We start from the raw sequence: 245,144 nt of genomic DNA, 5'->3' as shown, positions 1-245,144 counted from the left end.
ATATTAATCTTTCTTTTATTTTCTTGTTTTATATACACAATGTTGGCATTGGTTGATCATGGGTACACTGAGATCTGCCTTCGAGACTAAAATTAAAGGAAAAGAAATTCAATAATAATTTGGATCATTTCATGTCCTCTGCTTAAGTCATGCTCTTAATACCTGTTCTCCTGATTTCTATGCCATTTTATTATTTTTATTTTATTTATTAAATTCATATTTATATGTAAAGCACTTTGAATTGCCATTGTTTATTAAATGTGCTATATAAATAAACTTGGCTTGCCTAGTGTGGACATTGCTTTTAAATGACTGTAAACACACCTCTGACTGCACACTCCATATTAATGCTATTTATAAGTTGCTTAAATGCTTGGCAACCACAAACAACCTCCAGTTAGGCATTTAAACTATATTGCTTGGCAAAAGAATTAGGCTAATAACATTTAATAATAAAATTCACTGTTTAATTGAACTGTTGTTTTTGTTTTATAGTGCCGTTGCTGCCATTGTATATAAGCAGCCACTCAAGTCTGCGTGTCACAGTAATTTTACCATGGGTTAGGGGATAAAATCCGCTTCGAGTCGTGCCTCAGAACATCCTTTACTAATTCAGTTAGTCTAATTGTAATATAACTGTACTGCATGTCCTCTTGTGTTTAAATGATTTACTGTAAAATCACCTCCACTAGTTTGAATCTATAAAAACTGCTCTGATGCCTATGAATATTATAGCATCATATGCTAAATATTCCAAGATCTGTTTGGTGTAATGAAATACAGTTAACATACTTGACCTTTGACCCCCTAGACCTGGTTAATTTAGTCAAGGTTTGAATTCAGGTCACTGGAAAACTCTGGATCTGGAAAAGTTGTTGATAGTGTGATTTGGTGTTGCAAGACCTTGGCTTACCAGCACCAATTCCACCATACTGTCTGCCAAAACAGCCCTTCGGATTATTTCCCAGAAGCTTTTTGGAAATAGATGGAGCATTGCTGCATAGTGAAAGTGTTTCCTTAGTGTATGGAACGCAATAAAGCTCCTCTAAGAAATGTAATGACGCCCATTTAATAAATACTATACTCAGATATAGTAAGTAGAACATTTAGTTACAACAGATTAGTCATGTAAAAAAATTCTTCAAGAGTCAAAGAGAATCAGCGCTTCCAGTTATTTACTATGCTGTTTGTTTTGCCAAAGTTTCATTGGAAACATTTCTCTTTCTCTCTCTCTCCTACATGCATAAGCACATGTAAACACATTCTTTCTATTCTTGGGCCTTATTATTGAGTGTAGTGATCATCCTTGTTGTGGTTGGGAGTATCCCAGCAACTACACCCCCAGACATTGAAGGATTGAGTGTCAACCATATAACATTACTTGTATCTAAATCTGTCACTTGAATGCACGGTCAAAAACTCTTTATCGGTCACCTCACGTTTTTAAAAATACAAATTATTATCTATTTTGCTAAAAGTTATTGCATATTTTTCAATGTTAAGATTAAAAACACATTTCAGGCAGTTCAGTATAAATTACAATCAATTTAAAAATAACAATTAGGATGTAAATAAAAAGAACATTCATTCATATATCTTTGATGTACATAAAAAGGCATACCATAAAAACATACTGCTTTAATACTAGTCAATGACAACATGGATCCTGTGTGCTATTCCAGGTAACCTTACTTAGTGAACTTACATAATGGTGCAAATATTTCTTAATAAATATGCTTAGAGAATTCCTAAAGAGAATGTAACAGATTACATGAACATTTCATACAATGCTGCACTCACATCTATGCTCTTCATCTGAATTCTTAATGTTGTTATAAATATTTAATCCATGGCCTGATAAAGGACACATTTGATAAAATGTGACATTTTAGTTCAGCCATTCTTGTAATTTAAATAAAGTATGTGTGGAATGTTAGAGGGGCATATTTCATCTGTAAATCTCCATGTTGGTTCATCAAGTAGAGGGATTTTAGGTTAAAACTTGGCAGAACGCATTTAGAATAAAATGTAGACCTAATAGAATAGCCATCTGCATACTATCTGTTAATGATATAGTAGCCTAATACAACTTGGGATTCCATTTAGAAATATACAAACGAAACCCATGCAATGCAACATGCACAAATTAGTCTGCCTATTTTTCATATGATTTAAGAGTAGGCATTGTGTGATTCTTACAAATAAATCAATAGTTATAATCATTACTCATATAAATAAGTCAATAAATAAAGGAAACTTGGAAATATCTTGAGATCTTCCTTTTTGCAGATGAATGCAGAACCCTGCATGCGTTACAGAATTCAAGCAACATGTTCTCTATAGTGGGAAATCTCTCCACTAAAACAAGAAACTCGTTTGGTCCCTTCGAGTCCTGGATTTGATCCATTGTGAAACATTTGCCAAATGGAAAACAATATCAGCAGCACCACACTGTATTGCAAATTTATGTACTGTACATGAACCTCTTAATGAACCTGAAAAAGTTTTCCTTCCTTTGTGCTATATACTGAGATGAGAGATAAGTGTATCTAAATTAATGCATTATTTTAAGGGAGTATAAAAGCAAAAGTGCATTTACCCCTGACTAACACTGTGACTTAACTGCCAGGTAAACATATGACATGTTATCTTCACTATTTTCCAATTGTACTCTGATGCTCCAAAACTGGAGGTTTCTAAAAAATAAAGCTGCATTAAATCAGCATTATACTATCAACCACAGCGATCAGCCACAACATTAAAACCACCTGCCTGATATTGTGTAGGTCCCCCTCATGCCACCAAAACAGCGCCAACCCGCTTCTCAGAAGAGCATTCTGAGATGATATTCTTCTAACCACAATTGTACAGAGCGTTTATCTGAGTTACTGTAGACTTTATCAGTTCAAACCAGTCTGGCCATTCTCTGTTGACCTCTCTCATCAATCTCTCAACAAGGAGCTTCCATCCACAGATCTGCCGCTCATTGGATTTTTTTGTTTTGTTTTTGGGACCATTCGTAGTAAATTCTAGTCTAATTCTATTAGCAGTTACAGAAATACTCAAACCAGCCCGTCTGGCACCAACAGTCATCCATGCGATTATCTAATAAGCCAATCGTGTGGCAGCAGTGTAGTGCATAAAATAATTCAGATACGGGTCAGGAGTTTCAGTTAATGTTCACATCAACCATGATAATGGGGAAAAATGTATCTCAGTGATTTGGACTGTGGTATGATGCTTGGTGCCAGACGGGCTGGTTTGAGTATTTCTGTAACAGATGATCTCCTGGGACTTTCAGACACAACAGTCTCTAGAATTTACTCAGAATGGTGTCAAAACAAAAAACATCCAGCGAGTGGCAGTTCTGCAGATGGAAAAGCCTTGTTGATGAGAGTGGTCAACAGAGAATGGCCAGACTGGTTCGAACTGACAAAGTTTACAGTAACTCAGATATCCGCTCTGTACAATTGTGGTGAGAAGATTAACATCTCAGAGTGCCATTTTGAGAAGCGGGTTGGCACTGTTTTGGCAGCACTAGGGGGGCCTACACAATATTAGGCAGGTGGTTTTAATGTTGTGGCTGATCAGTGCAAGTTTGAAGTGGCTTTTTACATTTTACAGGGAAATCTGTTATTGGTGTTTGAGTCGGAGTCTGCAAATGTCACATTTTATAACACGCACACTATTGGTCAGTAATATCAAGCCTGGCCTTACAGAAACTTCCCTGCCTTCTTAAACACAAACCTCCACAAATCAGGCTTGGTTATCACTGCAAGCGAGAGAGAGTGTACAACTCCACTGCTGGAACACTGATCAGCTTTGTCAGCACCAAGCTCTATTCACTGTGCGGGTTTGAATGTTTTAGTCACACAATCTCATCTGATTCCAGGCCGTACTCCTCATAGAGAGAGTCCAAGATGGACAGCTGTTTTTCCATTGCAGGCAGGTAGATCTCCAGGTCTCTATGCATGCCTGTGGTGAAGCCCTCCTTCAACTCATCGCCTTCATTAGAGACCAGAGCAGCCATGAAGCCCCCATAGGATGGGGTGGCCCGTAGAGCCAGCTAATACACATAAACACAAACACAGTCAGAAAGTCATAAATAGGTTTGAATTCACATCAAAATACAAATTTCTCATATACCAGAGATTGCATGGTAATCCAAAATGAACTATTGTTATTAATTTGTAGCTTAATTATCAGTCCCTCCAGGATTTCGCAATGTTTTTTTGTGATTTCTGCGGCCAAAAATGCTTGATTTTGCAGCAGCTTTTTTGAAATTTTGCGATACATTTTGCGATGTTTTTTTCATGTTAATTTCATATAAAGCAATAAAAAGTCATATGTGCTTAGTTTTAGGGTTTTAGAATTTGATTTTAAGCAGAATACATAATAAAATATTTACAAATTAGAAACGTTTAAAGTGCTCAATTTTGTTTATTTTTCTGAACAAAAAGGGGTGGAAGCTAGCTCAGAGTTCCAATATAAAACTAAATGCATGCCCCCATAATCTGTAGGTACTAAAAAAAATATTAAACTAGGACAAAATAAACACCTGGGGTCCAATCTTCAATTTAATCTCCATGAAAACTATTAGAGACAAATTGCACTTTTGGGTTTTGCATTTCTTCTTTTTCTGAACATAACAAGAGGTCGGGGTGATCAAGGGCCTAGCTCATCTAGGCCTGTATCTCAGTGTAATCAGCTATTTCATCCTCCATTTTATCCTCCTCCATATCAATTGCTCCACTGCAGAGTTGTTTGTTGTGGTACATGAAGACCAAGGCTTGTAAGTTGTTGTTAGAGGTTGATCGCTTATGGCTGGACAACACAAGCTTGTAGATACTGTTGCTTCGCTCAACATCAGCTGAGTTTGAGACTCAGCTGATGTTGAGCGTTTGGCAAGGGTGCTCAGCACAGGAAGTCTCTCTTGAAGTCCATCCCAGAAGATATTACCCCACTGACTGTGGCTCTCAGTGCTGCTGGTCCAACATTGGTCAAGTAGGCATCCAGTTCATCTCTTGGTACCTTACTGAAGCCTGGAATAGCCTTGTAGCTGGACACTGTGTCATCCATAAACGCAATGTGACGTGGATCAAATACCCTAACTTCATGAAGGAAATCCATGGCAGGCTGTCCATCTGACGTGTACTTGGCAAGTTTTTCCTCTGCATTGGTGTATGGCTCTTCAACAGTGTGCAGGATTTTTGTTTTCACAGCAAAAGGGCAAGTCGTCAACTGCATCAAAGTAGTGTGAACAAGCCTCGTACTGTAGCTCTTTGTTGGCTGCAATGTTCATCTGCAAGTCCTCTATATAGTGAAAGATCTTTGTTGTAACGGGGCGTCTGCACTGGAAGATGTTTAGAATCTGCAGGATGACTTTACACTTGTCTGCCACGATGTTCAGATGAATGCGTTCAGCTGATCAAAAGGTTTACGGAAAGCACTACCGATCAGATTCATGATGTGAGCCATGCATGTTATGTGCAGGGAGTTGGGGAACAATGACTGAAGTGCAGCTTTGTAGGCTTTATTCATGTACGCAGCATTGTGTTTGTCAAAGACAACGACTTCATCATTGGAGATATTTGAGTCTTGTAGACATTTTACCACCGCCATGGAAACCGTTGCACTGCTCTGCGAGGTAGGCAAGAATTCTCCCTGAGGTATCCTTTTCAAGTGGTGCAATGAGGATGTTTAGTACACATATTCCTTCAACATCTGGAGATTCATCAAAGATGACTGCCACTGGCTTCCCTGCAAGATGATGCTTGAGTTCTACCTTCACTTTCAGGTAGACCTCTCCAAAGTAATTTTCCTGTAGCTGGTGGTATCCAGGGTTGACACCTCCATTGATGACTTTGATGAGTATTGTGGTTGGTATATACTTTTAAAACAGTATTTCTATTTCTGAAAGTTTGTGCTTTTGTGATCCGTATTAAGTTTTACAGAGAGTTTAAAACGGCAAAGCTGACATGCACTCAGTGCTTTGAACAGAACTCTCCATATACAGACTGGGGAGAAAAGAGTGCCGACCACCCTACTAAAGCCAAGGTTAGCGGAGTAAATGTTTGAGTAAAACACATCATGCCATAGTATTTCCAGCTACCACTTCAGTCATGGTGATCTGCCGCTGCTGTGGTAACTGTTCTGACATTCTCAAATGCTTTGCTGATTTGAAGTGGCTGTCGATTGTTGACTTTCTCCTGTGTTCCAGGACAATGTTGCATGGAGTGCAAAACAATTTTCCCCCACTTTCATGTAAAACATTTGGAAATTGTTTTGCAGTCTTTAGCTGTTACTTTTGTTGGCAAATGTGATTTATTTCTGTTCATTGTACTGCCGGTCAGCCACCATCAATCAGTCATCATCTTCGTATGTGAATGCGCTGACAGACCAGGGGAAAAAAGTTTTTTTGACGTGTGTTTGGATTGGGCCATTTTCCACGGTAACAGTGCAGTAATTGGTCAAAATTGCGAGCTCTCGCATAATATGCGCTGATTGGTTGATTTTGCATTGAATTATGCGATCGCAGAATCGTGGAATCCTGGAGGGACTGGATTACACTGTGGCACTACCAAAACATTGCTTTGTTTGTTTGAGTATCCCGAACAACTCAACATAGCAACATTGGCTCGACCAATGGTGTGAGTTTGGGGCAGGACTATCTGTTTGTTAAACAATTGAAGATGAGGTGACTGTTCCGGAAACCTGTTTGAAAACAGTCACTATTTGTGTAATTCCCATGGTGACGCTAGTGGCACAAAAATTTGTTTTAAATTGAAAACACATTTATACTCACTGCAAAAACGCTTCGCACAACCCATCCATGAAATTGCCTTAGTGTTTTTCCATATGCATTATCTGGAGACAACATTATCACAGTAAGAAGCAGGGTCAGAAATTACCCAGGGTTCCGGGCGGTCAAATATGCCCCTTAAAAGTGATAAAAATTCCCCATTAAAACATAGGAGCATTTTATTTTTTGAATGTTGAAATTCCAAAGCAACACTGTTTGACTTACTAAGAGCTCCTTGCACATCCTTCTCCCCTGTGTTGATTTCAGAGAGGAATTCTTTGAGAAACTTCAGACCACGTTTGAGCCAAAGCAGTGCTTCTGTGGCTGAATTTCGCACCCGTGCAACCTCTGTCTTCACCTCATGCAGCACGATGCTCTGCAGAGTGGGGAAACTCTCAGGATCTGACACCACCTTCTGTTGGACTCTCTGACAGAGCAAATAAGGTTAAACTCTAGTAATTTTTTATTGTATACATTCTAGAATGTTTGTATTTTGTGAATGTTGTTCTTGTATTCTTGTAATACACCACTTACTTTTTCACTACATTAATTGTACAGCACTTTGGCCAACAGTTGTTGTTTTTAAATGTGCTATATAAATAAATGTGACTGACTGATAAATAAATGTGACTATATTCATATAAAATACAAACACATTTTCAAACTGTATGCATGCACACTGTGTTGGACTTCATTAAATTGATAGTTCACCCAAAAAATGTAAATAATCTCATTTAGAACACAAACAAAGATTTTGCTAAAATTATCTCAGCTCTGTATGTCCATACAATACAAGTGAATGTTGGCCAGAATTTTGAAGCTCTAAAAAGCACATAAAAGGCAGCATAAAATTAATCCAGCAAACTCAAATGTTTTAAACGCTGTCTTCTGAAGTGATCAAGTTAGTTTTGTGTGGGAACAGACCAAAATATAACTCCTTTTTCACTGTACATCTTGACAGCAGTCTGCTTGGCGATCATAATTTCAAGCTCGATTACACTTCCTATAGCACCATCTAATGCTCTGTGCATGCGTCATGCACTAAGAGTGTAATCGAGTTTGAAATCATGACCGTGCCAAGAGACTGCAATGGCAAGATGTACAGTGATAGGAGTTTTGGTCTATTCTCACCCAAAACCAACTGGAAAACCTCAGACCACTAGAGTCTTACAGATTACATTTATGCTGACTTCAAAGGCCTGTCCACCATTCACTTGCATTGTACGAACCTACAGCTAAAATATTGCTCTAAAAATCTGTTTGTGTTATGCATTGGAAAGAAAGTCATACACATCTGGGATGGCATGAGGGTGAATAAAGTATAAGAGATGTTTCTTTTTGGGGTGAACTAATCTTTAAATATAATGCAATTCAAGCTATGTCACCCTCTAGTGGTGATGGTGGCATTCCATCCCAAAACAGAGACACTGAGAGGCCACTCTGTGCCAATTCTTGATCTGAAAACTCAGATCTCAAAACAATACACAAGATTTTTGCATTCACAGGCTTAAGAATTGCACTTTGGATAAGTAATGAATAGGTAATATATTAAGTAGCCTATTATACAATTGATTATTAAATGCCATAATAAATGTATTGAATTTGCATTATCAGATGCGTCAATACATTTTCACACCCCTAATAATAACATGCATTTTATCTTAGTTTGCTAAAATCTTTAGTCCATAAACCCACAGCTCATGATGGTTTCCTCTATTATCTGCAACACACAATGTATTCTTTACCAATCTTGCCCAATCTATAAAAGGATGCAGTGAATATGATCTTTTGTGCATGTCACATGGGAACTGAGACTTACCTTAATATTTCCCACAAAATCCATTTTAACTGGAGCAAAGACAGTTGGTCCAAGCTTGTCTGAGGGGAGAAAGCCTTTGTTAAGTACTTCGCTGGTTAAACTGTTATTTTCTGACAATATATCAACTATGCAGTTAGTTTCATATGTTGGAAAGTTTTACAGAGATTTTAGGGGTTTCGGTTACTAAAACTATAGTAGAAGTAAAACGATATAAAGTAGCTCCAAAAAGTATTTGGACACTTTTTGGATACTTAAGTCAGACTTAAAACTGTCAAAATGTCATTCCTTAAGATACAAAATACCAAACCAAGTGGCATCTGCAAACAAATGATGCTAGACTGTTACTCAGAATTTCACCTTTCTGAGCCATTCTTTAAACTGCTAGACCAAATGGCCTCAATGAGATTTTTAGTGAATGTGTTAAGTCAGTTCCTATCAAATTCACACAGGTGTCCAACAGAGCAACCACATGTGTAGTTCATTACATTAACTATTAAATCACATTAATCTGAGACATAATACACTACTTTGTGAAATGTTTTGCTTGAAAAGTGTATTTTTTCTACATTTCTTTAAAACAAACAGCACTTTTTGAGTGATATTGCATTATATAATGCAAAGACGTTTCTTTAAGTGTTACTCAAGGTCATTGTAGGTTTATATCCAGCAGATTCATAGAAAGTGACAGCTCACAGTAACTGTAAACCAGTTCATTTAACTACAACACACTGCATAAACAATTCAAATTTTTACTTTTTTTTTTTTAAAATGTGGCACAAAACATTATTTCATAATTTGTGGTAGCTTTGTAAAGATCTGCAGACTTTTTGCGAGAAGTACTGTGAACATTGAGAATTCATGCCAGTTCATGTGCTGCCAATGAACTGATCCATCTCTGATGTGCAGATTTTGTAAGAGACCAACACTCAGAGAGAAGCACCATCTATCTGAAGTAAACCAAATCACATTCATTACTATATTCGTAGGAAGAACATGAAGTAAATCAAGAAAAGTCCAGACAGCTTTTAAGTTAATGCTGACAGTTTGACTTCAGCAAGAGAAAAATTGACTTGTGAAGTGATGAAAACTGTAATGTATCCTGTTCTTGGTCCGAACAGGCCTGCTCAAATACTCACCAAACTGTTCCTGTACAAGACATACCAGAGCATGCATGACCATGCCTGAAGGAAAGTAAGTGACTGGATGGAGAGATTCGGAATGCAAAAAAAAAAAAAAAAATGGACATGGGAAGTGTCCTTTTATAATCTTTTTATATAAACACAGAACCAATGACAGCACAGACAGAGACAGCTGGGGACTGACCGGAGGAAAGATACAAAGCAAAAGAAAAGAATGAAGAGGCGGAGAAGGGAAAGAGACCATCCTACCTAAAACTGGTACTATAGCATAGCAAGAATCCAAAAAGGCCTGTGTAGGAATACCAATGCCGTCTTCCAGAATTATATCACTAAATCTACAAGAAAAACCACAGATATTCATACAAGTACAACACACGAGTGCATTAGTACACACGTCAACAAAACACATTTATTTGATGAAATAAAACACCAAATACAAAAAGCAGGCATAGCCAAAGCGGAGGAAAATCAGATTGGAGCATGCAATCCTGTCTCATAAATATATGGATAGTTCACCCTGAATGAACATTCGGTCATAATGTACTCACCCTAATGTTGCTTCAAAGCCATTTGACTTTCTATCTTCCATGGAACACAAAGGAGATGTTACACAGAATGTTCAATCTCAGTCACTATTCAATTACATTGCATGGGGGGTGCAATTACAGTGAATGGTGACTGAGGTTAGCATTCTGCCTAACATCAGCTTTTTTGTACCACGGATGACAGAAAGTGTATGGAACAACATGAGGATGAGTTAATGCCAGAATAATGTTTTGGGTGAACTATCACTTGAATGATCTGCATTTAAAAACATTAATTAAGAGACATTACTTCGTACAGCACACACTAAATACAATTTCTGTATAATAGAGGATGTACAGCCTCCACACAGTGATATAATACTGAAAAGGTTTTCATATCTAAATACTGAAACATTAATTTGATAGCATTTCATACTACACGACCAATACATCTTTGTTTCAGTCAAATGAGGGCTGTTATAACAGATTAGTCTATTGCAGTTATGTGATGACCACAATACTGAAATAAAGAAGATAAAAGAATGATGTATAACAAAAGAAGTTACAAACCCTCATCACAGGCGAGGCCTCATTTCGAGTGATCAAAAGAAAACATACTATGATAAACATTTCATTAAGGACAATCTGTCTTTAAAATCTTGAAAAGTTGAAAGCACTCCATTGTTAATTGTTTCACACATGTCGTAACCAGGCGAAACAAGTTTCCAGCATCAAGAAATTTGTCTGAAAGCAAAATACTGCTTGTATAAATGGCTAAATAAGTTAAAATAATCTTAGAACACAGCTGAAGTTTAAATGTAATGTGTGATTTTTTCGATGTTAAAATACTCTTTATCCACTCTTACAGAGACAGACAATTATAAGTGAGCCATTTGGTTGATTTCCCCAAAAAGTGTAAATGCTGTGTCTCTATCAAAACATTGTTCTGTTAGTTTGAGCAACACTACGTTTACATGCACAGCTGTATCAAATTGACACAATGCGTAATCAAATATTAGAGGGAAGGACATCAGCTGAGGAAATGTTAAATACACATCACTCTTTAGGGCTTGCACAAAATTCCAAGGCCAGTTGTGGTCCGATTAATGTGTATACATGCTTGAATCGCATTATCTGGGTTTGACTTTGTAAAAATCGAACTAAAGCATTTACACTACATTTTAAAAAGATGAATTATTATTTCATTCGGATTGGAATCAAACTTTTAAATCACGTTATAAATTGCACTTACTGATTGGTTCAACTAATGATATAAGTTTGAGGCGTAACTATCGACCAACGAAAGACAAGGGAGAGTGTTTGTGAAACATGTTTGACAACAGTGGTTGCACAAATAAGCTTTGAAGGAATAATGGATAATGGTACAGTCAGCCGTTGTTATCGGAAAAAAAAAACATCTATGTTTTAAAAAAAATGCTGTTCTCATAAATTTTTAGCTTATTTAAAAAATCTGAGAAGGCAAGAAATCAGTGTTTACATGACATTTGAAATGAAGAGGCATGCGCTTAACACGTGCACACACTGGATTAACTGGTAAAACGCTGCGAAATGGGCAAAAAATTCTTGATTTATTCTTTGCCGTTTATTACCTTATACCAATAAAGAAACGCAGTTTATTGCATTTACATGACCATACATTTTGATGGCTTATTTGTCATAATTGGTGTAAGAACGTGCATGTAAAGGTGCTCATTGATTTGAGCTGAAATTATTTTATTAGCTTACTTGTAGAGATCACAAAGTGATCCAAGAAGAGGGAAAGATTACTTGCAATACAATTTATTACACAGGTCTCTGGAATCCTTTATTATGATTGGATAATGGCGCCATCTAGCGGTCTGATATCGCTGAGTAACAACCGCACATCCACATATCTGGGTATCGCAAGTCATCTTTCCTGAACTCTGATCACTTTAGGATCTCTAAAAATAAAGGTAATAAAATTATTTAAACAAATCGATTTTTCATGTCCATTTATTTATTTGGCAAGTAAACTTGTAATAAGCTGGAAATGAGCAGTCAGAGGTTCATTCATTAATACAAAATAAAAAACAAAAGAACTCAGATGCAAACAGGAGGTGGATTTTAGCCGTTCAGCGATTTATTTTATAACATAATTTCAACGCAAATCAAAATAAAATATCCATATATTTATTATTTGGTTAGTAGCCATGTAATAAGCAGGATACTGTTAAGTCAGCTGGTTGTTTTCGCAAAATAAACCCCTTCAGGGTAGTCAGGTTTATTTTGCAATAACCGGCTGACTGTACATTAACTCTTAATTAAGGAATATTAAATGCTGCTTAAACATCTAGAGCAATGTTTTGATATGGGCATTGGCCACAGAGTTAATTAATATGGAAAAGATAGGAATTATCACTGGACACTTTATCACCTTGCACCTGGTTAGGACACGGTACTCTATGGTAACTTATGGTCCCTGAATCTAGATTTGTACTGAAAGTATAACAATGTAGCACATTTTTGTAAACATAAATGTAATAGTAGTGTGGACACTACAATAATTATATGATTCTGGACGGACATGTGTGAATTTGTGTTGAACATTCATCTCATTTGCTCAGCCTGAAGATCACAGCAACTGAGGCGCCTCATACCTGTGGCTCATGGTACTGAAGAATGTATCCACCTCATCTTCCTCATCATGTTTGCCATCAGACTGAGGTTTATTCACTTCTACATTATACATTTCTTCATTGACCTTTTGCTCTTTGTTCTGTGCAGTGCTCGGTTGATCTTCTTTTGCGTAGTCTGCTTCTTCTGTCGGTCGGTCCTTCTTTTCCTCTCCTGCAGGAGATATAGTCTCTTCAGCGTCTTTTGTGCTTGATGAAGAACCATTGTAAGGCTTCAAGGGTTCTTCATGTTCCTCATTTAAACTGCTTCCTAAATAGAGCATGTCAACGAAACAGGAAAGGAGGAATGAGGTCACTCAGAATTTTACATGTGTAAGCAGCAATGAACTCCATTGACATTTGTTTAACATGCTTGGAACTCAATTGACTGTTTGGGATACCTGTAGGAGATGTTGGTTTGTTCTCTTGTGTACATGGATCTGGTTCATTTTCTTGTCCACTCTCATGTGCTGATGTACTACCTGATATTTTTATTGAGTCCTTCTGTCTGCAGAGCACACATTTTAAATTTGTGCCGAGTCGAGATGGGTCAATATAATATTTGCTGTACTGGACATTTGGACTTCAGCACTTGCATTCTGATATCATTTTTATCAGTGTTGCAAGCAACGCCATTTTGAATGAATAAGTCTACCAAATAAAATATAGACAGAGTAATAATAGTATAAGTTTAATACTCTAACTAGTCATTTGTCACATAATGGTTTAATTAAACAAGTATTGAGAAATAATAAATGTACAACATATGAACAATTTATTTAATGCACAGTTACTACCTTGAGCAGTCTACACTTTGTTATTCTCAGTCCGCCTATAATTGTTAACACTGTTTTTAGTACCATTAGACAAACTATAAAAATAAATCGTAAAAAAAACTATTATCTTTATGTATTATTTTTTATATATTAGGCTTTAAAAGGTCATTATCCTCCTGATGCCCAGCAATTCATTTTTATGTAGGACATTTATTATTTAAGTTTTTCTTAGCCCATACACGCTACAGTGGTAAATCTTGGGGTATTATCAGACAACTCCCTGGGCTTTTCAGAGATACCAAATGTTTGAGAGTTTGGCCATGACAACTTCCTCTCATTGGCAGAGAGTTTGTTCTCTAAGCTTCTTGGAGAATTCGCCACAGGTCTTTTATCCGTTTAGGCTTCTGTCTCTTCATGTAATCCCAGACTGTCTCAATGTTCATTTGGGGTTTCTGTGGGGCTATGCCATCTGTTGCAGGGCTCCCTGTTCTTATATTCTATTCTTTTTGCAGAAGGAATTTTTGGGAGACTAAAATGTATATTATCTATTGACACACTACAGCTAAAGATATAAATAACCATCTTAAGACAAATGCTTTTGTTAAATATCTTATGTGCCTAAGACTTTTGCACAGTACTGTACCTCAAAAGCCTGTAATTTCAACAGTCATTTTCAATAAAATTATATTATTTATTATAATATCAGTAACAATATAATCATTAATGTTACTTCAACTTTATTATAATAAGCTGTCATTTATGTCCCAACATAAGATCCCACTATTTGCGCAAGTCTGCCACCATTTTAAATAGATCGATATAAACATTAAAACTACTTTTTTCCACAAATAAATACTAGACAGTGCCATAAACATGTGAAAATTTCATATCATGTTTTTTTTGGCTTTTCTGCTTGAACAGAGAATGAAACATTTTGTATCGTAGTTGATACACACAGTGTTATGCAATTTGTTTTATATGGAGACTGTTGTATTCAATGCTGCTAATTGAGTCCAAATGTCCAGTATAATTAACATAACATTTTTGAAATTGCTGTATGACAAAATAAGTAGAAGTATATATAATTATAAGTAATATTCCATATTAAGTATATTCTATATTAGGGTTGCTCCGATACCAACATTTTGGCTTCGGTACGATACCAGCCCTGGTACCTTGGTATCGCTAATAACTCGATACTCAAGTAATTTTCTGTGTAATTTCATAATGTTTTATTTTTATTTGTTGCCTGTCTAAAAGAACTGCATAAAGTCTTATAGATACAAATTATGCCTTTGTTTAAATTTTTCTGGATTCCAAATGGTTTAATCAAATGTAATAATCAAATTGAGTTTAATCAAATACATACTTTCCAGCTTTAATCAAATGAAAATTTTCAACAAATATATATATATATATATATATATATATTATATTATTTCATTAAATGACATCCTTCTGCTGTTTAATGATAACACTTGGCCATATAGAGGCTTTTTTTTTTTATTATTTTCAAATGGTCTTTGATTTAATCTAATAACACTCACATTACATTTTGCTAATGGCAGCATATTTTAATATGGTACCGAAATTAACAACAAGATGATATCGTACCATTATTTCGTTAGTATACCAAGCAACCCTATTCCATATAATTGACAAACAAATCAATATCTTCTATGAGATGGAAATTGGATGCTTGGAATAAGGTTAAAGAAAAAGAAAAGTATAATTGAGCCAAAAGAGTGAATTAATATTACTGAACTTACTTTTCTCCAGGGTACTGATTTTTTGAATCAGCAAGTTTGATCTACAGAAAAAGGATATTACACTTTAGGTTTTGACTAAACACTTTCCAAAGGCAGCATGCTTGTTCCATTGGATGGTAGTGTTGAATACCTTCTGAGGTTTGATGGTAGCCACAGGGGGAGAGCCTGGAGGAGTTCGACCAGTGAGGTCAGGGTTAAAGGTCCGGCTGGCGATCTGCATACACTCTTCTAGAGTCTTCAAGAAGGTGGTGCATGTGGACTTCACTAGACTTCCCGTCTCATCTCCTCCCTGAAAACCACACATCCCAAAACAGAATTTCCTGAGCAATTTTTGAAGCTGACCAGCTTAGATGATTTTTGACCCTCAAATGTTGTGAAAATGAGAAGACAAAACCCATGCATTTTGAATGATAAGATATTATACAGAGAAGCTTGACAAGCTTGTATATTGTTTAATTGCATAAATATCTGTTTCCTCCTCAGCTGTGACCTCGACAGACCCTAGCAAGATGCTGCTGACATTCGAGCAGCTGAATCTTAAAATCAAGACTTTGCCAGAGCTTAGTTCAACCTCAAACACTCACTTACCTCCCCAGAATTGTCCATTTTTTCAGCCAGAGGATCATCTTTTATTTTGTTCACTTGCTGGAGGAGAAGGTCACAGTACAGCCTCAGCTCAGACATTTTTGTTTTCAGAGCCACCGTATTCTCCTGTAGCTCTGAGAAGATAAAAGACATCTATTGTTTCATCTTCTTCAATACTGGGATAAATGGCTCTTTGAACAATTGCAAAAATAAAGAGACGTCATGGCCTAATCTACCTACAATAAAAACAATTAAAAGTAAACATTGTCATACACTCACCTAAAGGATTATTAGGAACACCTGTTCAATTTCTCATTAATGCAATTATCTAATCAACCAATCACATGGCAGTTGCTTCAATGCATTTAGGGGTGTGGTCCTGGTCAAGACAATCTCCTGAACTCCAAACTGAATGTCAGAATGGGAAAGAAAGGTGATTTAAGCAATTTTGAGCATGGCATGGTTGTTGGTGCCAGACAGGCCGGTCTGAGTATTCACAATCTGCTCAGTTACTGGGATTTTCACGCAAAACCATTTCTAGGGTTTACAAAGAATGGTGTTGTGGCAGCGGGGGCGTGGTCAAGCGCCCGTCCGGGAGAGAGAAGCGGTAAGGGCGCTCACACCTGGGCCAAATTATGACTAACACCTGTCTCTAATTTCAGTAGAGTGAGGAGAGCGGTTAAAAGGCCAACAGCCGGAGAGCAGAGACAGAGGGGAACAGAGCAAGCCAACTGAGTGCGCTTGTGTGTGTGTGTGTGTATATATAAAGTGGTTGTCAGACAGACGAATAAAAATCCCTTACCTTACGTTGTATCCTCCGTTTCTTGTCCTCCTTCCTGTGAGGGTGTCACAGGTGTGAAAAGGGAAAAACATCCAGTATGCGGCAGTCCTGTGGGCGAAAATGCCTTGTTGATGCTAGAGGTCAGAGGAGAATGGGCCGACTGATTCAAGCTGATAGAAGAGCAACTTTGCCTGAAATAACCACTCGTTACAACCGAGGTATGCAGCAAAGCATTTGTGAAGCCACAACATGCACAACCTTGAGGCGGATGGGCTACAACAGCAGAAGACCCCACCGGGTACCACTCATCTCCACTACAAATAGGAAAAAGAGGCTACAATTTGCAAGAGCTCACCAAAATTGGACAGTTGAAGACTGGAAAAATGTTGCCTGGTCTGATGAGTCTCGATTTCTGTTGAGACATTCAGATGGTAGAGTCAGAATTTGGCGTAAACAGAATGAGAACATGGATCCATCATGCCTTGTTACCACTGTGCAGGCTGGTGGTGGTGGTGTAATGGTGTGGGGGATGTTTTCTTGGCACACTTTAGGCCCCTTAGTGCCAATTGGGCATCGTTTAAATGCCACGGCCTACCTGAGCATTGTTTCTGACCATGTCCATCCCTTTATGGCCACCATGTACCCATCCTCTGATGACTACTTCCAGCAGGATAATGCACCATGTCACAAAGCTCGAATCATTTCAAATTGGTTTCTTGAACATGACAATGAGTTCACTATACTAAAATGGCCCCCACAGTCACCAGATCTCAACCCAATAGAGCATCTTTGGGATGTGGTGGAACGGGAGCTTCGTGCCCTGGATGTGCATCCCACAAATCTCCATCAACTGCAAGATGCTATCCTATCAATATGGGCCAACATTTCTAAAGAATGCTTTCAAGCACCTTGTTGAATCAATGTCATGTAGAATTAAGGCAGTTCTGAAGGCGAAAGTGGGTCAAACACAGTATTAGTATGGTGTTCCTAATAATCCTTTAGGTGAGTGTATATCATCAACAGTTGATCCTTAATGATAGCTTGTCATACATTTCTGATATGGCTTAATGATTGTGAACTTCTCTGCAACAGCTGAAAACACCCACAAGCCCCCCCACGCATCACAATCTTTTGAAGTTTGATAACCACATTAGGTCATATCACTATTCCTGTCTTTCCTCTCCCAAATTCAAGACCTTTTAAAAAAAAATTGTTGTTGTATTATTTAAGAATGTTTATGACCTGAATGAAAACTGAATTTAAGACATTTAAAAATGTTTTAAGAATCTGCGGGAATGTCATGGTTACTGTTGTAACCTCCTTCCCCGAGGGAAGGAAAGAGATGTTGTGTCGAATGACGTGACACAAGGGGTCTTCCTGGGATGTCAATTGTACCTCTGAACCTGAGAAAAGGCCAATGTCAAGTTGGCAGACAGAATTTGCATGCCCTGCTCTGGACATACGGGTATAAAGGGAAGCGGGGCAGCGAGTAACAGTCAGGATTTTGCACTGAGGAGCCGAAAATAAGATACGGCCACAGTGTTTACAGTGGTAGGTCTAGTGCTGTGGCAGGAGGGACACAACGTCTCATTCCTTCCCGCGGGGAACTGAGGTTACGAATGAAGTGACACAAGGGGTCCCATTTAAAAACGCCACGCACTGACCGTGTTACGTGAACTGCCGAGACAGGTGCAAGCAGGCTACTGCATGCTAGAGGCAACTTTGTCAGCTGAATGTAGCCCGCCCCAAAGAGGTGTCTACATGACTAGCATGGGAGCAAGCCCGGCAGCCGGTCCCTGTCAGCGCACAGTAAATCTCGAGAGTGAGTCAGGATGAGCCAGTCGAGGTAGTGGAGTATGCGGATCCTTAGCGGGAGCAAGAGCTACCTCTGCGATCTTTGTGAAGACGCAAGGGGACAGGGACAGGCCGAAGGGGAGGACCTTGTACCGATACTCCTGGCCATCGAACGCGAACCGTAAGAAGGGTCGGTGTCGATGCAGAATGGAGACGTGGAAGTACGCATCCTTCAGGTCTACCGCCGTGAACCAATCTAGCTGTCGAACGCAGTAAGAATCTGTTTCTGCGTGAGCATTTTTAATGCAAGTTCAAGGTAATAGCGCGTCGGGAGACAGAAGAGCGTCCCGAGGCTTGGGTGCTGAGAAAAGACTCAAAGCACTTACCTTGCTCCGCGCACCCAGCAGGGGGCGGGTTAGAGACTGAGGAAGAGTTCCTAGAGAGGCGTCTTCGGAACTTGTCAGCGCTGGCCTGGGAGAATGGCGCGCACCGGCTGGATGACCCAGGGAGTGTGGAAATCGCTCTTTATTGAGAATGTGGGTGCTGCAGGATTCTCCTCCCGGCCCTCCACTGGGGGACGAAGTGGTCTTGGTACCAGCTCCGGAGTGAATGTCTGACTGCCTGGGTCGCCCGTCTCAGGAGCGCTTCTGAGCTTTCCTGGTCCTGGACATGGGGGGCGTACGCCGCCAGCGAGCTGGGCCCGGGTTGAGGCGGAGCTACCTGTTGTTTAGCCGCAGGGGGATGCCCTCAGCGAGCAGGCGGGGCGCGCTGGTTTGGGGGCGCTGCGGCAAGATGTGCCGATGTTTCTTCACCGCCGAAAACTGCTTAGGCGAAGTCGTTGACGGTGTCACCGAAGAGGCCAAGCTGGTAGACAGGGGCATTGAGAAAGCATGCCTTGTTAACGTTGCGCATCTCGACCATGTTCAGCCAGAGGTGACACTCCTGACGCGAGGGTGGCCATCGCCCGCCTGAGTGCCTGCGCTGTGACCTTCGTGGCTCTGAGAGCGAGGTTGGGCTATGAGCGGCACCCTGACCCGAGGAACCGATCGAGTAGCCGTGAGGGGGGGACGGAGGTTTCCAGTCCAGCCTCACTCTCCCGGCGGCCCGGGAAAACATAGCGTACATGTGCGCGTCAGCCTCAGACTGGGCGAGCAGACCCAAAGGTGGCAGCCCTGACGAGTCATCAGCATAAGATGCCGCTGTGACGCTCCCGATCATCATCCAATTCCGGGGGCTCAAGGGAGAATGCCGTCCGAGCTCGGGACGAGCCGGAAGCAAGCGAGTGTGCCGGGGGGCGGGTGGTTCGTGGGGATTTACCCGGCGAAACAGAGCCCATCGTCATCCCCAAATGCCTTCATCACCAGTTGGGTCGTCCTCAATCCTGTGGGAAAAAGGAACAACACGGGAGCGACTGAAGTGGCTTTCTCTCGTGAGAAAAGAAAGCCGCGACCGCAATGTTGCCATGGCTATGTTCTTGCACTGAGAACATGAACCATTCATAAAAGGCTACCTGCGTGTGATCACAGCCCAGGAACGCGAGGCAGCTTTTATGACCGTAAGAAGTGGAGAGAAATCAACCGCATCCAGGAACTACACAGAGGCGGAAAGACATCTTTAAAAAGACGCGTCCTGAAAAGGATGTTCAATGCCTGCTGTGTATTGCTCTTTTATGAGTGGGAACACAAACTCTTTTAGAGGAAATAAACTCTTTTTAGGAGGAGAAACACTGCGCTGTCAAAGCGCCCATGGGCATAAACTGCACAGCGTGCAGAGAGAGAGAGAACGCCAGCTGGAAACGCGCCATAGATCCAACAGCAGTGGTTTTCGCCAGTAGAGGTGAGTGAAACAGTAGTGAACTCAGCTTGCTGTTGCACAACCGTTTGGCTCCGAAGAAAAATTTGGACTGTCACTTGCTGCCCCGCTTCCCTTTATACCCGTATGTCCAGGGTGTGGCATGAAAATTCTGTCTGCCAACTTGATATTGGCCTTTTCTCAGGTTCAGAGGTACGTTTAGCATCCCAGGAAGACCCCTTGTGTCACTTCATTCGACAAAACGTCAAGTGAGTGACAGAAGGGGAACTCTGCATTTTATAGATGATCATCTAACAATCTATACTACATTATCACTATTTACTGTTACATTAACAGAAGTCTGAAGGAGACAACTCTATAGAGTACAGCCTGTCTATAAAGGCAGGAATACAACACTCACCCTTCTCTCTCTTGGTTCGGTTGTCTGTGAGACAGGCTTTTGCAGTTCCTAATGCCACAAGCCATTTCTGCCTCTCTGCTGCATTAATTGCCCTGAGATAAAAGTATTGTTCTCCTGGAATGACCAGATCCACCCTTGTGAAATCTGATGGATGAACTGCAAAGGGCAGGGAGGAAGCACAAAGAAAACAGATTAAGCAACTGTGTGTGTCTTTTGTGAGATCAGTCACAATAGCTGCAGTACAGTTCTTATGGATGCATATATTAAGCCTTACTGCATGGGAATATAGCTAGAGCTTTAAAGAATAGCTGCTTAGAATGTAATTATAACTTGGTTTCCCTGATCAGGTCAAACTTAAACCTGTCCTTACCTTGTATTTCACACACAGACATTTTGATGCTGCCCTTGCATCCTTTCCATGCATCTTCTTGGGAGTCATAGTAGGAAAGGGTGCCTCCTTCCAAAACAAACCAACGGGGCTGCCAACCTTTCAGGAGAAATGAACAGAACAATGCCATTTTATGTTGTAATTCACACAGGTATCAACGTGGCATTAGCTGAACCTTTTGATGACGTCTTCAGATCTATGTAATGTGAATTTGCCTGTTTTTCCCGTCAGGAGAATAGAAAAATGCCGAGGCATGACAATGCGGTGGCATTTTTTTTATATGAATTTCCCTTAAATGGCTACTAGTTAGTACGGAGTAAGGCAGGATCCAACTGAATTCCATGCAAATTACATATTTTCATCTAAAGACCCAAAAATTAGCCAACATTTGCTGTAAATAATCAATGTAAATGGTCATTGCTTTGAGAAAGTACGAGCATACTAAATTAGAGAGTACAATGGCTCAGCCAAACATCCCTTGAACGAAACTTCATTTACACACTAGTTGAGCTAGCAAACAGGCTAACTGCTTTACAGACTTCCCTAATACAGCTTAAAATCTTAAAGTATCACAGTATACATACCACTGATATAATTAGTCCATTTATATAGAACTCCCTCCATGGTAGAGCGTCACTTGACAAATCATTCCTTAGTCGTGGCAACACTAAGCTCAACAGGAACGCTTTGAGAAACTCGAGATAATTCTCAACTACGATAATAGTAGCCGAAAGACGCAAGGTGACCGATGTGAATTGAATTTACGCTATTCGGCTAGCGCAAATGCTTCGAGGATACCAATCCATGTGATCATACACGGATCGGCCCATGCGCGTAACGTGAGTGGGATTTTCTCTCAGCGTATCTCTGATTGGATATTGTGTTTATGGGCGTTGTTATATTTAGACACTAATACATTATAATACTTTGTAATGGGGCGTGTCTTCAAAGTTAGCAAACCATTGTTGTATTTTAGGGCAGTGACATTTTGGCATAGGGCAAATTTGGGTCTGGGATTGCCCCTACATAGAAATGTTAGTCACACTGTTCAATTCAACTGGTTGTTTGGGACTTTGCTTAAAATTTGAAGGCTTATGTGTTGCAGTAAATACCGGCTAAACTGAAGTTAAAGGGTATGATTGTTTTAAATGTTTAATATGAGTCTAGAGTTGTGGACATGCATTCTCTGCATTCTTCTTTAATGTGTATGGAGCCAAACTTCCAGAGCCGGTGGTGAAAATAGAAGTTTTATACAAACCATTCTTATGCCATCGAAAGTCCAAATATGGGGATATTCTTCTGGTTCACTATGATGTATTTCTGGAGATTAATGGCACAATGTTTCAGGTGATCTTATTGTCACCGTGTTTAGTGTTATCAAATAAACAATATCTAGGCTATGCATATCTTTAGCCTTTAATACTAATGCTAAAGTCATGCAATTGGATCCCGTCATCATGGAGATAAATATCCTGTCTGGTTCACACTGGGGATCCGTGAAGGGTCTTCAAGGCATGTGTGCAGGGGAGAGGAGGAGACCGACCATCCCTCCAGCTCTTGCATATATGGCAAAGATGGAAAAGGTCATGCACAAACATTATTTGAGAATATTTGTGTTTTTTCCACCTTCTGTCATTAAAGTTATCAGTACCACTTTACAATAAGGTTGCATTTCGTTAACATTAGTTACCTACACAAAAAATTCTCTCATCGTTTACTTGCCCTCATGGTATCTCAGTTTAACTGTCTGTCTTCTGCACAACACAAACAAAGATTTTTAATAGAGTCTCTAAACTCTTTAGGTCCATACAATGCAAGTGAATGGTGACTAAAACTTGAAGCTCAAAAAAGCACAAAGGCAGTGTAAAAGTAATCCATATGACATCAGCGGTTTAATCTATCTTAATCTAATCTGTTTTCTGAAGTGATCTAACCGATTTAGGGTGAGAAGAACAGACCAAAATATAAGTCCTTTTTCACTGTATATCTTGCTATTACTGTCGATTACATGTCCTAGTGCTTGACATGTGCAGAACGTTAGAGCACTAAGAAATGTAGCCTAATCAAGATTGAAATCATGTCAAAATTTATAGTGAAAAAGGAGTCATTTCTGTTTAGTTTGTATAGCTTCAGAAATCATGGATTAAACAACTGGAGTTTTATGGATTATTTTATGCTACCTTTATGTGTTTTTTGGAGCTTCAAAGTTTAATAATTTCCATTCACTTGCATTGTATGGATGTACAGAGATTAGATATTCTTCTAAAAATTTAAAAGTAAGTGATGAAAGAATTTTCATTTTTGGGTGAAATATCTCACTAATTTCAACATAATAATAGTTTAATAAAATAATAAAATAGAGCTGTAAGCAGCAATGATGGGCCCAAGCACAACTGGTCCATTTCCACCCAGTGGCTTTTGGAAAACAATGCAAGGTGGACACATGCATTACAACATTTCTAAACAATTTTGAAGCAATTTGAGTAAATAAAAAAAAAGGACTATTTTAAAGTCTGTTGTAAGTATGCACTGATCTGATACCTGGATCGGTATCGCCTCCGATACTGAAGCTTTTAGACAAATCGGATATTGGTCCGACGAGCCCGATCCAAATCTGATAGTAACAGTCATGTTCATACTGTCAAGCTCCAAAAATGACATAAAAGAACCAGAAAAACACCAATAAAGCAGTTCATACGATTTATTTCTGATATTTTATTCAAAGCCACCTGAAGATGTGCGATAGCTCTGTGAATCACAAAAGGCTGTGTTTAATAAGTAAATATATAGTATGTGCAGCGCCAGCGCGTTTGTGAATGGTTCTGCTCTGTTGACAAAATCACCCACAGGCTGGTTATGCACTCACAGCAATTTTTAGCCTCCACAGCGCTACTCAATAACAGCATCTCAGATGTAGATGCTCATTAGTTCGGTTCACTTATAATATGCATTTATACCAGAATTTGAATAAGAAGTGAATTAAACTACTATGAACTTGCCTACAAACAGACACTTACAGGACTTCCTGGAGAGTTTAGAATGTCAAAATAAAAACGTGAGGGTTTAAAAAGTGTACAATTTAAATATATAACTGTTAATATAAATTTAAATGAAGTCAATAATGATATTAATAACAATTTATTATTATTATTGTCATCATTAGTATTTGTTTACAATTTATAACAATATTTAAGTTGAACGGTTTAAAAAAATAACCTTGTGAATGAAAAGTGGACTGATGTCTTAACTAAATTGAACAAAAAAGAGATCTGAATCCTTTAAAGTCCAGGTGCAAGTTGAAACATTTTTGGGGGAAAAAAATCAAATAAAAAAGGCAAAAATAAAACACTGGTTTCTTTTCTACTGAAGACTTGAAGACTGGAATTACTGTTAATTTTGCTGCTACATTATCCAGTATACTAGTTAATGTTTAATAAAGTGTTTCTTAATAAGCTATACATTATATTGAAATAATGTGTAGTTAGAGGATTTTGTTTCTTTACATATTAAAGAAAAATCCCAATTAGTTCCACACAATAATGTAAAGATATTCTAAACTGATTACGCAAAAACAACACTGGTATCGGCTTGGGATCAGTATCGGCCAATACTGAGATTTCCGATATCAGAATTGAATCTGAAGAGAAAAAGTGGTAGTGGTGCATTCCTAGTTGTAAGAGCCACACTTCTTGCTGCCAGGTGGTGGCAGTATGACAGGTGGCCTATCTGAGGGTTGTCCTCCCATAAAATATCATAAAAATATGTGTATTGTAAATAATATAATAATATATTCTTAAAATAATCGTTTAAGAAATAAAATGATACAAATGCAAACGGGGCAACAACAAAAAAAAACCTTGGTGTCCCCTTCAAAAATTGCTCTTGAGAATTGTTATGTTCCCCCCAACATTTTGATGAAATTTTCGCCCCTGCACTATGACCATGCCCAAAAATAGTAAAATCCATGTGATTAGCCCCCAAGCCCCAAGATCTAAATCACATATTGCACACAGATGATATGAGGTGCTTTAGAGAAATTTTTAGTCTTTTTAATGTTTAGTCTTTTTAAATGTGTTGTTATGGTGGTTGCGGCTGTATGTTATGTGTTTATTCAAACTTGTAGCGCTTTGAGTGCAAGAAAAGCGCATTATAATAAAAGGTATTATTATTATGATCAAGTAAAAAGCAAAATGTTACCTTTCTCCAGATGCCAAACATTGTAGAACTGTGTGATGCTATGTTCCTTTAAGAATTTCTGGATCAGTGGGTGAAAAATGATAATGCAGTCCAACTTCACCCCATGGGTATCCAAAAGTTCAAGGCTTCTTTTTAATCCTTCCTCCTCCATATGGTAATTACCACCAACCTCAATGCTATAAATAATTCAAGTTTGACACAATCAGTCTGTCAGAGCCAAAGCCCAGTGGTCTGTGCTCATAACATGTACATGGTTGAACCGAGTAAGATTCCTGGCTTGTGAGGTCCTTTTCATCAAAATAAAGCCTAAAGGCAATCAAATCAATCTTTGATGAATAAAAAAAGAAAGACACGAGCAGTCTGTAGAGTATTACAGAGTAATTACTGCAGTGGTGGACAGTAACGAAGTAAATGTAATTCGCTACTGTACTTAAGTAGCTTTTTTGCGTATCTGTAATTTACTGAAGTATTTAAATTTGGGGAGACTTTTACTTTAACTCCACTACATTTCAAAGTCAAATATCTTACTTTTTACTCTACTACATTTTCAAAATCAATCGTTCCTTTTTATTTATGAGTGGATAAAAACGTAACCGGTCAAACGAGCCACCAATCACAGTACAGTGCGCGCGCTTTCTTTTGAACTTGCCTTGGCGGCATCTACTAAGCGCGAACCAGGGGTGCGTTTCCCAAAAGCATCGTTAGCCAACTATGGTCGCAAGTTCCGTCGTTATCATCATAGTTCAACGAGTCAGTGTTTCACAAAACCAGCGTTTCCCAAACAGCATCGCAGAGTTGTGTGGTTGGAACGACAGCTCTCGACCTGTGGTTAGAAGCAGAGTTTCTTGTTATTATAACATGTGGGCTTAATAAATTATTATCTTGAGCCAAATAAGCAAGATGCCATTCAGGACAATCAGTATCTTTTATTTAGAAGACATACAAATGTCCTTTATGTCTTTTAGTTTGTCAATAGATTTAAAGCACCGTTTTTGAAGAGTGCGCATGTGTGAACGTGCTCTAGTGCGTAAGAACGAGCCTATGATTGAATCTGGAAATAAAGCAAATAACTGAGAAAAATACGAGATAGTCCTCAGATGACATGTCCGTAATTTATAGCAAAATATCTAGCATTAATTCGATAGCAAACAGATTCATTAAAAGTAGTTTTTACTCCACCACATGTGTGACATCATTAACCAACGTGGTTGAACAACCAATTTGCGACAATACGGTTTCGGGAAACAGTCGTGACTAGCAAGTTGATTTCTTCAACAGTGCATCGTACTACGGTAGTGGAGCAGCAAGTTACGTCGTTGTACGGGAAACGCACCCCAGAGCCGTTAAATATGAGAGTTGCGAACATAGACGGTTGCGACAGTGATCTCGCCGCCGCGCGGTCACGTGATTCGTGTAGCTCTCAATAGTTCCAAACAAATTGCGTTGCCAATGATTTTAAGCGGGACAGAGAGCAGCAGCTATTATTGCAGCAATTATCTGTAAATATTGACGCATAATGTACATTGCTTATTATGTTGTCACTAAAATGACTTGCATATAATAGCTTTTTTTTCTGGGGAGTAGCAGAAACACTGCATTAATACATTTTTGTGTTTAATTTTGGAGGGAAATTGGCTGCTCCCATAACATAGAATATATACATATATACATATATATATATATATATATATATATATATATATATATATATATATATATATATATTTATGTATGTGTGTGTGTGCGCGTGTGTGTATGTATATATATATATATATATATATATATATATATATATATATATATATAATGGCGTTGTGCAGGTTTATGTGAATGTATCATAACATTAGGATGTTCATAATTATGACCATAGACACTCGAGAAAAATATATACAGTAAATACTGTAAATGTATTATACCTTATGGGAACAGTCCCTTCCCTCCAAAATTAAACACACAAAAAATGTATTCAATTCATATATATATATATATATATATATATATATATATATATATATATATATATATATACATCTGACTAATTAATGTCATTTTATTAATAGATTGGTGTGCCAAGAGTGACATTAGTCTTCATGTAGACTGAGTTAAGCAAGAGTCTTGTGACAAATTATAATAGGACATTATGGCCATAAAAGATCATAGTACTTGGATACTTAAGTACATTTGAAGGCAAATACTTTTACTCAAGTGAATGTTTAAAGGCAGCACTTCTACTTTTACTTGAGTAATATTTTACCTTGAGTATCTTTACTTTAACTCAAGTACATGGTATGTGTACTTCGTCCACCACTGAATTACTGTCAGGGCAAATGTATGTTGTGGTCTTATCTCTCCACATGGTAAGTTATTTCCACAATTAAAGAAAAAAAAAATAATCAGTACAATCTGACTCGACATAATGGCACTGAGAGCCGCTGTATGTTAATGTTTTTTCTAGCAAGTGCTGGAGAATTGATGTAATTTATGTATTGTCACTCACCTGCACCAGCTGAATGTCTAAAACAATCATACATTTAGGTTCAAGAATCCTCTCCCTGTTAATAAATAGATATCCTTCTTAAAAATACCTTTTTTATTTTGAAGAAGGATGCACAAGTGAAGTATATGGCAGCAGATAACTGCAGGTTGCCTAAAGGGGTGCTGACAAACATAGGTTGGCTCTTCCATTGTCTAGCGTACTGACAATGTGAGCAGACTTGTTCAATGGCAACAAAAGTCCCCTTTCTTCGAGGCTGAACATCACAGACACGTGAACACACTGGACAAGAATGAAAAAGTTGGAGGTGGCAGTTCTCAAAGACAATGTACTTCACATCATCTTGGGTAGCCGTAAATCTGTGTGTGCTGTCAGGTAAAAAGAAAAGTAATATTGTAATCATGTAAGTCTATTTCAACAAATTGATTTGATATCTCCAAAAACAATATTGTAATAACATAAATAGAATAAAATTCTATCATTATAGAACATATAGCTTAGACATATGGCTTTGATTTTCTAATATTTTTACATTTCAATTGATATTTTTTGTATATTTTATTTATATAAAAATATAAAATGTTTGTGCAGTACATTTTCATTGCATTAAACCTCTATAACATTTTTATTTCACTTTAAAAACTGTTTTCACTTGCACAGTGTAAAACAGTTAAACGATGGGCAAGGAGGAGGCGAGAACCGGCTTGTCAACATAAATAATAATTTAATGAAAACTCAAACCAAAACCATAAACACACACACATGCGGACATGCCCATAATTCTCTCTCTCTCGAACAATCGTCACCGGCCGCCTTTATCCCTCGCGCGCCTCATCAGTCCGATTGGGGACCAGGCGCGCGATATTCCGACCCGGCCCCGCCCCCCTCCGCTCTACACTCCTCCCGGCGTTATCTCAGGCCGGGGTGCCACCGGCATGACGTACCACCCCCCCATCCCTGGGGCGGGGTGTATCTCGCGTCCCGCGTGGTCATCCCTGCCTTCCTCGCCCTGGGAGGAGACAGAAGGGGAAAAACAACAACAAAATAGGTGAGGAAAAAGGCCAACACGGTGCAAAAGGGAGAGAGAGAGGAGAGAGAGGAAAAAGCTCACTCACCGGTTCTCTGATGTACCGTCGCATGGTCCTCGAACACTCCTCCACACTCAGGCGGACGACAGCCGCTCCACCCCCGGGCGAACCGGAGTGAAACCGTCGACCCCCAGCGGGTAGAACGCGCCTCCGCTTTTCTGGCGGCAAATGGGGACACTACTCCGCCCCTGGCAGCAGCTCTACCGCTCCGGGCGGTCGGAGAGTTTCTTCCCTCCTCCCCTTGCGGACGGCGGTCTTCCCTCGACCCCTCCGCGTCTCTGGGGACGGCAGGGCACTCCTCCGCCCCCGGCAGTGGCTCCCTCGCTCCAGGCGGTCAGGGTATCCAGTCCCCACTTGCCCCGCGGACGACGGCCATACCCCGCATCCGGGCGGTCGGGCTACTCCGTCACCCGGCAGATGGCAGCGGCGCTCCCCTGGGTGGACGGCAGTGTCGAGGACTCTGCGACGGGCATCCCTCCTCCCTCCTGGCTTTTGGCACCAATGTAAAACAGTTAAACGATGGGCAAGGAGGAGGCGAGAACCGGCTTGTCAACATAAATAATAATTTAATGAAAACTCAAACCAAAACCATAAACAAACACACATGCGGACATGCCCGTAATTCTCTCTCTCTCGAACAATCGTCACCGGCCGCCTTTATCCCTCGCGCGCCTCATCAGGCCAATTGGGGACCGGGCGCACGATATTCCGACCCGGCCCCGCCCCCCTCCGCTCTACACACAGTAATCTGTCAAGTGTCTTTTTTTAATAGAGACAAGGCTAAGGTCTGTACTCCCTTGCATTCATGAGTTACAACCGTTTAAGTTTACACCCAAATATAGGAAGAAATAATAACAATTAATGTTTTGCCATGGCAAATATCCAGTATCCTTTTACAATTTTACACCAGCAGTGTCTTTTTGAACAATTCATGTAAACACAACGGGGCATACTTCAAAGTCTGATAAAATTGCCTTACTTCCTGCTGCCAGTTGGTGGCACTATGTATGTGACCCATAATAGCCGCATAAATGTGATCAGCCTCCATTACCAAACATACAGCTGAATTTTCATCAAAATCATACAGTAAACACAGAATATATAAGGAATTTCCTGTTTCACATTTTTGCCCTTAATTTATTGCCTTGCAATGGGAATACTGTTCAATATATCAAAAATCAGTTTGCAATTTAGCATCTTCATTGTCTTAGCATGATATTACCAAAATTACCAAATTGGTGACAAACTCATGAATTCCCTAGGATGAGTATTAAAAAGATCAGGGCCTGCAATTAAAAAAAAATGCATATTCATTCCAAAATAGCCGACTTCCTGTTGGGCGGAGCTAATTACTGTAATTTTGAAAGTTGTTCAACTTGATGAGAACATTGTAGCAAGTAGCATATATTGTATATATGTAGCAAGTTTGTAGCAAGGTGACCACAGAAGAAACTGATCCCACCATTTTTGTCAAAAGGTTGTGCTACAGAGCTCCCCAGCCATGCCCATGTATTAACTTTTGCCCAGGACTACTGACCAACAACTCTGATAAGTGTGCAAAATATCATGAAATTTCAAGCATGCAAGTACTTCAAAAACATGAATGTACATTCACATGTAAAAGGAATAATGGCATTTAATGCATTGCCATGGCAACACTATTTATGTACCATTCAGAATTTTGAATCTGCATTGTCTTGACATTATACAGGAAAAACTTGAAGCAATTCAGGTAAACATAAGAGGGATATTTTAAAGTTCCTTCAAATTCCCTCCTTTTGTGTTCCATGAAATTAAGTCATGGGTTAGAACAAAGTGTATTACATGATGACATAATTTTCAATTTTAGGTAAACTATCCCTTTAAATCTGTGTTAAACAAAGTATATACATTTAAAGTTCTGGTTATGTATATTAATAACTATGCCCTGTATCTGTTCCCAAGTAAAATCTCTCTGGAGAGCACTCTGATCTTTGACATTGAGATCATGGATATCTGAAATGGGCCCAGATCGCACAGGTCTTTTCAGGAAATGGACCTTAATGATGACTGGAAACTCTCCAAATCAGAGGTTTGTTAAGATGCTAAAATGTGTTTGAATTTGTAATGAGGAATTGATTGCTCGGAACTGTGTGTATGGGCTTAAAAAGCAGGCATTCTTCAAGCATGATTTTCAAATAGTAGTTTATTTCAAGGAGTCTCAAAACACTGTTTTATTCCTATACACCTTTCTGTTTCAGGTAAATGAGTACCTGCATTAAGAGTTTGATAGACATGGATACCCTGCCAATGATACTCATCATGAAGTGATGGTTCAGGACATTTTTCACAAGGAAGATGAAAATAATGAGGGATTTATATCAGCTCGGGAATTCACCATTAAACACGGTGAACTATACATTTTACACAAAATCCTGCATAATTGAAGCTGTTTACCTTCAAAGAGATTTCAGTATTTACCTTCAGCTTGCCATTTAACGTCATGTTCTAATGCAGTATGGGAAGAGACTGTTACAGTAAATGTAAACAGGAGTTCTGTTACAGGTCATGTCTGTAATTTATCTATTATTTAGATAATAATTTATCTATTATTATTATTATTTTTTCAATTTTTATTTTATCGTGCTCAGGAGGTATTATTTACGCTAAGCGCCATCTTTGATTGTAAATTGGAATGACAACAACGCTGTGAGGGAGAAACTTACTATCTCTTCAATTGACTGTACTGCAGTTTAAAGTGTTTTTGGGTCGTTCTTCGGACAAAACATTGACCAAGAACATTCAGTATGCAATGAACTCCAGACATCACGAGTTGTGTAAAATCAGATGTGATCTAGGAGCTATATACAGCTTTATATCGTTTGTGCCACTGAAGAACAGAAATTGTGCAGAGCAAGTATCTCTCACAGCCTCATTGTCATTCCTAAAGATGGCGCTAGCGTCAATAAGGTCTGTAATGTATGTTTGGGCTGTTTTGTAGTATTTGAGGATTGTAAGAAAATGTTTGTCTTTAATTGCTGTGTTACATTCTGCTGCTTAGAGAATGTTTATTCCCCAAAGTGCCTTTTGACTGAAATATATAACAATTTTATCAGAACATTTCAACGATTTAAAAACAAAAAATCATTTCTATGGTGCTTATTTTAGAGCCAAATAGTTTATGACATTATGCTTAAAATATTTAGAAAAGTTAAGGTTAATTTGTCTGGAGTGGTTTGTAAGTATTTTCTTGTGAATAAGCTAGAAAACTGTTGAATAGTGGTGGACTGCATCACTGTTGACACTTCACTAGAGGGAGCTCTTCTCTCGGCTTAAAATGACAGCATCATGGATCAATGAATTTTCATATCAGCATTGGATCATACCTAGGATCTAGATAAGAACCAAGGTCTTTATACTGGATAATGGAATAGTATAAAATTGAGACACGTTTTTGAGACACAGTTAAAATGCAGTCAAGTGAACTTGCAGTAACATGTGACACAGTCATCTGGACACACCTATAAAATACACTTTGTATTGTAATTTGCATTCAACAGCAATTGTGCAGAGCCATGTTTTACAACATTCCATTCTTTTGCTGTGGCATTACAGTAACATGAACTGTTGCATAAGTTATGTTTACAATTTAAAGTGTTGTGTTAGCCAGTGTCTGGTGTAATCTAAATTACTCTGATACTATTATTGCTAATGACTGGAAAATCACTGTCAAAGTAACATATACAGTAAGTAATGCCAATCTATCATCACTACTAAAATACAGTTTCAGCTTCTATTTCCAGGCGACAGAGACCTTTGCACACTTAAGAAAAGGTGTATTGTATGGACCTAACTGGAAAATGACCCACACGGCTTCCCTGGTTCACCACACTGACTGTGTCCTTCATTTTCTTAAAAGTAAACTGCTAATAAAAACTAAAACCTTTCACAAAAATAATGTAAATACAAATAAGAATTCCCCTAGACCAGTGTTAGGTAAGTTACTCTAAACCTTTAACATCTTCTACAGTGTAATTAGATTACTGTACAAATTACTCTGTCTGAAAAGTAATTGCATTACTTATTACTAATTACATTCTAGAACCCTTATCAACCTCAACCAGATGATAAATATAAGGATAGACATGAAATTGTTCTTTTAGTTCTTTCAAATATATCATAAAATCAAATAAATTATGCATGAACTGGCCAAAGAATTTAAGGGGGCTGCATTAAATTAAAAACATACATTTTAACATTAGACGTTAATCAGAATTAACTAATTAAATTACTGAAAAATTAAGAGTAATCCCTTACTTTACTTTTTCAATGAAATATAATTTAATTACAGTAATTAATTACTTACTAATGCATTACACCCAACACGGCCCTTGACAAACTAAACGTACAGGGAAACAATCTACATCAAATACTGTTGAAATGGCCTAAGCACTGCTGGATTTCCTTCACTTAAAACATACATCTTATAGACGTATGAATGTAATGGGTTGTCAGTCAATGGAAAATCAATGGCACCATCAATGATGGTTTATCTTCCGAGCCAACAACGCGACAGAACTAAAAAACGGGAGCGCTTGATGCCTCTCACATAATAAAAAGTTTTTGATCGACCGTCTTGGATTGTTATCCACAATCTGGGTCGCTTCACCAGGAATGTGCTTACTTCGCTACAGCAACGTTTCTCTCATAAAAGTTGTTTTCGGGCATTGTGACCCGAATTTTTCGCTTCTCCTTGAATCGGCCAGACCGCGAAACCATCCAATTTCTCCGGCTTGAATGTTCATTGAAGGAAGGCTGCAGCTGAGAGTCGTCATATGTCTCGTTGCTGATCAGATTGTTGTTTTTGTTCTCAGTGACAGTTTGTTTTGCTGATGTCTTGTCTGCTTTTCCAAATTCCTGCTGGGCTTCTTTGAGAATGTTCTTGTTACTTCCAGTCAAGGTTTTCCACCAGGAGTGCCTGTCTGCCATTCTGTCTTTCTTCTTCTTGATTCTTGCACACTGAAATGCATAATATTAAACAATAAAACAAGGCATATATGTATAAATATATTCTTAAAAATGATATAAAGTAAATTAAAATAGGCATTACAGTGAAATAGGCAAAATGTTAAATTCAAATTACATAATCTAATGGCTATAAATATATTAAATATCAGTTATAATAAAAATGGCTCAAAAACACTAATTTATTTTTTGTATAAAATATTTTTCATACTTTAATAATTTTTTTTTAGAGTAGCCTATTAAGATATAAACTATACAACCAAATAATATCATTGTTTTATAAAGCCATAACATCCTTATTGTACTCACCAATCTCAGTTGGCAGGTGAATATCAGTTTGAATCTCAGAGACTATGATGTTGACTCTTCTGTTTCTGCTTTTTTTTGGTTTTCAGGAAAGCATGCAGCATGTTAACTTTTTGTCTAAATCTTAGCCTACATCATCTTGCAGTGCCTCATCTCTGAGTCTAAAGCATAGTAAATGATTAATTCGTTCATTTATACTTCACCTGCTGCTCACATGCCCTACTTTCTCTCTCTCTCTCATTGGTCCGTTGAGACAGGTAGCTCCTCCAGCTGCCCTCAGGAAGCTGGTTTCAGGTTCTCACTTTACCTGCTGTGATTTAGTGGAAAAAGTCACTTTGGGGCATACCGGCTCAGCTGTCTTATACTAAAACAATGCTGCCGCTCACACCCCAGAATTTGGAACACGAAATCCAAGCTTAGCCAACGCCTAAACAGAGCTGACAATGTTTGTGTGTCTGTGATTGACAATCATTTTTTTACACAACATAATACAGTTTGTCAGAAGTTTACATGCACCTTAGCCAAATACATTTAAACTATTTTTTTTCCACAATTCCTGACATTTAATAGCAAAAAACATTCCCTGTCTTAGGTCAGTTAGGATCACTATTTTATTTGAAGAATGTGAAATGTCAGAATAATAGTAGAGAATTATTTATTTCAGCTTTTACACCTTTCATCACATTTCCAGTGGGTCAGAAGGTTACATACAATTTGTTAGTATTTGGTAGCATTGCCTTTAATTTGTTTAACTCGGTTTAAAATTTTTGGGTAGCCTTCCACAAGCTTCTCACGATTTGTTGGAAATCTGTCCCATTCCTAAAGACAGAACTGGTGTAGGTTTGTAGGCCTCCTTGCTCGCACACACATTTTCAGTTCAGCCAACAAACTTTCTGTCCGATTGAGGTCAGGACTTTGTGATGGCCACTCCAATACCTTGATTTTGTTGTCCTTAAGCCATTTTGCCACAACTTTGGAGGTATGCTTGGGGTCATTGTCCATTTGGAAGACCTATTTGTGAGTCACAAATTGTACAGCTTTAACTTCCTGCCTACCCTTTTTCCTCCAAACATAACAATGGTCATTATGGCCAAACAGTTAAATTTTTGTTTCATCAGACCAGAGGAAATTTCTCCAAAAAGTAAAATCTCTGTCCCCGTGTGCACTTTCAAACTGTAGCCTTTCACGTTAAGTCAACATAGGACTTGTTTTACTGTGGATATAGATACATTTCTACCCGTTTCCTCCAAAATCTTCACAGGGTCCTTTGCTGTTGTTCTGGAATTGATTTGCACTTTCGCACCAAACTACATTTAATTCAGGAGACAGAATGTGTCCTGATCGGTATGAAGGCTGCATGGTCTCATGGTGTTTATAATGGTGTACTATTGTTTGTACAGATGAACGTGGTATCTTCAGGCATTTGGAAATTGCTCCCAAGGATGATCTAGACTTGTGGAGGTCCACATATGTTTTCTGAGGTCTTGGCTGATTACTTTTGATTTTCCCATGATGTCAAGCAAAGAGGCACTGAGTTTGAAGGTAGGCCTTAAAATACATCCACAGCTTCAATTAGCCTATCAGAAGCTAATTGGTTAATTGCCGAAAGGCTTGACATAATTTACTGGAATGTTTTCAAGCTGCGTAAAGACAGATAACTTGGTGTATGTAAACTTCTGACCCACTGAAATTGTGATAAAATCAATTCAAAGTGAAACAATCTGTCTGTAAACAATTGTTGGAAAAATGACTCATGTCATGCACAAAGTAGATGTCCTGAATGACTTGCCAAAACTATAGTTTGCTAATATTAAATCTGTGGAGTGGTTAAAAAAGTAAGTGTATGTAAACTTATTTCAGCTGTAATTCACATACTGTAAATGTGAGGTTTAAGCTTCCATTAATAATAATAACAATTAAAAAAAACTTCCAGGGCTATACGTGCCAAAAAATAATTTCATGGACTGAAATTAGTAAACAGATGTACATAATTTAATAAATCATCATTTCATAAATTACAATAAAAATTACATTCTTCACAGAAAATATCTTAACAAAACAAATTTGTAGAAAGGTCTTATTTCAAATAAACAACTTAAAAGAACTTAGACCAAGGCAATTGTACCTTCTTTTTTTTCTCATGGGAGGTAAATGAATACAATATAAGCAATTTTGTTGAGTGTCATTCTTTAAATAGGAGGAAAGTTTAAAGTCCAAGAAGGGACAATGAGCTTTAAATAAATGCTGACAGAACCATTTTGTCCAGTTTGTTTTGCTGATGTCTTGCCATGACCAAAAAATGTCATTTCATTCATTTCACTTCATTGTTTTTACAGTAAACAAAAAATGATTTGAGGGAGCAATGGATTAACTACAGCAATATCTACAATGATTCAACAAGATACATGAAACAACTACTTACACTCTTTGTAAAATTAAAAAGTGCTTTACATAGGATTTCAATAGTCTGACCATTATAACACACTGTACATTAACCAATCTCAAAACCCCAAAAATATACTTTTTAGAATTCATTATTGACAATACGTCAGTTTCACAAACTCAAAATGCTTTTGATCCAAGAGCTATGGATCATGTAGAGCACCAAGATCAATGCATCGTACATATTTGGCATCACTCTAGTAATAAAACCAATTGATCAAATTAAATGCCCATCATTAATCTATTTATAATGAATTCTGTATTCATTGTAAATTTTGAATACAGAATGTTACTAGTAACCGTATTTGCATAAAATGTTACTATTACTTGGGTTTGAGAAACACATCGAGTGAAATTTGAATGTAAAATCTGATTAAAGGAATAATTCACCCAAAAATTTAAATTCTCTCAGAAGAAGTCTTCAGAACAGAAGCAACATGATAAGTGTTGGTGAGAAACAGAGCAATATTTAAGTCCTTTTTACTATAAATTCTCCACACTGCCCAGTAGATGGCGATATGCAAAAAGAATCTCAATCACCTAAAACAAAAGAAGAACTCCTACAAGCGAAGAGAGCTCTTATGTGGGCTGGTGAAAGTGGAGATTTGTATTAAAAAGGAATAAAATATTGATCTGTTTCACATCCACACCTATCGCTTTTGATGACATGGATTAAACCACTGGAGTCATATGGATTACTTTTATGCTTCAAAGTTCTGGCCACCATTCACTTGCAGTGTACAGACAAACAGAGCAGAAATATTCTTCTAAAAACATTTGAGCTTTGCAGAAGAAAGAAAGTCATACACATCTGGGATGGCATGAGGATGAGAAAATAATGAGAGAATTTTTAGGTGAACTATCCCTTTAATCTAAATATCTTTGAAAATTGTGGCAGGCTGCAACAAAATTGATTAGCTTCTTGTTCATTTCTGTGTGAAGTCTATAAAACATATTTCTTCAATTTAGCTGTTTAAAACAAAATGTCCTCGTGCTCTATCAGGAGTTGAACAATAATTTTCTGATATCTCATGTCGTTGAGAGTGCTGAGCGTGTATTGGTCTGGTGGCCGCATGAGCGTTGGTCCAAAAATAATTCCTAGATTCTCTGCGGTCATGTAATTTTCTTTCTCATACACGGTGACCCTGAAAAACATGGAAAGAGGAAAGACTTGGAAAAATAAACCAGACAATACAATTTAGGTATTAAACACGAGTAGGCAGGCAACTGATACATTTTCCATTGCTGGGAAAATGTGACAGAGCTGGCTCGACAAGTTCGAGATTAAGCATAAATCCTTGAGGATAACTGCGTACGTTTTCAAGTTTCTGAAGTGCACTGAACCATATTAGGTTTCCAATTTCCTCCTAATCGTTCTTAGAAGTTTTATATTGCAAGGTAAAAGGAAGTAAACTCGCTCTTAAAGCTGAATAAAATGCTTAAATGCAACAAAACCCTCAACAACCACCAGCTCAATGTGGCACATAGCCATGAAATGAACTATGGGAACACTACCTGACAGGCCAGAAAATGTGTCTGGAAATTCAATACATGTGTGATTTTACCTCTTCAGGTGTGTCATCAGGTAACGCAGGGTCTCATAGTGGGCTGGGGGGAGCTGAAGGAGGCCATCGTGAACTGCCTCTAGTCTAGAGTCTGGGTCTGTTATTTCTGATCAAGAAAACATACTGTTTAGAAATTGAGCTTGACCTTGTTGTTTTCATAAAGAAATCCAACATTTCTGCTTCAAATGTGTGACTAATAAACCACATAATCTATTGAAGCTTTTTTCTTCTTCACCCATTTCTCCCCAATTTGAAATGCCCAATTCCCAATGCGCTCTAAGTCCTCGCCTCAATCTGGGTGTCGGAGGATGAATCTCAGTTGACACATATTATAGCGACCATGAGGAGGTTACCCCATGTGACTCTACCCTCCCTAGCAACCGGGGCAATTTGTTTGCTTAGGAGACCTGTCTGGAGTCTTTCAGCATACCCTGGATTCAAACATGCAACTCCAGGGTTTGTAGTCAGCGTCAATACTCGCTGAGCTACCCAGGACTCTATTGATGTTTCAGCACATGTAGATGATGCAAAACATATCCATGGGTTAATTTAAAAAAATTATAAATATCAAGATTTTAGGTTAAAATGTACATCACTGCTTATTTAAAAAAGAATTTTTTTTACCATTTTGAATCAAATTTTTTTTTAAATGGTCCTGCGGTGAAAAATATATTCTTACATTTAAAGCACAAATATGTAGTTGTAATTGAATGTATTTTGAAAGTCTCTTACTTGCTGCCTGTATGAATTTGTAGTAAACGTCATATGTGATGACTGGAATAGGCAGGTCTCGCAGATAAAGCTTCAGCGCTCCAGCAATGATGTTGATGTCGGTGTATACATTGGCACTGATGTCTGCCTTCTCACCATCTGCACAGGACAATTAGTTATGTTTTATGAATAATAAATGAAATCACTATGCTAAGAAGCATTGTTTGTTTTGACCTTAACCAGGTTGAAGGTTGATGGAAAATAAAGGTTATATAAGTTCATACAAGGATGTAACTGAAACATCAGGCATTGAAAAACCTGAATATTATGAATACTGAGGTCTATGCTGGTTATAGCACTGAGTTCATCAGGTTTGATGCAGCAGTAATGTGGAGGTGGGACACTTATTCGAATACACACCTCTATCAAAAGCCAATCTGACGTCTTCGATGTGTTCTGTGAAGCCAGACACTCTGTAGAGACCCTCTGATTTCAACCCTAAAAGAAGCAGCAGTAAGACACATTTATTTGAACTTTGCCATAAACGATTTGGCATAAAACTAAATAAAGTTTAATACTGGTGAGTTGTCTTGCTATCTTCATCCAATACAGGAAGCAGCCTTTTAAGGGAGCATCCTAACTGAAATGGAATCTCAAAAGTGATAGATTTGGAACACTCATTATAGGCCTCACCACACAAATAGCTGCTGAAATTGGACCAAACATTTTACGGTGAGTGAGCTTCAAACACTGGCAAAGTTCAACAGTAGTTTGAAAAACTCCAGATGTCCACGAATGAAGCGCCACACAAAAAAGAATGATTATAGGTTGTTATATGATTGATATCAGGCTAGATACTTTGATCATGTACTTGTTCTCATTAAAATGTCCAGAAAATATGCATCATAAAACTGAGTAGAGCTGCTGTAGTGTGAGCGCCACACCGAGTTTATGCGCACAGAGCTGCGCGAGATGAGCACACTCCTAAAGCCCCATGCACTGGGAAGTTTAATGATATTTAGTTGGTTTGTTCTTATGTTTTATTGAAACATGAAGAATTATTCACGGATAATGCGCAATGCTATTCGTAACATAATCTGATGTTCTAAAAAAAAGAACTTGAACTTTAGGGCATTTTGCTTTTATGCCCCAAAAGCAACATTAATTTCTGACCCTGCATCATTGTTCTATTACAAGCATTTTTGGTGAGAGAAATATCCTTTATTATCACACAGTGTGATTAAAACTTGCATATTAAGTGTACAATATAAAGATGATGCAATTGTGGCAAACTAGAAGAATCTAGCCTTTTTTAAATTTATTACAAGATACGGCCCGCGACACCTTATTACTTTTTGCATCTGGCCCACCAATAGAAAATGTTTGGACACCCCTGAGCTAAAAGGTGCTTTGTGTTACCTACTGTACCGGGGAAAATTGCTTGTTGATTAGCACCACATATTATTAAGGTGTGAATATGCTAATGGTGATCATGTGCCTCACTTTTAAAGGAATTTTCTAGCTTCAACACAATTTAAGCTCAACCAACAGCACTTTTTACATAATTTTAATTACCATGAGAATTACTTCGACTCATCTCTCCTTTTCTTTAAAAAAAAGCAAAATCCAGGTTACAGTGAGGTACTTACATCCTCACTGGGGCCAATATTTGGAGGGTTTAAAAGCAGAAATGTGATGCTATAATTACTCTCTATAATATAGAGTGGTGGTGGCATAGTGGGCTAAAGCACATAACTGTTAATCAGAAGGTCGCTGGTTCGATCCCCACAGCCACCACCATTGTGTCCTTGAGCAAGGCACTTAACTCCAGGTTGCTCTGGGGGGATTGTCCCTGTAATAAGTGCACTGTAAGTCGCTTTGGATAAAAAAGCATCTGCCAAATGAGTAAATGTAAATAATTTTATAAAATCACTTACATTAATTCTTCTGTTAAAACTTTTTTTTCAACTTATTATTTGAGCTGTAAAGTTGTTTAATTTGTCATTTTTTACAGCCATTTTAGGGTTTGTTGTCATTATATCGTAATGGAAACAAAGTTGTAAAATTGTATATAACTTAACAGAAAAGATCAGTAAGTGATTTTTATCACACTAAAATGTAAATGTTAACATTTCCTATTGTTTACATCTTGTAGAATGCTATACATTTGAAACAGTGAGTATTTGAATGTTTACAGCTTGACTCCCATTCACTTCCATTAAGTGCCTCACTGGAACCCAGATTTTTGCTTTTTTTAAAGAAAAGGAGGAACAAGTCGAAGACAAATTCTGGTAATCAACATTATGCCACAAATGCTGTCGATTGAGCTTAACATGTATTGAACCCAGATGTGAAAGGGACATTGGTCGCCTCTCATAAACGTGTCGCCTTAGGTGTGCAAAGGCCTTCAAGATGTAATTCTAAGTCAAAATGAAGAGAATGTTAGGTTCAGTCCCTGTTGTTATTAGTTTGCAAAGGTATCTACGGATTCTTCTTCTTGCACGTCTTGATATATGACAGGGCAAAAGGGTCAGAGCACAGGGCAGCTGTAGGTTTCCCATAGAGATTAAGTGCTTTGCTAAAGAACACAGGTGGTGTGTAGAGCTGGGATCTCCTGTTTAGCTGAAACACTCTAACCAATCACACTTACAGATCTGCATTTCAGAAGTGATCAGTACCTCTGTTCTCGATCTCTTTGATACACATGTCCAGAACCATCGGCCGTGGTGTATTGTGGGCTTTGACCAGCGTGGTGAGATCGCAGCTGAAGACCTTCTTGATCCGGCTCAAGTCTGGCTGACAGTCGCTGGGCACCAGTTTAGAGCACTGCTTGTGCACGTTCAGTCCACAGTCTGCATGAGTAACAGGTCAAAAGGTCAACAGAGCAGGAACCTGTTGTCTCCAAAGAGATAACAAAGAGAAGAACAGACTCCAAGAGAAAGAGTGTGTTTCTATGGGTCTTATTGTGTGTATATCTTCAGGGGCAAAGTATACGTGCAGAGACAGGTGAGTCTCCGTCAAGTTGGGTGGTAAAGAGTCAGAATATCTGTCATTTGTCAGTGTGTTCATTGCTTTGTCAATCTAAGAGTATAACCTTAAGTGACTCTGGGTGTGACTGCCAGCATGCAAGTATGTACTGTATGTGCAGGTACATATCACCAAATGCGTCTTATGATGTCCCGTTGACATACGTGTGAAAGGTACCTGCTAATTTGAAACAATGATGTTGCTTTTGTCCCCAAATACTGTCCATGTGTGTTTTCACACATACATTTCTCCACCCCTTACAAGTTTGTATATTTGTTTTTCTTTATTAGTGGTGCTTGATTTGAACAAACCCTAAACCTTACATATAAACTTTGCCATGATACTTACAATGTCATGCTACAGACATGAATATTACTGTACCTCATGTCATGCAGCTTGTAGAGGAGAGGTGTGTTATTATGTTTTAAACCAATCAGACTTAAAGTTTTGCCATAAATTTCCTATACACTTACATTGAAGGAGGGATCTCAGCAAAAGTTAGGGACAAGAACATCAGAGCTCTTTGGAAATAGGCCACCGATAAAATACACACTTATGCATTAAAGCATTTTACCATATTTAAAGCCATTACACCGATTTCTGACATGTGTAGATTCTTTGTTTAGCCTAGTCATATGATTTCAGTGGTAAGAGACCTGGTTCCCTCACTCTGGCTTGATACAAGGACTATGGGTGTGCGCAGTAGCAGAATGTGAACTAGGGTGGTCTCTCTGTCTCTGTCTCCAGTGGCATACACATGCTGTGCCTAATCTACAGCGATGTCATTAATCACACTCTCTGTCACTTTTAGTGCCACCTGAACTCCACCTTCAATGTCTTATGGCCACAGAGAGAGAAAGAGAAAATAGAAAAACACTGTGTGTATAGGCCTGTGGACACAACTTCCAATTCTCAATGTGTCTGATGACACAGACTCACCACAGGGCCACTGTGAAATAAGACAGGCCCCTGTGTGAAAAGAAAAGGCTTGAATAATCGTCCAAATGGATGAGTCTACAGTGTGAAAAACCAACAGTGAACCCTTGTGTCTGGACTGGGTTTGCGTACACTATGTTTTGTGAAAAGTGCTGCCAAACAATAACTTGTTCCATGTTAACATGAGATCTGACCAAACCTTTAATTATGAACTTACGGTGAATTTGTCTGTCTAGATCACATCTAAATGAACATATCGAAGAGGGTTTAGGAATAATAAGGCTGATATTTGAAGGAAAGACAGAAGATGTGAAATAAAACTTCAACCGCATTAACACCTGGAATTAAGATGCACTTCAGGTGATCCAATCACATGTGGTCAGCGCTTAATTATACAGTTCTAAATGGGGTCTAATACGTTTTGTAATCGGATCACAAATACAAACTACGAATGTGGTCAAAAACGCATGTGACCACATTGCATTTGAGGTGTAAACGCTAATCCATCCTGCATGCATCCCAGACAGCAGTGAAGTGCCACCCCTGACCTGTCAATATAGCACAACAGTCTGGTTCTGGAAGTAAAAATACCAAGTTTTTCCATAGACAAATACATTTTCAATGATAACTTATAAACATTTCATGTAAGACCTACCTTGAGCTCTGAGTTTGTTTACTGATGGTATATGCTTCTGTTGAAGTAATTTCAACTGCGTTGGTTTAAACAGGATGCTTTACAGCAAAAATCCTGGTAAACAACTACATTACCCATGGTACAGCAGAGAACGCTTCACCAATCAGAGAACTGCAGCCAACGAAGACTTTGAGAGAATTTGCCTCAGAGCAATCGCCCACTTCCACGATGCAGTCCCTTTATCCTTAACATACTTATCTAATTGTAGATATCAGAATATTTTGAAATAAACTTAAAATACATTGTTTTTAAACTTTTAATCAACAACCTAAAGTCAATATTTTGATATATTCCCATTGTTTTTTATCCAATTACAATATACTTAATGATTCATGGGATTGTAGTTTGTACCCTTGTAAAAGATGGTACTGTAAGTACTCAGCCTTGTACCTTTGTCTTTTTGTCTAATTTCCAAATACATTTTGGCCTCAAAACATAGTTTGGGATATTTTGATTAACCTCTGAGCTGGTTGGTTTGCTTCATAGCTTATAACTCTTTTATGGAGGATTTTATGAAAAGCCTATGCAAATGGGAAAAATACTTCCGGAACCTAAAGGCACTGTTGCACTCTAATAGTTATGAGCAGCTTAAAATGGAAAGAACCGTCCTATCAGAAAATTAAAAAAAAGCGAATACATATACTGTATAATCATGAGAACTTCACAGATCTTCTTCAGTGTTTGATATCAACACAGATGACAAGCACAAACATCTTAAACTCCTTTAATACAGGTAATCCAAAACAATAATGGACAATTCTGTTCGAAATGTTGAGTTTGTGCTTAGATTACATTTTAGATGCATCTGGGAGAACCAGCATGCCAGCATGTTTTTCTGTGCTTTGTCTTTTATGACTTTGTTGTGCTTTTAAATCATGCAGTAACTAACACACTGACATGGTGATTGATGTATGTCATCATAAAACAAATCCTCCCCCTGAAATCGAACGCAAATTGTCACAGGAGACCAAATTTAAACAGCGATGTGTATCACCCAACCTCGTGTGATCGAATCAACAGAGACCCATTTTAATACCAGGTGTAAATGGAGTCCTCTGAACTACCTTTACAATGCTTTTTTCTTTGTCTAGTCCCCCCCCAACTAGAAAGATAATTAGTGACTGAAGTACAAAATACTTTCTTCAGGGTTCCCACACATTTTGACCAATGAATTTCCATTAATCTTTTCATGCTGTATCAAGTAGTTTGGATTACTGGTATTTAAAGAATAATTTTATATATATAATTTTTCATTTTTTTATTTGTTTAAGTATATATTTTTATCACACTCACAAAGAGCAATACGATTAAATATTTTAATTCCAAACATAACAAGAAATAATTATATTCACAACAGAAATGTCCAATATATGTCCATGGTGTTTTAAAGTTTTAACTTTTTAACTTTGACTTTTCCAGACCTGGAAATAACTATTCTAAATCTCTGATATTCATGATTATGGGAACCCCGTTTCTTCTGTTTATGTTGGAATGAATATTTATAATTCATGAGATACAAATTAAAATGCAGAAAAATTATATTCCTAATAATCTGCGCTACTTCTAACATCAATAAAGTGGAACAAACCTATTCAGATGTGTGCCATTTCGTCATACAGTACAGTACGGAACAGCCCAATTTTGTGCTGAGGAGGGATTGGATGACTGTGTGTGTATGTGCATCTATGCATGTGTTGACGTATGTTTATGTGTGCGGTTTGGAGTGCAGCCAGATTGAATTATTTTCACGATACTCCATAGTGTACACAATGTGGCACTACAAATAGTCAACACTTAACAGAAACCACTAAACTGGTTTAGACCAGGTGTCATTTAGGAATGCTAAATATCCACACTGCAGCATGCTAGTTTAAACCCTTATTTTCCTAGGACTCACTTTTAGTATGTACTTTAGTAACATTAACAATTCTTCCTGTGGATGCTCCTTATCATGTGCCATAATTCTGATGGACAGTTTGTATGTGAGGAAGGGTTTGTGCCTGGTGGAGTGTTACCTGAACAACGGACGCCCTGGGAGATAAGACCCCACATGAAGTTAGCACAGTATTCACACCAATGTGGGCCTCTGAAGGTGTGCACCTAAACCAAAGAGCAAGCAGTCATCATGATTCAAACACATTGAAGGCACTCAAAAACACACATTGGAAACACACAAACAGTACAAGGCCAGTGACTCATTCATCATTCCATCTAAAGGTCACAGTGAATGTTTAACAGAAAATGAACTATAACATTTAACGAGTATCTCACAGTATTAATGACAACAAACAGAGTGTGTCTTACTCAGAATGGACAAAGATCCGTTACTGTCATTGTTATTCTACAAATTTTACAAGGTTATTGTCCATAACACAATGTCATTAGTCAAATTAGATCTTGGATCTCCTGCATGAGCAACAGGGCTAAAAGTGTCAGAGCTTTCTGCTGGGCAACAGCTCTAAAGATTCAGTGCATTTAACTACACATTAATGACATACCAGATAATAACAAATTAAGCTGATATCCGTGTCAAATCCAGAGATGGTCACCAAGCACTCAGGTGACAGTTTGATGACAGGCAGCACTTCAGACACAAAACTGCACTCAGCCAAAGTGCTGAAGAAATAATCAGGTCTGTGCTGTAAGTAAATACTGGAGGCTGGTAACGAAAGAGAGTATAAGTAGGGTGGACCCCCTGTGGAGACACAGCCCTGCTTTTTCATTATATTACTTGTGAGTCAGATTACAGGATTGCTAAAGAAAGTAATGTCTGGCATCCACTACCATAATCACACGTAAAGCATGTTCCCATGCACACCCATGTGTCAAAACACTGCACAAAAATAAACAAAAGAGAAGTCGCGACACAGCAGGATTTCACAGGAATAAACCACAGGCGTAAGAATGCTGAAATGTAACTATTATAACAAGAGACAGTGTGAGATCTTAGGAGAGATAAGGTAAGGAACAGAATTAATTATTAATTTGGCTCTTATTACTGCAAGTGACATCAGGAAGACGCAATAAGAAAGATTCTAGTAAGGGACCAAAATGTTCACATAAATTAACACACCTGACAGTGGTACACCTGTCAGTGGTAAACATGTATTGCCAGCCATGAAATTGTATTTTGCATATTTTATTTTATTAAAATATATATTTTTGTCCACATTACTGCAATTATTTAGAGGTATTTGTTGTTGTTTATAGATTTTTTTCACAGGAGCTGGTGTTTTCTTTAGTATAGTTTTTAAATTTTATTGCTCATGACTCTTAACCATTCTATTGTCTTAGGTTCATTTTTGACCCGGAATTAGGTAAAGAATATGTTATAAATAATGCATAATAATGTTAGTAAGGTTACTAACATTATTTAATATGAAAGTGTACAATGGGGCGAACCATTAAATGTTGTTTGACATCAGACCAGAACGGCACCACACACCAGCTATTGGTGGAGAGGAGAGCAGTTTATTGACTAGGGGATTATTAGGAAGCCATGATGGATATAGGCCAATTGGCAAATCTGACCAGGACAACGAGGTTACACCCCTACTGTTTTCGAGAAGTGCCCTGGGATTTTTAACGAATCAGGACCTCGGTTTAACATCTCACATGAAAGACAGAATTTGTGACTCTAAATCAGTGAGGTTATATCAGTGAGATGGTAATTCTCACCAGATTATCATTCTTACAGTTTCATTTCAACTATCGAATTGTAATGATGTTCCTAAACAATATTACAGTTGTTGAGTAACTACACTTTATTTACATGCTTGAGCTGAATGCTTTGTTTTGCTTTTTCAGGGTTTGAAAAAGGACAAAAGGAATTCCGATAACGATATGATGTGTTCATCCTCAGCCTGTCATTTTTAAAAGCAGAAGGCTTAAAATGGGAGAATCCATTCAGTCGCTCAGCAGTGAGAGGTTATTGATCTGGACAATCAATCCTATCAATCAATACCACTGTTAATGGATTAAAAGCCTAGGCAATTAGGTTAATAGAATAGATACAGTCTTATTGATATAACAATCACATAATTTGTGCCAAGCCTTTACAAATTCTATCAGCATGTAACCAAGACAGTTGAAAAACGCATCATACTTCATAAAACAGAATATTTTGTCTAGCACCTTCACTTCCACTGTAATTGCCTTCCTGTAACCAGTAGATATATGCTTGAATGATTGATAAGGCAAAGTTATTTTCTGTGTTAATCACCATTATGCTACAAATACCTTCTGAGCTTACTTGTATTGAACAATCCTTTATTTGCAAAATTTTAGTTTAATGAAGATGAGTGATTTTTCGAGTAACTCATAATTACGGCATCTGACATGAAGTCAACATAGCACAAAGTCATCACCCACCTTAAAGTTGTGGATCTTTTCATAGTTGCAGTGTTTCTCTGGTCCCTCCTTGATTGTAGTGCATCTGCTCAGCAATGATGGGGAGATCTGTGAACAAGTCAAGATCTTTAGAGGCTTCCAAAACAGTGCACCCTTACTGCCCAGATTCACTCCCAGAGCGAACGCCAACAACTTCTGGTGCTTATAGCCTTTCTGCTTCACTCTGTGATTGGCTAACTCACATCTCACTGGGCCCTTAGTGCCAACAGCCTGGTCCCAGGGCTCTGGAAGAGCCTGCATCTCCTCTGTAGAGGAAGATGTGAGTGTTGTGGAGGAAGAGTGGAGAAGTTCAGGACTATGGGGATGACAGTGACAACTGTCCTGTAGAAACCAAAGCAGTCCTCCTCTCACTGGGCCAAATGAAAGGGGGGTAGGGGGTGTGGTGGGTGGGTGGGCTGCCTGGGGGCAGGAGTGTGCTTCAGACAATAGCACTCATTCAGCACTCTCAGTGAAGGGCACAGAGAGTGAGAGAGGAGAGAAGAGACATAGAGAGGGGTCCCAATGTCAGTCTTGTAAATACATCTCTATAGCTGGATCAATGGAATCAGATTCTCTTCACAGAACATTGCACTTCCAGAAACCATTCCACAGAGCTTTCCTTGAAAATGGCTAATCCTACAGCTCACAGTCAAAGCGCTTGGCTTTTACTGCAACAAAATCAGAGATTTGCTCTCAGTATGGTCTTATATCTCAGGCTAAAGAGAACCACTGCACTACAAATTCGCTGTCTATATATTTTTCCTTCCAGTGAGCAGGTTTAAGGATGTTTATCAATTCAGTCCATTCTTTGTAATGTTCAAAAGAGAATTCTCTATTCCTTCACTTCTAGTTGTCACACTTAAGTCACAAATCTTTGGCCAATCTCTACATTCTGCTCAGAACTGAGGAAGATTTCAGTATTAATCTTGAATTATGGGATGTTCTCTCCCCTGGTTTATAGAAGTAGGCTCATTTTCAAGCTGAAGGGCCGTGACCCCTATCAGCAGGGGACTGTTGCCGACTGTCTTGGCTTAAATGTCCTGTTGACACACATGAGAATTCCTCACCTGCAATCACTCATTTACAGAATTATATGACACAGCAGACTTGATTGATCAGCCATTGGAATTATTAAAAGACATAGTTCACCCAAAAATGCATTATATGGAAAAACATTGGATGATTCCATTAGATGGAAAATAGATGCAGTAAAAGTGAATGGTGACTGAGGCTAACATTTTGACAGACACTGTTTGTGTTCCACAGGAGAAAGTCATAGGGCCTATAGACAAAATGAGAGTGAGTAAATAATGAAAGAATTTTCATTTTTAGGTTAATTATCCCTTTAAATAAATTAACACAATTATGAGATTAGGAGAGAGAATGAAGATCTGATGAGTAACAAGTAAGAATGTTTAAGAGGAAAAAAGCAACATGACTATAGGTCAGAAGTTCAAGATATGATGCATTCAGAGACATGACGGACCTAATTTCCCAGAAAAGTGAAGCAGTCATGGGTATAACCTGTCAAGGTTGTATTTAAATGTATGAGCTTTGCTAAGAAACCTCTTTTGTGGTTTTATTGCCGCTGACCTGCACAAAGTGACCAGACATAGTTGTTTGCAGGTGGCATGGAGCAGTTGACCTAGAGGTCCACAGATATGTTGGTTTTCCAATGGCTTATGACAATATTTAGGGCACAGGTAGGCTGATGGCCGATATAATGCCAATTTATTGAATGCTAGCAAATGTGATGTCCGGGTTCTAAGGTCCGAGTCCACATTGAAAATCTGGTAATCAAAATTGTATTTAAACCTGGAAATAAACAGTGTTCGAATGTTTGAGGTTAAGATGTAAAATAAATTAAGAGTATTTCATATTTTGATATATTTTATATATCTCTAGGTCACAAAATCCACTATTTCTGTTTATTAACTAAGCAAGCTAAGTTATACATTATCAATGCCAATAAACTGAACAATGGGCCAATTAATCAGCCTGGCTAACTGTATAACACTAGTTTGTCCAAACTGCTTTGAGGACCTACGTCCAATTCTGCTAGCCTAAACTAGAATACAATATTGAAAGAGGATGACAAAATCAGTGATTGAGGGTGACACGTACACGTTTAGGCTTTACTCTCAAAGACAAGATAAAGGGATGTCGGGGAGTCACATACAGTGATAAAAAGGGTGTGGGAGATGGGGCTTTCAGACAGTGTGAGTGCATGTGCAAGACTTGCACATTTTGTCCAAAGGCAGATGGCTTCTTGTGTCCTAATGAAAGAGGCGCAATGCAAAACACAAAAGAGAGAGACAATAAGTCTCTTTTTTAGAGCCAACTGTACTGACAGAACAGAGAAGAGACCCAGCAGCTGAAAAGACAGACAGAACTATGGCATTTTTAGAAGAAAAGAAATAACAAGACATCTCTATGAGCATTCTGTATGCACAGAAACATCATCCTATGCAATGAACACAGTGGGAAACGCATTACATGAAAATGTACTTTATTCAATTAATTCATTATGCGCTATTCATTTCATTCACTTAATGTTGCCTGAATATTGTCTGTCACTGACAGTTCAGCTGTAATGTTAGGGATGCATTTTAACAAGTCTTCTATTTTTGTGTATTTTTCATAGATCTTCAAACGAGATATAACATAAAACAAAGGCAACCTGAGTAAACACCAAAAGCGGTTATCAAATACATATATATATATATATATATATATATTTTTTACAGAAGCAAAAAAGGTATCCAGAACCTATATTGCTCATGTGAAAAACTCACTGTCCCCTTAAACATAATAGCTGGTTTTGCCACCTTTAGCAGCAACAACTGCAGCCAAATGCTTCCGATAACTGGAGATCTGTCATTCACAAGGCTGTAGTGTAATTTTGGCTCACTCTTCTTTGCAGAACTGCTTTAGTTCAGCCATACTAGAGGGTTTTTGAGCATGAACTGCCAGTTTAAGGTCCTACCACAGCATCTCAGTCAGGTTCAATTCAGGACTTTGACTAGGCCACTCCAAAACTTTAATTTAGCTTCTTTTGAGCGATTCAGAGGTGGACTTACTCCTTTGCTTTGGATCATTGTCTTGCTGCATAATCCAGTTGCGCTTGAGCTTCAACTCACGGACTGATGACTGGCTGTTCTCCTTTAGGATTTTCTGGTAGAGAGCAGAATTCATGTTTCCCTCAATTATTCCAAGTCACCCTGACCCTCAAGCAGCAAAGCATCCCCACACCATCACACTACCACCATCATACTTGACCGTAGATATGAAGTTCTTTTTATGGAATCGTGTTTGATTTATGCCAGATGTAACGGGACCTCTGTCTTCTAAACAGTTCCACTTTCGACTCATTAGTCCACAGAACAAGGTTTCGACTCATTCTCCCAAAAGGTTTGAGTATCATAAAGGTGTATTTTGGCAAAATTCAGATGAGCCTTAATGTTCTTCTTGGTTAGCAGTAGTTTTTCCTCGCCACACTTCCATGTATGGCATTTTTTGCCAGTGTCTTTCTGATAGTGGAGTCATGAACGGTGACATTTATTGATGCGAGAGAGGCCTGCAGTTCCTTGGATGTTGTCCTTGGCTATTTTGTAACTTCCTGGAGTCGTTGTCTCTGTGCTCTTGGAGGAATTTTGGAAGGTTAACTACTTCCGGGAAGGTTCACTACTGATCCAAGTTTTCTCCATTTGGAGATAATGGCTCTCACTGTGGTTCTTTGGAGACCCAGAGCCCTTGAAGTAGCTTTGTAACCCTTCACAGACTGATGTATTTTAATCACCTTTTTCATCATCACTTCTGGATTTTCTTTCGACCTTGGCATAGTGTCCTACTGGGTGAGAAAGTGCTGCTAAACAAGTTCTATTTAGGTGTTGATTTCATTAAAGAGGGCTGGCAGTAATCAGGCCTGGGTGTGTCTAGTCTAGCTGAACCCCATTATGAATGCAGTTTCATAGATTTTGGGATTTAGTAATTAAGGGGATACACTGCAAAAAATGATTTTCTAGACAAGTATTTTTGTCTTGTATTCCTGTCAAATTATCTAAACTTTCTTAAAACACGATTTATTTACTTGTCAAGCAAAATGGGATAAGATATTAAGTCTTGTTTTAAGATAAATCTAACTAAATTTAGTGAACTTTAGACTCAAAACAAGAAAAAAAATCTGCCAATGGGATAAGCAAAATAAACTTGTTTTCCTTTTAAATTAAGTTTATTTTGCTTACCCCATTGGCAGATTTTTTTTTCTTGTTTTGAGTCTAAAGTTCACTAAATTTAGTCAGATTTATCTTAAAACAAGACTTAATATCTTATCCCATTTTGCTTGACAAGTAAATAAATCGTGTTTTAAGAAAGTTTAGATAATTTGACAGGAATACAAGACAAAAATACTTGTCAAGAAAATCATTTTTTGCAGTGTAAAAACTTCACACAGGCCCAGTTGGTACTGGATAACTTTTTCGCTTCAATAAATAACATTAATCATTTAACATTTTTATTTTGTGTTTACTCAGATTTCCTTTGTTTTATGTTAGATTGTGTTGGAATTTTGAAACAATTTAGTATGAGATGTACACAAAAACAGAAGAAATCAGAATGGGGCAAATAACTTTTCCCAGCACTGTATATAGTTGATCCCACCCATTTTAAATAATGCTTTTTAATTGGCAGATAAAGAAGAACTGTTTTTTTCTCATCATTTGCAAATTTTTTATCACAGCAATTATATTCCATATATATATATATATATAAACCATAAAAAAGATGAGATAGCCATGTGTTATGTATATTTGGAAAGGTCTAAATTAGTAGAATGCAAGGAACACATTTGTTTCACTCAGAGGCCAAACTGCAGTATTAATGTATGAAATTCCCACTGACACCAGAGCATGTGAATGGAGCATAGTGGAAGTGGAGCGAGGAGTGGAGTGGCATTATTTTGCCTGGAGCCAAAATCGGAGCGTCTTTGTTTTCTCTTGCTCCACTAATGCTCCATCACGGGCAAAACACCTGTTAACAGACCTTAATGCAATAACCCACCATGTGTTAAGCAGTGTTAAACACTATTGGAATTTCTGATATAACCAGAAAGAATGCAAAAAAAATCTATTATGAATTTTTATGAATTTAAAATCTAGCGGCACTTAGTAATGTTCGACCTCCAGTGCGAAGGTTACTTTTGCTTTGTGTGTTCACGCTCCCTATTACTGAGTTAAGTTTGCAGTAAAGCTTGACTTAAATACATGCTTGTGTCTTGTCTCTTTATATCTGCATCAACTGCCGTTTATTGAAAAATAATGACAGGATGGCAAATGAGAACAAGAGTGGGAAGGTGCTTGCCACGATCAAAGGTTTGTTGTGAAATCCTAAAAGACATCTCCAAAAAACACGATGATAATCGTTCACATGTGGAGAGAAAATCTAAAAGGTCAGTAATACATATCTGTCTCCTTATGATACGATTATTCAAAATATTTAATAATTCTAATCTAATGCATCTCAATCTTATCTGTAGGGAATTATGTCCCACATTACATTTATTTATTTTTTATGTTTAAAGTGATTCATGAAGCACCATCTCTGAAACCATTAACACTTTTATTTATTAATTTGATTTAATTTAATGTTTTGTTTTTGTTCTGGTAAAACAAATTCATTTGGTAATATATATTTGAAATGTTATTGTTTTTTTTTTTTCCCCATCAAGTAATTTATTTATTTAATTTATTCTTGGGCTAATGTTAGTGTACCAATAAAGCACATTGTAGCTTTTCTTCTAGTATTGTGTATTTTTTTAAATTTAATATATCTTCTGCATGGAAGGTTGTGATATTAAAACGCATACAGAAATAACTTTACAGTGGAGAGGTAGTTGGTCGTTAATTTTGCTATGGAGCAAACAGAGTGAGCGAGGAGCGGGAAATGGACAACCCGGAGTGGAGCTGGAGCGGAGTGATTAAAGAATGCTTTGAGCACAGAGGGGAAATTGTTGCCGCTCCACTCACATACTCGGACTGAAACACATAAATAAAATAAACAGGAGAGGATTTTTGTCATTTTTCCTTATTACTTCCTGAAACTGGAAATATAACATAGTAATGACATATAATAAATTCCAGAAGACTATCCCGATTCTAACTAGCCCAAACACAAAATAATATGTTAAGTAGAAATTTTTTTAGGTTACAAACTGGTAATTACAAGGGTATTATGCTATAAATGTGGTTTATGAGGGCATTTCTAGTGTCCCCATAATTCAAATCGCTTAAAAAAAAAAAAAAAAAAAAAACATACTAAACTTTTTATTTTTAATTACTATGTCTATGGAGAGTCCTCATAAGGATAGTCGAACCAACATATATGTGTGTGTGTATACATGTCCGAGGACTTTGTGTGTGCAAACACTCAACCATATATGTGCTCATCTAAAGGATTGTTATGCTCCTGAACACTTCATATTTCTGTATTTTGTAGTCTAATCCATTAATTTCCAATGTCCGGACCGGGAACACAAGTACTTATAAAGCATTTATTAATCATAGTTAATGTTAATTTCAACATAAACTCATACATTTTTTAAATTAAAAGTTGTATTAGTTAACATTAGTTAATGCAAAATGAACTAACAATGAACAATTGTATTTTTGTTAACTAACATTAATAAATATTAATAAATTGTGTAAAAAAAATATATTGTTAATTGTTAGTTCATGATACCAAAGCGTTAACGAATGGAGCCTTATTGAATTTTATTTAAATTGGATTAAGTAAAACAAATATTTTGTGAGAAAAACGTAGTCTGGGTCAAAATGACCAGAACACAACATTAGGGTTAAGACTATCTGAGCTGTGGACCCTATTGTAACAATAGTAATGACATTTGAGGAATCATTACAACATATTAAAAGATTTTTTTTTCTGTCAAAAAACAAAAACACCTAGCACTGCAAAAGCATGCGCCATTATGACTTAAGTGCAAAACCACAATAGGAAAGTAAAATAGAATAAAAATCCAACCCTTCATCTTAAAATGTCAGTGCTGTACGGAAGAGGATTAGGGCCAAGCAATAATAAAAAAAATAAAGCCATCTCGAGATTAAAGTCATTATAATGCGAGATTAAACTCGTTAAATTTCGAGAAAAAAGTCGAAATTCAATCTTGAGAATAAACTCATTAAATATCGAGATTAAAGTCATTATAATGCGAGATTAAACTCGTTAAATTTCGAGAAAAAAGTCGAAATTCAATCTTGAGAATAAACTCATTAAATATCGAGATTAAAGTCATTATAATGCGAGATTAAACTCGTTAAATTTCGAGAAAAAAGTCGAAATACAATCTTGAGAATAAACTCATTAAATATCAAGAAAAAACTCATTAACTTTAATCTCGCATTATAATGTCTTTATTCTCGATATTTAATGAGTTTATTCTCAAGATTGTATTTCGACTTTTTTCTCGAAATTTAACGAGTTTATTCTCGCATTATAATGACTTTAATCTCGAGATGGTTTTATTTTTTTATTATTGCTTGGCCCTAATCCTCTTCCATAGTGCTGAAATACAATATAAACAACAATGATAAATCACCAAAAAGCTGTGCGCCAATTCTAATAACTCCAATCCGTCAGTGTTAAGTGGTTTTAGGTGGAACTTGCCAGACAATCAGGACACTTAAGCTAATATTGCTAGATGAGAGACCTGTGAAATGCCCTATGAGCTGCGCAGGTAAGCAGACAGTCTGGATTATTGTTCATACAGTTTGTCGTACTAGAAGACTGCAGTCATAGAAAGTCACACCCTGATTCTGGTCCCTAAATGTTATTATTAATTGATCAGACATGGGTAAGTCAAAACAGTGATCATAATAGTGATTCCAAAGTGACAGGGTATGTGTTGTCAATGGAAAGCCCTTAAAGAGGTGAAATGACCCTACACTAAAACATTCATTGTTCATGTTGTTGATGAAAATAACGTATCCTTGGTAACACTAAGCTAAACCTGCCAGTTATGAGCCAATTATCTTAAACAAGATAATTGTGTATACATCATGGCGCCGCAGATGGCCGCCTCGATGTGGAGCTCTTCAATTCTTTTGTTGTTTTTGTTAGTTTGTCCTGTGTTTAGCAATCTTTTACCAATCAGTTTTACCAGGGACGAACTGCTGAACATTCGGCAGCACATACCAGATCATCTTTTCCTGGTTTTTCAATATTCGGACGTTTTGCTGGACATTTTAGTTGGAGGCGCTGCTGTGTTGTTTAGATGCGCTACGAGACGCAGGCGAGGGAGACGAGCTGGCGCACTGGTTAAACTCCGTCAGCGCGGCGTTCGAACAGCACTGCCGAGCATTCATCTCGCAAATCTCCGCTCTCTTCCCAACAAAACGGACGAAAAACAAAACGGGCATCCAGGCCATCACCAACTACAGGACAACATCAGTTGCCTGTGACAAAGATGCCTCCCTTCCAGATGCGCTGAACGACTTCTACGCTCGGTTTGAAGTGCAGAACGACGTGATGGCGAGGAAGTCCACCCCTCCTCCCAACGACCAGGTGCTCTGTCTTACCACGGCAGATGTGAGGAAAACTCTACGTAGAGTCAACCCACGGAAGGCTGCTGGACCAGACAACATTCCTGGCAGAGTGCTCAGAGGATGTGCAGACCAGCTAGCAGATGTTCTTACCGACATCTTCAACATCTCTCTGAGCAGCGCCGTTGTTCCAACGTGCTTCAAGGCCACCATCATCATCCCCATGCCAAAGAAGTCTTCAGTGTCCTGCCTCAACGACTACCGTCCCGTCGCACTTACACCCATCATCATGAAGTGCTTCGAGAGGCTCGTCATGAGGCAGATTAAGACCCAGCTGCCCCCTCACTAGACCCACTGCAGTTTGCGTGATCGTTCAAACCGTTCAACGGATGATGCCATCACCACAACCCTCCATCTGGCCGTCACCCACCTAGACAATAAGGACTCATACGTTCGAATGCTGTTCATAGATTTCAGCTCAGCATTCAACACAATCATTCCCCAGCACCTGATTGGAAAGCTGAACCTGCTGGGCCTGGACACCTCCCTCTGCAACTGGATCCTGGACTTCCTGACTGGGAGACCTCAGTCAGTCCGGATCGGGAACAGCATCTCCACCACCACCACACTGAGCACTGGGGCCCCCCAGGGCTGTGTGCTCAGTCCACTGCTGTTCACTCTGCTGACTCACGACTGTGCAGCAATGCACAGCTCGAATCACATCATCAAGTTCGCCGATGACACGACCGTGGTGGGTCTCATCAGCAAGAACAACGAGTCAGCATACAGAGAGGAGGTGCAGCGGCTGACGAACTGGTGTAGAGCCAACAACCTGTCCCTGAATGTCGACAAAACAAAAGAGATGGTTGTTGACTTTAGGAGAGCACAAGGTGAACATCGACGGCTCCTCTGTGGAGATCGTCAAGAGCACCAAATTCCTTGGTGTTCACCTGGCGGAGAACCTCACCTGGTCCCTCAACACCAGCTCTATCACCAAGAAAGCCCAGCAGCGTCTCTACTTTCTTCGAAGGCTGAGGAAAGCACATCTCCCAACCCCCATCCTCACTACATTCTATAGAGGGACTATTGAGAGCATCCTGAGCAGCTGCATCACTGCCTGGTTTGGGACTTGCACCGTTTCGGACCGCAAAGCCCTGCAGAGGATAGTGAGGACAGCTGAGAAGATCATTGGGGTCTCTCTTCCCTCCATCAAAGACATTTACAAAAAACACTGTATCCATAAAGCAACCAGCATTGTGGACGACCCCACACACCCCTCACACAAACTCTTTACCCTCCTCCCATCTGGCAAGAGGTACCGAAGCATTCGGGCCCTCACGGCCAGACTGTGTAACAGCTTCTTCCCCAAGCCATCAGACTTCTCAATACTCAGAGACTGGTTTGACACACACGTGTCCTGAGTTGCACTTTAATTACTGTCACTTTATAACTGTCTGCTACCTCAATAACTGCTATGTGCATAGAACATTATCTCATAGTATGTTATGTTTACATTTTAGAAACTGTCATCTTTTTGCACTACTGAGTACTGGTCGGCGCTGCACTGTCTATTGTCCTGTTCATTGTCAGTAATTTGTTGTACTGTCCCGTACTTTTTGCACATGTTTGCACGTGCACTTTATATAGGTATATATAGGTAGTTTATATAGGGATTTTTTTTCGTTTTGTAGTCTCATGTGGTCCTATGTTGGTCCTTTGTTGTTTTTATGTAGCACCATGGTCCTGGAGGACCGTTGTCTCGTTTTGCTGTGTACTGTACTAACTGTATATGGTTGAAACGAAAATAAAAACCACTTGACTTGACTTGAACTACATCTTCTCACACATACTAATAAGGACTTTTCAAACTCTGCTCCACTGTGCTTCACTGAAACCTGGCTGAGTGAAGCCATTCCGGACAGCGCATTACATCTGCCGGGCTTCCAGCTGTTCAGAGCGGATCGCATCGCGGAGTTAATGGGGAAAACGAGAGGCGGTGGAACATGCTTTTACATCAACGAAAGTTGGTGTACAGATGTAACAACACTAAAGAGGATGTGCTGTCCTAATCTGGAAGCGCTCTTTATTAACTGTAAGCCGTTCTACTCGCCGCGGGAGTTTTCTTCGTTTATTCTGGTGAGTGTTTACATTCCTCCTAACGCGTCTGGGAACTTAGCGCTGCAACAGCTGGCTGATCAAATCTCAGACACAGAACAACAATACCCAGACTCAGTCATTATTATTCTTGGGGACTTTAACAAAACAAATCTCACACGTGAACTGCCCAAATACAGACAGCACATTACATGCCCCACCAGAGACAGAAATAGACTGGATCACTGCTATACAACATTAAAGGATGCATATCGCTCTGTCCCACCTGCAGCTTTGGGACTCTCTGATCACTGGTCTGGTTCATCTTCTGCCGACCTACAGGCAGAAATTAAAATCAACAAAGCCAGTTGTAAGGACTTTAAGGAGATGGACTATTGAAGCAGAGCTGGAACTACAAGCCTGCTTTGACTGCACTGATTGGAGTGTTTTTGAAGCTGCAGCTACAGACCTGGACGAGCTCACAGATACTGTTACATCATACATCAGTTTCTGTGAGGATATGTGCATCCCTACTAGGACATTTTTGTCATTCAACAATGATAAACCATGGTTCACAGGGAAACTCAGACAGCTTCGTCATGCCAAAGAGGAGGCTTACAGGGGTGGGGATAGAGTCTTGTATAATCAGGCCAGGAACACACTGAATAAGGAAATCAGAGTGGCTAAAAGAAGCTACTCTGAGAAGCTGAAAAGCAAGTTTTCAGCTAACGACCCTGCATCAGTGTGGAGTGGCCTGAAACAACTTACTAATTACAGGACTCCTACCCCCAACCCTGTGGCGGACCAACGACTGGCTGACGACCTGAATGTGTTTTACTGCAGATTTGAAAGGCCCGATTTCACACCCCACATGCACTCGGATCTTCATTTCACACAACCATTAACACCTCCTGCAACCCCCCTCCTCCCCCCTCCTGCTACACCACCTGCACTCAAGATCTGTGAGGACGATGTGTGCCGTGTCTTTCGGAAGCAAAGGACAAGGAAGGCTCCAGGACCAGATGGCATCTCACCAGCTTGCCTTCGTTCCTGTGCTAACCAACTGGCCCCCATCTTCACTCAGATCTTCAATAGATCACTGGAGCAGTGTGAAGTCCCATGCTGCTTCAAACGCTCAGTTATTATCCCCGTCCCTAAGAAACCTAAAATCACAGGACTTAATGACTACAGACCTGTCGCCCTGACATCTGTGGTCATGAAGTCATTTGAGAGACTGGTGTTGGCCCACCTGAAGGACATCACTGGAACCTTTCTGGACCCCCTTCAATTTGCTTATCGAGCAAACAGGTCTGTGGATGATGCAGTCAACATGGGTTTGCATCATATCCTGCAACATCTGGACAGACCGGGGACATACGTTAAGGATCCTTTTTGTGGACTTCAGCTTGGCTTTCAACACAATCATACCAGATATACTCCGGACTAAGTTAAACCAACTCCCTGTTCCCACCTCTACCTGTCAGTGGATTACCAGCTTTCTGACGGACAGGCAGCAGATTGTGAGGCAGGGAAAATTCACTTCCACCACCTGTACCATCAGCACTGGTGCCCCCCAGGGATGTGTGCTCTCCCCACTTCTATTCTCCCTGAACACCAATGACTGCACCACCAAGGACCCCTCTGTCAGGCTCCTGAAGTTTGCAGATGACACCACTGTCATCGGCCTCATCCGAGATGATGATGAGTCTGCATATAGAAAGGAGGTTGAACGGCTGGCTTTCTGGTGCAGTCAAAACAACCTGGAGCTGAACACGCTCAAAACAGTGGAGATGATTGTGGACTTTAGGAGGAACACCCCAACATTGTCCCCCCTCACCATTCTAAACAGCACTGTGGCAGCAGTGGAGTCATTCAGGTTCCTGGGCACTAGCATCTAACAGGACCTGAAGTGGGAGATACACATCGACTCCATTGTGAAAAAGGCCCAGCAGAGGTTGTACTTCCTTCGACTGCTGAGGAAGTTCAACCTGCCACCAGTGCTGCTGAAACAGTTCTACTCAGCAGTCATTGAGTCTGTCCTCTGCACTTCAATAACTGTCTGGTTTGGTGCAGCTACGAAATCAGACATCAGAAGACTACAAAGGACAGTTCGGTCTGCTGAGAGGATTATTGGTTGCCCCCTGCCCCCCCTTCAAGAACTATACACTTCCAGAGTTAGGAAAAAGGCTGGTAAAATCACTCTGGACCCCACTCACCCTGCCCACTACCTTTTTGAACTGTTGCCTTCTGGCCGGCGCTTCAGAGCTCTGAACACCAGAACCGTCAGACACAGGAACAGTGGCCATCCATCTAATGAACAATTAAATTGCCCCATTGAGAATAATTATGTGCAATAAACAGCTTAATTTTAATTTATATTATCCAACATATCCACTTCTGCCATTACTTACATTGCTCTGTACATAATATACAGGTTTTTGTTCTTTATATAACAGATTGTATTAGATTTGCACTACGTGTGTGTATGTGGGTGTGTATGAAGGTGAGTGTATGTACGTATATGTATAATTATTTATTTTGTGTTCTTTTTTGTTTTTAATTACCTATGTCTTGCTGCTGTTTTTTGGTATTGTTTGTATTGTTGACTGGAAGCTCCTGTCACCTAGACAATTTCCTTGTATGTGTAAGCATACTTGGCAATAAAGCTGATTCTGATTCTGAAATATAAATAGCCTTAAATATAGGTACATAGCAATTCACATCATTATAATATAATTGTAGCTCATAAAGACACAAATGTGATTCTAGTAAGTGTGCATGAATTTTTAACAACACAGTAACAAAATGCACAGCAAATATGAAATCATAACTGCACAGTTATTATCATGAAATCTTCTCAATGATCAGGCAGCACATTGTGATTTTGAGTGGATGAAAAGTGAGAAAGTACAATGAAACGGATGCTTGAACAAAACCCTGAAAATACATTCTGTATAATCTGATATAGTTAATCAGCTAATTAATTAACTATTAAGTGCTGTAAATGGGGGGGCCTGCTGCCAATCCCAGAGCGTTTGAAAATATCTGTGTAGGTTTAGCGTTACGCTGTCAAGCAAACGTGTTTTCTGTTATTAATAGATTTACCTTTGAGTTGGATTCACGGTCTACAGCTTCCTTCCGTCCTGTTCCATTTCCCTGGAGACAGGGGAACATTCCCACAAGACCGGCTCCCCGGTCAAGGGGTTCTCTGCTTCCACACACCCTGTCTCTCTTTTCATCCCTGGTGAAGGAGTCTGCTGCCATGAGTGTGGGCACGAGGCTTGGGGTGGTCTGCTGGAGTTGTGAGGATCTGGGTCATGTTAGAGAGCAGTGCCCGGTAATGGAGTTGGGGGCCTTGATCTAGATCCCCAACACACCACAGACCACCCTCGATCGGGAAGGGGCGTATTAAATACCTGCGCGTATTAAGGGGGTACATACCAAGCCTTGGTGGATTCAGGTTGTAATCAAACCTCCATTCATCAATGCTTGGTTCAAAATGGTGCATTGGAGGCAAATAATCGGTGAAGGTGAGGTGTGTGCACGGGGATATTCATGGTTATCCTATAGTGACCGTCACGGTAAAGCAAAATATTGAGGCGGTGGCTAGTCCTCGCCTCAGCTATCCGCTAATTTTGGGAACTAATTGGCTGGTTTTTCGATCGTTATTGAAGGAGCTGTGTGTTGATGGGCTGGGGAGGTGCGGCCTGGGAGTCAGGCTGATGCTGGGGAAGGGGTGGTATCCTCCTCCCCCACACTTAGGGAATTCCCAGTAGGGGATTTCCTGCCATAGCAGTTACGAGACGAAACCCTGAAGCATGCATTTGACCAAGTGAAAGTGACTGATTGTAAATTTCTCCAGTCAACATCTCTCTGCACAACATCTCAGCACAGAGTGTTGCGGAGGCACTCTTCAAAATTATCTCTCAAGTGGGGATTCTGAAAGAAATCCTCACTGATCATGCCACTGTTTTTATGTCACATACACTATGCAAGCTGTACAAATGATTGGGTATTAAATCAATACGGACAAGCGTATACCATCCACAAATGAAAGGCTTGGTTGAACAATTTAATAAGATCTTAAAGAATATGATTCATAAGTTCATGCACGAAGATGCTCAGAACTAAGAGCCCCTCGATTGCTGGTAATTGCTGTTTCTGTGTTCACAGTGAGAAACAGGGGAATTAAAAAGGGGCCAGACCTCAGAGCAGGAGAGAGCCCAGCTGACAAGTCGTGTGTGTTGGCCGCTGCCATTCCCAGAGTGTTTGAGTGTATCTGTGAAGCATTAGCATTATGCCATCAAGCAAACCTTTTTTCTGTTCTTAATCAATTTACCTTTGAGTTGGATTCACTGTGTGCCCCACGTTTTCATTCCTTGAACCTTGCTACACTTGTCTTTCCTATTAAAAAAGGAAGTTGGTGCAGGATATATCGAAGGACCCACAAATAGCCTTTACTTTTTTTTAAAAACCGTGAATATGATTTACTATTTGCTTCTGCTAGTCAGAAGTAGGTGCTATAAGAGGGAGAGACATTCTCATTCTAAAAAGCATTTGATTGGATCAATTGAAAGATAATAATATTTAATATATAATAATTTTAATATATTTGTTCTATTTTACCAGAAGAGAAATTACATAAAATTTAGAGGCGTATTTGTGCTAAAAGTTAATTTTGTCAACTTTTATGAGTGGACTACCATATAGATGACCACAGAGCTACTGGACTAAATGCCAAAAACTACACTTTTGATTCCAAGGGTTGTTTAAAAGCAAAGTCCAGACAGTATGAACTGATATTTAATCTCTGAAGACCTGTCTTTATGAGATACAACGTTTAAAAAAAAAAAGAGCAAGAAATAAGAACTGGGCATGTAATACATTTTGAGTTTACTGACAGCACACAGGAAACACACAGGTAAGACCAGCAGTGTTGGACACACACATACACATACACACGTATTCAGTATGACCTTTGTAATGGCTGCCCTCTAGTGGACACTATCTGAACAAGCCACTGACTGATCTACAAATTGTTACTGTATAAACAAATCTACAAATTGTTTCTGAATGTGAAAAATTCATACACATACAGACATCTCACAGCATTATCTTTCATGAAAGATGCACACTCTGATGCACCACCCTGAAACACTCAAACATTTCTAATGTTCTCAATGTCCTGCACACACAGAATTGGTCCAAATAAATTTTGTCCAAATAACATCTAAAAAATATTGGTGAAAATGAGCCATCCTAAACTGGGTAAACGAGACAATGCCTAAATAAAAAAAATCCTGCTTTTTCTCTTCACAGATATAGAGATGTCAATCCACAGAGCATTTCATGTTATTCTAACAACCTCACTGACATTTGCATGTAAATGTCATCTCAGAAACCAACTATGGCTCCTTTAAACAAACTGAATTTTTTTTTTTCAAATTATTTTTTTTTTATTCAGGGTTTGCATGTACTGTCATGTTTTACCTTGGAATTCACCAAAGGAATTATGCAAATCAGGTAAATGTACAAACATGGCCAAAACAATCTGTGCTGATCGCAATTTTTAAAGGGCAAATCTTCACACTTACAGGGACTGTACAGTGTTGCTCTACCCCTGTGATGCAGGTGGCTGAATTGTCTCGTTCAAATTCAGAAAGTGGATAAGAATTAGTATTCACAGCACAGATTTTAGCACAGATAGCGCCTGATTAAACTATATTAAAGAAAAAGATGCATGGTTTTATGCTGAAATACCTTGTCATCCTGCTGGAAAGTAACTCTTTTAGGCTCAAAGCGGGTTCGACTGAGACGGTGTGTGAATCTGTCCCTCAGGAGAGAAGTGTAGCCCAGGTGATGGTAGATGGGGTTTGTGGTCATCTTGGCGATGTATTCGGCTGCCTTGGTCTCAATATAGAGAGTGATGAGACCGTCTGTAACCAGATCATGCACAGACTCAAAACGCTTCTCTCCCACAAAGTGCTTTCCATCATAAAAGAGGCGGTAGTTCAGTGTCTGGCTTCCGAATCTGAGTGACAGACAAGAAATATTGTTTTAGAGAAATGAATTAATGGATGGATGAATGTACAGTGGAGCAGAAAAAAATCAGCACACTATTGCTTCCAAATATATTCTGTATATAAATTGCAATAAATTAATATACACTACCAGTTAAAAGTTTTGAAACACTTGACTGAAATGTTTCTCATGATCATAAAAATCTTTTGAACTGAAGGTGCATGCTTAAATGTTTGAAATGAGTTCCCCTTCTGTCGCTCTCTCCACGTTGTGTCAGAGAAGCGACACTAAGGGTCTCTCTTTAGCGCCGATATTCACCTCTGAACTATGAAAAAAGGCCAATAACGGGGCGCTTTTGCCGGGTAAATCCCCTCGAAACCTCCCGCCTCCCCGGCACGCTTGCCTGCTTCCCGCGAGCTCGGGATTAGTGTGGCCCACTTAACGGCCTACCGTCCGGTCCCTCGAACTCCCCGGCATTGGATGATGACATCACCGCTGCATCGGAGAGCGTAACAGCGGCATCGGATGCGGATAACTCGCCTGGGCCGCCACCTTTGGGTCCCCGCCCAGTCTGAGCCTGACGCACGAAGGTCCGCTATCCTTCCCCGGGCTTAATTGGTTCCGCAGACATGCGCGCCACCCACAGCCGCGCCCCCCCGGATCCCTTCCCGGACGTGCATGACGAGCTGAGCAAGCCCGCTCTCGCTACCCTCGGTGGTAGAACTGTCCCAAACCGCTCCCCCCTGACACCATAGCCCCCTCCTGCAAGTCCACCGGGCCAGGGCACTCCAAAATCTGCACTTGGGTAGTCCTGTTCTTGACATGCTTCAGGAACTGCACTCAAACAGGCGATGGCCACTCCGTGGTCCAGAAATGCAACGATGGACTGGCAGTACAGGAGGCAGACAAAGCACGCTTTCTCAAATGCCCCCGTCTCCCAGTTCCGTCCATTCGGCGACGCCACTTGACGACTTCGCTCAGCAGATCTCAGTGGTGAAGAAACAGATGAAGGCTATTTTCACACATCTTGCCCTGACGGAAACCTGCCGCCAGGGGCCATGCACTGTCTGCTCGCCGAGGGCGCCCTCCTGTGGCTTTCAAGGAAGAAAGAAAGTGGCGCTCCGCCTCAACTAACAAGTGAGTGGGCCCAGCTCTCAGCCCCAGCGTCGAGCTCCCCGCAGAAGTTGGACGCCCATTGTCTCACGGACCCCCTTGAGGACCCTGAAGGCTCCCAGGCGCCCCTGAGTTGACCGACCCAGAGACCGAGACAGTAGCTCCGAAGCTGGTAAGACCACTCCGTTCCCCGGTGGAGGGCCGGAAGGAGAATATTTTGTTATATTCTTAACACACTATAGAGCTATTTCCTTGTAGTCTCTGGGTCACCTGGCCCGCAAATGCCGTTCTCACGGCACTCTGCTTTCAGGCCTCAACAGTCCCGGCTTCCCGGACGCGGTGCCCCCGCCCTCAGCCCCACGACTGTTCCCCGGCCGGCCGTTCAGACAAGTTCAGAGGACGCCAGCGTCGGACCTCCTCCTCGGTCATGAACCCACCCCCGCCGGGTGCGCGGAGCAAGGTAAGTGCTTTGAGTTTGCTCTCAGCACCAGAGCCTTGGGATGCCACGCTGCCCCCCGACGCCGCGTTACCTGTTCCGCACCGCTGCGAAGCCCCGCCGGGTACGTCCAAAATTCTCGTCCCCTTGGTGCCTCTAACACGGAGCTTAGAGGCGTGGCTTTCACTGCCCAACCAGTCGTGATGGCTGCACCGGACCATTCGACTCGGTTACGCAATTCAGATTGCCAGGTCTCCGCCCCACTTCGTGGGCGTTCAATTCTCCGCAGTGCACGACAGACACGCTCAGTCCCTGCGCGAAGAAATCGCCTCCCTTTTAATCAAGGACGCGATAGAGCCTGTCCCTCCAACCAAAACGAAGAAGGGTTTCTACAGCCCTTACTTCGTTGTACCCAAGAAAGGCGGCGGCATACGACCGATCTTGGACTTGCGAGTTTTCAATCGGACCTTGTCCAAACTCCCGTTCAAAATGCTCACCCAGAAACAAATTCTATCTGGCGTCCGGCATCTAGATTGGTTCGCAGCAATGGACCTGAAGGACGCGTACTTCCACGTCTCGATTCTCCCTCGACCCTTTCTGCGGTTCGCGTTCGACGGCCAGGCATATCAGTACAAAGTCCTCCCCTTCGGCCTGTCTCTGTCCTCTCGCGTCTTCACGAAGGTCGCATAGGCGGCTCTTGCCCCGCTCCGAGGAGCTGGCATACGCATACTCAATTACCTCGACGATTGGCTCATTCTGGCCTCCTCGCGTGAATTACTATGCGCACACAGAGACCAGGTGCTCAAGCACCTCGGCCGTTTAGGGTTTCAGGTCAACTGGGAGAAGAGCAACCTCACCCCGGTCAAGAGCATCTCTTTTCTCGGTTTGGAGTTAGACTCAGTCTCAATGACAGCACGTCTCTCCAACGAGCGTGCTCAGTCAGTGCTGGAATGCCTCGCTTCCTTCAAGCCAGGCACTGTGGTCCCTTTAAAACGTTTCCAACAGCTCCTTGGGCATATGGCATCCTCCGCGGCGGCTGCGCCGCTGGGGTTGATGCATCTGAGACCACTTCAGCACTGGCTCCAGACTCGAGTTCCGAGACGAGCATGGCGCCGCGGCACGCACAAGGTGAAAGATACCACTACCTGCCGCCAAGCCTTCAAACCCTGGACAGACCTCTGCTTTCTAAGGGCAGGAGTGCCCTTGCAACAGGTGTCCCGACTTGTTCTGGTTACGACCGACGCTTCCAAACTGGTTTGGGGCACCGTTTGCAACGGGCGCGCAGCCGCAGGCCGGTGGAACCGAGGCCCACTGCGTTGGCACATCAACTGCCTAGAGCTGCTGGCTGTTTTTCCTGCTCTAAAGAGGTGTCTTCCGCTAATTCGGGGCAAGCACGTCCTAGTCAGGAAGGACAGCACCACGGTGGTGGCCTACATAAACCGCCAAGGCGGAGTACGCTCCCTCCACATGTCACAGCTCGCCAGTCGTCTCCTCCTTTGGAGCCAGCAGCGACTCAAGTCACTGCGCGTCACTCACATTCCCGGCAACCTCAATGTGATAGCGCGTCCACTATCAAGACAAAGCTTGCCCGGCGGAGAGTGGAGGCTCCACCCCCAGTCGGTCCAGCTAATTTGGGACAGGTTCGGCGAGGCCCAGGTAGACCTGTTTGCCTCCCAGGAAACCTCCCACTGCCCGCTCTGGTATGCCCTCACAGAGGCTCCCCTCAGGACAGATGCTCTGGCGCACAGCTGGCCCGCGGGGCTGCGCAAGTACGCTTTTCCCCCAGTGAGCCTTCTTGCACAGGTGCTATGCAAGGTCAGGGAGGACAAGGAGCAAGTCACTCTGGTGGCCCCCTACTGGCCCACCCGGACGTGGTTCTCGGATCTCACGCTCCTCACGACAGCCCCTCCCTGGCGAATTCCCCTGAGGAAGGATCTTCTTTCTCAGGGACGGGGCACGCTCTGGCATCCTCACCCAGACCTCTGGAACCTCCATGTCTGGCCCCTGGACGGGACGCGGAAGAGCTAGCCGGCCTACCACCGGCCGTCATAGACACTATCAACCAAGCCAGAGCCCCTTCGACCAGGCATCTTTACGCCCTAAAGTGGCGTCTGTTCGCAGACTGGTGTTCTTCCCGAGCCGAAGACCCACAGAAGTGCGTGGTTAGGTCATTGCTCGTGTTTCTACCAGAGAGGCTGGAGAGGAGGCTGTCCCCCTCCACCCTCAAGGTGTATGTCACCGCTATTGCGGCCCACCACGACACGGTAGACGGCAAGTCTCTTGGTAAGCACGACTTAATTGTCAGGTTCCTAAAAGGTGCCCGGAGGTTGACTCCCTCCCGGCCTAACCTGTTCCCCTCCTGGGATCTCTCGGTTGTCCTCACGGGACTCCAGAGACCCCCCCTTCGAGCCGCTAGACTCAGTTGGACTCAGGGCCCTCTCTCTCAAGACCGCCCTGCTGATCGCGCTCACCTCCATCAAGAGGGTCGGGGACCTGCAAGCGTTCTCTGTTAGTGACTCTTGCCTGGAGTTCGGTCCGGCAGTCACTTTCGTGATCTTAAGGCCGCGACCGGGCTATGTGCCCAAGGTTCCTACCACACCCTTCAGGGATCAGGTAGTGAACCTGCAAGCGCTGCCCCGGGAGGAGGCAGACCAAGCCCTTTCACTGCGGTGGCCAGTACATGCTTTACGTATCTATCTGGACCTCTGGACCACTAGACGCTCTGAGCATCTCTTGTCTGCTTTGGAGGACAGCAGAAAGGGAACGCTGTCTCCAAGAAGAGACTCGCCCACTTTCCTTGGCTAATCACACCCAGGCCGTGCCCCCCCTTGCGGGTCCGAGCTCACTCCACCAGGAGTGTTGCATCCTCGTGGGCACTGGCTAGGGGCACCGCCTTAGCAGACATCTGTAGAGCAGCGGGCTGGGTAACACCTAACACTTTTGTGAGATTTTATAATTTCCGAGTTGAGTCAGTATCATCCCGTGTTTTCTCAGGTCCAAGCCCGTAGAACTCGGTAGCACGCTGACGATCTGACCGGGTGAACCACTAGCGCCCTTTCCCCCTAACCAAGGGAAAACAGTGCGCCTCTGTTCCCAGGAGATCCCATTTTTTGGGCCACTGGTTGACTCCTCCCTAGCCCTCGCGGGTCCGCAGTTCAGCGGAGGAACTCGCCGACCCAAACCACTGCGTGGTACCGCAAGCTACCCTGTACTGGTATAGGTGCTCCACAGGTAAGGCCTCCTGTTCGAATTCCCCTGTGTGTAATGCCACGGTACTGTCCCCTCACGAAGCTGACTCCCGTCTCTCCCTTAGGCAGTTACAGCTGCCTCGGTCGCCGTGCTGTATGCTTCCCCCCTCTACGAGGCTGGATCTACCACCGCACCAACTTTTCCACATAGGTCCTAAGTTAAGCCATCTGATGTATTTGCCACTAAAATTTGCCTCCCTCCCGGTAGGTGTGGCCTCCGCAGGGTCTTCTCCGCCCTGAATGAGGGCTAAGACCCCCTTCCCTCAATGCGTGTAAGGGCCCCGGCCGTAGTTGCTCTATGCGAGAAACATAGAGAGAAAAGAGGCCCAGCCAGGCTGGCCCATTCCCATGTTGGCCATCACCTTGTTCCCCCCTCCAGGGTAACGATAAGGAGTCTGTTGGCTTAAATGGGGCATTGGGGAAGGGTACGTGCAGCCTGATACAGTTGGTCGTTCTACACGTAAGAATACCTGCTCGCTCCTGTATCAGCAGTTCACGTACACGGCTCAGCGCATGGCACTTTAAGTGGACCCCTAGTGTCGCTTCTCTGACACAACGTGGATAGAGACAGAAGGGGAACGTCTAGGTTATGTATGTAAACTCCGTTCCCTGATGGAGGGAACGAGACGTTGTGTCTCCCCTGCCACGTCGCTGAGCCATTTCCGGCTCCTCAGAAAAATCCTGAATGAACTCCCGTATTTGCGCCACTTAAATACCCGTATGTCCGGGGGCGGGACATGCAAATACTGGTTGCCAACTCTCATTGGCCTTTTTTCATAGTTCAGAGGTGAATATCGGCGCTCAAGGGAGACCCCTAGTGTCGCTTCTTTGACACAACGTCTCGTTCCCTCCATCAGGGAACGGAGGTTACATACGTAACCTAGACGTTTTGTAGACAAAAATATCATTGTGCCAACATATACATTTATTTCATTATAAAAACTAAAATGTAATTAAAACATCTTTTTTATATTTTTTTTATTGATGACTTGGACCAAATAATAAAGAAAAGCAGCCAATAAGTGCCAACATATAGTTGGAACTCCTTCAATACTGTTTTAAAAGCATCCCAGGCTGATACCTGTAAAATTCTTTGAAGATGCTAAAATATAACCCTTAAATATTTAGTTTAGTCACAACATAATTCCCATAGTCCCATTTATGTTATTCCATAGTTTTGATGACTTTACTATTATTCTATAATGTGAAGATAAAAAGTATAATAAAGATTATGGGTTTCAAATCTTATGACCGGTAGTGTATATTAATAAATACATACTTTTGTTGTACAACAAATATGATGTTTTGATGTTTGCTTGTTGTTATTTTAGATGAGTGCCTATATTAACTATACTTCAGATGTGCATCATGTTATACATTATGTGTCATTGCGACATGTTCATTTCAGGCAAACCAGAGAAATCCAGTAAAGGCTTTTGCTGAAATGTTTACTTTTCAAATGATTTTACGGAGTGGTGATTTTCTTTTAAAGCTGCAAGTAAAACTTTTGGATGATTGACAGATGCAATGGATGTTTGATTGATTCACAGTTGTTATAAAAAATAAAAAAAAGAATCGTCAAGTTGTCAAATTTGTATAGGTTATCACATTAGTTTTAAATATTTAAGAATGATAGGGCAGATGAGCGTTTAAGCTACAAATGCGATGTGGCCACATGCATTTTCGGACACCTCTGAATGTAGTTTGAGAGATCTGATCACAAAACATTTTGGACAATATACACATGTATTTAGTGTTTTCCATTTGTGACCGGATCGGCCGAAATAAATGTAAATACCAGGTGTGGTTATAGTGTATAGAGGATGAATGTACCAAAAAAAACGTAGGTATAGTGAATGGATGGATGGACGAGTGTACCTCAAGGCAAGTGTGTATGTTCCTGGTTGTCTCTGACTCTCTCTGATGAGGTAAGCACCTTCAGTCCCTGCCAGCAGTTCATCAGCACACTCTCTGGAAATCAGACCATGGAACCTGTACACAGACACCATGATATACCCTGGTGTGGACACACACACACACACACACACACACACACACACACATATTCACATGCGCACACACTCTCACTCAGCTGACACAATACAAAACTTTCTCTCTCTCCCTCATCTACACTTTTAGATATCAACAACCATCCGCACACCGGAACATAGATCAATGTGCATCACATCTCATTTCAGTCTTAAAGGACCAGTTCATCTAAAAAAAGAATGAACTGACTGCCATGCCATTCCAAATGCGTACTTTCTTTCTGCTACGGAACACAAAATGTACATTTCTGAGAATATCCTGGTGAAAGGGGATTGGGTCAATCGAACACCAAAATGACAAAAAAACATAAAAAAAAGTAGTCCATAAAAGTCCACATGATTTGTGAGCTATATTGCAAGCTTTGTGTTTTAGGGTTAGAAGGTTAGAAATGTAAATGTTTATTTACTGAAAATCCTCTCCTCCGAAGTCATATCAAATCATAAATAGCGCCATTGCCTTCAGTGATGTTTGGTCATGAGACACACAAGAACCAATTGTATTTTGCCATTAATTATATAAAATGGTGTTGGCACTTTGTTTTGTCATTTTGGAGCCAGTTTCCATTCACTTCCATTATATGAAATGTAATGAAAGTATATAAAATTCACATTTATGTTCCACGGAAGATGAAAGAAAACTATACGGGTTAGGAACAACATGAGGGTGAGTAAATGGTGACAGAATTAACATTTTTGGATTAACTTTTCCTTAAAATTATAAATTCTGCATCTGCACACAACTTTCATACACATTATTGGATGCATAGAGAGTTATATATAAGGTAGAAAACAATAAAGTTGGACACTCACTCTCTACCATAGTACTTGGGTCTGCTCTCCATCTAAAATCCAGAAAGAAAGAGAGGGGGAGAGAAAGACATTGATTAAGAAATACAATTGCAACACAAAATTACCCTCCTTTTCTAACAGGATGAGCAGCAGTTTCAAGAGCAGAGAGACTGGTGCTGACAGTCAGAACATCTGCTGCAGTATTTAGTGAAGATATGCTGACTGAGTCAATATGAGTCATGTTTGATAAACCTTGGGAGTGTTTACACACATTTTCCTCTACTCACCTCCTGAGGACATGTGATCCTCTTTGGTCTTGGTGTTTCCTGCTGTAGCTGATACACTGACAATAAATGAACAATAAAAGAAAAAGATATTTAGAGCTTGTGACTTAAGGTTCTCCTCAATTGGAAGACCAAAGCCTTCAGCAGTTTTGAAGATCATTCAAAACTGCACAACTCACTAATCAGAACAATGCAATACAGTGGATGCACATGATGTCCGATCTAGATTTCCAACATTTTGGAGTTTTGCCTCTTGAATAATTAGTAAAAATTAATTAATTAATTAATTAATTAATTAATACTTTTAAATGCAGAATTATAATTTTAGCAGCATCATTTATAGTATTTATTCCATTGGTTTCGTTTTTTGTTATTTTCTCCCATTTTCTCCCCAATTTGGCATGCAAAATTACCAATGTGATCTAGGTTCTCAAGGTGGCAGAGGACTTATCTCAGTTGCCTCCATGTCTCAGACCGTCAATCCGTGCATTTTATCATGTGGCTTGTTGAGCACATTACCACGGAGACGTGGTGCGTGTGGAGACTTCACTCTATTCTCCGCGGCATCCATGCACAACTCATAATGTGGCCCACCGAGACCGAGAACTACATTATAGCCACCACGAGGAGGTTAACCCAACGTGACTCTACCCACCCTAGCAACTGGGCCAATTGGTTGCTAGGAAGCCTGACTGGAGTCACTCAGAATGCCCTGGTATATTATTTATTCTATCTTTCATTTTTATGTTACTGTGGAAAGATGCTGGCATAATTACAGAGCTATGTATAAACACAGAATACTCTATACATGATTGTGCTTTATATTTGTGCAAAATAAAGCATTGTGGGAAAACAGATTTTGCAATATTTCCAATATTCAGTACAGTTTAGTAGTTCAGAAGATAATCATTAATATCATTACTAAAATAATACCCAACCTGATGTGTTACAGAGACCATCTCAGATTATATGCGTGTCCTTCTCGCAAAAGACCATGAGCATGCAAGACTGAGGAAAAGGGCACACAAAGCTCATGCTGCTGTGTTTGGCATTTTGTGTCATTATTAATATATATGTGTGTCTGTTACCACAATTTCAAATGTGAATTGTTGTTCTTTTCTTGCTCAACTGCTATTTAAATAGTTTATGTTCTCGAATATACTTGGAATATACTGAGACATACTAAGCCTTGTGATGATTATTTGTTCAAAAGTTTTATATGCTATTAATAGACAATTAGTTGTTAATTCAATAATCCTGCTTGATTTGAAGATGGACCTAATTGGTTTATTATGGCCCTTTATGGTTTAGCATGATCGGTTACATAATATCTAACGGTCTACATACTGTTCGTTTTTATCAGTGTATCAATTTAGTGTCTATACCAAGGTTTTAGAGGTGTTATCATGCCAATGCTGAAAAATCTGACATCAAGCCAACCCTAATACTGTTAGATATTAATCCATTAGGTCTGAGCTTGAGCATACAAACCCACTAACACTGTGCAGTCAGGTAAAGCTACACTGTTTTATAAAAGTGGAATGGGTAATATTAGCAAAGCAATTGAAAAACGAACACTGTGCAGGAGTTAAACAAATAAATCAACACCAAAATTTGGTCAATATGAGAGTGTAGTACATTAAAGGCCTGTATTTGGCTCAGGGGGAGTTAGCTCAGATTCGCTCATTGTGCTTTTTTTGTTTGAAAATGGAGGTTAATACCAGAAATTCTTCAGGTTATCCTCTATCAATCAGCTTGCAATGGTATGCATTCCTTTGATAGAGGGTCATTCATAATGATAAAAATGGGGATTTTGAACTTCAAGCCATGATTTAAGTCAATAAAGCGAATATACAGTGTTTTTCCTATCAAAATAAACTGATCCAACTTATCAGTCTGTGTCAAGCTGATGCTCTTTACTGAAAGAAAAGTTTAAAAGTCGTTTATATTTATTATTATTATTAATAATCATTATTACTACAGTGAATATAAGACACACCGCTCATTATTCTCAATGTCTGTGGAGTTATGAGCACGCAGCTCATACAGATTAAGATTGCAGTCTTGCAGTCTAAGATTGTGGTTTAATAACCACATTAGGACATATCACGATTGAAATTTGATTAATTGTGCATTGATTTCCCCCCAAATATTTCAAAGTTGTGTGTGAGCATTTGGAAGCAGACGTGTGTCAGTCAGACAGCATTTGAACGGATTCGGTGTTTGGTACTACTGGTACTGTAGAAACACTGGTTTCATGACATCTTTTTATGTTGGTATCGACATGGTACTAAAGTAATAGTACTTTTAACATCACTAGTATGCAGGGTTTTTTTCCCATGGAACACAAAAGGAGAATTTCTTCACACAGGTCTTTTCAATACAATGACAGTTCATAGTGACCACATCTGTTAACGTCTAAAAAGTACATAAAAGCACACAAAAAAGTACTCTATTGGACTTGTGCACTTTATTCCAAGTCTTTTGAAGCCAATTTTGTGTCCTAAACTGCAGTTTGAGAGAAGCACACGAGACATATGGATTGCTTTTAAGGTGCTATTTCTGTAACCATCAGCCCATGAACTGTTTCATGAAAAAGAGCTGCTTCCGAATTCTCCTTTTGTGTTAAACTGAATATAATAATAAAATAAAAAATAAAAATAACAGCATACAGGATTGGAACAACATGAGGGTGAGTTAATGATGTCAGAATTTTCAATTTTGGATGAACCATTCATTTAATAAAGGCATATAGATCAGTGTAAATAGAGCAGCACTAGTGAAATGATCAATACAGGCTCAATAACAGCAGCAGACGTGCTGGGGCAATTTAGCTCCACATGGACTCGACCTACTCTTGAAGACTTTATTAAAAGCTGCTCATCACAGTCTAAGCACAGAGAGAATCTGAACTCACTGCTCAGATTTTTACAGATTTCCACATAAGGCGCAGGAAGGCATTTGATGACAAAGCTAAGTTTTTGTCAGGGAAGCTCAGAACAAGCGCTGAGTTCTGCACAACATACACCAACATGACAAGGATGGAGCCTGATCTAAAAATACTGCATCGGGAGAGTGAAGAGGATGGAAAAAGAAGTGAACCATAGGATTAGCTACAAATAACATGAGAATAATGCTCACAGGTCAGAGAAGCTTTGAGCACAAAGTGGTGCAGAACCCTGATCACCTGCTACAGGTAATGTAACATTCCCAAGAATATTCTCCTGTTTGGAGCACAGAATATTCAATTTCTTCATCAAGTACATTACTGTATAAGCTAATCTGGATCAGGGTATGTGAGTGTATCATTCTGACTGTTAATGCAAATGCATTATGGGCTGGTTGTTATACACATGTGTAACACAGTTGAAGGATGGGCAAGGAGGAGGCGAGAACCGGCTTGTCAACATAAATTATATTTTAATGAGAAACTCAAAAACACATAAACACACATGACGGACATGTCCGTAATTCTCTCTCTCTCCAACAATCGTCACCGGCCGCCTTTATCCCTCGCGCGCCTCATCAGGCTGATTGGGGACCGGGCGCGCGATATTCCGACCGGCCCCGCCCCCCTCCGCTCCACAACATGATGGATTGGCGTAGGAGTGATCTTGGAGTGAGAATGAACAAAGATGCTTTGACTTTAAAAAAAAATCCCTCCAGGCAAAAATCACACAACTACGCTTCACACTCTGCTTCCAGTCTACACTACTTGCTCTGATCAGGATTGTGAAGAGTTTTGCAAGTAGGCTATGAAATATGCCAACTGGATCTAGTTTTGAAACATTTGAAGGGATAGTTTTCCACCAGAAAATAATAATTTATTCACCTCATTTATTGATATCCCAGGTGTGTATGACTTTCTTTCTTCAGCAGAACACATTTGAAGAAAAACTGAAAAATATCTTTGCTCAGTAGGTCCTTAAATTGCAAGTGGATGGTGAGCCGACCTTTGAATCTTTAAGTGCAAAAAAGGATCAATATTTAAGTTATTTTTTAACTATAAACCATCACTTCCGTTAAGCTTCATGAGAGCATTGACTTCACGTGGTCACGTTGGCATATTATGGACACGTAATCTCAAGTTTTTCTCTTGGTTGAGACATCCAGGATAAGCACACAAACGCACCATTGTGAGTTAAGAAACAGAGTGTTGGGAACAAATACATGAAAATGTATTTAAAATAAAAATACAAAATACCTCATGTTTAAATGTATCAAAATTAAATACCAAATACTGTGTGGAAAAAATTATAAAAATAAAATATAGTATTTTGTATCTTGAAAATACCCAAAATACATGTACAATTGGCCATTCAATTAACTCGCTAACGATAGTTAGACTAGCTTGCTAGCTGGTTGCTGACTACTTTTGATTTCCTAGTTTTCTGTTGTTGTAGGGCAAAATCATCAATCTTACAATGTTTAGTGTGACATGCTCACCGACAACCAATTAATAGCCTTTGCGATAATCTTTAGACTCTGTCGAAGTTCTGGCAGTGTCAGAAATTTAGCATTCGTATTGTGTGACTGATATTGCGATGGACAGATGAGATATTCCGCTCCTCTCTTGCACACCAATTCACTGTTTTCAAACCCTTGGAAAGAAATCGTCTAGGTTACTGTTGTAACCTCCGTACCCTGATGGCGGGAACGAGACGTTGTGTTGAATGAAGCAACACTGGGGGTCTTTCTTGCAGGCCTCGGTTACCTCGGAACTTGAGAAAAGGCCAATGAGAATTTGGCAGACAGAATTTGCATGTCCCATCCCCCGGATGTACGGGTAAAAAAGGAGGGAATCGTGCATTTGTCCATTCAGATTTTTTCTTCGGAGCCGAGTGGTTGTGCGATCAGTGAGCTGAGATCACTTACTGTTCCACCCACCTCTGCAGAGCATATGCTGTTCGATCTATGGCGCGTATCAGCGGCTTTCTCCTTCTCTGCACGCCAGTGCAGCTTTGCCCCTGGGCGATTCGACAGCGCTTCTGAAAGAGTAACTGCCGGCGGACCCACATCTCCCTTTGGTTGTCACCTCTGCCCCACAGTCGCTGTGTTTGTAGCAACTCCTCCCTCGCTAGGTTGGATCTACCACCGCGCCACTTCCATATGTGGCCTGAAAACTAATGTGACGTATTCGACACAACGTTGAGCGACAGACGGGGAACTGCTCCAAGTCTGCACCATAGCAATATTTGTGCCCTGTTATCACTCTACTCAAGATATTTCAATGTAAATGGTAAATGGTCTGCACTTATATAGAGCCTTTTTAACCTTAATGGTATTCAAAGCACTTTACACTGTGACTCATTCACACACACACACACACACACACACACACACACATACATACATCACATTCACACACAAATGACAGCAGAGCCTCCATGCAAGGCACTAGCCTGCCATTGGGAGGAAATGTCTTGCCCAAGGACACTTCCACATGTGGAGTCGTGTGGGCCAGGAATCGCACCACCAACCCAACGATTAGTAGCCGACCCGCTCTACCACCTGAGCCACAGCCAAAAATATGAAAAGCATTACAGATATACACAATACAGAGCTTACAAAATGAAAATAAATAAATGATTGCATTTTCTTAACTACGTTTACATTTATCAAGCATTTTCTTTACAACGTTATTTTAATTACTATTTTACTTTTAATAAATTTACTGTAAACTTCTTTAGTTAAGATTCACCACTCCAATTTCATAAAAAAATATATAATATATATATATATAGTAAATGGTCTGCACTTATATAGCGCTTTTTTATTAACCTTAGTGGTTACCAAAGCGCTTTACATTGTGTCCCAATCACCCATCCACACTCACATTCACACACCAATGGTGTATATATATACACAGTGTGTGTATATATATATATATATATATATAGTATATATATATATATATATATATATATATATATATAGAACAATTTATATTGGTATGTATTTATGGAACATTTTAATCCAAATCAGTAGATACAATTGGATACAATTATAGAAATCTATGTAATGTTTGTGCATTATCCAAAGGGACTTTGCAAGCGTGATATATTATTAGCCAGCATGAAATTTTGACATTTTGCATGGCCAATAGGATACTAATCTAAAAGAGGAGAAAGACATACTATAACCCACCTTTTTGATTCCCCCAATGTGAACGTAGAACTTGGGGACATAAGTCTGTTTATTTCCACAATGAATCTTTGCTTTTAATAGCTAATTATTACTGTAGGCTACCTCCCCCTCTCGCGTTCATTCTCAACATCTGTAATTTTCTATATTTGTGCTTGGGATATCTTATTATAGGCCTATTTAACAAAAATACATCTTTTTTTATATATATATATATTATGCTTGTGAGTGTATAGAAGGCTTTCCTCCATATTTCCTTGCAGGAACGCAGAAAATTCGCTCACCCACTGCTAGATGCAGCCGTTCTCTCTGACAACTACAGTTCATGTGCATGAAAGTTGGGGGGCTTGCTTGAACTAGTTGGTACAGGAAATCAGCAGCCTAATAAAGAGTTTGACTAGCACAAAGTATTTTATGTATTTTGAAAATACACAAATATCAAACTTAAATGCATTTATATACAAATTACATTGGAATTTTAAATTACAAAGCACAAAATAGTATTTTTTATTTCAAAATACATGTATCTAAAATATTGCCCATTCCTGGAAACAGATAAATACAGTTCTAAACCAAAATCAGCCTAGCTACCGAACAGCATTCCTCCTCCTCACTTGTAAGCAGCGCTTGCTCTTCTGGTTGTGCCACCCGTGTCTCAATTCTCACGTCTCTCACTTGCCATACAGCTGCTGACTGGAAGCAATGGTTTAGAGTTAAAAAGTACTTACATTTGTATCTTTTTCGCACCAAAATTGATCGTGACGCTTTAGAATACATTAATTTAATCGCTGGAGTTGTATGGATGACATTTATTCTGTCTGTCTGTGATTTTTGGAGCTTCAAAAGTCGGATCACCATCCACTTGCATTTAAAGGACCTACTGAGAAATTCTTCTAATTTTCTTCAAAGGTGTTCTGCTGAAGAGAGAAATTCATACACACGGGATATAATGAGGGTGAGTAAATGATGAGAGAATTTTCATTTTTGGGTGAACCATTTCTTTAAATCTTTTCTATGGCTACGATCTCCTGGTTTTTATATTACATGCTGGTTTAACTATGAGCAACATCCTCAGGATGCATACATGGCATTGAAAATGCCCATTTAAGTAAATATTTAAGTACTCACGGTAGGATTTCCATATTGGTGGTTGATAATCTTCAGGATCTACAAAGAAAAAAAAAAGAGGCAAGACAACATCAGACTGGGAGGACTTATGCGCTATGAAAACATACCAAAATAATTTTCTCTTGTCAGGTTTTCTCTTTTAACAGGGTACTTGATACTTAAAATGATACTTGTGTTCCAAGTGTCTATGTTCCAAGGTTATTATATTGTTTCATTAATGTTAAGTTATTCTGTAAGCTGTGATGCGTACAACACTACATGGCTTTGACAACATAATACGCTCTCTAATATACCCTTAGGAGTATTCATGTTTTAACACATCTTTCATTAAGTTCTTGTGCACAAGGATGAAAAATATACAAATGTTCCTCATTATAAACCACTTATTGTGTGTACAACTAAAACACACACACACACACACACACACACACACACACACACACACACACACACACACACACACACACACACCTGAGATCACAGATATAGTGGGAACGTTTCAACACATGACACACACACACACCTGAGATCACAGATATAGTGGGAACGTTTCAACACATGACATCGCTAACCCATTATATACAGTATATCTATCAGGTTTTTAAAGGATATATTGCAAAAAAAAATTATTGTAAAGTTAAAAGATTTAACATATTTTGTACATAGACTAAAGTTCAGTCATGAAACTACAAGCAAGGCTCTTTAAACTTGTTATATATTAGCCAGTCGGCTCGCTCACATGTGATGTGTTAATCAAATAGGTTCACATGGAGTAAGCTAAAATGTTCTTTGATTTATAATCTAATAGCTAATCAACTTGTGTACTCTCTCTTTGCCTAACATTTAAATTGCTCAGTTTTACAGATACGCTGGTTTCACTGCAGAGAGCAACGAGAGTTTTTCCTCTAAAACCCTCCTCCTCCCCAGCTTTGTCTATATCTGCTACACGAGGATTATATTTACATTTAATTGCACAGCAGCTTGTCGTACATGCTTGATGCAGCATTGTGTTTGTCTAATTGTGCAGCATAACATCCACATGCTAACACAGCACATCTGTGTATGTTCTAGCAGTCTACGTACTTGCTCTGCAGCAGCAGCAGCAGATCTAGTCCGCCAAGACCAAGTCCTATCAATATATCAATCCTACATTAACATGCTAAATCTTTCCTAAAGTTGTCTTGATTGAAATTGTTATTTATGTACATAAAGTTTTCTATTTTTTTCAGCATCACTTAGAAATGTTGTTGCAGTTACATCTGGAGTATGTCTTATACTCTCTACACTCAAGTGGTATCAGTGGACAGGGAAGCAGAACCTCAGGTAAGCAGGTAATTTCTCAGAGAATATTAACACAGATAACAGAGAGTACAGCTGTAGAGCAAAGACATTTGCAAAGATTACATATATTAATGAGAAGAGCAGCCCAGCATTCCCAGAACAGACTGAAACAGTAGTATGGTATAAAGTAATGTCTGACTTGTAGAAGACAAAAACATATTTATAAAACAGATAGTTCTAAAGTCCAAATGGATGAGAAAATGCTGATAAAAGCACACGTGTCTTGTCACATGTGACACACTAGAATGTGTCAATTTGCTACGTGGTTTGTCAACTGTAAACAGCCGACAAGTAAATGAGCTATAGTACTTAACAGAGGAATGAATAATTCTGATTATTGTTGTTAATAAATGCAACAATAAATTGAAAATGTTGGACTTATTATACTGCTTTTGCTGCAATTTCATAAAAGTTGTTTCATAAAGGCCATATCATAACTCCTTTTACCAAAGAACAACACTTACCCATGGTTAAATCACTGTATTACACAGCCTCATGTGGTTTATTGCTTAATTTATTATTATTGTTTTACATTATTATGCAAATAGGTTTTTTATTTATTATCTATTATTATTTGATATTTATCATTACATAATTAATGTGATTTATCATGCAAAAAGTGTCAAATTTGTCATAAAACTATATGCATTTTAATTTTAGACTGTCTAAACAGCCTTCATCCAGGAGAATGTAAGCGTTCAAACAAAATTAATAAATAAATAAAACAGACTTTTCAGGAAAAAAACAAAATGCTTTCTATCAGTCCTCTCCCTGCATTTCTATTTCTAAATTCCAACTGGATTCTAGAATATAATTCATAAATTCTAATTGGATTACTTGAGATTGGCTACATTGCTTGGCACCCTTAAACAGCCTATAGTTACACAAATGATCTATAGTTCTTGGCAAAGGAATTGTTTATTATGTCTTTCATCATACTGCTGTTGCTACTGTTTCATAAAACTGTTTTGTTACTTTTTATTATTGATTAATTATGGGTTATCATGTAAAAAGTTTAATATAAGCTAGTATATGCACTTCAATTTCAGACAGTCTAAACAGCCTTCATACAGGAGACTGAAAGCATCTCTAAAAAAATATAGAAATAAATAAGCAGGGTTATCAGGAATAAAACAAGACAGTTCCTCTCACAGTCTGGCCAGACAGGCTTCTATACAATCAATATTAGTAAAGTATGTTAAGTGGGACTGGAAGTTACTACAAATCCATCAAAAAGGATCATGTTGACAATGAAAGGGAAACGCACACTCAAAAAAATATTTTAGGCTATTGTAAGAGTTATGCATTTCAAATTCATACCAAAATCAAATTTCATTGTGCAATGTTTTACAAAATTCTACGGAAGAGGATTAGGGCCAAGCAATAATAAAAAAAAATAAAACCATCTCGAGATTAAAGTCATTATAATGCGAGATTAAACTCGTTAAATTTCGAGAAAAAAGTCGAAATACAATCTTGAGAATAAACTCATTAAATATCGAGAATAAAGTCGTTGTGTTTCGAGAAAAAACTTGTTAAATTTAATCTCGCATTATAATGACTTTATTCTCGATATTTAATGAGTTTATTCTCAAGATTGTATTTCGACTTTTTTCTCGAAATTTAACGAGTTTAATCTCGCATTATAATGACTTTAATCTCAAGATGGTTTTATTTTTTTATTATTGCTTGGCCCTAATCCTCTTCCATAAAATTCAAATTAATGAAACTTGGAGAAAAAAAAAATTGTGCATTTGACTATATAATAGAACAAGTCTTGGTGAAAGAAGTTTCCAGTGCACAACAATACAAAAACAGCAGCAAGACATGGATAATATTAATACAAATAAAAAAAAATAAAAATAATGATACACATACACACACATACATACATACATACACACAGGTAGTGCAAATTAAATACAAATCTGTTATGTACAATGCAATTGTTTTTTTTGTTTTTTTTATACTTTGCAACTGCTTCAAGCTTTTCAAGCATTTTTTTAAAGGAACTGAAGGAAAGCGATGGGATTCCCTCAGATTTTTGCGACAAATTTGCAGAAATTTAAAAAATTATATATAATGTGGAGATTGCAAAATTCTTGCAAATTCAACCAATCACAAGATCGCAAAATCATGGAGGGACTGATATATACTGTTCTCTGAGGATCCATGTTTTAGGCACTATTTCAGGCACTGTCTCTTTTACTGTCAGCACTTTAAGACTGTGGGTAGTCAGCACTTCCTCTCTGCCTATACACTCAAATAGCCAAACACAAGCTCAAAGTCCAGCCTACAACACACATAAGAGATACAAAGTGCTCCATTCAAACCAGTACAACCATGTAACAACTGGAAGCCTATACAACTACGAGAGTTTATTTCATCTACTGAACACAAATTAAGATTTTTTTGAATAATCTTTCAGTGTAGATAAAAAAAAATAAGAAATTGAAACTCCAAAAAGAACATATAACAATCACAAAAATAATCTATGCGATTTTAGTGGTCTAATTAATGTCTTCTGAAGCAAACGCTAGGTGTTTGTAAGAATTAGATTAGTATATAATATACATTTTTAATAAAATAATTTTTTTTAACAAAGAAATTTTTTTTTTACAAAGAAATCACTTCCGGACAGCTTGTTGAGGAGGGTGGAGTTCAAACTGCCTCTTGCATGATGTAGGCATGAAAGCCTCCTCTGCATAGATATTCATATGTTTCAATGAACAGCAAAACAGTTTCAACACAAAAGCGGTTTATGCAGTGGTCTGAGCAAGGAGCTCGGTCTAATGGTGTGTTAACGTACAACGCAAAGCGCATGTTTCGCGAGGCGCGATTACATACAAAGTTAATGCAAAGATGTGAATAGATGCGAATTGGCGGAGGGTGGCGCGAATGAAGCGAATGGCTTGACTTGAACACGCAAAATCGCTTCATTCACGTATTCATGTGAGTTGAAGTTTTTCAACTCGAGCGAGAAATCTGCATTACGCATTGTCGCGAAAGCATATCAGCATTGTGATTGTCTGGATGCCACTGACGCAGTAGCAGAAGATAGCTGGAAAAATGGATGACAAAATTGTTGTAGCGGTGTGTGGGCACACGGAAATGCATGACACAACGTCATACATGTACAGATACCGGACGAAAAAAGACACCGCTTGGAGGAAAGTGAGCGAGGAAGTTGGACTACCTGGTAAGTTCTGAAAATATGCAGGTCTACTTGATTCCGGTTGTACTTTACTATGAAATTTTCTTTGCGTTGTATGTGAACGCACCATTAAGCATCTCCTCCACTCGCTCACCTGCATTCAAACCGATTCAAACAGCTCAAACAGATGGCACCGCAGTTGATGTATCCAAACCAGCCAAATGACCTATGTATGATCCTCTATGCTCCTCTGTTGTAAACAACACTGTGCTTCCGTTTTATTATGGTATTTCACACACCAGTTCTCACTTGAACTTGCCAATGCACTTGACCTCAACCCTCTTGAATTTTTTGTAAAAAAGGTTTTCAATATTGATCTATTTCTTACACATACCTAGCATTTAGCTTCAGAAGACATTAATTAATCCACTGGAGTTTTATGGATTACTTTTATAATGGCTATAAGTGCTTTTTGGAGCATCAAAAACTCACTTGCATTAAATGGCCATACAGAGCTGAAAAACTCTTAATTTGTGTTCTGAAGAAGAAAGAAATTCATTTGCATCTGGGGTAGCATGAGGGTGAGTAAATTATGAGAAAATTTTCATTTTTGGGTGAACTATTCCTTTAAGAATTACAGAGTTATACAGCAAAAGCTTAGTCTGTATAACTATATTGACAAAGTTGTAAAAAAATACATCATAAAATTAGCTTATAAAAAAGCAAACGTAAGCCATGTCCGACCACTCACCTCAGACTGCTGGGCACAGGTGAAAGGCACTCTGTTGAGGACCAAAAACCTGAGCTGCTCAGCTTAGTTTCACATAATACCCTGACATTATTAAAGGACCTGAAAAAGGCAACGGCTACACTGAACCAGAATGAAAGGATTCTATGATTTGAGGCTTTGAGAGTAACTAGAACTGTTCTCGTGTAAACCCTTGGCATGTGCTTGCAAGGAGAGCATTTTACAAGAAAATCAAGCGATTTAGGATCCAGTCTATTTTCTTACAGGAAGAGGATGATTTAGCTATGTTGAAATGTTGGCTGAGGTTTACATTTATGTTTTGCTGGTCTAAGCTAAACCAAAAATTATTTTTCAATATATTCTGTTTCATATTTTATATATAAGCAGCACTATGCTTTCAAAATGTTGTTCACCCAAAAATTACAACTCTGCAATAATTTCCTTACCCCCTCATGTTGTTTTAAACCTGCATTTCGTTCTTTCAGAGGAACTCAAAAGGAGATTTTTAAATGACTACACCAAGCCGTATTTAATACAATGGCAAAAAAAACATTAAAAAGCCATTGACCTCCTGAGACCAGAGCGTGACTGCTGTATGCATTTTCCATTTCCCTTTTTGATTTGCAACTAGTAGCACCTAATAAATATGCCAAAAAATCTAATAAATAAATCTACAGCAAATAGTTTTCCTAAAAAGTGATATCCACATAGTATGTAGACAGCGGGACTAAGTTGTGAAATGTTTTATAATTCCAAGCTATAGAAGTGTTGGTTGTTCATGTTTTTGAGACATTACAGACATTACAGCTGATTTTCTGTAAAGTTGCTTTGGATGTCTATTGGGAAAAGCATTAACTAAAAACTATAAAAATGGTTTGACTTTATTTGCAGAATTCTCCTCAGTTTCTATGTGAAAGGGCCATTCATCTGTGATTCACCTTTCATGATCAAAGGCGAAGCATTTGGTGTGCAAAGGTCCTTACTCGTGTTTATTATTTGTTCTTTACATGTTATACGTCATTAAGTTTTTAATTCTGTGACCCTGCTTGATATAAAGATGAGATTTATTTGCCTGCATTCATGACCAATTTAATTTATATTTTTATTATATATTTATTAAATACATATTAATGGTTGTGTTAATGTTCGTGCTAGATGATATGCAGTGTCTATTATGATCAATGTACAATCTACTTTTTGTTTCTTAGTTTGCATGTTATCCTTTATTCATATTGGCTGGCTCAACAAATAATGCAAAATCAGTTTTATTTAAAAAAAAAATATTTGCAGTAACACATAAACCAAAGCTCCCTGTACCTACTCCCTAAATGCAAAGAATGTTCAGAAAAGATTTAGAATCTTCTTGTCTGCTGTGCATTCTTGTGTTCATCACAATGCATCATCCATTTAATTCTTAGCCAGTGAATGTATAACCTGGCTGTGGCAGGGCCCCTGGTAGACGGAACGCCCAGCGCGTTCTTGGGGAACAGAAGGGGTCTCCCCCCGCCCCTGGCAGCGGTTCTCCCGCTCCAGCCGGTCGGCAGCGAGCCCCTCCCCACTCACAGTCGGCGGTCTCAGACCCAACGCGTTTCAGCGGCTGGTAGGGGACTCCTCCGCCCCTGGCACCCTTGCAGTCTGCCTTTATCCCTCTCGGAGGCTTGATTAGCCTGATAAGGGACCGGGTGTGTAGAATCACGACCCGGCCCCGCCCTCCGCCCAGTCACATTGGCATATTTTTGTATTACAGGCTAGCCTATCTTAGTCTTAGTCTATTTGAGCTGCATGCTTTAAACTATTGTGTGAAGATGACTGGTCATACATGAAGTATGCAGCACATGTAGACTATATATATTTATATAATTAAATCATTAATATTTGCACTTTATGTCATAGAATTTGTATTGTTGCAAATTGCATTTTTACATTTTATACCAACCCACCCACCATATACAACCCTACCCAACCCCAACAGAACAATCCCCAATCAGAACAACAGGACTTGCATACATGTATACATACATATATACCCATACAAGCAAACATACATAAATTAAATAATAATAATAAAATAAATAATAATATATATATATATATATATATATATATATATATACACCTCCACTCAGTCCAAGTCTAAGGTTGGTAAATCATTAAAAAATGTAATAAATTGTTGCCATTTTTTAAAGAAAGATTCCTCCCTACCTCTAATATTGTACTTCATTTTTTTCAAGTTTAAAATTAAAAGGCCAAATCTTTGAGCCAAACTGATATCGAAGGGGGTTGTGGGGAAGTCCAAGATAACAGTATTCTGCGCCTAGCGAGAAGAGATGCAAAACCACAATGTCAGCCTGTCTACGGCATAAAGGCTGAGACCGAGATGAAACACCAAAGACTGCAATCAAAGAGCTAGCAACTAACTTGACCCCTAGGACCTCAGAAACTATTGTAAAGAAAGAATTCCAAAAGTTTTGCAATTTGGGACAAAGTACAAACATATGGCTAAGGTTACATGGTGAAAGTTTACATTTATCACAAAAATCTGAAACATTTGGATATATTTTAGAAAGTTTTGTTTTCGAGAGATGAGCTCTGTAAATTGTTTTAAATTGTATAAAGCCAAGTCTAGCACACAAAGTGGTGGTACGTACATTGTCTAATACTCTACTCCAGTAGTCATCCTCAAACAAGTCAAGTTCCTCTTCCCAAGCCCTGATAGCTTTAATACTGTAAGAATTATCCTTTGCCAAGATAAATGCATATATCTTTGAGATAATCCCACCTATATGAGGATTCAGTTTAAATGCCTCTTCCCATGTAGACTTTGAAGGCAGAGAGGGAAACCCAGTGAACAGAGAGGAGGCACAGTGCTTAATTTGAAAATAACAAAATAGGTGAGAGTGAAGCAGATTAAATGAGGAGGATAATTCAGAAAAACTTGCAAACACATTATTAATGAAAAGATCTTCAAAGCATTTCAGACATTTCTTTTCCCAGAAAGAGAATACGGAATCTGAAATGGGAGGAAAAAGATGATTATTACATATAGGAGTCGGGGTAGGAGTCGTGGTTGATGCCGAGGTAAATTTAAAATGACGCAGAATTTCTGATCCGAGCACGTCCTGGAAAAATTGTGACATGAAAGTAACCGGATCGCTCCCTTCTGTTCACTAAGGTATGCCGATGACACGAAGATAGCAACACCAAGAGCGTGATTCCAAGTCCTCGACTTTGTCAGGGAGTTGTTTGTTTGCCGAATTCAACTTTAGCACCGTCTGTTCCAGTGCTATAATGCGGTCGCTGTAGTCGTTCAAGTGTTGATTAAGGTCGTCAATCCGCCGTCCTTGTGACTCAATGCTCGATTTAAAAGTCTCAAAAGATGCAACAACTGGGGCAAGAGCGGAGTCAATAGCTGCTTTTACCTGTTCTGCAATGGTAGATGATATGTCGGAAGTCAGAGGTGACACAGAGGTTTTCCAGATCCAGCGGCATCTTGTCACCATGACCCTCTATCGAGGTCGCTGACGATTTAAGTTTCCGTTACCTTTCAGAAGACATATATCTTTCCAAGCAACAATCTTAGAGTGAGTAATTAAAAAAAAGAAATCACCAAGTGTATTAAAAGCTTCAAGTAGCCTGAAAAATATAATTGTAAGACAAAATGCTCGGGAGCCCACTTCTCGCGCGTCTTCTCTCTCACATGCTCAACTGGAAGTCACAGTATTTGCACTTTAATGATCACACTGGGCCATGTAGCTAACAGTTTGCCTAGACTTGTGAAGCTTCTGTCAAAAACACATGTCAAAATAAAAGCATGATTCAAAATAAAAGCTAGACAAGAAGAAATTGCAACAGAAATATATTACAACTGCATAGTAAAGTTTAATATTCACTGTAGTAATATTAATTAAATAAATAATTATAAGCATTAATAATAATAATAATAATAATAATAATAAATAAGCAATATATCACAATCAAGAGTGCTGTCATACTGAATAAAAGTTTGTTAAAAATGCAATGGTATGTTGGAAAATAATTGTACTATTTTACTTATTAAACGCTTTAAGAATTAATTTGATGAAAGACACCAATTTGATGAAATGAAATTAACTTTATAACATCGAATTCTGGAAAAAGAAAAAAGAATAACAGCATTTGAGGGGAAAAAAAACAGATTTCAGTAGAGCCCAACTTAAAAATACTTTAGCAATGTATACAATGCATTTGTTTTAATTTATTATTTACATTGAAATGTAACTTTAAATAGGCTGAAGAAGTGTGTTCAATAGCATATTACCATATTAAAATATTTTTGATGTGGTATTGAAATTGGTATCTAGAACCATTAAATATTGCCTTTGTTATGATACCAGTCCTAGTAACTCGTATCTATACTAAATCAATACTTTGGCAACAAATAAGTTGCCTCAGATTACTGATGAAATCACAGAGAAAAGGACTTGAGTAAAAGAACTGCATAAAATGTTGTCGTTGCAAAGTCTGCAAATTTATTTTTTCTGGATTCCATGTTTTAAGTTTTAATTAAATGTTATCATTAATACAGTATTTAATCAAATACATAAAGCTTTAATGAAATAAAATAAGTTTCAACAAAAACAATAGCTACAGTATATAGCAATAGTCAATTAAAATGCTGCACAACAGAGCTTCACATTTTAAATGTGACGTTAATGAAAACATTAATGAAAAAGATCTGATTACCTGTGGCCCAAGGCTGCTACTGTATGACTGAATTACAGTGTGCTGATATTCAGTAAAACTAAATTCTGTGATATCGTTACATGTAATAAAACATTTTAAAATAATAATAGTAATAATTATAAATAATAATTTTAATAATAATAATAAAACCATTTATAATTATTGTTATTAATAGTATTATTGATATTAATTTGAATATAAAAATGTTCTATTCAACAGTAAAACATTTCTGTCATAATGTCCTAAATTTCATGCATCCAGTTAAACAGAGCTTTTATTTTGGTAGAACTTTTATTTTGACAGACCACTGAGTTCCTCCTGTGTGGTAGTTTTAGTCAGGTTTTAATGAGGTCCGAATTCTAAATGAAATGTTGAAAACTCGCAAGCTTATATCTCAGAGCAGCACTGAAGGAGCTTGTGTGAGATTTCACAGCAACTCATAAACTAAACACAACGCATTATGTGCATCACATGCGATCTGTTTCTGTACGTGTGTGAAGTATGAGCAGAGCTGCACCTCTCGTGTAGACTGCATATTATTTAATTAAATTACATCCTTCCGATGTTTTATGATCACACTTGGCCATTTAAAGATTTGAATTTGATTAATTGTCATTGATTTCATCAAAAAAATATATCATCCCTGTAAAAGTCTGCTATTGGCATGACAATCTATGGTAGCAAAATCAGCAACAAGATGATATCGTAGTGTTTTTGATTTTTTGGTATCACTATATTTCATTAGTGCCAGTATACCGCACAAGCCTACCTTGAATTTTCAATGGTTTTGGTACTGACTACTGCAATTTTGGTAAAGTGACAACACTATTCCCGCATCGTGCAAATTGTCCCTCCATTACATTTGTGTCTTCAGCATATTTTGTAAAATAATTATGAATTTATCTAAAATAATCTAATTGAATCATGACCAAATTTCAGATTTCATGACTATATTTTAAGCCTAATATATGAATACATTAACAGGCCTACCTAATCCACTGATAAAAGTGCCATTCATGTGTTAAGTCATTATAATTATAACGCATAGCTTAAACTAAATTTAGAGCTAAAAATAAGTTAATGCACAATGGTACAAGTTCACAACCTATTTTCCCTTGGCCCACCCAGAGCCTTGTTTCACTGTCTTAAAATTTATTTTCTGATTGAGCCACTGTTAAAAACTATTGCCGCATTAGATACTATGCAATTCACAGAACTTTCAATGAGACAACTGAATAATTTGATGCAAAAAGTTTAGATGCAAAAAGGATAGCACTGTGGTTAGCAATGTCACCTCACAGCAAAAAGGTTCCGGGTTCGAGTCCGGCTCAACCTGGCCTTTCTGTGTGGAGCTTGCATGTTTGTGTGATTTTCCTCCAGGTGCTCTGGTTTGCCCCACAAGTCTAAAAATATGCAGGTTAAGTGAATTGGAGACTCTAAATTTGCCCCGTAGGTGTGAGTCTCCCAGCCATTGGGGTTGTGTCAGGAAGGGCATCCACATAAAACATGTGCCAAGCCAAGAATGGGGATCACGGATGATTCACTGTGGCAACCCCTAATGGGAGCAGACAGAAGAAGATGCAAAAAGTCACTAAAAAAACTCTGAGCTGGAGAGGTCTAAAAAATGTTTTACAGTGGGCAATCAAAGGATAATGATCATTTTCATGCTCAATCTGTGTTTACATAAGCATATGTTTGGATTCGTTTGTGAAGCTGTATTGTCCATTGATGTTAAGGGGTGCTGGCGTGCCATCCCAGCCACTGCTAACAATACAAATGAATAATTTTTCTGTGGCTTGTTTTGGAGAATGTGATTTTTCTTTTGGGGATCTGCCAGGCACTTTCATTCATCTATCGTTTGATCTAATATGTGTGACTGGAGAATACTAACAGATGAACCCTCAGGGTCAGGAGGTGCATTCTGTTTGACTGCCTATTCACATAACACTTCCAGCTACTTATGAGCTAATCATACAGTATGCTGATTATCAGTATATGACTTGTGAATAAAGCCTTCAAATAAGGGCTGGGCGATTAATACAATTTTATTTTAAATTATTATTTTGGATTCCAACAATTATGAAAACAAGATAATAGAGATAAAAGGATTATTGTGCCGCATTACATTTAGCAATGAAACACCCCAGCGTTATATCTTTAAAGCATCCTTTATTAGACTTCAAATAATAAGGAAACAGGACAGGTTATGAAAATAACCGCACAGAGAAACTGGCATTTCTCTGTGCGGTCAATGCTGCGTATAGGAGTTGCGTGAAGTTGCAGGGAAGAGATTGAATCTTCTCCCATTTCTAAAGTCAATGAGTAATCTTGTTAAATAATCGTGATCTCAATACTTACCTGGCCCGGGTAGCTCAGCAAGTAAAGACGCTGACTATCACACCCGGAGTCGCAAGTTCGAATCCAGGGCATGCTGAGTGACTCCAGTCAGGCTTCCTGAGCAACCAATTGGCCCAGTTGCTAGGGTGGGTAGAGTCACGTTGGGTTAACCTCCTTGTGGACACTATAATGTGGTTCTCGCTCTCGGTGGGGTGTGTGGTGATGCCGCGGAGAATAGCATGAGCCTCCACACGCGTTACATCTCCGTGGTAACACGCTCAACATGCTACGTGTTAAGATGCGCAGATTGACAGTCTCAGACACGGAGGCAACTGAAATCATATTTTTTATATATATATATTTTGACCTAAATAATTGTGATTATGATTTTTGCCATAATCATTCAAAACACTACTTCAAACAGCCTTCAAAGAACATGAATAGCAAGACTAATGCAATCAGTCCAATTAGCACAAGTGTTGAGCACAAAACTGATGAAGGTCAGGCTTTGTGAAGTCTATGAAAGGAAATTACTGAAACATACATGATCAAACTATACTGTATCTCTCTTGCTTTCTCGGTTTTTAAAATGGCATGACTGCTGTGTTCAGAATAAAAGGCTTTTAATTAAGCAAATTTCCATGTCTGACTGCTAGGCGGGTGTTTGCAATTACTAAAAAAAAAGAGACAACCATGAATAAAAAGAAGAAAAAAAACGTCTAAAGGACAAACTGTTGCTTTGTGACGAAGATATGCGGTAAAAGCTTTTATATTTAACTTCTCCTATAGCGTTACCACAGGTGTATTTGAGGTAACAGGAGAGGCTGGGGCTATTTGTCACATAGGGAAGTTGAAGCAAGGGTAATATCTAGGGTGACCAGATCTGAATTGGTAAAATTCGGGACGGACGAAAACGTGGGGGGGGGGGTTAATGAATTTCAAAAATCTGGGCAAAATTATTTATTGAGGAATTCTGAATGAAATGACTGTCTGTCATGTAAACACCGAAATACAAATAAAAAAAACCATTGAACTCAAGTGTCATCATGAAACAAATAAAACAAACACTGCGCTTTAACATCAGCAACATCCAATCAAATCACTCCTTGTGACTAGTCTACGTAGTCTACTGCAGCTCTCTACGTTCTTTTACTGTCTATGGTTGCAATGAGCAGCCAACAGGAGCTGGCTGCAGGACAGCAATGAGCAATTTTTAATATTCTATCACACTATAACTACTCGAGAGTCTGCTCTTGAGACTTTGTTCTAATTTTCGGGACAATTAGGGCAGGATTCTGGACAACTGCTTGGATTTCGGGACTGTCCCGAATTTTTCGGAACGTCTGGTCACCCTAGTAATATCTCAGTAACTAAGGTTAAGTCAATTACACAAATGTGTTTTCTCTAGCAGTGGTGGTTTGAAACACATGGTTCAACCCGCTTTAATTTGAATAATTTTTTAATCTTCCAAACAAATTCCAATGTCATCATATTTTGGCTATATCTGTTGGGTAAACAAGTGAACATAATATAACCCACACTAGCTTACATTCAGGCAAGGGTCCACTATACAATAAATGTATAAATGTGTTCTCAGGACAAGTGTATTTAAAAAAAAATGTAAGGTTGTTACATGTGTTTTAAAACAATGGTTTGATATTTTTGTATGCCACCTTTCACATTTGTGCCATTTCATTTGTATCATTTTTTATACTTGCTTTACTATTCACATTTAGCTGAAAAGCCCATAATAGTGTAATTCGCCATGACATAAAAATTTACCCTATTTATTTTCTTAATGCAAGTTTCTGGTCTTATTATTAAAGATGAATCCATGCATATTTTTCAAATACTTTAATCAAAATGTAATAACTAGCTCATCTGCTTATATGACTGACCCTTCTCTGCTGACATATGCGAGACCGCTCAGCAGTTAAGCCAATAGTTAAAATGTTTAAGTCAGTTTTAATTCTGCTCCTTCAAGACCAGGTCACGTACACAACCAAGCCTCAAAGCAGTAAATGAAGAGATGGTGAAGAGGGGTATTTTCAGCTGTTTCCCCTCTCACAGGCCTGTTCCCTACCACATAGCCCACAGTACCTTGTTTACGGCGCGTCTTGAATTTAAATATCAAAGAAGCAGGAATAAAGGTGAATTTGCAGTTGTGTTTAAGGCATTTCATGCCTGAATGTTTCAAGTGGGGATCACTTGAATAATATGCAAGTCAATGGGGAGAAAGTGCCTGCACATTATTCATATTTTTAAAGGGATAGTTCGCCCAAAAATGACTAACCCTCATGCCATTCCAGATGTGAATGCCTTTTTAAACTTTGCAGAACATAAATTATGGTTTTTAAACAAATATTTCGGTCCTGTAGGTCAGTACAATGCAGGGAGGCAAAATTTTTACACGGCAGAAAGCACATAAAGGCATCATAAAAGTAATCCATATGACTCCATTGTTTTAATCCATGTCTTCAGAAGTGATATGATAGGTGTGGGTGAGAAGCAGATCAATATTTAAGTCCTTTTTTGGTAGAAATAATTTCCCTGCCAGTAGGGGGCAATATGCATGACAAATGTGAATCACCAAAAACACAAGAAGAAGAATGTGAAAGTTAAAGTGGAGATTGAATGAAGATCGTTTCTGAAGACATTGATTTAACCACTGGAGTCTTTTGGATTACTTTTATGATGACTTCTGTGATTTTAGGAGCTTAAAAATGTTGGCACTCATCCACTTGCATTGTATAGACCAAAAGAGCTGACAAATTCTTCTTAAAATCTTAATAAGTGCGTTTTCAAAAAGCTCAGTTTTCGTGGACAAAACGCCATCTCAGTGTGGACGGAAGGCCAAAACGGTGAGAAAAAGATGCGTTTTCAAATGAAAACGTATTAATGTGGACTAGGCCTTAGAAAACTATAGCAGGAATTACGCAATAACCATGGAAACTATTAAAACTGGACACTAATAAACAGACCATATTACAGTGGCTTCTGTCAGAAACAAAACCCTCTAAAAACTAATTTATTATAAGCCATTTTCCAGAGAGGGCGAAAGGGAGAGCGAATCATTTTCAAGTTCAAATTTCAGCAGCAGATTTCACATCCTGTCACAGAATTCACAATGTGATAAGTCTGTCCACTACAATAGGTCAACATGTGCTTAATTAAATATATATATATATATATATATATATATATATATTTTTTTTTTTCCTGGGCAATAATAGTGGAAATGTTCAAAGCTTTTTTGTAGCCAAGACTTTATGGTAACTGCCTATATAAAATAAACCTGTGAAATATTCACTGGAGTAAAAAGTGGGACAGGACACTAGTCTTGGTCTTAACTATTCCACAAGCTGTTAATGTTAAATGTAATTTGCTGAAGGTTGTGTAAATCTGGGGTTGGCTGCATGGTGCATACTGAGAGCATAAAAGCTGCTATGAGATGGAGAGGTGGGCGACTTACTGCAGCTAACAAACCCTCACAGCCCCACTTTCTAGGGCAGACTCTTATCTCTCAAACATATTAAAGCTCAGTGGATGAGAGGGAACAGACTTCCTTAAGGCAGAACACACATATAAATGTACAGACACACACTATCAAGAACGCACTTCAAACGAAGTGCCTGTCCAAAATCTCAGCATGCAGAGGAAGACACTCTCTGTAAACCTGACAAAAATATTCAATCCAATGCCAACCACTAACACAAACGAACCAGTTTACTTGCTTATCTAAATGGGGACATAACAGAGATGTGTATTATTTTTATATACTGCTTATTATGAACTATAGATATGTATACATATAAATATACTGGGGCTGTGAATCGATTACAATAATTTATTGAATTACTTACATGGTATAAAAATTAATCGCATAAATAAACATTAGCCAAGAAAGCCCCTCAAATAACAATAATTCAATATATAATGATTAAATAGTTATATTTAAATAATTAAAAAATAAAATATATTTATTATTAAACAAAATCTGATAATTAAAGTGCTGTACATTATAGCAGCAGAAGAGTAAAGCACTGATAGGTCAATAAAAAAATGGCTTTAGAATCCAACATTGTTTCAATTTTCTGATTTCCATATTATTGAACATTAGCTAATCATTGGCATACAGTTCACAGTAGTCTAATGCATTTGGCAACTGTATTCATCAATCTGTCCGAGATAGATTTATTATAAGGGGTTTTCTAAGGATGCATCAATGTACACCTGAGAAAAACACATCTTGATGTCCCTGCATTCAAATTTGCACTCCATCAAGCTATGTTTGAATGGAAGAACAAGTCCTCATCTTGTAATGTCTGCAGTGGGTAAGTGTGGTTTGTTCCCTAATATATATATATATATATATATATATATATAATCCTGTGAAATAGAGAGCATAGTCTGTTTCAGTCAACACACAAACTCTAACCAAATGAAGGGGATATGCCATACACACATGCAGAGCAAAAACACACACACACACACACACACACACACACACACACACACACACACACACACACACACACACACACACACACACACACAATCAGTCAATGCTGATCCAGTGTTTGTGGGGACATGTTCCAGCTCCTGTGGGGAGACCATCTGTACAGTATGCAGCTCTGTTAAAGCTGGTGTACATTATACAGTGATGTATAAGCCACAGAAAACAATTGCACGCATCTATCCCACTTCACACAATGTGTCTAAAGACCGTGGGTATCGTCTGTGACAAAGACACCAAACAAAACTGGCAAGAAATGTAGAGAATTCTGTGTGTATGTGCGAGACGAGGCATCAGAGGGAACAACCACGAGGGAAGGGAAGAGTGTGTTTATCCTGTAACACTGCATGCAAGCTGAGGGTGGGATAGGGTATTTTCCTGTATGACTGTATGCCTTTGTTTAATTGTGTTTCCTTATCTGCATTTGTACATATACACTACACAGCAAAAATATGTGGACACCTAACCCTAATAAGGAATTGGTCCTTCCTAACAGCTTACACTTCTGTGAAGGCCCTTCACTAGATGTTGGTATGTCTGTGTGGATTTGTTCCACGCTGAATTTGTGAAAGGTGGTCTGGCTTGCAGTCTGCATTTTAAGTTCATCCCAAAGGTGTTCAGTGGGGTTCAAGTCGGAACTTTGTGAATGGCAGTCAAGTTCTTCCACACCAGATTCATTAAAGCATTTTTATGGACCTCTTTTGTGCACAGGGGCATTGTTAGGATGAAACAGAAAAGTGCCCTGCTGCCACAAAGTTTGGAAGCCATATATTCTCAAGAATGTCATTGTATGCTGTAGAATTAAGACCTTGATTTAAGGGGAATGAAACAAATCTGTTAATTAAAGCCAGTGGTTTTAAAATTAAATACTCAACAAGCACACATGGGTGTGGTGTTTGGGTGTTCACATACTAACTTGGCCATACAGTGTATGTGCGTACACTGTTAGAAAACCCTTATTTCCGAACGGTAAAGGAAACACAAACTAACATGCATGTGCACATCATGTACAGTACACAAGTACACATCCACATCGGTTGCAGGGAGATCCATTGTTTGGTAATGTGATTCCAGGACATTGTGATTGATGACCATGGGGATGTCCTCTGAGGTAATTAATAATAAATGTGGAGACAAAGGAAGTGGTGAGCTTTAAACTCAATCAATCCTCTAGTTCACTCCACCCACCAGTAAAACTGCAGGCATAAATAAGCCTCATATTTCACTCAAACTCACTGAAAAACGAAGAAAACTACAGCAGGAAATACGCAATAACCATGGAAACTATTAAAACTGACCACTAATAAACATACCCTATTACAGTGGCTTCTGTCAGAAACAAAGATTATAATAATAAGCTGTTTTTCCAGAGAGGGCGAAGGGGAGAGCTAATAATTTTCAAGGCATGCTTCATTTAGCAGTTCTGTCATCACAGGCCAAGGAGCCATTTGATATTTTGCCCCTTCATTCATGCTTTTCTTAGCAACGTGCAACAGCTTAGAAACAATCTTGGAAGCCTGAGGTTCTTTTACATTACTACTGCTATGTGATATTTGCCCATGCAGTCCAAGAGTGACTAGGAGTAGAAAAGCACCATGCATAAGCACTTTTAAGTCAACATGGTCAAAATTCTATAATTTTTTTAATAAATGTTCCTAGTTTCATTTTAAAATATTTATCTGTGAATGTTATTCCAAATTGGTCTGTGAATCGATTAAAACTTTTGAACTAATTAATCACACAGTTTTCTGTTATTAACAGAAATTAAATTAGAAATTACATTATGCACAATTAATCATGGTACATTAAAACAAACATTAAAATATAATAATAAATATATTATTTATACTTTGTCACAAATAAAAAAATTGGTTTGTCATAATTTTAAATAATTTAAATATTTTATTTATATGTATTCTTTGATACAAGAATCTGTATAATTAGTTGACATGCTGTAATTAAAAGTTGGCCAAAATCCTTTTAGATAATAGGATCAAATGGGCAGATTCAATTCATATCAAGCTTTATTGGCAAGAGAAAGGTAAGTGTACATTGTCAATGCATTATTAGACACTACACATACAGATATAAAACATAGTGAATGCTGAAGTTTAATTGACTCTTCGCTAAGCTCCGCCCCTCCTTGGTTACCATTGTTCGCTCTGACAAGCTCTGCAGAACTCCCCAATGAAATGAATGTGAGATTGCCGTTAAGATGCAGTTTTTGGCTAAATATTCATATATTCACAAACAGAGTGGATAATATTTTTACCTAGGCTAGTATGAAGAGTGACATTGTAATGCATATTTATCTGAAGTTTTTTGTAAAATAAATAGTTAAATTACTCAGTAATTTGATTAAAAACTGTGCAGACTGTTAATCAGAATCAAGGCAAACGAGTATTACAGTTACTTGAAAAGAGATAAAAATAATTTAATAGCCATTACACATCTAGTAACATTAGCGTTAGTGAACAGAGCTGTTTATAATGTCTCATAACACACTCATTTTGATGCTGTGAACTGTTTATTTACTATTGCCTTTACTATGACTATAAATTAAATTAACATGCAGTTATTAGCTTTAATTTATCATGAAGCAAATGTAGGTGTCGTTGCAAATGTTATATGTTAATTTGGGAATGAGGGCTGACCCAGTTTAATCCATAACATGCACTTTTCCAGATTTATTTGAAGATAATTTTGTTTAAAAAACAATGTGGGTATCCTCGTGTCACTATTTCAAATGACATGGCAACAACTTGTTTCATATTTCTTTTATTATTTTGATAAAAACCAGCTTAAAAGTACTTACGCACATTACTTTCATTCATTGGAAAATAGCAAACGCGAGTAATGGTGGCAGGGTAACAGTTGCTAAGTTGGTCAGAAGTGCTTTTTAAGGTGGGGCTTAGTAAAGAGTCAGATTGTTGAAGTTGCACACACGTCTGGCTGCTCTCTATCACGCCCACACGGTGTCGGTCTTGTGCAGTTTCGCTTTTGACACTGGTTCAGATGATAGTGAGTGAACATTTTCAGACGATGCAAAGAGATACAGCAGCTTACCATATCTCTCCCACACTTGGCTCACCACTTGTGGTGAATTCTCCATTCTGCATACAGTAAATCTGCTTCCATATATATTATGCCCGGGACATGCATCGTGTGATGCAGAAGAGTGTACTGCTTCCCACAATCAGTTTCTGTGCTAGGATGTACAGTCGAGTATGTACCTCCTGGAAATTTTAATATGCTCATTTTAGTCACAGTAAGTGGGGGAAAACATGCGGTTTCAGCCACAAATATAGGGACAGGAATTGTATAGAATTATAACACAATTGGCTTTGCCATTGTGCGCATGCTCCGAAAGACACATGTGATGCATTATGTGTTTATCACATCTTCAGCTTTCTTCCTTTAGGTATTCAATTAAGTAATGTGTCATGTTAGACAGACAGATGATAACTGTATATCCACTATGTAAAAACCCACTCTAGCTCTATTATGAGTTCATATGTAAACGTACTAATGACACCGGGTCAGAGTGATTTGGAGTCACGTCACTTCTCCCAAAACGTTTCTAGATATATCTAAGAAAGATAAATTGTTATAGTTTCTTTTAAATGGCACAAATCAGCACAAAAGAATGACACTGGTTTGGAGCGATTTGGACCACATGGGGTTGAAAGTAATTTAACAACCAAAAAAATTATGTCTAATATCTCAAACACCAAAACAGCACAAATGTTCATTTTCGTGGCACAATTCAGCACAAACTGCTGAATTGTGCGTGTGTGTGTGTATACACTTACCTTGACGAAAAGCGGGATTGACGCACACGCACACGCACTGCAAGCAGAGAGATGATTTCTGCTTGCCTTCGCAAAAATTGTCTTCGGCGGACAGCCCGCTGTCTTTTGAACGATTTCAGTATTTTTGCGGCAGACAGACGCAAGTGTGTTTCTGTATCTTGATGTTGAAAACAAAACCAAAGGTTAAAAAAAAACAAGAACAAATGTGAACCGAGCAAGTCTATTCATTGAATTTTGACGCCTTTTCATTTCGCGGTTATCAAGCAACACAATTACGCACCAGCTGCAGCTTGATGACGCAAGCGTACTGCGGTTCGGATACAAATATATAATGTGAACACAGTCCATCGGGGGCAGGGGGGAGCAATCGAACTCGGGTTCGGAACAGGCAATCGAACCAAGTGTGAAAAGCCCCCTTAAACAGTCACAAGCTTGCAGCCCTGAGCTTCAGCCACTGTTTTCCTTTACGGAAACATCAAAGCTCAGACTGGCCTTTGATGTCTGTAGAGCAGAGCCAAGCAGCATCAATCCCACCCGTCAGCCCTGCATTTGTTTACAGCCCCATCCTTGGCTAAAATGAAGCAGAACGTGTGCGCATGTTCGCATTCTCTGCCAGTTGCATGCACACAGACTAGATAACAAAAAGGTTTCTGACAAAGTGCCTTTCTCTAAAATAATGATAATATATTGACAGACACGGTGAGCCTGGCATAGGTGCGGTATTCAGCATCCGATGATTACACCGGGGGCATGGAGCTAATGACAGCTCTCTGTACCGCAGGCTTAAAAGACTACATGCCTCCTTCAAGCCTTGTGGCTGCAGTGCAGTTCTGCTGCTTCAGCAACATGCAAGTGAGATAATCTATTTGGGAATGCATGGTGACCACAGGGCTGCATTGGCTTGTCTCAATCCATCTCCTCCTGGCTCTCAGCAGTCCAATGGCTTGGCCTAAAGGAGGAAATGTGGTTCTGTGTGTGTGCACATGTGTGCAAAGAGTTGCAGTAAGCATGAAGTAAATCATTGTGGCAGGGCGGAGGGCGGGGCCGGGTCGTGATCCTACACACCCGGTCCCGTATTAGGCTAATCAAGCCTCCCGAGAGGGATAAAGGTCGACTGCAGAGGATCGTGTGGGAGAGAGAGATAGTTTACGGACATGTCCGTCATGTGTGTGTTTGTGTCCTTGTTTTAAGTTTACCAATTAAACTATTATGTATATTGTCAAGCCGGTTCTCGCCTCCTCCTTTTCATTGATCTCTTTACACTGGTGCCGGGAAGGAGGAGGGATACGCCGTAGTAGAGTTCTCGCCACTACCATCCACCCCAACGGTGCAGCCACGGTCATCTGCCGGGGGACGAGGAGCCCAGCCGCCTGAAAGAGGACGATAGCCGCCGACCGCGAGGGGAGAAAGGGCTCATAACCGACCACCTGGAGCGGAAAGGGCCGCTGCCAGGGGCGCAGGAGTCCCCTACCAGCCGCTGAAACGCGGCGGGGTTTGAGACCGCCGACCGCGAGCGGGGAGGGGCTCGCTGCCGACCGCCTGGAGCGGGAGAACTGCTGCCAGGGGCGGGGGAGACCCCTTCTGTTCCCAGAGAACGTGGCGGGACATTTCGTCTGCCAGGGGCTGGAGTTCTGCCTCTGATCTGCCCGGAGAGGCGCGGCTGTCGTCCGTTAGAGGGTAGAGGAGTGGCCGAGGAACAAGCTATGGCATATCAGAGAACCGGCTTGACTATATAAATAATATTTTAATGAGAAACTTAAAACAAGGACACAAACACACATGATGGACATGTCCGTAAACTAATCTCTCTCTCCCGCACGATCCTCTGCAGTCGACCTTTATCCCTCTCGGGAGGCTTGATTAGCCTAATACGGGACCGGGTGTGTAGGATCATGACCCGGCCCCGCCCTCTGCCCTGCCACAATCATACACACAACAAACCTCATGTAAGCAGAGGTCAGTGTGTCCAAACATTTCTCACTCAACAACAATTTATCATTGGAAAAATGATCTCTTGCTCTTGCATATTAAGTATTAATATGATAAATGTAAAGGTTTAAAATTTTGAATGACTACTTAAAGTAATAGTTCACCCAAAAATGAAAATTCTCTCATTATTAATTTACCTTGATGCCATCCCAGCTGTGTATGACAGTCTTTCTGCAGTTGAACACAAATTAAGATTTGTAGAAGTTAGAGCAATGAATGTCTTCTGAAGCAAATCGATAATGTGACAAGGTTTAGGTTGGGGGCCAGGCATGCGTGGTCACGGCTCGGCCCCGCACTCCTCCTAGTCACAGATCCGTTTGTGTAAAAAATTAAATCAATCATTTAAACGTTATTAACTTTTAAAAAGCACTTCTTGCCAGAAGTTGACACATCATGTAGTTGTCTTGAACTCGCCGATGCGCTTACGTCACATGCGAGAAATCAGAAGCAGCACTTATTTACAACAGAACGAACGTTATGCGAGAGTTCGTCCATTAAAAACAGCATGAGAGCCCTGGAGAGAAGCACAGATTTAAAATAAAAAAGGTTTTAATTATCGACTTGTTTCTTACATAAACCTATCGATTCGCTTTAGAAGACATTCATTGATCGACTGGAGTCATGTCGATTACTTTTATGCTGCCTAAATGTGACTTTTAGACCATCAAAGTGCTGGCACCCGTGTACTTAAAAGAGCTCTATCTTCTAAAAACCTTAATTTGTGTTCTGCTGATGAAAGAGAGTCATGCACATCTGGGTTGGCATCAGGGTAAGTGAATAAGCTGAATCTGTGGAACACAAAAGATTTTAAGCAGAATGCTAACATCAGTCACCATTCACTCTCATTGTATGGACAAAATATACATTGGAAATAAATGGTAATGAATCGGTTACCTAACGTAACCTCGGTTCTCTCTAGATGAGGGAACGAGTATTGCGTAAGCTAGCTTACACTACGGGAAAGATTCATCTTTTCTGAGATACTGAAGCCAAAAAATTATCCTTAATTTTGTATCATTTGTCAACGCAGTGCAGCAACTGCAGACCTTGAGCGGGCTAGTTAGCGAGCTCATTGGTTGCTCTGCGGCAACTGCTGCAGCCTATAGACGAACTTGGGCGAACTCGCGTCCAATGAGAGGCGTCCGCGTGCTTACTGCATCAAAGCCCGCCAAAATGGGCGTGGCTAGTGCGCATATAAGCGTAGTTCGTAGGCTGGAACCCTGGTTTTCATTGAATGAAGCAAAAGTCGCTCGTGGCGCGAGCATGGCCGGCTACGCAATACTCGTTCCCTCATCTAGAGAGAACCGAAGTTACGTTAGGTAACCGATTCGTTCTCTTACGAGAGGTTCTCTCGTATTGCGTAAGCTAGCTTACGCTACGGGAACCCATTGTCAACGCCGTGCGCGCCAAGCATCCACTGCATGAGCCCCGGGGGTGGGGGGGACCCGGGGGAGCACTTGTGAGTGGGGAAATAATATTTGGCCGGCAAGAGTGTGGGCCAGTGTGTGTGTAATACATAAGCACATAGTGGGAAGGGAACGACAGAGCGGCGGTGCCGGTCTGTGTGGAATGAGTCCCATCAGTGCAGCTCACCAGGGGAGCTGTAGCGTATTAAACCGCTAGTAGTTTTGCCTGCAGGGCGGGCACTTCCAGATTGTAAAATCTGACAAAGGTGGAAGGGGAAGCCCAGCCCGCTGCCACACATATGTCGTGAATGGAAATCCCGCTGGACCATGCCCACGATGAGGCCATGCCTCTAGTGGAGTGAGCCCTAATGCCCAACGGGCATGGCAGGTCTTTTGACGCGTATGCGGCAGCAATAGCGTCCACTATCCATCTAGACAGTGTCTGTTTCGAGGCGGCGATTCCTTTGGTGCGCCCTCAAGCGAAACGTAAAGCTGCTCAGAGCGTCTGAAAGAGGCGGAGCGCGCAGTATACAATCTCAGTGCTCTGACTGGGCAAAGGAGATTGGCGTCGCGTTCGCTATCGGATGCTGGCAGCGCCGATAGGGAAATGACCTGTGCTCTGAAAGGAGTACCGATCACCTTGGGAACATAGCCGTGTCTAGGCTTTAAAATGACCTTGGAGTCACTTGGTGCAAACTCAAGACACGCAGCGCTGACAGACAGCGCGTGAAGGTCTCCCACATGTTTGACTGATGACAGGGCAGTCAGAAAAATGGTTTTGAGTGAAAGGTATTTCAAATCCACGGATTGAAGCAGTTCGAAAGGGGGGGCTTTCATAGTTTCGAGAACTATAGAAAGATCCCAGATAGGAACCGATGGGGGGCGCGGGGGGTTCATCCTTCTAGCTCCCTTGAGGAAGCGGATGACCAGCTCGTTTTTTCCCAGTGACTGGCCGTGCAGGAGTTCAGCGAACGCCGCGACGGCCGCCACATACACTTTGAGCGTGGATGGGGATCTGCCCTTATCCAGCAGCTCTTGTAAAAACACGAGCAGCGACGACACCCCACATGTCCGTGGGTCCAGGTCTCTGTCGGTGCACCATTTTGAAAACACAGACCATTTTGACGCATAGAGTCTTCTCGTGGAAGGGGTTCTAGCGTGTATGATGGTGTTTATTACCTCTTCTGGCAGAGCGACGGGTAGTCGTTGATCACCAACGCATGCAGCGCCCAGCGCTCTGGGTAGGGATGCCAGATCGTGCCGCGAGCTTGAGAGAGGAGATCTGCTCTCACTGGGATGGGCCACGGCGCTGTCAGTGACAGCTGCGTAAGCTCCGGGAACCATGTCTGATTCTCCCAACGCTGGGCTATGAGGAGCACCGAGTGACGCGTTTCCCTGATCCTCTGCATTACCTGTGGCAATAGCGAGACGGGAGGGAAGGCGTAAAGCGGGCGGTTGGGCCAGTCCTGGGCCAGCTGCGTCCTCGCTTTCGAGAAAAATATTGGGCAGTGAGAGTTCTCTTCTGACGCAAAGAGGTCTATCTCTGCTCTGCCGAATATGCGCCATAACTTCTGGACTGTTTGAGCGTGCAGGGACCATTCCCCTGGAGGAATATTGTCTCTGGACAGTCTGTCCGGGCCGTCGTTCAGGTGGCCTGGCACTTGCGTCGCCCTCAGCGAGCGCAGGTGGCACTGGGACCAACTCAGTATGCGTTTCGTCAGATGGAAGAGGTTCCTGGATCTGACACTGCCCTGACGGTTTAGGTAGGATACCACAGATCTGTTGTCCGAACGGACCAGGACGTGGTGACCCTGAATGACCGGGAGAAAGTGCACAAGCGCGTACTCGACCGCTCTCATTTCCAGACAATTTATGTGAAGGAGCTTTTCCTGAACTGACCATAGGCCAAAAACCGGAGAGCCCTTGCAGACCGCGCCCCAACCCGTGTTGGACGCGTCTGTCGAGATGACTTTTCGGCGAGATACAGCTCCCATCGTCACTCCCCGCTGATACCATTCAGCCACTGTCCAGGGCTGCAGAGCTGAAATACAGGTCTGAGTCACCTTGATCGGCTGGCGGCCTGTGGCCCAAGCCTGGTGAGACGCGCGGGTGTTTAGCCAATGCTGAAGCGGGCGCATGCGCAGTAAACCCAGCTGAAGTACTGCTGCGGCTGAGGCCATGTAACCTAGCACTCTCTGAAATTTTTTCAGAGGCATGAGGCTGTTCATCTGAAAGGACGCGGCTAGTCGCTGAACACGGCGCGCGCGCTGTGTAGATAAGCGAGCCGTCATATTCACGAAGTCTAGTTCTATTCCAAGGAAGGAAATTGCCTGACTGGGCTGTAGTGAGCTCTTGGTCCAATTGACTGCAAGACCCAAACTGTTCAGATGGCTGAGGAGTACTGTTCTGTGAGACAGAAGCTCCGTATGTGATTGTGCCATAATCAGCCAGTCGTCCAAATAGTTCAGAATTCGCAAGCCCTGACTCCGCAGGGGTGCGAGCGCCGCATCCATGCACTTCGTGAAAGTACGGGGTGCTAAAGACAGGCCGAACGGAAGGACGGTGTATTGATAAACCTGGCCGTCGGCGAATCTCAAGAATGGCCTGTGACGGGATTTATCTGAATCTGAAAGTAGGCATCTTTCAGATCGAGAGAGATAAACCAGTCCCCTGGCACGTATGCGCGAGGAGTTTCCTGATTGTAAGCATTTTGAACGGTCTTTTGCAAGCACCTTGTTCAAACCCCTGAGATCTAATATTGGTCTGAGGCCGCCGTCTTTCTTGGGAATAAGAAAATAACGGCTGTAAAACCCCGACTCGCTCAGCGAAGGCGGCACTTTCTCTATGGCCCTTTTGCACAGAAGGTTTGCTATTTCTGAACGAAGCATGCAGGCTGCTTCCGTGTTCACAATAGTTTCGAGCCAGCTCTGAAGCGGGAGGGCGGCGATCGAACTGTAGCAAATAGCCCTGTTTTATTGTGCTTAACACCCATTTGGATATCCCTGGGATAGCTTCCCACGCTTTGAAGCGTAACGCTAGAGGGTGAATGGCCAAATCGCCCTGATTGCCGCACACAGCAGCTGAACAGAATGTGTGAGCCGCTTACTGTGCTTATGCATGACTGCTCGCAGACAGCAGGGACAGGCTGTTCTGTGAGTGACTTCCGATTGAGGTGAATGGGGAAAGAGTCACATCTGTTAAGTGATCGCGAGCATAGTCACGGGCACGGGACTTACATACAGAGAAGTGTTTGCTGGCCGTGTGACAGAGCGGGCAGAGAATGGGCGCGCGCACGTATTCGTGAGCGCGTTTATTTACTCTAACACTCGAGCGGTTTGTGTCCACTTTATGTGAGTGGGCTCTGATCGGGACACGGGAAGTGTAATGCTTGTGTGTAGAGGTGAACACTGGATTGTGGGCACATTTTCTACACATAAGGCTGGTCGTGTGACAGAGCGGCCAGAGAAGGGGCGCGCGCACGGATTCGTGGGCACGTTTATTGACTCTAACACTCGAGCGGTCTGTGCCGCTTTATGTGAGTGGGCTCTGATAGGAACACGGGAAGTGTAATGCTTGTGTGTAGGGGTGAACACTGGATTGTGGGCACATTTTCTACACATAAGGCATGTTTGCTCTTTACAAGATTTCTTTGGGTCGCCGTGAAAACGGCGTTTGAGTGCAGGCAAGCGGGCAGTATCACCGGCTTGTTGGCTGCTGAATCCACCACTGTAGTAGCCTGAGAGAGGGGGACTGACAGGGGGCGAAGCTTTGACGGTGGTCCGGCCGCAGCGGGACTGAGCCATAATTTTTTTCAACAAGGCTAGGAGGACTTCGGTTGCTCAGGTTTCAGCGCAACCTTAGACCGAGGCGGCGGTCTGCGGCGCGATCGAGGGCGGCCGCCCTGTCGACGCTGAGAAGTCTGACTTTGTTGAGCTGGGCGCTGTGAAGAGGCTCGTGCAGGAGGCTGGTCACGTAGGCGGCCTGCAGAGGAGCTAACGCGACGCGGCAGGAAGAGGTTCATGGCTTGGGTGGCTTTCTGGACTTCTGAAAAGCGGTCAACAATGCCACTCACCGCGGAGCCGAAGAGACCGGTCGGAGAGAGCGGTGCGTTGAGGAACGTGGAGCGCTCTGCTTCTCCCATGTCGGCTAGCGTTAGCCACAGGTGTCTCTCAGTCACAGTCAGCGAGGCCATGCACTTCCCTAGAGCTTGGGCTGCAGCTTTGGTGGTGCGAAGGGCGAGGTCCGTCGCGCTTCTTAGATCCTGGCCGGGAAAGGCGCGTTCCACGACTTTGCAAGCTCAGTGTGGAGTTCCGGCAGGAAGGGAGCGGCCCGGGCCGCGGGTGTTGCGCGGCGACGGCTCTGAAGAAAGCAGCCGTCGAGTCTGTTGGGAGCCTGCTCAGGGGGCGGTGACCACTCGAGCCCGAGGCGGTCGACGGCCTGTGTGAGGAGGCGTGTTAGTTCCCCTTCGACTCCGGCCCGGGTCCTGCTGGATTCCTGGGCCGAGGAGGCGGCGTGGGAGCCTGACCACTCCTCGCTGTCTGAAGCCATGATGGAACAGCCCTTATCCTCCGCCTCGTCCTCCGAGATGGCAGCAGTGCGGCCGCTGGACGGCAACTGCGCGTCCCGGGGGGGCGGGGAGGGTGAGAGCGATGCTCGAGGGATAAGCTCCGGCGAGGCAGTCGCTTCTATCACCGGGTCTGGCAGCCTTTGGGAGCGGCGCTTTTTCCTGCGTGGTGGAACGGAAGGCGGCGCGGCGGCTTCGGTTCTGAGCGCTTCGAGTCGAGCCCACAGGGTCGACATCGGAAGCTCCTCGCAGAGGTCGCATCCGCCTTCAGCGAGGGCGAGCTCTGCATGCCCCAGTCCCAGGCAGAGAGCGCAGATGATGTGGCGGTCTCCGGCGCTGAGAGGGGCGCGGCCTGAAGCGCAAGTGGTGCGAGGCATCTTAAAAAAGACGCTCGTTACTCTTTTGTGAAGTTCGTTAAGAACTAGCTTGCTCTAAAAAAGGATACGTCGCCGGATGGCGTAGCTCGCAGGATGGCTGAAGGTGGCGGAGACGGCCGGCTTCTTCGAGCGTTGTCCAAGCTTGCTAGATGCCCCTCGAATGGCGACGCGGCTTCCAGTTCAGAGATGCGAAGAGCTTCGCTGAAGAGATGAAAATCAGGGTTCCAGCCTACGAACTACGCTTATATGCACTCTAGCCACGCCCATTTTGGCGGGCTTTGATGCAGTAGCGCGTGACGCTCTCTCATTGGCCGCGAGTTCGCCCAAGTTCGTCTATAGGCTGCAGCGGTTGCCGCAGAGCAACCAATGAGCTCGCTAGCTAGCCCGCTCAAGGTCTACAGTTGCTGCACTGCGTTGACAAATGATACAAAATTAAGGATAATTTTTTTGGCTTCAATATCTCAGAAAAGATTAATCTTTCCCGTAGCGTAAGCTAGCTTATGCAATACGAGAGAACCTCTCGTAAGAGAACTAGTGTTCCATGGAGGAACGAACGCTTGGAACAGGTTTGGAGCAAAACGAGGGTGAGTAAATGACATATTTTCATTTTTGTCTGGACTATACCTTTAGTATGGTTCTACTTCCCACACCAGTTCAAAAAGGCTAAGCTTTTCCAGTGAATTGCTTGTTATTTGAACATGTTCTCCCTTGAGACAGGTACTGTCCCTCAGATCATACATGCCCCCCTCTGTTCTCACAAAAAGCAATGCCAGGTAGAGCAGCGTGTAAACAAGCAATTCTATGTGAGAGTAATTTTGAGAGCTTGTCCAACCAGGCCTTATCTCTCCTCACATTTGTGCTCAGTGTATTTAAACACCTGCACACCCTCTCGTTTCTCATACCACCAGCCAGCCTGACGCTAGACATTTATGCTTTAAGGGGTTTCCTTTCAACTAATGTGTATTTCTAATCTGCTCACACAGATTGTGAATCAGTCATGCAATACACATAACATGTTGGTGTGTGTGCTGGTGTGTTAGAGATGCATAAGGAGGCAATTTGATATGAAAACTGGTCAAAAGTTGTGAAAATGGACAGGCAATTAAAGGTACAGGTAAATAGGCACCTCCACAATAGTGATAACGCTGCTCAAACTGGTATGACGCTCATGTAGAAAGATTACAGACTATATTAAAAGCTCATTTTCAACTCCAATGATTTCTTGTGGATAATAAGATCAGGATAATAGAAAACCTCTCAAGTGAATTAAACTGAGAGAGGCACTGCTTTTAATGTTATTAGCTTTCATCACACACCCATGGAAATATTTGATGACTCAAAACATTTTTTTAAAGAAATTTGCTTAGGATTTAGGATATATACCTGCTGTAACCTAGATCCCTTTAGATGATGGTTGGGAAATACATTTGTATGTGTTGAAACCAGTTTTTGGTTCATCCGTCACAAAGAAAAAAAAAAACCTGTTTGGCTGAACTTGATTCAATCATAGACAGTGGTTCCTACATGTTTTAAATGAGTTTACTTAAATTAAAATTACTTTGTAATTTTAATTTAAAAGTAGAGGGAACCTAACTGAATCAAGTAAAATTTAAAATGTAAAGATAACTCAAATTAAAAAAGTTTAGCAATATGCTAAAGACAGGAAATCTTAGCATGCTAATAAACACATGCTGATGGGAAACACTACTGAGTGCAACTTGGCCACTACACTTGGTTAGCACAGCAATTGCTCGATGGATAAAGCAAAGGTAGATTATTTAAAGGTGCACTCAGTTATTTTCCCTGTTAAAAAAAGTTTTACTCCTAAAGAAATTAATAGTAATTTTGAAGCATATGTATAAAATCATGACAACTCACATGAGATGAGAACTTTAGTCATAACAGTAACCTTATAAATGCAGTTTATACTACATGGGGCAGGGGCACCCTCATGTGTGCTGCCATTTTAGAATCACATGACCAGCTAAACACTACTCACTTAATCTCAGTAACCATCTTGTTACTGGACACTTTCACTCTTGGAAGAAATTAATAATGTCTGACTGTGAATAGTACATTTCTATAAATGCCATCTGTTACTTAAAACTTGATTTTGAACAAAGCTGCATTCACACCACTAGGTGTTACTGTAAGTCCAAGATGACAAGAACAAAAAGTTACTGAGTGCACTTCTAATATTGGCCCTCAACCTAGGCTCAAGCTCCACTCTTCACCATGATAACCACCAAAACTACAACATAACAAAACATTAAACACTAACAGGTCTTCCCTTTATATACATTTTGTAGACAGAAATATAAAATAACATCTAATTTTAACATTTACTATGGGATTTTTAAATTTTTTTAAAAAAAAAAAACACACGAAACAATGTTTTTTTTTTATCATGTAAAAATTGTTAGGGTTAGGTTTAGGGGTAGAGTTAGAAGATAGAATCTATAGTTTGTACAGTATAAAAATCTTTGTCTATGGAGAGTCCTCATAATGAAAGCTGCACCAACAGTGTGTGTATGTGTATGTTCAGATTGTGGTGGCATTTAGAACTAATGCTCTGTGATTGTGCCATTACAGCTGTGCTCTGCCACCATGCATTGGTAGTGCTATATGCAATGCATGAAGTAAAAGGTAGGTCTAGTTCAGGCTGGATGAAGAAACATATTTTGTGAACGACACAAACCTCTTCACCATATTCTATCCTGTCTGATTTCATAATACATCCATAGCCACAGAAACAAAACTGTCAATCATCTCCATTTAGCTATCATCATCACGCCATTAGATTTACAAAAGGTAATTCATATTCCCAAATAACTGATCACGCTTTCATTTTGGTTCATAGTACTCACCCGAAGAGACGGAGGAGGAACCCGATAGACTGGAATTACTGGACGCTGCCATCGCGTCTAATTCAATAAATATCCTCGTTACTGGCGTCTGTTAGGGCTTGACAGTTCTTCCATCTCAGTCTGTCACCTCTGAATTAACGCACTGTCTTCAGCTCTCAGGAGTTCCTCCAAAAGAGCCGATGATATCCAGCTGTGAGTGTCGGGTTAGACGGGAGTCGCGAGCGCTGCCGCATTTACGGTCGCGAGTGTGGCAGCATTTGAACCATATGTTGAAACTAGTTGATACAACCTCCAAATGTGCATAAAAACAGAAAATACTACAATTTATCTACTCTTCGCCGAAATAAAATTAAAATTGCGAAATAAACTTCTTCCGTGTGCTGGCAGCGCCAGTGGGTTTCGCCATATTCATGGACAGATTATCTTTCCATGTGCCAATGTAAGGCTCGTAATAAACGCACACTGTGTGCACGGGCGAATCCGCCTTCTTAAAGTGGAAGAGACGCCCGCGTGACCATGTTATACACGTGTGTGGCGTGACCAATGACTATATTGCAAAATTATAAAGTATACCTCCACAGTGTGCTGTTTAAAACTGTTATGTTCAGAAGTTACATATGGTATAAGTGTGCTGTGTTCAAAAAGTGTCATGCCTAATAAGTGTGGTGCTCCATGTACAAAATTTACATGTCATGAATCTTGTGTTTGCAAGCCCATTATTTTCATTCCCATAAGTTTCAGTGGGGAAAAATCTATAAAAAAATATAATTACGCAATATGACCCTATAATTAAGCAATATCACACGTGCAAGTGTATGGAATGCCAAATTATCCTTTAATGTTCCCAGCATTTCGCTGTCATGATCCTGTTCTGGCAGCCCTCTCCCTTCTGTGTTCTGCTGGTGTGTTCATTCTTTTTTTTTTTTGCTCATAAAGAAATGGCTATGTTTGTGTTTGTGTTAGACATGTGCTTCCCTGACCTTGCCTGCTCATTTACCTTGTCCAGGGCTGGACTGGGACAAAAAATCGTCCCCGGAACTATTCAGCTGAACTGGCCCATGCATTTAATGAGAGAGTGTTCGGTAATTTAGTTTTTACTAGTAAGAATCTAATTGCAGAATTTTAATTTTATTCTTACTAAAAACATCATTAGAGAGCCCTAGTAAAACAATTTTTTTGGGAAAAAATTTAATTGGAGTTTTTACTATTAAAACTGCAAATATATGGCTCTGCATTTGGAATTCTTACCACTAAAAAAAAATCAATCATAGAGCTCTAGAACTGGAATTCTTACTAGTAGAAAATCTATTGTAGAGCTCTCTAATTAAAATATTATTAGTAAAAAAATACTATTACATGAAGTAACGCTGGGAGCATTTAAAGCTAAATCAGCATGCCATAATGAAAGTTGTTCTTTGTGCTTAAATTGTGCATGTTTAACAAAACCAGAGTAGATTATATTTGCTTTTGTTGGTATATTCACATCAGGGGACAATGCTCACTTTCCCAGATGAAGTAGACTATATTTGGAATATAATATACATACTACTCAACTGCATACCTAAAGAGCATACATTTTTACTGGCCAAAAAGTGCATTCTTCATCAAATGCAGTTTACTCTGGCAGTATATGATTTTGGACACAGCTCATCTTTTGAACTAGTGGTGTTTTGTTTGTGATCGAATCAGAGTTTTAGATTTAATCTTTTAAGTAGATGAATCATTCCATTGTGGTGAACTCTGTGTTATTTGACAAATCACATGGTCACTGAACAATTATTTGAATGGAATCAGAATAAATGAGGAATCAGAATCTCCACCACCACTGTTTGGAAAGCCATGAACACATTTAAGTGGAGTGAAACTATTAGTGCTGTTGAACTGTATCAGCTCTTGGGACACCACTATACCAATCAGATATAAGGAACAATCTGCAACACCCGGTCTTACTCTAAATAATTCTGAAGTTAAATGTCTTCTCTATGCAGATGATCTGCTGTCAGCTACTGCACAAGGGCTACAGCAGCACCTGGACCTCCTGGAGAACTACTGTCAGAACTGGGCCCTGACAGTCAATCTGAAAAAAAGAAGAAAAAAAATAATAATTATGATCTTTCAGAAAAGAGCCAGATTACAGGACACAAGATACACATTCACTCTGGAAACACTGAAATAGAACACATGGTCTAAAATTAGTGCTTCAGGGGGTTTTGGTCTGGCAGTGAATGCACTAAAAGGGAAAATTAGAAGGGCATTCTATGCTATTAAGGGCATATTTACCCAAGTTGACATTCCTGTAACAATTTGGTGTAAAATCTTTGATTATATTGTAATTGATAATATTATTATTATAATGCCAATTTCTCTGTATGGATGTGAGGTTTGGGGTCCACTCTGTCTGGCAGATTACTCGAGATGGGACAAACACCCCACAGAATCCCTGCATGCAGAATTATGTAGAAACTAGGACTAGGCAGATACCCCCTTATTAGAAATGTTGAAAAATGATCCCTCAAATTTTGGACACACCTAAATTCAAGTTCCCCTAACACACTGCAACATGAAGCCCTTAAACCCCAAGAGCTGAAGCCTAAAACCAGTCCCCTTTGTTAGCTGGCTCTGAAACTCACAAACCCACTAACAACTAACACACACCAGTTCCAGACCAGCACTGCTGAACAAAACCAGATCAGAATAAACCAAATCATAAAAGAAAGCAAAAGATTCATATTTGGACCATTGGGAAAATGAAAGTAAAAACCAAAGCAAACTGGAATGTTATTGGGCCCTAAACAGAACATATAATCTGGCAGAATATCTGCACACTGTAAGAGATCAAAAACAGAGACGGATCCTCACCAAATACAGACTCAGTGATGACAGTCTGAACATAGAAAAAGACAGACACAAACAAACATGGCTTCCAAAGGTGAGGTCAAGACAGAGACACACTCTCTCCTTCACTGTGAGAAATTTACAGATGTGAGAGAGAAATACCTCCACAAACTCTCAAACCTCATGCCACAGTTTCCCAGTTCAGCAGAAACCGATCAGATGCTGGTGTTACTGGGGGAGGACCATCATGCATCAGTTGTAGCTAAATTCATTTTTGAGCTGCACACCCTCAGAAACCAATCACTGCCTTAATGTACTTCATTCACAGTACTTTTATTCTCTTATGTTCATAATGTCCTGTTAAATGCTTTTTTTTATTTTATATTGTATAGTGTATATTATTGTTATAGTTTTTATTTTATTTGATTCAGTACCAGGCACCTTATTTTAATTCTGTTTTTATTGTTATTTGTTACTATTTTATTATTATTATTTGCCTTGTCATTATCTGCTTTGGGAATATTGTATGTAAACACAATCATGCCAATAATGTACTTTAAATTAAATTATAAGGGCCGGAATTAACTGTGTGATTGCTTTTTTGTTTTCACAAAGCAACACTTTCCCTGAAAGATCCTCACATATATATATATATATATATATATATATATATATATATATATATATATATATATATATATATAAAATCACAACAGTTCTGATTTTCATAAAAACAACACTCTTTTTCATGTGATATTTCTTATATATCTATTATAAAAGTATTAGTGTACAAATTATACTGTATAAAATAATTGTACAAAAGGTGGACTGTCTCTTTCAAATCGGCCGCTAGAGACAAACATTTTCAATCATGTTTCACTGCAAATCACATGACACTGTAAATCACGTGACAGTTCCCTTACAATCACGTGACTGCAGCACATCAACAACGTGACTTTAAAAACTTCATTATTTACAGTCCAGATTCATATACCGATGGAAACGACCTCTCGAGTTCTTACTGGCATCAGTATTCAAGGTAACTCGATAAGGGAAAGGAAAGGTGTTTGAAATAGTTTGATAGTGACTAAAGAGTGGTTTTTCAGAAATTGCGCATTGTATGTTTTCATGTGCTTCGCTCAAATTCTTTTATGTATATATACATATATATCGCACTTTAACGTTATTGTCTGTATTGGCTCCGTTTCGCCATGATCGACAGACTGACATTTTGTGATTGCTTTAAAACTACGGACTATCTCTCATCTAATATGTTTGTTTGGGACTTGTACAGGCAGACAGCAGGTAATAAGAGCCATGTAATATCATGACCATTAATCCCTGTGTCATATTTCTTTGCTGTAAATTGTTGAAGCTTGATCATGCTGAAGGAAACGCTGAGGCTGCTGTTTCTCTGGGCTGTGCTGGAGTCGGTCAGCTCCCGCGGCTGTTCCTCATTCTTCTGTCGGAGGTCACACCGTGTAATGAGCGGTTCAGATGGTCCTGATCCGGGCGCACCTCTGCTGCTCACCCCCTATCTGGAGAAAGGCAAGATAGAAGAAGGTATGCTTTCAGTGCACATGCAATTAGATCAGTCCTTCACGAAGCAACATAAACATCTGCTAAAAAGGACGTTATTAAATGTATCATAGATGTTTAGGATGTTTCTGTTCAAAGATATTGTGTGTGTGTGTGTGTGTGTGTGTGTGTGTGTGTGTGTGTGAGCGTGTATTTATCACTTTGTGAGGACCAAATGTCCCCATAAGGATAGTAAAACCCAAAAACAGCTTATAAATACAGGTCCTTCTCAAAAAATTAGCATATTGTGATAAAGGTCATTATTTTCCATAATGTCATGATAAAAATTAAACTTTCATATATTTTAGATTAATTGCACACCAACTGAAATATTTCAGGTCTTTTATTGTTTTAATACTGATGATTTTGGCATACAGCTCATGAAAACCCAAAATTCCTATCTCAAAAAATTAGCATATTTCATCCGACCAATAAAAGAAGTGTTTTTAATACCAAAAAAAGTCAACCTTCAAATAATTATGTTCAGTTATGCACTCAATACTTGGTCGGGAATCCTTTTGCAGAAATGACTGCTTCAATGCGGCGTGGCACGGAGGCAATCAGCCTGTGGCACTGCTGAGGTGTTATGGAGGCCCAGGATGCTTCGATAGCGGCCTTAAGCTCATCCAGAGTGTTGGGTCTTGCGTCTCTCAACTTTCTCTTCACAATATCCCACAGATTCTCTATGGGGTTCAGGTCAGGAGAGTTGGCAGGCCAATTGAGCACAGTACTACCATGGTCAGTAAACCATTTACCAGTGGTTTTGGCACTGTGAGCAGGTGCCAGGTCGGTGCTGAAAAATGAAATCTTCATCTCCATAAAGCTTTTCAGCAGATGGAAGCATGAAGTGCTCCAAAATCTCCTGATAGCTAGCTGCATTGACCCTGCCCTTGATAAAACACAGTGGACCAACACCAGCAGCTGACATGGCACCCCAGACCATCACTGACTGTGGGTACTTGACACTGGACTTCAGGCATTTTGGCATTTCCTTCTCCCCAGTCTTCCTCCAGACTCTGGCACCTTGATTTCCGAATGACATGCAAAATTTGCTTTCATCCGAAAAAGTACTTTGGACCACTGAGCAACAGTCCAGTGCTGCTTCTCTGTAGCCCAGGTCAGGCGCTTCTGCCGCTGTTTCTGGTTCAAAAGTGGCTTGACCTGGGGAATGCGGGGATGTTTCTACTCCAGACTCAGTCCACTGCTTCCATGAGGTCCCCCAAGGTCTGGAATCGGTCCTTCTCCACAATCTTCCTCAGGGTCCGGTCACCTCTTCTCGTTGTGCAGCGTTTTTTGCCACACTTTTTCCTTCCCACAGACTTCCCACTGAGGTGCCTTGATACAGCACTCTGGGAACAGCCTATTTGTTCAGAAATTTCTTTCTGTGTCTTACCCTCTTGCTTGAGGGTGTCAATGATGGCCTTCTGGACAGCAGTCAGGTCGGCAGTCTTACCCATGATTGCGGTTTTGAGTAATGAAACAGGCTGGGAGTTTTTAAAAGCCTCAAGAATCTTTTGCAGGTGTTTAGAGTTAATTAGTTGATTCAGATGATTAGGTTAATAGCTTGTTTAGAGACCCTTTTCATGATATGCTAATTTTTTGAGATAGGAATTTTGGGTTTTCATGAGCTGTATGCCAAAATCATCAGTATTAAAACAATAAAAGACCTGAAATAATTCAGTTGGTGTGCAATGAATCTAAAATATATGACAGTTTAATTTTTATCATTACATTATGGAAAATAATTACCTTTATCACAATATGCTAATTTTTTGAGAAGGACCTGTAATACTAAATTATGTTTTTTGAAAATGTAAAAATGCAGAAAGTTTTCTGTGAGGGTTAGGTTTAGGGGTAGGGTTAGGTTTAGGGGATAGTATATAAAGTTTGTACAGTATAAAAACCATTATGTCTATGGAAAGTTCCCATAAAACATGGAAACACTACGTGCATGTGTGTGTAATATATATATATATTTGTAATGCACCAAATGGTAGTTTGATATGTAAAGAATAGGTTGAAATAAGGTTGATATCCCATTTGGACTTTAAAAACTGGCCGTCTACAGCCATGCACACTATAGCTGAATAACAGAAATGGAAGTTTCCCCTTGTTTCAGTTCCTTAATTTAACAACAGCATTGCCAATAGTTAATGCACATTTTCAGTTTCATGTGGATGTTTTTAATTATTTAATTTTGTGTAAACCATATGTAAAATAAGTTTTCAGGTGAATCTCACAAAAATTAGGTCCCGATCACATTTCACCCCCAAATAATTTTATTTTTAATATTGCCCAATATATCTCATTAGACTCTCAGTACTGTAATGTGCATATATATATATGTCTAAAAATATTGTTATAGACTTTCTGAATTTGAATCATCATAAATTAAAGGTAGTATGACAGATACTATCATGATGTATTAATACTTTACAGCTTAATATACTGTTGTTTTTAAGTTATAGTAATGAGTGACATTTATCATTTCATTTAGTTACTTTACAAGCAAACAAACAAAAAACCCTAAAAATATTAAGGCTTTATTTTCTTTAAGCAAAATATAAATTATTTTGGGATGAAATGTTTTGCTAGATTCACCCGGTCTTTTAATTTTGGATACCCTGCTCTTTAGGGAGATGTCGGCACTGGCAACTGAAAAAGTTGTCCGCAAATTAAAGGATTAGTTCACGTAGAAATGTATAATTATGTTGTCATTTTTCTGTATTACTTTTTCTAATGCGAAGCGCAAAATGTAAAACTTTTAATAAATATCTTGGTCCATGTTTGCAATAAAAAATGGCAGTTGGTGACTTACTTTAAAGCTTAAAGCACCCAAAAGTATTATAAAAGTAATCCGTACAGTTTGTGCATCATATTCCAAGTCTTCTGAATGCATACGATTTTGGTTCGAAACCGCCTGAAACATAAGTTATTATACATTGACAATCTTAATGTCCATTGCACGTTCAAGAGCACTGAGAAGATTGTTCACGTAAACTCTAAACTGTTAACTGTCAATATCAACTGCTATTGTATTGAATAGACATTAACTATTTTATTTTTGTGGTCTACATAAGAATGTCATGTGGTATGGAGTAAATTATGGCAGAAGTTTCATTTTTGGGCGAACTTTTCCTTTAAAGCCCCTATCTTCATTCACTGATCTTTCTTGCCTGCATACTAATACAAATTCTTTGAACTTTCTTGTGGGTATGCAGCCAAAAAACTGAGTTTGGTCGGTCCCCTCTCTGGTGCCAATGTCAAGAGTTACTCGGGATACCTCACTGTGAACAAGACCTACAATAGTAACCTTTTCTTCTGGTTCTTCCCTGCACAGGTAACATGCTGACTGTTGAAACATTGCATAAACACACTTTGTTTTACTGTGAATTTGCCTGTACCACTGCAAAATGAACGATACTAAAGATAAGACAGGTCTGCTGACTGCAGCTTCTGTGTCAGCTGGCAGCACTCGAGTCAGGCGTATTTTCAGAGGTCATTCACAAAACGATTACACCACTTTTTCCTGGTTTAGCACAAGGGTCTCTCCTGATATTTTATTGCCTTTTTCTGCTAGGCATGCTTTTACAGTCAGTGCTTTTTATGGGGCTATCATGCTGTTGATATAAATGAGCAACTCATTTATTGTTGCATGTTTTGTTTAGGAGAGACCAGAGACTGCTCCAGTGCTGCTATGGCTGCAGGGAGGACCTGGGGGCACATCCATGTTTGGCTTGTTTGTGGAGCATGGCCCATATTTTGTGCATAAGAACCTCACGTGTGAGTACAAACTTACAATGTTCATGGAGCTTAGCAATTTACTGTTGGCACTTTTGTGCACTTTATAATCTTGTTAGAAAATATTATTGTGTAATGATCATGGGTTTGCGTCCTTATTCTAATTCTGTAGTCAGAATGACACGTGCACATAGAAGATTTACTTCTTTAAAATGTTCATAAGAGCATTATTGTACATTACATCTGAAAGTTCACAATCTGACTCTATCTTGTCTTTTTGTAGTGGGCTATAGGGATTTCCCTTGGACATCACGGTACTCAGTTTTGTACATTGACAACCCGGTGAGTTTAAAGGATTTTAGCTTAAAACTTTATTAATTTTAATATGTTTGCAACTCAACTGCAGTCATTTTTAGATTAACCTTTTGCCTCTTTCCTTGAAATATTTCAAGGTTGGCACAGGGTGGAGTTTCACTGAGGATGACCGAGGATTTGCCCAAAACCAGGATGATGTGGGCAGAGACCTGTACAGGTAAAATGGCAAAACATCTACTGGATATCTAAGACGAGTGTTCACTTTTTGCTTGTGAAATACATGTGATGGATTACTTTTGTTCTCTGCAGTGCTCTGACTCAATTCTTTCAGATCTTCAGTGAGTATCAGCCTAATCCATTCTACGCCACGGGTGAGGTGAGGAAAGATTACATTCATACGTACCTCTATTTCTCTCTGATTAACTCATTGTGAATGAATACAATGCAATCAGAACCGTAATCTCTGACAACATCAATCCATTGTTTTCTAGACAGTATTTTGTTGTCATTATTGTATTTACATTGACTATTTTAAACTTTAAACCCCTAGTCTTATGCAGGAAAGTATGTTCCAGCAATTGGCTACTACATCCACAAAAATAATCCCTCTGCCAAAGTGAAGATCAACTTTAAAGGAGTGGCTATTGGAGATGGTCTGTGTGACCCTGAGCTGGTGAGTTGAACAGGGTATATTTCCTTTAAGACCATGCCACAAATGAACAACTGTCATGCTACCAAAATAGCTGTAACATTCACATTGGACAACAAGTTTTCTGTCATCAATCACGTCGTTGTAGTAGAAGTGCACATTCTACACGACGGAGCGCAGACTTGCAAAAATACACTATGGAAACGGGCAGTTGCTCATGGGAATGTCTCTCCTGCAACGTGTATTGGTTTCTTAATTTATTATTTTTAATTATTATTAATAATAATAATGTATTATTATTATTAATGCCCCCTGAATGATGAGAGAATTTTCTTTTTTGGGTGAACTATTCCTTTAACATGAATGTTTGGATTTAGATTTATAAATTTTTTTTTCAATTATACAATTTATTTCATTAATTGCATTTAATTCAAAATAATTAATTAATCAAAATTGGCTTTGCGTTTATTAATATTCACTTTAGAAGCAATAGATACTCTTTGAGGTGCTAAACTCTAAATTCATGTGATATTTGTATAACTATAAATGAATGCAATATATTCTAGAATACCAATATTAGATAAATTACAAATATAAATGAGGAAAATATTTTTGCAGTTTTTTGTGGGAAATAAAATGCCAAAAATATCATATAGACTGGTGATAGTATGCATGAAAATATTGGAAACTCGAATATTTGTCTGAGCAGTAATCATATAGTTAGGGCATGGCCTATAAAACATCACATAGCATTTCTGTAACTCATTATTTGATATGTTCGATATACAGACGTTAGCAATCCCATTCTCTCTGATCCTCTCTGTTTTAGATGCTGGGAGGATATTCAGATTTCCTTTATCAGACCGGCCTTGTAGATGAACTGCAGAGGCAGTATGTGAAGATGCAGACAGATGCAGGAGTCAAACTCATACAGGAGCAGAGATGGGTGGAAGCATTTGAGGTGAACATGACACTAGATGGCCAACTGTATGTGGACACCCACTGCTAACTATTAGGATTTGCTAGACGACTTATTTCAGGTGAAGACAAATATTAATTCTATGGCATACAATGACATTTTTACAGAACTGCATGCTTTCAACCACATTGACCAACATCAGTGCCTGACCTCACTGATGCTCTTGTGTCTGAATGGGAACAAATCCAACATGTTCCAACATCTGATGGAAAGCCTTCCCAGAAGAGTAGAAGCTGTTGGGGAGAATCAACTCTCTATTAATGACAATGGTTTTGAAATTAAATGCTTTTTCAGAAATCAGCCACTGAACAACATGGTCCTCATTTTAATAATGACATTTTATGACAATAGTGTTAACATTTAGTAATGTTAATCGTGTTAAAGTCACTATAAGTGAAGCGCCTCCTGCTGTTATGAAAATGTTCAAGCAATACAAATGTCACTTCCTTAAACCAACAAATAGTCCTTGAAATAGTCTATAGTTTGTCCAGCTCAGAACATATTGGATCTATGTGACTTGGGCTATAATTACTGATGATTTGGTTTGGTGTTTTAATATCTTTTTGTAGAACTCTAAATCATCGTCTTTTCCTCTCTCTCTTCGTTAGGTGTTTGACAGCTTACTGAATGGTGATGTTGTTCCTTATCCCTCCTTCTACCAAAATGCCACTGGTTGCACAAACTATTTCAACTACATGCAATGTCAGGTACCAGGAGACACACACAGTTCAGTTTAGGCACCTCTTTCAAGCAAACACATTACACCCATTCTCCTCTTCTACACTGAGTCTGTATACATCAGGTTTGAATGCATAGCGTCTTATTCTGTGTCTTCTCTAAACAGGAACCTCCTGATCAGGAGTATTTTTCTGCATTTGTAACACTACCAGACGTTCGACGTTCCATCCATGTTGGGAATCTGACATTCAATGATGGCTCTGAGGTTGAGAAGCATCTGCTTCAGGATGTCATGAAGTCCATCAAGCCCTGGTTGGGTGTTCTCATGGACAACTATAGGGTGAGGGAACTTTTTTTTATTATTTATTTTTAATTAAACCATATGATACAACTGCCTGTGTGTGTGGTTACTTAAATTACTTGTCTTTAACATACTACAGTATATTAAAATTTACCTCATGAAAGTAGATTTTTGGGGGGATTTGGGTGGTTGTCTATGACATTTGTTTAGGTTACAAACTGGTAATTACAAGGGTATTATGCTATAAATGTGATTTATGAGGATATTTCTAGTGTCCCCATTATTCAAATTGCTTAAAAAAAACACAGACAATTTTAAATGTAAAAATGCACAATGTTTTTTGTGAGGGTTAGGTTTAGGGGTTGTGTTAGGGTTAGGGTTAGAATCTATAGTTTGTACAGTATAAAAATCATTATGTCTATGGAGAGTCCTCATAAGGATATCCCTACTAACGTGTGTGTGTGTGCGCACATGCTCACAGGTGTTGATATACAGTGGGCAGCTGGATGTCATTGTTGCAGCCCCTCTGACGGAGCGCTTCCTGCCCACTGTGAGCTGGTCTAAAGCAGACGAGTATAAAAATGCAGAGCGCTTCCCCTGGAAGGTCCAGCCCAGTGATTCTGAAGTTGCAGGTTATGTACGGCAAGTGGGAGAGTTCTTTCAGGTGAGGATTTTCAGTACGGATAGACACATACTGGCCTGGCCGATTAATCAATAATATAAATTTTTTTAGGGGGGCTGGGAAGCTCATTGTGTATTGATTCTGACTACCACTCCTGGACCACCCCTCGCAAGTTCGAATCCAGGGCGTTCGGAGTGCCCTGTTAAAAATAAACACTATGCTGCAATTTAAAAATGTAGCACACATACCGTAATTTACATTTCCCTTTTATGGCGTTTTTGCCAGAAAGAATACAAAATATAGGTATTTTATTGGTGTTTGTGACTGACAACTTTTAAAGAAAAACACTACATGAATCGGATACCAAAAATATAAAAGGGCGACATGATTACAGAAATGAAAAGATTAAAGTTATTTTCAAAACTCTGATCATCATAAATAGCTATATATGAAACGATTACATTAAAATTAGCTTGTGTGCAGGGTCTATGCCGACAATGTGAGTTATTGTTGCACATAAAACGTACAAAATGATGCAAGGAAAGCAAAAAATGCACAAAAAAAAAACAAGGTCGCTTGGCGTGTCATGTCCTGCACAATAGAGGGGTAGAGTGAGTGGTGGGGGGGGGGGTTGTTTGGTACAGGGTCTACATCACAATTAAAAAGGAATAATTCACCTAAAAATGAATGACTCTCTTTCTTCAGAAAAACACAAATTAAGATTTTTAGAAGTGTCTTATCTCCGATCAATGTTGAAGTCCATTTTTACCATGGATTCTCCTCCCTTCTCAGTCAATCTCCACTTTAACTTTCACTTTCTTCTTGTGTTTTTTGTTGATTCACATTCTTCATGCATATCACCATCTACTGGGCAGAGAGAAGACTTTCTAGTAAAAAATTTACTTAAATATTGACCTGTTTCTCACCCACACCTGTCATATCAATTCTGAAGTCGGAGTTGTATGGATTACATTTATGCTACTTTGATGTGCTTTTTGTTACTTCAGAATGTTTGCACCCCTTCACTTACATTGTGAGGACCTATAGAGCTGAAATATTCTTCTAAAAATATAAATTTGTGTTCTGTGGAAGAAATAAAGTCATACACATCTGGGATGGCATGGGGGTGAGTAAATGAGAGACTTCTCAGTTTTGGGTGAACCATTCCTTTAAGTAGCACATGGGGGCCACATTGTCCTCCTTTTGAGATACAATGTTCAACATTGATTTAGTTCTTGTATCTTTTAAGCCCATCAATAGTTGTGTTCTCATTCTAATGCATGATGCACAATTTTATGAAGTTTGTGACTGGTGGAATGTTCTGCTGAAGTATTGCTCTGCAAATGTTGATATTTATAAAGGCTAACCATACTTATAAATTATTTAATCATCTCTACTTTCCTGGTAATTTATTATACCAATTAACACACTCTCTACATCAGTGGTCTGTATTATAAAAAAAAGAACAATATTTGTAAAAAATATCCTTAATATAAAAGAATGTCACTGTTTAACAATAAAAACTTATACTTTTAAAGCTACTAAAGTTATTCAGCCAAGAGTAGTGAGGGGTTCTTGTTTTCTTGTTATTGTTGTTTTGATTAATGGCCTTTTTATTACATACTCAACAGTGTTGTACACTTAAAGTCCAATATTTCATACAAATATGTTTTTCTTGTCCCGATGTTTATGGTCACTTTATACATAACCAACTGCGTTTACATTAATACCACACCAAGACTGGCATTGCCTTAATTATAAAGTGTATTTGACCATTTAGGCACGTACCCACAATAATGCTCTCATGGCACACGTGCATGTAAAGCGCACAAACATAAGATGCCTATCAATCAAACCAGCGCACAGCTACAGATGCCAGGAAATAGAAATTAAATCTTTTATATTTTATCTAGATCAACCATCCAGTGGTTCTCTTGCTATCCTGATTGATGTAATGAACGCCCCTTTTCTAGATGTATAACATAAGTTTATCATCGATATTGAGGACATCTCATATTTTTTTTTTTCTGATAAACATCAATATCGTTATATCACCCAACTCTGTTGATTTACATATCTTAATCTCTCACATCAAGCCCAATAATCTCAGTGATTTTAGACACCGAATCATGTAAGCAGAAATATGAAATTTACCTCGATATGTTTCTTCAAATTAGAGGCAGGATTAATCCTGATATCTGGCTTGAGCAAGTTAAACTCACATGACATGATCAAGCAATTTGGCCTTTCAGGTGCTGCTGTGATGTTCAGGGGTTGAACTGTGCTTGGGGCATCCTCCACATCCGATCTACAGCTGCCATTCAAATTGTGTATTTGTTTTGATTTGACAGGAGTCACAAGACACTCGTAGTCAATCATGTTGATGGATAAAATTAAATCAGGACCGGGAAGTAGCGAACACAGATGGAGGGAAAATAGCGCAGTAAAAGTACAGTTACACTTAAAATGTACTCTATTAAAAGTATACAAATTATTGGGGGAAACTACTTGCGTAATTACAGTAATGTGAGTATTTGTTACTTTACGTACATGCCTGATCTTATTTGCTATCATTCTATGGCCATCATAACCCCCACATTGGTCGACCTATTAGTTTGTTGAGAAAAATGTACAGCACTACAGGTAGTAGAGTTTATAGTAGCCAGGGTTAAAATATAGAAATGCAACAGTTCATTGATAACAAATTCCTTTCGGTTTTCTCCTCTTCAGGTCATTGTCAGGGGAGGTGGGCACATTTTGCCTTATGACCAACCAGAGAGATCATTCGACATGATTGATAGATTCCTTTCCACAGATGGATTCTCATCAACCTGATACACTAAGATCCAATAGGATTTAAAGTGACTAGTGAATGAATGTGTGTAAATGAATGCAATAATTGTTATATTACTAAGAAAGGTAGCAATTATTCTATTGGGATATTTTTAATTGGGAAGGGGTTATGATTTATTGTACATGATCTGTTTTTTATTAAAGTATGATTTGAGAAAAATGTCATTTTTGTCTTGTGCCAACTGAAAATAGAGAGACTGTATCTTCAAGGCGTTGAACTCTTTAAATCTTTGAACTTTTAATTGACGTGGTTTTGGAAAAGTGACTAAGTCATAGAAGGGCACTTGAAGTACTAAAATATACCTTGGTCAGTTTTTGGACATGGCACAATGTTTTTTAAACATTATACCAAGATAAAATCATGGTATATTTTTTAAGTACCTAGGAGTGCCATTTAAATATTATGGTGTATATGAATAAGGTTATCATTCAGCATCACCCTTTGTAACCAAAACAAATGGTAAGATCTTAGGCAGTTAAGTGTATTTGCAATATAGATGAAACATTTGAGGTTTTTCATCCTTGGTAAAATAGGGTCCTCATTGTCATGATTCACCCACCTGTTGCTGTAGAGAGAAACATGTAAGGATTTTTAGAGAAGACCATGGGTGTTGTGACCATGACAATGATGCCATTAATGACCGGGGGTCAGTGTGTAAGGGTGAAAGATGTTCTGTAGATTTCAGCTGCTCTCATTAGATCAGTTCCTGTAACATCACCTGCACTTTTAGGAAGGATGTGAAGAGTCCAGTGTACACCAACATAGTTGTGGACCTGTGCAACACATAGAATAAAGTTCATGTAATTTCATGACTTTACACAAAATAAACATTATTTGTACGCTTTGTACTGATTTTTTAAAAATTGTAATGGTCCCTGAAATGCAAGAATTCAATAAAACCTGTATGTGTCATTGTAAGACACGTACGTATTGTTCAGAGGGCACCAGAGGCTGGTAGTGGTTCAGGATAGGATGGCAACTCATAGCTACTCTCCTGGAGTTGGTCAAGTTCTATTGTTAGGTTACCATCACCCTTTAAATTCAGGGGTCAGTTATAAAAAAATTTACATTTTGGGGTCATTCTCAGCAACCAAGTAAGCAACTTTTTTTTTATTTTTTTTTTTTATAAAAAAATAAATAAAAAAAAGACATTTGTCTGTTAAGTACCAACCAATGTTCAATATTTTAAAAACAAGGAAGCAAGTGAAAAGTCACAGTTGACCCTGACCATGGGGTCAGTTGTAACATTTAGTTTCTAGCCTGTTTGGTTAAGATGCCTTTTGTTTTGTTTTTTTAGGTTACCTCAGTAAAGGGATCTTGTATTACACAATATTCTTGAATGTTTGAATTGCAGCATTACACACATCAACACTTGATGGTCCATTGACACCTGACAATCAGACATGTCCTATCTTGACCCAGAGATATCTTGCTATCATTTTCTGCACAACTTTCACAAAAAACATATCACTACATTGTCACTTCTTTAGTTTTAGAAGCTAGGGTTGGTAAAAAACGATTCTAGCTGATAACAGGAGAGAATTGCTGGCCAACAAATGAAAACAACATCAAATGGAGAGAGTTTTCAGTGTAAATATTCAAACAGATTCAATCAGGTTGATCTCATTATTAAACTGATCAAAAATATGATCTATTACTATATATTTAAATTCTTTAAAACTTAATTTTACAGTTTAAATACATACTTTCATCAATTTTGTCATGGCACATAGTTTCTTAACACATAAATGGGGTGGAGAAAAACCTAGAACAAGGCCACCCTCCCTCATCACCCGAATAGAGGCAACATGTTTTACTGAGATATGTGGCTGTTCTGTTCAAACACATCCCTTTGAAAAATGACCGTCATACCTTGGCACAGAGAATAGTTCCAAATAGGGAGAACACGTTGTGCAGTTGATCATCGTTCAGGCTCAATGGCCGGTTAGAGATGTAAACAGTACACTGACCCCCTGGAGTAAGCTTCAAATTATTTAACACTCACTCTCAAATTCCAAACATGTTGGTCTCCTATAACAAATTGTATGTTGTCAAAAGAATTGTAATTTAAAACAGAATTAAATATATTATATCAACACCACTTATTTCTTAAAAAAAAAAAAAAAAAAAAACATAATGCACAGAATGTTAAAGGTATAGTTCACCCAAAAATGAAAATTATCTCACCATTTACTCACTCTCATGCAATCCCAGATGTGTATGATTTTCTTTCTTTTATTTACACAAGCAAATAATTTTAGAAAAATATCTCAGCACTGTAGGTCAATACAATGGAAGTGAATGGTGACCAAAAATGTGGAGCTGCAAAAAGTACATAAAGGCAGCATAAAATACATGCATAAAAGAAATTCAAGACATGTATCCACATTTTGTCAATGTCAGGTTTATTTATAAAGCACATTTTAATAAAACCAAAGTTGACATAGTACTGTACATTATCAGGCATGATAAAATGCAGATAAAATAGAGTATAAAAAACAACTAAGAAAAACTATTCTGATGTCATCCAATCAGGTTTAGGTGTTGAACCAAAATGTAACTTCTATTTCAATATAAATCTTGACATCATCATTCTCCATGAAAATCAAGATTTCAAGCTCAATTTTACTTCCAGGTGCCATCTAGCTCTTTGTGTATGCGTCAAGTACTAGGAAGAGTAATCAAACTTTAAATCGTGATCGTGTCTAGAGACTGCAGTGGCAAGATACATACAGTGAAAAATATAGTTTTGGTTTTGTTAATCATTTTTGGGTGAACTATTTATTTAAGTGAAACGTGAACTCTCTTCACTTCTCAGATGATTGAGAATTTGGAGGGTGGTGGTAACTCAACCATAGAACTTGCTCAGCTCCAGGGTAGCAGCTTTGATTTGCCAGTTCCTGTTACATTTTATATTTGGCAGACGCTTTTTGCAATGGGACTACCAGGCGCCACTCGCTCATTGATCAAAGAGAGCGAGTTGGGACATAGACATGGAGGAGTGAATTAAAGTAAGAGGGTGCTTTCAAAGCCTTGAATTTGATGCAGGCAGCTACTGGTTGCCAGCGGAGTGAAATTAAGAGTGGGGTGACATGAGCCCTCTTTGGCTGATTGATGAGCTGCAGCATTCTGGACCATAATCGGGCTAGCTGAGAGGCCGGTCAACAGGGCATTACAGTAGTCCAGTCTTGAAAAGACCGGAGCTTGGACCAGGAGCTCTATAACATATTCAGACAGAAAAGGTCTAATTTTCCAGATACTGTAAAGCACAAACCTGCAAGACCGGGTGGTTGATGAGATGTTGGCAGTGAAGTTAAGCTTGTCATTCACCACTCCTAGGTTCAGATGAATAGATATGGTATGGTCAACAGACAGGTTGGCTGGGATCACGAGGAGTTCTGTATTGGCAAGGTTGAGGTGAAAGTACCATTCTTTCATTCAGGCCGAGATCTTCAAGAAGCATGAGATATGAGCTGATATGGTGGGGTTGTCAGGCTGGAACAACAGTTATTGCTGCATTTCATCTGTGTAGCAGTGGTAGGAAAACCATGTGCCTTAGTGATAGGTCTAAGTGATTTATTGTAGTTTGGGAAGAGGAGGGGTCCAAGCACTGATCCCTGAGAAACACCAATGGTCAGCTGGTGTGACTTGGACACTGCTCCTCTCAGGGTGACCTTTATGGATCTGCCTATAAGGTATGACTCAAACCATCCAAGGGCAGTTCCTGTGATGCCCAGGTCAGAGAGAGTAGACAGGATTATCTGGTGCATCACTGTATCAAAAGCAGCAGCAAGTCAAGGAGGAGGAGGACAGATGATTTGAAATTAGCTCTCACAAGTCACAGGGTTTCAGCAACTGACAAGTTGAGTGTCCATTTTGAAGCCAGACTGATGTCTTTTGAGCAGATTGTTCTGTGAAAGATAAGCAGGCAACTGATTGAAAATAGCCCTCTCAAGAGTTTTAGCTAGGAAAGGTTGTAGAGAGACCGGTCTGTACTTAGCAACTACTGTGGGGTTATGTGTTGGTTTTTTGAGCAGTGTGGTTTCTCAAGCCTGCTTTAATGTTTTGGGAAATGTTCCAGTTGTAAGAGACATGTTGATGATGTGTGTGAGCTCAGGTAAGATTGATGAAGATGCAGCTCACAGAAGATGGAAGGGGATAGGGTCAAGGGGACAGTTAGTAGGACAGTAAAGTAAGAAAGAAGCACTTTGGAGATCTCAGTCTCAGAGAGAGGAGAAAAAGAGGAAAACAGAGGATGGGTTGTGGGAAGGGAGTGGTTGTGGGGGTATGGTGTAGAGAACTAGCTGCTGATGCTTGCTACTTTGTCAATAAAAATGTGGCAAAGTCATTAGCAGTCACAGAAGTGGTGGAGAAGAATCGAGAAGAGAATCTGAAGTATTCCTGACCTTTTTCTGGTAATAGTCAACCTTAGCAGCAGAAACACTAGAGGAAAAAGAGAAAAGAAGGGATTGATACTTGCTCAGGTTTGCAGGGTCTTTTGATGCTACTTTCTCTCTGCAGCCCTGAGCTACGTGCGGTAGTCATGGTGTCTACAGCCAGGGGCTAGAAGGTGTGGAACTTGCTGGCCTGGAGGTAAGAGGACAGAAACTATCAAGGCAAGAAGCTAATGTTAAGCAAAGAGCATTTGTAATTTCATTCACATCAAGTGAATAAAAGTGGTTAGTGGAAGGGAGTGATGCAGATACCATTTAAGAGATGGGATGGGTTAGGTTAGGTAGGGGATAGAGAACAGAGGTTACGATAGAAGGAGGTAAGGAAGAAAGGAGAGTAACAAAGAACTGGATGAAGAAGTGGGCAAAGATATGTAGAGGAGTAACAAGAGGATTATTGGAGAAACAATTAAGGGTAAGGATGATATCTAACTGTTTTTCTGCTTTGTGTGGTGCCGGGGTGTGCCATCATGTCAAATGAGTTCAGAGGGTCAAATTAGTTCAGAAGAGTTTAAAGTGAGCCGCTTGATGTTTGTCCAGGTGGATTTTGAAGTCCCAAAGGACCACCAGTGGAATACCATCCTCAGGGTTTTGTGCCTGTTCTCCTCCGGTGGCCTCTGTACAATTTGTGGACATTCCAGAACCTGCCCCCACTTTTTGATTTCACCTCTGACCTCTCTAGTAGTTGAATTATGGTTTTATCAGGGCTGTAGCTAGGCATTCTAGGCCTGATGACTGTTTATTGCTCTGGGCCTCTTACATCAACACTACTGGAGTTGTTGTGGGCCCACATACACCTGTGGGACCCTAGAATCTTTCCCACCTTTCACCCTATTTGCTACGGTCCTGCTTTATCACCCATGTCGTCTCAAAGAAAGTCCTTATACTTTGTTTCCTGTCAAAGGTTAGAGTCTCCCACCCATTCAAAACAATGATGGATCATGTATAGAGAGCTCTGAGGTCAAATTCAGCTCTAACTGGATGACAGCACAGAGTAATCACAATGAATGTGAATTGCACTACTTTTATTGTTGGATTGATACTGAATTATTAGAATTACATTTTAGTAGTTTCTTGTCGATGTTGTTGTGTAACCAGTCCTGCTTAACCCACGGGATTCGAACCGGCATTAGCAGGCATGGGAGATGGCCTTGCGAGGAGGCTAAAGGCTACATCCGCTAGCATCAGTCACTAGAGTGCCTTTTAAGGCCAGGGGAGTGATGTTTACATGCACCGCAGCTATCACGTTCCAGCTGGCACCCATTACAGTTGAACTGCAGCAGATTTGGAGAACATGTCTCGTCCCCGATGGACCTCTGTCCTCCATCTCATGGACCCATGCATTACAACTAATTTTACAATCATAGATGCTCTTTTGAGTGTTTTTACTGTTTTACCTGACTATTCATTCTCTTTTCTTCCAGCCTCTGGGACTCTTCACGTCCTATCTGAAAGTGCAGGTGATGTTACAGGAACAGCTCTAATGAGAACTGTTAGCGCTGCTTGCATTTCATTATCATCTCTTTGATACAAGTCACTCAAAGAGACTTTCTATTTGATTAATTATAATGTTACTCCAGAGTTTACATTTGCTTGTTTTGAGGCCTATCATGAACAGGTTATTAACATGATAATTTAACAGCACATACAATCCTTATTAGTGGAATTTGTACAGACAGATCTTTTGTGGCTAAAACCATTTAACCTAAATGTAATTATTCCAGGGCATTATCACAGCAGTTGGCATATATTTCAAATCACTTTGGACACAAATCTGCTTGCTAAATGACCATAAACCATCCATATGAAAGTATTGTCCACCAGAGGGCTCTGGTACATCACTGTAAACACTATTGTTTTTGAATATTTTTTTTCCCCTTGGTGGAATTCTATTACAAACTAAACTTAAACATATTTTGGTTCATAATGCACTGTGCATTATGATTTTATGCAAGACGTGGAAAATCAGAAAGCACTACAAATACTACTTTCATTCTTTTTTATTAAAAAGGGCAAACATGCTGAATAAAATGTTTGTATGTGCATAAATGACAAAATCATTATATGTAAAGGCTTTGTTACAGATCAAGTGCTTTATTTTTCTTATTGTAATATAGCGGTTGTGATCTCACATCTGTACATTTGCATAAACACAAACTATTCAAGGAATTAATAAACATCTAAAATATACAAAGTTATGCAAGCATGTGTGAATTCATGAATTCATAATGGGTAACAAACAATGCAATGTTGAAATGAACAGGCGAGTATTTGAAGACTGCAAGTGCTATGCAAACATTATGTACATACAAGTACCAAACATATACTCCTTTCAAAAAGAAAGGTGGTTGCATTACAGGAACAATATAAAAAAAATTAATGATAATTTATACAATATTTATAGTTTTGTTGCAATGATACATTTATAGTTCTATTATTGTGTATTTACTGTCCTCCACCTAAAAAAAAATAATATACCTATGCACACAACAGCACACTTAAACTCGCGCTCACACACAAATCTCCAGTTTCTAAGAATGCTATTACAAAAGACATCAAGACATTCATCCAAACAACCGCCTAATGCCAAATCAACATGTTGAGATTAATGTCTGTTTCTCTTTCAGAGCAAATAAAACATTTCCAGTTAAGCATGTTCTTGTGTGTGTGTTTTGTTGCTTGGGTAAGAGATGAAGCAACCCTGCGTAGATACTCTCATGAGCCACTTTGCTTTGAAATTAAAAGACGTAGGAGATGAATTATAATACAACTTTAGACTGTTGTTTGTCCTTACTGCTTCTGGAATCCCTGCAGCTCTATTGCAGCCTTACAGTCCTCCATGGAGAACCATATAAAACTGCTTTTAAGCATGCCCCTCCCGCCATTATTACATCATAATATAGAGTAAAAACACTGCAAAACATGTGAGTGTGAGGTCTAAGATGTTAACGCCAATGGGAATGGAAAAGCATGCATGCATACACCAATCTCAGTTTAAATTTCAAGCTGACAAACCATAAACACAACTGCAGCATTGAAATTCTCACTCAGATTCCCATTCAAAACCACATTACATGTGAACACTGAATGTTGGTTTGAGATACTTAGAGAGAAGAAACTGAGAATCAACCAAACTATCAACTGGTCCAAATGAATATATATATATATACATTTCAAGTTCATCTTAATGTCACCCATTTCACAGTGTGAAAAACAGGACTTCTCTAAAAGGAATAATGAGTGTCAAGTCAGACAGTTTAACTGGTAAAGTCTTAAAGCTATAGGAGAAGTTTACTGAACGCTGCCCAACCCAAGTCATCAGGCTACAGACTGGGGTTTGAATTGCATCGTTCTTGTTTTTCATTGTGGGGACTACTCCAAGCTCCAATCCGGTCGGTCCACACAAAGCTGTGTTGCTCCAGTCTTCATAGATTGACAGTGGCTGGCTCTCGCTGGTGGGAATCGCTGAGTCTTCTATATGGCTATTTCATCCTCTGATGCACAGAGGTCAAAGTGCATAGACAGCTACAAGATCTACCTCTCAATGTGGAGGTTGTTTTGCATGCTTGTGTTCCAAACACAGTGCTGCAAGGAAAGGCAAAGGGAATCAATATGTTCCATTTTGGAGGGACGAAAAGCCTCTACAAACTGTGAAAAAACATGAAAAAGAGTTCTGAGCTTAGCTGCTGGAAGAAAGGCCTTTTTTGGCAGATGGGAAACATTTTGGTTTGTCTCTCCACTTTTCACAAGCCAAGACATATCCAGCTTGCCTGTGGGTTGGTGGGAAATGACAATGCTGTACATCTCAGGTCTCCTTGGTTTAAGAAGATTGGAAAACTCCACTAACACAAAAACAAAACAAAATGAACAAAACAAAACAAAGAAACAACAAAGCAAAACAAAACAAAACGAAAAACAAATCAAATCAATTAAACCAAATGAAAAAACAAATGTAAGGGCTAGTTCAACCAAAAATGAAAATTCTCTCATCATTTCTCACCCTCATGCCATTCCAGATGTGTTTTACTTTCTTTCTTCTGCTGAACACAAATACACATTTGCTCTGTTGGTCCATCTTTCGGATGAGACGTTAAACTGAGGTCTTGACTCTCTGTGGTCATTACAAATTCCTGGGCACTTCCCGTACAGAGTAAGGGTATTACCCCGATGTCCTGGACAAATTCTCGCTATTGGCCCTTATCTATCATGGCCTCCTAATAATCTCCATTCCTGAATTGGCTACAGCACTCTATTCTCCTCTCCACCAATTGCTAGGCGTTCTGGTGCACTATGGCTGCCGTCGGATTATCCAGGTGGATGCTGCACACTGGTGGAGGTTGAGGAGATTCCACCTATATTATGTAAAGTGCTTTGAGTGCCTAAAAGTGCTATATAAATTTAAGGAATTATTATTATTATTAATTATTATATGCAATGCAAGTGAATGGGTGCCAACATTTTGACGCTCCAAAAAGCAGGCATCATAAAAGTAATCCATATGAACTCAGTGTTTTAATCCATATCTTCAGGAGTGATATGATAGGTGTGGGTGAGAAACAGATCAAAATTTAAATCCCTTTTGGCTTCAAATTCTTCTTCCTGCCCAGTACTGGGGTGGTATGCATGAAGAATGTGAATCACCAAAAACACAAGAAAAAGAATGTGAAAGTGATCTGTTTCTCACCCACACCTACAGCATCGTATTGCTTCTGAAGACATGGATTTAAACATTAAAGTCTTTGGTCTTGGATTACTTTTATGCTGACTTATGTGATTTTTGGAGCTTCAACATTATGGCACCCATTCACTTGCATTGTACACAAAAAAGCTGAGAAATTCTTCTAAAAATCTTAATTTGATTTCTGCAGAAGAAAGAAAGTCATACCCATCTGGGATGGCATAAGTTTGAGTAAATAATGAGAGAAATTTCAGTTTTGGCTGAACTATTCCTTTAAGAAAAAAACACACCAAACAAAACAGTGTCTACCAGTAAAAAACTCACTGAAATATAGTTTCTCCTTTACAAAAATGTTACAAATTATTAAGGCCTTCAATAGGAATTGATAATAAATGCAATGATATCAAGGTATTATTAATGGCTGACATTCCTCCCTATCTGATTAGATAAGACACATTGTGACATTTGGAGAGCAAAGTCTAGATCAGTCTAGAACAGTACCTGCGCAAATATAGTAAAATGCTACATTTTTACAGCAAAGTAAAAAAGAAAAGAGCACCAAATAGCTTGGTTATAAGTCATTTGCAATTAGCAAGAAAAAAAGTCAATAAGAGATAAGGATGCAACCTTATCAGGGTTCACAAACAATGTCTCAAAGCAACAATGGCCAGTTTACGGTCCATGCTCATAGATACAGGACCTTGCACATATATCCCTTACAACTACAGTATGCAGAGGGCACAAACAGATTTCACTTTGGAATGTCATGTTGTAAGCTGCTGCATGTAAACTAACACCTCCGATACAACAGCACATTTACAGAAACGTCCATGGGCTTCTACAGAATTTCTTGGGGACTCCTATAGTTTACTGTAGAATTTACCCTCTTCAGTCATGAAGTCATGAAGAACCTCTCATAAGATTTTCTGTGCCCCATGATATATAGGCCTCTAATATAAACTGGGACATATTAAGATACGTATATCCTATCATATGCATTGGCCTAACTGTTAGAGTAAATGTAAGCCTCTAAATCAATACTTTCAGCAAAAAATAGAGCTAATTTTAAGTTGCATATACTGTACAGCAATGCATTTGGCTCCAGTAGAGGTTTTCCACGGCCTCAGGTACAGCAAATGCTTTAATTTTTACATGGCACTATTCAGGTGCAATATTTGAGAAAGTGATGGAGCATTTTGGATGGCGGTTATGGAAACACCATGTATGAGCACTTAATTATACTGTCTGATCATACTCTGAGCAGAAGACCTCAAAACCCCATACAATAATGTGGCGTAATATTCAGACCCACTAACTGATTCTAAACAGATACCCAAATGAACTGCCACAAGTAAAAATGGTATCTAAATTGATGAGGACCACGGGTAAATCCGACCAATAGTTACACCAAGTTCAAATGAAACAGCTGCTGGTATCTTCGGAAATGTTCAAACATAAAAGCTAAGAGAGATGTCTTCCTGGTGTTCATAAGCAGGACAACACGACTGCAGCTGTGATCTCTCTGGGAATGTCCAGAAGTATCACACAGGTTCAGCAGGGCATATGCTTAAAGTGACATGTTTCAGCTTGATATATGCATTCCATTTACACGATCTGTACCAAAGCTGTTTTGTTTTAGATATTTCAGATATTTCAAATCAGATATTTGTTACTTTTAAACTTACATCTGAAATGTCTGAAGGCTAATATGTTGAGCTTAATCAGATCTATATTGTGGTCCAAGCAAGCAGGTGAAGACACAGGTGAAGATCAGATTGCTAAGCTCATAAAAGATTCATATTGCTTGAGTTGCCTTCATCAGCACTGACCTTCACTAGCGTTCCTCATGTCCTTTGAATTAGATAAATAGTGGGAATGTGAGAGAAAGTGATATAAAACCCTAACAGAACCAAAAGGACACAAAGAGCATCTTTTTGGCATTGGAAAACCAAATCCAAATGTTGCTCATTTATAAAGACAGTACTCCAGTATTAATCAAGTAACAGATGTAGAGTTGGTGTTTCCACAACAACCCATCAGTTCATGACAAGTGAGATGGTGCTCGATGAATTATGCAGACTCCCTGTTTTGAAGCTAACTCAAAAGGTTACAAAGCAAACAGAACACTTGGAACTAAACAACATGTGAATCATTATACATTTACAAAAGAGAAAGCTGCCACAGAGGCACACAGGTGTGTGTCTGTCCACAGAGAATGCAGTCAGGATGTCCAGCTTGGTGCCGCATCGGGGAGTTTGGGGCCTGAGAGTTTGAGTCTCTAGTGCATGGGGTTAATATCTGTGCGGTGATTGGGTGGCGTGCTGGAGGTGGTGATGGTATTGTGCTGGATGACTTGCTGTTGGGTCACAGGGGTGGGACTTCCTGCCGGACTGCTCTCTGGACCTGATGGACAAGAGGAGACATCACAATGTATGTGGCCGACTGTCCATCCATATATCCATCCATCCATCCATCTCTCTGTCTGTCTATCTATCTGTCTGTCTGTCTGTCTGTCTGTCTGTCTGTCTGTCTGTCTATCTAAACACAAATGAGAATTGTATTCTGCTTAAAAGCTTAAAAATATTTGAATTCATATTGACTTTTGATCAAAGACTTTAGTATCTTGGCAAATCTGAGCACAAAAACTCTATACATAATATAATATAATATAATATAATATAATATAATATAATATAATATACACAACCGGTCAAAAGTTTTGAAACACTCATTCTTTATTATAACTTTTTTCACATTTTAGAAGAATGGTAAAGTCAAATCTCATGAAATAACATAAATGGAACTATGGGAATTATGTTGTGACTAAACAAAATCCAAAATAAATCTGTGTTATATTTTAGCATCTTCAAAGTAGTCGCCCTTTACCTAGAATTTGCTGACATGAACTCTTGACATTTTCTCAAGCACCTTCTTGAGGTATCAACCTGGGATGCTTTTAAAACAGTATTGAAGGAGTTCCAACTATATGTTGGGCACTTATTGGCTGCTTTTCTTTATTATTTGATCCAATTTCAAAATGTAAATACATTTTATTTTTATAATTAAATAAATTAATATGATGGCACAATTATATTTTTTCTACTAAACTAATTTCAAACATTTAAGCATACACCTTCAGATCAAAAGATTTTTAAGACCATGAGAAACATTTCAGTCAAGCGTGTCAAAACTTTTGACCGGTAGTGTATATACATTTATTTATTATTTTATAATAATAAAATAATATAATTAATGCATTATGTACCATCATCTAACAATGAACAATAGATTTACAGTATTTATTCCTCCTTGTTTATGTTAGTTTACAAAAATAAAATGATTCATTTTTAGTTCGCAGTGCAATAACTAATGTTAACATATACAACTTTTGATTTAAAAAAATATATATTATTATATGTTGAAATTAACATTAACCAAGATTAACAAATGCTGTAAAACTACTATTCATTGTTAGTTCATGTAATGTCATCAACTAATGTAGTTAACTAATGCTAACAAATGAAATTATATTGTAAAGTGAAACCTAATTTTAAAATTTTTAACATTTAAAGAGATCTCAGATGTGAGATCTGGAAAATAGAACAATTGAACCATAATAAAAACCACATTTTTATTGTTTTTTTTATTCATCTCAGATTAGTCATGAATTTGGATGTTCAGAAAGACATTTACAGAAAGCATTTACTTCAAAGTGATAATGGGAACATTTAAATGTATCATGTTTTGACGAAAAGTTATTTTCCTTCTGCTTGCATCACAAGCACTGCCAAGGCAACAACATTTTCAGTGACTGAGAAAATGAGAATGTTTTTCCCCTAACCCCAGGGAGTGGCAGCTTCCATACATTTCAAAATGTCACAAGTATCTTTATCAATGGGTGTGCCTTACTGTGTATCTATATTAAAATAGACAACGATACACAATGCATCTGCCATATGAAGTGTCACCTCTGGCCATATTGTGTGTGATTATGTGTATGTCAATACTCACTGAGGTAACCTTGCGACTCTTTCTGCATGGTGGTGATGGGGCAGTCCTTATGTGTCAACAAAAGCTGTTTCAGTTGTGTCACTTCATTCTTTAACATGGTGACCTCATTCTGCCGACAAACACAAGAAAAACAAAACATTCAGAAACATTCTCTCATTGCTTACAGGAATGGAATAAATTGTTGCTAGAAAGTAAAATCTCCGATCACACGCTTTGAATACAGAGATAAAACTAAATATTGTCACTGGTGTTTAGCAACATAAAGTAATCAAAACTAAATGTTCCTCATTACTTATGCAGAACCAGATAAAAGCATGTATACTTCACAAAGAATACGTTTCCTGGATACAGTTTGGCTGGATTTAATTGTTAAAGATGGTTGAAATTCCTCCTTAGTTTAAGATTAAGCTTAAGCCGTGTTTGGGAACATTTACAATGGTTAGCCTCTTGGCTCTTTAGTATGCAAACAAATTTAAACAAAGACACATGTTTACAATGTTCTGTTTTTGTCATACACCCATACATAACTTAACATAATCATGACAAACATGTTGGAAGGTCTTAGATGGACTGGCAGCCTCACATCAAACCTCCCAGTAGACACACTGAACTAAAGGCCAGACACGTCTGAGTCTCATTAGAAAACCTCATAATGAACAGGCGGTGACTTCACTGCAATAACAGTTGTGGGCAACATGAGCATCTGATCAGACATGGTTCTTGAATTTGATTAAACAATCTGGCAGAACCAATATGAAAAGACAGCACTGTTTCAGGGATGCTTGGTGGAGAATAAACCCCACTCTGACAGGTACCATGTCCATGAATGTGGGGTGAATACTTCACAAAAGGCAAAACAAGCCTGTGTCGATGAGCTTTCTGTCCCTCCTTGTCAAACTATGCAATAGCAATGAAAAACTAACATATTTAACATGTTTTGTTTCATTGTAGGTGGGAACTTTTAATAAGAGAATTGTGTAGCTTAGTGGTAATGATCTGGGCTGGTTCAAACCCCACAACAGGTGACAATAATTATCACCATAGTGCTTTTGAGAAAGACACTAAACCTTAGATAAAAGCATCTTATAAGCATTAACTAAATGACAAATTAGCAGATTAACAATAAAGAAAGAGGGTCATTGTGTCAACTCAAGCAGAGGTCTCTGGCCTTAAAATGTTGTTTTTTAATATATTTTTTTTTTACTGTTGAAAGAAATACACACCGTAAATGAAGAGCTAAAAAAATGAAAGCTAAAATATTAAATGTCATGGATAATCCAAGTAATCCATTATTTTGTAGAGATGGGTCAAAATTACAATTTCCACCAATGACTTTAGAGCTAAATTACATAAAAAAAAAAATATTTTACAAAGGTGACAGCACCATTATTTTATTTTTACACAGAGATAGATAAGTCTATTACTAAAATCAGTTGACTTAAGCTCCCCTTGTTGCATTATATGCCAATGATGTGAGTCAAAAATGTTGGAGTTGGAGTGCCTATAACTCAAGAGGTATTAAAGAAATCTTAGTATCCTTTTAGATTTTGATTCAGAACAAACTTTCCTTTTTGTATCTTCATTTTAAAAGCCCTAATTGAAAAAAAGCCCCAGAGATATGGGGCTCTCAGTGTGGTTCCATGCGTAAATTGTTCGATTTTACCCATTTTCAATAATCGTAAACCAAATGTTGGCCACATCGTATGAAGCTAGTTTTTCTTACCTGACAAAACAAAGGTCCGAAGTACAAATTTGGTTGAACTGATATGGAATAGCCCAATACTAAGAAGCACTAGAATAGTAGCATGAAAAAGGGACAATGTTCAATCAGCTGGTCATTATCACAAAATAAACAACTTTAGGATGATGCAAGACCTATTCACCTTTTTATTTTAAAATATTGGCTAATTTTAATGTGAGAAGAAATACTACGATTGACTGATCAGAATGAGGTATTTCAGATAAACTAAAAACAGTGAGAGTGAATGATGTGCCATGGACCCTACACATCCACCAAATACAGACTTACATTAACATTGACATTGAGCATCAATATTTTAGGTATATCTCTATGCAAATGCAAGGTCTATTGAGAGTCTAAATGGATGCGTTCAAAGGGGAATCTCTCATGTGCTGTAACGCTCTGAGGTTTTACTGGACTACAAACCACACACTGAGCTGCAGCTGGCTGTGCTCTGGTTACTCTGTAGACCTCAATAACCCTTTGACCCTACCCTCCACACAGCTCTCCATCTACAGCAGCTTCAGCTGTCAAATGAAGGGTGTTTATGAGCTTCTGTGGTCTAGATTAAGCTAATACTGAGTGAAATATGAGGCCCTGTGTGAAATACATCTCAGTGTGTGTTCCAACGTCAAGTGCGTTTTAACTCTTAAGAACAGAGGCTTTTAGTTGAGGAGAAGAGTGAGAATGAGTGACTTGGGCTGGATTCTGACCTGCAGCTGCATGTTGGTTTGGGTGAGTTCCTCCGCTTTCTTTTCAAGAGACATCACCCAAACTTTCCTTTTCTGTCTGCAGCGTGTTGCGGCTGCACGATTCCTTTCCAGAAACTTCCGTCTGCGCTCATCAGGGTCTTCGTCCATGACTCGTCTGCGACGACCTCCATTGGGTGGCGGGGACTGGAGGGTCTGTGTTGGCTGCATTTGATGCGCTGCTGGAGATAACTGTGAAAAACGAGACAAATATTCACAGCAGCACAATGGTTGTCAGTAAAACTTTCCAGTGTCACGGAAGTCGTCAATGGATACTGGTGTTATTAACAGCTATCTTGAGAATAGAGAATAATTTTTGTTCACACAGACAGAAATCAAGCCACTTGAGAGTGTCACAAATTGAGAGTCACACCTGTTAGTAAATACGGTTGTTAATCCCAAACACTGACTGTGTGAACATTGCCATGGTCTGACATTAGATTCTCCCCAGAGGTATCACATTCATAGGCCTGGCTGCAGGCCAAGTACCAGTCCAACAGCCTTCCTCGGACCACGCAGTGCACCCCACGCTCAGACCTTTCCAGCCAGCAACTTCCTGTCTGGAAGTTTTCTTAAAAACAACATGTGCCCTGTACATGTGGCCCTACAGCCCAATGATGGACATCTGGGTGTGAGAAACAAAAGTTTGATTTACAGGCTGCCCCACCCTCATAAAGAGGTGTCAGGGCCCAGTTTTCCACTGCACACGTTCACTCAGACGAATGTTCAATGACACCCTGAGAACCAGGGCTGCTACCAGGCCCACAAAAACCTTCTTTGACATGTGCTTGGCAATTGCTGTATTTGCCGTCTTCAGATCATTACAGCTTTCTGGAGGGCAATAGAAAATGCAGTGGCTTTGATGGTTTGTATGTATACAGAGCCCCCTCTTTGGCTTAATAATACATTAGAGCCAGAATTTCTGAATCACAAAAAGCTGGATTTAGTCATACACAGCCTAAGTAGTCTTGCTGCAATGGTCAAGACCTGAGAAGAATTCTAAGTAGACACAAGACTTCATCCTTCAAAGCTAGAATTTTCATTTCATGGCAGCCTTTTGAGACATTCATAAAGTGGCCACTGTTTAAGATTTTCCAGGTTGATTCAAAATAGCATACTAATTCTACTCAGTTCAAGCCTTAGCTTAAATTAAATTCAACTATGTTCAACTGAACTCAATTAGTCTAACTACACATCATATCCCTGCTGAAAAGTCTGGCATGGTCCAGGATGGTTTATGCTGGTTAGTGCTGGATTGATGCAGGCCATCCTGTCACCCAGCAAAACTTAGCTGGCAAAGCTGGTCGAATAGCATGTTTTTTCTCATGATAATGGTTGACCAAGAACTTCTTAGAAAGTCTGTTTTCTATAGTTTTCCTATGTAAACATCCACTAGACAGATGTCTTTGGCTGTTGTGTGACTTCTCTCTCTCTTTTTTACCATCTCACACAGGAGCGTCGCATTCTTAGATGCAGTTAGACCATTTGCTCTATTAATTGTGCTGTGTCTAGCTTACTTTAGTGCGAGGATGCATTTGGTGTGAACGGCCCCTTACTGGTTAAGCTAGTCAAGAAACATTGTTGGAACACCACTGCCCTACAAAGCCAGACTGCAGTTACTGCGGCAATACTGAAACTGAGAAAATGGCTTCATAGATTTTTGCTTGTCAGGCCAAATGTGGATTATAACAGTTTCACTCAGTTTTCTCTGAATCTGAGGACAGTTGAGCCAAACCAATCTGTCACAGGAAAGATCATAGTCTAAAAGAATGTATTTTTGTTTAAAAAAAAAAATTTTGTTTGCACAGGGCAGGACAGTATACCTTTATCCCATGATAACCAAAACACAACGTATGCACTCTACTCCAATCAGCTTGACCCAAATATTGCCCTTTTAGAATCTCCACATCCCAAATAAATCTGTCCCATCTCAACCCATTTCAGTACCTGCGAAGAGTGCATGGGTGGATGTGGAGAGGTCTGATGTCCATGTGCAGGGTGGAGGTGGGATGGGTGGGAGTTGTGGTGCCCGTGGCTCTGTGGGTGATGATGGCTGCTCTGTGCATGGCCGAGGTGATGGTGGGCATGGTGCGGGTATCCGTGAGGTGGGCCCTGCATGTGCTGGTGAGGGAGGGAGTGCAGGTGGTGGTGCCCGCCCTGCTCCTGCCGCGATGACATCATCTCCATCATATGACCCATGGTGTTCATGCTTCCATTCGCCATGCCCCCTTGATGGTGAGCAAGGGCAGCTTTTAGTCTCTGAGTAGACAAATGGGGGAAAAGGTACATATTAGTGTAAAGTCCAGCAAGTTTAAAATTTTCCATGTAAAAAGCCCATTTTATTCAGCATACTGCACAAAATTTGAAAGATACTGACTTTTGAACTTGTCATGTTGACTAACACTTGGGAACACGAGAGCAAAAAAAAAAAAAAAAATCAAAACATTATAAATATACTTGAGAGGCAAAACTGCATATTAAGACTTCTTTCAGAGAACACTTCTTGAATTATGTTTATTTTAACTAATTATAAAACTAACTAATTAACTAACTAACTAGCTAAGTAAATAAATAAATAAACAAGGAAAGAAAAACTAATTTAATTTAAGATATGTTCTCTGATGATATGTCTTCAAAGGATATTTCACCCAAAAATGAAAGTTAATGGTGACCAAGGCAAACTTTCTGCCTAACACCACCTTTGAAGTTCCACAGACAAAAGTCACAAGTATTTGGAACAACATTAATGTGAGTAAATAATGACAGAATATTTCATTTATAGTGAACAATCCATTTAATATATTTAGACATTTTTCTTTTCAAGTAAATTTAGGATGTTTAGATATTAGAATGAATAAAAGACAATAATATTAATAAAACATGGCATTTTACAGTGACTTTGTTTAAATTTCACTTAACATGATAAAAATGTGGCTGTCTGTTCAATCAACCAGTGAGTGACTTCACTTATTCTTATTGATCAAATGTGACCACTTGCCACATTTGTAATGAACTTTAAAGGGATAGTTCACCCCAAAATTAAAATGGTCACATCATTTATTCACCCTAATGCCATCCCACATGTGTATGACTTTCTTTCTTTCTTCTGCAGAATACAAATTATGATTTTTAGAAGAATATCTCAGCTGTGCAGGTCCATAAAATGCAAGTGAATGGGTGCCAAAATTTGGACACTCAAAAAAGCACATAAAAGTAATCCATACGACTCCAGTGTTTTAATCCATATTTTCAGAAGTCATATGATAGGTGTGGGTGATAAAGAGATACATTTTTAAGTACAAGTTTGCTCAAAAATTTTCTTCCTGCCCAGTAGGGGGTGATATGCAATGTGAATCACCCAAAACACAAGAAGAAGAATGTGAATGTAATCTGTTTCTCACCCACACCTATCACATCACTTGTAAAGATATTGATTTAACCACTGGAGACATTGTATGGACCAAAACAACTGAGAAATCCTTCTAAAAAAATGTATTTGTGTTCAGCAGATGAAAGAAAGTCATACACATTTGGGATGGCATAAGAGCAATAAACAACAAGATAATTTAGATTTTTTCATGCTAAGCAAGTCACTTCCATTTACCCTCTCACCCGCACACCTACACACCCTCTTACACTCCCAAACACAAAACTGCACTATCTGTCGTCACTATAAGAGCTTCATCTGAAGTGAGAGCCCAGTCAGGTGGGGATTTGGCAGCGAGAAGCCCCCGAGGACTCTCTCGCCCGATTTGCCCATTTCCCCTACAGCCTACGAAGTGTTGATCCAACCGTGTGGTCTACTCAAACTTTCACCCAGGGCTGGTCTTGGAGTCTATGACTCTAGAGACACTCAAAGCACGTCTGTGTTTGGAATGTGTTTACCTCACTGCTCTCTCTCACATAGAGCTGTTTTTCTGGGCAGCTCAATAAGACAACTTAGGGGGCTGAAAAAAGCCACAAATATAAACATACATCTCTTCAAAATATGTCCAATGGTTTGATCTGTTGACAGCACATGTAGACATCATGAAAAAAAAAGTATATTATCATGGGCATATATATTTCTATGTCTGCGTCCATTCATTATGGCTTTCTCAGATGTGAGCCAAGGGGGAATAAACTAGGAGGAGTATTTTTAGAGAGTGTTGAGTCTACAGTATATATTTCCACAAGAGCCGAGCAGGTAGACTGATTTTATAAGAAATGGGCCTGAGGTTCACAAAAACAAACACAACAAGGAATGAGTCAGATAAATAATATAAAACATTAAATGAAGTCAAGCAAATATAATCCAACCTTGACCAGATTTTAGAGAACAGTGCAAAGAATCATTCTTAATGAGTATATTTTTTTATTGTTTTTCTGAAAAATATCTTAATATTCTTAAAATACATTAATTTAGAAGCATAATATACACTCACCTAAAGGATTATTAGGAACACCTGTTCAATTTCTCATTAATGCAATTATCTAATCAACCAATCACATGGCAGTTGCTTCAATGCATTTAGGGGAGTGGTCCTGGTCAAGACAATCTCCTGAAATCCAAACTGAATGTCAGAATTGGAAAGAAAGGTGATTTAAGCAATTTTGAGCGTGGCATGGTTGTTGGTGCCAGACGGGCCGGTCTGAGTATTTCACAATCTGCTCAGTTACTGGGATTTTCACGCACAACCATTTCTAGTGTTTACAAAGAATGGTGTGAAAAGGAAAAACATCCAGTATGCGGCAGTCCAGTGGGCCGAAAATGCCTTGTTGATGCTAGAGGTCAGAGGTGAATGGGCCGACTGATTCAAGCTGATAGAAGAGCAACTTTGCCTGAAATAACCACTCATTACAACCGAGGTATGCAGCAAAGCATTTGTGAAGCCACAACACACACAACCTTGAGGCGGATGGGCTACAACAGCAGAAGACCCCACCGGGTACCACTCATCTCCACTACAAATAGGAAAAAGAGGCTACAATTTGCAAGACCTCACCAAAATTGGACAGTTGAAGACTGGAAAAATGTTGCCTGGTCTGATGAGTCTCGATTTCTGTTGAGACATTCAGATGGTCGAGTCAGAATTTGGCGTAAACAGAATGAGAACATGGATCCATCATGCCTTGTTACCACTGTGCAGGCTGGTGGTGGTGGTGTAATGGTGTGGGGGATGTTTTCTTGGCACACTTTAGGCCCCTTAGTGCCAATTGGGCATCGTTTAAATGCCACGGCCTACCTGATCATTGTTTCTGACCATGTCCATCCCTTTATGGCCACCATGTACCCATCCTCTGATGGCTACTTCCAGCAGGATAATGCACCATGTCACAAAGCTCAAATTATTTCAAATTGGTTTCTTGAACATGACAAGGAGTTCACTGTACTAAAATGGCCCCCACACTCACCAGATCTCAACCCAATAGAGCATCTTTGGGATGTGGTAGAACGGGAGCTTCGTGCCCTGGATGTGCATCCCACAAATCTCCATCAACTGCAAGATGCTATCCTATCAATATGAGCCAACATTTCTAAAGAATGCTTTCAGTACCTTGTTGAATCAATGCCACGTAGAATTAAGGCAGTTCTGAAGGCGAAAGGGGGTCAAACACAGTATTAGTATGATGTTCCTAATAATCCTTTAGGTGAGTGTATGTACTGTATATGTTTTGTTTTAAAGGGACAGATATATACCCCATATAATAAAAGGGAAAAAAATAAATATATAAATAAATACTATCCATCCATCCATCTTCAACCGCTTATCCGAAGTCGGGTCGCGGGGGCAGCTGCCCCAAACTTCCCTATCCCGAGCCACATTAACCAGCTCTGACTGGGGGACCCCGAGGCTTTCCCAGGCCAGTTTGGAGATGTAATCTCTCCACCTAATCCTGGGTCTTCCCCGAGGCCTCCTCCCAGCTGGATGTGCCTGAAACACCTCCCTAGGGAGGCGGCCAGGGGGCATCCTTACCAGATGCCCAAACCACCTCAACTGACTCCTTTCGACGCAATGGAGCAGCGGCTCTACTCCGAGCTCCTCAAGGATGACTGAGCTCCTCACCCTATCTCTAAGGGAGAAGCCCGCCACCCTTCTGAGGAAGCCCATTTCGGCCTCTTGTACTCGCGACCTAGTTCTTTCGGTCATGACCCAGACTTCATGACCATAGGTGAGGGTAGGAAAAAAAATTGACCGGTAGATCGAGAGCTTTGCCTTTCGGCTCAGCTCTCTTTTCGTGACAACAGTGCGATAGAGCGAGTGCAATACCGCCCCCGCTGCCCCGATTCTCCGGCCAACCTCCCGCTCCATTGTCCCCTCACTCGTGAACAAGACCCCGAGGTACTTGAACTCCTTCACTTGGGACAATATTTCCTTCCCTAACTGGAGTACGCACTCCATCGGTTTCCTGCTGAGAACCATGGCCTCAGATTTAGAGGTGCTAATCCTCATCCCAGCTGCATCACACTCGACTGCCAAGCGATCCAGTGAGAGCTGAAGGTCACGGACCGATGATGACATGAAGACAACATCATCTGCAAAAAGCAGCGATGAGATCCCCATCCTTCCACCGCCCAATAACCTCCTCGGTTGAGGTCAACAGCGTCCCATCTTTGCTGTATACAGCTTGGATGGTTCCCCGTTTCCCCCTCCTAAGGTGGCGGACGGTTCTCCAGAAGCACTTTGGTGCGGACTGAAAGTCCTTCTCCATGGCTTCTCCGAACTTTTCCCACACCCACTGCTTTGCCTCCCCCATGGCCGAGGCCGCAGCCCTTCTGGCCTGTCGGTACCTTGCAACTGCCTCCGGAGACCTCCGGGACAACAAATCCCGGAAGGCCTCTTTCTTCAGTCGGACGGCTTCCCTGACCACCAGTGTCCACCACGGTGTTCGAGGGTTACCACCCCTAGAGGCACCTAAAACCTTTAGGCCGCAGCTCTCACCGTGGCTTCGGCAATGGAAGCTTTCAACATTGCCCACTCCGGTTCAATGTCCCCAACCTCCGCAGGGATGCCTGAAAAGCTCCGCCGGAGGTGTGAGTTGAAGATCTCACGGACAGGGACCTCCTCCAAACGTTTCCAGTTCACCCGCACTACTCGCTTGGGCTTCCCAGGTCTGTCCAGAGTCTTTCCCCACCCCCTGACCCAACTCACCACCAGATGGTGATCGGTTGACAGCTCGGCCCCTCTCTTCACCCGAGTGTCCAAAACATATGGCCTCAGATCCGACGACACGATTACAAAATCGATCATCGCCCTTCGGCCTAGGGTGCTCTGGTACCACGTACACTTATGAGCATCCTTATGTTCGAGCATGGTGTTTGTTATAGATAATCCATGACTAGCACAGAAATCTAATAACAAACATCCACTTGAGTTCAGATCGGGGAGGCCGTTCCTCCCAATCACGCCTTTCCAGGTGTCCCTGTCATTTCCCACGTGTGCGTTGAAGTCACCCAGCATCACTATGGAGTCCCCTACTGGGGCCCTATTCAGGACTCCATTCAGGGTCTCCAAGAAGGCCGAATACTCTGAACTGCTGTTCGGTGCATATGCACAGACAACAGTCAGCGTTTTCCCCCCCACAACCTGTAGGCGTAGGGAGGCGACCCTCTCGTCCACCGGGGTAAACTCCAAGGTAGTGGCGCTCAGCCGGGGGCTCGTGAGTATCCCCACACCCGCCCGTCGCCTCACACCCTGGGAAATAATTACTACTAATAAATAATTGCTCAGTGATGTCATACAATGGCACTTTATGGTGACCACCTCCATAGGCTTCATAAAGGATGCAAAAGTATCATTTATAAGTCTAATAAATTATTGTATGAAACTCATGCCTTATTCTGAAGGCATATGACATGGTTTGATGAGAAACAAACTGAAATCTAATGTATTATTTAGTGGAAATCTTTACAGAATTTTGCTCTCCTGTGTTATGAGAGTGCACGAGAGCAATGGAATACACATCCCACGCTCACGAGTATAAACGTGATCAAATGTTGTTTTGTCAAAATAATTTTTGTCGCAAAAAAATAAATAAAAAATGGTGTAAGAAAAACTTTTACCACATTTAATCACATTTATGCAATGTACTTACTTTAAAGTTGTTTAGGTATTTAGGCATAGGTATAAAAAGACAAAAATACTGATTACTTAAATACATTTTTGGAGTAAGTCTGAAAATCAAACTAAATTACACAAGCAACTCCTGTATCATGTCAAATCTCTAAAATATCTGATAAAATCTCATAAAACTCAATTCTACTAAATGATATCTACAGTCATATAAAGAATGACAGAAAAAATAAGCCATGACCCTTCCATCATGTTGTTCTCTTCTCTTCTCTTCTCTTCTCTTCTCTTCTCTTCTCTTCTCTTCTCTTCTCTTCTCTTCTCTTCTCTTCTCCTGTCTTTTCCTCTCCTCTCTCCTCTCATCTCCTGTACTTTCCTCTCCTCTCCTCTCCTCTCATGTCCTGTTCTACCCTCTCTTCTCTCCTCTCCTCTCCTCTCCTCTCATCTCCTGTCCTGTCCTGCCCTCTCCTCTCCTCTCCTCTCCTCACCTCTTCTCTCCTGTTCTACCCTCTCTCTCTCTCTCCTCTCCTCTCCTCTCTGGTCCTCTCCCTCTCCTCTCCTCTCTCCGGTCCTCCTCTCCTCTCCTCTCCTCTCCTTTCCTCTCCTCTCCTCTCCTCTTTATCCAACAAAAACAAGCACTCAGACATAACTACACTATGGTCAACAGGAAATATTTTGATCAGGCATCTAAATACAAATCAAAACAGAATTGATCCAAGTCTTTCTTTTCAAGATGTCTTTATTTTCTGAGTCATCCAGGTTGCTATTTACCACAACAAACCCAAACTGATTTACTGTAATAAGTTGCTGGTCCTTCAGTCTCTTCAAGCCAAGCAAAGCCATTCCATCCCTCCATAACATCTGGAAATGCCAGTCCTCTCTGCCTTCTCGAGAGCACCATCTGCACCTTACCCCACACTAATCCTTGCCAATACTGCATCTAATGACCCTCTATTGCCTTAATCAACATTTGTGCTGTTACGCAAAACATTTTCCACATCTAGTTAAGAAAACACCGCCAGCCACAGTGAGACAACAACAATTTCTATTTCCTATTTTTTCCAGCCTGGTATTAAGTTTTATGTTGCAGTGAAGAGGAACAGATCTGGCTGGTTTTGTCTTACTTCTAATGTAACATTATTATACATTAATGCTTCAATCAGAAGTATACAATAAAAAATTTATTAAAAAAAAAACTGTTTAAAGGTTTTTATATTATAAATCAATTTAAGGGCTCTATTTTTGTGAGTGAAAAACACACAGCGCTACATGCAAAACAAACTTACACTACATATTATCCAGTTTTCATGAGAGTGCTAAATCTAAGTGCAATACAAAGCGCAAGTGGACGTGGGTGGGAGTGTTTGCGCTAACTGTAGGTGTATTCACACAACATGTGGGCGCATCAAATTATGTCCCTGAAAATCACTGTTGTAGCCGTCTTATGAAATAAAAATGTATTCGATTTGTGTTAACTATCTATAGGTCATGGTTTATTTTAAATTATTATTGTGTTTACATTTACAGTTGTATTTATGATCTAATTTGTATTGGTATTTGTGACGAGGAGGAGGGCGGGGCTTGGCCGTGACTACACACACCCGGCCCCCAATCAGGCTAATCAGCCGAGCAGAGGGATAAGTACAAAGGGATGTGGCAGTTCGGGAATGAGAGAGCCACACACAGCTGCCGTGTGTGTGTGTGTGTGTGTGTGTTTATGTTTAAGTTATTTTAAATATTAATTTCACTGTTCGTCTGGTTCCTGCCTCCTCCTTTCCCATTTTAAACCTTGTTACAGTTTTTTTCCACCTGTTGTCACAGAGTGATTTTTAAGTTACTGCAAAAGCTGTCCTATAAAGAGAGTGTAAAATGTTTTTGGAACATTTAATTGTTTTGATTATATTTTCATTTAGTTTGAAGTGTAATTTGAATTTAGAAATATTTTTGGTTTCATTATTTCATGTTTTAATAAATTAACTGAAATGAAGTGTGAGCTGATACATTTACTATTATAGTTTTTCTGAACTGCTAAAACACTAAACCCCTTTTTTGAACCACAAGCTCAGTGGCCTAAACCCATTTGTCGAATCAATAACTTTTTTTTTTCAAAACTCTAAACACATTCTCACTTACTAAAATACATTCTGCACAGTGATGCACTTGTGTTGCAAAACAGTAAACACAGGCAGCACAAGTTACAACACAGTTGTCATCATTTACACACAATGACTCAAAATTGTTCACACTTGTTTCTAATGATGTGAAAACTTGATTTTGAGGCAGAATTAATCTCTCATTGACTTTGATTTTGAAGTTGCACAAAGTTTTTGAGTGAGTGTACTGTAATGTATTTTTTATTTAGTGTTCTTTGTTCTCTGGGGTTTTGCAGTTGGACTTCTGTATTTTTACAGACATTACTGTAAATACTGTATTACTTGCAATACTGACAGTATACAATATATTCACTGTACTACTGTAAGTTGTGATAACTATACTTTTTTGACATTCATTGCAAAATGTGCTTACTATTTATAATAAACATTCTGTAAATACATGCCCTGGATGGCGTGTTCTCTATTTTATGATATACTGTCTAATGAATGCTCTGTAGTGTTTATATTGACTTGCCGTGTGTATGATCTGAAAGCACAGGTTAAATGGTTTTGAGGTGATTGTTTGATTTGGCCAGAAGAGTCAGGGGTTTTGTGAATGTAGTTTGAAGATTTGGTTTTGTGTTTAAAGTTGTGAGAAAATGGGTGAAGGTTTCAAGAAATGTGTTTTAGCAATTCAGAAAAACTGTAATTCTAACCATGATTTGTGTGTCAGAAGATGATACACTGTTGATAACTGAATGATAGTAATGAAAAATTACAATGACATGGAATTATCAAAGATTTTTTTCCCCAGGCAAATTGGTTAAATGGAAAATGATTTATCTAGTTAAAGGTAAAAAAAAAAAAGTACAATAATTTCTGTGCCATTAAATGCACTAAATGTAGTTGCAATAATATTGAGTGTTTCCAAATGGACGGTTTCCTCTGCCTGTCTTCCATTGCCTGAAAAAACGGATAGTTCTGTCCCAAACATGTTGAGCCACTAAAACAAACAGAGCATAGCCTAAAGAGTCACGGTTTGAAACACTTTTTGGCAAAATTAACAAACAAATGGCTCACTTTTAGTAATCATCTCTGCATATTAAGCTGAGAAATTATTTTCACACTGAAAAAAATAACACACTCCAACTTAAGTAAATAAATGTTTAAATTAGGGCTGTCAATCGCTAATTGTTTTTATTGAATTAATTACCGTTTAATTAATCTAATTAATCACAACTAATCGCATACAGTATGTCAGGGTTCCGCCTTTAGTTTTTTCCGCTTTGTGTCAGAGCCCTGACATGTACATATTCTATGTCTGTTTTATGTCTTGTGTCTGGATTCAGCCACTTCAGTTGGTTTGATTGATTTACTCTGTGGCTGAATCCAGACATTTTTGTTTTGTCTTGTGCTGTGTGAATGCACTTGGGTTTGTGTTTTCTCATTTCCTTGTACATTCGTATCAGTCAGTGATTAACTCTGCCCTATTGTTTGCCTTGTTATCTGTCTGATTATTAGTTGATTGTTTTCACTTGCCCTCCTCGTTATCGCCTTGTTTCCTTCCCTATTTTATCCCATTGTGTTTTTGAGTTGTGCCAATTCGTTGTGGAATGTATTGTGGATTTTTCCCTGTTAGTTGTCTGCCAGTCGGTTCCTGTCCAGTCCTGTTAGTTTGATTGTAGCCCTGCTTCAGCCCAGCCCGTCATCTGGTTTGTCACATTGGACTGCGTTTGTTTTTCCCCTTCAGGGTAGTTTTGGTTGTTTTTGTTATGTTTTTGTAAAAGCCCATTGAATTGCCTCCTTCGCTCCTTCCCTCACTTCAAACCTGACACAGTATATCAACATTTGCTGAGTAAGGCCCCCAAATAAAGATAATACAATTTAAATAGTAATAATTAATATAATTATAAACATGTAATAATTATTAATAGAATTCAATATATGTTTGTTTATTTCCCATATAACTGAACATATCTAACTATAATTGAACCCTCATCTGAAACTGTGACAGATGTATTAAGCTCTAATATCTGTACCAAGATGGAGTATATCAAAATAACTAGAGCTGAGGGGCCATCTTTCATTCATTAACATACTTGACATACTGGGGTCACAGTTCACAAAAACACCTCTGACTGATTGGGCCACCTGTCAATCAACTCTGCTTTTACTTTGATTGGACCTGGGCAGCTGTGCACCTATCTCTCTCTCCTTCTTTCTCTGGCAGATTGTGTTCAGTTCCCACATGGTGGAATGCTTCTGTCTGCAGCCGTGCTGCAGTAACAGAGGGGACAAGCATGGGTGCTTGTCATCTAAAGCGCCAGTTGGTTTCAGCTTGGCAGTAAGCCAGCTGTGAATAGTGGGAGGAAGTGAGAAGGGGTAGTGGAGTGTCTCTCTCTCTCTTCTCCACAGGAAGATAAATCCATCCATCATTTGTGGGGTGTATAGATGATCGCCTGCTATCAGTGTACTAATGTAATCAGTCTGGCTCTGAGTAGGGCCCCAGAGTGCTGCACAGGGTCAGAGGCCAAATGAGCATGTACACCACAAGAGGCTGAGTGAAACAGCACAAAGCAGGAAGTACACACTTAACAGATCCCTAGTAACCACAATACATACTGTGTACAAAAGCTATTTGTTTTAAGAGGCATCAGCTTTTATTCTTGGTTTGTTTGTTTCTTTCTCTATTTCTCTTTCTGTGGCCAGGGTGCGATAAGACATAAAAAATAAATCCAGGGGATCTGAGTTCATATCGTGGCTAAAAATATAAATATTTTTTTTAGTAAACCAAGTAAATTGCAATCGAACCATCATTTTTGTTTATTTCTTTTGTATGAAAAAGAGCAGCTTTGGCATATTGCTTTCAACTCCTTTTTGGTTTAAATTGTAACAACGTTTCTTGCCAACATACAGAATGGAGAGAAAAAGGATACAAAGTGAATTCTCAGATAAAAGACCAATACATGTCAAGCAGAAGAACCCTACTAATAAGAAAGACATGATATCCTTTCATGCATTACATTACATTACATTACATCGTTTTGTAACGTCATTCAGACAGCTAAAACCTGTTCTAATGTTGCTGAAGCCCAGAAAAAACTGAAGCCATTAATCACTCAAAAAGGGCAGAAATCTGAAAAACGAAACCAGAAAGTTCAGATCACAGATGTTAAACAATCTAGACTGATTCAAAATGATTAAATATCCTTTACACTGTGTTTTACCAGAAACCAGATTTGCCAACATGTCAACAGGTGAAATCAAGAGAGAAATAATAACAAAGTTCTCTCACCTAAGTACTTTCTCAAATCCCCTCCAAATAGAGTAAACGGAAAACTTTCTCTTCCAAAACTGTCAGGTAGAAATGAACAGAACAGGAAGACTTCTAATATAACCTATTTATGTTACGTGTGTACATCATCTCTAATGACGTAAGCAGAGATCCCACATCAGCACTCATGTGTATTACTGAGTCGGACTCATCTGTCCATCATAATTAGGTGTAAACACACATTAGAGTCGAGCCCCCAGAGCTGAAACAGCAGCTATATTAGCCTGTAATGATAGTGTTGTCTCAAATGCTGGCACTGCAAAACCGAGTAAACAGTCATTACAGTAACACAAGTGTTGACCTGTCGAGAGTCTGTCCTCCAGAGGTAAATTCTCTTGAACTGATTCACAACCAAGACAACCAAGTGTGTGAAGCACCTGTATGTGAAATAATACCAAGCATGTAACCAAATATTCAAGATGCATTTATCTTTAATTAAAGCCCATTTTAATAGACCAATATTCTGAATATTGGTGGGGATGTGGTCTAATCCTTAGAGGACACGCCCACAGGACTGCCCACAGTCCGTTTGCTGAACATCTGATGCATATCACACACAAAAATGGAAAGGGCTCTCAATCTGGCAAACTCTAATATGAGTGGCTGGCTTTATACAACTTCAACTTCAACACTTGGTTGGCCACTTTGGGTGGTTTTTGGTCACAGTAAGCAGCAATATGGGCCACACTCTATGCTGATCGTCTAAGGTCCAGCTACACAAGACTAGGGTCAATGTCTATAGGTGGTACAGAACTGTCCTATATCTTCCACGACACCTTGAATAATCACTTTTGAATAGCTTAAAAATCACATCATTCTGATCCTGTTCCCTGCATCACTGTAATAAATACATAAATAAATGGCCAGGTAATCTAAAAATGTTCTTCATGTGGTATCATCTAAAGTAACTGCTTTTATTCAAGTCAATTTTCTTATTTAATCTGACAAATTTGGTTAAACCAACAAAATTACTTATTATGGGTTAGAACAATTAGAAATAGATTTTTGAAGTAACAATTGCACATTACCCCTTTTTCAGTGTGCAAATCAATCATTTAGATATTTTGAGCAATGCAAAACATTTTATAGATAGCCTTTCCTTTCTGACCTCTTATCTCTCTCACTCAGTCATTGCTTTTACTAAGCCTGAGGCATGATGTGTAATTGCACATTAATGCTATTTATTAATTGCCTCTTCCTTCGTGTCACTCATGTTTTGAATGATATCATCATAAGTGCATGAGATGCATCTTGACAACAGACAGAGAAGACGACAAATAAATGCTGCAGATGAAGAAATGACTTAATATCAATAAAAACGTGTAAGCAAAGAGGGATGGCCTCACCTGCTGCTGAAGGAGTAAATCAAACAAGAATGAGGTCAGAGGACAGTGTGTGTTTGTTTGTGTGTGTGTGGGCGGGTTTGGGTGGTTTATGAGGACATTTGTTTAGGTTACAAACTGTAATTACAAGGGTATTATGCTATTCAAGTAGTTTATGATGACATTTCTAGTGCCCCCATAATTCATATAATAGTAAAAAACATTGTAAAAGTTTTTTTGTGAGGGTTAGGTTTAGGGGTGGGGTTAGGCGATAGAATCTATAGTTCGTACATCATAAGAATCATTATGTCTATGGAGAGTCCTCATAAGGATATCTGCACCAACGTGTGTGTGTGTGTGTGTGTATGTGTGTGTGTGTGTGTATGTGTGTGTGTGTGTGTATGTGTGTGTATGTGTGTGTGTGTGTGTGTATGTGTGTGTGTGTGTGTGCCATAGAGAGCTTGCTTGGTGTCTGCCAGACTTACTGCCAAATACTCCAAACCATATCCGTGACAACTCTACCTGTCTAAAACTCTTTCTGTCAATCTATTCATTCTTTCTTCTCTGTTTCTGTCTATGTCATTCCAGCCATATACAAGTATACATTGGAACTAAATGTCGTTTCAGTGGGTCTGCAGTGCAGTTTACAAAAAATGACAATAAACAACCATTGTAACAACACACAGTGAGTAATACAATTACTTCACTGTACACAATACACTGTAAACAATATGCTTAAACATTAACATAATAATAAGTACAAACAGTGGGAGTTGGGGAAACATACAGTATACACATAGTGAACACAAAAGTGACAGGTGATTGTTGCAATGGTAGCAGTAGTGCAGTAAGAAATAGCTGAGGTATTAAAGTGTTAGTAATAATTAAATAAATAATTTACTGATACAGTATTGGTATGAAGATTATTTAAAAAGTTTGTAATTTACTGATAATAATTATTGTTAAAGTAATTTACTGAGACAGTATTACTATGAAGATTATTAAAAAGTTATAATTTACTGATACAGAAGTAAAAGATAAAGTTGTGGTACCAAGGATTGACAGTAGTGCAAGTGGCTTCAGTTGTAATTGACAGTTATCTCAGTCCAACAGTCCAGTCTTTCTTCTTGTGGTGGAACTTGGTATCAGGGCATTGAGGAGCCTGACAACTTGAATAAAGAAACTGTTGCACAGTCTTTTTGTGTTTGCCTGTACGTACGGCAAAGTGTTGGTATGAGGCATCAGTGGTGTCTTTTGTGATGCTGTAGGCCTTGTTCACACAACATGTTTGATAAATGGCTGATATGGGAGGGAGAAAGGTTCCAATAATTATCTTTGCAGTTTTTACAATGCATTGCAGGGCCTTGCAGTCTGAAGCATTACAAATGCCAAACCAGACAGTGATAAATGAGGTATTAATGGTCCTCTGTAGAACATGGTGAGGATAAAAAGGGGGAGGTTTGCTCTTGTCAGTCGCAGCAGAAAGTGGAGATGCTGCTGTGCTTTCTTGGCCAGTGAGGTACTGAGGGACCAAGAGAGGTTAACTGTGATGTGCAGACCCAGAAACTTGGTGCTCCTGACTGAGTCTACAGCTGACCCATTGGCGGTGGACAGTGCAGGACTTCCTGAAGTCAATAATTCTCTCTTGTGTTCTGTCAACATTTATAGACAGGTTGTTGTTCTCACACCAGTCCATTAAAAGCTCAACCTCAATTATCTGACTCATTATTGTTGCTTATAAGGCCCACCACCATGGTGTCATCTGCAAACTTGATGTGCTTTGTACTATTTTTGGAAGTACAGTCATGAGTCATCAGGGTTGCAGAGCTACGGTACTCAGTGTGATGGTGTCTGACCAGTTGTTGTCCATCTGGACTGCCTGAGGCCCCTCAGTCAGGAAGTCCAGGATCCAGTTGCAGAGGGAAGTCCTGATGTTGAGTGAGCTCAGATTCTCTGTGAGGTTTTGAGGGATTATTGTGTTTTAATGCTGAACCAAAGTCTTTGAACAGCATTCTGACATAAGTGTTCTTCTTTTCTAGATGTGACAAGGCTAAGTGAAGACAGGCCCATCCAAACTCCCACTGGGCCCCTGAAAAATTATACCTAATTTGTCCCTCTCAGCTTGGCTGACCATGGGGTGGGGAGTTTGTGCACGTGCCAGTATATGTTGGTGTGATGCGAGTGTGCAATCTCTGGCGGGCGATCTCTGGACACCATAGCACTATAGGGGGAGTTGATCTATCTCGCTCACCAGTAGCTGGGCCCTTGAAAGCTGTCCCCTTAGTGGTGGACCTGATGAAGGGCAAGGGATATGGAGTCAACAGTAGGGCAGTTCAGTCGGTATGCAAACTGTAGAGGGTCTGAGAGGTGGGCAGCGTAGACTTGATCTGGTGGTAGTCATTGAGGCAGGTCACAGTGGACTTTTTTGGAACCGGTATGATGGTAGAGGATTTGAAGCAGACAGAGATGACAGCCTGGCCCTGAGAGTTATTAATGATGTCAGTCAGAACCTCAGCCAGCTGATCTGCACATTCTCTGAGCACGTGGCCAGGTATGTTGTCAGGTCTAGCAGCTTTCCTTGGATTGACTCTGCTAAGTGTCCTTCTTACATCAGCTGTGGACATGCAGAGTACCTGATCCTCTGGGAGAGGTGTGGTTTTTCTTGCAGGTGTAGTATTCAGTGCTTCAAACCATGCATAGAAGCTGTTGAGCACATCTGGCAGGGATGCATCACTGTCACAGGGCTGTGGAGTAGTGCTGTAGTCAGTAATGGCCTGGATGGCCTGCCACATACACTGAGTGTCTCTGTTATCTTGAAAATGTCCTTGGATTTTCTGTGCATGTGCTCGTTTTGCGAACTTGATGGCACGGGAAAGGTTGGACCTTGCAATGCTGATGGCTGCCTTGTCATCTGACAGTGCACAGACTTCTGCTTTCATCCATGGTTTGTTGTCAGCCCATGTGGTGATAAGTTTGTGGAAAGTAACATCATCTATGCACTTACTTTAATAACCAGACACAGATGCAGCATTCTCTTCCAAGTTGATGGTTTCCTCCTGCTGCTCTGTATGCGTCCCTGATGTTTGTGTAAGTCCAAAGTGTTTTCCCCTCTGGTTGAAAAGTTTACATACTGGTGGAATTTAGGAAATAAAGACTTAAGGTTGTGGTTAAAGTCACTGGCAATAATTTAGTTTTTTTGCATAATCTGAGGTAAGGAAGCAAAATTTATGATACCAATGTTGTCAGATTTTACTGCTGATTTGAAAGATGTTCTTTGATCATAATCTTGACCAACCGTTTTGGAGATTTCAGTCTTTCCACATTCAAGTAGATCGGAGCTGCTCTTGTATGCCTCTTGTTTACAAAGAAAAATGTTTAATTCTCGAGTTCATTGACAGACGATGTCTGCATCTAAAAGGTGATTGACTCTTTTCCTGTTAGGCAAGACTTCCTTTTCTACATCCGTTGACCATTCCAATTTCTACCATTCATTTGAATAGAAGTGGCCCGTCTCTGCTAAATAGTCTCTGGTGGAATGTAAACAGTAGTAAATTCCCACAGTAAATAGAAGGGCCTGAACTTAACTTTTATAAATTCCACTAGTGAATAGCAGTGTCTACAAATGATTTAACTTTTTAAGTGTAACAACTACAGTATACCAGTGTTTCCCAACCAGGGGTACGAGTACCCCAGGAAGTACTTAAAGTGATAGTTCACCCAAAAATGAAAATTATGCCATCAATAATAATAATAATAATAATAAGTTTATTTTATATAGCGCCTTTCACAAACCCAAGGTCGCTTTACATAGTGGAAAGGCAATGAAACACAACTGCAAACAAACCAATAACTCCTTATGGCTGAGGCTGTCATTCAGCCGAACAGTTCCATGGAAGAAAATCAAACAGTTTAGAACAATATGAGAGTGAGTGAATGATGAATTATTAATTAATGGTTAATTATTCCTTTAAGCAGGTTATAGGGGGTACTTGATTTATTTTTATTTTTGGTAGACCTATGCAACAGAAATTACACCTTAAAATATTAGAGCTGTTTATAGATTAAACATATTAAGTGTGATTAATCTCAGGACTTTTTCAGTTCCTTTTTTATTGACATTATTTACACATCACAAAAACAGGACTAAAATATCATGTGTACAAAACAAACAAAATAGTCAAGACAAATCTAAATAAAGGACAGCTATCATAGTTCCCATGGCATTCACTATCAGGAAGTTAAGTTTTCATCTAGTTGAAAAAAGATAATAAATGAGGACCACATTTCAATAAGCATCACATTTTCAGTTCCTTTTTAAGGAAATAAAACAAAATATCGGGCCTTATTCAAGACACATGAGCAGTAGGAACTTGTGTGTTAAATGTTCGTGAATCCATTCTTGCATAAATTGACACATTGAATTCAAAAAAACGTTCAGCTCATGTTTCATGAATAACACTCAAAAGTTTTGTGGATGACATATCTGTGCTACTTGTTGATTCTGTTTTGAAGTAACACTATTCACAAAACTCCAGATGTTACCTTAAAGAGATAGTTCCCCCAAAAATGAAAATTCTCTCATAACTTTCTCACCCCCATGTCATCCCATATACTACCTTTATATGTTTTTTGGAGATTCAAAATTTCCATTCCCTTGCATCAGTTGATATTTGCTTAAATCTGTTATCAGCCGATCGTACCTAGAATTAGGGCCGATCTTTTTTCAGCATGCAGGGAATCACAAATACACACTGCTCCTCTAATGAATGAGCACTAGCTCATGAAGCATGACAGTGTGGCCTTTGGAGGGTGAGTTGTTGGCAATTCTAAGCTTTCACGAATTTAAATAAAAATTTACATGAATATGCTGTTTTGTTTTTAAAAATGTGTAAGAATTAAACGTTCATGTATATTAAGTTGCTCATTTTCTAGAGTCATTACAGTAGTTATTCTGACTCATTGCACAGTGAGGAGGAAGAGGATAAAGGGGCTTCCAATGGGTATAAAAATGAATTAAACAACAAATAAACATGCAAACACAAATCTGTAACATGAGCTGTGACAATCAGACATTATGTGGTACAATAGAGACAGCTTGAGACATCATGAGCACTTTTAGCTGTAGTGCTCTCGGTGTCAATCAAACATGTGCGCTCTCCAGGTGCTCTTAATATCACATCAGCAGTCACTCATCCCAGCGCTATCTTGTGAGGATCCCAATTTAAATCAGATTAATGTTGGTCACAATACCACTAATAAAAGATATAACTGTTTAACCTTCAATAACGGCACCACGTCTTCATGCATTTGCTTAATAATTAGTGATTTGTGTCCAAAGACACCAAACAAATCATAGAAATTAATGATTTCTCACTGGAGCATGTAATGGATATATTTTTCTTATTTTAAAATATCTCCTCTGTGTGTGATGCTCTCTAATCTTAGTTAAAAAATCGGAGATCAGTTTAAGCCTCAAATTCCTTGATCGGTGCACAACTAGTTTGTGTTGTGCAAAAGCAAGAAAGTCATACACATCTTAACCTAATGCAAACAAATTAAATAATATATTTTGGACTTGAATAAAACCAGTTAATGAAGATGTTACCAAAAGAAGCAAATACTTTTAGGTTAACAACTTTTATCCTTGAACTTTCATCTGCCCAGCATGAACCAACCAAAATGTAAAAAAAATTCAAAAGCTGTAATTCATGAAAAGCAGTATAATAAAACAATATCTCACAGCAAAATTTGATATGAAAGATGATTCATTCATACCATCTGCACTAGTCAGGGCTGTGCTGTTAAACACTTGTTTTCCACCACAGAGCAGGCTGAAATCAGAGGTGTAATGTTTCATGCATCAGAGTCCTATAGATTCACCGTCTCAGCCACTAACTCTTGCATCCTTCAGCCCTCTGGGTCTGTACTGTGCTTTATGTTCACTCTCCCTCTTTGCATAAATCTGAGCTGTAATTTTCCTGGCACTGGTTCCTGCTCTCTGTGGACTCCAAGGTAAGAGATGACCATCTATTTCTCTCCATTCCCCCCAATCACTGACGCCAGACTCAATAAGGGTCTTGCCATTGAGCCTAAGCCCCGCTGTGCCCAACTGCACATGCCCCGCTCCCTCCACCACACCCCCATTAGCGCATTTTTAAGAGCCCCCTCCCCTCCCCCCGCTCGGCTCTTAAAACAAGACCCTGCCAGCGGCAGCGAGCTGGGGACCACTTAACTGATTTCTTATGGGAAGGTTTTTAAGCAGGTAGAGGCAATTCGTTTGCACAGCCTGTTACAGTCAGATTGAAATGTTTGCCATGCTGGCACAACTGTGGGTCTGTGTCAGCTTTGCCAGGCTAATCATTTGGAACCAATTTCATTTGGGTTTACGGTGTATTTAGTCACCAAGCAGGAATCTTATATATGATGCAGTTAGTGAGAAAGATGACAGAGGGAAGGCAAAAACCTTTAAATGAGCACATGTGGCAAAGGGACATTCATTTTGTGAAAACTAAGAGTTCTGAGGATATCAAAATACACTGTAAATGTGCCAGGTAGCCTAAAAATGTGTTCACATTTAAATTAATTGATTTGATTTATTTATTAAGTAACATGTTAAATCATCTTTATCCAATTAGGTTACACCAATGAAAGTGTAATTTTATGGGTTAGATCCAGTAGAAATAGATCCTTGAGATAACAATTGCAGTTACCACTTTTTTTTCAGTGTAGCTGTTCTTTATTGTATGCCTCTTATTTGTCGACGCTGTATTTCAGAGGAGTTATAAACAAAATGAAACTGCATTTCCAACACATTGCAACATACATTTAACAAGGAATAATGTAGTATGGGGCTTATTTTATCGATTGAGATTTGATTGGATCGTGAAATGCATGCAGGCTGTGGCATTGTTAGTTAATATTATTTTCCCTGCCCACAAAGTTTTGGTTATCTCAATAGAAATGATAAAAATAATTATGAAATGTATTGCATTTTTATTTGATTTGTATGGAATAAAGTGCACTTTTGCACAACAAAACCAGGGAAATTATTATAGTGCAAGTTGATCCAAAAATGAAAAATCCTTTAATCAATCTCATGTTGTTCTCGTTGGACTTTCTTTCTTCTGAGGAACACGAAAGAATATATTAGTCAGAATGTTAAAGACTAACAGCCATTCGTTTTCATGGTATGGAAAACAATGCAATGAGAAAGTGAATGGTGACTTAGACTAACATTCTGCCTAAAATCTCCTTTTCTGTCCCATGAAAGTCAAACGATGTGGCACAACATGTGGGTGCGTTAAATGATGACAGAATCTTTCTTTTTTTGGGTGAAACATCCCTTTAAGAAATAGGGTAATTTTTGTATCCTGATACTTAACTAACACAACATACAACCTGATGACTGGAGCTGACAAAAAAATTCTACTTAAAAAGCCACCCCTCAATGGCAGGCTAAGCAATAGCTACAGAGCCCAATCAGGATCAGCTAACAAAAGCAGACACAATCAGCTCAGCATACAAGCTAATCAATGCGAGTGCGGCTGCCAACACAAACATCCATCACTTTGCCATGTAAATACAGCACAGCATGAAATTAAAGAGGCACGAACCTTTCCAATCGACCTGTATTACTTGCAGAGTGCATTTTACAGACAAACACCATTTGAAATATTTCAGGGTCAAACAGTTGTACAAACAGAGCTGATTGCGCTCACGGCATGGATCTGCAAACAACAAGAGTCCACTTCAAAGAGGAGCAGACAGCTTAGTTAATGTCTTCATTATCAAAACATATTAGCATGTGTTTTATTTAGAGAAACAGAAGTATCAACTGTTGCCCTCCAAATGAAGTTTTGGTTCCAAAATGAGCAGTGTTGTATAAAGTTTCCATTCATCACATTTAAGCAAAAGTAAAGATACCTTCATGAAAATTTACTCAAGTAAAAGTTAAAGTAGTGCTTAAGAAAAATACTTAAGTAAAAGCATTAAAGTAACAAACTTTAAAGTACTTAAGTATAAAAAGTACTAAATCGCATAAATTACGGAACAACTAATGAAACCCATGGAAATGTATTTGATTGGTTGTGATCATCATTTACTCACTCTCATGCCATCCCAGATGTGAATTACTTTTTTTCTTCTGCTGAACACAAACAAAGCTGTTTAGAAAAATATTTCAGCTCTGTAGGTCCATACAAAGAAAGTGAATGGTGACCAGAACTCTGAATCTCCAAAAAGCAGATAAAGCCAGTGATCCAGTTGGTTTAAGGTGAGAACAGACTAAAATATAACTCCTTTTTAACTGTGCATGTTGCCATTGCAGTCTTCAGGCATGATCATTATTTCAATCTCGATAACACTTCCTAGTGCTTGACACACATGCAGAGCGCTAGATGAGGCTATAGGAAGTGTAATCGAACTTGAAATCATGGTAGCCAAGGAAACTGCTGATGTCAAGATATATAGTGAAAAGGAGTTATAAGTTATATTTTGGTCTGTTCTCACCCAAAGCTAACTGGATCACTTCAGAAGACAGTGATTAAACCACTGAAGTATTATGGATTACTTTTATGCTGCCGGAGCTTCAAACATCTGGCCACCATTCACTTACATTGAAAGGACCTTCTGAACAGATATTCTTCTAAAAACAATTGTGTGTGTGTTCTGCAGAAACATACACATGTCTGGGATGGGATGAGGGATGATGAGAGAATCGTCATTTTTGAGTGAACTATCCCTTTAATGAAGCATTCAAGTCACATCAGAATGGTCATATTTCTTGGAGTGCTGATTTTCTGAGATGGGGACATGTCAATTTAAGGAGCATGGCAAGAATCAAGCAAGTTGGTGACTGTACAGTTTAAATTTAATGTATTATTTGTTCTATTGATGAAGAATAAAGATTGCCAAAAGAAAAATAAGACTCAATTAGCTAGTTTATATGAGGTGACAGGCTTGTGCAACATATATATATATAACATTTCCCATCAGTATATGTGGCCACACAAGAATGATAAACTAAGACACACCTAATATACATGTACATGTTGTTGCATTGTTGCTGAAATTGTTTCTTGCTTTTTCAGAAAGTGAAAAAGATTAAACATTTCGAAATCACTTGAACACTAATTACATCAAAATTACAACTTCTGAACTTTTAAGTACAAACTTCCCAGGAGGACTTCAAATCAGTTTAAACCACAACATTACTGAAATAGTGTCTATATTGGCTATGTGTTAAACATATGTGGATTAGACATTTGATTGAGAAAAAAAGCAGTCCATATAACAAATTGTAACATTGAAGGGGAGAGCTGAGTCATATTTAGAGACCAGAATAGAGACTGGGCTCTTTTCATTTGGGCCAATAAGCAACCACCCAGCAACCACACAGAACACCCTAGCAACTGCAAAGCAATGTGCTACAAACATACAAATCAACTTAGCAACAGCATAGTAACAACCTGGCAATTTTATACTGTAGCAATACGCTAAAAAACACAGAAATCTCAGTATCGGCCGATTCCGATCCTGATCCGATACCAGTGTTGTTGTTTTTTTGCATAATCAGTTTAGAATATCTTTACATTATTGTGTGAAAATAATTGGGTGTGCTCAAACCTCAAACTGCACATTATTTCAATATAAATGTATAGCTCATTAAGAAACACTTTATTATTAACTAGAATACTGGATAATGTAGCAGCAAAATTAACAGTAATTCCAGTATAAGTCATCAGTAGAAAAGAAGCCTTTTCAACTTGTATCTGGACATAAAAATTAAAAGGACTTAAAGGATTCAGATCTCTTTTTTGTTCAATTTAGTTGTAAGATATCAGCTCACTTCAACTAAAATATTAATATCATTTGTAAACAAATGATAATAATATATTATAATAGTAATATATCTCAATCATGCACCTTTTGTCACAGATCCACTGGTCTTTCTCTCTCTTCCTCACTGCCATCACAGCGCTCACTCTCCCCTGAGTTCTGATTACACACACCTGCATATCATTAGTGGCTAATCAAGGACTGCATATATACCCCCTTTTACACACACACACTCTGAGACTCCAGACCTTTCTACTCTGTCAAACATAACTGTGTCTTCATTATTGCCTGCAAGTATCATAAGACTGTTGTGAGTTATCTGTTCAGCGTGGCTATACCCTCTCTGGATATTACTCACCTGCTGTTTGCCACTCTGCTTAACTGGATTTACTCACAATGTTTACATTACTGTTTCAGTCATCTGTTCAATAAACCCTGCTACTGAGTTCATATCTCTGCCTCCTTGACACCTTTAACTTTTAAACCCTCACGCTATTATTTTGACATTATAAACTCTCCAAGAAGTCCTGCATGTGTCTGTTTGTAGTTATTCAAAGTAGTTTAATTCGATTCTTATTCAAATTCTGGTAAAAATGCAACTCTGGTGCCGTTATAAATGCATATAAGTGAACCAAACTATTGAGCATCTACATCTGAGATGTTGTTCGTGAGTAGTGCTCAAATATTTCGCACTGCGTGAAGGCTAAAGATAGGCGCGTGTGTAAACAGAGCAGCGGCATTCAATAACACCATTCAAAAACGTGCTGGAGCTGCGCATGCATTTGATATATTTACTTATAAAATACGTGATTCACACAGCTATCGCACGTCTTCAAGTGGATTTGAATAAAATGCACGAGTCATCTCTCCCACAGACATCACATGACCATGCCCCCCCCATGCCACACACACAGTATCGGATTTGGATTGGCCTCATCGGACCGATACCCGATCCGTTTAAAAACGTCAGTATCAGAGCCGATACCAATCCAGGTATTGGATCGGTGCATCCCTAAATGTACACGACATGAGCCGTTTCTTGTCTTCCCCAGTGGAGACGATGGAACACACGTTGTCAGGCCTGTGCTTTGCTTGTGATTCGCAAAACGAATCATTCTGAACACTTTTTGAATCTTTTTGAATCGGTTCAAAGGAATCAAATTTAAAAGATTAGACTCAAATGATTCTTTCATGAATCAGACATAACTATCACTGATATGCATGCATTTTTGCATGTGCAACTTGTTATTCTTTGCGGTGTTCAATCGCAAAAGTAACAAAAGGGTCTGGAGAAATTTATCGGAGTAAAAGTATCAATTTTCTCTTCAAAATGTAGTGATAGTCCAAATAAGTATTTATACTCAAGTACAAATATTGAAAAACCGTACTTAAGTACAGTAATTAAGTATTTGTAATTTGTTACTATACACCTCTGTTGATGAGGAACCTAGTCTTAGCAAATTATCAAAATTTAACATATTCAGGAAAAAAGTGCAATACCCAAGCATATAGAACAATGTGAACTCTGTGGTTGTGCATCACTTGAACTAACAGCTTCTGTGGCATATATGACTCCTGAGATGAGTTCATCAATGTTGTTGTAGATGTCAAATTTATGAAAAATAAACATAAATATATAGCGTGCATATGGGCACACAAATGGTGATACAATTCTTTGCTGTTCCTAATAGCCTGTCATGCAAATTATTCTGCTCTAATTTTCATCAGATAGCACATCAATAATGCAATATACTCATTCCAAAGCATTGAAGGAGAACTGTGGTGTTTCCAGCATGTTTGGGCACAGACAGGCAATAAACTGGGTAGATTGTTGGCAATCATCTCAGGATATTTGACAGGTTTATTAAGCTGGCTCCATTAGTGTGCAAACCTATTTACAGCTTCTGAACCATACTCAAAGGCTGCATGCCCATACAGTCTATTACTGCAGCTAAAACAACACACACTACATTACAAGACAAATACACAGTACAATTTCTCAGTCCCCCATCCATTGTGATAAAAAAAATTGTGGACTGCAGAACCATTGGTTGAACAAGATAATCACTTTGTTGCATTTACAAGAAAAGACTACAAGCACAATCAGTCTAAAGAGAGTTATGCCCCTCTATGCTATGTTGGATAATTGCCATTTAGGTGCATGAAAACACACAGTAAGTAAAATGAAACCATAACAATTAACAATTTGCTTTTTCCGAAGTAAATTCTTGCAAGGCAGCCAACTAATAATGTTATATTTTCAGGTAAGCTTAGGTTAGGCTTTGGTTCTGCTGGCTATAGATGATGCTTAAATAGATTCTAGAAAGACAAGGTAGATCAGAATTCAGTATGCAGATAGATATAAGAAAGAATCCCAAATTGAATCCAGAATGGAAATGTTGCGATGACATCATCACTGTTTGTGGCATTTTGAATGGTGAACATTCTATCAATAAATTGAATCTTACATTTCTTAAAAGTTGTAACATTTACAAATGCTCAATGTGAATGATACAAGCTATGAATAGTACATTGCGTAGGTAATTTTTACTAAACTCATTTTAAATATTGACTAAATACAGTCTTGTGAAATTTTCTCACAATGTAAAAATTATTTTGTCGGTTACCTAAAAATGTGTGCTTCATGTGGCATCATCTAAATGAACTGGTTTTACTCAAGTGAAAAAAAATATTGTTTTAAATATTGATTATTACATGTGTTTTATTTTGACTGAATCAACTTCACCACATTAGGTTACACCAATAAAAAATATATTTTTTTTTAAAGTCAGATAAGATATAGCTTATTATTTCTTTATTTGTGAATACTATTGATGTATTGTTGTCTTTCTCTTTCTTTGTATGTTAACTCTGTATGGACAGCCCAGGCTACGCGGTGTTGCTTGGTTCAGCTGTGCGCTAGCTCATCATCCCTCTTCTATGACATCATCCCTTGACAATGCCACCATTCATCCAGATGTTGCTTACAAAACAAGGATTTAAATCCTGATTCTGCAAACAGAGCCTCACACATAACCTGAGCTCCAGCCGCAGGTGTCTCCTCAGTAAAGGACCAAACTACGACCTTCCAGTGTTAAGATTTAATTTAAATGATAAGAAATAAAAAGACTGACTAAATGACTCATTAAAACAATCTAACAATTAAATATTAATTAAGTTATGCTATTGAAATATCCCACATTTGGTGTCCTTGTTATACATAATACAAGAAAATAAACAGTAATTAATTAGAATAGCAATAATGACAATGTGTAATTGCAAGAAGAGCCACAAAATTATTGGTAGCACTACAATAAGGTCATATTTGTTAACATATTAACTAACAATGAACAATCATTTTTAACAGCCTTTATAAATATTGGTTAATGTTCATTTATAAAAACATAATTGTTCATTGTTAGTACATATTAGGCTATATTATAATAAATAATGTTCACATATACAGTACATTTTTATTAATTTTCAAAATGTATAAGTATATTTTGAAATTAACATTAAACATGTGAAAAACGAATACATTTCACTGTATACATGCAAAAAACTGTGTGTATAATGTGTGACCAAAATAAAGGATTCTATTCTAAACAAGATTAATAACGTTGTAAAATTAATAATTGATAATGTAGATACCTAATGGCAATGAATACAACCTTATTATAAAGTGTTACAGTTTAATGACATGTTTATTAGTATTACTCAGTACCCCCTAGTGTGTCCGTGGAATTAGCAAGTGGTCTGCCAAGTATTGTTTTTTGTGAAAAAAATTTAAATGTGTTAAACAAATTACAACATTAACTTCAGCCAAAACTAAAATTGAGAAGCTAAATGCTAAATGTTGCACTGAATCTATCTAAATATATTATATGGTACTTTACCCAGGTAATTATAGGCCAATCTTAAAATTCAGCCTTTAAATATTTACAGAACTTGTTCCATCTCTATCTGTACCAAGATGTCACTGGCCTTGAAAGACCCCTGTTATGTTAAGTGTGACCTAGCACAATTACAGAAACTGTTCCATTTGAATTTTCATAGGCCTGAATGTTTTAGTAGAACGTTGTTCATAAAATAAAATAAAAACAAATTTTGTATGAAAAGTAACGTTTCACTTAAAGTATGCCTTCAAGTGTGTCTGTGTCTGGACACTTTTGTGTTCAGCTCTGATCCACTGTGGATGAATGAGTGTTTTATTACATAAGCCTGAATTCCCATCTCTCTCATAAAGACTTTACATCACTTTGATAACTGTATCCCTTGGTGAAATGTTTCTTAAAGAAAAGTTTCTTGTTTTCACTGCTCAAGAAAAAAAAAGAGTACATTTACTGCATGCATAAGATTATGTCATCTGTTCAGAGTGTGCCAGCGCAAGAGCCCTGGAGAAACACAGCAAGAACATATAGTATTGTTTACCTCACTACCTAGCCTGATGCTTAGTGACAAATCTATCATTCTTGGTAACAATGTAAGCAATAGGTAATTACCCCTGATATAACAAAGAAATATAGATTTTAAAACCATCACTGGCATGACTAGTGGTAGACTAACATTCCAACCAGGAATCATCAATTTTCAGTTCCTGGTTGTGAGAACATGTGTGGAGCAACTAAGCAAATATTCTTACAAAACTGATTTATAATTTTGTGTCTTTCTTACCACTTTTTTTTTTGTAGAGTAATGTTATATTAATTTCTTACCAAGCAAAAATGGCTTTTAGAATATGAAATAATATATTTTGAATTAGCTAGTTTATATGAGGTGACAAATTATAAAACAATGTATATATTGTTCAAATCTTAACAAAATGTACAGTATTTGGACACTTTCTGATTTTTCAAACATTGTTGAAACATAGTCATTGTGATTAAATACATACGTGGTCACTCTGCTAAGAAACCTGCATGAATTTAAAGGAGTCAATTCAAGTTAATATCTAATGCAATGACATTCAGACATTTTTACGTGTGACCCAAGTATCCAAAAGTGTCCAAATACACTGATCAGCCACAACATTAAAACCACTGACAGGTGAAGTGAATAACATATATTATCTCGTAATGGCACCTGTCAAGGGTTGGGATACACTAGGCAGCAAGTGAACAGTCAGTTCTTGAATTTCATGTGTTGAAGCAGGTAAAATGGGCAAGCGTAAGGATCTGAGCAACTTTGACAAGGACCAAATTGTGATGGCTAGACGACTGGGTCAGAGCATCTCCAAAACAGCAGGTCTTGTGGGGTGTTCCAAGTATGCAGTGGTTAGTACCTACCAAAAGTGGTCCAAGGAAGGACAACCGGCTATAGGATCATGGGCACCCCATGCGCATCAATGAGCCATTCTGTGGTCTGATCCCACAGAAGAGCTACTGTAGCACAAATTGCTGAAAAACGAAATGCTGGCCATGATAGAAAGGTGTCAGAACACACAGTGCATTGCAGCTTGTTGCGTGTGGGGCTGCGTATACGCAGACCCGTCAGAGTGCCAATGCTGTCCCCGGTTCACTACCGAAAGCACATACAAAGGGTACGTGAGCATCAGAACTGGACCATGGAGCAATGAAAGAAGGTGGCCTAGTCTGATGAATCACGCTTTCTTTGAGATCACGTGGACGGCCGGGTGCGTCATTTACCTGGTGAATAGATGGCAGCAGGATGCACTATGGGAAGAAGGCAGGTCGGCAGAGGCAGTGTGATGCTCTGGGCAATGTTCTGCTGGGAAACCTTAGGTCCTGGCATTCATGTGGATGTTACTTCGACACAAAACACCTACCTAAAGATGTGCCCCGCCACATGGCAAACATTTTTCAGGAATGGTTTGAAGAACATGACAAAGAGTTCAAGATGTTGACATGGACTACAAATTCACCAGATCTCAATCCGATTGAGCATCTATGGGATATGCTGGACAAACAAGTCCGATCCATAGAAGCCCCACCTCGCAACTTTCAGGACTTAAATGATCTACTGCTAACGTCTTGGTGCCAGATACCGCAGGGCACCTTCAGAAGTATTGTGCTGTCCATGCCTCGACAGGTCAGAGCTGTTTTGGTGGACCAACACAATATTAGGCAGGTGGTTTTAATGTTGCAACAGATTGGTGTACGTTTTTGGGCTACTGTAGCTTTAAGCGGATATTTAAATGACTGTTTCAAAGGAAGTTCTAAGATCATGAAGATACTAAAATAATGCAACAGCCAAAAAAGTCATAGGGACATTTCTTTTAAACCCTAAACATGTCAAAACAATGGTGGAACTGAAAGTTTGACAAGATTCAGCAGGCACATTCACAGGCCTTTTCCTTTCTCTGATAAGAGCCCTGTGTCAGGGCTTCCTTTTCCACAGACACAAGAAATTTGGCTTGGTTATGTGAGAACAATTTTATGTTTTTCGGTCTTTAAACATTAAAAGAAATTAAGGCAAAAGTTTGTATGTTATTATAATTATTATTATTTCCATTAATAAATTATTAAGTAAATGTAGTAAATGAAGTGCTTGTTTTTTTAAACTACTGATAACATCACATCAACACTGATCACATAAGCACTCATGAGACAAAAACAACACACACACACACACACACACACACACACACACACACACACACACACACAAACTACAATAATCAGGTTTTTAGCATTATTTACATGATCTGAAAAAAAATACTGTGATAACATATCTCAGAGTGGGGAAAAGAGAGAACAGCCTCTATAAACTCTCACACAGTTATACACACTTTAGTTCACTCCCACCACTAAAGCAGAGCAGATGCATCTGCCCAACACATCGAACAACTGGATATCTGAAACGTATAATCAGTGACTTCATTAATAATAAATAACCTGCTGCTCAGCCCAAAAGCAAAACAGCCACAAACACAAGAGGCTGCTCATTCACATCTGGTCTGAGATAAATGACACCTTAACCGCAGAGTATGAAGACAGCATGGCACTCTGCCACACAGTACTGTGTGTGTGTGTGTGTGTGTGTGTGTGTGTGTGTGTTGTGTGAGAGAGAAAGAGAGAGAGAGAGAGAGAGAGAGAGATGATCTGACAGCAGTCCCATGAGAGATGATCTGACAGCAGTCCCATGGGAACAAAAGCACTTTTAGCAGTTTTTTTTCCACCGGAGACCCCCTGGCCCACCACAAAATCAATTTGGCTTCATTGGCCAAAGAGCACAAACACACACACATACATACACATGCACACACACAGATGCACACTGATACTATCCCTTCAATCTCACACACTCGCTCTCTCTGTCTTACATACACAATCTTGCACTTTTCTCTGTCTCTCACTTTCTTTATGTTCTTTGGTTCCCCTCTCTCTCTCTCTCTCTCTCTCTCTCTCTCTCTCTCTCTCTCTCTCTCTCTCTCTCCCTCTCCCTCTCTCTCTTGCGGCTGAGGGTTGGGTATGAGGTTACAGTGGGGAAGATATTTCCCATTTGGAGTAAGTCAACATCTCTGTATAATGAGATTAGGGCTGGATCTCCACATTGGGGTTATGCTGGGCTGGGCCAGGCCATGTGGGGGACACATGGCTCTGATCACCCCAGAACAGGACACTTGATAGCAACCATTATCATTATACAACCCGGATGGGCGTGAATACCTTAGTAAATGTAACAAAAAAGAAATTTAAATAAAGGTCAGGATCTCAGAAATACAGTTCATGAATAAAATAATAAAAGTACTATTTTAATAAATGTATTTAAATGATTAAAGGATATTATTTAGGATTAGGGTGTGGTTTAGGGCAAAACTGCTTACAAATATCCCCAGAATTTGGTTATATCTGAATAAATATCCTTTAGCAAACATCAAAGGGAAAAATTATTAATACACAAATGAACAGTATTTAAATCTATTTATTTCTTAAGAGATTGGCAGCTTTTTGTCAGGCTTATTGATTTCCTTTACATTATGTGTGAACTGTAATAAAAGTGTTGTTACATATTTGCATCTTTACAGATAATTACATTAGCCTAGATTCAAAGGCAGAGTGACCTGTGTTATATTCTCCCTACATGATTGTTTTAGTGACTCTTTGAAAGCCTAAAACAAATGGCTCATGTGTCGGAGCATAAAAAAAAAAGGAATTTATAATTCAATTACAATCAGGGCTGAGAGAGTCGGAGAGAGGGGGGATGTGCCTGGAGTCCAGCCAGGGGACAGATAAGACTACACATTAAAGTAATATTATGCTCCCGCTGCCCGTTACCATGGGAACAAACAAAAGGATTAAAAAATACACAGGGCGATCAATCTCCAACAGGACAGAGGGAAAGAGAGAGAGTTAAGTGCTCTTCGAACGCTCTTCCCAACATCAGAATCATCACTCATGCTTTGACATACAGACACTCTCTCTCTTTCTGCCTTTTATCTTGTATTGTTTTTATTTTCACTGCCTCCTCCTTTCTTGAAACCTCTGCATTCTTCTTTTTCTCAGAGCAAAATAATTAACTCCCTTCTGAGTCCCATTTCCAAATCCACAAATACCGGATTATGATACTGTATAATTAGTGGATTATAATCTAATTACCAGATCTGTCTTCCTGATCCTCTTGCAAGCGCTATGAAGTTCAAATGAAATGTGCGAGCAGTCACATTGTTAATGGGATCTATGATAACTGTACCACAACAGGCAGATGCATGTAACAGCCCTCCAAAGTAAGTAACACTGAAGGAATAATTCACCCAAAAATGAAAATTCTTTCTTCATTTACTCTACCTCGTGGTGTTTCAAAATCTGATCCTGATCATTTTCTTTCTTTCTTGGAATAAAAAAGTTATTTTTCAAAATGTCCCGGCTGATTTTATGGGGACTGGAGCTGTCAAGCTCAAAAATGACAAAAAACAAAATCTTGACATCCCATATTTGAATGTACGCAAATGCAAATCAGATTTGAGAGCTACAGCGGAGGGCAAGATTTTGACATTTTTTGCCTGTTTTTCAGACAAAGTTATTGTATGGCTTCAGACAACTTGGAATATAGTGCACACGTTTAACTAACTACATTTATGACAGTTTAATGGTGCTTTTTTGCCATATGTGGAGCCCCCATCCCTATTCACTTACACTGTATGGAGAAAACATCCAGTGTATGCTGCAATATATATATTTTTTGTGTTCTATGGAAGATAAAAAGTCACAGAGGTTCGGAATGACATGATACAGAATACACGAATAACAGAATTTTTGTTTTTGAGTGAACTAAACATTTAAAATTCAAAGCCATTGTGTGTAAGCTCAGTTTAGTACATTATCCAGGCTACTACAGAACTATCAAGTAGTTTGTCACCTGTACATATATTCACAGTGCATAACAAAAAATATATTTATTTTCTGTACTCTATTAAACTGAACACTCTCTCTCACACTCTCCACCAGTTTCTTTCTTTTTCTTCCTCTGTCTCTCATTCTCCCTGTCACCATCAGCTCTGACTGGCTGCTTTGTTTCTGATGACATCATTGCCATACTCAGAGGCGGTTTACACTTTCTGAGGCCCCAAGCAACTGACCAATCCGGGGCCCCATTTTGAAAATATTCGCTTAAAAAATTACATAAAATTGATAAAAAAATCATCATTTTAAATTCATCCTCTCAGCCGCTGAAGTCAAGAACATTCAAAATGTTTAATTAAATACAAATCTAGTTAAAGATAATTAAGGCATGTTTTCCAGTTTTCCACAATACACTGATAAAAAAAAGCTATATTTACATACATACTGTATATATTTCCAACGTAGGCAACATTCATAACAGTATTGTAACAGTAAACATACAAGACGTGGCAGCCCCTCAGCACACTAGAGCAGAAGGAAATAAAAACGTTGCCATTTATCAAGCACTGAAACTTTGCTTGGAGCAGAACAATCTGGAATAATGTTACAAATTGTAACAGTCACCTCTTTGCAACCTGAACTTGTTAAGAATGTTAATCTTTGTGACACTTCGCTAAAAACATTCTAGATTTTGCACAACAAATGAAACAGTATGCAAGTGTCTTGACATGCATTTTTGAGACCTGAAGGTCTTTTTAACTTCACTACACACAGTAAATAAATGTGCCAGTCCTACGTGAGAAGCTGACGAATCAGCAAGACGTGGTGCAGCAGTAATGGATGTTCGTCCAGCGCTTGCATACACAGGAAAACAATGGAAAACAGAGCAGACACGCAAAAACATGTTCGGTGTGAACGTCCCTTAATCATCAATTCGCACCTGTCTGCAACTGAGAGTGAGTGGGCGAAACAATTGCAGAAGACCTGTACATTTTTTCATAAATTACAAACCCGAACCCAAAGTCCTACTTGAAAAACTGTCCCAAACCCAGCGGAACTCTAACGAGAACTGCTCTGAGAGCACTGACAACAGAGTATTCACACATGTACCCAGAAAAATATGCCAACATGTCACCCCTCCAGCTTTTTTCGGAGCCCCCTCGACATCCAGGGCCCCGTGCAATTGCATAGTTTGCATGGTGGTTAAAACTGATAATGGCCATACTGGACTAGTGCTAACAAGCCATGGAGGCACAAGTGTGTGTTGGGGCATCAAGATATACATTCAAGAAGTTGGCATACACAGCAGTGAAAAAAGAAAGTAGCCTATGTGTGCTTGTATATGTCTTTGTGCATTAGAGAAAGGAGAGGGAAAAATATTTTTGTGTATATCTTACATGGGTGACTAGTGTGTGTGTGTGTGTGTGTGTGTGTGTGTGTGTGTGTGTGTGTGTGTGTGTGTGTGTGTGTGTGTGTGTGTGTGTGTGTGAACACAGATTGACTCACCAGTTTTGCCTCTGAGTGCAATGATGGAACATGAGGGGAGGAGCATGAGCTGTGGGTGGGGCCTTGCATGCCCATCATGTTGGAGCCCATGGACATTTGCCTCTCCATCTGAAGTCGGAAGAGTTAATGTTATTTAAAAATTACTTTATTAAACACTAAATACTGACCCTAATCAGCCTGATCCTAATCAACAGTTTATAGCACTATAGCAAAAAATAACTACAAAACACACACGTGAAAAATTCAATTAAACGCATCAATGAATGCATGAAACAGCTTTGAGCAAATTAATAAACTTAAAACTAATTTTTTATGTTGACGTATTTTAACTGAAAGATATAAAAAAGAAATATGTGTGTGTGCATGCATGCATGTGTTGCGTGTGTGTGCGTGTACTATGTTTATACTACATTGTGGGGACCAAATTTTCCCACACGGATAGTAAAACCTGAGATCACCTAACTTGTGGGGCCCAGCCAGCGGTCCCCATGAGGGAAATGGCTTATTAATCATACTAAACAATGTTTTTTTGAAAATGTAAAAAGATTTCTGTGAGCGGATAGAAATTATCATTAGATCTGTATAAAATCCATACAATTCCCCATAATTATATAAAAACAAATTTGTGTGTGTTTTTGCATGTGTAGTTATTTTTGCAATAGTTTATCTATACTACAAAAGTTTACAATAAGGTTAATTAGGGATAGTCAATAGTGATTAATAAAGTGAATTATATAAAAAAATTATCAACATTTTTCAAAATATATAATTAGATTGAAATAAAATATAAATAGTTGTTTATTAATTATAATATGTTTTTATTTTTCTTATATATTTTTATTATTTATATTATATTACAATATATCAAAGGGATATCAACTGAGCCACAGTATATATATAATTATATTATATTATATTAAATTATATATTATATTACTGTATATTATTTTATATTATATTATACTATAGTATTGTTCATAAAAATCTCCATTTAGATTGTGAAGTCAATATGCATGTGTGTGGTTTCTGATGTGGTGTGTGTTTCTATACATTATTTGTAGCTCTGTGGTCAAAGCAGCAGTCAAAGACAAGTTAGGAGAGAAATTTGAATACTATAGCGGTGTTAAGCTTAAAATAGTATTATCAACAAGGCAACACCCTCAACCAAAGCTCGGTTTCACACAGCCCTGTGAGCTTGCCTGTGCGCTAAACAGAACATTTTAATTCAGATGGTCGCAATTGACCAAAAAGCTTATACAAACGTAATTTACATTCACATTTAGGGTAAACTCTAAAATGGTGCATTCAACTTGGGGTCCTGTTATTAAAACCCAAGACCACCAAGACCCCCCCCCCCCCCACCCCAACCCCCTGTTGACCCATATCAGGGTGAAAGCGCAGCAGTCCGCTGTAATTATTGGAAGAATATTTGGTTTGAAAATATCTCCCCGCACTGATCCCCCTTTCCTGGGTTGCCAATCGAGACTCAGAAACCCGTTTTAATTTAATAAACTTTGCATTTACCTCTACATTCAACATGGACTGGCTTATGTTACAATGAGAACATGTGTTGTGTCATTAGAACTCTGATATGGGCAGCCCTCTTAAACACACACACACACACACACACTGCCTACTCAGCTTGCATTCAGGTTCTTATTGACATTTCTGAAATAGAATTAAAACAGATTGAGCTTTGGTAGAAAATTACACCTCTGCTGATGGGCTTCCTGATAAACAGGCACTGATATGGGCTATGGCACTGGAAAAGGCATTCATTTATAGCAGAGGTGAGAAAAGCATGAGAGTGAAGTAGGGTTAGGCAGTATAGTATATAATGCGTGAGATGTGTTACTGTAGAAAAAGAGTAACGCAAAAATACAGAGCAGGACATTTTCCAATCAAATCTATGAGGAAGAACTTATTCTTAGACACTTATTCTTACTGAAAACTTATTCTTATTCTCAGACACTTATTCATACTATTCTGTATTCTTATTCTTAGACACAACGCAAAGTGGGGTTTAGTTGTTTGTGACTGAAAGGCTAAGTTGTAACTTATTGAACAGATGCGTGCCCACATGTGCGTAGATGATTTTAATGTTTCAAATGTGACTTTTTCAATCTGATTCTACAGTTGAAGCTATTGGTTTTATGAAGCTAATTTACACTGATGTTTGCACTATTCATTTGTTATAAAATAATATTATCTTTTGGTTTGCATCCATCAAGTCCACATCAAAAGAGAACAAAACAAATTATAAAAATCTAATGAGATAAAATACCTTTTATATTTATAAAAATTTCATTTACTGAATGATAAAAATAAATACATAAATAAATAAATAAATAACCTGAAAATGTTTTACTTGGCCGAACTCTTAAAATGAGCTTTGTTGGTGAAACATTATGTAATCAGGTTGATTCAGGCATAGTAAATCATATTTTTGACTTGAATAAAACCAGTTAATTTAAGTGTTAACACATGAAGCACGTTTTTAGGTTAACATACATATGAACATACACTATATGAACCATTTTTGTTAAATTCCCAGCACAAATTGTTATATAGACTGTTACTAATATATAAAAATCACTCATACCATAAAAACACCATGATCCACCCTTAGAGTGAATTTTGAAAGGATGAGTTTGTTGTGTGTGTATTAATGTTTTTCAGTGGCCAGGTGCATCTGAAAAGCAGAGGAACTGTGCATTGAGAAGTGTAAATGCATTTGGCATGTTTGTGGGTGTATTTATGATCTCACAGGCATCAGAACAGCAGATGATCCTTGCATAGAGGGGTCAGGCAGTGTGCCAGGCATGGAGGCCGGCATTGGCTGTCGCTGTCTGTTCCTCAGGTGCAACAATGAGGAAAGGGAACCAGGCACTGGCCTAAGAGAACCAAAAGAGAAAGAAAAATGAGAAGAAGAAAAAAAAGAAAACAGAGATGAACTTATTTCCTCAGATCAAATTTTTATTTTTGAAACTGACGTCAACACGGCTAACCATGAGCCATTATTAGGAATTAATAACATACCAGCAGTAAATTCAGTTCTCATTTCTGTTTGTCATAGTTCCAAAGAATTTCAGTGCCTTATTTTGTCTTTCTTAAGAATTGGACAGTCAGACAGACAAAGAGAATAGACAGGTTTCCTAGCAAGAGGCATCCTGCTGGGAGCTCCAAATTGAGGTTTACTGGCTCAAGCCCTGTATGTTTCAGTAAAAGTGTAGGTCTGGATTAATCTGTCATTAATTAAAATCTTTTAAAAATATGTCAAATTGGTAGAAATGTAATCTTTGTGTTCATGTTGGTTTCATACATTTTTGTAGCATTATCTACAAAAATAATAATAATAATAAATGTATGACTTAGGTATTAAAATACTTTCCTTGAGCCTTTATTACACGTGAGTGTATGAAACATAATCATTCATTTCAGTTTCTCAAACATATTTATCAAGGTAAGGTGTTTTCTTATGTTTATTCCAATTGAACTGAACAAAATGTGCCTTTTCATGAAAACGTCAAAATATCTATAAAATTTCACACAGGCAATACACTTACAGACCCTCAAGTGCGTAACATGCAGTTTCAGCACAACAAACACACGATGATGGCATGAAGCACAAGTGGCGTGCACAGACCTAAGCAGGAAAAGGGGCGAAAGGATAAAAAAGGGGCACTGATTTTTTTTATTTTTTTTATTTGATTATTTTTTATAAAGACTTACACTTATATACTTGACTTATTCTTTGCTTTTTGAGTATTTAAGTATTTTTCTTGTATTATAAACATAATGCACCATATTTTACCCTTTTTTTCAGACATGGTCTGTGATAATCCCATGTTTTTGACATGTGTGTCATAGTCAGGGCTGAAAAGGGGGAGCACCATTCCCAGAGTGAACTTCGAATTTTGCCCATTCAAACTGGCTACATTTGTTAGGGGAATAAAGAGTATTTCAATCTTTTCTCCACATAACAGCCTACGAAATCCTTGCAGGTTCTGCGCATAAATGCGTGGGAACTTCTGCGTCTGTGGTTGCCCAATGTTGACTATGTGAGTGGTCAGAACACATTCACGCAACAGATCGACAAATGCACACTGGAATCCACAGGCAACCGATCCACACATATACGCAACAGATCCAGATGCGCTCAATTCACAAATCCACACACCAGAAGAATGCACAAATATATGGATTTCTTTGCTCACAATACCTTCCACAAGTACATAATGTAATGGATAACGCAATATATCTTTTCCCAGCTGAGGTATGAGTACACTTGCATTTTCTATTTTACTTTACACTTGTCAGTCAAATTTGTCAGTGTTTTTCTCACCCCTTTTTCTCCCCAATTTGGAATGCTCAGTTCACAATGTGCTCTAGGTCCTCGTGGTGGCGTAGTGATTCACCTCAATCCGGGTGTCGGAGGACAAATCTCAGTTGCCTCCGCATCTGAGACTGTCAATCAGCACAACTTATCAAGTGGCTTGTTGAGCACATTACCGTGGAGTCATAGCGCGTGTGGAGGCTTCACACTATTCACCGTGGCATCCTCGCACAACTCACCATGCACCCCACCGAGAGCGAGAACCACATTATAGTGACCATGATGAGGTTAACCCATGTGACTCTACCCTCCCTAGCAACTGGGCCAATTTGGTTTCTTAGGAGACCTGGCTGGAGTCACTCAGCACACCCTGGATTCGAACTCGTAACTCCAGGGGTGGTAGTCAGCATCTTTACTCGCTGAGCTACCCAGGCCCCCAAATTTCAGTTTTAAAAATATCCAAAAAGAAACAAGTTTATCTTTTCTTTTGAGATGAAGGCTATTCCATGCACTTCTGTTTTGAAAGAATAAAGCAAACTTGATCTAAGCAGAACAGAGAGAGAAGTGGACAACCCAGATGAACAACAACAAGACAAGCACAAGACATGAGTCTCTAATCTGAGAAACAGACTCCTCACAGGTCCTAAACTAGCAGCTTTAATTAACAGTATATGCTGAACACTTGCATTGCTGCATGTAGAGGATTCGTGGATGAACAGAAAGTTTGAAGAAAACATCATTTATTTTAAAAGAAATAGTCAATTGTAACATTATAAATGCCTTTAAAGTAATTTTTCAATTATTCTCAATCAATTTAATGCATCCTCAGGGAGCAAAGCCCCCCCAACTAGAGTCCCCCCAATGAATCTCGGCCATTTCCAACACTGGTCATAGTAAAACTATGGTATCTTGGAGTACTATGACAATATCATGAAATATGAATATAATCATTCAGAGTTAAATGCTGTAAACAGATATCTTCTGTCGCGTTTCGCTTGTAACTTCACGAAACACAAATAGAATTAAAAAAACAGCTGATGCTCTGTAATGCCACTTCAATGCTCCGGGGTGAATTCAAAATGACATTTTTGCTCCCTCAAAGGGCACTGCTGTGGGAAGGGGCTTGAAAGCTTGTTCCAAATGAAAGTGAGAAAATGTATGGGCCCTTCCACAAGACAAAGGGCACATTCATACAGTAATTCCATGTTCCCTTCAGAGTACCCACTTTAAGGGCTCTGTACTTGTGAGTTTACAGTGCATAGGGAGGATCACTTACGATTAGAATCCGTCCCCAATCTGCTGCAGGGCACACTGTTTAAGGCACCTACAATTAATTGGTATTAATATACCCACAATTTATAATGAAACCTCATAATAACACATTATTTCTGTTATTGTGAGATTATTATGAGATTAAAATTTTGTTTTATTTCATTATATTTATATTTTAATTTCATTTTTAAAATTTCAAGGGCACCTTTACATTTGTGAATGAAAGACGCAGGGGCTTGTGCCACTGCTGCCATGGTTCTGTGCACGTCACAGTGAAGCGCTACACTTACCCTGGACGCAGTGATATTACATATTATATAGCGATATAATGTGTGAGCTATAGCACTTACTAATTTCATCACATTTATGCTGTCCTGCCGGTATGGACCATCACATAATGTGGAGAAACACAGCTTGTCTGAATAACCTTTTAGCCTCAGCTGACAAGCATTATTTGGGTCTGATTGGAGGGCTGATGGACAGCTGAAAGGGAGAGGAGGGGGTCTCCACCTGAACAAATACCTGTATTTATTCGGCCTAAATAGCAGCATTTACACTGCATGATTACTAAGTACACACACACACATAAATAGACACATACGATCATTAACATTCTGACATATTGTCATTTGTGTCTAGCACTCAAATCCATCACATTCTAAGACCCTTTAACAATCTTAGGTCTCTGAAACACACACACACACACACACACACACACACAGGTGAGATTTTGCTCATTTTTAAACTGCAAATGGATTTGGCGGTTTAAGTGTTATTTCACCCAAAAAACTAATTTAAAACTCTATGGAGTCTTCTATGGAGCACACATGGAATGGTTTTGTAGAATGTCAAAGCTGCTCTTTTCTATTTCATTAATGCGAATGTGGCTGTTAAAATCCAAAAATCACAAAAAAGCACCAAACGATACCATTAAAGCAGTCCATATGACTCTTCTGAAATCTTCAAAAGCTATACAATATCTTCGTGTGACAAACAGACAGAGACTTAAATCATTATTGGCTGAAAATCTTCCCCGCTGTAGCTCTCAAATCTCATTCACGTTCATATACAGTATTTTCCAAAATAGCCTGTCAAAGTTCTTTTCATTCACACAGTTATTTTTTATGCAGTTAACTTATATTATTATAATTGACTTTTAGAATTTTAAATACAACAGTAATATCATGCACCTTTAACTTTAAAACCCTCAGGCTTTTATTTTGACATTCCGACTATCCAGACACCGTTCTCCTAATAACAGAAAATCTGCAGTCAGCTGTGACCAAAAGCAGAGTTCATTAAAATGTGTATGTCTATGCAGTGTGCTGATGTCTGTTTCAATATATAGAAATTGTAGGAATTATGCAGGAGAACAAGGATTTACATTATTGTGGCAGAGCAGGCACAGCTCTTCACAGAACCGCCACTCCAACAACAGGCTGATGAAAAACCAACCTTGGCCTGTTACCATTGAGGTGAAGAAAAACAGAAAAAGAGAGTGGGAAAGAGTGTAGCAGAGAGTAAGGCAACTCTCAACGGGACAGTCCCGCTGCACTTTAAAACTCAGCGAACAGGAAACAGCCCTAATTAGGAGCTAAACCTAGCCAACAAGAAGAAAGAGGCTTTAGACGCTGCACAGGTTCCACTGCCAAACTCACTCACCTGCTTCTGAGAGAGAGAAAGAGTGTGTCAAGAGTAAATGTGAAGAAATATTTAAGAAAATGTGAGCGGTGCTTGACTTCGTAAAAGTTGCCAATCTGAAACTAGGGTGTTTTGGGTGGTTGCAAGGGTGTTGCTATGCAGTTGCTAGGGTGATCTGGGTGGTTCCTATGTGGTTGCTTACAAGCATAGGTCAAAAGAGCCCACCCTCAAGTATCTATGATATTTAAGTTCTTAGGTATGCCTTGAGTCCCTCCTTCAATGTACTGTAAGTCTATGGAATTGTTTTCACCCATTTTATTGCATTTTAGGTATCTTTCATGTCCAACAGGTTGAAATAATTTACATGCTGAAATTTAAGCCTAATACTTATGTTGAGCAATATTATGTGCAATAGTAAGGCAAACACCACTCACACCTATAATGACAGTAGCAATATCATACTAACATTGTCAAAATTGTTTTTGTAATAGAAATTGCTTATGTGAAAGTACATCTAGAAATCAAGTGCATTACTGTGTGTGCGTGTGTGTGTGTGTGTGTGTGTGTGTGTGTGTGTGTGTGTGTGTGTGTGTGTGTGTGTGTGTGTGTGTGTAGTGTGCGTGAGGAGCACTGTATAGATTTCAGAAAATGACAGCCTGTCATCTCAGAGGGGATAAAAAGACCCCCAGAGGGTCAGGGCGGGCACACAGATGCACACTCACAAACACACACACAGTGCAACCCATACCCTCTCCTCTCACATTACACACATTGCCTTTCTGCTCCAACCTCTTTTCAATTACTCTCCTTTCTTCGTCACCTTTTTCCCTCTCTAATTCTCAGGTATTTCCACTATCATTTTCTCTCTGTTCCTCTCTCTGAGCTAACAGACACCAAACACAACATCTGTGCCATAAAGTCACACCTCAAGTTGAAAAGCATACAGATGTTACTATATCCTGTCACAGAATAATCTTAAATGTCATTGTGGTGCAATGCATTCTAGAACAGTGGTTCTCAATCTTTTTTACTCGAAGACTACTCATTGTCTGAGACAATATTCAAAGGCACCTTGCCCCAGAAACAAGGAGTGTTACAGTGACATATTTTACATTTGTGATTCTAGAACTTTCAGGAACTGTCCATTTTAATGTGGTAGGCCTGATTTTTTTTTCGAGTGATTTTTAATTTAGTTAAATTTATTAATTGAATTTATTAAATAATATGAACTCATTTGTGACTCCCTTGGAAGTTTGCTGTGAAGCTCAATTGAGCTATCTAATTCCTTTGAATGTAAAGACAAGAGCAGCCAGGACAGTCTGCTAAACTTATGTTGTGTTATGGGTTTGAAACAACATAAGAGTGAATACAAAATTACAGAACATGATATTTTTGGTGAAAAATGTTTGAAAAATTTGTTCTGCTGTCATTTCCAACCCCCTTGGAAGTTTGCTGAGGTTACTTACTGGGCCCCGCCCCATGGTTGAGAACCACTTTTCTAGAATACAATCTAAACGAGGTTTCTACTGTAGACTTTACTGTAGAATTAAAGACATTCCGTGCATTTTAGAACACAATCTAGAAGCTAAATCTATCTCAATTCTAGATTTCTAAACAATTATTGGTAACATTCAATGCATTCTAGATCAGAATCTACAGGTAAAATCCAGATGAATTCTGGAATTCTAGAAGATGCCATTGTAGATAGTGGCAATCTGGAGGAGAAGTCTTGATGAATTCTAGAAGACACCAGTTTCTATACATATTGAAGCTTAGAAAAGAAATACATCATATATTCTAGAATATAAAATAGAAGAGAATTCTACACAAATTCAAGAAGATTCTAGATTTTACCTAATGACACATTCAGTGCATTATAGAACACAATCAAGAAGATAAATCTAGATAGATTCTAGAAAACTCTAGTTTCAGTATGGTGATAGTCAATGCTTACTAGAATAGGATCTCGAGGAGAAATCCAGATGAATTCCAGAATTTTCTAGATTACAGTACATATAATACATAATTGTATTCTATAATAAAATCTAGATGAGAAATCGAGACAAATTTAAAAGATGCCAGATTCTAGATATACTTTTATCTAAATAAAAGTATATTAAATTCATTTTACATTAAAGTGATAGTTCAACCTCAAAATGAAAATGATGTCTTATTGTTTTTTACCCTCAATGGAGACGAGGGCTACTGACACCAGATCAAATATCATTGGTTTTCACGTGTCTCATCACTGACGCCAAACCTGGCACAATGCATTTCTTGATGTGTCATATTTAAATGTATACAAGTACAAATGACATTTGAGAGCCATGACTTTCAAATAACTAATTAAATTGAGGTCTTTTTCATCATGTAAAGTTATCTCACGGCTTTATAAGAATTCATATGGACATTTATATGGTCATTTTTTTAGCTTGACAGCCCCACTATCCAATCACTTCTAATGTAAGCACAAGATCAGCCAGGGCAGTCTGCAAAACCTTCTTTGAGTTATGCGGAAGACCGGAAGGGTTTGGAACATCATGAGAGTGAGTAAACAAGGACAGAATTTGTATTTTGGGGTGAACTATTCCTTTAAGTCGTTATTCTGCTCTCCTTCACATACAGTTTCATAGATAGTAACTTGAGAAGGAGAGTTTATAAAGTGTTAAGCTCTCTAAACTCCACTATGAGCATATCCATCCATCTCTACAGACTTCAAAAAGTAGAAGAATAACTTCAAAAGAAGAGGCTTGACTACCACTTGAAAGAGAGAGAGAGAGAGAGAGAGAGAGAGAGAGAGAGAGAGAGAGAGAGAGAGAGAGAGTCAGCCAGGCACAGTCAGTCCACTGACTCATTTCCTTCCCTTCTGACTCCATTCCAGCAATGATGTAATGCTCTTGCACCCCCCCCCCCAAACACACACACACACACACACACCTTTTTCTCTCTTTTTAAGTCTAGACTCTATCTCAAACTCTCTCTCTCTCTCTCTCTCTCTCTGAATACCGTGCTCTCTCTCTCTCTCTTACTCACTCGTTGCACCATGCTAACTCAAGCAGACACTGCAGCAGCGATGGTGCAAAACTTGTATTTTTTTCATTCATTGTGAATGTAACCAAAACAGCCCAGGGCCCGGTTCCAGCCGCTGGTGAGGTCTCCATGGTAATGGGCCTAAACAGCGGGAGAAACAGAGAGCAGCCAAACAGCTTGCAGCTGCCTGGTGCACCAAGTAAACACAGCACAGGACCTGCCCCTGATTTACCACTTTAATCACACTTAAAGAGAGAGAGTTTGCCACAAGCCCAAAGAACTGACGGGACTGTAGTGTAGTAAGAATCCTATGACTCTGATTAAATAAATCAAGCTGAGAAGGGTTGTGGTGGAGTCTTAGTCTCGTTAAAGACTGCTGGGGAGGGGGTGATGAAAAAGCTGCATTCTAAGGACAGCGAGAGGAGGGATATGGGGAAGACTTTGTTGACAGATTGGCAGTGACAGCCTAAAAGGTCTAGGCCAGTGTTATTATACTTAGCGAAAAACAAAAAAATAAATGAAAAAGATTTTATTAACCAAAATAAATATAAAAACATAATATGGAATGTGAAACTAAACTAAAATACTTTATGACTCCAAAACAAACTAAAAATCAAACTAAATTGTAAGGAAAATGACAACACTATGGCTCAGAGGAATTTGACGGCATTTAACATCCTTAAATCAGTTATCAGTTGATACAGTTAATGCAATAACTCTGGCAGTCCTAAAATAGGCAATACTTTATCAAATAAAACTAAATTAAAACTAGAAAACACTGATATACTAAAGTAAAACAAAGAGTAATAGAGTGAAAACTAAAGAAAGTAAAACAAAAATGAGAAGAAATAAAATAATAATAATAATTACATAAAAATTAAACGTTTAAAAGTACAATAACCCTGGTCTAGGCCTGTCAAAACTAACAACAGCGAGAGACCTATCCTGAAATACCTTAGGGCAAGCAAGCATGGCGCAGCTCACCACAAAGCCCCAATTATGCACGGATACATCTCTCATCACTGTTGGGTAAAAGAGAAAGAGAGAGAGGCAGAAAGAGAGAGACAGAGAGACATACTGAGAGAGTGGTTTGGCTCATTGCCAACCAGTTGTTTCTTCCCGTGACTGAAAATATGTTGAGAGTGTTCCAGTGTTATAGGGAGGTTTCAGGCTCCGCCCCCACCTGTCTTCCACAGATTCATCACACTGAGAGCATTACAATTTGAATCCTTCCCATGGCAAATATATAACATCTTTAGTCACAGAAAGGCAAAAGACATGCTATAGCTTTGTGAACAATCCATTGTGACATCACAGACTACTCTGTTTGGAAGACACATCTAGATTCATGTTTGACAACCCGGAGGTTGACTAAGGTTTGTGGTGATAACTGGAGAGAAAACTATTGTTATCACCGAAAAATGTTCTAATTATAATTAGAAAATTGTAATTATAACTATTATTATAATTATAATAATCTTCATTATCAGCGTTTTGCTCTGTTCATATTTCCCAAAGTCTGTTGTACAGAAATGATTTTCATTTTCAAATTATGTCACCAAGCCTTCTTATTTTTTTAACCCTTCCTCTCCAACCACATGTCTCTGTCCAAGACAACCTGAAGAATTCAATCAATTCCTGAAATAGGTATTTCAATCAAAGAAAATGTTTTTTTCTTGTTGAACATCTTATTTTACTGGGAAATATGTAACATTACAAAAGTAGATTATAGTTATAGTCTGACTATACATCACTATAAAATATGCTATGAAAAAAACATGGTATTACCATAGTTTTTGGACACTACCATTATGTTATACCATAGTATACTTAGAACTTTCTAAGAGTACAATGAGTACAGTACAGGAAATGTGTAGTATATGAATATATTAATCAGATCATGAAAAAAAGTGCCTCATGAATTTGCAATGTGGGGGCAAAAAAAGTCCTTGTAGTGATTGTTTTATTTGTAAGCTAACACTTAATATACACCGATCAGCCACAACATTAAAACCACCTGCCTAATATTGTGTAGGTCCCGCTTGTGACGCCAAAACAGCGCCAACCCCTATCTCAGAATGACATTCGGAGTAAATTCTAGAGAGTGTTGCATGTAAAAATCCCAGGATATCAGCAGTTACAGAAATACTCAAACCAGCCCGTCTTTTTACCAACAATCATGCCACAGTCCAGATCACATTTTTTATGCATTCTGATGGTTGATGTGAACATTAACAGAAACTCCTGACCTGTATCTGAATGATATTATGCACTGCACTGCTGCCACACGATTGGCTGATTAGATAATCAAATGGATGATTGTTGGTGCCAGATGGGCTGGTTTGAGTATTTCTGTAACTGCTGATCTCCTGGGAATTTTACATGCAACACTCTCTAGAATTTACTCAGAATGGTGCCAAAAACAAAAAACATCCAGTGAGCGGGCAGTTCTGCAGATGGAAAAGCCTTGTTGATGAGAGAGTTCAACAGAGAATGGCTATGACAACTCAGATAACCGCTCGGTACAATTGTGGTGAGAAAAATATAATCTCAGAATGCTCTTCTGAGATGTGGGTTGGTGCTGTTTTGGTTGCACGAGGGGAACCTACACAATATTAGGCAGGTGGTTTTAATGTTGTGTATCAGTGTATTTGTAGGCCTGTAAAAAAATAAAAAAAATAAATGTGGGCTAGGAGAGGCATCGCCTCCCAATATTTGCTTTTGGCCACCCCAGAAACTTCTGATGTCCCCACTCTGAGTGACAATGAAACCATCAAGTTGCACTCTGGTCCCTGGATTGACAGCGAAACGATCAACATTGCATGATGTTTAAAGTTGTGTTTATGTTAGCATGTTACTTAAAATTAAAAAGTTAGCTAAGATTGATGTGGCCCCCCCCATTTGGATAATCTGGCCAATGCAAGAAAGTAAATGAAGAGTGCTAGTATACTGTATATCAAAGTACCATAGTATTTCCATCTCACACCATCATGAACTTTTGGCACCACCCCAGTACGTTTTTGTAAGGACATACACATATTCCCTTTATTTAAATTCAAAGCTTTAATTTCTATCTTTCAAGTCCACTTGATCACCCCCTTTCTTCTCTTCTATATTTCCTTCTCCAGTAGCCCAGATCCATTTCTTCCCCTTCTTCATCTGTTCTGATTCCATTTCAATCTAAGACCCCAGTCTTCAATCTACCCCTAATCCCTCTCTTCCTCTTTCTCCCGTCTTCCTGAGGTCTGCTCCGGGGGTGTATCTTTCTCTCTGCAGGAGTATGTGTGTGTTGCCATGTGTGTCTGTGTGGCTTATGGGGATGACACAGTGTTGCTGGAATGAGAGGAGCAGGGCCTGGGCGTTCCTCTCCGAACGCACTATTAAACCCTATGCCGTACACAATGAGCTCACTCTAATTCAGCTCAGATGTACATGCTGCCCGCCTGGATTCTCTCTCTTTCCTTTGAAATTCTCTCCCCCTTTTTTAGATATGCACAAGACATTTATGCTCACTGCATATCCAGGAGAACTAACTCTACACTAAAAGATCATCTCAGGGTGCATGGCGACCACACATTTTAGCTTTCTCAATATGATGTAATAAGCCAGAACAACAACCATAGTTTTCCCTCGGAAGGGTCGAAAAGTTTATATTTGAACAATAAGGCTCTGAAAGAGGCAGAGTCAAGTTTTGATCAATGTGATTGAAAGCAGTCTGTAAAAAAATCGATGACGTCTATGTTTTGGCTCATGAGAGGAACTGGAAGGGGTGGGGAGGGTGTGGGAGGGCCCTAATATGCAGCCTCATTCAAAAACAACACTGCATGCTGCCTGGGATAGGGTGAATCATAGTCCCAAAGTGCAAGTATCAAGTTTTGACAAGTTGGAGGCATATAACTGTGCAATGCAATGTAACCACTTCAAGATCTTTTCAAGTCAGTCAGTCAGTATGTTTACATGCACTTTAAAAGTTCAATTTCAGTCTGAATTTAGCCTGACTGAAATTAGACTAGCACTAATCAGACTAACAAAACTAGATACTGAAGAGATAGATAATGAAATTGTAGCTCGGTTTTGTCCAGCATATACAGTACACCCACAGTCGGCCTTGCCGTTTGGTGCATACATGCTACAAAAGACGTACAACATGTATTTAACCTGGCATATTTGTTGTCATTCCTTTAAAACTTCTATTACACATTGTGGCAGGGCGGAGGGCGGGGCCAGGTCGTGATTCTACACACCCGGTCCCTTATCAGGCTCATCAAGCCTCCGAGAGGGATAAAGGCCGACTGCGGAGGATGGTGCGGGGAAGAGAGATCGTTCACGGACATGTCAGTCATGTGTTTGTCTTTTGTTTAAGTTAATCATTAAAAGATTATTTATATTGCCAAGCCGGTTCTCGCCTCCTCCTTTCCATTGATCTGCTTTACACACATAGTGTCATGTACACTTGGAAAGATTAAGACTGTAGCTCGACTATGCAAAATGTGGAACAAGCAAACCATAGACACTCCTCAACTTGATCTGAAAGATCCACATTCCAATAAAAACACCCACAGAAAGCAAATGAAGATTCCTCTTCATTCACCTCTTTTATTGCCCTATGTGTGTGTGTGTGTGTGTGTGTGTGTGTGTGATACCATGAGAAATGTCTTGATAAAATTATCAAAAGGCATTGCAGATGTGAATTTTATATGTGTGAATTTTTTTATGAGCAAACAAATAAAAACAAACACTAAGGAGCTGAAATCAACTAAACCATCTTTATTCAAAACTACTTTTCCATGTTTTACCATCCACCTAAAACAATATGTTTTTTGTGCAAGCATCACATCAGGTTTTCTGGATGACTCTTCCCCTAGAAACCATCATTAAGTACAGAATATAACAAACATTTATTCAATACTTAAGTCTTCACTTTTCTCTCTTTTCTTAACAATATAGTAAGTTTTTTCTTTTTTTTTTGAGCCAACAAAAAGCCTTGTATAAATGTGTGCAATTTGTTAACCACATAGCTAAATGTAGAAAACAGAACAAAGAATGCCAAAAATAAGCAAAGCAGCCTATTTAAAAGGTAAATTTTTCATATAAGTGGAGGCGCATTACTCGGTCTCTGCTGTCACATCTCTAGCTCTCTCACCCAAGAGAGGAAGCATTACCGCGGCGTGTAGTGTTTATGTCGGAGCTGACATTAGCTAACGTTGATGTAATGTAACTTTATATACATTAGCTACATAGCTTTATGTGGCCAGTGTCATCATTGTTTATCACAAGTAAAAATGTAACTTGGGAACAAAAATTTCTCCGATCTCCGACTAAAGGCATTCCAATGCCAGATGCTCGAAAGATGACGTTAAAGGAAACAAAACTGCAATGCTACCCGTGAGCTTAGCAGGTGTTTGTCTCCAGAGATGTCTCCCATCAACCCAATTCATAAACAATCTGCAACGCTAGTATTTCTGCTACAAGTGTACGATTATTAAAAGGGAGTATAATTTACCACGTTTTGAACACCTGCTACTCTGCTAACGTTTGTTAAACAAGCTTTAATATCATGTAATGTAGGATCTTTGACTTGTTTATCAATATTATTTAATAAAAGTGAATTTTTATCACTTATTTTGTACATCGTCCTGGGTGCCGACAGGATTGTGTGACATCACGCACCTGCATCTCAGCCTCCATTCACGGGTTCAGATGTCAAATGCGCTGAAGATTACAGTACCTCAGAATCTACACATCGAATCATGGTGTTTTTAGACTTGTTTAAAACAGGATCATTTGCTTCGTATGTAACAGTTTCTAATATTGTTTTTATGTTTCATGAGAGAAACACGACAAGTAAGCCTCATCTGTTCATAACATCTGTAGCCTAACTCTATGTTGTGCACAAATAAACAGCTTTTAGTCTTTGAGTAAAACAATACACATGTTGTATTCTATTCATTCATCCAGTTCACTGACTGAATGTTTTTACTAAGTGTAAACATTATTTTGTGGGCATTTGAGGAATTGCAATTGACAGCGGACTAGAGTTTGTTAGAACAATAATGTTATGATGGACAAAATATTTAAACTGGATGCATAAAATATTTTGTAATGGAAAATATACTGAATTGGCAACTTTAAAACTCTTCTACCCTCACTATGCCTTCACTAAAATACCAGGAATTATAATTTTATTAATTTATTTTGAGGAATTTGGTAATTTTCACACACAATCTTTCACAGCACACTACTGGGCACAGTCAGGGGGTAGTTTCCAGTGGGGATGGATGACCCCATAGATATACCATCTATAACATGTAGATGGTAACATCCCAATATTCAAGCCAAATCTACATTTGGGACAAAGCAACTGCCAGTGCCAATATAGGCCCAACTGTCATGGAACCTCTGCGAGTTCTCACAATTCTGTGAGTTCTGCTCGACTCACAATTGATTTCAATAGAGTTTGACATTAGCATGCTGCTAAGCTAAGAGCATGATACTCATATAAGCATACATTTACATAGCTCATACAAATATTGAGTAAAATAATACAGATTTTTTGACACCACTTTTCAAAGACTAGGTGTAGTGCATAGGAGAGCGGGGTCGGGCTGGAATGATGCCTACCCGGACCCTAATCAGCCTGATGAGGTGAGCCAGTGGTAAAGGTGACCAGAGATAGCAGTTCAAGAGAGAGAGAGAGAGAGAGAGAACTATGGGTAGCTGCCCTGTATGTGTTTATGTTTGTGTGTTTTTGTTTAAGTTTATCATTAAACTTAATTTATATTGTCAAGCTGGTTCTCGCCTCCTCCTTCCCCTTATAACCCCTTTACACTAGGTTTATTTTCAATCAACATTTCATCTGCCATCTTGCAATTTTTCAGTATGTCCCAATGACTTGTCAAGGATTGTCGTCTCTGTGAACAGACCCATACATAAATCGTATACATGGCCATACAATCTATTCACAAATACAGTATATCAAATTATTTGAAAATATTTGTACAAATTAAAATTCCACTAATATCCAGGTAAATATATGTAACATAAATGAAAACAGCAATTTTTTGTAGTATTTTGAAATAAACATTCCATAAATGTACAAGTCTGTGAACTTTGATATCAGTGAAAACCATATATAAACATACAATCTATTTTATATAAGTGTTTTACACATATTGCATTGTATCCGATTTCTGTATAAGGAGCAAATGTCTCCGCATCGGTCTCTCTTTTTATAGTGAGGTAACTTTGTCTGTATCTCTTACTGATAGAATGGGTTATCATCTCACAGTCACTATGACTTGTGTTGTTGCATTGCAGGGCTCTGCGCAGCTTCCTTTTCAACCACCAAAATACCTTGGAATCTTTCTGTTCATTAGGGGTGTGAAAACATCTCCTCTTATCTTTAGAGGTGTGAAAACACACAAACACTAACACACCTTCTCACACATGCAAACTGAGACACATGCAGCAATAATAGGTGGTTTGTGTTTCAAACTTTCAAATGCCATCAAATGGTGGTCAACATATCCTCATAACATAAAGAACAACTTATAGTATATGGAACTGTTGTAAATTCCAGCATTGCTGGTCACCAGCCTAGTGTGTTGTTTTGTTGATGCTGGTGTCCTGGTGTCCACATCAAGCTTCTGAATTCCTTGGTCAATCAGCTACACTAGAAAGACCATTCTGCACCAGCATTTCTTTGCTGGTGAACAACATGGCTATACTGGTCCACCAGCTAGACCAAACAAGCATAAGCCAGCCAGGGCCAGCATTGTAATTCATGCTAAACTAAAACGTTTTTTTCAACAGGGTAATATGTAGTACTAGTGCGAAATGCATTTAAAAAGCATTATTAATTTTAATTTATGATATTTTTAATTATTAGTGTAGGTCTAAATACATTGTGCATGCTTAAGTGTGCATGTTGTATGAAGATCCATACTAATACCTCTTGATGGTGAGAGATCTAAATGCTTGTCAGTGTTAAAAGTGCACACCAACAACAGAAAACAAGAAACTGTGAGTCTTTAAAAGGAATAATTCACCCAAAAAATTAAAATGATGTGAATATGTTCTCACCTGTTGCTCATAAACCGTTTTACTTACTTTCTTTTACGGAACACAAAAGTAGAAATGTTATTTTGTTTGCCATATATAGGAATGCACCGATATGAACATTTTGGGCTGATACTGATACCAATTTTAACAAAAAACTTTAGGCTGATACCAATATATTGCCACTTCCCTTGTTTTGTCATCAGATGTTTTACTTAGGAATTATGCTTTAAAAATGTACAAAGAGGTACAAAAGCTTTTTTACCATCCAAAACAAATGTTCTAACATGACTCACGGTCACATCTAATTTGTATGTTCTCTTGCATAGTGAGAGGAAGGAAGAATAAATACATCTTTTGAAGTGGGGAAACTCTGATGGAGGGAAGTAAAATTCAGAGGCTCTTCCTTATATCATTACAGAGAATTATGTCAGTTTTGTCAAAAAAAAAAAAGAAATTTGTGAAGTTAAAGGAATATTCGGGGTTAAATACAAGTTAAGCTCAATCACCAGCATTTATAGGATAATCTTGAGTACCACAAAATATTTTTTCGATTTATCTCTCCTTTTCTTGCTCAACCTTATATTTCACTAGCTGTCACAAAGGAAATGTTTCATATTTATCTGGAGCATTGCATTTCCATCTGTTTTGCATCTATTATGATGGCTGTCACAAGAACAATTTAACTAAAACTCAATCACCAGAGCCCAAGAAGAAAATAAATATTGTCACTCCTTTGCTGAACTTGTTGAATGCTCCCATATCCAGCCTTCAGTGTGTACTGTCTCCATTCAGACACTGGTCACATTTAGTACTCGCCCTCACCAGCAGTTTTCTCCAACCGCTGGACTCTCATTACTCAGTCAAAAAGGTTGAACAACAGCTTACAATGTTTTATCTCACACAACTAACTACAGTATGTCTAACATATATAGCACTGGCATTACTCAGGAACAGATTTGAGTAATTCACATGCAGAGAGCTTTCAAATCATTTGGACACCCCTCTTTCCCTTTGAATGATTGTGATAGCCATGACATTCAGATCCCCTGTTCTCTATCATTTAATTTTACTCTTTTGCTTTCAGTACAGAAGGGTTTTTACACTGGTTTTTATCAACTTGACTCTCCGAGGGTCTCCAATCCACTCCTGCCTCTCTGAGGGACCGTGCTGGTGTGGATGACGGAAAAAACCAGAGGAACATTGGGGGAATATCAGGAAAAAGTGGGGGGTTAGAGGGTCCTTGGCTTTCACAGCTGTGGGGCCCCCGCCTGAGCCCGGTTAAGAAGGCAGGCTTGAGGAAAGCCAATCTTAATTGATTCCAAGCCTCCAAAGCTCTTTAGTAAATATTGCGGAGCAATGGAAATTACTAGTTATCCTAATTCAACGGACACTGTAAACCTGTGCCAATCTTCACATCCAAAAGAACCCAGAAAACAGATGGACCTTGGATTAAGCTTACTGCACCCATTGACAAATGCTGTACAGTTAACTACATTTTCAAACAGAAAATGGTACAAAGAAAAATCTGGTTTTCCTGATTTCAATTTCAACCTCTAATTTATAATAAAGGTGCATTCAGTAATTTGGGGCTAATTTTATAACTTTTACAAATTAAGAAATTAACTGTGTTTTTGTGAAGAATGGTCTGAATGGTGTACACGCACATGAGATGAAGACTGTACTCATAATAGTTTTCTATAAAAAGTGTTTTTATTCTACATGGTGCGGGTCAATCCTTCAATGTGTTTCACCATGTTGAAATGACATGGTCCTCTGTGTTTCACTTAACGTCGAAGAAGAGCATCATTGGCTATTGCATGTGTAGATATGCTTGTCTATGCTTAGAGGAGTGTTGTTTGGTGATGCGACGAGCGAAAACACAGCTATAGTGTGGGGGGGGCATATTTCTTCATTCCTTTGGTAGCTTGGCACAGCGATTGTTGTTGATTTTGCGTAAACCATGACTTTTGTTGCTTGGAATCAAAACAAGTTTTTCAAATACAGTATTCATGGACTTGCTAAATTTAATCATCAAAAACAAAACTTTCCTTTACCATGACATTCTGTATCGCTAGATAATTGAGGTTTATTTTATGCTAAGCAATTCTCTAATAAATGTAATAACTGTCTTTAGATATAACATGGAACGTAGACAAAGATAATTGATATGAGGGACAATAATAATCTGTCCTTAACTGTACAAGTCTGTTCTCTTGAATTCTGACATTTGTTTTTAGGCAAAGCAATTATATTTTACTAGTAATAAATAACTTTAGAAATGACCTCAACTTTTTCCAATGTTAAAATAATGTATTTATAAAATACACATACATAATTGTTCTAGAAATCTATTTAAAGTAATGTTCTGGGTTCAGTACAAGTTAAGCTCAATTGACAGCATTTGTGACATAATGTTGATTACCACAAAAATATATTTTGACTTTTCTTTTAAAATGCAAAAATCAAGGTTACAGTGAGGCACTTACAATGAAAGTGAATGTGGCCAATTTTTGGAGGGTTTAAAGACAGAAATGTGAAGCTTGTAATTTTATAAAAGCATTCATTCTTCAGATAAAACTCATGTAATATATGAGATGTGAAGTTGTTTAAATCATCATTTTTAAAGTCAATTTATGGTTTTAGAGTTTGTTAGTTAATGTTAGTTAACAGAAAAGGTTAGTAAATGATTTGATCACACTAAAAACATGTTTACATGCAAGTCCTTTATGTCTTGTTGCTATACTTTTGAAATAGTATTTTAATGTACAAAAATTGGCCCCCATTTCACTACCATTATAAGTGCCTCACTTTAACCCAGATTAAAAAAGGAGGGACGAGCCTAAATACATTTTTATGGTAATCAATATTATGCCACAAATGCTGCTGACTGAGTTCAACTTATATTGAACAAAGAACATTCCTGTTTTTTCCCATTTGGTGATGCTGGACTTGCACACTTCAAACCATGTTTCTCTCCAAAGCAGGAACAAGGAAAAGACAGCTCAAACTCTGATAAAGACTTGAATGGTCTAAAGTGATGGACGTTCCCTGAAAGCAGAGGAGCTGAGTAATCGCCACAGATGAATTTGCCAACAATTAAACAAATAGATGAGTGGATGCTGTACTGAATAACAAAGATGAAGATGGCCTTCATAAAAATAGCCACTAAATAGTGACTCCTCTCATATGTTCTCCAATTGATGGAAGAGCGTCACATAGGTGACGTCAATTCGCAATTGAAAATAGCAATGCTGTGTCAACTCTGATGTAAGTCTAACATTTTCATGCCAAAACTATGATTCACTCCCTTTTTCTAGGAACAGTGCTTTTAATCAGGATATTTTAACACATTAAGATTTCAAAACAGCAGAGTATTACTAAACATTGCACAGCAATATGTAAGTATCTGCAATAGATGGGCTTTGGAGTTAATACATTTAATTAAACTATGACACAGTTCTTCTGTTCAGAGGAGCGGGAAGAGCAGATTAAACGGTTTGTGGACAGAGGCGCTAACTGGACTCAATGGCTTCCTGCGTGAAGTGGCGTATTTGAGGGGATTGAAAGCATTTTTTCCCCCTGCTGATGTGGACATTTCCACACAAACACGCTTCCATAGGTTCAGCCCTGACCTCCACATTCCCCATAACTAAACAATCACTCTTGTACTTGTGGAGTCCTGGGAAGTTTGTCTATTCAGTAGTAGTTTGTCATCAATGAAAGTAATTAACCATTAAGATGTTTTGCATTATTTTTATGACATTAAACCAGGGCTGCACAATTAATCTAATAAATAATAGAGATTCCAGTTGCAGCTGTCACAATTAACTAATCGTGAAAAGTATAAATTACAGTATTCTATCGAGGTTTGCTCCCAATGCGCGAAAAAAAAAAAAAGAATTATTATCTATTTACAATGTGTTTTTTTTTGCAATGGAGCATTAAACTAGGGCTGCAACTATCGATTATTTTGTCAATTAATCAATAAATCTGAGGAAAAAACTAAATGTTATTTCCTGTTTTAGATAATAAGTTTTAAATAATATAGTCACTAATTATGTGTTTCTAATCTATTCTTTCAAAAATACATTTTAATTGTAGTGTATGCTTATCCAGTAAAATCATATTTTTCATAGTATAAATTTACTGGTGAAATGAGATATTACATCTGGCATTATCAGGAAGGACTATCAAATATCAGGACCCTTAGCAGTATTATACATTATATTCAGTATTATATCAAGTTTAATATCGTACAATTATCTGTAAAAGCAGTGCAGATTCTCTCTCAAGCTGAAAAGTTTCATGCCGATGCTAATTGTATTACATGCTCTTACTGTCGTGGTTGTGTGTGATTGTTTATGTTTTTCATGTCTTTTATTTTGAAAGTTCCTGTTCCTGTTTCGTGTCATGTGGTTCCCTGGTCATGTGATTTCATATTTCCCTCCATGTTCATGCGTCTTGCTTTCATTGGTTTATTGTCTTGTTACCTTGTTATCAGTTCTGTCTTGTCATTGGTTATCATTGTCATGTTGCTCCCTTGTCCATGTATTTAAGCCTCATGTTTGCAGTTGTCCATTGTCAGGTATTGTGAATGTAACAGTTCTGTCCATGGGTTTGTATTTTGTTTACGTTTGGAGTTACGGGTTTTGGATTTCACGATTGATAATAAACTGCACTTGGGTTCATCACACATCATCAACTCTTTGCCTATGTTACAGAATACCTGACCGACCAAAATGAACCCAGCAATCCAGCTTCTGCGTCTTCACCAGGGGAATCGATCCCTAGAAAATTATGTGGAGGACTTCAGCGCTCTGGCCTGCCGAGTGGGCTAAAATGAAGTCGCCCTCAAGGACATTTTCCGGGTGGGATTGAATGAGCAAGTCTCTTCCCTGATGAGGTGATGTTCTCTAAAACACGTTAAAAACTGTCACGCTTTGACCTCTGAGACGTCAGTGTGACATCCATGAAAGCTCCACATACATTGAAACTGAAATTGCGGTATGATGTTACACAAGTTTAATCAAAAGGATTGCGCTCCCTTTCTCCATTGCGAGCAGTTTGATTGCATGGGTGCTTGCTTGGTGAAGTTTAACAGCACTTTGTTTGTGGTAAAGACAAACAGTTTTGCAAAATGGAAATATTCGGTTGATTTTGAATTTATATGTATAAATGATAAAACATAGGAAAAATAATTTTAAATGTAAGTTATTCGCTTGAGAGAAACAACTCTCAAGCGAATCAAACAGCACAAGTGCTCTGTCAATGCATTTGGCACAGCAGCCGGTCCATATTAAACATATAAAGTGCTCATGAGCTGGACAACTTGGGTCGTGTTTTTTTCCCGCTACACTTTGTCTCCGTTGTTTTTCAAATGAGGTTCACCATGCAAACACATCTTTCACTATTGTAAAGTGTTGTCACTGACGGAGCTTCTCCACGCTTGCTGCCTATATCCAACTAATTGATCATTAAATTCGTTGTTGATGATAAAATCGATTATAATCAAAGAAAATCAATCTCGATTTCTATGTCTATATACACTCACTGGCCACTTTATGTACATATGTAAATCTACTTATTCATGAGATTATCTAATCAGCCAATTGTGTGTCAGCAGTGTAATGTATAAAATCATACAGATATTGGATCAGGAGCTTCAGTTAATGTTCACATCAATCATCTGAAATACTCAAACCAGCCCGTCTGGCACCAACAATCATGCCAAGGTCTAAATTACTGAGATCACATTGTTTCCCATTCTGAAGATTGATGCGAACATTAACTAAAGCTCCAGACCCATATCTGCATGATTTCATGCATTGCACTGCTGCCACACAATTGGCAGATAATTGTGTGCGTGTGTGCGCGTGCGTGCGCGCGTCATTTGTATACCTTTTTTTTTTTTTTTACAAGCTACAAAAAGGGCCAATGTGAAAATGGCTGTTTTAGACATTGTCTTGATTTTGTATGTATAAATCAGATACAGTTCTCAGCTTGTTTAGGATGTGTAGCCTTCATAAAGCACATGGCATGCAGATACCTCAGACAAAATTAGAATTTACAATATCAACAATTATATTTTTTTATTTCTGCCATAATCATGCAGACCTACATTAAACACATGCCTATTTCTGACCACATTACGTGTGTAAATGTGTGAAAGTAAAAAAAATTCATAAATGAAATGCAGTACAACAAATACAGTATAAATACATCACAATATAAATTATATTTTGTTATTTTTTTCACATTAAAGTAATGAGAATTGAGGGGAAAATGTGTTTAACTGTCATGAAAATAATTACAGAATGAAATAAATCTTAAAGGTCCTAAAAAGGCTTAATTGTTTTTATGATGTAATATAATAATATAATTATAATGTCTTGTTTCTTTCTTTTTATTTTGTGGTTAAATGTGTCCCAGATGTTCTGGACAGGTTTTGTGTGAACACTAAATACTGAAATTGACAGTTTCGATTAAAATCAAGGCCTTCTAAGCTTCACGAATGTCCATAAAGAGTGCTTTATATTGAGACTATTGTTTCATTACAGATATAGCACATGCATACCCCCCCATCCATGCTCACTCAGAAACAGTATGGCTATTGCATGTGCACTGTATGAATATTCACCACACATTTGTACTGTTGCAGCCTTCAGAAACACAGTAGAGCATTCATAGCAGCATTCAGCATTTCTGGTGCTATTTGAGTTGACCCTGATCCTACTGTGTGCATAAGGCGTTATTGCAAAACATTGTGCATATTGTCCGCAAACCAAATGACATTAGGGGAAATGTTCAGCTAGCTTGGTTGTGAAATTGTTTACATGCTAGCATATTTTCATAATGGATTTTCGGATTATTCTTTTAATAATATTAATGATCTTTGAGCATCTACTGAAGAAGAGAAAACCTAGGGATTCAGACCAGAGTGTGAGGAAATTAAAACTCTCTCTCTCTCTCTCTCTCTCTCTCGCTATCTAAACCTCTCTCTCTTTGATTGAAATTCCATCCCTTTCGCAGAACAAATGCACTGTCAGTCTGTCAATCATGTTGATTGACAGGCCTTCCATCCAATATTCACAAGTTGTCCAATCTGGGCACCAACCACCTGTCCTGTCTCACCCCTGGCATAGACATATGCAGTATATCCTCACCCGACTCAAAGACATAAGCTATAACACAGTCCCTTAGTAAAGAGTGTGTTATTGATTATTCAGAGAAGATAAGCAAAGAGGGTAGGGTCTAGGCTTACTGCCTAAAAGATAAAAATTAGTGGCAAAAGTACACATGGTGGTGACATGACATTTTCATTATGAAACATTGTCTTAGACAATCTGACAATATACATAATTGGGGTTGAGCGTTATTTTCCAATACCGTTTATATCACAGTCCACTGTAAGATGTCATACTCATACAAGCTTTTGGTTATGCCACCCACCTCAAAACACAATACATTTGTGATTTTGGAGCCAGTAAACGATGTGGCAGCAGCTCAGCAGAACTGACACTTTAATCTACACCCTAAAGCACAACCAGCACACTGAAAATTATACTGTTATCTCTCTGCAGCCGATCATGTGTTTGATAGTGTATGTGTTTAGGAGGTGATTATCCTACAGACAGGGTGTTTTCTGATACAAAAAAAAGACATTGAGAGAAAGCCAGAAAGAGAGAGGAACAGACAGCTGAATAAGACTGATGGAGAAAGGGAGAAAAAGAGAAATTTAGAGAGAGACGGGTCAGCAGTGGGATGTGTTTGCGCAAGAGGGGCGTCATCCCAATAAGCTGATATCCCCACCAGAGCTGCACCACTGATGTGATCACTGTGAGACACACCCAAGCTGGCTCCACGACAGAGGAACTTTAAAGAGTCACTGCAGGGACAACTGGAAAGCATCGTGAACACACACACACACACACACACACACACACACACACACACACACACACACACACACACACACACACACACACACACACACACACACAGCAGTGCAGAGAACTTCCCAAGCTTGTTACAGTCTTTCAAGGAATGCCAGAAGCCCTAACTACAAAGAAACTATTAATTGCAAGTTTTTTTTTTATATGACAAAAACACCCGACGTAACATTAAAGGAATATTCTAGGTTCAATACAAGTTAAGTTCAATCAACAGCATTTGTGGATTAATACAAAAATCTATTTGAGTCGTCCCTCATTTTCTACAACAAAAGCAAAAATTGAGGTTACAGTGAGGCACTTATAATGGAAGTGAGTTTGGCCAATTTTTGGAGTGCTTAAAGACAGAAATGTGAAACTTGTAATTTTATAAAAACTCTTATATAAAATTTTCTGTAAAGTTGTTTTAATCATTTTTACAGTCATTTTAGGGTTTGTTGACATTACATCATCTAGGCAACGAAGTTGTAAAATTGGCTATGACTTGACACAGAAAAGGTTAGTAAGTGATTTTATCACACTAAAATCATGTTAACATGCATTTATGTCTAGTGGCAGAGTTTGGTAGTAACGCTCTACGTTTACTTGAGTAACTTTTTGGAGAGTAAGTTTAATGGAGGGTACTTTTTACTCAAGTGAAATTTTTATTTTAAAAAATGTTTGTCGTGACAATGTGGGTTTTATTGCGATGAATGATGTAAAAGATGTGTTTTTAGCAGAAATTATTTTAGGTATGATAAATGATAATATGCATGAGGCGGCGGCACTGGAATAAATTATATTATAATTTTCATTTTTAAACTATCACTTTGACAGAGGGTTTAAAGGATCATATAGGCACGCGATTCATACACGCAAGGTGTTAATAATAATAATTTGATCGTAAGTAAATAGTTACTCGCTACTTGAGTATTCTTTTAATTCAAAACGCTTTACTCTTACTCAAGTAATTCTTTATTTAAGCAAGAGTTTTTGGCTACTCTACCTTGAACCTGGAATATTACTTTAAGGTGAAAAATTGTCAACAAACATTTTGCTTTTCAGAAACTAATTATTCACTGCTCACTCAAAACTGAAAGCTCCATCGTTATTTATTCCATGTTGTTCCAAACCAGTATGCTGTAATTTTTCCCCCTGTGGAACACATAAGTAGACATTTTGTAAGAATCAAAATTACCATTTATAGTGAGTAATGAGCATGTCTGTCAAACTCCAAAAAGAACATATCAGCATCTATGGAATGATATTCCGGACATTATTCAAAAGGAATTGCAAATTGTATTTGCAATTGCGTTTTCAATTTGTGGACGCATAAAATGTGACATAATCCAAACGCAATTGCAAATCGCGCATTACGGTTTGCATTTTCGTTTAGCTGAACGCACAGTGACTGCCAGATTTCAAATGGAAAAGCAAAGTCCGTTTGCAACTGTGTTTCCCATATCTTACGAGTTTTGGCCCTGTCATATTTAAATAGCAATTTCAATTACCATGTCTGCTTTTTCACTTTCTCAGCGTCGCGTATGTAGCCAGCCAAAACTCAAATGGAATACTAATTCCCTTAGTATTTCCATTTCCAATGCCTTACACAGAAACCTGTCAATCAGGGTCAAGGGTGGGATTATGCTATGGGGCGTGTTTGTCTTGGGAAGTGACATCACTCACAGTCTATCAGGATCAATAATTAGCACTGCACTTTATTCATCTATAATCTCACACTGGACTGTCAACATATTCTCCTCAATATACTACTTCATATATATATATATATATATATATATATATATATATATATATATATATATATTTCATATACTCCTACTTATTGTATTGTATATTGTGTGTATTGTTTACTGTACATTGTATATAATTATTGTGTTGTGCAAGTATGTGTACATTTGATTTGTAAATTGTTTTGTGTAAATATGTTGTTTACTGTAATTGGTATATGTCTCGTCACTGTCATGACTGCTATGTTGTTCGGAACTGCACACAAGAATTTCACCTACTGTTGCACTTGTGTACATGGTAGTGTGACAATAAAGTGATTTGATTTGATTTGATTTGATTTGATAAACCGGCGACTGTTCAGGGCATCACCTCTTGACCGTTGACTATGAGTGACGTCACTTCCCAAGACAAACACGCCCCATAGCATAATCCCACCCTTGACCCTGATTGACAGGTTTCTGTGTAAGGCATCGGAAATGGAAATACTAAGGGAATTAGTATTCCATTTGAGTATTAGAAAATCAGTTATTTTGAATTCTTATAATAAAGGTGGCTTAAATTTCATTGATTTTGATTCTCTTAACAATACCTTAAAAATTAATTGGCTTAAACGTTTCCTTCACAATCAATCTTCTATTTGGAGTATAATCCCAAGATATATTTTTTCTCAATTAGGAGGTATACATTTTCTTTTAATGTGCAATTATTCAATTAGTAAACTTCCTGTCAAACTTTCCAATTATCATCAGCAGATGCTTATGGCTTGGAAACTTATTTACAAGCATAATTTCTCGCCACACAATTTTTTAATTTGGAACAACTGTAATATTCTTCATAAGAGGAAATCTTTATTTCTTGAAAACTGGTTCAATAATGGGGTGATATTAGTAAACCAGCTATTTGATAGTGAAGGTAATTTATTTAATTATTCGATTTTGTTTCAGGATACCAATTCCCAGTATCTAGTAAAGAATTTAATATAGTTTTCAAGGCCACCTCTTTGGAAATCTGTATGCTGTTTAGAAACAATAATAGTGCTACAGTGACTTCTGTTTCTCCCCCTAGCCCTGAATCTACTGTGGTTAGTTCTATTTGTTTTTCAATACATAAATCCAATTATAAAATTAGGGCATTATTTTTGGACCCTGTTACTTCAATTCCTTCCTCCATTTCTTATTGGAATAACCTTTTTGATGATATTAAATGGTCATATGTTTGGTCACTTCCTCAGAAATTCTTTCTAACTAATAAAGTTAAAGAAATATCCTATAAAATTATTCATAGATTTTATCCAGTTAAATACTTTTTAAAGCAATTTAGAAATGATATTGATACTTCCTGCTCTTTTTGTGAAGCCTCCTCTGAAAATGTTGATCATTTGTTTTGGGAATGTCTTTTTACTCGGTCTTTCTGGAACAATATTGATGCTCTGATTGTCCAAAAGGTTTTATGTAACTTTTCTTTATCATATAAAATCTTTTTGGATTTTAGGTTAAAGACAAGAATCTAATTAATGCATGTTTTTGTATAAACCTTCTTTTATATATTGGAAAGTTTCATATCCATAAATGTAAATATATGAAAAGTAAACCCCACTTTAGCTTTTTCAAAGAAGAATTGAAGATGTATTTAAATACAATTTCAACTTCTGTTAACAAGAAAGCAATGAAAACATCCAGAATTAGTGCCATGTTTAATATTCTCTCTTAATGTTTTTTTCTTTTGTGCCCTCTTCTTCTTTTTTTTTCTTTCTTCTCTTACTCTTTTCTTTTTAGACTATTGTTGAATATATTTAAATTTCTTTCACATTTCCTCTCTTAATGTATTCTGAACCATAATTTCTCTTTTGTTTTGAAAGATTGTTTATATTTCTTGTATGTATCGTCTTGTTCTGTTTGTTAATATTGCAATAAAAAAAAATAAAAAATTAGTATTCCATTTGAGTTTTGGCTGGCTACATACGCGACGCTGAGAAAGTGAAAAAGCAGACGTGGTAATTGAAATTGCTATTTAAATATGACAGGGCCAAAACTCGTAAGATATGGGAAACACAGTTGCAAATGGACTTTGCTTTTCCATTTGAAATCTGGCAGTCACTGTGCGTTCGCTTAAACGAAAATGCAAACGGTAATGCGCGATTTGCAATTGCGTTTGGATTATGTCACATTTTATGCGTCCACAAATTGAAAACGCAATTGCAAATACAATTTGCAATTCCTTTTGAATAATGTCCGGAATATCATTCCATAAGCATCACTTAAGCAACATAAAAGTAACCCATAAGACTCATGCACTATATTCCAAGTCTTCTGAAGTTGTCCAATAGCTTTGTGTAAGGAAGATTAAAATGTAGCGGGTGAGTAAAGGATGAGTAAATACTGACATAATTTTCATTTTTGTATGAACTTTTCTTCTAACTTCAATGAATGCCACTGATAAGCATTTCTATTATGTAGTAAGCAATGTGTTTGTATGTAAAAGTTTGAATGTTAATACTTAACTATACTTTGGAGACAAGTATGTCCACAGAAGTTAGCTAAATCTGAAACAAATTTTCCTTTGGGGATATTTGTGATGTCCTATTTTGTTAAAGCGATACATACATTATGTAAATTATGTTTTTGAAAATTCTAGAAAAGCTAAATATTTTCTATTAAGGTTAGAGTGTGGATTAAGCTCAATCGACAGCATTTCTGGCACAGTATTGATTACCACAAAAATTAATTTTGACTTGCCCCTCATTTTCTTAAGAAAAGCAAATACTCTGCGTTACAGATATATTGTGATTATAGCGATTATAATCAGCTGACTGTATATAAAAACTATAGTGTGTGTGTGTTCATGTGTGCGTGTGTGAATGTGAAACTTTGAATGTGAATCTCTGAAAGTGTGAAAGCAAAACCTCAAAAAGGTGCAGCTTCACACTGACTTCAGGTTTTCTCTCTGGGAAAACCTTTGACATATGATGCTTTACAAAATAAGGCATTTACCTGCCCACTTAAAACAAGCAAAATGACAAATAAAAAAAAATAAAAAAAATCACAAAATGTGATTGTGTATTGAAACAGTCTACACCACTTGCTAAACTTCACTCACTGAGAAAGGAAAAATGAAGTATTAGACAAGGAGTTAATATTTTTGTTTCTTAAGGTGTTCAGGTAACATAGCTTTGGTTGTGGCTTGAATTATTTCATACCCCATCACATACACACAACTAACAAGAATGAAACATTCCAAGCCTTTTATAGCAAGCAGAGAATTCAGTTTTGTCCACAGCTGTCCACATGACAAGGGACCCTCAGAACAAAAACTAACTTGCACTCATGCAAAGTCTCTCTACATCTTTTGAAGAACGTAATCACTATTTCTCCACCTTGGGCAATCCGACTGCTGAATTCTGATAGGAGCAATGCAAACAACCGCGTGGACCTTGGACAAATATCAAACTATGACAAGCCTCTGCCTGCTACCCTGTACCTCAAACTAACTCTGGGACACTGACTAGCACAGTGTCAGAGACTATAATGGGATCAATGACATATGGCACAATGCAACAGCTTTGCCGTGATGAGAACGCATCTTACCCGATCTGTCTGTTGGTGGAAGGGGCCTGAGTAATGACGGAACTGGACTGGGGTGAGGGCAGCCCCTGCTGAATCACTATGCTGCTGTCATGATTGCCCATTCTTGAGTGGGTCTGCTGCTGGTGCTGGTTATTGCCTCCTTGCCCATGAATAGTGATATTCTGTACAGAGAAAAGAGGGATCATGAATAAAACACTGTTAGTGCGCTGTAACATAACTAAGCTCAAATAAACTCATTTAAAATACCTAAATATAAATTAAACCCCAATTACACAATTAAAAAGAATTAATCTACACTTAAAGACTAGAAAACAAGGTGTGAAGCAATCATTGAATGCCAAATATAGAAGTCCCTTCAGTTAAGATCGACACACACCACACTTGATGTGTGAAAGAGGAGGTTTGGTGGTCACACATGTACTCTGTTCCTCTTTTAAGTGCTTAAATTTTAAGTTTAACACTTTAAATCCAATCTTATGCTTGCATTTCATGTAGCAGATGAAATAAGTCTGTGTGAGACATAAAGGAAAATGTCTGCTTAGGACCACTCCTTGTAGAGACATCTTAATATTAAAATCGTAATTTTTTTATTTAAAAAAATGTAATGTATTTTTCTGACAAACCTGTAGGACTTTCTTTAGGACGTTAGGCTGAATAACAACCTCCATCATTGTTCTATTTCTTTACATCTTTTTTTTCATATAGTGAAAGTGAATGGTGACTGAGACTATCATTCTGCCAAACAGCTCATTTTGTAAATAATAACAGAATTTTCATTTTGTGTGAATTATTCCTTTAAGCATATGAGATTCTAGTCAGATAAACATGCTTCTACATTCACAATATGAGTAAATTTATATCACGATATAATACGTTTTCTGGAAAATCAATAACATTTTTATTTATAAAAAATAACCATATTGCAATGCCTATTTTTGGAACTCCAGTCAGTGAATTAAATATTATATGAATTAAAAAGACGTTCTCTTTATTTCGAACAAGACAAACAATGTCAAAATAAATAAATAAATAAATGAAAATCAACCTTACCAAAATGCTAAATATAACAGTATGCCACGTTTCAGTTTAAAATGTTGTTAACCAATATTGTTATTATTATTATTATTACTATTATTATTATTATTATCATTATAATCAAGAAACTTTCTCAAAGCACTGCAACAAAAAAATTAAACAAAAGTAAAACAAAATATATATACAATGAAAATAAACACTTCTTGAAGAAAATAAATATCAAATAAACATCAGTTCTTGCAAAATAAATAAAAGAACGAATCAATGCGGAGTTCATCTTTTGGCTTTCCTAATATTCTTTAGCGTGCTACATTTTGAGGTGGTGAAACATGTTGCACCTGTTTTCATAACAAGCTCCTCTTCGTTTTCTTGACCTGCTTGGGAGTCGTCCCGTTTTGTGGAGATTTCAATAACCATTTGGGGTTTTCTGGGTCAAAAATGATTGCGTAGCGATCTCGCTCTAAGCTCGCCTGTCTCTGGAGCACAAATATCGAAAAGCCTGCTTGATCCGCGCGCACTTAGGAGCACCAGAGACAGCACGCACCACAGTCACATGAAACAATCCCGTGTCAGATGAGAAGAATATTTAACACTTTTAAAGCAGCAAACGTGTGATGAAGGTCATTAAATTTGCTTGGGATGGCGCTGAAACATTTTCAGTATCTCAGTCTCATGTTAAGCCCTGCCCACCGATAGATAAGCCCAGGCTGCGCACAAGGATATTTACATATCGCGATATACACGATATAGCAACATCTCTATCGGTTGTCATTTTATATCTTCGCCATGATATAAATCTTCACATTGCCCAGCCCTGTTTTAAGACAAGTGCAGCAAATTTCCTTAAAAGGCCCTGGGCAATATCTCCCCCTCACTTTTGAACAGTCTTCTCCTGAACTCAGCAAAGTCTTGCAGTATCCTGCTGTCTACTGCTGACTTGGCATGGTGTACTAACCCTAAACCTCAGGTGTAAACTCCCCAGATTAGCAGACACCAACAGTTTATTTTAAGCATGTCTGTCCTGCAGACACAAGGGTGGTGGTCACCGAAACCAGCCATCGTGTGACCAGTCAGGGAACAAGTGTTAAAACTGTCATTTAGGCCAAAGGCGTTTGTGTGCGTCATTGTCAGTCCATGGGGATGCATGATTCAGACAATCACAATAGTTTGTTATCGCAGAGGTTTCACAGGTATCATCCTAATTATTATAATGATATACCTGTATGACTGATGGTGATAGCTGCAAGCAACAGTTTCCAGTAAATGGCACACTACATCTTTTAGGAGATTTTCTCTGCACTTCCTAAAGGTCCATTTGAGACAAATCCACAAATGGCGACTTAAAATGTATTGTTGTACAAATATTTGTTTTCTTTTCATTTTGTTGTGTTTTGGGTAACACATTACAATAAGGTTTTATTGGTTAAAATTAGTAAACATAAACAAACAATGAACAACTTTTTCAGCACTTATCAACCTTGGTTAATATTAATTTCAATATATACTACTAATGCATCTTTAACATTAAAAGTTGCCTATGTTAACATATGTTAATGTATTATATTAACTTATTATATGAACTAGAATGAAACACCAATGAACTGTTGGATCTTTATAAATTAACATGATCCAAGATTAATAACTGGTGTACAAATAAATTGTTCACTGTTAGTTCATTAACTAATATTAACAAATAAAACCTTTTAGAAAATGTGTTACCATTTTTTGTTGCGTTGTGGCTTATTTCTGTTGTAGCTTAATTCTGTGATAACCTAACAGTTGCGCTAATTTATTGTATTTTGTTATGGCTTATTTCTGTCTTGTTGTGGCTTAAGTGTATTGTGTTGTGAATAAATGTTGTATTGTAGCTTATTTCTATTGTATTGTGGTTTAATTTTGTTATGTTGTAACTTATTTCTATTATGTCATACATGTATTGTGTTGTGTCATAATTTTGTTGCGTTGTTTCAACATTTTATTGTGTTGTGGCTTAATTTTGTTTTGTTGTGGCTTCATTCTGTTGCATTGTGACTACATTTTATTGTGCTGTGTCTTAATTTTTTTGTATTGTAGATTATTGTTGTGATTTAATTTAATTATGTTGTAACTTATTTTCAACGTGTTGTGGCTTAATCCTGTTTTATTGGGGCTTCATTTTGTTGTGTTGTGACTTAATGTTTTGTTGTTGCTTATTTCCATGTGTTGTGGCTAAAGTGTGCCATGTTGTGTCTTCATTTTGTTGTGTCCAGGCTAATCTTTTCATTGTGCTTAATTTTTTTGTGTCGTTATGGCTAAAATCTGTTGTGTTTTCAACTTTTGTTTGCATTGCTAATTTTGTTGTGCTGTGCACCTACGGGCCAATGTAGTAATCTGTTAAACACACATTTGACTTGCTTGGATTGTTGTACACATACTGATCTTATTCTCTCCTTTTCCCCTGTAAATAAATTGGCAAGATCCTATCCTATGCAGCAGGTTTGTGTGTGATATGTGGAGGCAAGGAGTTAAAGGTTAAGTGTGTAATTCTTTGCCCAACTAGAGGCACTGAATAGGACTGCACTGTGTTTGTTTCAATGGCCCGACTGGGCCAGACATAACAACATTGGTTAAAGCAAAGGTGTGAGTTTGTAGCAGGACTAGTTGTTTGTCCAAACAATGGTAGATGGGGGAGTGTTTGAAACTTTTTGAGAAACATATTTTTATTGCTTTATGCAATTCTGTTTAGTGCTACCAGTGGTGCAAAAATGTCACATTTCACCTTAAAGACAGAGAGAGTGAGTGTGTCTGGGTGATATGAGCACACCTTTATGAGAACAACTGTCAATCTGTTTAAAGCTCAAGTGCCAAATCTCAGTGACCAATCCTATAACCTCACCTGTTTGTTGTCCTCCTCCTCCTGAGCCTTACAAAACTCTTGCTCGATGGAGCAGTCCAGCTCACTGAAGAGGCCCACCTCCTCACAGTTCTTCAAGAAGCGTGTTGGGGTCGGTGTCTGGTCTGAAGAAAGACAAGAGTAAAATGTATTTTAAATGAATGGAGTACATTTGACTTACTGTAGCTCAGCTTTGAAAGTATTTTTAACAACAACAAGGACTTGGATTCGATTTTAAGAAAAAGTCAAATACATTGTAAGTTGATTTTAGTCCATGTCTATTAGCATTTAAGCTATCTATATGCTAGTATACACCTAAAAATGTAACAAAATTACCCTTTAGCAGATATGCACATTTAAAATGTAAAGTCTTTCCCTTCCAGAAAAACTGCTAAAAATACAGTACTAATGACTCATTTGCAACACACACATTTACATACGTCCAATCAAAACACTCTGGAATAGCGGTTCCCTGGGGTGCCGCCAGGACTGGCTAGGCATGCCGTGACATTTCTGCTCAGTTTAATATTTTAATAGCCACCAGTTAAAAGTATCGGTAGAATCGCTGTTTGTCTACAGCCGGAAGCTTTTTAAACGCTCACATGCATATGTGCGCGTGCTCTCTATAAAGCGCTCGTTTCTCGTGGTGAATGCAGCCGCACGTATGAATATTTAAATGCACTTCTTGGCACGATATGAATGTAAACACAGACGTTAATGTATTACTGGAGTGTAAACAGACGGGTCAAAAAACTGTGCCGTCTTGACGCAATATTAATGGAAGCCATTAATATATTACGTGATGTAGACAGGACAAATATCAAAATATATTGCACATGTGTGCAATGTGCCGCAGCTGTTATAAGCCTATCGTTAATATTAATCATACAACAATATTGACAAGAAAAAGAGAAAAGCATTCACCATTCTTGGCTGGATAACTTCAGAAGCTTTAAGCCTAATAAAGTTTAATAACAGGCATGCTTTTCAGTCAAACTCTGGCTGAATTGAATCTTTATTAATGTATATCTAATAATCACACAGTAAATGTAAGTTGTTCTATTTTTCATTTACCTTATTAATGTTTTTATATCAAAAAATTTTCAATGAGTAATTGCTGCCATTCCTTAAAAAAAAAAAAAAAAAAAAAAAAAAACATAATGCCCTGTTGACTCTGTTCTCTATTTTATGGCTCAATTTTATTACTAGCTCTTGAATAATTACTTTAAAAACTTGAAGCAATGTTAAAGAGAAACACTTGATGGCTACATTATTTTAATTTAATTTGATACTATTTTCAATATTAAACTTATTAAATGAAGGAGTGTGTTTAATCACAAATGTATTAATTATATTTTTGGGGTGCTGTGAGGGGGGAAAAAAACACTATAAAAGGGTGCTGCAGATTAAAACAATTTGGGAACCACTGCTCTAGAATAAGAACATCCCTTCCATAACACCTGCAACTGCCTAGCAAGTAGCAAATCATGGTTTATGGCTGTAACATATATTTAGACAGTTGTGGATATTAAAAAAAAAGGACAAGCCCATCAATACGTTCTGCCCAATTATCCCTTTCAATAGGAACATGGGAAACAAAGCTGTGCTTTTCAAGCTATTTCATGGGGTCTAAATATATCATTATCATTCGTTCTATTCTATCATGATACTGGAGATGTCAAGTTGCTGAGAGTTAACACAGATCATTTACTATGAGTTCTAGGATTGTGGTTCAGTCTAGACTCTAATATTCATTGTGGGTTTGATAAAGCACAAGGTAATGAGTTATTATGTGGCTCCAGTGGCTAGAAATTATCATCCCACTGCAAACTCAATAAGACGTGTGTGTAATTTCTAAGTGGATTGTGTTTGAGGGAGAGAGGCTGAGTAAATTAGAGGTAGTGAGTGAAGGAATGCAAGCGCACATTGGTTAGCAAGTGAGTTACTGAAAGAGGGAACTGCATGTAAAAGAATGCAGAGCAAGTGAGAAACCTAAAACTGATCCCAGAAATCTGATACGCCACTCTGACAAGGGTAAATAATGAAAAGGACACAATCACAGGCTGAGTGGAGAGAGACACAGCAATTGGCTAGAAATGCATTCTAGTTCCAAAGACCACATGGCCACACCAGCCAGTTTTTATTTAGCTGTTGGTTTAAATTTGCATAGGGGATTTACAGCAAACTTGTATTGAGTGTACAGAGATTCACTTACCGAGCGGAATCACTCAGTTTCATTTCTTTGCCTTAAGATTCCTTTGAAAATTATATAAAAATAAAACAATGCAAAAATAACAAAAGTAATTTTTCATTGTGTGACATTTGTTTTGCTTGGGATCACATGAAAAAAAAAGATCCACCTCCTTACATTTATAACCCTGAGTAAAGACCAACATTAAGTATTTTCAAATGAAAAGTAAAAGCATCCATCCATCTTAAACATCTCATAGGCTTTGTTTGCATAATTGTTACCGTAAGGAGCTATTTCAACTTGATAAACCTTTAAAATTAGTTTTGTTGGTGTAACCTAATGTAGTCAGGTTAATTCAGACAATTGCAAGTGATGAAATTGAATCCATTCATTGAGACAGTTTAGTCAACTTCCATTAGATCTACATTGTTTGTTATATCAATGAGACTATCTTCTACAATGTCCGAGAGAAACTGCGGAAAGAGAGAACTGTCATGAAAACTGTTCATGACAGAAAAATGTTTATGACAAATCGACATGGTGAGGCACCCTTAATGAGGAGCATGAGACAACATAAATGTTATAAAGATTTATTACACGGCGCTCTCAAATACGCTATTCTAATTAGTCAATGGCACCCTCTAGTGGTGTGTTATTTTTTAGTAACAACCGCACATCCACAAATCAGACTGATCATCCGGGTAGAGCAAGTCATCTTTCCTGTTTCTTGGATCACTGTGCTGGATCTCTACAAGAAAGCTAATACAATAATTTTAACTCAAATCAATGTTTCATGTCCATTTTTTTTTATTTATTTGGCAAGTAGTCTTGTAATATGCTGGATAATGAGGAGTCAGACAGTAATTATTTGCAAAATAAACACCAACAGAACTTGCAATCCGGAGATGGATTTCAGCTGTTCAGTGATTTATTTCTTCCCACATAATTACATAATTTCAACAGAAATCAATATAAAATCTCCATTTATATATTTATTTGCTTAGTAGCCATGTAATAAGAGGGATATTGTACAGCTAGCCGGTTGTTATCATAAAATCATTGTAATACATTGATGATACTGATCACCCAGTCAGGGTTTATTGTGCGATTACAACCAGCTGACTATAAATTATCTTGTATTTTATATATTCATTCATATGTTGTGCCAGAATCACTTACTAATTCACTTAATCATAATTCACTGTAAGCAAATGACACAAATATGATCATGGTTAACTATATCGGAAAGAGTGAGCAAAATTTTCCGACAGTACTGTACACTATTTATGACATTACATAGGCTACTTGTCTTCACCTCTTAAATGATGAAAAAAAAACTACTTGAAATCCAATTTGACTCTTCAGGCAACAATGCAAAAATCTAATTTACAAATGTGCTACGGATCAGGTTTGTCAAATTTGGATTTCACGTGTTTTGTTTCCTGTTTGGGCTACAAATAATAAAACACATATGAGTCAGATACCAAAAAAATATATATATTTTTGCTCTCTGTCTCAACAACACCTCCCTATACAGCTTCGGTTAGTTTTGTAAAATCTCTAACATGCACCCTGGAATCCTCCACTTTTTCATCATAGTACTAGAGACTTATTATCTTTTCTTCCCTGCACGGTTTCCCCCCTCCACTCGCCCCTGAGAGAGCCAGCGCTCTAATTGATATGGAGCTCAGGGTACAGGGTTGATGACTGGGATTAGGGGAGTGAGGCAGAGCACAGCACAAATATTATTTTAGCCACATGGCTCGGTATTTAAAACTACACCTACACATTTGCTAAGTCTTGCGTCCTGCCTAATGCATCTAATCAAAGACAGACGTTAAGTGGACACTCATAAAAGAGGTAAGTAAATGTGTGGGTTTGTGTGTGTGTGTGTGTGTGTGCGTGCGTGTGTGTGTGTCTCTCACCAGACAGCATGTTGTCATTTTTGATGGATGGGAATTTGAGGGTCATCTCGTGCTTGTGCCGATGAATCATTAGATGATCCTCCGTAGGGAATCTCTGGAGAATATGAAAACAACGGGTTGCTATTCAATCACAAAAGAGAAAGAACTTGGTTAATTTGCATTCGAAAAAAACGAATTTGTTTAAGGCTGAAGTGTGAAATTGTGCAACACAAGCATCACCAAACAGAACTGCAAACATAAGGATTGTTTTTGAACATGTTTCATGTTTTCAGCTGTAGGTAAAGAGCAGAATATGATAATTAGTGAGTCTCTCTAGCAATGAACAATGTTAATTTGCAGATCTTACACGCACCATCTTGTACAACAAACAGAGCCTTTGGCATAAACTGTCTGTCTGCACAGATTACAATAACACACTTATGACTGCATATACCTCCTTCTTACACTAATTACATGATTTGAATTGATGATTAAGTAATATTGCATCTCCAAATGGTACACATGCACAAACATGTTTAGACAGACAATGACCAGGCTTAGTCTAATAATGGAGCCGAAAATAAAATGTGCATTGAGAGAGATTATTTACCATATTTACAAGGATTCCTTCTCATGCAAAACATGCAAAGATATCTGAGCCAGAAACATCCAAGTCAAGCTGCTGGCTGACATTTGCCTCAACAAGATACCATTTCACTGTTGTTGTCTGTGTCACAGTTTCGCATTAAGAAGGCGCATTCTCTAGTTACTGGTGTGTTCATCTTTGCCATTGTTCTATCAGACTCACCTGAGAGCAGCCTGGGGCGCTGCACATGAACGGCCTTTCCTGCTCTGAGTTCATCACTGTTACTGGCTCCTCATAAACCTGAAGACAAAGCAGAGGAGAGAAGTTCACTTCAGGTTCGCCTAAGGGACACAGAGGCGTAAAGACCTGCTCACATTATGTCACTAATGTATCGTGTGCCAGTGATAGCCTACTCCATGTTACCTGGAGAGACTTTAATGGAATCTCAGTGATTATTTAGTGTCTTACGCCCTGGGAGAGAGCATTATGGGTTGTAAAGTTTAAACCCAGACAGGTATCAATACTACGCTAAAGTGAAAACTAAATAAAAACAAATTCTAAACTAAAATATATTTTTATGACTGCAAAACTAACTTAAATACAGTAAAAAAACACAAATTAAATTGACTTGAATCTAAAAAAATATATATAGTATATTATAAAATGTGAAACCTTCTCAACCACATTCATTAAACATGTAAAAGCCACTGGATAGCTTTAAAACTACATTTCCATGTGAAATGTAACATTGTTAAACATTGAAATTATATCAGTTAAAGCGTTTACCCAAAAAATGAATACTCTCTCATCAGTTACTCACCCTCATGCCATCACAGATGTGTATGACGTTCTTCTGCTGAACACAAACAAAGATTTTTAGAAGAATATCTCATCTCTGTAGGTCCTCACAATGCAAGAGAATGTGTACCAAAATGTTGAAGCTCCAAAAAGCACATGCAGCATAAAATGCAGCATAAAAGTAATCCATATTACTCCAGTCATTAAATTCAAGTCTTCAGACGTGATATGATACGTGTGGGTGAGAAACAGATCAATATTTTTTGGAATATATTTTTTACTATAAATTCTCCCTGCCCAGTAGTTGGCAATATATACAAAGAATGTGAGTCGGCAAAACAAAATAAGAACATTAAAGTGAAAGTGGATATTGATAGTAAAAAAGGACTTAAATATGGATCTGTTTCTCACCCACACCTTGCATTGTGTGGACTTACAGTGCTTAAATAGTCTTGTACAAATCTTTGTTTGTGTTCAGCAGAAGAAAGAAAGTCATACACATATGAGATGGTGAGTAAATAATGAAAGAATAACAAATTAATGAATATATCCTTTTCACGCATTAACTTTGTCAGTCCTAAAATACTCATACTAAAATAAAACCAGAGACCGTATAAAATGAGATGGATCACTACTATATTTACAGTATAAATTGGAAACTTTGTTACACTGAATATGCAACTCTACGAATGGAAGTTCCACTTAACAGTAAAAACAGCTAATCACTTTTTTTTAAAGAGATATCCTCAGATTTATTTATAATTTTTTTTAATTTGCACTTGCATTAGCTGGACCAGCTCTAATTTTTTAGAGTGATCTGAGCTAAAGATGCACAATTTATAACACAAATGTTGTCAGATTGTATTACTGATTTGAAATATGTTATTTGCTTGTAATCTTGACCAACTGTTGTGGAGATTACCATCTTTCGACATTCAAGTAGATAGGCGCTGTACTTGTATGCATAGAAAATAGGCATTATGGTTATATGAACATGGCCGCTAAGTGACCTAACTTGCCCTGAAGGAACTTTGAGTCACAGAGTGACAAATAGTAAACTAAATTGAAAGGGGAAATAAACTTACAATATAATCGGGGGGAAAAATGTAATACAAATTTCGACTCTATAAAACTTAGACTGAGGTTGGCCTACCATTTTGAAAAGAAGAAAGGCTTGAATTTCTATAACTGACCATAAAGTGTCACTCTGCTCCTTCGTCAGCATGGAGCCTTCACTGACCAAAGGGTAAGGTGTAAACTATCCACTCTTTGCATGCAAGTCGGTGGCTAACCCAGACATATGGCACCAAGGTCAATGTATCAATGAGCTGCCAGTCATTAGCAGCTCTTTTGACACCTAAACTCTCTTGTCCTTTTAGTACCTCACCAGCCCTGGTCTTAGCAGCTTGTATCAGGTCAGTTTTAAAGTAGTTTATTCGTGGCAATATATATATAGCCTATATATATATATATATATATATATATATATATATATATATATATATATATATATATATATATATATATATATATACTGTATACATTCATACAAATACCCACAGTCATGTTTCAGGATCTAGTGGAATACATTCCCAGGAGAGTGGAGACTTATAGGGACCAACTTGCTAGTAATGCAAAAGCTATTGAAATAAATGCTCATCAAGCACATGAGTGTGATGTTTAGGTGTCAACATACATTTGGCCATACAGAGCAGTTTCTGCTATCCAATAGGGTGATAATGTGTGGCAACAGAGCAAAGTGACAGGGCGACAAATTATGTAGAGGGCAATAAATGGTAGAAATGTTTCATCACAATGGCAAATTTCTCAACTATTTCTAGTGTCCATTTTACAAGTGCCGATCTCTGTCTCTCTCTTAATCTCTCGCTCATCTCTGCTCACCATAACCACTGAGTTCCATTCTTCAGTACCATGATGCTGCTAAATGCCATGGAAGACAGATTGACAATGGAATGGTACTTCACCCATTCAGTTTCCCGCATATGTACCCGGACCAATCAGTTTTCTTATGTGGGCCCACTCATAATATAGTCTCCAAAGAGTTCTGAGTTTGATGTTGTGGAATCTATTAGGCTTGTGCTTCAGGCTCAAGAAGGGCTCTTTCTATTTCTACGGATGATGATCTAAAGGTCTGGGTATGTGACTTTGACTTTATGTCCCTCTAACCACCCCTGCTTTCTTATGCAATTATAGATCTATGATTAGACCCTGACGACATGGCCCATGTAATACGGAAATTGAACTAGATGATAAAGTTGTAGACATGGAGATAGGCCTTGCAAGTATGTTGTTAGGCGTTGCAAGCATGTTGCTAGCATAATAAGCTTGTAACTACATGTTGCTAGCATTATTTAGCATGTAGCTAGTCATTGCTAGAATGTTGCTAGCATGTTTTAGCATGTAGCTAGACATTGCTCGCGTGTTTTAGCATTTAGCTAAAAATTGCAAGCATGTAGCTAGGTGTTGCTACCATGTTACTAGCATGTTTTAAAATATAACGAGGCATTGCTAGCATGTTTTAGAATGTATTGAGCCATAGCTAGCGTGTTTTTGCATGTATCTAGGTAATACTGGCAAGTTTTAGTAAGTTTCAACATGCTAGGTGGTTGCTATGTTGCCCTGGGTGGTCACTAGGGCATTGCTAGGTACTTGCTAGGCAGCTACTAGGTTGTTGCTAGGGTGTTTTTGTTAGTCGCTAGGGTGTTCTGGTAGGTCGCTAGGTGTTTGCTAGGCCTTTGGTTGGGTGTCCTGAGTGGTCACTAAGTTGTTGCTAGGGTGTTCTGGGTGGTCGCTTGTGCATTGCAAGGTGGTTGCTAGGGTGTTCTGGGTTGTCCAGTGGTTACATCTATATTTTCTGAAGCGATATGATAGGTGTATGATAGGTTTTTTAAAATAAGTCTCCACATGCCTTTAAAATTTTTTACTATAAGTCTCCACATTTGGACAGACCGGACCAGTAGGTAACTGAATGTAAAGAAGAAAGTCACTTAAAAGTACGTAAATATTGATCTGGTTCTCGCCCACACCTATCATATTTCTTCAGAAGACATGGATTAAACCACTGGAGTCGTAAGGATTACTTTTATGCTGCCTTTATGTCCTTTTTGGACCTTCTGAGTTCTGGTCACCATTCCCTTGCATTGTATGGACTTACAGAGCTGAGATATTCTAAAAAATCTTTTTATGTTCTGCAGAAGAAAGAAAGTTATACACATCTGGGATGGCATGAGGGTGAGTAGATAATGAGGGAATTTTAATTTTTGAATGTACTGTTCCTTTAAGAGTAAATGCCATAAACGCCTGTAAATCCTTGATTTTATCACACTTACACATATTAACAAGTATAATGTTTACATCTTGTGGCTAAACTTGTTGCTAAATAGTTTGTATTTTAACGTTTAAAGACTGGCCCCATTCACTTCCATTGTCAGTTACTTAGCCACAATTTTTGCTTTTTAATTTTTTTTTATAAACAAGGGACGGGTAAAAAAAAAAAGAAATTGTGGTGATTCACATTATTCCAAAAATGATGTTGACTGAGAATGACTTCAATGGCATCAAAACTGGAACATTCCTTTAAAATAAAATAGTGAAAGCAAAAATGTGATTTATAATTTGTGAATACATGGTGACAGTAACATGACTTTAAACATACCTATGCTGCCTTCATGTGCAATCGGAATTATCCTACTTCCAATTTCTGAGGTGGTAATTATGAGTATGTCACATTAACGTAGTGTGTGAATGGCTGCAGACATACTTAAATGAATATGACCAAGACGGCAAGCGCTAACAATTAGCTGTATTTAGAAATATGAAGAAAAAACAAACAAACCATTCACTACAGAAACTGTACTCTCCTCTGCCAAGTTGAAAATGTAGGACTCCTCCCATCTCAGAAACTCGGATATCAAAATTATCTCTGAGTTTCCCACTCGTAATTAAGACTTGAGGGGTTTCCAAATAGGAAACTCATAATTATGATAATTCTGATAGCACGTGAAGGTAGCATTATTCTTATACATTTCACATCAGTTATAACCTAAAATACTGATGCTGATTAAACAAAAGTCCATGGAATTTTTTGAGTCAACGACCCCAGAACAGATTCTGTATGGGCCTAGTCATAGCACTGCAACAAATGCTTATTATTATCTTATCGCAACAGTGAAAAGATTATGTTACTCAGTAGTATTTGGCTGAATGTGGTGTACTACAGGTGATCGTAAAAGTTACCAATGTTTCTAAAACATGTTTTTGCAATTTTATAGCCCCCTTATGTAAGTTTTGTGTGAAAGAGTAACAGTATAATGGTCTACAACAGCCTAATGAGATGCTATAATAGCCCATGACAGCCAGAGTCGAGTCCCCTTCAAATACAGCAGCTAAACAGACCAACAACTGTGGGTATGTATTGACACACTGCTTAGACAGCAACAGACACTTTCCAACTGCATGGTAAATAAACATGTTAGAAACTTTGAAAGATTAAACTTGAGCACACGATGAGTACAAATGCTTAATTTTGGCCCCTCTGGGTTTGCATGTGCCCTGCTGTGTGAACGCTTTCATACACAATTTGCATGTGAATTTTTTTCCTGTCCGATTGGTCTAGCCAACTGTTTCCTCCCATGCAGTCAAAATATGCAAATGTGCCATTATGTTAACCAGACATCTTTTTCCTTACAGTCCGGACCTGGGGCACAGCCCCTCCAGGCCACATTTGGCACCCGACCCTTGGGGATACATGGTCTGGACAGGGTGTTTTTGTATACGGATATCAAGAACAGGTCTGCAAAATGACAAGTCACTAACACATTCTTTCTCTGTTTTCTGTCTTTCTCTCTTCTGTCTGTTTCAGCCTATACATAAAATTATTGTCTCCATATAGTATTGTCTCCATACCGTGGACTCACATCTCTCTCTCCTGCTCTCTCTCTCTCTCTGTCTAAATAATTACACTCATTGCTAATTGAGTGTTGTTGTTTCATACTTTCAATGTATGGAAAAAAGCCGCAATGAAAGTGAATGGTGACTGAAGCTAACTGTCTGCTCCTTTTGTGTTCAATGGTAGAAAGAATGTCATACTGGTTTGGACAAAACGAGGGTGAATAAATGATTACAGACTTATTTATTTTTTCCATAAACTATCCTTTTAAAGTCAACATGAAGAGGCATTTGCAAACCAATTTAATTCTGCAATGTAACATATTTCTGAGTGAAATGAGAACCCAGTCTCATAGAATGAATATTACTATAACTTAATTTATGCAAACTGACTTATGCGTGACTTTTGTAGCATTTAAAAAATATTAAATCATAAAAAAATAATAACTTTCACATAAATCACAACTACAACGACTTTATTAACACTTATTTTATGCACAAGTACTCACACATGGTTATTAAAATCGAAACACTTTTACTAAAAGGCATAATTTGAAAAGCAATATATTTAAACGCTTCTATTACAGACTCCCCTACATTTACTCACTTAATCCAATGTGATTAGCTTCCGTAGTAACTTTGACTTTGGACACAGTTTGAGACCACTCAATATGCAAGCTGACAAGTGAGACAAGAGTGTCAGAGAAATATCACGAAATGATGTGGTTGCTTCAGAAAATGTGCTTTTAATTTTGCATTTCGTTTCTGGACATTGTCGGTTAGGTTTAGGTATTGCTTTAGGGTAAGGATATCTGTTTTGTTCATCTCTCATTTTAGGACACTATTGGTTAGATTTAGGTACAATTTTAGGTTGGGGTGTGTGGGGAGGTATGTTTTACTCATTAAAAACTCCTAATATTTATCTTAAAAACCTCATCTGATTATGACACCATTTCGCTCACTTTCCAACAGCAAAATCCACAAAGCAACTTAATCAGACCCCTCTGGCGATATCCCACCTCTCCCACTCTGTTTTCTCTCACCAGAACACTGACATGCAAAATACTCTCTACAAATCAGCAAATCTCTTCATTTAATAATATTGTGCATTATTTATAACAAAAATATTACCGTATTATTTCAACCCCGGCACTTCTTTAACCATTTAAAGTGTTGAATATCCCCCTGTGACATGAGGCCAGGTGTGTGATGTTTGCTCACCGGTGGCCATACACCGCTCTGCTTTTTTTTCACGGGTGTTTTCATTTAGCACAGGAAATTTCGTTATACTTCAAATTTAGAATGGCCTGATGTGGCGGCAGAGGAAGATTAAGGAACCGGAGTACACTTTCACAGAGAACCGCTGAGAAACCTTCTCCTGTGGCACAGATTTGAATTCAAACAATATGGTGTACAAGCTGAGGAGAGGAGGAGGGTGCTGGAGGTTAAAGCAAGCACAAACTTGTGCTGCAATTCAAATCCAACCTCTCCTTGTCCTCTGCAAGCCTTCGGCAGCACAGGTTCAATGTAGGATCAACACAGGGCCTGGGGCATGGATTAAGACACATACAGACAATGCGAAGGATGCCATAAACCTCTCATAATGAACAGACGAAGAGGCTCCACAATAGCAACCTTCAATCACTGTCAGTCATCACATCTTCAAAAACATAGACTCACTGAGAGCCAGAAAACTTCAGGCTGACTTTTAGATTGGGAGTAATATGTATGTTTTTTTTTTTTTTAGGATTTATTTTTAACTGTGGGTTGTAACAAAACGGAATGCTGAATCAAAGCAAATTGTACTGACCGACAATATTTTTTCAACACCACATCTTTCTCTCAAAGAGAATTTTATAAATGCACATACTGATATATTTTACAAATTTCTTGTTAGTATAATATATATATATATATATAAATAATTATTTATATAAAATATATATTTTTACCACTCAGTTTACACATAACAAAAGCACCAGTGATGGAAGGAATGGTTAAATTGGCAACTTGAAATATTCTTTCCAAAACTGTCAAAACTGCTTTACTGGCTACGTGACAATATTGTATATTTTACAGATAATAATATTTAAAATGTTTGCAATAAAATCTGCATAAGCCAAGCTATAAATTGAATCTCATACACAAATTGTAATGCAACTAAATGTAATTAAACATTCAAATTGCTCACCCTGTATGAAGCTGCTCATGTTCATAAATATACGCTTATATTACTTGCTGTACTTCCCTTGTGCAAATAGGCATGCATTTGTGAAGTCAAAACAGAACTGTAACAAATGAAAGCGCATGTAATTTTTCAAAATTCGTTTCAATGGATTAAAATCTTTATCTTATAGGCTTTTAGAGGTGAGTTTGCCAAGTCAGCACAAACCGCTGAACCCCTCAATACCTCGACGGTTAATCAGTCTGACTGGCCTGCATTATGACGTCATACTCATATTAATTGCTTTCTTGTTACAATGTTACGTGCGTGTTTTTCAATGCAAAGATTTAAACACGCCTGCACACTTTGAGTTAACCATGCTTTTATTTAACGAGAAACGATGGGCTGCGAGCCCTCTGACAGTCGCGAATGCTCTTGTTCTCTCTTCGGGACGGGGATATACATAGAAGTGCCGAAGTATTCAGAGACAAGCGAAACAGCGAAGTTCCTGAGTAAGCTATCTGTATGTTGATGAATGAAGCAAAACAGGTTCCGCGCTATAAAGTGACTCTCGCGGACTGCTTTATAGAAACAACGCTAAACATTTCTGTCACAGCGCGAACGGGGTACAACGCACACATGTCCACACATGCACAAACCAAAAGCATGCAAAGTAAAAACTCCGCGCTGTAACAGAGCGACCGTGTTTGACAGCTTCGTGCGCGCGAACCCATAACAAACAACTGATTGCGCGTAAACTTTTTCAACAGTTATCCGACAACTACATTCAGTGCTTAGCGTTATCAAGAAGTTAACAGCTTTAATGCAACACAGACACTTGACATTTAAACCAGGATATTCATAGCAAATAAAATGATAAAAACCTGTAACATGCTAACACCACAAGAAACAACAAAATAATAATTCGCGGTCCGTGTTCTTTCTGAATGAAAATGGAACTACTTAAATAGACCCCATCTGAAAGACTATGTAAAAGTACTTGAAGTCTGTTGATATGTGTCCCAAAGCAACTTGTCACTTCTTCAGACTCAAGAGAATGGTCATTTCAACGGCACCGACTGAGTAAACGGTGAGCAAGTGCACGCGGATGCGCAAGAACTGATTTATCGGTATGAAAAACAATTGAAATAACTCACCGCAGAAGTCTGGAGAAGATGCAGCACGCTTTCTGAAGGAACCACGTTGGACTGAGAAAAGATTACAATACGATCTATTTAGAGAAGCATTACATCACCCTTTGGTGACGTCACGTGGGATTCCTGAACTTCTAAATCATTGCGGTCCCAGTGGAGGCGGGGCTTGCGGGGCGGGGTAAGAGCCAGTGGGTGTGGCGGCCGGACGGCAACACCAACATCTATCTGGCTGCAAGTTGTTATTGTTGTTCACCACAGTGAGTAAAACATTTCATTGAAGTGTATATGATCATGACATAGAAATTCACAAGCCATTTCATAATAAATAAGTTGCGACTCCTTGTGATTAGCCTACACTTTGAACTGGACCATTGTTTGTTTTTCCAGTGGTCAGTTTGACAATTATACAAATAAAACAGTTTGGATAGACTATTATAACGCTAACACCCTATAATTATTTAAATTACACTTAATTAATGAATTAAAGTAACCCTAGCATATAAAGGTACCTCTAAAATTAATGAATTACTATTTATTTTTTTCTAAAACATTCCTCCTAAACCCTCGAAGTCAGTTGCCTTCTCAAAAAAATGCTGGCTTTTTACTTTTAGATAAAGATTATGAGTGCCAGATTTTATATACAAAGTCACATGTCTTCAGTATTTGCAGGGACCCCTTTTCAATAGTTTTCACAAAAATGTGCTCCTCTCCCCAGCCTCTTAAATGTTTTTATCCCCAGGATACAAAAATTATTCCACATTCATATGTAAATGTGCACAAACTACTGATCTGTACAACATAGTATAGATGTCTATAAAGTAATGACTCATTAGTGCTTTAATGTTAAGGGGTTGACAAATTATTTGATTTACATCTCTTGAACTGTCTATTGACAGTAGAGAAGCACACAGACGAAGGCACAAAACATGTCAGCTCCGTTATACATGTCTGTTAATTGTGCACAGCTTGCCAGAGCCTCTGTGCGTACTAAATAATGAAAGTGTCAGGGGTAAATAAATTATTGGCTGGATTATGTCTGCCTGCAAGTGTTGAATTTAGAAGATGGTGTTACAGAATCAAGGCTCTGACTCCTTTGTATGTAGATAATTGCAGGCAGACGTAATGTGATGCACGTGGTATTGAAGGACAAACCAACCAAAATGTTTAGTTCTGTTCCTCTTGATGAAATACTTTCTATTAAATCCATATGCAAACAGATTCTGGAGATGAAGACTTAATTCTTTGATTTCTTTCAAAACTTTCTATATGTGTATACTATTAAAGAATGCAGGATGTGTACAGTCATATATAGTACATGGACGATTTACTATGCATAGTAAGCTATATTGTAAATTGCTAATATATCAAATGTGTTTCATGTTGCCAAAGACAATATATATTATAATTATATGTGGAAACGTACCATACATTAAAAAAAAAAAAGTATGTTTCATTGTTAGCAACACTTAACAATGAATTTATCTTTGGGAAAATGGAAATTGAAATAATGAGAAAGCGTGAAACAAACAGAAGCTGTGCCCAAAGTCATCATTACTGTTGTAATCATTATTACTGAGTAATGAGCTTAAATCCCCTGTGTGCATCATTCTGAAAACACAGCAATGGAGCTTTTAAAACTGTTCTAGAACTATTAATCTCATATATGGTCATTTTATGAGGATATTTTTCCTGCAAGAGACTGAAGCACGAAAAGTGATCATGAGGTTCATCATAGCTGTTAAACTGACACGTCAGCCATAATAGGGTAAGAATAAAAAGAGTCTCATGCAGCAGAAAGTAGACAGAGTCACAACCCTTGAAACTAGTGAATATGCTGGTGGCGGCAGTGTGATTTCTGAGGCTGATGGTGCACTGGAGTAGTCTGGGATTGCTTCAGCGATTAATGACTGTCTGCTCCACTGAAAGGGGCTGTTTACAATGAGCCACCCGTACTAAGAGCTCTGTCACGGTAAGAATAACGCTAGTCTCAACTGCCACCATAACTCAGCCACTTTGCTTGCCTATGTCTTTTAACCTGGGTCTTAATCAAAGCTTTATGACAGTTTATGTTCCTTTATGGTCTATATATATCTCCCAGCAATCTAGATATCATCCTGAGGGAGAACCATGCAGTACGTGACACAAGTGCACTGTCAGTACTGGGCCACTGACCCTACACTTTAAAGGATTTTTATCTCTAATGGAAGGTAGGTTGATCTGACTCTAAATGTCTTGCAGGTGTCACTCTATTGTCAGGTGTAATTGGTCTTAATTACCCAACCCCCCCCATTGCTTAGTAGCTTATCGGCTGGATTTCTCTCTCTCATACTCTGAGGACTAGCAATTACCAGCAATTAATCTCAAGTGAGAACCCTTACCACTTACTCTCTTTCCAGACGAACGCTCGCCCATGCCCTCACCTCCATATACCCCCACCACCCGAATTAGGCCAGGGGACCGTCCGGACTGCCAACTAAAAGCCAGCCAGCCCCAGGAGCTGTCACACTTGGGTCTTGAACAGGTCGCAATCGCCGTGGTTTCAACAATTTGGGGCTACACCTGCCCGTGACCCAAGTGGTTCCCCAGATACCGTACCTCCACCCGCCCAGTTGTGCACTTCTTTGGGTATGCTGTGAGCCCTACTCGTCGCAGCGACTTCAGAATGGCCCCCAGAGGATGCATGTGTGCTGTCCAATAAGACCCTGAAACGTAGCCAATGGCCCAAACAAACCAAACGGAAGGGTCACAATTTGGTGTAAACCAAATGTGTGGAGAAGGCTGTTTTATCATGGGACATCAGCATTAAGGGGATCTTCCTATATCCCTTTGTTAAGACATCAAAGACATCAAATTTCGACACCTCCTTGACTTTTCTATAATCCACACAGAAACGGACCGAGCCATCGCTCTTGGGCACCAGAAGCACCGGGCTGGCCCAATCACAGTGGGATTCTCTATTACCCCCATATCGAGCATGGCCTTTTATTCTTACCGTGCAACCGGTTTCTTGTGTTCGTGTAGGCAGTAGGGATGACTACGTACCACTACCCCGGGGGTTGTCTCGATGTTGTCACAATCACAGACTCTGTAACCTCCCTCTCCAACCATCAGAGGGCGCCCTCGCCTGAATATTGACTCTCACTACACACTACATTTCCCAACAGCCCCAGTTCTGACTCTAATCACCATGTTCAGCTGTTTCTCATCTACTAGGCTTTTTAGCTGCACTGCACGCAGCTATCAGTGCGAAGTCTTGTTTTGCTACTGTGAACATTTCTGAGCATTAATTCCTGTGACTGCCTGATTGTTTGTGACCCTACCCATTTTGGTTATCTCCCTGTCTGCTGCCTGCCCTGATCTTCTGCCTGGTATTGTACTACGATTTAGCCCTATCCTCACTGCTGTGTCTGCTGGTTCCGACCCTTGCCTGTTTGACTACTCTATTCAATAAATTAAGCTGCAAATGGATCTCTCTGACTCAGATCATTCACAACAGAAGACTTCGCCAACTCACGATCCAGCAGCTATATCAACCCTGAACGCAGCCTTCTCTGCCCAAGCAGGTCAACTCGCTGCCCATCATCAGCAATTGAGTCGTCTCACCTCTTTAACGGAGGAATTGGTCAAGGCAGTACAAGGGCTTCAAGCGTCGTCATCAGAGCAGTCGCCCAACCAAGCCTCGGCCACTGTTGCCCATCCTGCAGTACCTCCGCCTACCACAAGTCCTCGTCTCGCACATCCAGAAAAGTTTGACGGAGATCCTGGCAAGTGTAAGGGGTTCATTCTCCAATGCTCTTTATTCATTGCACAACAACCCACGATGTTTTCCACCGAAGCTGGTAAGATCGCCTTTGTCTACTCGTTACTCACTGGGAGGGCATTGGATTGGATAACGGCAGTATGGAAGGATGACGGAACTGCCTTTCCGTCATTCGATGTGTTCCTCCAACGCTTTCGTGAGGTCTTCGAACATTCTAAGGATGGGAGGGGTGCTGGCGACCGCCTGCTTGAACTGACGCAGGGCAAAGTTACTGCGGCTGAGTATGCTCTTACTTTTCGCACCCTCGCGCAGACTTCCTGGAATAACGACACGCTCAAAGTGGTCTTCCGAAGAGGCTTGAATCATGAACTACAGTCTGAGTTAGCTTGTCGTGATGCAGGTAAAGACCTCGACCAGTTCATAAACCTCACCATCCAAATTGTCAACCTCATACGATCTCGCCGAGCGAACCATCGCACTATTCCTGCTCCCCGCAATGTCCAAATTCCCAGAGCTTCAATCCCCGCTCCCACTGAAGAACCCGAGCCAATGCAGATCAACGCTTACCATCTGTCCGCAGAGGAGAGAGACCGAAGGATCCTTCATCACCTGTGTTTGTACTGTGGCGAGGCCGGTCATCTTCGTATTTCCTGTCCATCCAGACCACGTCTTGCAGCCTCTCGACCGGTGAGTCTCAATGCCGATGCATTAAACCCCAACTCATGTGTATCTGTGCCCGTTGTGATCACGGCCAACGGCTGGCAGATTACCACCGGTGCTTTAGTGGACTCCGGAGCCGCCGGAAATTTCATATCTGCAGATTTTGCTCGGCAACATAACATAACATTAATCCGCTGCCCCTCTTCTCTCACAGTCGAAGCCATCGATGGACGGCCACTAGGCTCAGGTCACGTTTCTCACATCACCCAGGAACTCCATCTACAAACTGGGGCACTCCATCATGAAATCATACAATTTTATGTCTTCCACGCTCCGCACACACCCGTGATCCTAGGCCTACCCTGGCTTCGCAAACACGACCCACAAATTTCCTGGAGAACCAACCAGATTGCCCGCTGGAGCGATTCATGCCACTCCAAATGCCTCGTCCAGGTCGCTCAATCACCCGTCCGAGTGATAACCTTACCCGTGGGGAGAACGAGCACGAACAACCTCCCTTCCGAATATCACGGTCTGTCAGAAGCCTTCAGCAAAATAAATGCCTCTAAGCTCCCACCTCATCGTGCCAGTGACTGCGCCATTGACTTACTACCAGGGTCCACACCTCCCAAGGGTCGTATTTTTCCTCTCTCCCAACCTGAATCCGAGTCCATGAGGAAATATATTGAGGAGGAACTCACAAAGGGCTTCATTCGACCTTCCACGTCTCCGGTGTCTGCCGGTTTCTTCTTTGTACAGAAGAAGGATGGAGGACTCCGACCCTGCATTGACTATCGGGCCCTGAACGACATTACAGTCAAGTTTCGCTACCCACTCCCCTTGGTACCAGCTGCCCTGGAGTTGCTCCGCACTGCGAGGTACTACACCAAGCTTGACTTGCGCAGTGCGTACAATCTCATCCGTATCCGGGAGGGGGACGAGTGGAAGACGGCCTTCTCCACCAACACAGGGCACTATGAATATTTGGTCATGCCTTTTGGCCTGGCGAACAGTCCTTCCATTTTCCAGTCATTCATAAACGACGTGTTCAGAGATATGCTCCAAAGAACAGTTATAGTATACATCGACGACATCTTGGTTTACTCTGACACCCTGACTGACCATGTGCAGCATGTTCGAGCCGTCCTCCAGAGGCTTATCCAGCACCGGCTATACGTGAAACTGGAGAAGTGCGAGTTCCATCAGACTTCCACTACCTTCCTGGGGTACGTCATCAGCGCAGAAGGAGTAGCCATGGACGAGGGCAAGGTCAGAGCAGTCCTAGAATGGCCACGACCTACCACCCTGAAGGAACTACAGCGCTCCTCGGATTTGCCAATTTTTATCGCCGCTTCATAAGAAACTTCAGTTCAGTGGCAAGCCCACTCGCATCCCTGGTGAAGAAAGGAACACATCGTCTTCTATGGAATGAGTTGGCCACCCAAGCCTTTAATCAGCTCAAGCAGCGTTTCACCACAGCACCCATCCTGCATCATCCTGACCCTGAATTACCATTCGTGGTCGAAGTGGACGCTTCCAACACCAGCTTAGGAGCCGTTCTCTCTCAACGCCAGAGGTCACCGCCCAAGTTGCATCCTTGTGCGTTTTACTCCCTCAAACTAAATGCTGCCGAAAGGAATTACGATGTGGGAGATCAAGAACTTCTAGCCATGAAGGCTGCCTTTGAAGAGTGGCGGCATTGGTTAGAGGGTGCTATTCACTCCTTTACCGTTTTCACCGACCACAAGAACCTGGAGTACCTACGCTCCGCCAAGAGACTGAACCCCAGACAAGCTCGCTGGTCACTGTTATTTACCCGATTCCACTTCACAGTCACCTATCGTCCAGGTTCCAAGAACGCCAAGGCGGATGCCCTATCACGTCAATCTGACCACGAGTTCATATCACAAGATCCCAAGACAATTCTGGCTCCAGACCTCATTGTCGCTCCCATTCAGTGGGACGTTGAAACCGAGATCGAGCAGATCAACTCCCGGTCTGAGATCCCATCCGTCTGTCCACCCAACCAGGTTTATGTCCCCGATACGCTCCGGGATCAGGTCCTGGAGCACGTTCATACTCTTCCCAGCTCTGGACATCCGGGAATGACTACTACCATCCAGCTGCTACGAAATCGCTACTGGTGGCCCTCTTTGGCCCAAGACACCACTACCTTCGTCCGACACTGCCAGATCTGCAATACCCAAAAATCATCACGCCAACTACCCGTCGGTCTGTTACATCCTCTTCCCATACCACAACGCCCTTGGTCACATATAGCCATTGACTTCATTACCGATCTGCCTGTCTCCGAGGGTAACACCACCATCCTTACCGTTGTGGACAAGTTCTCCAAGGCCTGCCGCCTGATACCCCTGGCTAAGCTTCCCACTGCTTTACAAACAGCAGAGCACCTCTGCAACCTGGTTTTCCGATTTTACGGCCTACCCGAGGACATCGTCTCCGACAGAGGACCCCAATTCACGTCACAAGTCTGGTCAGCCTTCTTCAAGGCCCTTCAGATCAACGTCAGTCTCACTTCAGGGTATCATCCTCAATCAAACGGGCAGGCCAAACGCATGAATCAAGAGGTCATACGATTCCTACGCTCCTACTGTCATCAACATCAGGAGGACTGGAGTCGCTATTTGGTATGGGCAGAGTATGCCCAGAACTCCATCCAAAAACATTCCACCGGCATGACCCCTTTCCAGTGTATCCTGGGGTTTCAACCGCCCCTCTTTCCATGGTCAGGAGAACCCACGAACGTCCCGGCCGTTAATGACTGGCTACAACGCAGTGAGGACACATGGAATCAGGCCCATACTCACCTTCAAGGAGCCGTTCGTCGCCAGAGAGAACAAGCCGATTGACGTCGTCGTCCAGGTCCGGTGTACCACCCTGGCCAATGGGTCTGGTTATCCACCAGATACCTACGCCTGTGGCTCCCCTGTAAAAAGCTCAGTCCCAGGTATGTCGGTCCATTTAAAATAACAAGACAAATCACACCAGTCTCTTTCCGTCTTGCCCTGCCTAACCATTACCGTATTGCTCCCACCTTCCATGTCTTATTGCTCAAACCCGCTGATGGTCCCAACGAGAGGGAGGAGGAGAGGTCCCAGGAGCAGAGCCCCCAACCCATTCTAGTGGAGGGTGAGGAGGCCTATCGAGTCCAGGAACTCCTAGACTCCAGGCGTCGGGGCAGCACCCTACAGTACCTGGTCGATTGGGAGGGATACGGACCAGAGGAGCGTTCATGGGTTAATGACACGGACATTCTGGACCCTAGTCTAATTACTGACTTCCATCACGCCCATCCCAACAAACCTGCTCCCCGACCACGTGGGAGACCCCGACGCCAACAGCCACCTCACGCCAGGAGTCGCTCGCAGGGAGGGGGCTCTGTCACAATCACAGACTCTGTAACCTCCCTCTCCAACCATCAGAGGGCGCCCTCGCCTGAATATTGACTCTCACTACACACTACATTTCCCAACAGCCCCAGTTCTGACTCTAATTACCATGTTCAGCTGTTTCTCATCTACTAGGCTTTTTAGCTGCACTGCACGCAGCTATCAGTGCGAAGTCTTGTTTTGCTACTGTGAACATTTCTGAGCATTAATTCCTGTGACTGCCTGATTGTTTGTGACCCTACCCATTTTGGTTATCTCCCTGTCTGCTGCCTGCCCTGATCTTCTGCCTGGTATTGTACTACGATTTAGCCCTGTCCTCAATGCTGTGTCTGCTGGTTCTGACCCTTGCCTGTTTGACTACTCTATTCAATAAATTAAGCTGCAAATGGATCTCTCTGACTCAGATCATTCACAACAGATGTGGTGTTCTATGGGATTAGTGTGGCCGTATGCAACCTCCGTATGTTGTGACGGCAAGAGGTGTTCTCCACAAGGGACCGGGGTGACCTGATTGGCTTTTAGATTCACCATTGTTTTAGAAGGTCGAGGTGGTAAATCTGACGTGCCCCGCCCCTACGCTTAAGCACTACCTCATAGTCGAATTCTCTATCACGCTGTGTGACCTCAAAGGGCCCTTGCCACTTCGAGAGTCATTTCAAACTCGATGTGGGCAGCAATAAGTACTTTATCTCCCTGTGCAAACACCCGTAGCTGAGTTCCCCAGTTATACAGCCGGGACTGACGTTCTTGGACCTGTAGCAAATTCTCCTTCGATAGTCGCCCCAGTGTGTGGAGTTTTGCTCTCAGGTCAAGAATGTATTGAATAAAATTTTTGCTCTGTGAAGGTCCCTCCTCCCAATTTTCCTTCAAGACGTCTAACAAACTACAGGGCTTACGCCCATATGACAATTCAAATGAGGAGCCACTTATCCCAGTTCCGAGCATCTTCGTGCATGCATCAAATCAAATCAAATCACTTTATTGTCACACGACCATATACACAAGTGCAACAGTGGATGACAGTCTTGTGTGCAGTTCCGAGCAACATAGGAGTCATGACAGTGACGAGACATATACCAGTTTAAAATAAACAACATATTTACACAACACAATTTACATATCAAATGTACACATTATTACACAACACAATTATAATATACAATGTACAGTAAACAATACACACAATATAGAATACACATACAATAAAAAAATAAAAATAGTATATAAAAAATATATATATACAGTTACGAACTTCCGAATCATATTCTTTAAGGTCTTATTAAATCGATCAACCAAGCCATCCATTAGTGGATGGTACACGCTTGTCTGAATCAATTTAATACCCAATAATTAGTAAAGCTCACATAGTGTACGTGACACAAAAGCAGTGCCCTGATCAGAAGGATTTCATTTGGAATCCCCACTCGGTAGATAATTCTGAAGAGTGCCTCCACAACACTATGTGCTGAGATGTTGGACAGAGGTACTGCTTCTGGATATCACTCTGCATAATCCACCAGGACTACGCAAAGCAATGCCCATGTGCTGTTCGTTTGGTCCGATGAGGTCCATGCCAATTTGTTCGAAGGAGACCTCAATCAATGGGAGGGGGCTCAATGAAGAATTAGGAGTGGCCAGCGGATTCACCAGCTGACATTCATAGCATGCTGCACACCACTGGCGAACATGCCGGTAATAGAAATGGGACATGAGATGGCTTGGTGCTTTCCCCTGTCCCAAGTGACCAGTATTATAATGAGCCACCTAGAATAACATTTCCCGATGGCTCTTTGGTAAAACAACCGGGTTGTATTTCCCAATACATGAGTGTCAGGGACCCAGATCAAGACCTCCACCTCCATTACTGGGCAGTGGATCGGTCCAAGCCACGTGCCCACACCTGTGGCAGTGGGTTCCCACACCTGGGATGAAAAGAGGGGAGAATATTTGGAATCAAATTATATAAATTAACAACCTTTCCCCCCGAACATTAACCCCCACCCCACCTGACACAAACAGGTGCCCCAGTGGTAAAATGCCAATTGACAGTGACACACAAACAGACAATAAAACTAAAAACAAAAAGGTCGCAACACACATCTCTCCGAGAGCCTTCTAAAAAGGCTAAACAGCTGCCCCATTTCTTTTTTCTTTTTTATACTTATTTCCTCCCAATATGGAATGCCCAATTCCCACTACTAAGTAGGTCCTCATGGTGGTGCTGTTACTCACCTCAATCTGGGTGGCGGATGACAAGTTTCAGTTGCCTCCGCTTCTGAGACCGTCAATCCACGGATCTTATTACGTGGCTTGTTGTGCATGACGCCGTGGAGACCAAATGAGGAGGCTCATGCTACTCTCCGTGATCCATGCACAACTTACCATGCACCCCATTGAGAGAAAAAAACACTAATCGCAGCAATGAGGAGGTTACCCCATGTAACTCTACCCTCCCCTAGAAACCGGGACAATTTGGTTGCTTAGGAGACCTGGCTGGAGTCACTCAGCACATCCTGGATTCTAACTCGTGAGTCCAGGGGTGGTAGTCAGCGTCAATACTCGCTGAGCTACCCAGGCCACCCAGCTGCCCCATTTCATGATGAACAAATCTATGTTACCTAGCCTTCTATATGACAACTCTTTTAATGCAGCTACCCTGCCTATCTCCGTGTATCACAAACAAAACAAGGGTGCTCCAGCCGACTTCAATTACCTAAGGATGACCTGTATCATAACACCGGCCAGGACCCAGTTCTTCATGCATTTAACCCCTACATCAATGACCACCCCATTGCCTAAAATACAGAGTCTGGGGCAAAATGAAATTTGAGTACAAATACGTCACACATATAACTCTGAATCCTAAACCAAAATTCTTGGATCTTAACACACCACCAAAAAACATGGGTTGTGTCCCCATTTTCTGATTGGCATTGCCAGCAGGTGGGTGTGTCTTAAAGACCAAGCCTAAAAATCTTGTGAGGTTCAAATAGAATCAATGCAAAATCTTAAATTGCATAAGGTGCACCCTTGCATCTCTACATGTAGACTTGATGTTTTTAGAATCCTAGCCCACACTCTCTTCTCCAATTCCAAATTTAAATCTTTCTCCCATAATGTCTTGAGAGAAGTTGAAGCTCCATCCCCCAGACTCTGAATTAGCAAGGAGTAATATGCGGATGGCTCATTGCCTTTTCCAAAAGCAGTAATCACCACTTCCAATGTATCTGCTGCTTTAGGGGGGTGTATGCTACTCCCAAAAATAGTACAAATCAGGTGGCACAGTGTTAAATACCTAAAGAATTGAGACATGTGGATCCCAAACTGTTGAACCATATTTTCAAAATATCTCAACACTCCACTCTCATATAGGTCACTGAGCTTATTAACCTCCTTCACAATCCACTCTGTCCAGCAGAAAGGGGACTTAATAATAAATAATTTTGGGCTCAGCCATATGCTCAAAGCAATATTTAAATAAATGTCAGAAATAAACAATCTGGACACTTTTGTCCATACTGTGTGCAAATGCGAATTAACGGGGTGTAACTTAACTTCTCCGGTTAGATTGATAGAAAGGCTTTGGAATGGCAAAATAGGGGCAAGAAATTTCTGTTCAATACAAAACCAGGGAAGGGCTCTCTCAGGTGGAAGCGACCAATGAGCCAAATGTCTGAGACTGAATGCATAATAATAAAACAAAATCTTGGGTAGGCCTAGCCCACCTTTGTCATATCATAATAAAATACCCAATTCTTAATGCCATGTTTGGGCCTCTGGAAGGCGCCCGGCTGAAAAGCTGTTACCAGGCAGCATGCTGTCAGAGTCAAAGCTTCAGATTTAGAGCAGTTAACTCTGTATCCTGAGAACTTAGATAAGGAATTAATAATTCCGTGGAGGCAAGGCATAGATCTAGTAGGGTCGGAGACAAATAATAAAATATAATCTGCATAAAGAAAAAGTTGAACGATAACTCTTACACTCGCTTGGATCTTGTCCTTTTTAAGTATCAGACTGATCCTGGCTTGTGTCATGGTTGGCGAAGCTTTCCATTTTTTAATGATTCCATATAAACTTCTACCTAAAGTGGAGCCAGTTCTGTGGCATAAGATCTAAATAGTTCAGCGTCAAAGCCGTCTGGACCCAGAGCCTTGTCTGTAGGCAAGGCCTTAATTAGCTCCTCCAAGTTTATCTCAGCCGACAGTTTAGGACAGGGGTCGGGAACCTATGGCTCGGGAGCCACAAGTGGCTCTTTGTTAAAAATCAAGTGGCTCGCCGGTTGTATCACCATTCACCAACAAATGAACGTTTAAACCTTTCTAGATGACAGTGACAGTTTTGATTTCCTTTCTGCTGAATTTGTCATACACCCTACTCCTAGTGAACAAGGTTTGAAATGATCCCGCCAAATACAGATTTTTCACGCTGAGTATTTTACTGATGTACCAGCCACTGTGGAAGGTGACCAGTAAGACTTCTCGGAGTCATATATTACAAGAAATTAGATACAAAGATATGTATTTGATGAAACATGATTATATTTTGAAGACAGACGAAAGAAAAGCAGCTGATGTGAGTATGATTTGATGTGCGCGCATTGAGCTCCACTGTTCACGAGTGCAATGAAAGCGCTTCTCCAACACACGCACATTCATAGAGTTCTGGGCTTCGTTTCCCAATAACTATTGATCTTAGAGCATTTTCTATGAGCGATTTTATGAATGTTCTTTATTTTTTATGTGCACCCAGGGTGTGAAATATCACCCACCACCCGCAAAATGCGATGAGGCTCAATCGAGTTTGCGAGCTCCTCGTCCAAATGACTTTCATGCGCAAGTAATTTTGCTCATCTACCCACAACAGGTGGATGACATGTAAGATGTCTCGGAGTGACACATGACAAGAAATTTTGTTAGTCAAAAAGAAGCGCTTGAAGAAACACACTTTATATTTTTAAGAACAGACAAAAAAAAAGTGCTCCTGTCTGATTTGATGTTTGTTCTGAGGCGTGCAACGGGACCCTGTCTCGAGGAACAAGCCTGTTTAAAGAGTTATCACAAATCTTTCTCTGTTTCATTCAACTGAAAACTGGTTGCAAGAATAATGTAGTCTATGAGAATGCTGCAAATGATCTCCGATCATCTCGTGAGGTACTGTGACAGAGCAATTCACTCTTACACATTGTGAACGCAACTCTGCAGGTTCAGGAATATATAAAGGTATCTTTGTATTAAAGAAACAATGATGAAAGTGATTAAATCATAAAGTAATACAAGATACATTCACCTTGAACCTAAAATTTTGTACTATTGTATTTTCTTTAGGCAGCATTAACTGTATTAAACGCAATGCAAACACATTCGGTAAGAACACATATTTGCCAGCATTTTTTGGGAACACAAGGGAATTTATTAGGCTTCTTAATTATGATGATTATTATAATTATCTTTACAGTTATAATTGTCTTTAGTTCTTAATTTGTATTCTATTAGTAATTTTTCACCTGCTGTTGTTGACTGATGCTTGCGTGATAGCAAATGGGGCCATTGGACACAGTATATGTTTGGATTTGGGGAGGTGGTTATATATAAGATTCTTTAATTACTTTGTTATTTGAATTGCTTTTTTCATTTTGCTTAAAGTTTAATTTGAATTCAGAAAAGATTTTCATGTTTCAATAAATTAATATAATTTTTACAGCAAAACCAATCAAGCAAAAATATTCACCATATAATCGGAAATCGCAATATTTCAAATGTGATTATCATTAAAATATTATTTACATATTGCCCAGCCCAAAAGCGAAGTAAAATTTTTCATGAACAATTGTAAAATGAATTTTATAGAGACCCGCACAAACACGTGCAATCAATTCCATATTACAACATGTTACCTATTAATGTTTGCCTATTTGTTTGTTTTGAGTAGTCTATGGGCAATATCATTTTTTTGGGAAAAATTCTGTTTTTGAAAATAGTAAATTGTTCATTTGTGGTATGGCTCTTTCGAAAAAAATGCATCAACCAAACATTTTTAAAATGGCTCCTGAGTGAAAACAGGTTCCCGACCCCTGGTTTAGGAAGTTCTAATGGTTTCACAAAGTTTCTAATATCCTCTTCAGTAGACAAATATGTGAAACTATAAAGATCAAGATAAAATTATTTAAAAGCATTATTAATATCAATGGCTGAGGTAAATATTTCACCACCAGCAGATTTCACTGAGGGAATGGTAAAAAAAGACTCTCTCTTTTTTATATATCTAGCCAGAGGTTTCCCTGCTTTGTCCCCCGACTCAAAGTATGACTGTCTTGCCCTGAATAGCCAAAACTCCACCTTCTGTGACAAAATAGTATTATATCTGTATTTCAATTGGGTCAATTCTCTATGGCCATCAGACAACAGTCGGCACTTCAGCTCTGTCTTGGCGCTTTTAATATTCCCTTCCAATTCCACAAGTTCTTGTGCTTTGGATTTTTGGGATTTGAACTCGCGACTCCAGGGGTGGTAGTCAGTGTCAATACTCACTGAGCTATCCAGGCTCCCCACACTCTTATTTTTAACAAAACATATAGCTTAGTAGCAATAAAACAATAGCTGGAATAATATACACTTTCCAACAAAACAAAGGGCAACCAAAAACTCTGCTTTTCAGCAGAAACTCTAACTGGCCAACACACAAATAGCTTTTTGGCTGGGCTCTCTCTCTCTCTCTCTCTCTCTCTCTCTCTCTCTCTCTCTCTCTCTCTCTCTCTCTCTCTCTCTCTCACACACTCTGAGGACTGGCCCTTTTATTTCCCCCATCACTCACTGTGAATACAGAGACAAGCAATTACCAGCAACCCTTACCGCTTACTCTCTTTCCAGACGAAAACTTGACCATGCCCTCACCTCCACACACATCTCAAAGAAAGAAACATTTTTGGCTGTTCGAATTGTTAATTTAGCTTTTTTCAAACCACATTTTGCCCCAGGTTTGAAGAGAATGTCTCAAGGAATGATCATTGGATATATATATATATATATATATATATATATATATATATATATATATATATATATATATGTATGTCTTGAAGTGCCTGCAGAGATTGAAAGTAGGCAGCTTTGTGTAATAACACATGCCTTCTTCCCAAAAAAACTCATTGTTTGGCTCAAAGTGATGGTCTACCACAGGCAAAGATATTTTGAAGGAAACTCAGATGTCCTGTCTTCTAGTATAAGTAAAGTCACAATGCATACACTGCCTTGAGTGTCAATGGGCACTATGAGGTCATCTATAAAATTTGAATAAAGCTGAAATTCCCGTTTCACTAACATTTAATAGCAAAAATGAAAGTTGAGGACTTGCTATGTACCCCACTCAAGTGTTTAAAACAACACATTATGATACTGTTTTTATCAAGAACAAACCATTGGGGAATTGTTGTAAGTGGAACAATGCTGCCTGCTATTGCATAATAATGAAACTAACAAACTGACTGACAACATTTCTGACTGAGTAGTTTACAGTATGACTGCAGTGGTAAGGGCATGAAGCCATGTGCGCCTGAGTCCTATTTCCCCCTGCCAACAAGGGGAGGCCAGTATCTGTAATAGTTATATGTCTGAATGATGTAATTTAAGTCCTTAATGGGGTCTGGGGATTTGCTATTGCCGTTAGGAGATCAAATTACAATTTGAGGAGCTTTGGAATACATAAAGCATTCAAAACCAGTGTCTTTACCCTATCAGTCTTCACAGAGTCTGGAAACAAGCTTTACACAGAAGTTTTATTAGACCAAGAGACTACTATTTAAAGGGATAGTTCACAACAACAAAAAAAAAGAAGAAAAAAAAAGAAGAAAAAAGAAGATTTTGTCATTATTTATTCACCCTGTTTTTCCAAACCCATATGACTTTCTTTCCTCTGTGGAACACAAAAAGTGATGGCAAAACATTCCATCTCAGTCTCCATTCACACTTTCATCTTTTTCCATTTAATGAAATTGAATGGTGACTGAAACTCTCAGCCCTTAACTTTCTGTTTAACATCTTGTGTTCCATGGAGGAAAGAAATTCATACGGGTTTGGAACAACATAAACGATGACAGAATTTTCATTTTTAGGTGAACTATCCCTTTATTTTGCCTATTGCCTAACGTCAGTTGTCTTAAATGTTTGCCTCATTGTCAAATTTAGGACAACTTCCTGTTGATGCCACAGGCACACTGGATAAATTCTCTTAAAATCAACAAAACATACAGTTTCACACAGTTGTTTGTTTCTGAGATATATAAGTGCCAACTTTACCAACTCCCAAGAAGTAATAGAAGGCTTAAAACATTAGGGAGCACGAGTATCTGTATCTCATCAACAATCACAAAGACTCAGGCTGATGGCTGATTATCCAATCAAATTTGACAATTACCAAAAAAATTGAAGGATTACAGAACTGAAGGCAAGATTGAAGCTCATAAGCTCTGGAGAGCCTCAAAACAGAGTGAGTCAATGATGTAATGCTTTCACAGACAAGTCCCAAAATGTGTTCCAACTCTGGAAAAAGCAGGCCGATCGGAGCGCACAGCTGCCCATGCTGCGCTCTGCTGTGGTGAGTAAATGGGGCCCAACCCAATGAAGTCCCCTTGCACAGTACCGGGCACGACACCAACACCGACCACTTCTGCCAACAAACGTGAACAGGAAATCATGGAAAAAACAGTGGAGGTGGGAGAGCGATGAAGCACATGGATGTGAATGCGAGTAAAAGGAAAGAAAACAGCCATAATATACTCCTCACCTCTAGAGCTCTCTATTACTGAGAGAGAAAAGCAGTTGCTATCAGGTCATCTGGATGATTCTGCCTCAAGAAGTTAATTCATATGTGGTTTGCTTACTGTTTAGGATTAAATATGAAATTTGAACTTAACATCCTGCAGTTATGCATAGTATGCAAACATGACAAGGCTTTGAACAAAGTGATGTCCAGAGGGTTTATTATAATGTAAAGTGAAATAAGTGAGTCACAAGTCAAATAAAAGCAATCATAAGAGCGTTATTATAGATATTAGCTAATCAAGTTACATTTTTATTACAGTTTATATTTCAGAATTTAAGTTACCTTACTGCAGACCTAAAAAAGAGTATTATTATTATTATTATTATTATTTGATTTTCCTTGTTAATTACAAAAAGTACTATGGTAGATTCATAGTTTTTGGACATGCTATACAATACAATAGTTTTGTTGCTGGACATGTATTTTCTTTTTTTTCTGTTTTACCATTCCAGAAGTCCTTATGCAAATTTCATGGCACATTAGTACATACTAAATAGTATTGTTTATCTGATACCATACTTTTATTTTAGGGTTGTCTTGCATTGTTGTACAGTAATAGTGTTTTTCGTACCTGCCATAAGGAACAGAAGCCTACAGTTTTTAATTTCCTACTGCCATCATGAGGACATCTACTGCACTGCGTTGTACTTCCTATGAACAGGAATTACATATAAATATGAACAGTTATTTACGGTTACCTCAAATTTAATCAGAATTACCATATGTTACACACAAGTGGTCTTGATTAGATACACATGCAAAAACACAACATAAACACATCCACAGCATCGTGATCAGGCAGGCCTCAACAAACCACTGCATTCATTTTGGTTTTGTGCTTTGCAAATAGGCATCAAAATACGTCACACTGTCAAACCACTTGTGACCAACTGATCAAATAAAGATAACCGATGGTGAAAAATGCACACATGCATAAAATGGTGATTCCTGAATGAGGGATGTGTAATGTTTAAAATAAATACATAAAATAATAATAAATAAACAAACAAACAAACAAACAAACAAACAAGACTGTCCTTGGATAGATTATAAAAACTTTACATTTATCATATCTATTTAATTAGTCCTACTTTTTTCCTCATTTTAAAGAATCTTGAACGGCTAAATGTATCTTTTTTTGGACTTGGCACCCACCCATATTTTTTTAATTTTCCATCTACAATCAATTTATGAAAAGTTTTCATAATTTATAAAATGAATAATTTGTTACCATTCAATTGGTGTTTGTGTGTACAATTTGTATATATATATATATATATATATATATATATATATATAAATAAGAATTGATTTGCCAAATACTGGTGTTATTACCATCATGCCAAGCATTTTGAGTTTTGCCACAAGAGGGAAAAAAGAAGAAGAAGAAGAAGAAAAAGTTTGTTATGATGAAATGAGAAGTAAGAGGGGAGCATCTCTGTCAGGAGTGCACAGTGATAATTTGATCAGAACATTGTGAAGGTTTACAGTAAAAAAGGACTTAAATATGAATCTGTTTCTCACACACCTATCATATCACTTCTGAAAATAAAGATTTAACCACTGGAGTCAAATAGATCATTTTTATGCTGCCTTTATGTGCTTTTTGGAGCTACAACGGTCTGATGAACATTCGCTTGCATTGTAAGGACCTACAGAGTTGAGATATTCTTCTAAAAATCTTAGTTTTTGTTCTGAAGAAGAATAAAGTATAACACATCTGGAATGGCATGAGGGTGAATAAATGATGAGAGGATCTTCATTTTGGGGTGAACTATCCCCTTTAAGGTGGTTTTAACAAATTAGTTCGTATTTGAGAACTTTAATTTCTTTCTTTCTTTCTTTCTTTCTTTCTTTCTTTCTTT

General features: G+C 39.0%; 4 protein-coding genes and 1 pseudogene across 6 annotated transcripts; 2 read left to right on the top strand and 3 right to left on the bottom strand.

The window, feature by feature from the left end:
- Positions 1-3,565: 3,565 nt before the first annotated feature.
- LOC127657589 (pleckstrin homology domain-containing family A member 8-like) lies at positions 3,566-21,954 on the bottom strand. Its single transcript, XM_052146447.1, has 13 exons — positions 21,828-21,954; positions 21,226-21,342; positions 20,856-21,011; positions 16,072-16,202; positions 15,614-15,772; positions 15,484-15,524; positions 13,340-13,446; positions 12,924-13,209; positions 10,010-10,095; positions 8,622-8,680; positions 7,028-7,229; positions 6,806-6,867; positions 3,566-4,066 (listed from the first exon to the last, which is right to left on the bottom strand). The coding sequence occupies exons 1-13, from the start codon at positions 21,865-21,867 to the stop codon at positions 3,869-3,871; spliced, it is 1,644 nt and encodes a 547-aa protein (XP_052002407.1). The 5' UTR covers positions 21,868-21,954; the 3' UTR covers positions 3,566-3,868.
- Positions 21,955-22,400: 446 nt separating this feature from the next.
- LOC127657594 (peptidyl-prolyl cis-trans isomerase FKBP14-like) lies at positions 22,401-33,678 on the top strand (annotated as a pseudogene).
- A 2,649-nt stretch (positions 33,679-36,327) lies between these two features.
- Positions 36,328-112,230, bottom strand: LOC127657593 (beta-chimaerin-like). Of its 3 annotated transcripts, XM_052146450.1 has the most exons (13): positions 111,787-112,230; positions 79,954-79,992; positions 72,685-72,740; positions 72,419-72,450; positions 71,439-71,552; positions 64,503-64,773; positions 48,079-48,165; positions 45,723-45,807; positions 41,729-41,902; positions 39,471-39,548; positions 39,072-39,209; positions 38,340-38,445; positions 36,328-37,919 (listed from the first exon to the last, which is right to left on the bottom strand). In XM_052146450.1, exons 1-13 carry the CDS (start codon positions 111,836-111,838, stop codon positions 37,748-37,750), a joined length of 1,404 nt encoding a protein of 467 aa, XP_052002410.1. In that variant the 5' UTR covers positions 111,839-112,230; the 3' UTR covers positions 36,328-37,747. The 3 variants fall into 3 exon arrangements, with proteins under 3 accessions (XP_052002410.1, XP_052002411.1, XP_052002412.1); XM_052146451.1 differs by lacking the exon at positions 48,079-48,165; XM_052146452.1 differs by lacking the exons at positions 48,079-48,165; positions 64,503-64,773; positions 71,439-71,552; ... (2 more) ...; positions 79,954-79,992; positions 111,787-112,230 and adding an exon at positions 46,206-48,067.
- A 3,304-nt stretch (positions 112,231-115,534) lies between these two features.
- cpvl (carboxypeptidase vitellogenic like) lies at positions 115,535-127,131 on the top strand. The gene is made up of 13 exons (XM_052146449.1): positions 115,535-115,660; positions 115,997-116,184; positions 119,421-119,539; positions 119,868-119,982; positions 120,224-120,282; positions 120,393-120,472; positions 120,565-120,631; positions 120,806-120,928; positions 121,734-121,865; positions 122,492-122,590; positions 122,728-122,901; positions 123,344-123,526; positions 126,215-127,131. The coding sequence occupies exons 2-13, from the start codon at positions 116,004-116,006 to the stop codon at positions 126,317-126,319; spliced, it is 1,437 nt and encodes a 478-aa protein (XP_052002409.1). The 5' UTR covers positions 115,535-115,660; positions 115,997-116,003; the 3' UTR covers positions 126,320-127,131.
- Positions 127,132-132,782: 5,651 nt separating this feature from the next.
- On the bottom strand, positions 132,783-226,716 carry LOC127657590 (cyclic AMP-responsive element-binding protein 5-like). Its single transcript, XM_052146448.1, has 11 exons — positions 226,633-226,716; positions 217,828-217,905; positions 217,041-217,134; positions 212,928-213,049; positions 209,018-209,178; positions 180,181-180,307; positions 177,414-177,521; positions 143,916-144,227; positions 141,933-142,160; positions 139,479-139,587; positions 132,783-137,870 (listed from the first exon to the last, which is right to left on the bottom strand). The coding sequence occupies exons 2-11, from the start codon at positions 217,879-217,881 to the stop codon at positions 137,746-137,748; spliced, it is 1,440 nt and encodes a 479-aa protein (XP_052002408.1). The 5' UTR covers positions 217,882-217,905; positions 226,633-226,716; the 3' UTR covers positions 132,783-137,745.
- Between the last annotated feature and the right edge of the window lie 18,428 nt (positions 226,717-245,144).

The sequence above is a fragment of the Xyrauchen texanus genome, chromosome 17 (assembly GCF_025860055.1).
Source record: "Xyrauchen texanus isolate HMW12.3.18 chromosome 17, RBS_HiC_50CHRs, whole genome shotgun sequence".
Classification (NCBI taxonomy): domain Eukaryota; kingdom Metazoa; phylum Chordata; class Actinopteri; order Cypriniformes; family Catostomidae; genus Xyrauchen; species Xyrauchen texanus.
The sequence above is the reverse complement of the archived record's forward strand: the minus strand, read 5'-3'. Positions and strand labels throughout refer to the sequence as shown.

Excerpts from the sequence above, each read along its gene's own strand:
- LOC127657590 (XM_052146448.1), bottom strand. The coding sequence starts at position 217,881 with ATGAACTCAGAGCAGGAAAGGCCGTTCATGTGCAGCGCCCCAGGCTGC. Across the intron at positions 213,050-217,040 it reads AAATGACAACATGCTGTCTG|ACCAGACACCGACCCCAACA; the intron begins GTGAGAGACACA and ends GTCTTTCTTCAG. Across the intron at positions 139,588-141,932 it reads AAACCAACATGCAGCTGCAG|AATGAGGTCACCATGTTAAA; the intron begins GTCAGAATCCAG and ends GTTTGTCGGCAG.
- cpvl (XM_052146449.1), top strand. The coding sequence starts at position 116,004 with ATGCTGAAGGAAACGCTGAGGCTGCTGTTTCTCTGGGCTGTGCTGGAG. Across the intron at positions 122,591-122,727 it reads TCAACTACATGCAATGTCAG|GAACCTCCTGATCAGGAGTA; the intron begins GTACCAGGAGAC and ends TTCTCTAAACAG. Across the intron at positions 123,527-126,214 it reads AAGTGGGAGAGTTCTTTCAG|GTCATTGTCAGGGGAGGTGG; the intron begins GTGAGGATTTTC and ends TCTCCTCTTCAG.
- LOC127657593 (XM_052146450.1), bottom strand. The coding sequence starts at position 111,838 with ATGGCAGCGTCCAGTAATTCCAGTCTATCGGGTTCCTCCTCCGTCTCT. Across the intron at positions 72,741-79,953 it reads ACCAATATGGAAATCCTACC|TGTATCAGCTACAGCAGGAA; the intron begins GTGAGTACTTAA and ends ATTTATTGTCAG. Across the intron at positions 64,774-71,438 it reads ACATACACACTTGCCTTGAG|ATTCGGAAGCCAGACACTGA; the intron begins GTACACTCGTCC and ends TCTGTCACTCAG.
- LOC127657589 (XM_052146447.1), bottom strand. The coding sequence starts at position 21,867 with ATGGAGGGAGTTCTATATAAATGGACTAATTATATCAGTG. Across the intron at positions 15,773-16,071 it reads AAATGGACAATTCTGGGGAG|GGAGGAGATGAGACGGGAAG; the intron begins GTAAGTGAGTGT and ends TGTGGTTTTCAG. Across the intron at positions 13,447-15,483 it reads AATCAGTACCCTGGAGAAAA|ACAGAAGGACTCAATAAAAA; the intron begins GTAAGTTCAGTA and ends TGTGCTCTGCAG.